This window comes from Lygodium microphyllum, chromosome 4 (assembly GCF_053477565.2).
Source record: "Lygodium microphyllum isolate KBCC chromosome 4, Lygodium_microphyllum_v1.1.10, whole genome shotgun sequence".
In the NCBI taxonomy this organism is placed as follows: Eukaryota; Viridiplantae; Streptophyta; class Polypodiopsida; order Schizaeales; family Lygodiaceae; genus Lygodium; species Lygodium microphyllum.
This window is the reverse complement of record NC_141138.1, coordinates 144,742,366-145,030,723: the sequence shown is the minus strand read 5'-3', so window position 1 is coordinate 145,030,723 and position 288,358 is coordinate 144,742,366. Positions and strand designations below refer to the sequence as shown.

The 288,358-nt window shown below is 42.2% G+C and overlaps 1 protein-coding gene and 1 pseudogene across 2 annotated transcripts; one reads left to right on the top strand and one right to left on the bottom strand.

Moving 5' to 3' along the window:
• Positions 1 to 8,959: 8,959 nt before the first annotated feature.
• Positions 8,960 to 9,594, bottom strand: LOC148037728 (large ribosomal subunit protein eL20-like; annotated as a pseudogene).
• A 75,378-nt stretch (positions 9,595 to 84,972) lies between these two features.
• LOC148037727 (dual specificity protein kinase YAK1 homolog) lies at positions 84,973 to 247,376 on the top strand. 2 transcript variants are annotated; one of them, XM_087676682.1, is made up of 16 exons: positions 84,973 to 86,196; positions 86,651 to 86,850; positions 86,936 to 87,089; positions 87,196 to 87,305; positions 129,336 to 129,405; positions 166,014 to 166,096; positions 166,199 to 166,277; positions 166,356 to 166,396; positions 167,551 to 167,673; positions 189,467 to 189,608; positions 189,694 to 189,811; positions 189,908 to 189,990; positions 245,739 to 245,813; positions 245,894 to 245,971; positions 246,107 to 246,840; positions 246,931 to 247,376. In XM_087676682.1, exons 1-16 carry the CDS (start codon positions 86,011 to 86,013, stop codon positions 247,031 to 247,033), a joined length of 2,379 nt encoding a protein of 792 aa, XP_087532808.1. In that variant the 5' UTR covers positions 84,973 to 86,010; the 3' UTR covers positions 247,034 to 247,376. The 2 variants fall into 2 exon arrangements, with proteins under 2 accessions (XP_087532808.1, XP_087532809.1); XM_087676683.1 differs by lacking the exon at positions 86,651 to 86,850 and having other exon boundaries at positions 86,061 to 86,196; positions 246,931 to 247,374.
• The last annotated feature ends 40,982 nt before the right edge of the window (positions 247,377 to 288,358 follow it).

Genomic DNA, 288,358 nt, shown 5'->3' with positions numbered 1-288,358 from the left:
CTTATAGCTCAAATTAGACATGCATATTTGGGTGCACATGCCACACATACACACACACAAACAAGGTTTTTGGGGTGGGGGGGACCCTTGAGTGTTTGCCACATGGCACCCCTCAAAAACTCCCAATAATATATACAAAAGATATGAATAATGCAAGTTGGAGAGAGAGAGAGAGAGAGAGAGAGAGAGAGAGAGAGAGAGAGAGAGAGAGAGAGTGTGTGTGTGTGTGTGTGTGTGTGTGTGTAGGTGACTACATGTAAGTGCTTTACAATTTAGCAAATGTGAGTAAAAGTCTATATGTAGAAGGACAATTTTGAAAACTATCATGCTTTGGACATAGGTTCTAAGGTTATTGAGAGCATATGCCATGTATGCTTTGTGGATGTGTTAGAGTCGGTGTGGGAGGATTTATGTATGTGAAGAAAATTAGAAATTCTCCATGATGTGTACATATCTCCCTTGCTTGAACTCCATATATATCTTCCACATTATTCGTATGAACTGGTGTTTATGTTGGCGTTTTATATGAAAAAGTACATTCAAGATGCGCAATAAGATTTATTTTATCCTTACATATATAAATGTTATGTTATGCTTAGGTAGTCCATAATGGGGATGATTCATATTTGTTTGTGTAGGCATGTTTGCATGTGTGGTTGTGGTAGGTAAGTATATGCATATGGTACATAAGCATAAGTGTGTAACTAATTATGCTATGAACTTATAATATCAAAAAGATAGGTGAGCGTTTTTTTTAATTTTGCATATTTGTTGATGTTGCATTAACGTCTTACACATTATATTCTTTGTCCTTTAGATGGAGCTTGCGAGTAACATTGTTAATTATACGCAAAAGTTATTTCTATTTCTATAAGATCCCAATAGACAAAAACAATAAGAAAATGCACATAAAGAGCTTGTACCATATTAAAATCCAAAGCAACATCTTTGTAAAATAAGCATTGGGACATATACAAACTCTCTCATACATTGTTAGGTACATATCAATATGTGGATACATGTAACTAACCAAATATAATAAATGATAAGTCAATGGTCATGTGTGAGGACTATAATGACCACACTGACATGCTAACTATAGACATGTGGACCCATTCAACCAAGCAATCCATCCTCAATGCCCACATGTGTTGAGCTTACTATCTCAACAACTACATTGCAATACTCTATGAGTAGATGGACTAGTTATTGTTCATTTTTTACATTGAAATCCTTAGCTACTTACACCAATTTTGGGTTTTCCTTGGTTTAGCAAGGTTGACTTCCTTGGGTCCTCAATGGATTTACTGGTTTGCACTTCCCTTTTTAAGACAAGTAGCGTTTAGTGACCATTACAAGTTTAAGTGCGCGTTTGTGGTCCATGATTGTACTTCTAAGTCAAGTCTATTAGTTTGTCTAATATATGGATCATTGTAGAAAGCAATCAAGCAACTCAAATCATGTTCACAAACATTGTAATAATGTTAGTAAAATAAATTCTCATTGTATGAATCAATTAAGTTAAGAAACCCTAAGACACCAAACTTGATGCGTTAGCTAATGTAGTGTGCTCAACATATACAAAGAAGGAAGAATTCAAAGTGATTATGTTGGGCAAGTATATAATACATTTTAAGTAAGAGGGCATGTGTGGTGTAGGTTTGCATTGAAAGAAATGTGTATTATTATGCAACTCTATTAGTCAAAGATGAGATGTGATGTGTGCACACGTGTGTGTGTGTGTGTGTGTGTGTGTGTGGAGAGAGAGAGAGAGAGAGAGAGAGAGAGAGAGAGAGAGAGAGAGAGAGAGAGAGAGAGAGAGAGAGAGAGAGAGAGAGAGAGAGAGAGAGAGAGAGAGAGAGAGAGAGAGAGAGAGAGAGAGAGAGAGATCCTTGTGTACATTACACAAGCACACATAAGTGTCATTGTGAGCTTTGAGAAATTTTCTAAAACACTGTACAAGCACATGCAAATTCCATTATGAGAAGCATACCCACATGCAATATTTAAATGCCAACATGTTGATAAAGTACATTGTACAATAGACAACATTTCAATAGCTGGCAAAGTTAAGCTTTAAGATAATGATCACATTGCAATGTGACTTACTTAAACAAAGATTTCATAAAATCAATTTGCTACACACCAAGATTACTTTGGAGCCTCCCTTTGTTGCAATCAAAATTGCACAATAATATAGGTATATGATACATCAATTTTCCATTGATGCATCTCGAGGTAAGAGGCCAACACCCAAAGGCTGAATGGGCATCCCTTATGTTAGTACACATTGTACAATCAGATGCATGAACAGTAAGGGCAATTGAGTACCCATGAAAAGTTGTGTGCTTTCTTCCATTCTCACCCTCTTGGACTCTCATAGCTTTGACTCCACATCCCACCATTACTTCCCTCTCAACTAATATCAAGTTGTGTTTGTGGGAGCTTATGGTTATAGTGACAAGGAATGCGAGGGGTCAAGCTTCATCTCACAAGGATGTGAGCTTCTTTTGTGACATTTGGGCTTGCTATCTAGATTGGAAATAGACTAATCTCCCTACCAAGCTCTCTATTTAAGTCAAATAGATGTTTAGATTTGGGAAGCCACTGAGGCTCAATTCAGGGGTTGTCATATCTCATATTGGACACATTTTGGTAAACAATATTGATTGGATTCAAGGCAAAACAATTTGATTTTTGGAATGCTTAGGAAGAGGTTTTGCTCCATATTTTCAATGTATGTAAGCATTGGGGCTACTTAAGCTCACTGGCAACTTGTTTTTCTAAAGCAAGGGGTCAAGTTGTGGATAATTAAGGGGCATGCTTGTTGGATCTAAGGTGAGGGACCTACTTGTGGCTAAGCTGAAGGCTTGCTTCTTTTTTTGTTAGAAGAGAGAGAGGAGAAGAAGCAATAATTAAGTTGATTGCTTATGTTAGGGCTTGATAGCCTCTACCCAATCAACCAAGACCAAAGCATGCAATCAACGGGATCGAATGCAACAAAAAAGTCATATTGTCTTGGGGGCTATTTAATGCATGAAAAAAGCCAAAAAATTCCCAAAAGTTTGATAGAAAATTCATATGTTTCAAGGAGTGCGTGGACTTCATTTTGACACCAAATTTGCACTATTTTGATGTTATACTACCATTGTTTGGATGTTATAGTGACATTCACATTATGGTCATATTTGTCTATTTGGAGTTGCAATTGAATGTGGCTAAATTGCTTGGTGGTTGGCACACATTATATTGACTATGCTTCTTCTTCAACTTCATAAAAAGTATTGTTCAACATTGAGAAATTGGATGGTGGTTATTTCAATGCTAAGGATATAGAATGTGGTGCTTTTAGAGTTTGGAAGAAGTTATATGACATATATCTCAATTTGGAAGCATTTTGACAACCAATATTGGTTGGATTCAAGGCAAATTTTTTTATTTTGGAATGCTCATAAAGAGGTTTTGGTCTACATGTCTAATGTATGTAAGCACAAGGGTTGCTTAAGCTTGGGGATAGCATGTTTTTCTGAAGCAAGGGGTTAGCTTGTGGATATCTAAGGGGCCTGCTTGTTGGATCTAAGTTGGGGGACTTGCTTGTGGCTAAGTAGAAGGCTTGCTTCTTTTTTTGTTAGAAGAGACATGGGAAGAAAGAAGCAATGATTAAGTTGATTGCTTAAGTTTAGGAAAACCAAAGTGCAGAGCCAATGGGATTGAATGCAACAACAAGTCATCTTGTCCTAAAAAAATTGCATTGCTATTGCAATTTGTTACCCATTTTCTTTGTAAAGGCTTCTTTAAGCCTTATGTAGGGATATCAACCTCTATTACAAAAGCATTGCTCAAACTCGAAGGCCTCATGAATTGGGATAGAACTGGTTGATCTGAATCGTGTTCACACATAGAGTTGTGAGATGGATATTTTCTTAAAGGCTACTTTAACACCACTAAAAACCCAAATTGGTTCAAATTGAACCATTTGTGTGGAAAAAATTTGCATTCATACTGCAAAATTGGAGCTAGTTATCCTATGGACTATATGCTTAAACTCTTTTCACATTGTTTGAAGACTTGAACTAGTTATTTTGCAAAATTGGTTAACTTGTATTATGTTTGATTGTAGGAATTAAACTAATTACATTGGAGACATAAAGGGCCATTCATTTGCAATTCTTCAGGGGTTTTTTTGTACATGAAAAAAGTCAAAAAAAAAAAAACTCATATGTGTCAAGGATAGCATGGATCTCATTTACCATCAATTTCGCACTATTTTGATTTTACACTAGCCATTGTATGGTTGTTGTAATGATACGTAGGTTATAGTTATATTTGTATATTTGGACTTGCAATTGACTATACCTTGTTTGCTTCATGGTTGGCACACATTGTAGTGACTATGGCTTCATCTTCAACTTTAGAAAAAGTATTGTTCAACATTGAGAAATGGGATGGGATATATTTTCTATATTGGAAAGACTTGGGGGAGGGGGAGGAAGGGGCATGTAAGCCTCCTATATCATCTATATTCAAGGCCAATTTAAAGATAGCCTTATCTATGAATTTTTCCTAGGGAGAACACTCCTCTTTTCTATTTAGTTTGTGAACAACCCCTTTATGTGGTACCCTTCTATGTGTAAAAAATGTGTAAAAGATATATTTACAAAATCTATTTTTTTGAATCCACATGATGCACTTACATATTTGTGAGTGACCCCCTGAGTCGAAACAATAGATTTACAATGTATTGGTACAAAAGAGGCAGATCAAGGCAATTGAGTTGGATGGTGCAAAGCTTGAGGACATGGACAAGGGTGCATGCATGGGATAGGACAAATGGATTTGCACATTCTACTATTAGGCTTGCTCTCTCTAAGTTGGTGCATTTTAATGCAAAGGATACAAAATGTGGTGCTTTTAGAGTTTGGAATAAGTTATATGACTTATATCTCGATTTGGAAACATATTGACAATCAATATTGGTTGGATTCACAGCAAAAAAAATTGATTTCGGAATGCTCGTGAAGAGGTCTTGGTCTGTGTAACCTATCTATGTAAGCATAGGGGTTGCTTAAGCTTGAGGGCATCTTGTTTTTTTCATAGGGGCCAGGTTATGGATAATTAAGGGGTTTGTTTGTTGGTAAGTTGGGGGCTTGCTTGTGGTGGCTAAGCATAAGGCTTCCTTAAAAAAAAAAAAAAAAGAAGAGAGAGGGGGAGAAAGAAGCAAACATTAACTTGATTACTTATGTTAATGCTTGATAGCATCTGCCCAATCGACCAAGACCAAAGTACATAGGCAACAAGAATGAATGCAAGAAAAAGTCATCTTGTCCTAAAAAATGTGCATTGCTTGTTGCAATTGGCTGCCCATTTTCTTTGTAAAGGCCTATTAACCTTTATTCCAAAAGCATTGTTCACACTTTGAGGCCTCATGAATTGGGACAAAACTAGTTCATCTCAATTGTGTTCACACATGGACTTGTGATACTTTCTTATAGGTTGCCTTAACACGAACAACCTTAATTGTTTCAAATCGAATCATTTGTGTGGAAAAACATTTTTCAAGAAGGTGATTTCTCAATTGTAAGAAACTCCTACAACAATGTGGCAAGGTGCCAACATCCACATCATTTTGCTAGCTTTAAGTCCCTTGCTCATGCAAGGAGATTTGCTAATTGAACTCTTTGCAAGACCTTGGACTCGCTCTTGATTGGCATGTGATCCTCCTCAAACTACCCATCGGCCCTACTACCACCTCAAAGGCTCAGTGATGTTGTTGCTCCAAACACAAATATGTTGCTTCTAGTGCTTCAACTAGATTTGATATTCTCACAAAGTGTATATAAGGTAGCTCTTTCTATACCATCAATTGCAGCTTGCTAACCTAGTGATTTCTTAGTGTACCATCAATTCTGGCTACATAGGTGCACAAGCTCCTAATAAGTAGCTTAACATGATGAGTGCCAATGCTAGTACTTATATACGAGTATTAGGTGGAGTACAGGTTGATCGTAGTGCATCTGCTGACTAGTAACATCAACGGTCATGTTAAAATTCATTACTATTGAAAAGTACAATATCCAAAATGCAAATGGGGATGCAAAACAATAGTTGCCATCCATATTGATCAATTGTTGTTGCTACCAACACCCAATCCAAAAATCTTTGCTACTTTCTTGTTCATGTTGAGAGCCCATTGTCTCAAAGTGCTTGTAGGATAGATAAACGAAGGGCCAACATGCATATGCCCTCTTGAAGTAACAACTAATTTCTCTCATCATGGCCTCTTTATTTGACTTGTGTAACAAGTTCTCATTTTGAACTTGGAAATCCTCTTCTTCATCAAGCTCTACAACTGAAGCTTTGCAACTCAAATGTTTATGTGTTTCAAAGGAAGAGACGGGTATTGGAGGCTTAACCTTTAGGATAAATGCAATTGTTAAAATAAATAGACATTGCACGATAAAAGCCCACAAATAATGTGTAACACCTACAATGTAAAAAAAATAAAACATGATTAACAAAGTAAAACTCAAAATGGCCACAAATGGCATAATGAATACCTGATCATCTGCAAGTATCCCACTAGCACATTCTACTCCCCTCTCCCTCATCTCTATTTAAAGAGCTATCCTCTATTGAAAGAATCCTTCTAAATGAGCTACAAATACACTTTAAACAATCTTGCAACCTTTATTTTATTTTAAAGAATGAATAATCCAATTATGGCTAAAACATACTTGATGTTTTAAAAGAGACAACCATCAAGCCTGCATATGAAGAAGATTCATTCGTATACAATGAATCATCAAGAATCAAAAAGATCGATTGCAAGCTGTTAATTTGCAACTCCTTCATAAAGAAACAGAAATACAAAGCATAAACTTTAAAACCTTCAATAGGCCCCTTGATGAAGCTTCTTTGGGGCTCTCAAGAATGTAATGTATTGGGAAACATATGTAGGTGAAAAGTACATTTGCATGAAATTTGATAGAGTAGATGTTGAACACATTTTTTCATAAATTTGAATCACAAATACTCCATAAGCGAGGCCCGAAAATGCCCCTATTGGATGCATCATCCACACAATTGAAATAGAGGATGCCACTAGTATCACCCAAAAAGAAAAAGAAGAACATTCCACCAAAAAGGTTTGGGTACAAGTCTTTGGCTTTGGACTTCATTCTATGAGCTTACATTGTAACTTAAATGTATGTCCACTAGCCATGGATTGCATTGCAAGAAAGCTATGAGTATATTGTGTATGGCTTATTTTGCAAAAGAGATGTATCTTTGTATGCATGTGTGCAGTGGGCATGGGCATGCATGTCCAATTCCGTAACCTATATTGCAAAAAAACTATGTGAGTCCACGTGCTTGTGTAAGTGGGAATTCTTGCACATTTTACCATGTTTTTTGTATGATCCATTGCAACAACCATCCTAGTAAGTTTAGGTTTCTCAATATGTCAACAATAGGCTCAAGCACAAAAGCTACAATACTAATTTAGTAAGAAGGAAGAAACACCATCAAATTCAACAAGATCATATCCAAAATTTTGAAAGATAAAAATTTGACACAAACTAGTAATGCCCAAAAGAAGGGCATCATACCTCTAGGGAGAGTTGCAAGAGTTAGGATCGAGAGAGAGGAGGCCGACAAGAGAAACAACCTATCATGCTTGTGCCAAAAGAGCTCAATAAGATAGACTCCTATTGATGCTAGTATATTGGCCTTCATGTCACCTTGGTTATCACCTACTAACTCAACATCATACACAACTTCAATAGATTACCTTTTGACTACTCATCTTTGTTTCATTCATGTCTATTGCAGTCGCTTGGCTAGGCAAAGGCACTTGCCAGTTGCTACTTTAGTTTTGATCCTAATAGAGTAGCTTCAATTACTCTCTTACATGTCGATGCTACTTTTTCTCCTTAGGTGCAATTGTGATGGTTGTAATCTTATTAAAAAAGATTGGCCTTCTTTGCATAGTAGCTAGTTCTCCAACAATAGCCCTAGTCAAAATTATACTTACATATTGTGCACCACTTGGGGTCATCATGGCATTGGTAATTAGTTGTGTGAGTGTGGATCCTAGAGCTTGAAGATAGTATTCCCCTTAACTATGGTCAATTGAAAACACACTACTAAACTACAGCACGATTTGGAAGACACATTGATAGTACATAAGAATCACATCATTGTAAGCACATTCTCAACTCTCTCTCTCTCTCTCTCTCTCTCTCTCTCTCTCTCTCTCTCTCTCTCTCTCTCTCTCTCTCTCTCTCTCTCTCTCTCTCTCTCTCTCTCTCTCTCTCTCTCTCTCTCTCTCTTTCATGGATACACGACAGAGTATGGCAGATACCACTACTACTGCCACACAGCCTACAGGAGTACATCATCATTGGACCTCATCTTCTGTAGGTGTCCCTTTGGATAGAGCAGTGGCACTTAGCCGGTCTAGGCGCCCACGTCCACCCGGACGAAGGCCTAGACATCCACACCACAGACAAATTAAAACCATCATTGAGCGCCACAGGAGACAGATGCCAAGACGCCTCAGCTATGCAGAGATACACCTCCCTAGAGAACAGACATATCATTGATGGAGAGTTTTCCTTTCTCTACTCTCACTTTCAGATCACTGACATGTTTCCCTTTTATGGGACACTATTTCATTTCCTTTTCAGTCTTATAGGCATAGATGAGAAACACACCATCATTGTATGTACTGCTTTGGTCTCATAGGCCACATTGGCCTTTTAGAGACGTTAATATACTCTCTCTCTCTCTCTCTCTCTCTCTCTCTCCTCCACTTAAATGGCTATAATACTGAAAACTTTGATTATTCTCTAAAACTAATAGTTTGGCAATAAGAGGACTACAATTAAAGCTAGTAAAATAGTTTTAAAATCTCAAAGCATTGCCTTTATTCAAAATTGTTGGCTTGCTATTGCAAGGCTTAGACAAATGTGTTGGGCCTATTGGCCTTGTACGCTATCTTCAACTTTCTTGTTGGAGGGTGGATGTTACAAAAGATCAATGGAAACTTGAATTTTGAGTCATGGAATTGCTTGGTGTTTTCTCTCTTGCAAAGCTTCATGGAATAGTTGCAGTTTTTTAATGATCTAAATGCAAGGAGGTACCACATGATGTTGCAATTTTGATGATCTAAATGCAAGGAGATACCACACAATGTTGTAGCTTTGATGATCTAAATGCGAGGAGATACCACATGATGTTGCAGTTTTGATTATCTAAATGCAAGGAGATACCACATGATGTTGAGAAGCAATCTCATCATATATTTGTTCCATAGCACCATTCAATGTGGTATCATGATACTACTTGTACATGTTGCAATAACTTGCCTTACTTTGGCAATGAACCCAAATTCCATAATTTATGATAGTGGTAGGATTTTTCTCGAATATATAATTGATTGTAAGAATCTAGCCATGAGACTTCTTGATCTTTTTTAGCTTCTTGAAAGGAAGTATCATTCGTGGTCTTGAGCTTCATTTGGTAGATATTGGGATGCTCATTCATTGTTGTCGGCAAGCCTCTCTTGACCACCTAGCATTGGTAGAACCTCATATCTCCAAACCCCACGACCCTCTCCTTCTCACTTGGCCTCTCTTGCCTTTGAAAGCTCTCTCTCTCTCTCACTCACTCACACACACACACACACACACACACACACTCTCTCTCTCTCTCTCTCTCTAAGCTAGGACTATTAGTTCTTTGCAAGAAAATAGAGATTGGTAGCTCAGATAGGTAATTTAGGACTATTAGTTCTTGCAATAAAATAGAGATAGGTAGCTCAGATAGGAGAATTACCTTCATCAACAACAATTGTTGGGATGATAGAGGAGGTGCAAAGAGAGAGAGAGAGAGAGAGAGAGAGAGAGAGAGAGAGAGAGAGAGAGAGAGAGAGAGAGAGAGAGAGAGAGAGAGAGAGAGAGAGAGAGAGAGAGAGAGAGAGAGAGAGAGAGAGAGAGAGAGAGAGAGAGAGAGAGAGAGAGAGAGAGAGAGAGAGAGAGATCCTTAGCATTGTCCCTACCTCTGCTTGGCTTTGAGGTCATAGGAATTCACCAAAAGAACCCAAAAGCCTATAAGAAATAAAGAGAAAAGGTAGGTCAAATTATAAACATGATTTAAAGATGGACATGAATAAGAGATCCACAACTTGTAACTAAAAAAATGAGCCTCTTATTTGAAGAGAGTGAGCCACTTAAGTAAAGTGAGGGTAAAATTTTGGGGGCAAGAACCACCTTGCCATTGCATGTACATGTGCATATCCTTGCATGCACACATAAGTGCACATGGATTAGTGCACACATGCACTAGAACCAATGTTGCTCCTTGCAATTTAATTAGTATACAAATCCCTTAGGACACACCATACAATCACACATCTTTGCACACACTTAGTGGACATCACCACATATTAGGGCACACATTTCCATTCACATATACTTCTGAACTTAGCCCACCACTCTGGTGCACATCACACTTGCATCACTTATCATCTCCTGCACTTAGCCTTCCATCTTAGTGCACTAAGCTTAGTGTAGTACCCTAGTGCACTACAAGTATCGAGACCCTAGTGCAATTATCTCATCCTTGCACATCAACCCTAGTGCACGACATTATATGCATCTTGGCTATGAACACTCCTTTTAGTGAATTCCACATGCATTGGTTTGCATGATACCTTAGTGCACATGTTGCACCCTACATCCTAGTGCACCTACCTATACTTACATACCAACCCATTCTTGCACTCAACATAAGATACACTTGCACTAGTCACATCCTTGCATACTAGCCTTAACCATTGGTTTACCCACATAGAACCTAGTGCGTCCCATTACATTCTAGGACATGGTTGCTCAACCCTAGTGCACTTGCATTAGCGCGCTACTTAGCCACACTACCATAGTACATTTGCATTACACACTACTGCACACGTAGTTAACTCCTAGTGCACCACCCTCGTAGCTATGCATAACTGCACAATAACCCTTATGTAATTGTCCCTTTGTCTACCCAAATACATGTAAGTTATCTCACATTAGCAATGGCACACATGCACATCGACCCATATTGCTATCCTAGGATAGACATCCTAGTGCATCCCTATGTGTTCGCCTTCACATACAACACCCACACATCTAGGCATAGAGCATATAGATTGAATCAAACCATTGCACACATACATCTTTGTATAAAATAAACTTTGAGAAGTGAACATAAACCAAAAGCCAAAACATAAGAACCAAGGGAATCAAAAGGGAACTCATCATAAAAAAACAATTGAACCCATGGAAACAATATCATCAACTTGACTCTAGATTGTCTACGATGTTGCAAGTTGATTGTTTTGTGAATTCACGAGTTGTTTGAGAAAAAGAGAAATCTTTTTTGCACACAATGCATGAGTATAATCTACACTGAGATTAAGAAAATATTACTTGCTAGATAAACAAACAACTGTAAGAACAAATGGATAAGAACCAGAATAAGGGAAATAACAAATGACAAAGAAAACAACAAACCTCATGGATGAAAAGGAAACTTAAAATTGGAATGTGCAATGTAGTTTCATGCATTTGCAGAGTAGATGCGATCTTGTGACTCCCACTACAAGTAGAGACCCTAGTCCTAGTAGATCTATAGATATTGAAAACATCCTATTCCCAACCTTATCAACCCAGCCATTCAACTAGTCCACCTAGAGGCCAGAGATACCACACACAATAGAATGTAATGAGTTGAAGATTTGGGAAGAGCCTCAAATGATTTCTAGGCCACATTGATACCTTCCAATATGTTGCTAATTTCAATGTCTCTAATATGCTCCCTCAAGCCATGAAACACAAGCTCATGGAGCTACTGGATCAAAGCACTAGCACTCTAAATTGGTTATTGAACATCAACAATGACACAAGATAGTAGCTTGGATACATGCAAGTAGAAATGGATAACACCATTTGCAAAATGTTGTTGAATGCTAGAGTTGCATAATCCTCACAAGATTCATTATCGGATTTAGTGCAAGGTTGCATGTTCGATCGCAGTAATATGCTATAAGTAGGCACACATATTTCTCAATGTCTATTAATGGGAATGGGCAACATCACTACGAGCAAGGAACAAGCTAAAATCCCATTAATGGAAAAAAAACTTGATAAGTATTGAGCACATGATGCCCCTTATAGCTTCATTAAACAAATTGAGTAAGTATGAGAAGCAAATAACCTTATGAGTGACACTAAGAAGGTGCAAACTTTCGAACCGTGCCTCAAAGAGATAGGGCAAACTTGGTCAAGATAGATGCCATTGAGAAATCCTAATCTATATTGCTCAAGGATCTCTTCATTAGGTTCCTTGGAGAGGCCATTTATGGTGACAACCTCATCGTTAGCCTAATGAACATTAAGTAGCAAGAAAAGGAAAGCATAAGAGATTGTGTCTCCAAGGTAAGAAGCCTCTTTAAATGCATACAAATTATTGAAAGGCCCACTCTCAAGGCTATGACCAAAGCTTTCATTAATGGAATCTGCAAAATGAAAATATTTATGAAACCATTATAGAAAACTCAAGCTTGGATCACTCTAGTATCAAGTATGTGCTCGATGAAGCAATTCGTGTTGATAACCTACACTGAGAGAGAAGTAAAGAAGACAAGAAAGCCATTGCTAGCCATTAAGAAGCTCAACTAAGTTGCGGTAAGGTTGAAGTAAATGACACATGAGACCTCATGGCTAACATAAAGAAGCAACAATAAGAGCTTTTAAAAATGGTAGAGAACCTAAGGCCTTATTGAAAAAATACACAGTGCATCCATTGTGAGACCGGCTCCTTTTCAAATCTTCAAGGCCAGTATGCACATGCACTAATTGTGGGTGCTTTGGGTATAAAGAAACCTATTGTGGAGTTCCATGATGACTTCCTAGCCCCAACCCCAACTTTGGCTATCCTTTGTACAACCATGGATTTAATTACCCAAGGTAGCTGCAACCTCTAGCCCTATCAACTGCCTTAGAGTAAAGACAAATATCCCAACAAGTTGAAATCAACACTTTTTAAATTCCTAGACCACTAGGCCCAATCGTCGCTCATCCCCAAAGTGATGCACCTATCCATTATGTTGAGGAGCCAACATAGGATGAGGAATATATTAGCCTTGGGAGCTTGGGAGGTCAACACCTTTTGGGAAGGAGTAGAGTGTCACACTATCCTCCTAGTGGAAGTTCTTAGAGGCTTTATTAGACAAGGAATCATCAATACAAGAATTGGCATTAGCATAATTAACTTGGATGTGCTTTATTCATGGGAAAACCCACCAATTGATCCTATGCATTTCAATTTGATTGTCATTGATATATCTAAGGTCACACCACAAGGAGTGCTAAAAGATTGGCCAATCAAGATTACCAGAGTACATTAATGGTCAACTTTAGGGTCATGAAAGGGGTTGACTATGACTTGTGCTTAGACATCCTTATATTGCAATACACAACTCATTAAGGGCTAGTCCAACAGTCTAGTCTTCATTGAAAATAAGAAAGATGTAGTACTTTAAAAAATGGAGACATGGAAAAATTGCTAGTGGATCTAGATGCAAATCTCTATCATGCTACTAGGAGATGCATGCTATTCTCCTAACCAACATCCTCTCACAAACTACATTCCATGCCCTGAAGACAACAAGACTAGATGCATGTACTTGCTACTCTAGAATTGCCATTCATGAAAGAACTTGAATATAAAGAAGCCCATGAACATTTGAGTCAACGAGGAGCATGAGACCCTATGGTCCAAATGATCAAACCTCAATTAGATTGTTTTTCAATGCCTCTCTTTATGATTTCCCCCCCTGACTCAATCCCACAAGTTTTCCTTAAGGGCTATCATATTTTGAAAACATGCTTGAATTATGCAAGTTTTTGAGCTAGGGAGGCCCTCCTTCTGTAACAAACCTAAACCAACTTTCCTAATATCTGAAGGATTGCTCACTAGCCCCACATGGCAATGGATGAACCTTTATTAGGTGTTATTTGACTATCACCATGATTTCTTTGTCGACATAATGCAGTAACAAGGGGTTGACACTGAGGAAAAAAGTGACAAATTTATAGATAATGAAGAAGACCCGATGACACTAACACTAACTCAATCAACAATGACATCAATGGCCAAGAAATGGAGTAGATCTTAATTGATCCTAAGCCTCTTATGTAAAAGGTTTTCATTGATGGAGATATAGACTAAAATCCAAACTTGAATGGTTGGGGCACCTAGAGGTATTAAACTTTGAGCATATGGGATATCAACCCATTGGATTGGTTTCCACTTTTGAAATACTCTTAGCAGATAAAGAAGAAGACCCAACCTTTGATGCTCCACCGACAAGTCTACTAGCTTAGAGATGGATGGGAGCAATGATTCAGATCTTGAAGTATTGTCATCATCCAACTCTCGCAAGGCCAAAGCAAAACTACCCATTCATCAAAGGTGAAAGCACCTTAAAAACATCACACTTGAGAAGAGCTTGAGAATGAGTCAAAAACCAAGAGCCTAAAGAAACCACATGATCTCCCAAAATGATTTACATGATTTTTTTAAAAAGGGAAGGGAAAACCAAGAAACCCATGGAGCATGCGGCAAAGGTCAAAGAGGTTAACCTTGCTAAACTAGGGGAAATCCCTAAACTAGTCTATATAGCTAAGGATCTTAACATAGAAGATAAGCATCAATTTATCGTGATAGCTTTTGGTTTGTGGCTAATGTATTTGCCACCTTCTAGAGACTTGCATATACTATCTTTAAAGATGCTAAGATGTTGGCTCAAAGTATTTGTGGATGATCTTTGTGTCCAATTTTGTTGGGAGGAACACCTTGAAAAGCTATTTGAGTGATGTGGGCAATACCATGTATCTTTGAATCCCTTGAAGTGCCAATTCTAGGTGAAACATGGCATCATTTTGGGCCATGTGGTATCTAGAAAGGGCATTGCAATGGATATGGCCAAGATTAAGGTACTAATGGATCTCTCTCACCGTCCATCAACCACAAAGACATCCAATATTTCCTTGGACATATTCATTATTATTGCTACTTTATGCTGAACTATGCATCCATAGCATGGCCATTGTACAAGTTGCTAGTGGTTTGGGAATGTATGAAGCTTTGAAGAAGGTTCTTATGATCGAACAATTTTACAAGCCCTAAATTAGGAAATCACTTTCCACATGCATATCAATGCATTCAAAATCGTAATTGGAGTTGTGTTGTGGTAATTGGGTGAGCATAACTCATCAAATCTAAAATGAACTACACAACAGAATGGGAAGGATTAGTGATGGTATAGAGAAGAAATAATTGGGATTGATGACAATCTCCTCAATGCCCATTTGTCTCACATTCAATAAGAGGCTCAACTCTTTGAGGCAAACCTTTAACCCATCGGGCAAAGAGACATCAGTGAGATTCTAGAAAATGGCATGCCTGAGTGACCTATTAAAAAGAAACGACTCATTCGTGTCTTGATCAAGACTTGACCCTTTGTTGGTCAACTATATCGACTAGGGCTAGATGGTATTTTTCATATATGTGCATGCAAGGAGAGATTGAGAGTGCACTATTAGAAACACACATATGGATTGCAAGAGTTCACTTTGATAGAAACACCATAGCAATGAAGATTCTACACTCCTAGTTGTGGGGGAAAAGTGTCTTCAAAGAAATGGTCCCTTTTGTCAAACACTTTCACGAGTGCCCGAGGCACAATCATAGTTTACAGGTAGCAAACAACACTCCAAACTGGGAGAAGAAGAAGGAGTGATCTGGGAGTATTCTGACTAGGTGTCTTGGTATTTTACCTCCCTTTCAGAGCCAACGGAAGCATTAGGTTGGCATTCTGAGTAGCAAAGAGGAAGCTATTGTTTTATGCACATTTTTCTTATCAACAAGAGATTTATCTTCTTAGGATGCAAAAATAAATTGATAGGTTGAGAAGTGGGAAACTCTCAATTGTGTGATCACCCACCAACCCTTCAAGAACTAGCAAATAGACTTTATAGAACCAATCAACCTTTCTTCCCAATATTCTGAAGCATGCTACATTATTGTGGTCACTAACTACATGACTAATTGGCTAAAGGATAGGGCGACTAGGAAGAATGATGCCAAAGCCACAACAAAGTTCTTATGGGAGAAGTGATATCACATTTTGGCTACGTCATCAAGATTGTTAGCAACCAAGGAACCCATTTCTAAAATGAAGTTATCGAACATCTCTTGTCTATGTTCCTGGTCCTAAATCAAAAGTCTAGTCCTTACCACCCTCAAGAAAATGGCTAGCTAGAGGTGACTAACAAAATCCTCATTAGTGTCCTAACCAAGACAATGTTAGCTTCATTTCTAGATTGGGATTATAAGCTTACCATAACACTATGGGCTTGTTTCAAAGCATACAAGATAGCCGTGGGGCAAAAAATTCAAGTTGACCCATGGAATTGACATGGTTATGCTAGTTGAGTTTCTTATTTGAAGTCTTTGTGTATCACAATTCAAGAGTGTAGGGAAGGTACTAAAGCTTGGGCTGAACAACTCACTAAACTTGAATGCCTTTGAAAAACATGTCTCTTTGCAACTCATACCCTTGTTGAAAAAGATATATAAAAGACATGGTTTGATAAGCATGTCAAGCAATGATCCTTCAAGAAAGTCGACCTTATGTAGCTATATTTGATCAAAAGAGACCATTGTTCCCATGCGAGCCCTTATGGTGACTGAGTAAATATGGTGTAAAAAAATGGAGCAACATTCATAACTAAGTCACCGTGCCATGATTAATCCTCTACCTAGAACCTTCAACATCAGAGTTGCCACTATCAGTAACATGGAGTAGAAGATGACCTATAATTCCACATGCTTACCTTTGAATCTAATTGGTGGCTGCCAAGGAGCTTAGAACTAATGTAGACATTCACATACGTACTCATTATAACACCCTTCCATACTGTTACTAGCAAGAACTAGGCCAACCAATGTTGTAGCCTTCTCATGCAAAGCTACAATCCTATGGAGGAAAACCTTACTCACTATTGGGAAAGTGTAAAATACAATTGACTATGTCAAATTGTTATTTTTCAAAACTTTGGATCTAATCTTGTTGAATTTCATGGTGTTTCTTCCTTCTTGTGCAATTGATATTGTAGCTTTTGTGTTTCACCCTATTGTTGACATCCTAAGAAATGTAAACTTACCGGGATGGTTATTGCAATTGATCATCCAAGAAACATGATAACACTTGCACAAATGCATGCTTACACATGCACATGTGCATATACATACACTCACATAGTTTTTTTGGAATATCAGCCATGGATGTGGACGTGCATGCCCATTCACACTGCATGCATATAGAGAGATAACCCTTTTGTAATATAGGCTATGCACAATTTACACATAGTTTTCTTTCAATGCAGTCTATGGCTAGTGGACAGACATTTAATTGCAATGTAAGGCCATAGAATAAAGGCAAAAGCCAAAGACTTACACCCAAACCTACTGGGTTGAATGTTCTTCTTTGTCTCTTTGGGTGCTACTAGTGGCATCCTCTATTTTAGTTGTGTAGATGATGCATCTAGTAGGGGCATTTTTGGCCTTCCTTATGGAGTATTTACGATTCAAATCATGCAAAAATGTGCTCAACATCTACTCTACCAAACTTCATGCAAACATACTTTCCACCTATGTATAGTTTCAAAAGTCATTCAGCAAAACATTACGATATTGGGAACCCCAAAGAAGCTTCATCAAAGGGCCTACTTAAGGTTTGCAAAGTTTGGGCTTTGTGTTTGTGTTTCTTTATGAAGGATTTGTAAAGTAACAACTTTTGATTGATTGTTTTGCTTCTTGATGATTCAATGTGTACATATGAATCTTCTTCAAATGTAGGCTTGATGGCTACTTCTTTTTTAGAAGATGAGGTATGCCTTAGTCACAATCAACTTATTCCTTCTTTAAAAGAAAATAGAGGTTGCAAGCTCATTTAAAGTGTTCGTTGTAGCTCATTTATGAGGATCCATTCAATAGAGGATACCTCTTAGATGGAGAAAAGGGAGAGGGGAGTAGAATATGCTAGTGGAATACTTGTAGATGATTAGGTATTCATTATGCAATTTGTGGCTTTGCTAAGTTTTACTTTATCAATCATGTTTTGTTAATTTTAAACTATAGGTGTTACATGTTAATTGTGAAATTTTATCATGCAGTGTCAATTTGTTTTAACAATTGCATTTATCTTAAAGGTCAAGTCTCCAATACCCATCTCTTCCTTTGAAACACACAAACATTTGAGTTGTGAAGCTTCAATTATCGAGCTTGATGATGAAGAGTATTTCCAAGTTCAAAATGATAACTTACTACACAAGTCAAAGAGATAGGCAATCTTGAGAGGAATCATTTGTTATTTCAAGAGGACATATGCTTGCTGGCACTTTAGTTGTCTATCTTAGAAGAATTTTGAGACAATAAGCTCTTGAAATGAAGGAGAAAGTAGCAAAATTTGTTGGCTTGAGTGTTGGAAATAGCAAGTGATCAATATGGATGATGATCATTGTACTACATCACCATTCGCATCACTTGGATATTGTACTATTCAATCGTAATAATGATAGATGCTAACATGATCAATGATGTTACTAGTTAGCACATGCACCAATATCAACCTTCAGTACCTTATACTCATACTCAAGTACTTAGCATTGGTACTCATCATGTTAAGCTACTTATTAGGAGCTTGTGCGCCTACACAACTACACTTGATGGTATAACAAGAAAGCATTGAATCAATAAGCTACAATTGATGGTATAGAAAATGCTACCTTATATGCACTTTGTCAGAATATTAGATGCACATAAGTATGTGAGTAACTATGTGAACATTGTATGTTGGTCCCACTAAAAAAACGAAAAAGTTGTGCTACATGAGCTCAATGTTTGAATTGATGAACAAAGCCCTATTATTTCAAGAGTTTTGACCTACAAAGTACTTGGGCTAGCTCGCATCTAGCCATTCACATGATCCATGAAATGATAATTCCCTTCTAGTGAGGTAGAAGGCAAAGAGCCACAAATGCATCTTCCTTGGGCTAGCTCGCACCTAGCCACTCACATGATCCATGAAATGATAATTCCCTTCTAGTGAGGCAGAAGGCAAAGAGCCAAAAATGCATCTTCCTTGGGTATAGTGAAGAGTAAAGGGCAATCGGCTCTACAACCATTTTGAATTGAAGGTCATCATAAGTCGCAATGTGGTATTTGTTGAGTAGCTATATAAAATGGAGGAGGAAGATTCTTCTTCACACACCAAGAAATGCCTACTCATAAGTCACAACCATTAGACACAAGTCAATTAGCCCATATGTACCAATTTTGATATGCAAGTAAAGAGTTAGGTTTCATTTATGTTAATTGGAAGAAAATGCTTGATATCACTCTTTGTGAAATGAAATAGAATCTTGTTATGATTCATTCTCTTAAAACATATAGCACCAAGATAGTCATTGCAATGAGTAAAGAAACACAAAAAGACTAATCAAATTCAATTTTTATTGGTTGAATATCCATTAAGAGGTAAAAAAATAGATTTGAAAGAGTACATGCTCATCTTGTTGGGAAGAGAAGAGGGTGAATGTATTGATATGCAAGTACACCTTTTGATACTATAAGAGCCTTCTCATGGAGGAGAAGGAAGAAAGGCAAGCCTAGGAGAGACCCCCATGCGCAAAAGACCATGTAAGGGAAACGAGAGAGAGAGAGAGAGAGAGAGAGAGAGAGAGAGAGAGAGAGAGAGAGAGAGAGAGAGAGAGAGAGAGAGAGAGAGAGAGGAGATTCATATAGAAAGGCCCTGTGGGGAATAGGGGCTTTTCCTTTTATGTATGTAAGTTTTAAAAAAAAAAGTAAGAACACATGTTCTAGTGTTTCTATCTTTGCCTTTCTTCTTTCATGTTTGTGTGGCATTAACTAGTCCCTCTACATCAGATCCTTGATGCCATGGTATAGTAGTCGATTGCTACTACCCATGCCATCATCTTTTCCACCGTCACTATTGGTTGCTATAATATGTTGTTTGATGGGTTGCCCTATGTGCATGTACCTTGACATCAATAGCTTCGTTCTCTTCTCCTCATCTTCATCTCCTCTTATGACTTAAAGTAGGCCATTGCTACTAAAAAGGTCATTTGGGGGAGGCCACGCCTTACTGGTCACTATCGAGTACTCATTGATCATCTTACTAAGGGCCACCCTATTGCTACACTTGTAGAGTGGACTATCATGCCCCTGGCATCATCATCACCATCACGATTGTTATCATCATGATTGTTTGTTTGCTAATTGTCATCCTACTATTTATCTTGAAGCATGTACTCTACTGCCAGCTTGTCTATGTGGTAGATCGTGGTCATGCTGGCTAGATTGGGTTGTTGCCTTGCTTGAAACTCTATCTTGCCACCCTACAAAGTTCACGTTGATTAACAGATTACACCCCTTGTTGCCATGCATCATCCTCATCGTTTGACTATCCTTCATAATCCTCAATAGTAGGGTTGTTTCCTTCAACATTAGGAGCAATAGAAACATAAGCATCATCTTTGGGGATGTCTCCATTGTATGCATCGTCTCCCTCACCACTTACACCCTCATCTATTGTAGCTTTGTCTCTATGACTACTCTATTGCTAGTATCTTCTATGTTACCCCCTTCTTTCCCTTCTTTCTCTCTGACCCCCTTTTGAACTTCACTCTTTATAACTATAATACCATTGAAAGAAAGGAGGAGTAGCTAAGAAGAGGAAAGAGCTACTACAAAGAAGGATGAACGATTGGGATTAGGAGCTAAGGAGGAGCTACAACCATCGTACGAACCAACAAGGTACAATTTATGGTTATTAGTTTCCAAGCATCAAAATTTAAGTGCATGTCAATATTAAATAATTGGGATGGAGTAGTGCATTTAAGAGAAAAAAGCGGGGGGAGGGCCACTTGACACTTTACATCCCCTATTTCCCACCCTATTCAGAAAGGAGGGAATAGAGGGAGGATTCGAGGTGGAGAAGGCGACCCTCACTACATTTTCTTGCATGTGCTGCATTTAATAAGGTTAAACTAATGGTTCTTTTATTCTTTAAATCTCTAAGAGTTTTTTATTTTTTGGCCTTTGTGCGCACTGCACTATGCACTGAACTCAACCTTGTGGCACATGCACTCACACTTGCATTGATACACACATTGTGTGAACTTGTGCACATGTTCGTAGTGCACTTGTGTGTATTTGAACCTTGCACATGCCCCAGCACACACCATCATGCATAGATACAATCATAGGTGCTCTCAAAATAGACTTGGTTAGTCCCTCTTTTCTTTTCTCACTTTGGCTAGGAGACCACCTTGGTCACAAGTGGGGGTCAACTGGTGGAAGGAGGAAGGAATGAGGCACCTCATAGGTCCCCATGTGCCATCCCGTCTGTGTAACCCATGACTCTGTATCATGGCTACCATAGCTAGAGGTGGACTTCTACTATCTACATGTCGTATATAATCAGAGTATGTGTAACCCATGACTCTAGTATCATGGCCACCATAAAAAATGCACATATCTATAGTACCCTTAAGATATCTCAGGATATTCATGGTGTCCCGATGTCACCTATTAGGTGTCACCATATGCTGAGCCACAACTCCTACTACAATTGCTATGTTAGGTCCAATGGCTATCATGGCATACATCAAGTTGCCCACCATTGCAGGTGCATGTAGGATCTTGGTCATCTCATCCCACTCATTATCTAATTGGGGAAAATCTACCTGACTAACCTTCATATGAGATAGTAATGGGCAGCCAATAGGCTTACCACCCTACATATGGAACTACTCAAGAACTTTATAGATGTAGTCTTTTGTAACAGGTAGAGGAGTCCCTCAAAGCGATTGTATGTAATGTGCATACCAAGTATGTGAGAGACATGCTCCATGTCCTTCATCTCAAAGCTCTCCTTAAGCTGGGTCTTCAAAGCATCTAGCTCATTATAAGCACTAGTAGTAGTCACCATATAGTCAACATAAAACACTAGAGTGCTTAGTAGTTGATTGAAATTCATATCCATGCACATCACCATCCCTTCTCCCCATGGGAAACCTTGGAATTAGTTGAACATGGAAATCTCAATTCTACTTCACAGGGGAAGCGTGGACGAGTTACCCCTAATAGCAATCTAACACCCACCTAAGAAAGACCACTTTGTAATCAATCAAAGGTAGAAGTGAGGTTAACACCGCACTTGGTTCAAAGAGAGTGAGAGACGGGGGAGAGTGTGACTCGATCCCCCTACCTATAAGGTAAAATCTTAGCTCCAGCCCCTTAAAACAATGTTAAACCTGGTAACTAATCCTACCGATATTGGGAGGGTCACGATTTAATAAGCTCTATCTAGTGTTGGAAAGTTACCCAACTTATCGGGTCCACCCAGCAATAGGCATCCAAACGTCAGGATCAAAGCCTCCCACTTTCCTCTATGGGTTTGCTTAGTTTTCTAACTAGCAAAGCATACTACCATACTGTTTGGACATATAAAATCAACTTCCTTTTATTACTATGTTAAACTGTGTTCGTTAAACTCAATCTTTAGCACATAACAAATAAATTGAAAATCAAATACTTTATTTCATAATAACATCCAGAATCATCACTCCGCAAAGTGATACAAAACCGTCTTTCCGTAGAAAGACACCGTCCAGCCTAGGATAGGGCCTTCCAATCCCTCGGGATTGGGTTGTATGTGATCGCACTCCATCCGTGGTCAATAGGGAATTTATTGGCTTAGAGCCCCTCCAAGCTTCCCCAAGTCTCCCTACATAACATGGGCACTTACCACTTGGCCCTTTGCCCTCTCACAGGTGCTCGAGTGATCAAAAATAAAAACATCTACCTCCCTCAGGAGCATAGGACCCCCACCCGCAGGTGAGTTTTTCTAGACTCTGTAAAGTGTTAGGAAGCATTGGGTTGGGGATCCCAATGTCCCGAACCACCACAATCCACAACTCGTATGACTGTGCAAGCCCGGAATCATAAGAGCCATAACTCATCATTCACAAATCCAAAAGGAGTCATAACCATAAAGCATTTTTAACATAGTTGTCAATGTATGTAATGCATAGACTCTATCCCCTTCATCAATTTCCGTGTTCCTTTGTAAAAAGCATTTGATAATACTAACATGCTTTTACAAATTTAAGTAAGTTCTAACTAATCATGATCATTTTCTTATATACTAACCTAATTATCTCCTTTCTACTATCCATTGTGATTACGATTTATGGCCACAACCTCCATTTGTTGTGGAATAACCTGTCCTTCAGGTTGAATGGATTCGAGGTTAACTTTAGCTTGCATCTCAACAACGACTACTTCTTCATGTTGGGGAGTTCTTTGAGCGTGACCTCGCTCAGCATCTCGACATCTCTTGGGAGCCATGGAAGAAGCTTGATGGGTTCGAGTAGCGCTTCCACGTAAGAGTTGTGGAGAGAGAGAGAGAGAGAGAGAGAGAGAGAGAGAGAGAGAGAGAGAGAGAGAGAGGCTCAGATGATTGCAACAAAGCTTAGTCATGTCAATAGCAGTAGAGAGACTTCTACATGGATCGTTGTGTGTCCTTGACGTGATGCTCTACCCCTGTTTATATAGTAATGGGGGGGGGGGGGGAAGGGGTAAAAAGAGGACGTTTACTTTTTAGCATTTTTTTATTATGTCATCGATGATAAAAAGAGTATGCTCTCTTTTAGTGTTTTTTGACGACATCATAGATGATGTCAGGAAGGGGCTCCATTTTCGTAGTGCGAGGATACCAATTTAATGAATATTCGTCATTAGGCGACGTCAATCCAAGGTGGCGACCAAGGCATAGACCTTGGCATCTTGGCCTTGGCATACTTGGCAATGGGCTACGAAGGCTTCATTGTGGCGTTGTTGGCTGCGCATGAGAAACTCCCACTAGCTTGTAGGAAAATCTTCCTAGGAGGTCACCCATCCCGACAGTGTCATCACCCAAGTGCACTTAACTACCAAGTGACTATCCACTAGGCTAGTTATTTTTGTTGTCTATACTACAAACATGGTTTTAATAAGCTAGTCTTGGGAGAGTTTTCCAAGTTTTTCTTCCATGAATTGGCATATAATACCTTATTAATGATAACAATTATCTTCATAAGCAGAGTCAGTTTCATATATTTTTTCAAAAAAATATGAAACATAAATCAATTTTCTTTGGAATTTATATACACATTGTTTATTAAAATAAACTAAGTAATGGAAACATTACACTTCAACCTGTACGTCCACTTGCATAACAATGCATGTTTCCCATTGGGCAAAGGAACCAAATATCACATATGTTTTCTCTATAATGAATCATACTCAAATTGCATGGCCCTTTCTCAAGAGTGACTATAATCTCTATGCATAGCCTCATTAAATGTAAGAGGCTCACAAAAATTTTTCACTATTACATAATGAATAGAGAGCTCAAAACAATCAGGAGGATATGAAGCTCTGGTGGAGTATCTCAAGTCTAGCTATGGGGCTTATACAACTTGTCAATAGCTATAGTATGCTTTCTTACTAGGGATGGTTGTATGGTAATAGGAGGTTCCTCTTGAAAGATAACCCTGCATATCTCAAATACCTACTTTGGTCTCATAAGCATCTTTTCCTCATGGAATACGGCATCATGATGGTTGACAATCTCCCAAGCTTGCAGATCCCAAAGGCAATAGCCCATCTCACTTGCATCACCATATCTAAGAAAGATATATTTGATTGACTTTGTATATAAGTTATTAGGTTTGTCTTTGAAAATATGGTAGAAAGTCTCATATCCAAATATACACAAGTGTGCATACAAGGGAGGTTTATTAGACCATACCTCCTCTACAACTCTACCACCAAGAGTAGTGCATGGGGATCTTTTAGTCAAATGAGCTACAATAGTAACTACCTCAACCAAAAGTACTGTTGGTAAGTCTACTTGGCCAACCAAGCATATTGCAGACTCTTTCTTGAATAGTCCCTTTTATGTACCCTTTAACACCATTTTAGAGTGGAATATATGGGGAGGTCAATTGACACTCAATATCACTCTCATCATAAAACTACTCAAATGCCTTAGAGACATATTCACCCCCCATTGTCAGATCATAGGCATTTTAGTCTATACCGAGACTAGTACTCAATCATAATTAAAAAAACACTAAAATATAGCTAATATCTTTGACTTCTACTTAATAGGATAGACCCAAACTTTACGTGAATAATCATCGTCAATGAATGTCACAAAGTACTTAGCATCACCTAATGATTGATAGGCATGGAATCATAGACATTTGGATAAATAAGAGCCAAAGACTCACCCATATGCATAGAGCTAGACTTTTTATGAGAGTTATGCATCTATCTACCATATAAATAATGATCACAAGAGTCAAAACATGAGTAATTAAGAGGTGGAAAATATTTCAAATGCGTAAGTACTTTCATTCGTTTAACAGACATATGCTAGATGGCAATGCCAAATAGATACATGAGGAAGATAATTCATGACTAAGACATGATCAACAGATCCACACACAAGTAAAGGATAAAGGTTGCCAACCTTGGCACCTCAAGCAAAATCAAGACTACAATGATTAAGTCTCCATGCAAAATCACCAAAAGAGACATGGTACTTATCACTATCCAACTATCCAGTGGAGATAAGGGTTTAGTCAAAGTCAAGACATGATGTACATTATGAAGCATAAATGGAGCATCAGCACTAAACTATAATCTCACATCATTTATGCCAAATATCCAATGCAGTGTCATCTCCCAGTCTAATCAAACCCTTGAGAAAGTATGGTAGGTATTAATTGATGAAGATGCATGGCAACATGACGTGAAGCCCTTGAATTAAGAAGCCAACGTTGAGAGTAAGAAGATGGAGTATTGGTCAACTGACTAGCATTAAGTGATGAGATAAAAATAAAGTATTCATATGAGCTTTACTCCAATGTATTTATCCATTCTATCTTAACAGTAGACTTAGGAACAATGTTGCAATCATCAGAAAATTTATCATGATCCTATGCTTTTCCTTTGCCCTTTTTGTGTCTTTTATCATGCATCTCATGTAATTGTAGCTTTAGATGACACTGCTACCCACCACAATAATGACAAGTAAGAGAGGAATTAGGATCACCGGACACTTACGTGATTGCCCACGAGATTTAGGCTTGCCCCCGTTGAGTTGTTAGTCTCTACCATGTAGAAGTCATGGATAGCTATGGAAACTTGGCAGTACCTTTATATTTTAGCCATAACTTTTGTATTGAGCTGAGAAGCAGTCATTTGATCCATTTTGAGAGGATACAGAGTATGCTATCGAAGCCATGGATAGCTATGGCAACTTGACAACATTTTTGTATTTTGGCCATAACTTTTGTATATGATATCAGATAAAACTGTTTTATAACTCAAAACAAAGAGCACAACAAGAACTATAAATCTGAACAATCACAAAGTTGATCTTGTATAGTTTTTGGTTTTTTGTTTTACGTAGAGCAAAAGCATTCTAGTTTGGATAGCAAGCATTCATAGTTAATGTCTATGTATTGAATGCCTACATTCTATTCATGTATACTACATGGTTATATTGATGCTTAGCATTGTTGTTTATGTCAAGATATACTTACATTGAGCTCTACATCTTGGATTTGAGCTCGGTTGGTTGCATTTGGATTGGCACTATTTGCTCCAATGATTTCCACTTATCGACTTAAAGGCTTAATGAAGTATATGCTACTACCGGATGTATACATGATATTATTTGGGCACTTGGATGCTATGAGCTCTATACATTAAGCTTCCTTTGCTACTTGCATACTTTGGATTTGCTTCTAATGGAAGTACTTGGTATTTTCTTTGTAGAGCTTGGTCCATTTGAGTCTGTGGGATACTCTCTTACACTTTATTGGTTAATGCATGTACTGTCACTATAGAGGTTTGTGACTATGGGATAATTTGCCTTTACTTCGAACACCTTGTACTACTAATTGTTAGTGAATTGTCAATGGTGGGTGCATGCCTTGTATGCACCATGCTATACACCTATGTAGATGACACCTTGGATGCTTTGATAGTCTTTACTATATCAATAGTTTATGCTACATTCCTAGTTGCATTGTTTATCCTGATTGCTATGCAGATTTTCCTAGTAGTGAAAGCTTTTGCATGTTTGCCTATAACTACATGTTGATTTACTATACTTTTATGGATAACCATGTTGAAAATTAGTTTTGAGCAAACTTTTTGAGAGCGGACACTTGTATTCAACACTCTAGTGCTTCTTGCTTCTAGACAATAGTGTATTGGCTTATTCTTCCTCCTGCTACACTCTCTTTGGCTTGGTTTTGGGACTAATTTGTTGTTATTAAAATAGCTTATATTCTACCTTTTTGGTAGACATAATGGTAGGTGTTTCAAATGCTTCCAATGACAATGCTTTCTTCAACAAAAAGAAGTTGGATGGTAATAACTTCTAGTATTTGAAGACTCAAATTTTATAGGTATTACTGTAAAAGAAGCAAGTCAAGCCATTGAATTTAGAGGGTATAAAGCCAAAATTTTATGATACAAAGGATTAGAAAGAGCTTGATGAGCTATGTAGGTCTACCATTGTTTTGTCTTTGTCAAAGCAAATACACTTCAATGTCATTGAGACATAGGGTGGTGCTTAAGCATTATGAAAAAAGATTTGTGATCTATATGATAAGCAAAGTCCTACAACTCATTTGTATTTGTTTCATAAACTCATCGACCTTTGTAGTATGAAGGAAGGAATCTCTATGTCTTCTCATTTAAATGATTTTCATTCCATTTTCAGCCAACTTACTTCACAGGGTCTTAAGTTTGAGAAGAATATCAAGTCTCTTTTCTTACTTCTCACATTGCTTGAGACTTGGGATACATTTTGATCTACTCAAGGTGGCTTTTAGCTCAAGGATATAGAGGGTGCTTTGTTTACACAAGAAGTCAACAAGAAGAGTATTGATGTAGCCTTTACTTGTCATACACTTATGACTACTCATACCAGTACACCTTGCATCCACATAAGCTGGATTGTATTCCACTACATTGTGCAACCATAGGCCATGCACATGCACTAATGCACATGTACTACATAAAGTGCACATCTCTTAGTACTCACAAGCATTAGCACACCTCACTCTATGCCACACTAGTCTAGTTATAATTTCATATCTCGCATATAGAGCACTGCACTTAGATACTGTCAAACCCCCTAGTGCACAACAATGTACACTAGCACATCCACTAGTGCACATGTGTACTAATACACCTTCTTTACATGCAACCTAGTTCACATATGCACTAGTGCACCTGCACTTAGTCACACTACATATCACCAGCTACACATAGTCACTCATGCATGTGCACACATACACATCAAACGAGAGGGGACACACAATATCAAGAAAAGAAAACCAACTTGGGAATAAAGAAGCTAAAATTAAAACACATAAAATGACAAACAAATACAATGTCAAAGCTTCTAATGTCCTAATTTGACTCAAATTGAGGCTCATAGGTAGGAGATGATCACACAAGATACATGTGAATGCTAACAAGGACTAACGATGGTGTAAGGTATCCAAAAGTTTTAATACTATTTGTTGGCTACCCTATTCACTTTTTTCATAAACCATTAGGAACTATTTTCTGTGGTAAACAAACAACATTTTATTGCCAACTACATGTCTCAAATCACTAATGATTGGAAAAGTAGTTGGAGTTGATGACAATCTCCCTGATGCCCATTTCTTTCGCATTCAATTAGATGCTAAACTCTTTAAGGCAGACCTTACAATCCGATTGGGTAGACAAGACCATCCACAACCTAGAAAATGGCTTGCCAGAGTGACCTATTGAAAGTGCACAACTCTTTTGCCTCAAACCCTATCAGATGATTGCTGGTCAACTATACTAACTAGGGTAGAATGGTCTTCTTCAGAGATATGTATGCAAGCAAGAGATCAAACATGTGCTACAAGAAGCAAAGTGAGGGATTGCAGGAGGACACTTTGGCATGAACACCAAATTGATGAAGATTTTACACTCCCAAATGTGGTGGTTGACTCTCTTCAAAGTTGTGGCCTATTTTGTTAACATTTTGTTGTGATGAGTGCCAACATACCAAACTCCCTATTAGGAAGGACAAAATGCAATTGTCACCTGTGATTGCTCGCCAACTCTTGGAGTAGTGGGAAATAGACTTTATGGGACCCATTAGCCATGCTACTCTATATTCTTAAGCATGCTACATCATTGTGGCCATAGACTACATGAGTATGTGGACAGAGGCTTGGGCCACTAGAAATAATGATGTGACAAGACCATTGCAAATCTTATGGGAGCAAGTCATCTCATGCTTTGACTATCCCATTGATATCGTTAACAACCAAGAAATCCATTTATTAAATGAGGTTATAAAATATCTATTTTCCATGTTCCTAGTCCTACATTGGAAGTCTAGCCCTTACTACCTCAAGCAAATGGGCAAGCAAAGGCAAGTAACAAAATCCTTGTTATAGCATCTTAACCAAGGTAGTCTTCACCTCAAGATCAGACTGGGATCATAAGCTCATGACAACACCATGGGCTTATTGCATAGCATACAAGATGGCCATGGGGCAAACTGCCTTTAGGCTGACCTATCAAATCGATCTGGTTATGCTAATTGAGTTTTGTTGTTCCTAGTCTTTGCATTGCAATTCAATAGCATCTAGGAAGACACTAAAGCTTGGGCCAAAAAACTCATTGAACTTCAATGCCTTACAAAAACATGCCTCCTTACAACTCATGCCCTTCTTGTTGAGAAAACAAAAAAAAAGTCTTGGTTTAATAAACATATCAAGTAGCAATCCTTTGAGAAAGGTGACCTATGTTGTTGTATTCAATCAAAGGCTGTTAACCCTCAAACGAATAAGGTGGAAAAGTCAGAAAATCTAAAGCAGAAGGCAAGGCAAAGGCAAAAGTGAAACACAAGACGGAGACGCGCCAAGAAGAATTTGGAAACACAAGAAGTGCAGAAAAGTCCTAAATCAAGGAAAAAGGTGCATGAGAAAAAGCGCAAGTCTACACATTTGTAAAAAAGCGCAAGGCGCATCATGATTTATTTAAGAGTGCCGGGCTCTCACCCCTGCAATTTGTAAAGGTAAATGGGCAGTAGGAAGGAAGCTAGGAAGATAGAAGGAAAATGGAAAAAAGGGCCTAGGCCACGACCGGCTATGTAAAAAAGGGGATAGCGCCCAAAAGGGATTTAGGGTTTTGTATATAAAGTTGAAAAGTGAATGAGAAGCTCATTCTTGTGTGTGGCCAAAAGTGGGTCTCCTCCTCCTCTTCTTCTTCTTCTTCTTTTTCTTCTTCTTGCTTGCTTGAGCTTGTGCTTGAGAGAGGGAGTGTGAGAGTGTAAGGGAGTGAGTGTGTGAGGGTGAGGGACCGGGGAGGAGAAGCTCTCCATCTTCTCCTCTCTTCTTCTCTTCTCTTCCCTTCTCCTGTCTTGCTTGCGGTAATGGAGCTTGGAGCGTGGAGCTTGAGGATGGAGCTTGCTTGAAGCTTGCACTTGGATCATGGAGCTACTGGAGTGCGCTGGAGAGGAGGTAACTCGATTGGCATGGAAGTAAGCTCACTACACCCGTAGATATGAATGGCGCGTCAGGTATGTGAGAGGTAGACATTAGTGCTCGGCTTGGAACGCTTGAAGCAATAAGCGGTCCGCGGGTCTTGGCGGTTGAGTGAAAGCTCCCACAAAGGCCATAAACGAAAACCCAAAATTTGAAGCCTTGACCCCTATCCCTTATTTCTATTAGAGAGAACTAGATCAATCGCTGTTGCAATCTATTGTTGCGAAGTTGCAACCCTACATTAGGCAATCTTATTCATTGCTAGGAAAATGTAAACTTGAAATGATAGTGGAGACTAAAACCATTTGACTCTTCTTCTACATTATACTAGACCATGAATGAGTTGGAATGGAAATCCTACTAGAACACCCATTCAAGTACTTAATAAACTACAACGTCAACTATATTGATAAATGCATCCATTTGAAGTTTCATAGAGCACAAGTGATCTCAACACTCAGTCCAAGGGATCAAAATATAGAACATACAAAGATTGATAAACCCACCCCGATATCCCAACAATCCATTTTCATAAACCATACAACCCTTACACAACTTCTAATTGCTCATGCTCAAAATAAGAAACATGTGAGCACTAATACTCTCCACCTCAATTCCAATGGAGGCCAAAGTCCAAGTTATCCTAAATAGGATCTAGCTCTACTTGAAAATTTGCATTTTCTTGATGAAAAAGCCACACATGTAGGCAACATCATTGCAGGCCTTGCACCACACCTCGAATGGTCCCCAAGGCTCTTCCATGCACTTGAGGATACTATCAAGGTTGTAGACACCTATGCCGCCCCAAGCAAATCTTGTCCTTGTTGCAAGTGTACCACTAGGAGCCTTTGTCATATCCTCCATTGGCCAACAAAAAGACTTAGAGATAAGAAATGCATCAGCACAAAAGTCCTATGCTTCTGCTTCCCCTAATGTGAAATCATAGGACAATCGATCTATGCCATTCCAAACATAGAAAACATCGACCAAATGCAATTTGAAATTTTCATAAATGCTATACCAAGTGATAACACCATGGGCAGCCTAGTTTACCAACCTAAACATCCCCCATTGAACCCTTCAATTCCCTCTTAGGAGTCTACTTATGACTAAAATATATGTGCTTAGAAGAACAACTAGCATTAGCTACCAATACTTGTGCCAACACATCCTTTGACAAATTGGTGCCATCGACCTCAATTGTTTCACCTAATGGGCATGACCTCAATGACTCTCCCTTCAAGATTAGTGAATGTGAGCCACTTCAGCTAGCCATTTAAAAAGGACCTAATGTTGTAGTTTAATGTATGAAATGGTGGAAGAATTGGCATAATAGACTAGGTGATCTATTACAAAGTACTTTTTACAACTAGACTCAACTTTTGGTATACCTTTGCAAAACTTCTTGCCATGATAGATATGGTTGTGCTCACATCCAAATGGCATCCCACACATGGGAAGATAAAGAGTATTTATATTGTAAAAGAATTTCTATTTAAGAGCAACTCTCACAAGAACTCTCAAAAACACATGCACAAATGTCAAATTCTTCTGACCTATGTAATATCTACCTAGCTTAAATACTAGTCCAAGGTCAAAACACTCAAATAGCTATATATCTCTTTGAATTGTCCCACATAGAATTGGCATTGATTGCACCATGACATGGCCACTCAAGGTAGTCACCTTTTCATCTTAGTTGAGTAACATCGTGTAGTAAGTTTGTTAAAAATTGACTCCACATACTACATATCTACATCCTTATGATCTATTCTTGAGTGTTGCAAACTCGATGCACCTAAAGAGTTGCTACATCACCCACTACTAAAGAGGAACTCATGTTTCTAGTTGCTACCATGGACCTTTGCTTCCTAGTAGCAACATTAGGTCCTACTTGTGTGTCCTAATGGTTCGTCGACCTACAGACTTGGGCACCCTCAATGAGCTCAAGTACAATCTAGATTTCTATGAATGGTAGATTACCCAATGATCCATTGTACATAAAATAACTTTACTATAAATATCAATAAAATTGTCATTATTACATAAGTAAAACCTCAAAAAGCTTGCACACTCTCAAGCTCGAAAGCTTTCTTTTTCTTTTGGGTGCCAAAAGACCTTCAAGTATTCTCCAATTCTTCCAACTCAGTGATCTCCAATTCTTTGAACTACTCTGTATGAGAAAGTTGACCATCATGTAAACATTGACCATCAACTAAAGTAACTATTCTTTGTGGTAAAGGTTAAACAAGAGGTAAGTAAATTAAAGGTTTGATTTTTTCTCGACTAATGAGTCTAATGGGTATTCCCTTTTTTGCATATGGGAACCACATATGCATTGGTTCTCTCATCCACATTGTAGATAGAGAACCACTAAATAAGGAAAAACTAGTGTTCATTACCCAACAGAGACAAGAACTAAATATGTAAGCAAGCATATAGGGAGTGGGCCACCTACAACTTTTAGTTCTAACCAACCTCGAGAGCCTAGTTGAGAAATACCAAACTACTAAGAAACTCCTAGACATCTATGGCCTTACTGAGTATAATTAGAGCCACATCAACCTACATCCACTTCCTAACCTTCACAAGACTAATAAAAAATACAAACTAGTCACCAAAACAAGCAAATTCATGTATAATCCAAAATCTAGCTAGAACTATAGTGAGCAGGATGCAAGATTTGAGTTCACCCAAAAGTTAATAGAAGAGACCTTGTCCATCATGATTGGGACAAGGAAGTACATTAAAGCACAAAAAAGCCCCCGAGTCTCTCAAAGGTGGGATGAGTCTTCAATGGTGAGAATTAGTGGATCCTCAGTGAAGGTGGTGGCCAATGAAGGAGTTCTCTTAAGAGAAGAAGAGTTGAGGGTGATTGAGTAGTTATTTCATAATCTCTTTACCTATAATAAAACCTTGACTAGCTCAACCAAAATCCCCAAATGTCTCCCAAAAGATATAATGAAAGGAAACCTGGTCAATCAAGACTTAGAATGCGCTCTAGCTAGAACATGTCATTGAATCCTTAGTCTTCTAAGAACTTCTTGGATGCTTTGATTGTTAGGGTGGAGTCAAAGAAAATTTATGGAGATAGGCACTCTTACCCACAGAACACACAAAAGGGGGTCATGCGAATGCTTTGTTGTTGGTATAAAACATTGTAGGCAAACTCCACTAGACATAGATACTCAATCCATCTCTTTAGTTCTCTAATGTAATAGGCCCTAAGAACGTCTTCCCAAACTTGGTTGACTCTTTCAGTCTACCCATAAATTTGATGATAATAGGTTGTGTTGAAATAAAGTTGTGTACCAATAGCTTGGAAGAGACAGATCTAGGATTTTGAGGTAAAAAGTGAGTCCCTAAATCATTGACTATTCTCTTGTGCAATCCATGTAGTCTAAAAATTTCCTTAACAAATAACCTATAGATGTTAGATGCCTTGAAATTAGTTTATACAAAGATGATGTGTGCTACCTTTGTCAACATATCAATAACCAATAGGATGGAATCGTCCTCCTTGCATAATTGAAAGACCAACTATAAAATCCATGTTGATATATTCCCGCTTCATTTGGGGAATATCAAGTGGGTGTTGCTCTCCTAGCAATTTAATCCATTTGGCTCTTCCTTAATGCATTTACTATCTTTGCATAGCCAAAGGTGTCTAGCTACTAAGCTATCATGTTCGTCCCATGTAATCTTCTTTTTGAGATCCTAGCCCTTAGGAATGCAAGACCTATACTAATAGTACAAGAGCTCTCCTTCTACATGGTAATTTTTGAACTTAGATTTATCATTGAGGGTTTTTCCTTCTAATTGGATCTTCCTCTTTAATTCAAGCTATCTAGTGTCTCTAGAATCCATAATTACAGCCTCCAAGTTAGGATTGCTAGGCATAGAGATTAGACTTGCAAGGAAACTTTAATTTGTTGGTTCCTTTAGGAGTAAAGAATTTGAAAAGGTTTTTTGATGACTAAGAGCATAAGCCACCACATTTTCCTTCCCTAGGTGGTATTTGATTTCAAAATCAAACTCTTAGAGTACTTAATCCCTCTCTTTTGCCTCATGTTGAGATTTGGCTAGGGGAAACTCCACTTGGGGATTTTATGATTTGTCATAAGCATGAAGGAGGTAGTGACACCAGAGCTTTAATGCATGAATGACTACCAAAAGCTTTGGATCATATGAGGCATAGTTCTTCTCATAAGGTGTGAGCTTGTGGAAATAATATGCTATTGGGCTAACTTCTTGGGTGAGAATGCACCCAAGCATCATGATAGTAGCATCAGTGATGACCTCAAAAACTTTAGACAAATCAAGTAGCTTCATGATGGGGGTAATAGTGAGGCACTATTTTAGTTTATCAAAACATTTTTGGCTTAGTATTGTCCATATTATCTTCACTTGCTTATTGAGCAACTTAATAAGAGGCACAACTATCAAAAGTAATCCTTGATAAAGATCATGTACCATCCTATGAGGCCTACAAATCCTTAGATTTCTTTGATGATCTTGGGTGAAGGCTAGTCCTAGACATCTTTGACCTTTGATGGATCAATTGATATGGCTTCTTTTGAGACTATAAGACCCTAGTAGTCAATCATTCCTATGAAGAATATGCAATTGGATTTTGTTGGCAAAGAGTTTATTTGAACCAAGAGTTTTCAAGAAAATCTGAAGATACCCTCGATAATCTTCCTCATTCTTAGAATAGGTTAAAATAGAGAAGATGAGGATAAATTCATCAAGGTATAGCTTAAAAATATTATGGATCAACTTGTTAAAGGTAGTAGAAGCATTGGTTAGCCCAAAAGACATTACTATTCCTAATAGCCATACATGATGTTGAAGGCTATTTTTGGGATGTCCTTTTCTTTTATCCAAGTTATATAATATTTAAATATTAAATCTATCTTCAAGAAGATCACACCACCATGTAGCCTATCCAACAATTCATTGATTTGAGGAATATGATATTTATTTTTTATGGTCACTTGGTTCAATCCCCTATAATCCATGCAAAGTTTGACGGTCCCATTCTTTTTCTTTTGGAAGAGAGTAGGAGTACCCCAATATGAATTGCTAGGCCATATGAAATCCTCATCCCAAAATTACTTCAACTATTCCTTTAGTTTGATTGCTTTAGGAATACACATGTTATATGGTCGACTTCTTGTTTAGGTGCTAGGTCATTCAATTCTTCAGGGAAGATATTCTTCACATAGCCAAGAAGGTTCATCCTCATTTAGTGTGCTCTATCTTACTAAGCTTGATTAGATAAAGTTAAGAAGCCCTTTCCTCATTCCTTTCAAGATTCTACTTACCTTGGCTCATTGGATTCTAGGTTTGTCTAGCTTCCCTTGCGATTGCACCATTTCCTCAAAGAGATTCCTAAATGTTACTCATCCTTTGCTATAGTGTATATTGGCTTGATGAGGAACTAGCCAATCCATCCCCAAAAGATAATCATAAACTCCTAAGGATTAAGAACTAGCTAGTCCATCCCTAGAAGACAATCATAAACTCCTAAGGGATGACTCTAAGTTTGATTTTGATAGTTTCTCCTTTCAATTGAAATTATACATTGTTAACTACCTATGCTGAGAGGCTTTCTTTCTCGTTTGCTAGTTCTGTTGGAAGCTTCCCGAATTGTTCTACACTTAACTTCATCTTTCTTGCACACTTAACAGATATCAATGAATGGGTTGCTCCATGATCAATACCTAAATTGTTCCATAAGAGAAGGGTTGCCCACTTCTCTTATGGGTTGCTCCATGAATGGGTTGCCCACTCCTTCCATAAGAGAAGGGTGACTCCACATCCCACATCACACCTAAATTGTTAATTACATGTGTCGAGAGGGTTTCCTTCCCATTTTTTAGTTCTACTAGAAGATTTCTAGCTGGTTCTACACTTAACTTCATCTTCCATGCACACTTAGGGAAGGTAAACAAATTGGTGGCTCCACAATCAATAAGAATCTGAAAAGAAGTAATTTGAAATGTTGCAAGGATTTGAATAACAGAAAACTGATGTCATGCACCTTGGTTATTCACAGCCGCATGGATGAATCCTCTCTCTAGTTCTTATGTGAGAGAAGGGTCCACGTCTTCCCCTATAATAGCATACATATATTGGGTTGTTAAATTTTAGTGAGGGTTATCAAGGAATTCTATAGAATTGCTTCCTAACTAGCTTATTTACTAAGACATTTTTGTTTGCCTTGACTTGAGTTTTAGCAATTCAATTTGCATAATTGTATGAATCTTTACTTAATTTCGCCCATATTTTATGTGGGTTATTTTTACAAACATTATTTCGGACTAATACTACTAATTTCTAATAGCCTAAAATGATAATATTTCCATTAACAAATTAAGTAATGTATCTATATCTTTTTCTATGTAATCTTAGGTAAGATTGGTTGGCGCTTTATGAGGTAATAATACTATTTTTCTAAAAATGTTTTCAAACATTAACTTTTATTTAATTTTATGTTATTAGATATTTGAAGAATACGTTGAGTTTTTTTTAATATTCTATTTTTTATATTTTCTCCAATCGATTATTATTTTTTCATTCAACTAGCATATGCAATTGTAAAACTTTGATAGTGCATATCCTCTCTTTAATATTTTTCCTAAACTATTATATAATAATCTAACAATTTCTTTCATTTTATACGATTTTTCCTCTATTCAATCATCCAGTTCATTGAAACTATTTTTGGTAAGAATTTAAGGTCTAATTTTTTATTAATCTAATAATTAGGTATTTCAATTTATGCATCATGTATTGTATTTCCCTTTCATCAATAAATTTTCTATCTAAAATTTACTAATCCTTGTTTTTCCTAACATATCAATTAATCAAATTTTAAAATATAATCTCCTTATCTTTGTGTTATGTATATTACTTTTTTATTTATCATTTAATCCTACTATAAATGAAGGAAAGTATATTAAACTATCTTAATTATTTAAAATATGGTTTACTCCTATACCTTAGATTTGGTAGAGTTGATGCCTCCATTGATGTGTTTATATCTCAAGTTCTTATTGCACTACACGATTGTTGAGAGTGATGGACACACCCCTATAATTTCAAGAGTTTTAACCTACAAAGTACTTAGACTAGTTCCCACCTAACCACTCACATGGTCCACAAACATGATGATTTGCTTGTAGTGAACTTGCTAGGCATTCCATCAAGCATGATAGAAGCACATGGTAAACTCCATAATCCAAATGAGTAAACTTTGATTCTCAACCCTCTACGACCTCCGATGCATGAGAAAGAACGTGGATATGGCAAGAGAGAGCTTGGAGAGAAGATGGAATAGCTTCACTCACTTACTACCTCACTCTAACACATTCTCTCTCTCTCTCTCTCTCTCTCTCTCTCTCTCTCTCAATGGAAGCAAGAAAGCAAGCACATAAATTTTGCACACAGATGAATAGCTTGTTCTATTCTTTCTCACATTTTAAATATACAAAATTAGGGTTAGGGTTTTCCCATCCCTCTTGGGAATTCTTTTGTGGCATTTCTCCTTGGACCCATTCTCCCTAAGCTTAATGTTATAGCACAATTCACTTAACAAGTCCAATGGACCTCCTTGGGTAGGGATAGAAGAGTAGATCTATTGGGCCTTCTGTTTGGGAATAGACAAAGGCTTCCCAACCCCTCTCGTTGTCTTCTAGAATGTGATAGCACCATTTTGGTAAACCTAGCCACACTTTCTAAACTTCGATTTCAAGTACCTTTGCTTGCTTCCTTGATCTCTATAGGATTTTTGACAGCCCTTGACATCCAATAGATATAACCACTTCATTGCAATATTTTCAGCTATTTGTATGAGTAGCCATACTATACACAATGGAAGTGACCTTAATATGCTCTCTTCATTGACCTTGAATTCAAACATTATAGAAAAGTTGGACTCCTACTTTCTTGGTATTTCTATACTATTTATTATGGGTTCTCTTCCTCTTCTTGTGGGACAAGCTTAGGGGGAATGGGATATTTTATTGCCCTTTGTGACTCAGCTCTCAATGTTCTTATCATGGTTGAATAGACCTCTTTCTCCTATGGGTCTTTCTCTTCTTTCGTTGAGTGGTCTTCTAATTCCCATGCGTCAAATTCTAGTAACTATGGCATATTAATAGAGGGTCTCATGACTGTGGGTGACTCCTGGATAATGGGAGAAGTTGACTAGGATGTATCGAGTTGTATGAGACCTAATGCTTTTAGTTCATAATCCTCATAGCCTTTCTTCCTCACTTGTCTAATCATGTCTTCCTTGGTTGGCCCCTTTACCATTAGATTAATCTCTTGAATGTTTTTCATGCTTTTTAGGGTGTTAGAGATCAATTCTAGTAGAATCATAAGTTTTTTCAAACCTTCAGTTTGGGGCATGTGGGTTGACATTTCAATTTCCTTGCATAGCTCTTATTGCTCAACCATTTAAATTTGCATGCCTCCATTTGGATTCTGTGTTGACTTTCACTACATAAGGCTATTCCGAGATCATTGGAGAGCTAGGTCTTATTCTTTGAATTGTTCTTGAAGCTTATTCAATACTATGTTTTACTCCTTAATCTAATTCTAAAGCTATTTAAGTGCCAAGTCGTGTTCTTTTAATTGATTTTGGAGCTTTTATACCTACTTCTCTTAAAGTTTCTTGAGCATTATATCATGCTCCCTTAGTTGATCTTGGAGCTCCTCAACTTGCTTTGTAGACTCCACTAGGAACTTCTTGTACTTATCTTACATTTTTTCTAACCTTCCTTGGGGTTCTAGATTAGCATTGAGTATATTTGCCTTGTTTTTTTTAGGCTCTTCACATAGGCACTCTAGTTCACCTATTCTTCTTGCTATGCCTTGTCCCTTTGAAGATTCATGTGTATTTTTTGAGGTGTATGTTACGTGATGACTCTCTTCTAGATTAGTGATGGTCACTTTACACCTAGGTTTGGATTTTGCTAACTCATTGATCTATGATTTCATGTTTCCTATTTGAGCCATTAGCTCACAAAGGGTTACTAAATTAGTAGTTGGTTTCTCCATTACCTTCTCCTTTCCCTTATTGGAGCTACTCTCCCCTTTTTGGATCATGAGGTCTGCTACTTTATGGGCAATGGTTTGGTCCTTGCTACACATGGATTTCTCCATAGATGTTTTGATGGCCTTTTCATATTCTTCTTAGGATTGCTTCGTTTTAGCCTTTAATTTTCTTCACACATTAGATAAATTCTTAATAGTATGGATTGTTAGCCACTCTCTTTCAATGTCTCTCTCATTAGAGTCCTTCAAGGATGAACTTAATTCCTCCTCTTCTTGCTGCTTGCTTTGGTTATTACTAGAACGAGGGCTTTATATCTCTTTTATTCTCCACTTTTTCCTTTTTGTAGTATCTCCAAACAAATCCATGGTAAAAGAAGTGACTCTGTGTAGTGTGGTGGTAGGATATCATGTAGGGGCATCCCTACACTAATAGTAATGATTCAAGTGAGTTTATTGTCATTTTACACAAAACACTATCTCCTATGTCAAATCTGTGCCCACATGGGATATTTAATATGAGTTGATGGTTATAAGGTAAGAATATCAATGGGTTTTACTTTTTACTAAGGCTAACATAAAATTTGAAGATATTATGTAATAAAAATGAAATAGAGAGAGACAAAACAAATAATATTTAAAAAGTATCAATAATTAAAATATTATACATAAAGTAAAACTTTACATTTTTTAATAATCTAGAAAATGTATCCAACTAAGTATGATATGAAAACAAGGAACAATTGATCAAACTAATACTCTAAAGTGATAAGAAATCATATTTTTGGATAAAATTATTAAATTATACTAAGAGGTTGACTTTCACTGAGATTAACATTAAAACTATGTGTATTTAGTCAAAGCCATCTCTAATGCCAATTACAGTTCTTTCTATAAGCTATAACTTAACATTTTAGAACACATCTAAATGTTAAATAAATTAAAATTTATTTTAAGAAAACTAGGTCAATAGAGGTTTGAGTTGAAAATTTTGGTTGAGTCTGGGTCAATTTGAAGGTCTACTTGAAATATAAATAACTTTTTAAGTATTTAGATTGAGTTCAAGATGATAACTAGAAAGTTTTAGATAATAAAAGCGTATATAAATCACCTTTTGTTGATGACTTGCTAATTCAGAAGGTAAAAGTGAGAAAATAGAGCCCAAAGTTTACCAAAACATAATGAAGTATTAGTCGAGGGTTATTTTAACATTAAAATATCTCACGAAATATTCAAAATTTCTAAGACTGGCCTCCTATACAGCTTGTAAATCTTTTCAATCTCTAAAACATGTGCTTTTACATCATCTTCAGTTTTTGAACAGATGAAAAGTTACAATACTTAGAAAATAGCTCCATAAGAAGATATGGGACTAAAGTATAGTCATGATGATAACTTTGAGATTTTGAGGTTTGGGAAACCCATATAATCATTAAAAATTAAATGACTCTTCTCAAAAATTAAAGATAAGAAAAACTAATCAACATAGTTAAGTAATGAACTTGAGGGTTTTGAAGCATGAGGAACATGATCATAGATTTTTCTCACAACGGTCTACCTAGTAGACCTTGATTGTGCTACATTACTCGTCTTCGCATAAGATGCCAAATGATCAAAAGTTAGAGCATAACTAAGGTTTCATATCACTATTGTGAGAAGTGGATGATAACAACTTCCAATATTGAAAGATGCAAATATGGCAAGAGCACATTAGGCCATTGAGAGTCAATGGCATAAAGCCAAAAAAGTGAGATAGAGATGATGGGGATGAGCTTGATGAGTTATACAAGTGGACTATCATATAATGTTTATCTAATCAGGTGCACATGAATGTCATCTCCACTTACCATAATGACATGATTTATGGAAGAAGATATGTGATATTTATGACAAGTAGAGTCTTACATCTCAGTTATATTGATTGAAGAAGCTTGTGGACTTTCCATGAAGGAGGGTGCCACTATGTCTACTCATTTGAATGAGTTTCTCTCTATCTTTAGCCAACTTATGTTTCATGGCATTTAGTTTGGGGCTAACATAAAGTCCTTGTTCTTACTTTTCATACTACTAGAGTCATGGGACTCATTATGTCCTCTTACAAATACTAGTCCTCTTGAAGGTGGTTTTAAATGTAGTGATGTAGAGAGTACTTTACTTACAAAAGAAGTAAATAGCATGAATATTGATGCTACCATACTATGACAAGTTCCATTAGATTGGAAGATGATACTCCATTGGATATCATTGGCATAGATGGTGTTAAATTACAAATTTATACTCGTGCTCTTTTTGTGCTTCATAATATACATCATGTTCCACATTTGACTAAAAGTCTTATTTTAGCTCAATAGTTTGATAATGACATGTAACAAGTACATTTTGGCACTTGTGGAAGATGACATTTATCAAGTACCTTTTTGGTGCTTATTCAAGATAGCTCGTTGTAGTCTTTTTTATGACTAGAGGTGCCAAGGTTGGAAATCCTTATTCCTTGCTAGTGTCTGGGTCTATTGACCATGTTTTGATTGTGACCACTCTTCCACATGTATCACTCTAGCATTGCTGTGGGAGCCTTCACTCAACCGCCAAGACCCATGGACTGCTTATTGCTTCAAGCGTTCCAAGCGAGCTCTAATGGCTATCTCTCACCTAGTCGATGCACCATCGATCCTACGAGTGTAGTGAGCTTACCTTGATGCTTGATTGAGTATCCTCCTCTCTCTTGCACTTCGGTAGCTCCACGATTCTTGATGCTAGCTCAAGCATCCTCAAGCCTCCTCTATCTCCAAGCTCCATCCTCCATAGCCGTGCGTGCGAGAGAAGAGAAGAGAAGAAGAGAAGAGGAGATGGTGAAGAGCTTCACCCACTTGATCCCTCACTCCCTCACTCCCTCACACTCCCTCTCTCAAGAGCACACACAAGCAAGAAGGAGAGAAGAAGAGAGGAAGAAGAAGACTCCTTTTGGCACATACCAAAAGAATGAGCTTCTCATTCACTTTTCAACTTTATATACAAAGCCCTAAATCCTTTTTGGGCAGTCATCCCCTTTTCCCTTTTTTACATGGCCGGCAGTAGCCTAGGCCCTTTTTCCCATTTCCCACCATTCTAATTTATCCTATTCCCAACTAATGCATACACTTTGCACAGGAGCGAGCCTGGCGCTCTTTTACAAGGATTTGGAAGCACTTCCACATTTAATGGTGCGCCTTTTACTCTTTTGCTGTCTCGGGGCAACACTGAGACTTTTCGGGGGTCGTGCCCGAACATTTAAATTTTCAGGGCGCCTTTTCCTTCTTTTATCCTATGCCTTTTTTGCTATTTCATTTTTTTACTTTTTTCCATTTTCCTGCTCCTCTGTGCTGCAGTAAATACGGTAAACATTACCCCCCTCCTAGCCAAGTGCCAGTCCCATGGCATTGCAATGGGAAGTAGTGGGGTACTTGGGTCGTTGCTAAGCGGAACTGGTGGGTAGATGATACAGATTCAAAGGTGAGGGTGTGAATGAGAGATGATGGAGTTGAATGACGATGACCCGGAGAGATTCCGACGTGCTTTAAGCTTCATGAAGATGCTCAGCATTTCTCCCACAATTGTGGCTTCCATTCTGCGACAGCTGATTGGGGTTCCAGGTGGCTGGTGGAAAATATGTAGCCGGTCGTCCCTTAAGCATCAGAAACGCTTGATCAATAAGCAATCCCTTAGGAGGCTGGTATTGGAGGGATTTATCCTAGAGAAGTCCCCCCGAATTATGCCTTGACAAAGATATGCTTTGTCTTCGCATTGAAAATCGGTGTCTTTGATTTGAAGATCTTTGTCTTTGAGTTGAAGGTCTTCAGAGCTGCATTGAAGATCTTCAACTTTGTATTGAAAATCTTCAAGCTTGTGGAATCAATAAGCGATCCGTAGATCTTAAGGCGTTAGGCATGCATCTTTGGAAGATGAGGTTCCAAGATCTATGCCAATGGCAGATCTATTTTTGAGTACTCCTTTTGCTTGATTTGGTTCAATCATGGTAGCCATTAGCAGGCAAATGGTTGGCGACATGAAGCATGTTGGTCCGTCCACTCCAATGTAGAAAAGCTCCTGAAACAGTAGTAATGGTGTCATGTCCGGCACATGGAAAAAGTTTTGGTCATTAAAGGATGCCATGGGTGATCTTCTTCAACTGAGTAGCTGGTTCTTGAAACTCGAACATAACCTGCAAGAAAACTTGTGCACTCCCTAAGGGGGTGTGTCTGCCTCTCCGTGCAGTGCGTGGTTCCCGTGGCAGTGGAATTGGGAGATGGGTCTAACCTTGGGCAAGCCCTTGGTAATGTCCCACACTTGAGGACCCAGTTCGTGTGTCATTGGAGGTGCGGTGCAAGTCTTAGGGTGACAGGCCTGAAAGTCCTGCCCTTGATGTTCCCTAAGTGTGAAGTGGTGAGGGGACTAGGGAGAACCCTAGATGCAGTGACTGTGGTGCACAACAAGGCGAAGGGAAGTTGCAAGCGGATCATGTGAAGTTCTCTCTCTCTTATCTTTGCTTAGTAGTAGATTCATCCCTTGGCTTTGCTATTCTTTGCTATTGTCGCTTCTTTCCAATTCACCTTTTCTTTTGTTGCCTTGTTTTTTTTTTTTTTTTTGAAGAGGCTATACATAGATGCATGTGGTACAAGGGCATGACGGGAGTTTAATCCTCATCATCTGAATGGCGGGTAGGGGATTGTGGAGGGCGGGGGGCTTTGTTAAGGAATTTGCGACTCAACAAGTAGCCCTTGAGATTGAGGCGGGTTTTGAGAGTGGTGGTGGAAAGGAAAGGGTGGTTGCATTGTGTGAATTTACTATCGATCATATCCTTAAGCAGTGCAATACAGAAGGATGGCAAAAGAGTAGCACGCATCATGAGGCGAGTCATGGTGCTGCTATCTATGGCATTGGGGTCGAAGTAAAGGGGTGGGAGGTGGCGTTCTTGAGGTGCAGGCTCTTGGTGGATTAGGACCCTAATTAGCCTAAGATAATTACAGGTTGTTATGAAGGCGGGGTCACGGCAGAATGTGGACTCACTAAGAAATCTATCTATAGAAGTGTACAAATTAGGGAGGGTAAATACAAGGGCATCCTTATAGGAGGTGCTATTGGGATTATAGATGATAGGGAAGTCGAACCTATCGTGGATGGACGGATTAAAATCCACGCCTACCCTTCGAGGATACAGCATGAAAGTGGGGTCATTTCTCTCAGAAAGGAGGGTGTTACAAAACGCCATCCAAGCGTCAAGGTTGACATAAAAAATGTGTCTTCTCCAAGTGGGTTGGCAATCATAGCCTTCCACCGATCTAGGCACCTGGAGGACTTTATCATGCAAGAATTCACGGTCCTCGGCTCCCCAAGCAGTTGGGTTGGCCTCTCGCTCCGCTAGCCACTTGTCCTTGAGCCTTGCACCCATAGCGATTACATTGTTTACAAGTTCAATGGGCATTACTCTGTTTAGTGCAGTGGGAAGCTCAAAGCTCAAGTCGAAGGGGTTGCGGGCATATTCTTGCTATTCTCAGATAATCAACTCTGCATGGAATTCAGTGGGGAGATCCTTAGGGCGCGGTGGGAGAGGGGCAGGTCTAACGTTCAGTTTCTTCCTTTCCTTCTCTACCATTTCTCTCCTGCGCTTAGCCAGGGCTGCTTTCCTCTCAGCGGATGTGTTAGTGGGTTGCACTTCATCTTGTCGTGGAGGAGGGGGTGGTGGGACGTATTCCTCCTCCTGAGGTCCCAGATTAAACTCTAGTTCACCCCCTTCTACTTGCATGTCTTCTTGCGCCTTCTCTTCTGTGAAGCCAAGTTCGTCGATTTCTTGCTCCGTCAGGCCTACCTGTGCAAGGTATTTTCTTTTCTCCTCCGGGCTCTGCAAGCGGGCCTCCTAGTTGTAGTGGTACATGTAGGCCTGCTATTAGGGCTCTGCGTGCAATGGCTAGCTTCTTCTGCAGACAGCTGATCATGGGCCTCGTTTTCTTCTTTTTTGGTGGAGTGGAGCAGCGTGTTGAGGAAGGTGTGCTGCTGGGCTATCATAGAGAGTTGGGCAGCCTCTGCCTGATTCTCAGCCAACACTCTATCTCCTTCTGCTTTGGCCAGTCGGCGTGCCAGGTCTCGTACCCTCCTTTCATTGTGGTCAGCCCATTCCTTTGCTCTCTTTTCCATATCTTCCAGGCTCTCCCCCTGATGGAGGGTCATAGCCATGAGTCGTTGCTCCTGGTCCTCGAGCTCGCGGTGTAGGCGGGACTGCTCTTGGTGTTCATTGGCGATCTATGCATTGAGCTGATCCAGCTTCACCTGCATCCTTCGCACTTGCTCTTCTCTTAGCTGGTCTAGCTCTGCAGTCTCCTGTTTGATCTTCTCAAGCTGGTTTTGTGCCTCCAGGTTGACTGCAGTGAGCTGGTCGTTCTTGCGCCGCAGGTGAGCAGTGGTCTCCCTCTCTCCGTTGAGGCGTTCCATTAAGATTTTTCTTCTTCCCTCCCATGGAGCATCACGTTCCTTTAGGGCTTTTGCTTCCTCAGCATCTCTATTGCTGGCTTCCTCCTTTAGCACAAAAATCTCCCTTTGGTATTCTGCTATTTGCTTAGTTTTCTCCAACTGGAGAGTGGCTCTTGATTCTCGCTCTGTTGCCAACTCTTCCATGGCAGCTCTCTTTTTTTCCTTGGCCTTTTCTAGCTACGAGAGCAACTCCTTAACGTACTCATCGTATTGTCCTGCTGGAGGTGGGGGATGGGACATGGTGGCGGTGGTGATAGCGGCTTCTGTTTTCTGTTTTTTAAGCTCTAGCCTTGGCTCCGTATCAGCCGTGGCTGCCCTCTTCACTCCTGATGCTGGGGTGGCCACGCCCGCTTCTCTTGCCAACTCCCTTTCCACCAGGAACTGCAGCCAAGTGACCATATTGCTCTCATCGACCTTTGGAGTGGAGCCTTGGGTGGCGGTGGTAGTGGGCGTTGTCATGATGAGAGTGGCTGGTGTGGTAGGTACGAAGAGAGGGAGAGTTGGCATCATTGGTTCTTTGCATTTTCCTTCTGCTGGGGGCGGGGGTGCGATTTCTGGCACACTGGTACTGGAACCAGGTGCTTCTATTCTATGTGGGCTCTTTGCACCCTCCTCGTCTCTTTTGTGATGTTTCTCAATGGATCGACGGGTGCCCAGCGCTATTTCTTCCTCTTCCTTTCTTCTCAACTCCTCTTCAGTCTTCTTTTTTCTCTCCTCCTTATCCCCAAGAGACTCCCTCCGAGCCCTCTCCAGATCTTCTTTTTCTTTTTTCTTGCGCTCTTCTTCCCTCTTTTCATGCAGGGCTTTCGTTCTTTGTTCTGCGTGCCTCTGTGGGCTGCCCTGGGACTCTCCCTCTTCATCTTCATCAGTCTTTGTTTCATCTGAAGACCTATGCTGTTCTTCTGTGTGAGGTGGGGATTGTGACGGTGACTTGTCACTTCCTTCTTCGCCTCCCTTCTTATCTTCTTCTTCCCGTCCTTGCCCTAGCGCTTCTTGGATTATGGCAGTACGGACACCTCCAAACCCTATGGTTGAGGCTTTGGAGGACAATGCCTTGTGTGTTGATCTGGACGATGGGGATTCTCCTCCAGTGGCTCTTCCTCCCGTTGCTAGAGCCTTAGCCGAAGCCTCTATGGTTCTCCTCGCAAACCCATTCAGGTTTACCTCGTTCAGTGATTGTGCTGCAATGCTGTCTCGCAGAGGCACGTTGATCCGGCTCATTATACTGTTGTACCTCTGGCTCGAGAACAAAGTGTGTACCATTTTTGGTTGCAGCTGGATATCTGGGTTTGGGATGTCTGCCAAGCTAATCCCATTGTTCGGATGGACCTTCACCTTGTTCATTCCCAACATGGCGTAGACGTCCCTCTTCGGCTTTCTTTCCACTTTATTTGGTAGCCCCAGTGCCCTTTCCACCAATTCCGGGGTCAGCTCAATCTGTACTTGCCGGGTGGCTTCATTCTTGCGCACCGTGATGGTGCCTCTGTTTTTGTTAAAGATGCACAAAAAGTCGGCACACTGGGTGTAGTCCATCCTCTGGCCCACTGCATCTAGGTAATTCTGCAGATGGCACTGGTCTATAATTTGACGCACTGCTGGCTCTTCGATGGCCACGTCTTTAAGGTTGAAGATGTGACGGAACTTCAACTGGTTAAAGGCTCTAGTCTCCACCGTGAGGCCGTACTTCGCTTGCTCCTCCTCCGAGAAGGGGAGCTTGCCAACCTTGTCCTAGCTTGCCATGATCGATGCCTGCAAGTTCAACCATTTCCACTATTAGTGCTTTTTGACAAGTAACTTGCTGAAAGAAGAAAAGCGTAGCAGATTTTATTGATCTGAAATATTTTGAGTATAGCCTTAACTTTTCTTTTCTGACTTTTACCATTACATTTTACCATTGCATTTCAAATTTTATTGACATTTCATACTTGGTTCACTTTTTAAATTCCGCCTTACCCCCTCCCCCTTTGGAACGAGAAGAATCTGTCCTCCCAGGATTGGAGGTTGAGAGGACAAGGGCGTTCAGCATAAAGAGCGTTGGTCTATTTGCGCAGGAACCAAGCATGGAAGTTGGGGTTGTACTCTAGCTGAGCTTCATGGTCTAATTCGAATGGATGGATACCCATGTGCATGATGTATGTCAGAACATCGATTAGGAGATCGCCAGAATCGACCTGACTTGCAATGTGGAGTTCTTCCTTTGTTAAGAGGCGGTCAAGGTAGGGATGCCCCTTGATGTGCTCTTCCATGGGTCGGCCATGAAGAGTGGTTAATTCTCAATACGAGGTTGGCGTGATGTAGGTGGGATCGTACTGTGCTGTTTTGATTGCGCGGCGCTGCTCAACGTTGGTCATTATGCGGCACCCCTCAACTTCCCATTGCAGCCTAAGAGTGTACCAATGCTTCAAAAATGTGGAGTCAGTATCAGCGAGCTTGGATAACTCGGTGATTTCCTGATCAGCGATAGCAGAAGTGGTTCGCTGATCATAGGATGTGATGAGACGTTGTGTAATGGCTTGCTCTTTGGAGATCCTACTGTTGAGCAACTCAACAGCAAAGCCAGAAGCTTTTGCAAATGCAAATTCAAAGGTCTCCCAAGAGCAAGGCATATTGCGCACTTCCGTTGCAAAGGGTTCTTCCAATAGACCTAAGTCCAAGTGGTCGTAGTTGAGGGCTAGTGACACGAAGGTGGCATCGAGTCGTTTAATGCATTCCACCACGTCATCGTCAGTGTCCTCCACAAGGTCAGCGGCTAGCGCTAGGAAGGATTTTCGTTCGTAGGAGGGCATAAGGTCGACAGGTGGTTGAGGTTTGACAGAACAAGCACTTTTGACAACGAAGATGGGCGGTTGGGAGGGTTCGTGAGCTTGTGGTTGGGCTGTTTGGATATTGAGTGGATTGGGGGCAGCCATGACGGATGGGCTGCTGCATTCAGGTTGGAGTTGGGGAGGTGGATTGACTTCGGCGAGTAATGACTCTTGTGACGGAGCCTGCGGTTTGGGCTGGTAGACTTGTGGGTCTCCCTTGGGTCTAGGTGTGGATGGGGCGGATGGTTGTGGTTTAGGAGAGTAGTGCGGCTTGCGGTTTTGAGGGTTGATGGAACGCGGTTTGAGCAAGCTTGAGGGCGGCGTATGAGTGGTGCCTTTGGGCATGTGGGCCTTAGGGATCCACAGCCAGGTATTTCCCTCGTAGTAGCCTTGTGCACGTAAGAGGGCTTTAGGGACCCATCTTTGCTTGATCATGCGGCGCTTTCTATTACTACGTCTTGGCTTCCTAGGGCTAGAGTTTTTAGTCCTATGAGGATAGGAGTGTCGACTTCTAGGCGGTGATTGCAGCTATTTGGGCTTCCACTGAAATCTAGGCTATTGAGCATGATGTTTCACTACTATGGGTTGTGATTCCTGAATTCTGGAAGGTGACGGCCACGCATGACCCCCCTCTGTAGATTTGGTCATGGAGAATTCTATCGATGGCTTTACAGACGGTGGTGAAGTCGCGCAGCCCTTGCTGAAAGCCGTGACAATGCAGACGTTGCCTATTGCGAGGTGGATGCGCTGCGACTCATAATCAACATTGCAGTGAGTCTGCTTTTTGAAAGTTCGCCCCAGCAGTGACTCCGTGCCTGCGTCTTTAACATTTGGCAATACGTAAAAAACCATTGCGACAGTCTCAGACTCGATAGAAATGGCTACTTTGCACTTGCCGATGAGTGCGTAGGAATGGGCCCCATATGGGCTCAATTTATCATTCGTGGGCTAAAGTGGTGGGCTGCCAAGTTTGGTCCACTGATCGTGAGTTAGGGCATTGCAGTCTGATCCCTCATCGATCAGAGCATTGAAAGCGCAGGTTTGTTTTGCAGTGACCGTTATGTGGAGGTATGCGGCCTCTACGGCTTCCTCATCCTTATCATCAATCTCCATGATTATGGCCACTCGTACTTTGACATGCGGTTCCAACATCGGGGGCTCGTGCAAAGGATGGGTGGGAGGGTAGTACTTCTTGACATGACTTCCATTGAAAAAGCCTATTCCCTCACCATCTAAGGTTTCAAGTTTGACATTGTTTGTGCGGCTGATCGCATGAACCTTGAAGGGTCTGAGGCCTCGAAATTTCATTTTCTGTTTATGTCCCTTAACTGAGTAAAGGAGCACTAAGTCACCCCGTTCGAACTCGCGCTGTTTGACATGCTTGTCAAGCCAACTCTTGCGTCGGGCTTTCTCACAGATAAGCGCGTGGGTGGCTAGAAGACGAGTTTCTGATAGGTGTTCAAGCTTGACTAGGCGTTGCGTCCATGCCTCCTTCCCATCGCTCTTGAAGTGCTATTCCCAGGCTAGGAACGAAGAATTCTAATGGTAGAATTGCCTCAGTGCCATAGGTCAGCCTAAAGGGGGTTTGGCCCACAGCCGTTTTATAAGCTGTGCGGTAGGCCCACAAGGTTGCCATCAGCTTGTTGTCCCAGTCACTGCATGAGGCTGAGACTATTTTAGTCAGGACATTGATAAGAATCTTATTAGTTGATTCTGCCTAGCCATTTGCCTGAGGGTAGTATGGTGAGGATTTGCAATGGATAATGAGAAAGGTGGACAGGAGATGTGCTATCACTTCGTTGATGAAGTGCATGCCTTGGTCACTAACCAATTCGATGGGGTAGCCGAAGTGCGAGATCACTTGCTCCCACAAGAACTTGGCAGTCGTTCTAGCATCGTTTTTACGTGTGGCTCTTGCCTCTACCCATTTCGTGAAGTAATCCGTGGCCACAATGATATACTTGGCTTGTGAGTACTGCACCGCAGGACTGATGGGTCCTATGAAGTCGATTCCCCATTTTTCGAAGGGTTGTTGAGCAATAATTGGGGTCAACTCCATTTGATCCTTGTGAATTGGGACTTTTGTCCGTTGGCACTCGTCACAATGCTTGACGAATCACTTGGCGTCGCGGAAAAGTGTGGGCCACCATAGTTGAGACTGCAGTACTTCCATGCTGTCATGTCTCCACGAAAGTGTCCTCTTGCAATGCCGCTGTGCACCTCTGAGAGCACATCGTGCATCTCATGCTCACACATGCATCTACGCAGCAATCTGTCTTGCCCCAACCTATAGAGTTGGCCTGCAATCAACTGGGCTGGATTTTTAGGATCAAGTGCCTAAGGCGGGCTTTTTCTATTGGTCGCTCAGGTAGTCCGTGCTCCAGCACTTGGACTATGTCGTCCGCTCAATATGGCGTTAGATCATCCTTAAATAAATCTCTCTCGCGCTAGACAGGTGGAATAGGTGGGTATCGGGTAACTCATCAACGATGCCTTGTCCAGCAGCTTCTCCCGTGGGGATGCGTGACATGTGATTAGCCATGTAATGCTGCTTTCTCTTTCGTACTACCACGGAGAAATCAAACTCTAGAAGTAGGAGGAGCCATCGAGCTATGCGTCCTGTAGCACAAGGTTTGTTTACTAAATAGAGCAGGGATTGATGGTCCACGAAAAAGATGAAGGGTGTGGCCAATAGATAATGCCGTAATTTCTTCAGAGCGAACACCATGGCTAATCCCTCTCTTTCTATTGTCAAGTAGTTCATCTCCGTCTCAGTGAGTTGTCTGCTAGCAAAGCTCACTGGGTAATCTAAGTTATGCTCACCAGGTTGGCACAACACTGTCCCCACGGCAAACTTAGAAGCATCGATGTGCACGCGGAAGGTAATGATCCAATCTAGGGCTCGTAGAATTGGTGCTGTTGTTAGGGCCTCTTTCAATTCTTCGTACGCTCGTTGGCATGCCTTGGTCCACTCGAAGACAATCAACAGCTTGTACAATGGTTTGGTGATCAGCGCATAGTTCAGTACAAACCGCCGATAGTATCCTGTATGGCCTAAGAAGCATTGAACTCCCTTGTGATTAATTGGGGGTGGAAGGTCAAGAATAACCCTGACCTTTGAGAAGTCAGTGGCAATCCCATTCTTCGACACCACGTGTCTTAAGATGCATCCGTGCTTTACCCAAAACTGGCACTTCAAGGGGTTCAAGGAGAGATGATATAAGCGACATTGTTCAAAGACTGCGCGGAGTTTTTCTAAGTGTTCAATCCAGGTCGAATGGACACACAGGTCGTCGACAAAGACTTCTAACTCCTTGCAAAGCATGTCCTTAAAGATGGTGCATATGAGACGTTGGAAAGTGGCAGGGGCATTGGTCAACATGAAGGGCATGACTATGTATGCAAAGACGCCCCACTCAGTGGCAAAGGCGGTCTTGTGCCTGTCCGCAGGATGCACTTGCACCTGGTTGTACCACAAGAAGCCATCCAGAAAACTGTAGGCTTCCTTGCCTGCCACCCTCTCAAGCATGTGCTCGGTGTACGGCAATGGATAGTTGTCCCTCTTCGTAACAGTGTTCACCTTCTTGTAATTGGCACACACTTGGATTTTTCCATTCTTTTTCATCACGATGACTATGGGTGATACCCAGTCTGTGCGCTCAATTTCGTAAATGAATACAACACTCATTAGCTTGTCAATTTCCTCTTTGACAAGATGAGCGTGTTTTGGATTCATAGGGTATGGTCGCTGCTTGACCGGCATTGCGTCTGGCGTCATGGGTATGTTGTGAGTCACGACACTCGGATCTACCCCCTAAAGTTCCTCTAAGGACCAAGCAAACACGTCGATATACTCTCGCAAGAGAGCAACAAGACTGGTTTCTTCTTCATTGGTCAAGTCATCAGCAATGAATACCAGCCGGGGTGTTTCCCCTTCCTGGGCTAAGTCTACCTCCTTGACTTTGGCTGGTCCCTCGATTGGTTCGCTCATTTGCCCTTGACGTTTGGCTCCTAAAAGAACTACTACCCTATCCCCTTTTTTGAATTTCGTGAAGCATTTAGGGAGGTCCTGCGGCTTTCGCTGTTCTTCTGTTCGCGTATCCCTGGGTTGCTTTGCCTTTTCCTGCCTTAATTGTCTGTGCCTCAGGTGGACAGGTAGGTCCCCCTTGGTACGTCTAGTTGTGGGCGGCCTAGGGATCTCTGGATCACTATCCGAACTAACTTCCGATTCAGAGTCAAACTCTCTGTCTTCGCTAGAAGATGTGGTCTCCCCTGGTGGCCGTAGTTCAGATGGTGATTCAGTCCTAAGCACTGATGTCGTTCCTGGTTGGGCTAGGCCTGCTTGTTCAAGGTCTATGGCTCCTACGTGTTCCAACCAAGCGCGATCACATTCCATGCGCATGACTCCTCGCTCTACCCTAAAGGTATGCCTTTTCTACGGCTTGGAGTCTGCTCGTATCTGCTCAATTTCTTGTCCCTTAGTGTCGTATTCTACGGTATCTACTTCACCCTCGCTCTCATCACTAAAGGATTGGTAGTCTTCGTATTCGTCGCTAGAATCTTTGTCATCTGACTGCTCGTCATCTCCTAGGGTTTGGTATGTCTTGTGTCGTTGATCAGGAACTAGGGCCCAATTATACATGAGGTTTAAATCATGCACCCTGGTCCATTGCCACTTGGATTCCTCTAAGAGATCCTGGAGTGGTTTGAAGTTTGCAGCTGGATTGCCAGCTAGCTTGTCCGTTAGGTATTCTAGTATCCCTTGGAGTTCCCTTTTGTTGGATGGTACTTGGAAGGTGACAGGCTTAGACCTTCCACGGAGGCTTCCTACCATCATGCAGACTGGTGTAGAGAGTGCTTCGTTAGACTTGCCGATCATTTTGATGGCTTGCTTTGGAGTAATATTTCCTTTTTGAGCTCTTGGACAACAAGGGGTTTCTTCAAGTTTGGTTCAATGGTAGTAGAATTTTGAAGAGGAGCACTCTTTGTTACCTTAGAAAGCTTCTCTAAGTAGTGATTGGACCAAATGCTTGATAGTTCTATGGCATTGGATGCATCTTGATTCCTTGGGAAAAGTTGAAGGCAAGCATTTTGGCTTTGTTATGGAATTATTAATATTTTGGTATGGATTTTGTAATAATAATGTTAATCATGTATGGATCATCTATTTGTTTTCTCTTGAATGCTATTGAGAGATCCCATTCTTCAAAGCAAGGAAGACTTGTAGGTATTTGTTGATTCAGGTGAGGGCTATTGAGGTCTATTGTAGTACCACGGGGAATTAGTCAATCTTGATTGCTACTACAAGGAATCATGGGTAAAACTTGAGTCATTACATACTCATTTTTGGTCTACAAATGCCCAAGTGACTCTAACATTTTTCTATAAGGTTGCCCAATATTCTCTAGATGAAATACAAGGATTTGCAAGTCCAAAAAATCTCATAAAATAGGGCAAAACAAGGTGTTGTTTTCTTGTGGACATATTTGGTAAATCTACTACAAAAATTAGAATTTGCATTCTAACCAAAGACTAATGCATTTAGTTTAAGCGAACACTATACTATTCAAGTAGATCCATCAAACACCTCATTTGGACAAGTGCTTCTCAAGTTAGAGGCAAATTAGTGACTACAGGGTACTATGGATAGCACTCACACAATGTCCAATCAGGATATGAGAGATGCTAAATGTAAATCACAAAAAAAAGAGTTATGGGAAGTGATTCAACCCATTCAAGACACAAATTCATATAGAGGGTATGAGGCATATGGACAGTCATCATGTAATTTGGACCAACATCAAGCTTATGAATATGGACAAAATGAAAATGTACATGATGCCTATTTTCCTCAACACCTTGGGTATGAATTGCATGCTAGGTATGAGGAAGGAAAAAAGGGGTTTATTGAGGATATAATGAGCCAAACACGAGCTTCAACTTTGCTTTGGGCAAAGGCAACCACATGTTGATCAACAAAATTATGGGAATCATTCTCATGATTCTATTGGGCATACTATGGACTAGCATTATGGACATAATCATGGTCATTAGGATGCTATGTGCAAGCATTGTGGACATTCTTATGACCATTCTTGCGATGCCAAGGGGTAGGATTCTTATACATATCCTTATGTTTTGTAGGGTATTTCTTGTAACTCCTATGGACAACCCTATGCAAGTGAATTGCAAGGTAGCTTTTATGTCTTATATGGGAAGCCCTATGTAAGGGATACTCATGTTTATCCTTTGAGATGTTTCAATCATAGGGATAATGGGCAACATGCTATCATCAACTCACCTACTACAAAGGTGAATACTTTGATTGTAAGAGTGGTGGAAAATGAAGATGAAGAAGAACAAGAAGAAAGACCAAGAAGATACAGATGGGCATGAGGTTGATCAAGAAGAAGACTGAATTCAACAGTTACATGATTCGCATGGGAGTCAAGAGGATTGTGCTACAATTGCATGTCTTGAAGATAATGAATCATTACATGACAATGCATATGATGATCTACATCAACCTATGCATAACCATGGTATGCAACAACCAAGAGAAGGAATTCATTTGGATGCATATGAGTTTCTTTATGGGGATGCATAAGGACATTATGCTTGGAATGCATATGTATATGACATGGTTGATAGGGATGATGATGACACTATGCATCTTTATGAACTAGGGGATTTTGTATTTGATTATGAGGATGATGCATTATACCTATTTGATTTGGGTGGTTGTGAGTATAGGATTGATGTCAATTTTCCTCTCTTGGACAACTACTATCTTGGAATACCTTTTGATCTAGGTGAGGATGATTATTCTTGGGTGTGTGATGACTATTATGTTGGGATACATTTTAATCCAAGTGGATCTATTGACCAATTCATGATGTCATGGAACAGGTTACAACTTGCTATAGTATTTTTTTGTGTTAAAAATCTACTAAAATTGGGTCTTTATGGTTCGTATGGGCACTATGTAATGTCTTCTATATTTACACACTTCATTTGCCTTATTTGGAGGAGTATATCTTGAGTTATGGCCATTTTCCTCTTACAACCTAGCCCTATTTTGGATAGTACTTTACATTTTTATAGTTTCGATTTATTAGAGACTTTTCTTTCTCATGGGATCTACTCCATCATTTCTATTTGCATTTAGTAGACTTCCTTGTATCTAAGTCCTTTATGGGAGTCCTTTGGTTCTATCATTTCTATCATACAAGTTTTGAGGATGAAGCCATTTCAGGTGGAGATGGTCTATAATGAAGGACAAGAGAGGAGGAAGAAGCCTTGTAAATAATCTGAAAATAATTGGAATTAGTGAGTGCTCGAGGAGAGAGTTTTTAATAAAGGACAATAGGGGGGGAAGAAGTCTAAAGCCTTATAAATAGTTGGAAAATTGGCCATGGTTAGTTTTGGAGTAGAACTATAAATATTGGAGAGAGTGCTATTGTAGATACTTTTTGGTCATTATCATCAATCAAACTTTGTGGAGTTAGTTTCATTTTTCTAGTTTCCTTATTCATTTTCCTAGTCTAGCCTAGTTAGTCTATGGCTTCTTGCCATTTCCAATAGTTAGTTTACTTCATGTTTAGTTAGATTTAGGCAAAGTTAGGTTTCTTTCATTTCACATGGTCTCTTGCTAACTTGCATGTTGGCAAGAATATTATTGGATGCAAATGGGTGTATAAAATAGATCATAACTTTGATGGTAGGCCATACTTATAGCCAAAGGCTATGCTCACCTATATGGCATTGATTATAAGGAGAACTCAATGGCTAAGATGGCTACTATTCACATAGTGGTTGCATTAGTTATAGTCAATAGGTGGAAGATGCAACAAATGGATGTGGAAAATACATCCTTGAATGAAGAGTTGGTTGAAGAAGTCTATATGCAATAGCTACAAGAATATGAGGATAAGATGTATATGAAAATTACATAAGGAAATCTATGGGCTAAGACAAGCACCAAGGCATGGCATGGTCACATTATAGGCTATTTATAATAGTTGTAATTTCATGCATACCCATCAAACTTTTCCTTGTTTACATTAGTCAAGTGGAGCGATAATATCTCAATCATTTGTTGATAATCTCATCGGTACAAGAAATAATAGCAGCTCATTGCTCAGGTCAAGAATTAATTACAGTAAGAATTTGTGATAAAGGACATTGAAGTTCTCACGTACTTTCTTGGTATTGATGTGTTGAAAGAAGGAGATTATACATGGATGTTACAAAGACAATATGCATTAGATATGCTAGCAAAGTATGGCATGATAGCATGTAAACCAATGAGCACACTACTTGATCCAAATGTAAAGTTAGCAGCACATGAGGGTGATGGGATAGAGGATCCAAAATATGTAGACATATGGTAGAAAGTCTCATTTATCTTACCATTACACGAATGGATCTTAGCTACACAGTTGGAGTTGTGACTCAGTTCATGCAATCACCTAAGAAACTACATCTAGATGCAATATAGGATCATGTGCTATGTAAAGTCTACATTGGGTTATGGATTGCACTATCGGATAGATATTGAGCCCTATGGGAGCTTTCGCTCGACCGCCAAGACCCATAGACTGCTTATTGTTTCAAGCATTCCAAGCGAGCTCTAATGGCTATCTCTCACCTAGCCGACGCGCCATCGATCCTACGAGTGTAGTGAGCTTACCTTGATGCCTAATAGAGTACCCTTCTCTCTCTTGCACTCCGGTAGCTCCACGATTCTTGATGCATCCTCAAGCCTCCTCCATCTCCAAGCTCCATCCTCCATAGCCGTGCGCGCAAGAGAAGAGAGGAGAAGAGAAGAGAAGAAGAGAAGAGGAGATGGTGAAGAGCTTCACCCTCTTGATCCCTCACTCTCACACACACTCACTCCCTCCACTCTCACACTCCCTCTCTCAAGAGCACACACAAGCAAGAAGGAGAGAAGAAGAGAGGAAGAAGAAGACTCTTTTTGCCACACACCCAAGAATGAGCTTCTCATTTTCTTTTCAACTTTATATACAAAGCCCTAAATCCTTTTTGGGCGATCATCCCTCTTTTACATGGCCGGATGTAGCCTAGGCCCTTTTTCCCATTTCCCACCATTCTAATTTATCCTATTCCCAACTAGTGCATACAGTTTGCACAGGAGCGAGCCTGGCGCTCTTTTACAAAGATTCGGGGGCACTCCCACATTTTAATGGTGCGCCCTTTTTCTCTTTTGTTGTCTCGGGCCAACACCGAGGCTTTCTGAGGGTCGTGCTTGAACATTCAAATTTTTTAGGGACTGGCTACCGGTGAAGGCGCCTTTCTCTGCTTTGATCCTGCGCCTTTTTGCTATTTCCATTTTTTTTTTCATTTTCTGCTCCTCTGTGCTGCGGAAAACACGGTAACATTACCCCCCTCCTAGCCAAGTGCCAGTCCCATGGCACTACGGTGGGACGTAGGGGCTAGTTAGGTCGGCTGCTAGGTGAAAAAGGTAGGTGGCGGGCACTGCGTCCAATGTGGTTGGGTGAAGGATAAGTGATGGGGTTTAAGGACGATGACCAGGAAAGATTCTGACGTGCTTTAGGATCCATGAAGAGACTCGGCATCTTTCACCCTGTTGTGGCGCCCGTTGTGTAGCTGGTCGTCTTTTGAGTATCGGAAATGCTTGAAGCAATAAGCAATCCCTTAGGAGGATGGTATTGGAGGGATTTATTCTGGCAAAATCCCCCGAACGTTGTTTGCCTTGGGAACCCGTGGCCTTGGTTGAAGATCCTTGTCTTTGAGTAGAAGGTCTGCAGTTTTGAGTTGAAGGTCTTCAAGCTTGTAGAGTCAATAAGCGATCCGTAGATCTTGGGACATTGGGCATGGATCATTGGACGATGAGGTTCCAAGATCTATGCCAATGGTAGCTCTACCTTGACTTGGTTCAATTAGGGTGGCCATTAGCAGGCAGATGGCCGGATGCCAGTACAGGAAAAGAAGTGGTGATCATTAAAGGAAGCCGTGGGCGATCCTCTTCTGCGGGTAGCCATGTCTTGAAGTGCGAACATAACCTGCAAGAAAAGTTGTGCACTCCCTAAGGGGTGTGTCTATCTCGCTGTGTAGTGTGTGTGGTGCCCGTGGCAGTGGAACTCGGAGATGGGTCTGACCTTGGGCAAGCCCTTGGTCATGTCCCACGCTTGAGGACTTAGTTCGTGCTTCGTTGGAGGTGCAGTGCAAGTCTTAGGGTGATAGGTCTGAAAGTCCTGCCCTTGATGTGCCCTAAGTGTGAAGTGGGGGGGCTAGGGAGAACCCTAGGTGCGGTGATTATGGTGCTTCTTTCTTCTTCTTCTTCTTCTTTTAAAAAAAAAAAACATAATAGCATAAGGAGGCGTATACATGGAGATGAGTGATACAAGGGCATGACACGAGTTTACTCCTCGTTATCTGAATGGCGGATAGGGGACGGCGGAGGGCAGGGGGCCTTGTTAAGGAATCTTTGACTCAACAAGTAGCTTTTGAGATTGAGGCGGGTTTTGAGGGTGGTAGTAGAAAGGAAGGGGTGGTTGCATTGGGTGAATTTGCTGTCACTCATATCTTCGAGTAGTGCAACACAGAAAGATGGCAAAAGAGAAGCACGCATCATGAGGCGAGTCATGGTGCTACTGTCTATGGCGTTGGGTCGAAATAGAGGGGTGGGAGGTGGCGTTCTTGGGGTGCGGGCTCTTGGTGGACTAGGATCCTAATTAGCCTAAGATAATTACAAGTGGTGATGAATGTGGGGTCAGGACAGGAGGTGAACTTGCTAAGAAATCTATCTATAGAGCTATACAAATCGGGGAGGGTGAAGAGAAGGGCGTCCCTATGGGAGGTGCTATTGGTATTATAGATAATGGGGAAGTCGAACCTACCGTGGATGGATGGATTGAAGTCTACCCCTACCCTTCGAGGATACAGCATAAAAGTAGGGTCGTTTCTCTCAGAAGGAAGGGTGTTGCAAAATGCCATCCACGCGTCAAGGTTGACGTAAAAAATGCATCTCCTCCAGGTGGGTTGGCAATTATAGCCTTCCACTGATCTAGGCACCTGGAGGACTTTATCATGCCAAAATTCGCAGTCCTCAGCTCCCCAAGTAGTTGGGTGAGCCTCACGCTCCGCTAACCACTTGGCTTTGAGCCTTGCACCCATAGCGATGATGTCCTCTACAAGTTGAATGGGCAGTACCCTGTTCAAGGTAGTGGGAAACTCAAAGCGCAAGTCGAAGGGGTCGCGGTTATACTCCTGCTGTTCCCAAATAATCAATTCGGCACGGAATTCAACAGGGGGATCTTGAGTGCGCGGTAGGAGAGGGGCAGGCTGTCTTGGAACGGGTCTGGTATTTAGCTTTCTCCTTGCCTTCTCCACCATCTCTTTCCTGCGGTTGGCATGGGCTGCTCTTCTCTCGACATATGTATTAGGGGGCTGCACTTCCGCTTGTTGTGGGCTGAGGGGGTGGTGGGACGTATTCCTCCTCTTGAGATCCCAAATCGAACTCCGGTTCACCCCCTTCTGCTTGCTTGTCTTCTTGTGCTTTTGCCTCTATGAAATCGAGGTCATCTATTTCCTGCGCCGTCAGGCCTACCTGTGCAAGATATCTTCTCTGCTCCTCTAGGCTCTGCGGCGGGCCTCCTAGCTGCAGCGGCACGTGCAGGCCTGCTGTGAGCACTCTGCGTGCAATGGTTAGTTTCTTTTGCAGCTGATCATTGGCTTCATCTCCTTCCGGTATGGTGGAGTGGAGCAGTGTATTGAGGAAGGTGTGCTGCTGGGCTATCATGGAGAGTTGGGCCGCCTCTACTTGATTCTCAGCCAGCACCCTGTCTCCTTCGGCTTTGGCTAGCCGGCGTGCTAAGTCCCGTATTCTCTGCTCATTGTGATCGGCCCATTCTTTTGCTCTTTTTTCCATATCTTCCAGGCTCTCCCCCTGATGGAGGGTCATTGCCATGAGTTGTTGTTGCTGGGCCTCGAGCTCACGGTGTAGGCGGGACTGCTCCTGGCGTTCATCTGCGATCTATGCATTGAGCTGGTCCATCTTCACATGCATCCTTCGCACCTGTTCTGCCCTTAACTGGTCCAGCTCTGCAGCCTCCTGTCTAATCTTGTCAAGCTGGCTTTGTGCTTCCAGATTGACTGCAGATAGCTGATCATTCTTGTGCCGAAGGTGGCCATTTATTTCCCTCTCCCTGTTGAGACGCTCCATCAAGATTTTTCTCCTTCCTTCCCAAGCAGCGTCACGTTCCTTCAGGGCTTTTAATTCCTCTGCCTCCTTAGTGCTGGCTTTCTCCTTGAGCGCAGCGATTTCCCTTTGATATTCTGTTATCTGCTTTGTTCTCTCCAGCTGGAGGGCGGCTTGTGATTCTCGTTCTGCTGCCAGCTCCTCCACGACTGTCCTCCTTTCTTCCCTGGCCCTTTCCAACTGCGAGAGCAGCTTCTTAACATATTCATCGTATTGGCCTACTGGAGGTGGGGGGTGGGGCATGGTCGTAATGGTGACAACATCTTCTATTTTCTGCCTTTTCAGCTTCGGCCTTGGCTCCAGTTCAGCCGTGGCTGCCCTTTTGGCTCCTGATGCTGGGGTGGCCACGGCCACTTCCCTTTGCCAGCTCCCGTTCCACCAAGAATTGTAGCCAAGTGACCACGTTGCTCTCTCTACTTTTGGGGTGGAACCTTGGGTGGCGGTGGCAAGGGGTATCGTCATGATAGGAGTGGCTGGCATGGAATGTATGAAGCGGGGGAGAGTTGGCATCATCGGATCCTTTCCTCGTCTTCCTTTTGTAGGGGGTAGGGATGCGATTTCCAGCAAGCTGGTACTGGGACCGGGTGCCTCTATTCGATACAGGCCCTCTGCGCCTTCCTCGTCTCTTTTGTGCTACTGCTCGATGGAGCGAGGGGTTGCCAGCTCTATTTCTTCCTCTTCCTTCCTTTTCAGCTCCTCCTCGGTCTTCTTTTTTCTTTCCTCCTCATCCTTGACTGACTCCCTTCGAGCCCTTTCCAGATCTTCCTTCTCTTTCTTCTTTCGCTCATATTCTCTCTTTCCATGCAGGGCTTTGGTTCGTTGTTCCGCATGCCTTTGTGGTGTAGCAATGGATTCTCCCTCTTCGTCTGCATCCGTCTCCGTTTCATCAGACGACCTTTGCTGCTTTTCTATGTGAGGCGGGGACTGTGACGATGACTCGCCACTTTCTTTGTTGCCTCCCTCTTTGTGTTCTCCTGCTTGTCCCTGCCTAGCACTTCTTGGATGATTGCCATAAGGACACCTCCAAACCCTATGGTGGAGGCCTTGGAGGATGATGCCTTGCGGGTCGATCGGGACAACAGGGACTCCCCTTCCACGGCTCTTCCTCCTGTTGCCAGGGCCTTTGCCAAGGCCTCAATTGTCTTCCTCACGAACCCATTAAGGTTCACCTCATCCAGCGATTGCGGCACAATGCTGTCGAGCAGAGGTACATTGATTCGGGTCATTATGCTGTTGTACCTCTGGCTTAAGAACAAGGAGTGCACCATCTTTGCCTGCAGCTGAATTTCTTGGTTGGGGATGTCTGCCAGGCTAATTCCGTCATTGGTGTGAACCTTCACTTTATCCATCCCCAACATGGCGTAGATGTCTCTTTTCGGCTTCCTTTCCACCTTATTTGGCAGCCCTAGTGCCCTTTCCACCAACTCGGGGGTCAGCTCGATCTGCACCTGTCTGGTGGCTCCATTGTCATGCACCGTGACGGTGCCCATGTTCCTGTTGAAGGTGCACAAGAAATCAGCGCACAGGGTGTAATCTACCCTTCGGCCCACTGCGTCCAGGTACTTCTACAAGTGGCATTGCTCTATGATTTGGCGTACCGCCGGCTCTTCGATGGCTACATCTTCAAGGTTAAAGACGTGGCGGAACTTTAACTGGTTGAAAGCTCTTATTTCCACCGTGAGGCCGTACTTTACTTGTTCCTCCTCCGAGAAGGGAAGCTTGCCCACTTTGTCCTGGCTTGCCATGGTCGCCACCTGCACGTTCAGCCATTTCCATTTTTAGTACTTTTGACACTAATTTGCTGGAAGAATAAAAGCATAGTAGATTTTATTAAACATAGCCTTAACTTTGCCTTTCAGACTTTTACCACCACCTTTTACCCTTGCATTTCAAATTTAACAGGCATTTCACACTTGGTTTACTTTTTAGATTCTATTTTGTTTATTTATTTACTTATTTTTTTACATTCCACCACATTCTACCTTACTACCCCTTCCCCCTTTGGAAAAGAAGAATCCGTCCCAGGATTGGAGGTTGCGAGGCTAAGGCTTTTATCAGAAAGGTTGTCGGTTTATTTGTGTAGGAGCCAAGCGTAGAAGTTGGGGTTATATTCCAGTTGAGCGGCGCGGTCCAGATCAAAGGGTCGAATCCCTACGTGTGTGATGTACATGAGGACATCTGTGAGGAAGTCACCGAAGTCGACTCGACTTGCGATGTGGAGCTCTTCCTCTGTTAAGAGGTGGTCAAGATAGGGATGTTCTGTGATATGCTCGTCCATGGGTCGACCTCGAAGAGTGGTTAACACTTGATATGAGGTAGGTGCGACGTAGGTGGGATCATACTCTGCCGTTTTGGTGGCTCGGCATTGTTTGGTGTTCGTCATTATGCGACATCCGTCAACCTCCCATTGCAACCTAAGAGTGTACCACTGCCTTAAGAAGGGTGATCCAGTATCAGTAAGGTGGGATAACCCTGCGATCTCTTGGTCGGTGATAGCAAACGTTGTCTGTGGGTCATATGATGTGATGAGGCATTGCTTAATGGCTTGCTCTTTGGAGACCTCTCTAGCGAGCAACTCAGCGGGCAGAGCGAGAAGCCTGTGCAAAGACGAATTCAAAAGTCTCCCAAGAGTAAGGCATATTGTGCACTTCTGTTGCAAAGGGTTCCGCTAATAGACCCAAGTCCAAGCGGTCATAGATGAGGGCCAAAGATACAAAGGTGGCATCGAGCTATTTGATGCAGTCCACCACATCATCTTTGGTGTCCTTTGCAAGGTCAGCGGCCAGCGTTAGAAATGACTTCTGTTCATAGGAGGGCGTAAGGCCGATGGGTGGTTGAGGTTTGCTAGAACTAGAGGTCCTGACAGTACAGAGTTGCGGTTGGGAGTCCCTTTGAGCAGGCAGCCGGGCTGTTTGCAAGAGGGGTGGGTTAGGGTCGGTCACAGCAGCTGGGCTACTGCAGTCAGCTTGGCTGCGGAGAGTCGGTTGACTTGGTTGGATGATGCCACTTGTGGTGGTGGCCGTTGCTTGGGTCGATAGGTTTGTGCGACTCTCTTGGGCCGAAGCATAGAGGAGTCGGATGAGTGGGGCTCTGGAGAGCACTGCGGCCTATGGTCTTGAGGTGTTGGGGGACATGGGCTAATTAGGCTTGAGGGTGGCATAGGACTAGTGCCTTTGGCCGTAGGGGCCTTAGGGATCCACAGTGAAGCATTCCCCTCATAGTAGCCTTGCGCACGCAAGAGGGTTTTAGGGACCCATATTTGCTTAATCACGTGGCACTTCCGGTGATTGCGTCTTGGTTTCCTAGATTTAGAGTTGTAGGTCTTATGCAGACAGGCGCGTCTAGTCCTAGGCGGTTCTCGAGGTTGTTTAGGCACCCATTGGAAGCGAGGCTATTGGGCCCCTTGCTTTAGTTGCTGTAGTCTGCGATTTATGGGAATCGGGGAGCGGCGAACGCGCATTACCCCCCTCCTTAGTCTTGCCTACGGATGTTTCTATCGGTGGCCCTGCAGACAGTGACGGTGTTACGCAGCCCTTGCTGAAGGCTGTGACAATGCACACATTGCTGATTGCTAGGTGGATGCGCTGCGACTCATAATCAACATTGCAGTGAGTTTGCTTTTTGAAGGTTCGCCCGAGTAGTGACTCCATGCCTGCGTCCGTAGCACTCGGCAACACGTAAAACAGCATTGGAACAATTTCAGACTCGATAGAAACGGCGACTCTGCACTTGCCGAGAAGTGCGTAAGATTGAGCCCTATATGGGCTTAATTTGGCAGTTGTGGGTTGAAATAGTGGTTTGCCAAGTTGGATCCAATGCTTGTGCGTTAAGACATTGAAATCTGCTCCCTCATCAATCAAGGCATTGAAGGAGCATGTTTGCTTGGCAGTGACCGTGACAGGGAGGTAGGCAGGTTCTACAGCTTCCTCCTCATTCTCGTAGATTTCAGATTGTGGCTACTCGTATTTTGACCGGCGGTTCTAACATTGGTGGCTCATGCAAAGGATGAGTGGGAGGGTAGTACTTCTTGACACGGCTGCCATTGAAGAAGCCTATTCCTTCACCGTCCAGGGTCTCAAGCTCGACATTACCGGTTCGGCTGATTGCCCGAACCTTGAAGGGTCCGAGACCTCTGAATTTCATCTTTTGCTTATGTCCTTTAACTGAGTAGAGGAGCACTAAGTCACCCTACTCAAACTCGAGCTGCTTGACATGTTTGTCAAACCAGTTCTTGCGTCAGGCTTTCTCGCAGATAAGTGCGTGGGTGGCTAGAAGACGAGTTTCTGATAGGCGTTCCAGCTCGACCAAGCATTGCGTCCATGCTTCCTTCCCTTCCCATCGTTCTTGGAGTGCTATTCTCAAGCTAAGGACGAAGAATTCTAATGGTAGAATTCCTTCAGTCCCATAGGTCAGCCTAAAGGGGGTTTGGCCGACGGCCATTTTATAGGCTGTGCGGTAGACCCACAAGGCTGCCATCAACTTGTTGTCCCAATCGCTTCGTGAGGCTGAGACTACTTTAGTCAGGACGTTGATGAGAATTTTGTTAGTTGATTTTGCCTGGCCATTAGCCTGAGGGTAGTATGGTGAGGATTTGCGATGGATGATAAGAAAGGCGGATAGGAGATGTGCTATCACTTCGTTGATGAAGTGTATGCCTTGGTCGCTAACCAGTTCGATGGGGCAACCGAAGCGCGAGATCACTTGCTCCCATAAGAACTTGGCAGTCGTCCTAGCGTCATTTTTTCGTGTGGCTCTCACCTCTGCCCATTTCGTGAGGTAATCTTGGGCCACCACGATGTACTTGGCTTGTGAGTATTGCGCCGCGGGGCTGATGGGTCCTATGAAGTCAATTCCCCATTTTTTGAAGGGTTGGCAAGCAATAACAGGGGTTAACTCCATTTGATCCTTACGAATCGGGACTTTTGTCCGTTGGCACTCGTCACAATGCTTGACGAATTGCTTAGCGTCGCAGAAAAGTACGGGCCACCATAGCTGGGATTGTAGCACCTTCCGTGCTGTCGTGTCTCCGCTAAAGTGTCCTCCTGCAATGCCGCTGTGCGCCTCTGAGAGCACATCATGCATCTCATGCTCACATACGCACCTACGCAGCAATCCATCTTGGCCTAGCCTATAGAGTTGACCTGCAATCAGCTGGTAGGGCTGGATCTTCAGGATCAAGTGCCTAAGTCGTGCCTTTTCTATTGGTCGCTCCGGTAGTCCGTGCTTGAGCACTTGGACTATGTCCTCTGCCTAGTATGGCGTCAGATCAACCTTAAATAGGTCTCTTTCGCTGGACAAGTGGAATAAGTGGGCGTTAGGTAACTCGTCCACTAATGCCCTGTCCAGCGGCTTCTCCTGTGGATATACGGGACATGTGATTAGCCATGTAATGCTGTTTTCCCTTTCATACCACCACAGAGAAATCGAACTCTAGGAGCAGGAGGAGCCATCGAGCTATACGTCCTGTAGCACAAGGTTTGTTCACTAAATAGAGCAGGGCTTGATGGTCCACGAAGAAGATGAAAGGGGTGGCCAACAGGTAATGCCGGAACTTCTTCACGGCGAACACCATGGCTAATCCCTCTCTTTCTGTTGTCGAATAATTCATCTCCATCTTAGTGATTTGCCTGCTAGCAAAACTCACTGGGTAATCTAGGTTATGCTCACTAGGTTGGCACAACACTGCCCCCATGGCAAACTTAGAAGCATCGATGTGTACGTGGAAGGTAATGGTCCAGTCTGGGGCTCATAGAATCGGTGCTGTTGTCAGAGCCTTTTTCAATTCTTCGTATGCCCGTTGGCATGCCTCGGTCCACTCGAAGACAATCAGCAGCTTGTACAATGGCCTGGCGATCAGTGCATAGTTCAATACAAACCGCTGATAGTATCATGTGTGACCTAAGAGGCATTGAACTCCCTTGTAATTAATTGGGGGTGGAAGGTCAACGATAACCCTGACCTTCGAGAAGTCAGTGGCAATGCCGTTCTTCGACACCACGTGTCCTAAGATGCATCTGTGCTTCACCCAAAATTGACATTTCAAGGGGTTTAGGGAGAGACAATATAAGCGGCACCGTTCAAAGACTGTGCCAAGTTTGTCTAGGTGTTCGATCCAGGTTAAATGGACACACAGATCGTCAACAAAGACCTCTAACTCCTTGTGAAGCATGTCTTTGAAGATGGTGCACATGAGGCATTGGAAGGTGGTAGGGGCATTGGTCAACCCGAAGGGCATGACTATGTATGCAAAGACGCCCCACTCAGTGGCAAAGGTAGTCTTCTGCCTGTCTGCAGGATGCACTTGCACCTGGTTGTACCCTGAGAAGCCATCCAGAAAACTGTAGGACTCCTTGCCTGCCACCCTCTCAAGCATGTGCTCGGTGTACGGCAAGGGATAGTTGTCTCTCTTTGTAGCAGCGTTCACCTTCTTGTAATTGACGCACACTCGAATTTTGCCGTTCTTCTTCATCACAATGACTATGGGTGATACCCAGTCTGTGTACTCAATTTCGTAAATGAATCCAGCTCTTATTAGCTTGTCAATTTCCTGTTTGACAACATGAGCATGTTTTGGATTCATGGGGTACGGTCGCTGCTTGACCGGCGTTGCGTCTGACGTCATGGGTATGTTGTGAGTCACAACACTCGGATCTACCCCACGTAGCTCTTCTAAGGACCAGGCAAATACGTCTATGTACTCCCGCAAGAGAGCAACAAGATTCAACTCTTCTTCACCAGTCAAGTCATCGGCAATGAACACTGGTCGGGGTATCTCCCCTTCCAGGGCTAGGTTTACCTCCTTGACCTTGGCTAGTCCTTCGATTGGTTCGCTCGTCTGCCCTTGACACTTGGCACCTAGCAGAACCACTATCCTATCCCCTTTTTTGAATTTAGTGAAGCGTTTAGGGAGGTCCTGCGGCTTTTGCTGCTCTTCTGATCGTGTATCCCTGGGGTGCTTTGCCCTATCCTGCTTTGACCGTCTGCATCTCAGGTGGATGGGTAAGTCCCCCTTGGTGCGTCTGGTCATGGATGGCCTAGGGATCTCTGGGTCGCTATCCGAAGTAACTTCCGATTCAGAGTCAAACCCTCCATCTTTGCTAGAAGAGGTGTCTCCCTTGGTGGCCGCAATTCGGATGGCGATTCGGTTCTAAGTATTGATGTCATTCCTGATTGGGCTAGGCCGGCTTGCTCAAGGTCTATGGCCCCTATACATTCCAACCACGCACGATCACATTTCATGCGCATGACTCCTTGCTCCAGTCTAAGGGCCTGCCTTTTCTGCAGCTTGGCGTCTGCTCGTATCTGCTCAATTTCTCGTCCTTCAGTGTCGTACTCTATGGTATCCACTTCACCCTCGCTCTCATCACTGAAGGATTAACAGTCTTCGTATTCATCACAGGAATCTTTGTCATTCGACTGCCCATCGTCTCCTAGGGCTTGGTATGCCCCGTGTCGTTGGTCTGGAACTAGGGCCTAGTTATACATGAGGTTCAGCTCGTGCACCCTGGTCCATTGCTACTTAGGATCCTCTAAGAGATCCTGGAGCGGTTTGAAGTTGGCGGCTGGGTTGCCAGCTAGCTGGTCCATTAGGTATTCCAGTACCCCCTGGAGTTCCCTTTTGTTGGATGGCACTTGGAAGGTAACAGGCTTAGGCCTTCCATGGAGGCTTGCTGCCATCATGTAGACTGGTGTATAGAGCGCTTCGTTTGTCTTGCCGATCGTTTTGATGGCTTGCTCATACGCCTCATGGTCTGAGAATGGCAGGTCAATTGTAGTGAGAACGTGCATCCAATCCCGCTCATCCTCTGGGCATGGGATATACTTAGTCAAGGACCCATAGGGCTTCTTGACCTGAGTATTTCCTTTGATCATAGTAGAGATGGCGTCTAGGTCGACTGGTGAGGTCTTCCAAGTGTCCACCATCTCTATTCTTACGGCGTTAGTTCTATTGCCAAGGAAGATTAAGCCGTTACCCCAATCTTCGATGACTCTAGCGTTGCGCATCCAGGGTCGGCCTAATAGGACATCGTAGTCCACTCTCTTCATGACTATAAAGTCGACAGAGAATTGGACACTTGCGATCTTCACTGGCCAATTCTTTAGGACCCCGAATGGCTTCACTCTCATACCGTTTGCTAGCGTGACATTAAACCGAGCAGCTTCGACAGGCGGGTTTCCCCAAGTCTGCAGCACTGCGTGGCTAAGCACACTAACCCCGGCTCCCATGTCTACAATTCCCTTCCTTGTTGTGTTACTCAGGGCTAGGACCGGCAGGACTGCATGCATCTCAGAGCCCTCCCAAAAGGCGTTGACATGCAAGGATTTAGGCACGGAGTGCAGCGTCAGACTTGGCAATTGTGTTTCTACATCCTGGTCTTGAGGGTCTACCGTGGCCTGCTCTTGTGATCCCTCGACCCACTGCTTAAGGTCTTGCCATAGGGCAGGGTGCTGCTTAAGCAGATCCCCCAGGCTAAGTGTTATAGGCGTGGTCACTAGCGTGGTCAAGAGGTCGTCAGATACTCGTCCTTCTTTTAGCCTAAACTGTCCGGGCCAATGGCTGCGACTGATGTGCGGCTCTGTTGCGTCTAGACTTGGTCTCAGCGGCACTGCTTGTGGCGCAGTGGCTTCGGCCGACTTAGGTTGAGGTGGTGACATTGATGTGCTCATGTTGGAGAGATCATCGATCTCGTCCTCTATGATGGGTTCAGCATCTTTGAGATGTTGTTGAGCCTCCCTCACCCATGGGTGGGTCACATAAGGACCATGCGGTCTAGGAATGCCGGTAGGATTTATGTCCATTCTAGGGACAGCTGGTTTCATATCATTAGGCACGGGTAGAGCCAATGGGGCTCCCCTTCCGAAGAATGGCTATGGCCTGTTAGCTAGATAAGGCTGGCCGTAGGGTTGCGAGTATGGAAGTCTTCGTGGCAGTCTACAATGTGCGACATCATGGCCGAACCTATCGCAGTTAGCACAAGGTCTTGACCTAGGATCTTGACACTCGATCGGCAAGTGGTTTCCGCCACAGTACATGCACTGGATGTGCGAGCGCATTGGTCGTCTCAACATGTCTTGTATCTTGGCTAATTCCATCTTGACCTCAAGCCTTGGTCTGTCTCGGTGGCCTTTCCCTTGTCTTAGGATGATGGGTTTGACCGCTCACTAGAGGCTGACGTTCTCTCTAAGCTTTGCAGGTTAGTCTCTTCTAGAGTTGAGCTCCTAGAGCTTCGCTCTTTCAGCTGGTCATCGACTCTGATGGCCTCCTCAAAAACTCTAGCCACTACGTCCCGCTGCAAGCTTGAATTGCCTGCCAATGCCTTGTATAACTCCTCGTCTCTAATTCCGCTGATGAATACAGTTGAAATTGCTCTGTCAGTCGATCGCTCGCCTAAAGGGATTCTCTTAAAGAGACTTCTCACATGGGTCATGTAGTCGCGGATGTCCTTCTTCTCTTTCTGCTTAACATTCATCAAGCGTACTAGCAGGTTATCGGAGTATCCGGGCTCGGCGAACCTCTTGACGAAGAGATCCTTGAGATTATTGAAGTTGGCTCGTTCCACGGCATCTAGGCTTGTGTACCACATCCTACCCTTGTCGCCTAAGCAAAGCCCGAATGCTTGCGAACGTTGAGTCTGGTCATTGAGGCCGTTGGCTTCGCAGACTTACTCAAACTGCTCAATAAAGCTGTACGGATCGTCATGCGGTTGGTACTTGTTGAATTGCTTGGCAACCGGTATTTTGGCCTGGCTCCTTGAGCCTTGGTTTGCCCCTAATCCTGCAAGCAGAGACGTTGCTAGTGCGGTGGCACTTTGCTCTATTGCGATGTTATTGAGCAGCCGTTTCATGAGGAGCTCGCTCAGCGTCAGGTCTCCCTCTAGTGCTCTCTCATGGTCTGTTCGATTCCGGCCAGCCAAGTTCAGCACTTGCTACACCTCATGCTGATCCCTATTATAATCAGCTATGCCTTGCAATGCCTTGCGGGCTAGCCTTCTCTCCTCCTCCAGGTCTGCAATGATTGCATTTGCTGTCCTGCCACGGTGCTCGTACCGGGCGTACACATCGTAACTGCTCACCATCTGCTGTATAGTGTTTGGGAATACACTCAAATCGAGCTCCTCGGTAGACCGATGGTCTGAGCTCTCTTCCGTCATGGTCGAATTCTTGCGCCTCACTGCGCTGTCGATCAAGTTGACTAGTCGTGACAGATTCGTGTCGTTGGCGCTCCTTGCTTGGTTCTACCCTGCGCTTCATGTGTTTGTCTATGTCTTGGGTCCTCTCCTATTAGTGGGTTCCTTGAGCGATTTATCTGAGTGAGTTCCTTTGATTATTGAATACAATTCTCAATTTATGGTCACTCGGTGAGTGCGTTGTTCCTCGTGCACTTGTGCCCAATCAGGCTTTCAGCTTTCCTAAGTGTACTTCAAGTGTGGAAATTCAATGTGAGTGATGCAAGCAATTTCTCGGCGTCTTACTCACTCTCGCTCGTTTCGGGCCTGATAGGCTTTGTTGCTCAAGTCCTGGCCGTTCTAGTGGGTTCTAGGGTCTGCGCTGCTTCTCACTGTTCACTAGGGTTTAGGTCGCTGGGCAGTGCTCCAGCACTGTCCCTTAGTCTTGACTCCTACGTCGAGAACTACTTACAAGGCGTTCACCATGTCGTCCTAGAGCGGATTGCGCTTCCAGTTGCTCGTGGGGGTCAAGTTTTGATGTTTTCCTCTCTTTTTTTTTTGTCCGACTTTAGGAATCGGACGTCCGATTCACCAGTGGTTCGATTCTAGTGGTTCGATTTACCAGTGGTCCGATTCTATGAATCGGACCAGGTGGGTCCGAGTTGAGTAGTGCTGAGTCTCAGAATCAGACAGGGATTAGGTGTCCGATTTTAGAAAATCGGACAAGTAGTCCGATCGGACGGGGTTGGTCTGAGTGTCCGATTCTGGGTGGTTCGATTATGGGTTGGTCCGATTTTGGGGATCGGACCGGATCGGGTGGTCCAATTGCTGACGTGTCCTAATTTGTCCGATCGGACAGGGTTGGTCCGAGTTTGAGCGTCCGAGTCGGGGCGTCCGAGTGTCCGAGCGTCCGAGTCGGACGAGTTGGTCCGATCGGACGATTGTACGAGCGTCTGATTCTAGGAATCGGACACTAAGTCGGGTGTCCGATTCTACCGGCCCGACGAACTTTCGAGCACGGATTCGTCCAAAATCTCCAAATATCTATGACTGTAGACCACAAAATTCACCAGTAATTATGTTGGAGTGGTGAGGGAGAGATCTATGTACCTGGGGATTGCCGAATGCAATGTCACTCCGTGCCCTGATCGATCAAACGGTCATCCAAGCTCTCTCTCTCTCTCTCTCTCTCTCTCTCTCTCTCTCTCAGCTGGTTGCAAATGAGGGTTCCCTTGCCCCTCCAGAACTTATACCCTGCTGGTCATTCCCTGGATGCTACAAATCACTCTCCTAGCAATTCCTACACATTCAAATGCGCATTTCCACCATTTTTCCCCTGTTTTCCCCGATTTTCTCCATGTTTTACAGCAACAAACCCTCTGCCTCTCGGGTGTGATTTCCTACTGTTAACCTACTCTAAACATAACATAAATCGAAAGCAAAACACTGAACTAATTTCCCCTTGTTTTCCAATCATCAAACAACTAGAATATCCCAAAATACTTACCTATTTTGAAGATCGAAAACACCCAACTTCCTACCTATCTCAAGCTCCGTTTCGGGGATGAATACCCTACTTCGATGCTCGATATGAGGCACGCAAGTGCTCAAGCTTGAATCCGTTGGTCCCGGGGAACCAAAATGTGGGAGCTTTTGCTCGACCGCCAAGACCCATGGACCGCTTATTGTTTCAAGTGTTCCAAGCGAGCTCAAATGGCTATCTCTCACCTAGCCGACACGCCATCGATCCTACGAGTGTAGTGAGATTACCTTGATGCCCAATAGAGTACCCTTCTCTCTCTTGCACTCCGGTAGCTCCACGATTCTTGATACTAGCTCAAGCATCCTCGAGCCTTCTCCATCTCCAAGCTCCATCCTCCATAGCCGCGCGCGCAAGAGAAGAGAAGAAGAGAAGAGGAGATGGTGAAGAGCTTCACCCTCTTGATCCCTCACTCTCACACACACTCACTCCCTCACACTCTCACACTCCCTCTCTCAAGACCACACACAAGCAAGAAGGAGAGAAGAAGAGAGGAAGAAGAAGACTCTTTTTGCCACACACCCAAGAATGAGCTTCTCATTTTCTTTTCAACTTTATATACAAAGCCCTAAATCCTTTTTGGGCGGTCATCCCTCTTTTACATGGCCGGCCGTAGCCTAGGCCCTTTTTCCCATTTCCCACCATTCTAATTTATCCTATTCCCAACTAGTGCGTACACTTTGCATAGGAGCGAGCCTGGCGCTCTTTTACAAAGATTCGGGGGCACTCCCACATTTTAATGGTGCGCCCTTTTTCTCTTTTGTTGTCTGGGGCCAACACCGAGGCTTTCTCAGGGTCGTGCTTGAACATTCAAAATTTTTAGGGACTGGTTACCGGTCAAGGCGCCATTCTCTGCTTTTATCCTGCGCCTTTTTGCTATTTCCTTTTTTTTTTTCATTTTCTGCTCCTCTGTGTTGCGGAAAACACGGTAACAAGCCCACCCTTTATGCCTGGATAGATGTAGATTGGGAAAGTAATGCAAATGATTAGAGATCAATATCAAGAACGTACCATTTCTCTATCTTTTATAGAGGCTAAGTACAAAGGGGCAACAATCATAACATGTGAGGCCATATGGTTATGCAGCTTGCTAGGGTAGATTGGCTATGATATAATGGATTATGTACATCTTTATTTGATAAACATTGGCAACATTATACTACCTAATAACTTAATGTTTCATGCTCACATAAAACACATAGAGGTCCATTATCACTCCATTTGTCAGAAGGTGCTTAGTGGAAATGTAGACCTACGCATGTGTCTACTAAAAAATAGGTTGTAGATATTTTCATTAAGCCATTGCCTCAAGGGAAGCTAAAGTAGTTTCAACAAGCTATGGGAGTAAATAGCTTGAGTGATGCAAGCTCAAGCACTCATCCGCCTTATGACTTGATCTTGAGGGGGAGTTTTGACATATATGGCACACATGGTGCAAGGCTATATCCACCAGCTTGTACATGATAAGGTGGAGTAATCCATATGATAAATAAGTAGGATACATAGCACTATGCTACTCCACACCATCAATTGTAGTGTGTGTGGTGCCCATATATAAGGTACACTTAGTCATTTTAATAGACAAAGTGAGGATATGCTAATAAATAATACAAGACACCAAAGCCCAAGAAGCTCCCTTCCACCATATCTTGTTTGCAATGTTTGAATTTATGATACCTACGTTAGATTCTTAATACTATGGGGATAGGTTTGGGGTTGAGCCTTTATAAATTTGAAGATTACTTTGATGCCTTTCTCAACGAGGCTTGGCATTCAATTTGCAGTCTCACAAATGAGAAAGTTTATGCATGGCCCAAGCACCAAGAATTAGCATGTAGTGAAGTATATCTTTTACTATTTAATGCTACTTGCAACACCTTGGGATCCCAAGAGGGAATCATTACCACTAGGTTTGCATGATTTTTCAAATTTTGACTAGGATAGATGCTAGGACACTCATGTATCACAAGTGGTTTTTTCTTCATGCTTGGAAACTCATAGATTTTTTGGTTGAGTGAAAAGCAACCTATTATGGCCACTTTTAGTTGTGAAGCTAAGTATAGGGTAGCTTTCATAGCTAAGATTGAGAGTGTTTGGCTCAAACACCTTTTGGCTAATTTGGGTGTTGGAGAGTAATCTATCACCACAATCTTCTTTAATAGTCAAAGTGTATTTGTAGTTGTATAGAACCTAGTGTTCCATGATGTACTAAGTATATTGAGGTACATTATCATTATGTCAGGGAGAGACTCTTTGTAGGAAAGATTAGCTTGGCCTATGTGCCAACATAGGATAACCTTGTAGATCTTTTCACAAAGGCTTTGCTACTAGTGAGAATGCACTTTCTGTATGATAAGACTCAAGATTTAGTAAGTTTGAATAATAGACACAACTTGTTGAAAATGAAACAAGGAAAAGTGGAAGGAAACTAATGGTGGTATTGAGTTCAAGTCAAATGATTTTGAAGACTTTTGTAAGAGCAAAGCAACCAAGTGACAATTGGCAATATTGGTAGAATGATGTCGTTGAACATTGAAATTGAACCATTGTGGAAATGAAAAGGTACATGATTAAGGGCATTAGATTGGGTCAAGGTGGTTAAAATTATAGTTTGCATTTTAGATTAGAGTTACATAAAGGTTCTCAAGGGAAAAACAACATGTGAGGCCAATATTGATTATAGGAACCCTCAGTTTGCCATTTCCAAACCTTTGGATGTGAGAATGCACATGTTTTGCATGAGAAGATGAACATGTGAATGCCATTTCAAAACCTTTGGATGTGAATACTATACATATGTTCTACATAAGAGGATGAACAAGTTAGAACCAATACTAACATTGTCTTCTATCAAGTTTGAGTACAAGGTAGCTAACTTTGTTGTATGTGAAGTAGTGTAATTAAGGAGGATCCTATGGCACATGGGAGTGCAAAATGAAGAGCCAACAAATGCACTAATGTGTGAAAACTAGGGCTTCATTGCCATTGCCAATGTTCCATATGCACATCAAACAAATAGAGATTTAGTATCATTGTATGAGTGATTTGATTGGGAACGGAATGATGGAGTTGGGTCTACTATCCAACAAAGGAGAATGGAGTCAATGCCTTCACTGAGGCACTTACAAAGGATTTGCTCCAATTTCATATTCAAAGACTCAATGTTAGGACAACAAAGCAATTTAGCTCCTAGTAGACATTGAGGGAGGTTGCTTTATATGCTAAATGCCATGCCTAGTAAGGTGCTAGCAACAATCCATGGCGCTCAAAGTTGTAATGTCCCCATTGTGAGAACAAGCCATGTGTGAGTCAGGACATTGTTTGGGTCTTCAATTCTATGTCCCTTGAGGTATAGCTAATCAATGGTAAAAATATAGTAACAGACGTGGGTCTAATCTATGGTTGGTAGCAACTTGAGGCACACTACATTGAGTTGAGGTGTGAGAGGTACCCTATTTTGAGTCCCAACGTTGTACAAGCAACCTCTCACTAGGGGGGTCCCGAAGGGGCCAGTAACCCCCCAATAGGGGGGGTCCCAAAGGATCCAATGACCACTTTATGGGCTATACATGGATCTAAAAAGATAAGAGGTTCAAGGAGGATCATAGAAAATGTAGGCCATAAGTTTGAGAAGTAAAGAAAACTACATATTTCATTGCACAGAGGTTGCCTCTTTAAATAGGCTCAAGAGTACATTGGATAAAGTACATTGGGTCCAATTTGACTTGCTACCTCAAATCCTTATCCTTCAAACTCAGCATCCTCATCTCTCCACACTTTAAAGACTAGTTCATATTACATTTGCACACAAGGAAGGCAACACTCTTTCATATGCTCAAACAAATGTTTTAACACCCCCCCTTTGGTGCCTCATTTGGCTATTTTAAGGTGGTCATGTGGTTACATGATTGATTTTTACAATTATTGATTGTTTCCTCTCACTAAGTGCATTCTATGGCTACTACTAGTAGGTGGTTAGGTTCTTTTCTTTAGGCTTCAGTCTTCAAAAAAGGTGTATGTCTACCTTTTTGTCTTGGTTGTTTTCCTCCATGAAATTAGATTGTTTCTTGAACTTGCATGCTTCTTCATGATGTTAAATCTTCTTACAATGATTGCATTTGGGTAGGTGCTTCAATCTACATTTGGTGTTGATGTGTCCTTTCCTTCCGTAGTGGTAGCACTCCTTAGGATCCTCCTTTGTAAGAACACAATGTCCTTGCTTGTTGATGAGTCAACTTGCCCTTTAAGTCCCTCCTCTTTCAAAAGGATTGAAGTTATGTAGCCTCAACACCTCCTTGACCAATGCATCCAATGCTCTTATAAGTCTACAAATCAAAACCTTGAGCACCACCTCCTTCCTTATTTCCTTGTCTCAAACTCCTTCAACCTTGTGTAGCTATGGATGCCTCTCTATCTCATAAGTCTCAAGGATGTGGCTTTGATACCAACTAAAAAGATAAGAGGTTCAAGGAGAATCATAAACAAAGTTGGCCATAAGTTTGAGAAGCAAAGAAAACCATGTACTTCATTGCATAGAGGTTGTCTCTTTAAATAGGCTCAAGAGTACATTGGATACATTGCATTAGGTCCAATGTGACTTGCCACCTCAAATCCTTATCCTTCCAACTCATCATCCTCATCTCTCCGCACTCTAAAGACCAGTTTATATTACATTCATATATAAGGAATGCACCACTCTTTCATATGCTCAAACAAATGTTTCAATACAATCCTCCCAAAACCATGATTCATCCACTCACATAGTTAAGATAAATTCAAAAATCTTTAAGCTCTTCACCTATAATAATCTATTTAGATTGAAATTTAAGCTTCATTATGAAAGCACATGGAAGGATACAACCGTCATTCTATCACTTTTTCTCTACTTTTCTATGTACTTTATATTCTATTGCTCACATTTTATTTGCTACACCATATAATTTCTATTTTCTAGCTCTCATCGGTTGATAGAAGTTTGCACATGATAGATCTTGTCACTTAGATTTACAAGGATTAGGTGGGATTATTGGAAAATTTAACATGCTTGATATTTTAAGGTGGTGCTACTTTCATTCTTGCATTTTTGTCTAGCTCCCTTGCTCTCTAGTCTTCAACTAGCTAAGTCACGTTTTACCTTAGTCCATAATTTTGGTAGCAAAATACAAAGAACAAATTCAAATAGTAGATAAGCATAAAAAAGAACCCTAAAATAGTAGAGAAGTTCACAAAAATACTCAAAAATATAAAAAACATCTCACAAAAACAATCTCAAGAGAAATGCTTGCACACTGAAGCTAACAATAGCATATAAGAAGAGCTAATGCAAGATAACAAATGAATAGATAAACTACATTTGAAACTGTATATAAATGGTATGACATTAGGTGAATAGTAGTCCCAGTGTGGGGAGCTATACTATGACCAATGTAAAATAATGTATGGATTTAAAAACCATGGAGTATGACAAAAATTATGAAGCCCCCTACCACATTCCAATCAATAGATAAGTTACAAAATGAAAAATTCCCAAATGACCTATTAAATCACTTACTATTGGATAAGGTTCTAATAGAAGAAGAGCCAAATATTGTGAGTCTTCTCAATAAATCAAAATTCTAAAGTGCAGAAGCACATCTAAACTTATTGTCTATAAACCTAAGATACTTGACATCAGGGCAAAGCTTCAATATAATATAGAATTGTTTTGGTGGTATTTTCCCCACCATAGATGGAGAAACACGTAGTGTATACAAAAAACATTATGCACGTACCCTTGTACATAAATGGTACAAAGTGTTAAGAAGACTCCAAGTGTAACAATTGTGAATCCATAGGGCTAGAGTCACCATGTTTTGCAAGGATATTGCAATTAAATCTACCATGTTATGATATACAAGAAAAAATTTAGAGAAAAAGAAAAGCCACTACAAATTGGAAAACAGTAAAGAAAATAGAGCCAAGGAAGCCAAAAGTAGCTATTAAATATGAAAATCTAGAGAGAAGAAGCTTGAGCTACCAACATGATGAAGTATTAATTTTGCACATTGGGTTTTAATATCAAGATCCTGTAAATTGTGAGAATCATTCTTAAAATCTAAGCATTGAGCTCTCTCCTATGCAATGATAAGATCCCACGAGAATCAATGCAAAAGGTGAGGTTGGTGGAAGGAAATAATCCTAATCCACAAGTCTTGTATAGCATTCAAACTTATCTAATAAAAGTACAAATCTTGTATGCCAAGTTCTCTCTCTCTCTCTCTCTCTCTCTCTCTCTCTCTCTCTCTCTCTCTCTCTCTCTCTCTCTCTCTCTCTCTCTCCATAGCTTGAGCATGAGTGAGCCTTTGCTTGAGAGTGAGGCTTTAGGTGAGTGTGAGAACATCTTTCTCTTTTTCCCTTGAGTGATTCCTCTTACATGTATTGAACTCTCACTCCCGTGGTTCGTGGAACATGGTGTGGATTTACTAAAAAGACTCTATGGCTTGAACAAAGGCATGCCTTGTTTGTTGAGGTGCAAGGTGGTGACATGTAGCTTTTGCAAGCAAGAGAATATTTGAAATAGTGCAACATATTAATTTGGTCTAGGTTCATGTATAACTAGGCACCATCTACCAACTTTTCTCTCCCTATCTCTTTTAATACATGTTTTCTATTTGCTTTTCTCTCCCTATCTCTCTTAATACTTTTTTTTTTGTTTGCTTTTTAGGGTTGAAACTAGGAAGTTTTATGAAACTTGAAGACAAGTACTTGTTTAAAAGTGGCATATTACATGATGGGCACTATTAATATGTGAACTACTCAATAGCATAAGTGTAAATCTGCCTTGTTAAGCTCAGTAGTTACTAAGTTAAATTTATCTTGAGATAAGAAACACACACCAAAAATATTCACAAGGGTGCCTCCTTGCTCAATATCTTAAGATAAGAAGCACACACCAAAATATTCACAAGGATGCGTCCCGTTCATAGTTCAACCAAGAGAGTGGACAAAGAGCTTTATTAAATATCTTACAAGTGTTTTAGATGAATAGGAAAGCTTGATTTTACTAAGACCCTTCTTGATGATCCTATCAAGATAAGAACAAACCAAGAACTTTCGAATACACTATAGAACACAAGAAATAGATAAACCTAATAAGAAACTTTATTACTCTTCTATACAACTACAATAAATCCCTTCAAGCTAAATACATTATATCTAAGATGATAGTTTAGGCGAAGTCTATTTGAGATGATGGCTCAACACCACTCTTTTGGCCCAAAAGAAAAATACCACAGCAAATACAAAGGAAACAATTGGAAAATACTATAGAACACTCTGCCAAAATGGCTCAAATATGCATAAAACAACCTAGAATGACTTCATCCCTCTTTCTTTGGTAAGACCTTGTCAGATCTCATCGATTGCAGCCACATAAACACTTTGAGACCTCACCCACAATGGTAGGTAAAGATATCTTCACATCTGTCTCAAAAAGGACCTCTTACAAGTAGGCCTTCCTAGGCTAAACATAGCCATAAAGGGGTAGAATCACTTGTATTTTACTTCAACCATATTAATCACAACAATAGATCACTTGTTTATTGGCTCAAGTGTGTGACAATGACTCATATGATATATGTGTTTATAACCATTTACAATAGTTTAGCCTTGTTTTTCACTATTGCTTTTCATGCTTTTTGCCTTCTAAACTCTTGCTATTTGCTTTTCCAATATTTGTTTTTTAAGTTCCTAGCTACAACTTGTTTTGACCATAACTTTCACATACAAACTCAAATTAGGGTCAAGGTACTTAAATCAAAGTGAACATGCATAATCAACAAGCCAATGTGGCCAGAACTACCAAGTGGGAATCAACACAACTTAAGCCCAAGTTCCATCATGCCTAAGAAATAAGTTATCATTCTTTTGCTCAACAATACACACATCTTTGGCATGATTGCCCTCACGATATAGAAATCATGAATCTTGAATCTACTTTAGGATAAATTGAATATGTATTTTCCCATAAGTACTACAAACAAAACTAAGATTGGAGGCAAACAAGATCTCCCATTAAAAGCATCGGGCTAAAGTAGAAGGTTATGCTCAATCTCTTTATAACATTATTATAGAGGGACTTCAAACCAAGCTTTAACATTGGAGGCCTTTGGGAGAAAACCATATTAAGTACTTGCCATTGAATTTCACTACCATTTTGTGTGAATACTCTTCATCAAAATTTGTAGAGTGAAAGACAATCACAAAAAAGAGATATTGTATCTCATGACTCAAATGTGTTACCCATGTCAATCTTTTGTCTTTGTACTAATAACTTTTAAAGGTGATATAGGTTCCATTTCATGTGTGTGTTGAAGATGCTCAAAGTTAAGTTTCTACACTTCTCAAAGGATGCGGCTTAGTTCCTTTACCTACCTATTTTCTTATTTCTTAATGTATGTAAACACTATAAATCAATTGTAAGATGAGCAACAATCAAATCTTCACATCTTCTCTTTTTTCTTGATCTATGTAAACAATGTCAATGTTAACAAATTATAGTTGAGCTTCTATCAATTCTTTGCCTCTTTTCTTGTTCCTAGATCCATGCAAACAATGTATATAAATTGTAAGTTGAGTATCTATCAAATCTTCCTTTGTAAACATCAAGAACAGTACCCATATCGACTAAGTTTCATAGGTCCTTATTTTCTCAACATATTATTATTGGTCAAAGTGCCCTTATGTTCCCCCTAGACAAAATGCTTAACTTGTTTTTTCCCAAAATGTCAAAATTTTAAGATCGTATTATGGAAAAAGGACCCTAGTAGAACATTCTTATGTTCCTCCTCGACAAAATGCTTGTTTCTTTTTCCCCATTATGAAATTGCTAAGATTGTACTATGAGCCAAGGACTCTAGTAGAACCTTCCTAAGAAGGTTCTATTAGTGTGCTAGTACTTTGGCTAGAGCTTCACAAGAGTGCTAGTAGGCACGGTCATACATGCGAATATGCGCATGACATACTTACCATGCCCTAAACCATTGGGCTCCTTAGTGCTTTTGATATAGGTAGTGCCAAATTGTTTGGTTTCCCTCAACCTAAATGACATGTAGGGTTTTTCACCCTTACAATTGTGGTTGACTAATAAGCTTATCATGGAATCTAGTGCAATTATAAGTGCAATATGAGTGCAACTATCTTCATAGACCCTTTCGTTAGTTAGCATATTAATGTTATGGTCTAAAAGTAAGCAAAGTTATTGTAAATTTTAGAAGAGTGTAGAATGATGACTAGACAACCACTGGGCAATTGATCTAATGAAGCACATAAAATAATTCAAATTAAGCCACATGGGCACAAATTTAATTCTTAATATATGTCTATTGAACCTTGACAGGAATTTTAGGCTATTATGGGCGAGGCAGTTTTTATAAGTAATGTTTAGATTTGCATAGGGTTTTCACCAACGAGTAATGTTGTTGAACAAGCCATAACAACTTGACTTGATTTTAAAATTAGCAAAGTTTGTGACTTCCTATCTCGATAACCAATATTTTTTGGTGATGATATGGTGAATGTATTTCTTATAAGAGATCTTGATTTTGCTAAAGAGGAATATTGTCGAATACAAATTATCTTGCCTAGTGCACTACTTTCTATATTTGACAACATCCTCAGTATCAAGGTAAAAATACATAGTTCAAAGAAGGCCCTATAAAGAGCAAGTGAGTACATCAAATGGTTGTGTGAACAATTGATTTGGTGGGCTATAGTGCTAGAACATATGATGGGCTAGGTGAAAAGAAGTGTTGAAGTCCCATGTTTGCACAAAAGCATCTCTCCTCCTCCTCCTCCTCCTCCTCATGCACTTTAGAACCACCATGTAGTCTACTGTCTCTCTTGAGACTATGGATGATCTTGAGAACAAACATTATACCAAATTGGGTAGGCCAAAAGAGGGTTGATGTAAATGGTTTAGCTTGCCACCTTCTTATGTTGAAAAGAGTAGAGATATAGCAAAAGAAAGTGGTAAAAGAGTTGCCAATGGGGTCAGGGCATAGTTTTTTGGGTGCTAGTTGCGTGATTTGGGTGCATGAGTTCAAATCTTGCACCTCAGTTCCCTTATAGCATATATATTCATGTCAAAAGTAGTAAAAGGAATTCAATATTACTATAGGAAAGTCAAATAAGAACAACATTACAAAAAAAAAAACATGAAATTTGCACCGTTTTCTTGTCATGGCTAAGAAAAAACTAAGGGCTTATCTCGCTGAGCACAAAATCTTTCTATGTATCTACCCTTTTTGGACTACAATATACACCAATCTATTTAAGCTTTACCTAAAGTGGTTAGTGATCACAATGCATATGTAGTGATTTTCTACTAGCCTTTTTTGTGATGGAATATCTTGCTCAAATGAGTGAGTCCCTTCTAATGCTAGGTCCCACTATTGTAAAATCTCGTGATTTGGCACAACCCCCTCTCTTTGGTAAATGCTTGCTTATTACTTGCAAGCTATCCTTACTATTTATTTGTTCCTTGTTGAAAGTGCATCGAATCATTATAATATGCATCTTTTGGGCTCAAAGCAATTAGATAGACATTGGTCAATTTTGTTAAAATATTGGACAAATCAGGTCTCTAATCTTAATGAGAACAAGAAATCTAGAAATTGTTTAGGTTGAAATATGTTATAAAGGCTTTAAACCAAAAAACATACACTAATAGAGGGTCCAAAGTACTTTTCATGACTTAGGGGTTACAAATAGTCCATTTCAATTGCAAAGTACTTTTCATGACTTAGGGGTTACAAATAGCCCATTTCAATTGCAATAAAGAACCCCACAACCTTGTACTTGAGATCTTTTAGGATTTGACTGAGGTGTTAAGAAGATGTGTTTATAATTTAGAAAGCCTTAACACACTGAATTGTTCCAAAAGTGGCATCCAAGCACTTTGCCTCCACTTGGGTATGATATGTCAAAGATTTATACCTTAGGGATTTTAAGAGCTTTTTACATTTGAATGTTAACTTACTCTTGCACAAGCGTATACCTAAGCTATTAAAATGTGTGTGTATAGTTTCATTAGAATTTGCAATCATTTTCCCTCAAAATCTCAACTAGTATTCCCTTAATATCCCAAGACTCTCTGGCTCAAATGGTAGTGAAATGGTGAGTTAACCTCAAGGTTAAGGACTCCATTCTCACGGTGGGCAGTGGTGAAGGCACCTTGTGTATTGTAAAAAGTGATTATATCTCCACTTGGGTGGTCACTAAGATGGACATTGGAATGGGATCGTGTGCCAAGTTGGTAGTCAAGATGGACATTGGAATGGGACCACATGTTGAGTTGGGGTGGCATGTCAAGTTGGCAATCAAGGATTTGGGCACTCCTTGATTACAATTATCGACATAAGCCTTGATTTTCAATCAAGACAAAGTCATTTCGAGTCTTATATTCCCTAAAAACGTCAGCTTGATGTAACATCCAAAGGTTTCCCACTTGCAATATTATGGCACCACTTGGATGGTTACCAAGTTGGACGTTGTAATGGGACCACGTGTCGAGTTGGTGGTCAAGGGTTTGGGCATCCCATGATTACATGTATTGATGTAAGCCCTGGAATTCAATCAATACAAGGTTATTGCACATCTAATATTCCCTCAAAATGTTAGCTTGACGTAACAGCCCAAGGTTTCCCACAAAGTATGACAAGTGTGTGGCTAACCTAATTAATAAACCTATACTAATACTAATACTAATACTAATATTGACATAGTTATTCCTAGTTAAAAAAACACGTCTCAGGATAGGAAGCATCGTCCAAAGCTCGACCTTGTCACGCTAAATTATGTTATAAAACCTCACTATTGAGAATATTATGCATGCATGGGTCGGCTGGAAGAAGCTTCTATTTAAAATCAGAATGGTCAAATGGCGCAACATTTTCATCGGCTTGCATTGATTCCCTTGAATTAAACCTCTCACCCATGGTTTGCAGCACCTGAGCTGTGGGGGCGGAGGGGGGGATGTCCTGGTTGCCATGATCGGACTTATTCCCATCATACAAGAAGCACTGCGTTTTCATCATTTTACTGGCTATCTGATTGCCATAGTAGCTGGATAGGTCTATATAATCCTGATTGATCGATTTATACATCACCCTGATTGATTGACTTAGGATGCACCAAAGTAAGGCTGTCTGATTGGTTAAAGCAGAACCACTTGCTAGCATTTTGAATATGATACACAGCGTTGATTATTTGGGTATGGCGTTGGACATGAGAGTTGCAAGAATTGCAGGCACTGTTGAATTTCGAGCGGGTTTTTGGCATTGAGAATAAGAGTCCATCGGACATCAAGAGGGTAGGCTTGCAGGCACTGTTGATGTAACAAGGGATTTGAAGCAGGGCTTCTCCATATGGATAATAATAGAAGGTATCATCCTCGTATTGGTCTTGATAGTGGTTATGAGCCTATTCAGTTGGCATTGGACATAACGGTTGGTGTAGCAAGGGGATTGGTGCAGCTTGACATTGATTACAAGTACAGTTGATGAGCCTGATCGACATTGATTACAGTATCCGGTTGCAGAATTTTCTTATTATATGATCATGTACAGTTGATGAGCCATTTTGCAGGAACAATTAACACACAAGTACTTTTTGATTAAGCAGGACAATTGGATTGACATGGACAGTTTGGACTCAAGGAGGCCCAATTTGCAAGAGTTCTTTAGGCAACTACCCGGCATTTGCTGCCCAACCAACATGTTTAACTCACTTTTGCTATGACTGAGTCTCTGCAATGGCTAGTTCAACATTACTCCAGACATGCCTGGATGTTATCGTGTGCCTGACCAAAGGCTGATATACTTGCTGCTGTCATTCAAACTGAGTCTGCAGAATGGGTGATCCAGAGACATGTAAGCCTGTGTCGATTCAAACTCAAGGGAAATGTAAAGAGGAATCCCAAAGTACAAGCTTTCCTCCCACTTGTCACCAGCACATCTGGAACCCATCAAACAGTAATTTTGAACCCTACTTATCTGTGACTGCATCGCATTCTCGGCAGGTCAATAACCACCAGCGTGTAAGTTGCATCACAAGATAGGCTTGCTACTATGTATGCTCGGTGGTGTAGATTGTGAATTTCAATTGTACTGGTTAATGATGTTAGAAGTTATATTTGTATTGTAAGAAGATAGGCTGTCTACAAAGAACTGTATTCTTGATGTAGTAAATAAAACCTTGTTCTTTTTGTACATGCTCTTGGCCTAGACTTATTTCTATAGGCCAGCAAGCAGCCACTTTTGTGTTTATGTAGTGTAATTTGCTCTGTAAGTATACCCCTTTTGTCTGAAGATGATGCTGTTAAAGTTACGGTCATTCTGGTCATCTGACAGTCTTACTTTGTTCTGCCACTTCCTGAAATATCCTTTCAAATAGTCATGAATGGTCTTTTAATTGATTCAACTTGGGTCTGCCAAGCTAAAGCTGGTGTCAATATCTCTGACCATTTGTCACATAAGATGCATGTTCTACAGATTGTAGTCAAGCTAACCAAGGATGTGGTAGACACATACCACAATTGTGATCAATCATTCATCTACTCAGAGGTTTCAAATCCTTTATGTTACTTGACAAAACCTTTTTTTCCTACATCAAATGGAGGTTTTGACAATGAGAATTCAGATCTTATCCTTTCTGTAAATGCGGTGCTTTCAAATGAAGAAACGGGTTACAGGTCTAGAGTTTTGTTTACAATCATTTTGTAGGGCATAATTCTCATGATTACAGAGTGATCACGGAACAGTTCTGATGCCTTGCAGATACATAATCAAAGCCCTTTTGGGGCAAGGAACGTTTGGACAAGTTGCCAAATGCTGGTCAGATGAGTGGAATACTTTTGTTGCAGTCAAAGTTATAAAAAATCAACGAGCTTACTACCTGCAGGCAACTGTAGAAATTGCAATGTTAAAAAGGGTATGCACACCACCCTCGAATTAAAGAATAACATGTTGCCGTCTGTAATTTTCATAACATTATGTTTTGTTTCACCTACAGTTTTTCTGTTCTCTCTGTTGCACAGTTGAACACAGAATTTGATCCAGAGGACAAACATCATATTGTTCGTATGCTTGATTGTTTCATTCACCAGCAACATCTATGCATAGTGTTTGAACTACTTGGATATGACCTGTACGTTCTTCAATTGCTGTTGGCTTTTCTGTTCAATTTTAGGTGATAAAAATATTGCTGCCTAATGATATTACACAGAAGCAAACTAAAAAGTACTTGGTTTCAGTAGCAGGAGATTTTGGGGGGGGTTGTTGGAGCAGAACTAAGGTATAAAAGCACTGAAGCAATGCTGGAGTGAGCGAGAGAAGTACAAGGCCCCTCAAGCCAGTCTTTTGGTTTTGGGGGGGTGGGGGTGAGGTGGGGCTAATGGGGGAAAGAACCCAAGATGGGGGTGTATCAACCAGTGGGTCTCTGTCACACGCTATAGATAACAAACTCTGCCTCCCCCAAGTAAAGAAAGAGAGCCACTTGAGCTTCTACCACGATGACAAGCCATCCTTTTGCCTGACTTTATACAGTATGAATGATAGAGCCCCAAAGCTCTGCCAGGATCACCAGCCATTGGCACCCCCAATTCAATTCTCTCCTACAGATCCACGTATCTGTTGGGCAGGGCCTCCAAGCCAATGACTGCTCCTCTATAATGAAGATGGTTTCCTCCTGCACCTTTGGCTCACAGAGAAGATGACACTGCACATTGACAAAAAGTCAGCAGAGGGCCATCCATTGCCCAACTTCATGGTAGGCTTGCTTACAGAGAAGATGGCACTGCACATTGAGAAAATGTCAGCAGAGGGCCATCCATTGTCCAACTTCATGGTAGGGTTGCTTAGGGTTTTTGATCAAAGTATGATGTACAAAAAATCCTAGATGCAGAGGCAACTCCTCCCAAACTAGTAAGGGTTCAAGTCTCTAAGACTGCCTGATCAGCCCGATCCTCCTTCAAGGCACTCTTGGACTCAACTTGCTGTGAGGTTCTCCCTCTAGGTGAGGTTTGCCATTCCATTGAACTGTGAAGAAAGACCATTGATCCTACAAGACCACCCCTATTGCTTAGAAATGACACCCTCATCCAAGGAAATTGTGCCTTCGAGTGAGTTCTTTTAGGATGCCAAGGGTTCTTAAGAGGTGGCTGCAGCCACCCCTATGGATAGAAACATCAATCTCTTATTTAAGGAAATGTTAGGGCAAACAGAGAAGCATGATTGTGTGACATGCATGATAATATGATCTGATGAATGTCCAATGAGGGTGTATAGAATAATGAGAATGTCCAAGAGAGCCTTTGGCCTCTGTTGTCTTGAGGGCAGGGGATGTAGGTGAGCCAAAGAGGTTGTTGAAGACACTGGAAACAGCCATCCATTGTAGACAGATCCCAAATACAGCAGCAGCAGCCTGTCAATGATGAGATGGCAGCGTGTGAAGGCTGGAAATGATGACAGTAGTCCTGGAGAGAAAATGCAGCAACTGGATGACCTCCAGAGGGCCATGGCCAGCAGCATGTTAATGATATGGAAGTAAGAGACTGTAGGCAGCAAAATGCAGGGTATATGCAGCCTTGATCAGCAGCAGCATGACCTGAACCAGCAACCCCTTGATCAGTTACAGCACGAACAAGAGCAGGTCCTCTTCAGGGATGAATGAGATGATGGTGATAGCAGCAGGAGGTCGCTGTGAGGGGGACTGAAAATTGCAACAGCAGGTGTTTAGGTCATTACGCTTGTGTGGGTTCATTTAGAACCTTAGTTTAAAAGGATGGCAGCAAGTATTGAAGCTATTATACAGTCACTGATGTATGCAAGTGTTTTAGTTACACTAGGACTCTTTGTGCTAAAGGAGGTGGAGTGAATCTAGAGGTGCATGCAGCATCCCCCTATTTAGGGATAGCCTGAAAAAATGTAGTTCGTGCCTATTTAATGGCACCTTAATGGTCATTTAAGTGTGTGCATTAATCAATCTCTTGTCATTTCTGTCATGATTACCCTACCACATAGATCCTAACTGAAATTTTTTGGTGATATCAGAGCCATCTCTCCACTCTTGCCTCCTCAAACCTCATCTACACTCACATTAAGGTTCTACATCTGTCTCTCATAGCCATAGCCATACCCACTTGCATTCATCAAGTTGATTCTCTCTCCAAATCTTGAGCTTGCTATTTGAGATTGAAGTACAGAACAAGAGCTTTATCTAGAGCACTAATAACTCAAGCATTGCTCAAGAAAAATTCAACATTCACACACTCCAAAGCTAGTGTAAGTTATGAGGGTACTTAAGAGCTTCATAACTTTCTCTACACAGCATGATTTTGAGCAAGCTACAGCTCAATTTGTAGGGCTTCTCAGGGAGCTTAAGAACCCTTGAAAATATCTCGACAGTGTGCGTCATCTGAGCTGCAGCAACTGAAGAATCTTGCAGGACAGTTACCAGTAGAAAAGTATGGGTCGTACAGCTAGTTTGACCCTGACAATGACAATTTTTTGACCACCTCTTTTGGGTGCCTGAATGCTGGCTGTGGTGTGACCTTTTGACCTATTTGAGCCTTGGAGAAGCATCAGAGAGAGAAACAGTAATTCATCCGCCATCCTCTGCTGGTTTTTACAAACCACGAAAGCTTCATAGCTAAGCCTTAAAAGCTAGGAGTGATTGTACTTGTGAAGAGTTTTCCTGTCCAAGGTGAACCAATCATCATCTTAATCTCATCCTCATCTAACTCTTCAGTTAGCCTTGAGACTATTGATAGACCTTTTTCAACATGAGTCAACAATTATCAAACACAAACAAGAAGCTGAAGTAACATCAAAGCTCAAGGTGCAAAAGAAGACCATTTGCAAGAAGCAGCAGTCCAAGAGTTCTTTGGATGTCTTACATTTGTATGGTCAATCCTATGGTCAGCTAGACTTCTAGTCATTTCTCTCTTGTAATCAAACAAATACTTCTAAAAAAGGACTAGTGTGTTAAGCAAGTTTTCTTTCAATCATAGTGTCAGTTTCTAGTTTTTTGTAAGGAATAAGACACTGCATTTTAAACTAGAAGCTCGAGGTAAGAACTCTCCAAATGGCTAGCTCAAATTTGAATATTCAGCACAACCTACTCTTTGGTTCAATGGACTCAAATTTGAATAATCGGCACACCCGACTCTTTGGTTCTGTTGGCTATTTTCGAGAAAGTTAAGAGGATGCCACTCTAGTGCTAGGACCCCAGATCACGTTGTTAGGCATTTTTACGAAAATCAAATCTACCTCAAACAATGTTAGAAATGTCTTCTTGGTGAGAAGGAGCATGCACACGCGAGTTCACAAGAAGAATGCTAGAAGTTCAGTTTTAAGAGATAAAGCAGGAGGAGAACAAGTATGAGATTAAGTCTAGAATAAGGAGGGTACTATTGAAACATTTGAAATTGTTGGAGGTCATCAATAGTTTGGTTTAAAGAAGATTTTGAATGCATATGTGATTGGAATCTTTACGAATTATTAAACTAAGGCTATGAGTTTAGCTTTTTGCAAAAAGCTATGAAAAGCTAAAGATAAAATGAAATGAAGGTTTATGAAATGCTAGAGGATAAATGAATTTGAGGGACCTATAAAGAAGGGTAGAGTTCGTTGAATAGGAAAAAGCTGATCAGATATATTTGGCTTAAGGATTGATTGTGGATGAAAACAACAGGGAATTAAGGGAGAGCCATTGTTGGCCGTATTAGTGAGGCTTGCGAGTATCAAAACCGTGGATTGCATCATTGACGAATTGGCGATAGGGAAGTGGATGCTTTCCTTCAAAAGGTAGCTGCTTCTTTGATTGAAGAAGGTCGCAGCTGGATTTTATTTTTGAATGGTGAAACTGGAGGAGACAATTTAAAGGCACCATTAGATGGTCAAAAGGTGGTGGTCAGATCGTCCATTATGATAATGAAGATGACGAGAAGAAGATGATGCGATGCCACAAGGTTGATGTCGACATACTTGAGCATCCAATACTTCCCACAAGGCGAGAGCTGGCTATGTGAAGCTTGATTCTGTTTTTCATTATCAAAGCACACATTGAAGTTGAGGCACCGTGGGGATCATCAAAATCAGGAAGGTGATTCGAATTATATCATGATCTTTATCTTGAGGAGTATCTAAGCAACAGATTTCTGATTTTAGGGATGAGGCATGACATTGATTTAGAGGACGAAGTAAAGTGATATTTTGTGGCTTTGAAAATAAAGCTCGTATTCAGCACTTATGGTTTTCTTGTGGCTGCTCAATGGCCTATTCAAGCAGGTTTGGCTTTTCTAGTTGAGAGAGAGCTTTATGCGTACTGCATGATATTTAGAAGCTGCCCCAGATTGACATCAACTTCACATACTGCAGCACTTGTGGCTGGGAGAGCTATACCATAGGAGTGCTAAGCACCTTGTTGAGGACTACTGATCAAAGATAATAGTTTAGGTGGGTGCTTGTTCGAGTGAAGAAGTTTCAGTTTTTTTGGCTCCAGCATGATCAGTTTTTGAGGCAGTATCTTATCGGTTTCTTATTAAACACTTTTATATAGTTGTTTGGGTGGATGGGCGGTGGTTTGGAAACGGATTTTGTTAAATGCCTTATCTTCATGATGGACCATGTTTACTTTCTAATTTGATAGAGCTCCGAAAACCAACCTAGTTGGAGATTAACACCAAGCCACAACCTGTACCGGCGCTCCTTTTTCTAGTGTGTCTTGGGTTGTGTGAGGGATTTATTTCCAATCACTACTCACGATACAATGTGTACTATAATGAGGATTTTGGAGAGTTAGTCTCATAGACTTGGATCTACACCTTTTTTAGTTGGACAGGTGTCGGTCGAGACAACCAAAGCTCACCCCCTCAGGAAAGATGGTGATGTCTCATTGATGGAACCAGCCCGTAGATCTAATCGATAGTGCAGTGAATATAAACTTATAGCACTTACACTATTCAATTCAGCAAAGAAAACAAATGACACAAAGCACTTGAGAGCTAGAGTGCTCTTGCACAACAGACGACACCAGATTGGCCCTCAAGGTGAGTGCCCCTTATAGTATTTCTTTAATATTGAAAATGAACCGTTACACAAACCATTTGTGACCCACCCATGTGATCAATGCGGCTTTCATAGACCAGCATTCCTTTTTGCTAATAATTCCTCTTATACCTAGCTCTTTAATGGTTTAGATTTGCTCCAATATGTCCTCAATTTCTCTTACCAACCTTGACCATGAGACAAACTTTGAATTTGTTTTAATTACTCAAACTAGTATGTCTTCAAGCATATAAAGCTACAATTACTCCAATGTTAATCAACATGATATTGAGAAATGCATCCATGGTCTCTCCCTACTGCCACACTGTAATAAATGAGGACTTTGCACGGATCTTAGTCCTAGACTAATTTGATTTGTCGAATGAGGCCTCAGCCCTAATTGTCCAACAAGCTTAGCACTTTGCCCTAACCAATGCACCTTCAATTTACTCTTAATAACTTAAGTGCCCTAAGTGAGTTGCTCACTAGGTGAAACTTTCAAAATAACTTAATTCTAAGGTGCAAACTTTCAATTTAATGAAAATTTCATGCTGCACCTTGTTCTTTTTGCCTTGCTCTTGCATCACATACCATATACACTTGTCCATTGCATGCCCAATGTCAAATTCTTCATTACTTGTGCAATGGTCACCATACCAAGAGCTAGGGATATCAAAATTAAAGTTCATTCAAATTAAAACTCTTCATGAAGTTTAATTGAATCATTAAGTTCATTTCTCATTCTAGTGATAGTGTACGCAATGACTTGATGAATGCAATAATGGTGATGAAAAATTTGGCAAGTTTGGGGCTGTTTTTGGTAAGTTTAATGTAATGCACTTAGATAGTGTTTATGTTTAGATGATTGTGAGTAGGGAAGGATGACATGCCAAGAGAGCCACGTGACTGGCAATGCAAGGGCGAGTAGCAGTGTTATGCATGCAACCCTCAAGTCTTGGCAATGGTAGCAAGTTTCACTCGGAGATCACGTGTCGGGAAGTTATTAGCAGCAATTGTGCTTTTTGGCATGCTGTTGCATCGTGGACTAGGTGGGCTCTTTTTTTGATGTGTTTTTAGTCGCACTTTTAATGTTGATGTTGTGGTGATACTTGTAATGAAAGGATGGCATTTTTTTAGAAAAAACAAGTGTCTATGAAAGAGATTGCGATCAACATCGCATCTTCTATTTCTTTGATCATGCTAGTTGCGAGGAGCAGCAAAGAGCAAGTATTTCCTTGAGCTAGAGTGTTTGGAAGCTCTAGGTGGGCCAGAGTGCTTGTTGCTTGGGCATGGTGAATATTGTTTGAGGCAAAACAAGGTGGCGTGAAGAGATGTCTTGGATAAAATAGTTACTCAATTAGTACAAATAATGATTTGAGGGTCTCTTTGGCCTTTTGGGTTCTTTTATCTTTTTATGGATTTGTGCAAATAAGGACCTAGTATTTCACAAATTAGAGTTGGTATTAGAGCACACTTTCAATGATAGGGTAAGGAGCAATTGGAATTGGAGGATTGCAAACTTTTTGTTTCTTCTTTGTAGTAGGTTATAGGGAGGAGGCTTTGTATGAAGAGCTTGTTATGCAAGCAGAAGCAACATGTGTGGCCATGGAGGTGTCACACTTGAGGTGCTATTGCTTTGCCAAGAGCTTACTATTCTTTGAAGACAAGTGACTTCTTCCTATTTGATAGTCTCCCAAATTTGAGGGGAGGTCGTTGACATGGGGGCACACATGGATCAAAGGCTGGATTGATTGGAGCAATCTGTGGTTCCAGATTCAATAGGTGAGGATTTCAATGTAGCAAGCAACACTAGGGCCTAGTCTACCCATCAACAAGAGGGCTAGCACTACTTGAGTGTCTCTACCATGAAGTATTTATGGGGGATTGAAATGGGTCGAGTAGGAGCGTTGTCTACTCCTCCTCATGTTTGGGCTACTTTCAATCTTTCCCCATGGGGCGCCTTGGGCCGCCTTGACTATCCTTGTATGCTTTCTGTGCCTATTTGTACATGTTCAATGGTTCTTTGAATTTCTCTTAGTGAGAAGAAACATGTGGCAATGGCAAAGAAATTGACTATTTCAAATTTCAATGGCAAGCGAGATAGAAAGATTGTCTGAACTTGGATGGAGGTGGATACTGCCCTTGCCTCTGTGTGGCAAATGGACGGTTTTAAGCTTCTTCACGTTTAGAAGAGTCAGCTAGATGGAGCAACTCTATGGTGGGAGTCTAACCTTAAGTCTCATGCAACATGCACTTGGGCTAGATGCATTTGATCATTCCTCAAGAGTTTACTTTGACAGACTAAATTTGCAACAACATGAGGAGTGGGAATCCTTTAGGTAAAAGCAAGAGGAGAGGCAAAGCTAGTAGATGGAAAGAAGACTTGCATTCAATTGGGAGACTAAGAAAACATTGTCTTTTTTAGCCAAATTCTAGCCCTAATCAATGTCAAAGTTGAGTGTCCTAATGCCTTCAATCTTGGCAAATGAGTTATTACTGCAACAGATACCACCACCTATAGGCCCTTGTGTGATAAAGATATCTCAGCTGGGTGTCATGGTGTATGACTCCACTGTCCACAATCCACTTAACCAGATGGCCACAAAGAAGGGTGGGGCAAGTCTCTACTTGCCAAGACTTGTCAAGAGTCACCTTGTAGATATGGACCAAGCTCACATTTTTCTTGCTCTCAAGGGAGGCAAGATAGGCTTGTGAACCAAAGTCCATCAAGGGTATGGTAGACCAATTAGATAGCCCTTATGGAGTCAAGAAGTACGTGAGTCCGATGGCTACCAAAAGCTACATTACTTGCGGGTTTCCCATGTGCCATGATGGCCAATTAGGTTTCGGGGCGTGAAATTATTGCCACCACTCCACTTCCATTGGGTGGGGTTATCATCAACAACAGATAGAGCAAATGTCTAAGAAGGGGATTTGGTTTTTGTACCTTTGGCTTTTGAGTGACAGTTGTTAGAATGACTTGTGTTCTATCATGCTTGCAAAACCTATTCTTCTCGTGTATATTTTGCCATTCGAGCTTAAGATTTGATTGTGAACTACTTTGGTTATCAATAATCTTCTTAGTTTTATTGTTCTTTTCACTCCTTGGCTTACCCTTTTGAGAGTGGATACTGGGGTCCCCTTTGTGTAAAGAAATACTCCAACAAAAAAGAAATGTATGACAAATCACAAAGTGATAAGAATAGAACTCAAAGGTGAAGAGTAACTCAGAGACAATGAAGGTGGAAGAAGAATGAAGAATGAATAATCCAATGATCAACGGAGTAAACACACTATGCGGAGTGAATACAAAACCTTGAACTGTGGTGTCTCTAAAGGACGCGGGCAGAGAGATGAGATGAAGAGTGTGTCATACTCTAAACGGATACCGAAACACAAGCATCCGTCTCCAAGCGTTGACTAGCTGTTGTAAATGGCAAAAGACAAATATGTAGGTTGCACTACTCCTAAAACATAGGGCTGAATGTGTTGGTGACTAATCTGGCAGTGTAACTGCAACAAACTGGTGAACACTCCCTCTCGGGCCCAAATTTGAAGCCCAGGAGGGATTGCAATGCATAGCTCAACCCATAAAATCTTGAGGTACCCCACCCCAAAGCAACTAGGGTATCGGATAAAGAGTGCATGTTGGCTGCATAGTGGCCTACCAAGACTATAGAGGCAATGGTTATCTTACCTTGCAGACCCAAAGGGTCACCCCAAAAAGGCCAGGGCATTGGACAAAAGGTGCTTATCATCTGCCTAGTGGCCTACTAGGACTTGCAAAGGCGATGAAACCGATTTGAACTTTTTTGTTTGTTTATTTTTGTCCTTTTAAGTAGTTCTGCCCTTGGGGAAAAATAAGGGATGGTCAGATCCAATGCAACAAAATAGAAAGCTATTCTAACTACCCATGGGTGTTGGCGACGAAGAAAATTTGGAGAGGATGTACTGGATGGTGGAATATAGGTCTTGTCATGGAGATTGCTGAAACCAACCTTTCTTCATGGCAAGGGTGGTAATGACCTGATTATCCACTATTAAAGCAAGAAATAAAAATCGAATGAACTGAAATACAATAATTACCAGTTAAACTTGGATAATGGACACCCTATTGGCCTCAAAATTGGCGCCCATTACGGTATTTTTTTATCTTGTATTGCAAATGGATGGAGTATGTTGAGACTCTTTAACTTTCTTATCTAATCCAAATGCCTCTTGTTGTCACAAATGACCAACAACTCTTCAAACCAACCAATTTGCCCCTTGGTTTGCGTGCAAATTGTCGGCTGGTTGGCCTCTTAGAACCCTTTGAAATTCCCCAATTTTAGCAATTGAATTCCAAGTACTAGGCCTTAAATGCTGAGTATGCTTCAAACACTAATTTATGCTTTGTAAATTAGGGTTTATAGCAAAGAGTCCTTGAATTCTCCACCAATGGTTGGAATTCTTGAAATTTGTTGAGAGAACTTGAGATATGGTTGAGAAAGAGAGAAAATGTGGAGGAAAGAGAAAAATCAGATATCTATCACCTTGAAATAGGCTATAATCTGCACCTTGTGGGCCTGAAAATTAGTGCCCATTATGGTATTTCTTTAACTTGTATTGCAAATGGATGGAGTATATTGAGATTCTTTAATTTTCTCCTCTAATCGAAATGTCTCTTGCTGTCACAAATTACCAATAACTCTTTGAGCCAACCAATTTGCCCCTTGGTTTGCATGAAAATTGGCCTTTAGCTTGCTTCTTAGATGACAAATTCAGCTCCAAATTCAATGTTGCTGGCTGGGCTCTTAAAATTCTTTGAAATTCCCCAATTTCATCTACGGAATTCCAAGTACTAGGCCTTGAATGTTGAGCATGCTTCTTGAGGTGGTTGCCAAACACTAATTTCTGCTGTTGTAAATTAGGGTTTATAGCAAAGAATCCTTGAATTCTCCACCTCCAATGACTGGAATTCTTGAAATTTGTTGAGAGAACTTGAGATATGGTTGAGTGAAGAGAGAAAATGTGGAGGAAAGAGATGTCCCTACTAGGGCTCAAAATGCTGTGGCATGCCCTAGGGATATCCAAAACTGCTGGCTTCTAATCTCCACAGCTACCGTCAGCTCTTGAGGACCGCTAAGCAGCTGTTGCCCGTTGCAAATCCCCTACCCCCTCCCCCCCCTTGCCGGCCTCCCCCGAAGGTTGTAGCAGGTCCCACAACAGGGGTCTATAGTTGGATAGTCTTTCTCCTCCTTATCTCAGCCTCTCTGAAGATGGAATGAGCTCTCTCCCACCACTAGCTTTCTCCCCATTTTGTGGGTAAGTTTTGCCAAGTGGCAACCTTCCTAATCCATTTTCCAGCAATTTTCAGCCTAATTAAATTAATTTTCAGAATATTAATTTAATTATTAATTCTTACCCAAAAATTAACTAGACCAATCAACAATTAAATTGGTTAGGTCAAAATTTCACCCAAGCATTCTTGTGTAGTTATTAGCCCTTGAACTGACATTAATTAATTAATTAATGCCTAGTTACTAATGTCATCATTAGGCCAAAATTGATCACCAAGTATCACCTAATACCTGTCAAGTACAACTTATTACAACTTTTGCCTTTGGCATCGATTGTTATCTCAAGGTCCTTGGCTTGACATTGTGAAATAATTAATTTGCACATCACATGTGCAAGTCATATTTATACATGAACAAATACTAAGCAAAGCACCAAAATTTGATGTCCTTGTGAGAGATTCCCCCCTCCCCCGGAAATCTAGGCAATTGCCCTCAATTGCACTACCATGTGCCCAAAAGCAAAATACTACATTAGGATTTCAATAAGGCATCATAGTAGAGACCATATCAATTGCTATAGCTCAACCATTCTACTACCAAACACTTGCTGAAAATTTCCAACCAGCATAATTAAAACATAAGACTCATAAACAATCCAAACTCGTTGCCAAAAACCCATAGGATGCATCCATTACTAACCTATCTCAACTGTTTTGGTCAAACAACAATAGTAAAGCATAAACTGAGCATAAACCATGGTTGAACTATCAATGGCATTCATAAAACCCATTGTTGTCTATGAAACCAGTTGAATATCCCCAATAATCCGTTGAAAGCCAACAACTATGAATTAAGCTTTACTAAGTATTTTTTGGAAACTTTACCTTTGATCTCTCTGTCTTTATGTGTCAATATCTGCTCGGGTACCAATATCTCATTCAACTCCTCAACCTCTAGTTGAAATTTAGTAGATACATCCTTTGGTACATCACCGTGAAAAGGCCTCAATAAGCTCACATGAACGGCATTGTGTATCCACTAGTGTGGAGGCAATGTCAACCTTTAAGCAACATCAGTGATCTCTTCCAATACTTGGAAGGGCCCATAATATCACATACTCAGCTTTGGATATTATATCTCTCTCTACCTTTCATCTTTTTTAGCCTTGCCTTTTTAAAACACAGCAATACACAATCACTCTTTGCAAACAACAAAGCATATCTATGGCGATTGGCTGCCCTATTTTTTTACTTTTTCTGTGATCTTTGAAGTGCATACTTAACCTTCCCATAGATTGCATCCATATTCTCCACATAACGATTAGCCTCAAAGTATGGTGGCTTATTTGAAGGGCTACTACCAAGGATCAAATCTATGGCATGATCCTTTGGCCTTTCTAGTGGTAGCTATCTCGGAAGTGACCAAGAAAAGCAACCAATATACATTGTTAGAAAAATGACATCCGATCCTTATGCAACTTTGACACATTCTCAGTAGTTTACATTATCATCTTTATCCTTGTCAAGCACCAAGTACATTGAAAGATTATTCTTCATTACTTTAGAAACAACTGAAGCTAATACAATGGGCACCTATTCCCCTTTCAATTTAACATCCAAGGTATGGACCTTGCCCTTATGCTGAATAGTAATCACTTTAGCATGGGAGTCAATCACTACATGCACATATGATGGCACCAAGGATACCAAGCAATACATCACAACCTTCAAGTGGTGCAATGAAAAACTCTTCATTGTCCACATGACTTTGTATATGCAAGCAAAGCTTCCCAATCAAAGGTGTGACTGGCTCTACATGGCCCTTGCATGCCATACCAATGTCTCACATGGTTCCCATCTCATTCTCTTTGATGCGTAGATGGGCTGCCATGTTTGTGGACATAAAATGGGCTTGTGCTCTATTATCAAAGAAGATCAATGCATGATGTTGGACTTTGATTTTTCCCCATTCTCTAAAGCTCCATAGCATCATCACTAACTACATCGGGCACCAAACCAATGGACATTTTGGGCTTCTTCCCCTTGAGATCTCCCTTATTTTCAGCTTTACGAGCTTGCTGCTTATTGGGACAGACAGTCCTTTGCCATGCGACCCTTTTCAAGGTCCGAAACTACAAAACGCAGCAGCAGAAGATGGCGACCAGGCTGGGTGGCATCAGCAGCAACAAAACCTAGGCATCAAATGCAAAGTTGTCAGTGAAGATCGGCAGCAAACACAAGCTCTGCTGTGTAGACAGCAATGGCCAGGATGAGCAACAATTAAACGATGGTTAGAGACAATCCGAATCAGTAGTGGAAAGCTGGGTAATAGGTGCGAGATGATAGAGGATGATGATGGACAGCATTGGCTGAGATATCCTCTGCAAATAGGGTGTGGACAGCAAAGCTCTAGCGCCTACAAACTGCAAAAATGAGATTTTGTGAGTGGGAAGGCAGCCTGTCTATTTATTGAAAGTTTGGGGCCTCCCAAATTAGGGTTTTCATGTGGGACGTTGAAACTCTCTAGGATCATGTTTCTTTTTGAATAAAGGGTTAAATTTATTAATTAATTTGAGTTTTGGGGTTTTTTGATGAAAACTAATGAATTTTTAGCTCAACAGCTCCTCTTAGGCCCAAAATTGAAACTAGAAAGGGATTGCAAACAAGCCCAAGCTCTTTTTCTTTTCTTTTCCTCAAAACATTCCATCCCAAAGTAGCCAAGGCATTGGGCAAAGAGTGCTCATCGGTTGCCCAGTGACCTACCAAGATAGGTGATGGTAATCTTACCAAGGGAACCGAAGCGTTGACCCTAGAGAGACTAGAGCATCAGACAAAGGATGCACGTCAGTTGCCTAGTGGCCTGCTAAGTTGAGCAGAGGTTGATGAAAACACAATGGACTTTTTTGTTGGAGTGCTTTTGTTTTGTTTTTCAAAAGATATATCATTAAGTGAGGATTGTCAAAAAAATTTTGGCCTATTGAGTAACAGTGTCCCAAAGGGAGAAGGGATGGTTATCACCAATACCTTCACAAATTAAACAAAGCTAACCCTACCATTACTAGTTATCGATGACAAAGAGTAGTGGAAGTGTGGGGGGTATGTGGTGTTGAGAAATCCTTCATCCTTCACCCGTAGTTTGCGTTTTTGCGTTTTTGCGTTTTACTTTTAGGGTTTGCAACCTCAAAAAGGGGTGCCATCGTAGACTGACTGTGCCTATTTATAGGCAACTCTCTCATTCATTCCTCACGGTTGATTCATTTAGTCCATCACCTCTTCTCTCTAGCCTCTCCACTACCCTCACATCCCTTCAAGAGGACATTGCGGTTCGTGGTTCGTGGCTGTCTTCATCATCTTCCTTGTGCTACGGCACCTTTGTTCCCTTGTATCACATTCACTCCATGATTCAAAACTTCATCCTTTCATTCATCAGAGTTTTTTCTCTCTTCTCTTCTCTTCTCTTATTCATGTTTGCCGAGTTCACTCCGTGTTCCTCCCCGCAAACCCTACTGTCTCGCTGGTACGTTATCTTTTGACATGGTATCAGAGCTGGATCTGCTCAAGCAGTGGCAAAGATCCTCCACTCTAGTGAAGGCAAGGCCGGTGGCGGGTTCGGCTAAAACTTCTTTTCTTCTTCTGCTTCATCAAAATCTTGTTTTTGCAGATTTCAGGTGTTTCAGCTTGCTGTCCACATCCCATTCGCGGAGGACATCTCAATCGAAGCTGTCTATTGCTGTCTCCATCAATTGGCGCTTAATTTCCAGTCCTCTTCACGCAGTTTGGAGTTGATTTCAGTCAAGCGACTGCTGTTCTTGTGCAGACCTGCTGCCGTACATCCTGCCATATCATCACAGTCATGTTGCTTGCGTTTTTAGTCTTTCTCTCTCTTGCAAGCTGTCTTGCCTGCGTTTTTAGTATTTCTCTCTCCTGTTGCCTGCGTTTTTAGTCTTTCTCTCCCCTGCTGCTTGCCTTTTTAGTCTTTCTCTCTCCTGCAGGCTGTCCTGTCTGCGTTTTTAGTCTTTCTCTCACTTGATGCCTGCGTTTTTAGTATTTCTCTCCTCACCTGCATTTTTCTACTGGTTGCAACCTCTTAATGCTGGTCGTATCCTCCTTCCACTAGCAGCTCACTTCCAGCCCTTCCACTGTCCTTCCACCCTTTGAGGTGGACATTGCGGTTCGTGCTTCACAGTGCTTTCACACCCCTTGAGGCGGACATTGCGGTTCGTGGTTCATGGTGGCTGACCTTTTCCTTTTTCAGCAAGGCACAATGGTATCCATGGTTTCTTTATCAACAGATGACCAGACTACTGGGTGCTCCTACTGTGGCATCACCAGACACACCACCGATGCTTGCCGACTTCGACCTTTGCTCCCCACCCCCTCGGAGTATATCCGTCTTTCACCAGACACTCCTTGTGCCACCTCTCCTTTTTGGGCCATAGAGAACGTTCTGCATCGGCTATTAGAGGACTATGCTCGAGGTAATAAGACGCATCTGATGCGTACTAAGTCCTTTTGAGCACATGGAGGATCGATTGGCGCTATGACCTCCTGGAGATCGTCGCAATGCTAGCGGCAGTCATCTCCCACTTATTTTCAGGTACAGTGGCTTTCACGACCTATGGATCTGCAGTCCGCTTCATCGAGAGACAGTGATTGTTTGATACCGTCTCCTACCAGTTTGCTCCTTCGAGAGACAGTGGCTGTGATGCTAGGAGGCATATTCCACGGTGGATTCCGTGAGGTTTTGCGGTGGATTTCGTAAAATTATATTTATTTGCCAGGGCTCGTACACAAGGTGTATTTCTTGTGGGAAAAGTCGATGGGGACGCCTCTCCTTTTCGGGCGTCTCGTTAATTTATTCTGCAAGTGGGTGATTTTATAGCGGGTGATTTCGCAAAGTACATATTTAAATTAATGGACGTTCATGAGTTTAGAGTGTGCACTCGTATTAAATTAAGGTTAGGTTAGAGTTCCAACCTATTATTTATTTTGTAGTTAAATATCGCTAGGTATTCACTTTTGTCGGTTTAATTTTATTATTTTCTAATAATTGTGAATGCTTCAAATGATGTGTAGAGCAGGTGGCTGTGGCGTTGGGAAACACTGGGCGATAGCCTGTATTCAAGTTATTTAGAAAAAATTATCATTTTTGATGGACATGCGTCTTAGGCGTGGCACCAATAGTTATTTTGATGCGCTTATTTATTAAAGTGCTTGACATATATTTATTATTTTGTACGTGTATGGACACACGATTTAAATATTCATTATTGGTTATTGTATTTGGGTACAGTCCGACTCTTGGGACGCCCAGCCGCTTTATTCTTTATTTGGACAAAAGCAAACACAAAAGCTAAAGCGTGCTAATTGTAAATTTGGGCTATTTTTGAGCTTGGAGATGAATAATATATTAAATACATGCTTTTTGGAGCGCTCACACAAGGCATGGGGGGAGATTGTACCCGATTGGTCTTCTTGCTTTATGTCGTGCAAGTCTACTCTCTTGGTTTTTGAGCAAAAAGTAGAGTTCTTTGTTCTTGGGGACCTTTCGGTGCTCGCTACGTACGCATACAGCATTCGATTTGCGCACCAGTGGTATCAGAGCGAAGCTGAGAGATCGAGGGCTTCCAATCGCTTACCATCTCGCGTGAAGGCGAAGCTCTTGGAACGAACGGGGTCTATAGTCGGTCTTGCGACAATTTGTCAATACCATCGCGTTTCTGGCGGTGAAGAACCCCCTGCTACGCAATCGGATCGTGAGGGACCACTCTCTGAAGACAGAGGATCACCCGGGAAGCTCCTTCATCAAGACATTTTTCTCAGAAGACACAGATAAGGCATTGTCAATTAATTTTATTATAAAGCTTAATAAGCTTTATAAAAGGCTTAAAGTCTCATTTTTAATCGTCTGCGACGGAAGGACGAATTGATTGTTGCGGATGTCAACAAACGGATGCTGTCGCCCTGGTCGTTTCGATTTAGGAAGAAGACGTTTTATTTAAAACTTAATGAGCTAAAGCTTAAAGCTTTCTAAGCTTTAAAGTTTAAATTCCTAAAGTTCCAAACTCTCCCATAGCAGGAGTTCATATACAACTCTTGAGCCGGCTTTTAACTTCTTTGCAAGCCCCTGTTTGCACTTGTGCTTTGACAGAGCCAAATTCCAGCAAACAGATTGCTATATGCAGTCTACATGGATGAAGTATACGCTTGGAAGAAGACCGATATCAATTTCCGTAGGTGTGAAGAAGAAAGATCATAAAAATCCACTTAAAAAAAAAAAAGCCTTGTAAACCTGAACTTGAGCTACACTCATCCCGCTAACAAGATTTCGAGTGTGTGAGATTGTTTGAAATTTTTTCAAGATGACCGATCAAAATATGGAATATTTTATGGCCGAGGGTGATTTACCAGAACCAACGATGGAGCAAAAACTGGACCTAATTATGATGCAGCTTTAAAAGGAACAAAGAGCACATCAAACTTTGCAAGCTCAATTGGCCAATGTTCAACGATCTACTATTGATCAAGATGGACCGCAACCCGAAGATATTATACGACGTACGATCGATGTGACACTTAAAGCACAATCTATTCGGAAAGAAACAAAGATAAGTAAAAGAAATTTCAAATTGGGTACTTTCAATGGGTTACGTGATGGAAAGACTGTACTTGCTTTTATTAGTCAATTTGATGATTATTTCCATGAAGAACAGTATGCCAAAAAAGACAAAATTAAGTGTGTCACTAATCATTTAGTGGACAGAGCATCTTTATGGTGGACTGTTGTCCGCAAAAGCATTGATTGTCCTACTACTTGGGAGACTTTTCAAAAGAAATTTTTGCAGAATTTTCTTCCATCCCAATTCTATGAAAAAACAATGAAATAGTGGGATCTTCTGCTACAAAAAGATTGCGAGCCTATTTCCCAATGTACCGAGCGTTTTTGGAATGCTTTATTGCAACTTCAAATGCTCGAAGATGTACTTGAGGCGACCCATAAGCGCAAGTTTATGTCTGGTTTGCTTGGTCACTTCTATGTGGAAGTGAACATGTTCAAGCCAACGACTCTCGAAGATGCAATTTCCTTGGCTCATGATGCTGAAGATAAAATTTGAGGACGTTCTCAAACAATGGTAACTTTGGTACAAAGCAATTCAATTCTAATTTTGGAAGATTCAATCAAAACCGCTTCCTTTCATCTTCATTCCGTAAATCCTGGATATGACCCCCTGCTTTATCATCAAATACAAATCCAAATCCCAAGTCATATCTTCAGGCAAATCCCAACATTCCTAAACTTCCCGCTATTACCAATAATGTTTCTAAAGCCAAATCCATAGTCTGTTATAAATGCCATCAACGTGGATATCTAGTAGCGAATTGTCAATCCAAAAAGCTAACTGTTCACATCAACTATTTGGGAGCGACTGAAGATAAAGACCATGAAAAAATGCGAGATTTCACGGAAGATGATGACGATAACGGCACTACTTCAGATACTTTATCAGGTATATCAAATTCCCATTCTTTATTAACGATGAAATGTCTTGTGCATGGTAAAGAAAAGACTGTTTTACATGATGATGGGAGTATACACGATTTTATTTCTGCAAAATTGATCAAAGAATTGAATTTACATACTGTTTTCACTCATTATCGCATCAAGGCTGCATTCTTAGGCACTAGATACAATGGAACACAAGAAGTGCATGACTTACAAATTAAAATTGGTGATTATGTTGAACGTAGAAATTTCTTAGTTGTGCCTCTGCAATCTAGTGACATTATTTTAGGAATGCCTTGGCGTCATGAGTATAATCCCGATATAGATTATTCCACGCATTCAATGAAGATTCATTCTCATGGGAAACAAATCACATTGCATGGTATGCACACTTTTGAAAAATTTTCATTGCTTAGTCATACACAAGCTAAACGTGCATTAAGAAAATGTAGCAAATTCTATTTAATTTGGGTGAATGAAATTGAAGTTAAGGAAAATAAGATGCATCCTAGGTACGTACAATTTCTTTCACAATTTAAAGATTGTTTTGCTGCTGACTTACGACCTGGTTTATTACCCATACGTCCTGAAAATCATAAAATAGACTTAATTCCAAGTTCTCAACCACCATGTAAAGCATCTTATCGATATAATCAAATTGAACAGAAAGAAATTCAGACTCAAGTTGAAGAATTGTTAACCTAAGGACTCATTAGACCCAGTAGTGCTCCATTTGGTGCACCTGTCCTATTAGTTAAAAAAAAAAAAACACTTATAAGATGTGCATTGATTATCGTGCCCTAAATAAAATCACTGTGAAAAATAGATTTTTCCAAACACAAATTAAATACTTAGGACATATTGTTTTATCTGAAGGTATTAAAGTTGATCCTAAAAGGATAGAAGCAATTTTGAATTGGCCGATATCTAAAAATGTGTATGAATTACGTTCTTTCTTAGGTCTTGCTAGCTTTTATAGAAAATTTGTGAGAAAATTTTCATTGCTTGCATTACCTTTGACAAAATTATTAAAGAAAGGTATCGTGTATCATTGGTCTGAAATCAACAAAAGCCTTTTGATTTACTGAAACATGCTTTAACTCATGCTCTTGTATTGCAACTTCCTGACTTTAATAGACCATTTTTTTTAGTAGTCATTGACGCTAGTGGATCTGGAATAGGAGATGTCCTTATGCAAGATTTCCATCCCATAGCCTACTTCAGCTACAAGTTTAAACCCTTTAAACTTAAGTATTCTATCTACGATAAAGAATTGCTAGCTGTAGTATAAGCTTTACGTCAAGGGAAACACTATTTAATGAAATCTGAATTCATGATTAAAGCTGACCAACAAAGTATTAAACATCTCCTTAGTTAGCCATAAATATCTGACCGACACATTAAATGGGTTGCTTTTATTCAAAGTTTTCATCCACTTATCCAATATCAATCCGAAAATGAAAATGTTGTTGCCAATGCCTTGAGTAGAAGACCAACTATTCATAATATCTCTGTGATATCTTTTAATTCTCTTATTCCTATAAAAGATACCTATAATCAAAACCCCAGTTTTCAAGTTGATTGGAATAAATTAATTGCTAATAACTGAATTCCAATTGATTCATTGTCTTATGCTGATAGATTTATGTTTTATGAGAAAAGGTTATGTGTAATTGTTTCATTTAGATCATTTGTATTGTACGAAATTCATTGTTCCCGATATCAAGGCTATAGAGGTATTATTTTCACTTTACGTACTTTGATTGAAGATTTTTATTAGTCACAAATGGAATTTGATGTTTCTAACTTTGTATCTGAGTGTTTAATTTGTCAAAGAGTTAAGCGACACCATGGTAAACAGTATGATTTGTTAATGCCTTTACCAATCCTTGAAAGACCATGGAAGCATATTTCAATGGATTTTTTTACTGGTTTGCCTAACACTCAAGCTAATCACGATATGATATGGACTATTGTAGATCGATTTAGCAAACAGACATTTCATTCCATGCAAAAAAATATTAATTGCATCTCAAGCTGCTCAATTGTTTCTGAAAACTGTTTTCACTAACCACGGTTTACCAAAAGTTAATATTTCTGATCGTGATTCTAAATTCTGCAATAATTTTTGGACTACTTTATTTGCTAACTTAGGAACAAAGATTGATTTTTCATTTGTATTTCATCCTGAAATAAATGGACAAACAGAAGCTACAAACAATACAATCTTGAATCTTTTACGTGCATATACAATTTCAAAACCACAAACCTGGGATACACACTTACATTTACTTCAGTTTGCATACAATAATACACCACATATAGCTACAAGAAAAACACATTTTGAAATCATTTATGGATATAGATTGTCTACATCTTTTACTTCATTGTCAAACAAAGTTAAAGCTGCTGATAATATTACCCACATGCATGCTACTATTTTCGATGAAGTCAAAGATATGATTGCGAAAGCCCAGTATTTATATACTAAACAAGCAAATAAGAAAAAAAAAGCTATGAATTTTATAGTTGATGATTATGTTTGGTTACGAATTGAAAAACGAAGACTATAAAGTGTTGAGAAACACCCTGTTGTAAAGCTAGCTCCTCGATTTTATGGACATTTCAAAATCATTCACAAAATCAATGACAATTTCTTTAAATTAGAACTACTTCAACACTGGAAAATCCACAACACTTTTCATATCAGTTTGTTACGACCTTTCAAAGGCCAATTACCTATCCACCTTGTTTATGAAAATACTCATTTGTTAGAAGAAGAAACTGAAATCCTTGAACCTGAGACTATTTTAGATACCGACTTCATAACCACTAGAACGGCCGTAGATATTTTAGATATTTAGTAAAATTTAAAAATTATCTTGTTGAAGAGGCCCAATGGATGCACACTTGTGATCTAAGTGCTTACCTTTCACTGCTCGCTCCACATTGAGCTAATAGCAATTGAGGACAATTGCTATCCCACCCCGGGGGTATGATGCCAGGAGACATATTCCACGGTGGATTCTGTGAGGTTTTGAGATGGATTTTGTAAAATTATATTTATTTGCCGGGCTCGTACACAAGGTGGATTCCTTGTACGAAAAGTCGATGGGGATGCCTGTCCTTTTCAGGCATCTTGTTAATTTATTGTGCAAGTGGGTGATTCCGCAAAATACATATTTAAATTAATGGACGTTTATGAGTTTAGAGTGCGCACTCGTATTAAAGAAATATTAGGACAGAGTTCCAATCTATTTATTTATTTTGTAGCTGAAGACTGCTAGGTATTCACTTTTGTCTGTTTAATTTTATTATTTTCTAATAATTGTGAATGCTTCAATTGATGTGTAGAGTAAGTGGCGGTGGCGCTGGGAAGCACTGGATGATAGCGTGTATTCAAGTTACTTAGAAAAAATTATCATTTTTGATGGGCGCGCGTCTTAGGCGTGACGCCAATATTTATTTTGACGCACTTATTTATTAAATGGCTTAACATATATTTGTTATTCTGTATGCGTATGGGTGCATGATTTAAATATTTATTATTGGTCATTGTATTTGGGCACAGTCCGACTCTTCGAGCGCCCAACCACTTTATTTTTTATTTGGACAAAAGCAAACACAAAAGCTAAAGCGTGCTAATTGTAAATTTGGGCTATTTTTTAGCTTGGACATGAATAATATATTAAATACATGCCTTGTGGGGCACTCACATAAGGCATGGGGGGAAGATTGTAACCAATTGGTTTTCTTGCTTCATGTCGTGCAAGTCTACTCTCTTGGTTTTTGAGCAAAAAGTAGAGTTCTTTGTTCTTGGGGACCTTTCGGCGCTTGTTACGTACGCATATGGCATCCAATTTGCGCACCAGGCTACTCGACTCCTTCCTCTTCTTCGGCTACCCAGTTTGCTCCACTGAGAGACAACGATTGTTGCCCACCTCTTGCTCATTCTGAGCCCCACCGTTTCTCACCCTCGACTACTCAGGTTCAAGAGGCTATCTCTGGGAGCTCTTTGGCACCCCAGATACCTTCTTTGGCCCGATTGGCGGCACTTTCTTCGTCATTAGACATTTCAGAGTCCATGATCCATGAGTTTTTGGATTCCCTATCTACTTCAGAGGGGGATTCAGAGGGAGATGTTATTTCTTTGCCCTCAGAGGGGGCATCTACTTCTTCTTCGACTTCAGCGGGGGCCTCTCTACCTCCCATCTTAGAGGGGGAACCTACTTCACATGAAGTTCTTCATCCATCCTCTACTTTCTTGGGGTGGTTGTCTTCGATCAGTCATCTCTTTTATTGATACCCATGATCTTCAGGTACCACCTAGATCGGGACCTCGGAGGTTCAGCCGTAACTTGGTGATGAGGCCTTCGTATTCCTTCCAGCATAGTTGCACAGAGCTAGTGGCTTCTCTCCCAAGGTTGAGATTCGGGTTCTCCAGTTCACTCTGTCTACTGTTCTTTACTGCATATTACCTTTTAGTTGGAAATGTTGGATCTTAGGGATTCTCTGCATCTTCTTCCTCCTCTTCTCTTCTTGCCTTGGTCACTTGGTTAGCATGGAGCCACCTCCCGAGATCGAGTACGGGCACATCCTTATGGTCCTCGGCACCACACAAAGTCCGACATTCCTCTTTGCATTACATGTTTCTTTATCTTTATACTAGGGCGCTTGGGCAAGTGAACAATTTCTCGAGGGACGCTGTCCAAGTGGCACTTGCTGCATGCACATTCTTCAGCATGTAGCATTGCATCTCCACCTCACTCTTCTATCGTTCCCCTTTTTTGGGCTTGAGAGGGGGTGTTGAGAAACCCTTCACCCTTCACCCGTAGTTTGAGTTTTTGCGTTTTTGCGTTTTTGTGTTTAGGGTTTGCGTTTAGGATTTGCAGCCCCAAAAGAGGCTCCATCCTAGACTGACTGTGCCTATTTATAGGCAACTCTCTTATTCATTCCTCACGGATGATTCATTCAGTCCATCACCTCTTCTCTCCAACCTCTCCACTACTCTCACATCCCTTCAGGAGGACATTGCAGTTCGTGGTTCGTGGCTGTCTTCATCATCTTCCTTGTGCTACGGCACCCTTGTTCCCTTGTATCACATTCACTCCATGATTCAGAACTTCATCCTTTCATTCATCAAAGTTTTTTCTCTCTTCTCTTCTCTTCTCCATGTTTGCCGAGTTTATTCCGTGTTCCTCCTCGCAAACCCTATTGTCTCATTGGTACGTCATCTTTTGACATGTGGTAGAGGCAAAAAAGATAGGTGGAAGCTAGCTAGGTAAGTTGAGCGAGCAAGGAAAACTACCATGTTTAATACCGCGAATATGGTGGATTCAGAGTTGACCACTTCAAAGATTGAAAATGGATAAATGCGCACAGATGTATGTTTACAAGAATAGAATGCCGATGCACTAGAGTTATGTAAGAGATAATGCAATTAGTCATTGCTCATGCAAAATACTATACAATGGTATCACTTGGACACTACCCTTGTAGAAAAATTGTTCATTTGCCCAAGTGCCCTTTTACAATTATGATCATCTTGATGATGTGGATGAAGATATAGAGTATAAAGTAAATACAAATGTCTATAAACAACACCCAGTCACCATCGAGAGAACAATCCACCCCCTCTCAAACTAGAAGGGAAAGCTGGAGAGAGTCACCCTTTTCTTGTCAGTCTAAAGTAGGAGGGGAGGGTGTACCCAATTGGGAAGTAGGTACTGGGGAATTGTGCCTTGGTTAATATATTTGTAAAATTGTCATTGGAAGGCACAAAATCTAGGTGAATAGTACCTAGCTCAACTCGCTCTTTGGTAAAGTGGAAGTGGACTCTAACATGCCTCGTCTACAAGGTGATGATGGGATTACCAGCTAGTGCAATTACACGTTGATTGTCACAGTAGATTACAGTCGAAGCAACACATGAGAAGTGAAGCACCACTAGTAAGCTCCTCAGATAGATGGCCTTGGTGGTACCATCGTATAGAGCCCTATACTTAGCCTCAGTTGTGAAAGCCATCATTGTCTCTTGCTTACGGTTGGACAAGAGATGAGAAGCTGTATCCGAGGAAAAGAGGTAGCTATTGTGGAAACGGTGTCGGAATCTCCTGCCTAGTGAGAATCTGTATAGCCTTGCAAGCACAAACCATGACCAAAAGTCAAGCCATAAGAATAAGTACATCTAAGATATCTTGAAACATGCAAACATGTAGTCCAATGTGACATCCTAGGTGCAGTGAAATGCTGACTAAGCAAACTAATTAAGTATGCTAAATCTAGTCTAGTGTGAATCAACTAAAGAAGCTTTTTGACAATAGACCTATAGGTGTGCTCATTGAAGGGTTGACCGAGAGTATCTTAGATAAGTGGATAGTAGGATCAAGATGCGTGGCCATAGGCCGTGTTTGATCAATGTAATATTGGTCCACCACAACTGAAGAGCGTACTTTTATTGTGCACAAAAATATGACCCTCGGAACGAGCAATCTCCATGCCCAAAAAATAAGACAATTGATTGAGATTGGTAATCTTAAATGTGGAACTAAGTTGGGCCTTAATGTCTGCTATGGTAGAGAATTTAAGCCAGTGAGAAGTAAATTGTCTATATATAGCAAGTTCTAGCTAATTCCCTTTGAAATGATATGAACATATAAGTTTTGGTTATAAGAGAATGGTATCCTAAGTTCTAAGGAACTCATTCATCCTGTAGAAACAAGATTGGGATGCTTGCTTCAGCCCATAAAGAGCTTTCTGCAAATGAAAGACCTTATGTTTCCAGCCAGTAGAAGAAAATCTATGTGGTTGTTCCATATACATTTCCTTCTCCAAATGACCATTCAGAAAGGCACTTTTGACATCAGTGTGATAGATTGGCCAACTGTGGTGAGTGCAACAAATAGATGGAATGATGTCAATTGTACAGTAGGGGCAAAGGTCTCTTCATAGTCAATTTCTTACTTCTGTCAAAACCCTTGCACTACAAGGCAAGCCTTGTACTTGTCTAAAGTCCCATAAACTTTTAGCTTGGTCATAAAAATTCACTTGGTCGCAATGAATTTCTTGTGACTGGGGCAATTCACCAAGGTTCAAGTCTCATTTCGGTCAATACTTTCTAGCTCCTTTTTCATCATGGTCTCTTGCCATTGTGCTAAAGAGCCTCTTGTCAACTTTTCGACTTGGAATGCGCTATATAGTCAGTTGTAAATGTGAAGAAGAGTGTGGAGGCACTGCTAGGTTTTGCATTGAGGAAACATAGAGTGTACGACCATCACCACGACAGAAGCACAACGAGACAAACACAAACACAGAAAGCAAAACTCAAACCATAAACGTAAAATGCAAAACTCAAACACAAATAGAAGAAGGGATATAAGGAATACAACTTTGAAGTGAATGAATACTGTAAATGAATGTAAGAGTATACAATAAGCCCAAGGGCAGAGTAGTGTGTTGGAGGGTAACATCCATCGGAGACGGATCCCAAGTACTGTGATCACCAATCGGAGTGAGAGAAACACCAAATGCTAATTATCAGTGTGAGGAGATTGAGGCAACTGTAGAGGAGGATGCTTGATGATATGGGCGAAGCACCAAAACATAGCAGTAGAACACCGTAGTAAAACGCGGCAGTAGAACGCAGCAGCAAAATGTGGCAATAAAACGCAACAGTAGAATGGCGCAGTAAAATGTCGCAGTAGAGGAGTAATCGGGGTGATGGCAGTAGTTGTGAAGGTTGGAGCGCCACGCGGTGGGAGATTGATGGCTAAGAATTGCACACAAGGATGAGAAACTTGTAGAAAGAGATTAGACTGAATGGGCTAGCCTGTCTATTTATAGATAAGGATGGACCCTCCCAAATTAAGGTTCACTGAACTCTCTCAAATCGCTTCCCTTTTTAGGGATTTCATTAAATTAAGCTTGTTTTGGGGCCGTTTAAGTAGCTAATCAGCATGTAATGCAGTTCTTAGCTCAACATTCCCTCTCAGGCTTAAAACAGAGTGAGAAAGAAAGACCAACCCATTTTGGCCAAGGTGTCCCACCCCAAAGTAGCTAGGGCATCGAACAAGGGTACACCGTGGCTACCCAGTGGCCTACCAAGACAACAGAGGCGATGGCTATCTTACCGAGGGAGTCCAAGTAGTCACCCAAGAGAGGATAGGGCATCAGACAAAGGGTGCTCGTCAGCTGCCCAGTGGCTTACCAAGCCCTACAAAGGCGGATGGAACTACAATGAACTTTGATTTTTGTTATGTTTTGTTTTGTTTTGTTGTTTTTTATAATTGAGAGAGAGTTTGTGGTCGATTGGGAATAAGATGAGAGAATGAGAAGGGATGGTTAGGTCCAACCCATCACAAAATAGATAAGCTACCAATCCACTCAAGGATCTTGAGGACAAGGGAATGGTGATGAAGTAATGGTGGTGTGGTGTACAAACTGCCGGTGGAAATAGCTTAGGATCCATCTAGTGGTGCTTTGCACAATGAGTATGCTACATGCTATGAAATGCTCATGTAGTAGGTGCTACTTGGATAGTATCCCTCGTAGGGAAAATGTTCACTTGCCCAAGCGTCCTAGTACAAAGATGATGAAATCATGCAATGCAAAGGGTGAAGGTACAATTGGGGGGGGGGAGGGGAGGCCGATGTCGAAGACAAGTGGCAAGAACTGTAGAATACCAAGAAGGGTAGGAACCCCCTCTCAACTTGGAATGGCAACACCGAAGGAGGAAGAGGAGCCAAATGTTGGTCTTTATGTGGTGCTGAGAACCATGATCAGAAGAAGCATCCCAACTGGAAGAGCGAGGTAGAGGTCATTGCCATGATAGCATCAAGAGAGATGTTGTATGAATTGTCTCAGGAGGAGAAGCCTCTATGCTGGTAGAAGAGTAAAACTTCTAGGAAGATGAAACTATGAATGGAACGGTGCGCATCCCATGTCTCTAGCTTAGTTAGGACTAGACAAACTTGTGTCGTTAGCCCTGCACTGAAAACAAAGTTTGCAAAAGAGAGTAAGATCTACAATCACAGAGGTCAGCAGTGAGATGTTCTAAAAAGAAAATTAAAACTGAAATGAAAAATGAATTGAATGAACAAGTACAATAATGCAAATGTGTATGTGTGTGTAAATGCAGCAGAAGACTTGAAAATGAAAGGCTAAGTATGGGGCCACGATTGCATATGGCAAGGTGGGGAAGAAGGCCTAGAAGGTGTAGTGGAGTTTCTAGGAATGGATGCGTAAAGTGCAATAGGAATCGGTGCTAGCAGACCAATCGGTCAACCCCTTAGGAGCAGAGTAGGATGGCTGCTAAGACTGTTTGTATGCCACATGTCCAATAGCCGTGGGGGCTGAAGGAGAAGATGGGGCAGCAGGAGGAGGCGTAGCCCCACTAGATTGTGTAGTCGTAGCAGTCTCTTGTGGTTTTCTAGGAGGAAGATCTTGGGCCTTGGTACGATACTCCTCGTCTACATGGCCTGCCGACCTGTGGCAATGAGTGCAAAACCTATATTTCTTAGAAATTTGGTGCCAAAGGGGTCATGTTTCTTTGTCTGTCGGAGGAAGTGGTGTGATCCTTGTTTGGGCTTGCCTTCGTATCTTGCGAGTTCTTGCCATTGTTGAATTTCCCTCTTGAAAAAGAGGTAACCAATCCTCGCCCCTCTAAATACATGTGAGTGGAGGACTTCTTGTGGACTTGATCATGTAGCCTTGCGCAATGCAAAAATTGACACTCAAACTCGTAGGTCGGCAATCTAGGCAGTGAGATAATATGCTAGATAAAATGGAAGTATGTGTCGGGCCAGTTGTTCAAGAAGAACGTGACTTGATTTTCGTTTGACTTTGGAGAGTCAGTAGTGGCAAACTTGGCTAGTAACTGTCGATATTCGGTCAACTTGACTTTCAGATCATCCCCTTTCTTAATGGAAAACTCTTGAAGCTCAAAATCAATGTTTATACACCGAGTACAATCTCAGGCCACATAGTGATCGATGAGATGACTCCAACGTTCCGATGCAAGAGGGAAGTGCTATAATTGAGAGTAAAACTCAGGAAGAAAACCCTGCATCAGCTTGACCTTGGTTGTGGCATTGCGAGCTCTCCATAGATGAATGTAATCAGGGTGGGCTAGGTGAGGGTCTTACAAACATCGGCTCAAGACCAACAACAAGGTCCCAAAGACCCTAAGACTCAAGCTCTTTCTGCATATAGTTCGACCAAGTAGTGAAATTTGACCCATTGAAACGATTCTTATCCATGAAGGCATTCGTGGCCGAGGCAACAAGAGTGGTAATACTCAGATAAGGTGGATAGGGTGGGTATTGTGGTGGAAAGGAGTACAGGTGGAAATGGGTTCCATAGTGCTCACCAAGCATTCGAGAAGTGTGTATGGTGGATCCAAATGTGTGTATGGGGTGACTAGGCATAGACATTGTTGCCGCATGGGGACCCCATGGTGGAGGGATAGGGAAACATGGAGCAGAGGATGGAAATCCTTGCATAGGAGTGACCCATGGAAAGTGTGACGACACACCATAAGCAAAGGATGGAAATCTCTGCATCTGAGAGGTCATGGTGTGTGCGTAGTTGGGGGTAGTAAGGGGGATGCCCATCACAGCCATCCTAGGTGGAAAAGATGTGCCTACATGAGGAAAGGTAGAGGGAACTGTGTTAGAGGGTGGCATTCCCTATAATGAAGTCCCATAGTGCAGAATGGCTTGTGGAAAGGGTAGGCGACAGTGCTAAGAGGTGGAATGTCCCCTAACAAGGCACTGTGATGTGAATATGGAATAGAGAATGAGAATGTGCTAGGAGCGGAGACAGAAGATCCAACTCCCAGTGTGGTAGAGACGGATGTGGAATGTAAGCCGAGGTTTTGAAAATGAGGGTGATATGGCTTCAAGAGAAGAGGGTGGGATGGGAGGGAGAGAAGAAGAGTAATTGACTTGCTCAAATGAAACAGAAGCTGTAGTATACCTAATGATGAATTTTTGCTTCTTGAGTCTCCTCTATTAAGATTTACATACATTTGACCATTTGGATCTTGCACACCATAAGGCAAAATAGGAGAGGGTTTTGATTCAAATGACTCAAAAGGGTTGTATGAACTTGACATAGGGCTTGGGCAAGATGATGAAGACGGATCACTAGTTGTCCCAAATGTCATATTGCCTCCATGATTAGAAAGGTGGCCAACCTTACCAACCAGTTCGAAAGGAGTAGCAAAATTGGAAGGGATGTCTTCTTGTCCATACTTGTTGCGTAGGTACTCCTCAAACTCCTCTGTGAGGTTAATGAAATGTGGAATATCTGGCATGGGTGTAAACATAGAGGGTGATGGTGAAAAATATGGAGTATTGTCTTCCTCGTCGAGTCCATAATACCTCCTTAGGGCCTCCAATGATGGAGTAAGACATCATGGGATCACGAGAAGGTGTCTGTGACATTATGATTCGGTTATGAGTCGTATTGTGTGCCTCCTTCAAAGACTAGCACTCCACAATATCCTTAGGATACTCTTTATAAGAACACTAGCTCTGATATCATGTGAAGAAGAGTGTGGAGACACTGCTATGGTTTGCATTGAGGAAACACAGAGTGTACAACTAGGACAAAAGCACAATGAGACAAACACAAACATAGAAAGCAAAACTCAAACCCTAAATGCAAAACACCAAACTCAAAAAAAACAGAAGAAGGGATAGAAAGAACACAACTTTAAAGTGAATGAGTAGTGTAAATGAATGTAAGAGTATACAGTGTGCCCAAGGGCAGAGCAGTGTGTTTGAGAGTGGCGTCCATCGGAGACGGATCTTGGAGTGATGGAGTGAGAGAAACACCAAACACTGATCACTAGAGTGTGAGGAGGCTGAGGCAACTATAGAGAATGATGCCTGATGATGTGGGTGAAGCAACAAAACATAGCAGTAGAACACTGCAGTAAAACGTGGCAGTAGAACGCAATAATAAAATGCGGTAGTAAAACACAACAATACAACATTGCAGTAAAATGCGGCAGTAAAACGTCGCAATAGAGGAGCAAATGAGATGATGGCAATAGTTGCGAAGGCTAGACCACCACGTGGTGGGAGAGTGATGGCTGAGATTTGCACAGAAGGGCGAGAAACGTGCACGGAAGAGATTAGAATGAATGGGGGCAGCCTGTCTATTTATAGATGAGGATGGACCCTCCCAAATTAGGGTTTAACTGAACTCTCTTGAACCGCTTCCCATTTTAGGATTTTCATTAAATTAAGCTTGTCTTGGGGCTGTTTAAGTAGCTAATCAGCATGGAATGCGTTTCTTAGCACAATAGTAAATAGTGCACAAATGAAGCTTGAGGAGCAAGCTGGGTAGATCTTCTAGGGCCCTCCAAAGTGGAATCCGGTGGAAGGATCCTCAAACCCTGCATGGTTTGGTAGTACCAGCGAGGTAATGGGTGGGGTCTTACAGAGGGGGCATGGGAGAGGAAGAATCAACTGGAAGGTGACATGTGGGTAGTAGACTTGAATGAGAAGGCACTATCTTTGATGTATCACAACGAATTGGCTTGGAGTTTGGTGTAGAAGACTACACAATGTCCCTCTCATAAAAAACTCTCTCTATACGATCACCTGTTTTGTTCGACAATTGAACAAACAACCGGCTTTCACTTGGGAGGAGTATCCTATAAAAATTAGGAGATCGACTCGGGGAGCGAGCTTTCCTATTCTATCGTTAGAAGTATGTATATGAGCACGACACCCGAAGACTCTAAAGTGAAAAACTAGAGGCCTAGAGCAAATGAATGCTTGATATAGGCGCATTTGAGAGATTGCTGCAGTGGGGCACGGGTTGAGGATGTACACTGAAGTGCTAATAGCCTCAATCCAAAGGCGCTTAGGGAGTTCTTTTGTGAAGAGCATAGAGTATGCCATGTTCATGACTATTCGGTTCCTATGCTCTACAACTCCATTTTGGGGAGGGGAGTTGGTAGAGGTGAGCTGGTGAGAGATTCCATGCTCCTTTTGAAACTCGGAAAACATGTGGGAGATAAACTCATAATCACTATCACTCCTTATGCCACCTACATGACAACCAATCGGGTTATGTACTAGGAGCACCCATGGAAGAAAGTAGGTCAATGCATTAAATTTATGCTTTAAGAAATATACCCAAATATACCTAGACAAATCATCCACTATAAAAGAGTAGTATAGTGCACTATTTAAGGTGATAGTGGATGTCGGCCCGCAAAGATCAACATGGATCAATCTAAGGGGCGCCTCAACTCAATGTGTAGATTGTTGAGGGAATGGAACATGATGTTGTTTTCCTAGTTAACAAGCTTTATAAACACCTCTAGACAATTTTAGGTGTGGAAGGCCCCCTCAACCATTCGTAGGTGAGACGGCTCATAAGGAGACTCATACCCAAGATGCCCCAAGCGATAATGCCAAAGACGATGATTGTTCATAGGCTCCTGCATGGTGGCTAAAGCTTGGAACTGGTGGAACCTTGAGTCCTCAGCCGATGGCTCAGAAAGAAATTGAGTCATGTGGTATAGGCCTCTAGGCTGTGCCTCACCATGAGCCATCAATAAACCAGTCTTAGAGTCAAAAAACCTCAACCGTGGTTGTTTTGAAGAAGACCGCTCGCCTCAATTGGCAAAGTTACTAAATAGATAACAAGTTTATTCAAAGTTGGGGGACATGATAGACATTGTCTAATATGGCGAGATCTGGACCTTGGTTAGTAGCAAAAATGACATGACCCTGAGCGTGAATATTGACTAAAGAGTTAATCGTGACTCAAAGACACCCGACTGCAAATGCTCACATGAGAAAAATGTCCCAGATGGGAGAGTAGATGTGCACAGATGTGAAGAGTGGGTCTCTGCAGTTACCTTGTGAGGAGATAACTCGTAGATGTGATCGAGACTCAAGTCCTTGGTTATCTGTAAAGAGACTAGGTGAGCCTCAACAAACTAGTTTGACAAGCCCTTTAGCATCGGAAAAAAAGCTGACTATGATGGTTGGCCGATGGTAGTGTGGGTTTGACCACACAATTGCCCTTGATTTTTGGTTGTCTCCACCCCACCTTCCCTGTTGGGGGTTACTCGACTGAGGGGCGGGGGCCTAAGCCTTTGATTTCGGCTCTGTGGCTCTTAACCTTTGATCAACACTTGTTGTCAAAATGGCCAGTCTTTTGTTGACAATACCTATTCTTTTTAGGTACATTCTGCCACCCGGGTTGGAGAGATGACTGGGTGTTTCCTTGTGACTCACTAGCTTCGTTTTGATTTTGTTTTTGATTTTGATTTTGACATGAAGTTTGGTTTTGTTTTTCCTTCCCTTTCTGTCCCTTCTAAGAAGTGGGAGTGATGGCCTCCTCTAAAGATGTAGAGCTATGAAACCGATTGAATAGCCAAGCATAATGCAGTATATGATACTCAAATTCATAGGTGGGCATGGTAGGTTGTGAGATCACATGCTACGCAAAATGGAAGTATTTTCTTGGGAGTTTGTTTAGAAACATCGTGACTTGGTCATTAGAGGACTTAGCCCCTTTACCACCCTTATCATAGTCCTTTGCTAGTCCCTTTGGAGTCAAGTTATCATAAACTGGTGGCTGCAAAAAGGGTGCATTTGCTGTATAGGCAATATAACTAGTACCATATGAAGCATTTCCATGACCAACATTCATTCCTTGAGTCTCGTATATATCAAGGGGTGCAAATGCATTACCATACATGCCTCTTTGTGCCCTAGGCATCATGTAAATGCTACCATACATGGGATTTTGCATTCCACTAGCCAGACCCAAATACATTAGGCCTTGCATTCCATGCATTGGTTGTTGCATACCACAAGGATTTGTACCATACATCCCCATATGTGGTCCTTGACCAGCCACAACATGGAATATTGTACCACCACAAAAGTACTTCGGGTGCCTTGTACTTGCATGCATACCTTGCTGTCCAAAATCAAGCTTTAAATTGGTCATCATATTCTTCATCTCCTTGTTCGTCGTCAACACCTTTTGTGTTAAAAGGACCCACTTCTTGTTCAATTCCCACATTTTCAGCTTGTTGCCCAAGATGTGGTCTTGTCCAAGATTAGACGTTGCATTCCCCCTTCATTATGTGCATTTTTAGAGTGAGAGGCATCATCACTATTGATCCCATCTCATTGTATGGAGATATGCTTGTTGTAATGCACTCAATTGATCATAAATTTAGCATGAATGCAACTTCTCTGGCTTGCACACAAGTACCTTAGGTCCACCTACCCAAGGGAGTTGATGGATCCCGGCAATGGAGCCATGAAACCAGCCTTTCTTTATGGCAAGGGTGGTAATGATGTGATTATCCACAAATTACAGCAAGCAATAAAATTGAAATGAAGTAAAATACAATAATCACCACTTGATCTTAGACAATGGACATCCTGTTGGCCTCAAAAGTGGCGCCTCTTTGGTATTTCTTTAACTTGTATTGCAAATGGATGGAGTACACTGAGATTCTCTAACCTCTTCCACTAATCCAAATGCCTCTTACTGTCACAAATGACCAGCAACTCTTCAAACCAATTTACCTCTTGGTTTGCTTAGGGATTGGCCTTCACCTTGCTCCTTAGATGACAAATTCAACCCCAAATTCAATGTTGGTTGGCTGGCCTCTTGGAATTCTCTGAAATTCCGTTATTTCAACTATTGAATTGTAAGTACTAGGTAGCTTGAAGTCCAAGTACTAGGCCTTGAATTTTGAGTACGCTTGCTGAAGTGGTTGTTAAATCCTAATTTTTGTTGTAAATGAGAGTTTATAGCAGAGAATCCTTGAATTCTTCACCTCCAATGACTAGAATTGCTGAAATTAGTTGAGAGAACTTGATATGGTTGAGTGAAGAGAGAGAGTGCTGATGAGAGAGAAAATTCAAAGATTTATCATGCCAAAATAGGTTGTAATCTGTTGCTAAAGTGGCTGTCAAACCCTAATTTTTACTATAAATTAGAGTTTATAGTAGAGAATCCTTGAATTCTCCACCTCCAATGGCTGGAATTGCTGAAACTAGCTAAGAGAACTTAGTATATGGCTGAAGGAAGAGAGAGAATGTTGAGAAGAGAGAAAATTCAGAGATCTATTGCACCAAAATAGGCTGTAATCTGCTGCCACCTTGTTGTGTATGGCTGATTCATTGCAGCCCAGTCCCTAAAGGGGTTCAAAATGCTATGGCTTGCCCTAGGGAGAGCCAAAATTGCTGGCACTTGATATCCACAACTGTTGCGAGCTCCTGAGGACCGCTGAGCAGCTGTCGTCTACTGCAAATACCCATTCTAGTGGCTGTAGCAGCTCCCACAACATGTGCCTATAGGTGTATAGTCGTTCTCCTCCTTGCCTTGGTATCTCCCAAGTTGGCATGAGCTCTCCCCCACCTCCAACGACCTTTTGCTGTAGGGGCAGGTTTTGCCAAGTTTTATTATTTCCCTTCATAGCTAGATGGAGGGCTCCAAAGATGCATTACCCACAACCAAGTATATTTTGCTACATGAAAGATGACTTCAATGGGCTTCTCAGGGTGCTTGGCCTACCATTGTGAAACTTACACATCAAATGTGCACCTCACATTTGCACATTTTACTAACACTTAATTAAATGCCACGCAAAGCATCAAAATTTCACGTTCTTGTGACAACACCAATGTTACAAATTGATTTCAATAAACCTTTTGAGGTTTATACAAATGTGGGTGATTATATTATGGGTATTGTTCTTTATTAGGATGGTTGACTTGAAAAGGGTGGTAATAACCTGATTTAACCGTAATTAGCTTGTTGGCCCCAAAACTATTACATATTTCGCTTGTTGTCATTAATGACTAGCAAGCCTTCAAATCAATTTGCCCCTTGATTTGCTAGGGGAGTGCTCCTTGGGAAATAAATTTAGCTCCAATTGACTAGTTGGCCTGTTGAATTTCCATGAAATTTTTCAATTTCAGTTGTTGGAATTTAAGTCTTAGGCCTTTAATTCTGAGCACGCATCTTGAGGTAGCTGTCAAAACTCTAATTTTTGTTGTAAATTAGGGTTTACAATAAAGATTGATCAAAATCTCTTTCTCTGATGGCTCAAATTACTGGTAAATGTTGAGGCAGGATGAAAATAGGTTGGAGGATGAGAGAGAATACTAAAGAGAGAAAATTCACACTTCCATTACGAGAAAATGGAAGAAATCAGCTGTTTCTTTGTCAAGACAACCATGAGAGTAACACCCCGAATATTGCAAAATCTTAGACCATAGGATTGGGATGTTGCCCTATGGTGAAACCAGTATTCCTCCTTGGATAGATTGATACCTCCTTGGATAGGGTGATATATAACTTGATTAAGGACTAATTACAGCAAGTATAAAATTCACATAAATTGAAAATGCACACTTTACTACTTTAATCTTGAACATTGGACACCCGATTGGCCCCAAATTGGCGCCCCTTGTGGTATTTTTTTATTTTATATTGCAAATGAAAGGAGTACAGTACAACTAGGATTCTTTGATATTCTCCACTAATCCAAGTACCTCTTACTGTCAAAATTGACCACCAAGCCTCTAAACCAATTCGCCCCTTGGTTTGTTTGGGGATTTTTGGCCTTCACTTTGCTCCTTGAAAGACAAATTCAGTTCCAAATCTAATATTGGTTGGTTGGCTTCTTGAATCTCCTTGAAATTCCTCAATTTCAGTTACTAGAATTCAAGTCCTAGGCCCTTAATTTTGAAGACACATCTCGAGGCGGCTATTAAAATCCTAAATTTTACTGTAATCTCTTCCTATGATGGCTCAAACTGCTATAAAATGTTGAGATAACTTGAGAGATGGCTAGGGATGAGAGAGAATGTTGTAGAGAGAGAAATTTGAGAGTTTTATTGCGAGAAATGTTGAAAAACTATTGCTGCGCTGTGCAAACAACTATGGAAGTTATCACCTATAGATTAGGGTTACTAGAAAGAATGGTGCCCCCTCTTGTATACTGTCATCTATACCAGAAGAACCTTGGGCTGTTGTCATCTGCTCCTAGAGAGCTCCAATTTGCTGTTACTTGTTGTAGGACTGGTCCATGGTGGCTGCAAATCACATCAAGAGTATTTTTGTGCTCTTTAACAGCCTTCTCCTCTCTCACAATGGCTAGAATAGACTCCAACAGCTCTTAAAAACGTTTTTCTCACTTGCATGGGCAAGTTTTGCCAAGTGGCAGCCTTCTAATCCCATTTTTTGGTATTATCCAGTTTATTAAATTAATGTTTAGAATATCAATTGTAAAAATTAATTTAATAATTAATCTAGTTCTAAAAAATTTAATTTTACCAGCCAATGATTAAATTGGCTAGGCTAATTTGTATTCCGAGTATCCTTGAGCAGTTATTGACTCTTAGATTGATATTAATTAATCAATTAGTGTCTAGTCTCTAATGTCACCACCGATATTAGTGGCTAATAAATTGATCTAGGCCAAAATTTGACATCGGGTACTACCTAGTACCTATCAAACATAACTTATTACAACATTTGCCTTTGACACCCACTGCATCCTCGAGGTCTTTGGCTTGTTACCATGAAATAACTGCCATGTGCATCACATGTGCTAAACAACCTTGCACATTTGGTTAATATCTCAATCAAATGTTATCTGCAAGATTAGAGCATCCCAAAATTCCACGTCCCTATGATAGGTAGTATCTCGTCTCTTAGCAATTTTATAGGTTTAGTTTGAAAGAGAAAGACGAGATAGCTAGGCAACTTTAAGACTATTTAGCTAAGGGTATTATTGAGCTTAGTAAATCTTGGTGGGGCGTACTTGTACTTCTTGCTAAATAGAAGGATGGCATGATGTGCTTTTGGTGATCATCAAGAATAAGTATCTGTTGCCTAGGATGGATGACCTTATAGATCAGCTTGGTGGTGCGTGATATTTCACCAAAATTGATCTTAGGGCCAGTTACCATTAGATATGGATCGCTTTGAAGAATGTTTCAAAAACTACATTTTGAACCTATATTGACATTATCAATTTTTGATTTTACCTTTTGGATTGATCAATGCTTCTGCAACTTTCCAGCAGATGATGAATGACTTATTTCATCCATATCTCGGAAAGTGGATAGTTGTTTTCCTCAACGATGTTCTTATCTATAGTAAGTTTGTTAGAGGAGTATGCAAAACATTTGCACATCATCTTATGTCTTTTAAGATGAGAGCAATTGTTTGCGAAACTATCCAAGTGTAAATTTTTTCACATGGAGCTTTTATATCTTGGTCATGTCATCCCGATTGATGGTAGGTTTGAGTAGTGCTTGATTGGCCTATTTCGGGGACCATAAAACAAGTAAAATCTTTTCTAGGTTTTACTGGGTTTTTTCGGAAGTTCATAAAGGGCTATGTTCATTGCTGAGCCCTTGACATGTTTGCTTAAGAGTATCCGAAGAAAAAAGAAACATGTTAGTCCACAGGGTGTTTGGATTACTAATGAGCTCGATTAATGTTTTGAAACATTGAAATGATTGGTTACCAGTGTACCGATGTTGCAGATTATCGATCCGAATAAAACTTTTGAGGTTTGTATGGATGTGAGTGATTATGGTTTAGGTGTTGTCCTCGATCAAAATGGTTGACCTATTGCATTTGAGAGCAGTAAGCTCACCGACACCCAAATACCTTATACCACCCAAGAGAAGGAATTATTGGCAGCTATCCATGCCCTTAAAAAATAGCATCATTATTTATATAGTGCCCGGTTTATTATTTGCGTAGATTACCATTCATTAAAATACTTTTGTGATTAGCCTAATCTTTGTGGCCGCAAAGTGAGATGGGTGGAGTCTATGCAAGAGTTTGACTTCAAAATTTGCTATACAAAGGGTGCAACTAATGTGGTTGCCCATGCTTTTAGTTGAATTCTTGAAGTTAATGCCTTATCCTTCTCTGAAATCTTGACTAATTTCTATCTTTGTCTCAAAGGGCATTGCCAAAACGATCTTCACTTTGGTAAGATGTGGCAATTGGTTCAAGAGGAATCAAGTAGTCCAAGATGCTTTGGCACTCTGGATGTTCAACTGACTACTGAGAGAAAGATGGTTGAAAAGTATTCGATTCGTAATGGATTACTCTTAAAAAAGGCAAAGTGTGTGTACTCGATGGTTAGGATACCCGTAAGAAAATTTTATATGAATGTCACGATGTGCCAAATGCTGAACATCCTGGCATACACTAGACTTTGACCTTGATTACTTGCTACTTTTATTGGCTACTTATTAAGAATATGGTTGAGTCTTATATGCGTGAATGCGTGCAGTGTTAGCTTAATAAAGCTAAAGGGTATAGATAGGCGTGGATGTTACATCGTTTACACATTCTTGATAGAAAGTGGAGTAAATATTTCTATGGATTTTGTAGTAGGATTGCCATGTACGAATCGAGGTCATGATGTAATCCGGGTTGTGGTCGACTGATTGATAAAAATGGATCGAACCATTCCCACAAAGATGACTATGAAAACCCATGAGTTGGCTACTCTCTTTGTTAAACATCTTTATAGACTTTATGGTTTGCCCGATGAAATAATCAGTGATTAGGATCCTAAGTTCACAAATCATTTTTGCAAGTGGTTTTCCAAAATTTGGAAACTCAGTTATTCATATCGTTCTTGGAACATCCTAAAACTGATGGACAGACCAAAATAACAAATCAGACCATGGAGGATGTATTGCGTGTATATGTCTCTTGTAGGCAATCTCATTTGGAGCATTATCTTCCCTAGATTGAGTTTGCTTATAATAGGACTATTGTTTATAGCCCATTTATGCTTATGTATAGTTATGAACCGAAACCACTGATTGCCATAGAGCTCAAGGGGGTAAAAATGCAGTTTTTAGTTGATTTTATGCACGATATGCAATAGATGTTGATGATCGCTAGAAAAAACATAAAAACGGCCAAGGATTGTACCATGTTTTATGCTAATCAACACTATACTTCTCAAGAGGTCTAGGAGGGTATGTGATTTTACCTTAAAGTCCCAAAGGAATCCGATTCAATGACTATTGGCAAGTGTTGTAAATTGTCTTCGAGGCATTGTGATCCTTTCTAGATTACCAAGAAGGAAAGTAACATATTCTATGAGTTGTATTTACCTTTGCAAATCAAAGTTCGCCCTTTGTTTCATGTGAGTCATTTAAAAGAACGATTGGGACAAGATGAACTAGTTGTTCTGATGGAGAAAGTCCCACAGCTTGAGAATACCGCTCAACATGTTCCACTTGAACCCAAATTGATTCTTAATGGACTCAAGACCCTATTGTGCACATTCATTGTGTGATTACTACTCTTAGACTCTTGGATTGTTGGTTGACGGATCTATATACTAGGATTTTGTGGATTGGTGATATGGGATGCCTACCCTTGGGATTTGGTCATGACCCAGAGTGCTATTAGCTCCCTGGCTCAGGGGTGAGTCCGTTTGGGTCTATGGTTGGGAGGTGATTTTGATGTCAAGTCTCTTTTATTGTGAATACGGCTTGTATTGTGAAGACTTTGGTCACATGTGAAGAGTTTGGTGGAGTCTTATGTTTGCGAGTGCGTGCAGTGCCAACTTAATAAAGATGAATGGCATAAACAAGCAGGGATATTACATCCTTTACCAATTCTTGATAAGAAGTGGAGTAGCATTTCTATGGATTTTGCAGTAGGATTACCCCATACGAATCAAGGTCATGGTGCAATCTGAATTGTAGTCGGTTGATTGACAAAAATGGCTTGATTCATTCGTGCAAAGATGACCATCAAAAGCCACGAGTTGGCTGGTCTCTTTGTGGAGTATCTTTATAGACTTTATAGTCTACTCAATGAAATAGTCAGTGATTGAGATTCTATGTTTATACTCCATTTTGGGAAAATGGTCTTCCAAAAAATGGAAACTCAATTGTCTATGTCGTCCTTGGATCATCTTGAGACTAATGGACAAACCGGGATGAGAAATTAGACCATGGAGGATATGTTGCATGCATATATTTCCCCTTGACAATCTGAGTAAGAGCATTATCTTTTATAGATTCAGTTCGCTTATAACAATACTAAGCATTTGGCTACTAGATGTAGCCCATTTATGCTTATGTATAGTTATGAGCCGAAACCATCAATTGTTATCAAGCTCAAGGGAGTTAAAATGCAGTTTGTGCTTGACTTTCTGCACAATATATAGGAGATGTTGATGATTGTGAGGGAGAGCATTAAAATGGCCCAAGATCATGCTATGTTTTATGCTAACCAACGTCATACTTCTTGAGAGCTCCAAGAGGGAATGTGGGTTTACCTGAAAGTCCCAAAAGATTCTGATTCAATATTTATTGGAAAGTGCTATAAGTTATCTTTGAGGTATTGTGGTTCTGTCCAAACTACCAAGAAGGTAAGTAGCATATCCTATGAGCTTGATTTACCTCTAGAGATTTGAGCTCACGTTGTGAGAACTTGCTCGTGTGGTCTACTTGAATCCAAATCGGTTCAAGTCTTGAACCCGAATCAGTTCTCGACCATTGGACTAAATGATTGTGTGAGACTATGTATCTCGAGTAACAGTTGTTTTCCTCACTTTATTCTTGAGGATATTGCTAAAGAAAACAATCATTCATAAGGGGGAAAGTGTTACATCCTTGGACATTTGGATGGATGCTAGTAGCATTGGTCAAAGTGGTCATCAAGTGACTTAGTGTGAATGCACTAAAGGCACTTCGGAGTGGGTGCTAGTAGCATTGGTCACAATGGTCATCAAGTGCCTTAGTGTGAATGCACTAAGGGCACTTCGGGATTAGGGCAACCGAGTCCTATTTATAGGACTCAAGGCCCTATTGTGCACATCATTGTGTGATCACCACTCTTGGACTTGTGGCCCATAGGCCTTCATGTTTGTACACCAAGATGGTATGGCCTACTGCTATGGGATGCCAACTCTTGGGATCTAGTCATGATCTAGTATGTTGCTAGCTCCTAGGCCTAGGGGTGAGCTTGTTTGGCTCGATGGCTGGGAGGTGAGTCTGGTGTCCATTCCCTATATGTGCTAGCTCCCAAGTCTCAGAGGTGAGCTTGTTTGGCTCTATGGCTGGGAGGTGAGTTTGATGTCCATTCCCTATATATGCATGGATATAGCTTGTGTTGAGTCTCGTATGCAGGTTGGATCCTAAGTGGATGTTTCAGCCACTCCTTCCTATAAGGGAATCAACACTAGGCTGCAAGAGGAATGGTTTGAAAATGCGTTTCAACTTTGTGATCTCCAACTACTTAATTGTAGTTCATACTAAGGGAAGCTGGTGCTCACTAAGATTCACGGGTAATGTTGAAGTTTTGGAGAAAGCTTCGAGCTGGTTTGGTGCTAGACTGTATATTAAGTGCAAATTCAACTTGTGGAGCTAAACTTTCAGAAGCTGCATCCACATATGTTGCCCAAGGATATGGAAGGCAAGGGATGGGGGAAGTGAGGGAAGATGGAGGAGGGTTTAAGGGAATAATAAACACAGCGTTGGCAGAAAGAAGAGGGGCATGGGCAAGGGGCCTGTTGATGTTATTAACATAGCAGAAACTTGACCAATTGACAGGGTGGCACAAATAGGCGGTGCAAGGGGAGGTGAATGAGGGGAGGTGTGGAGCATGGGAGTAGGCACTGGGGGCCATTCAGAAATTGTGCTTGGGGGGGAAGAAGGGGAGGATAAGGAGGCACAGGCTATACAGGCAGCAAAGTGGGAGAGAAGAGCTGGAAGAGGAGAGGGGCAGTGCAGCCACATAGTCAATTACAGGAAGTGCTGGTGGCACAGGTCGAGGTTGGTCACCCTGTTCTGGGTTTCTACAACATAAGAGTGAAAATGTCCTTCATACAAGAAACAAAATTATGTGCAAAATGGAGTGAAAATCTTAGTTGTACAAGTTGGAATATGGAGTCTTGTCTCATTATTGCTAGATGATTGAAAACTTATGGTTTTCTCATGAAATTTTGTTCACGTGTAAATATTACCTATCTGTTTGTTGTTTTAGAAGACATGATATAGAAGAATAACCCTTAGCCATAGAAATGCCTGGATATTCAAGCTTTTAACAATCATGCATGTGAGTAGTAAACTCTGTAACTGGCTAGCCTGAAGCTTGGCTGCCTAACCTGTTGTATCAAGCTGTAGACTGCAATAAGTCTTAATGTGCTGATATGTGGGGTGCATTTTCCATAGTCTTTTGTCTTATAATTGATCATGTTCCACATATATCAAGAAGGGACATGCATTTTAGAGCACCTTGCTGAACTTTCTTCACTGTTACTCAGCCTTCTGCTAAAAATTTTTCAGGTTTGAACTGCTAAAAATCAACAAGTATAAGGGGATTTCACTGAACCTTGTTCGTGATTTTTGTGTACAGGTACGTTTTGGACCTTTGTGGCATTGAGATAAATTAGACCTTACAAGGCTTGATGATTTGGTGCATGTGAAGTTTTGCAAAGAAATAATGACATTGCTAGTAGTTTTTCCATTTTGATGAATGCCATGAACTTAGCATTGTGTGAAACAATTTAACACTGCAAAATGCCGAGAGCTAGAAAAGTAAGAATACGAATAGTTACAAGTGAAATGAAGCAAATTAAGATCTGGATTGAAGAGACATAGGCATAACCTTTGTGTGTGTGTAAATAAGCCATTTGGCAAAAAATAAACAAAGCAGATTTTATTTTTGCTATTTGGGATCCCTTTGTAGGCTTTTTTTTGTAAGGAAATGCTAGGGCACATAGAGAAACACAGAGTGCATAACCTGTTGAGCTAAAATATGCATTACTTGCTGATTAGCCTCTTAAACAGCCCAAAAACACACTAAAAATGCTCTTTTAGAGTAAAACCCTAAAACGGGGAGTGGTTCGAGAGAGTTTAGTGAAAGCCCTAATTTTTGGGGTGCCCTTCCACATCTATAAATAGATAGGCTGCTCCCATTCAGCTATTATCCTTGTTTGCAGGTTACACCAGCCCACACACTCTCTGCTGCTGTTGGTGCCTAGTTTCCAGCTTGCAGCCCGCCTTCATCTGCTGTCGAGCCATCGACTGCAGCCACATTATCTTCAGCCTGTCCATTTTTGTAGGCGACAGCTCTCAGCTGCTGGCGACTGCTCCAAATTGTCCTAGACTGCTGTTCAGCTTGCTGTCCATCATCTCCAGGGTCAGCCAACCTACGTTTTCAGCATTGCAGGCCTTGACACTCTCAGACACTGTTTCAAATCTGTTGTTTACAGCAGACAGTGCACAGTTTCCAGCCTCTGATCGGTGGTACACTGCTACGTTTACTAGTTTCCAGCATCTAGACTGCTGTGTTTTGGTGACCAGCCTACTGCCATTCACTATTTAGCACTCCTACACTCCGACTGGTGGTCACAGACTTGGGATTCGTCTTCGGTGGACGTCACACTCCGAGATTGCTCTGCCCTTGAGCACACTGTACACTCTTACATTCATTTACAGCATTCATTCACTTCAAAGTTGTGTTCTCTCTCTCCCTTCTTCTGTTTGTGTTTGAGTTTTGAGTTTTGTGTTTAGGGTTTGAGTTTTTGAGTTTTGTGTTTAGGGTTTCAGTTTCGCCCTTTGTGTCTGTGTCTGTGTCTTTGTGTTTTTGTCGTGGTCGTACACTCTATGTGTCCTCAATGCAAAGTCTATCCTTAACATGGTATCAGAGCCGGTGCTCTTGTAAAGAGTATCCTGCAGATATTATGGAGAGATAGTCTTTGTGCGAGGCACACAATACAACTCGCAACCGAATCACAATGTTTCAGACACCTTCTTCTTCAGTTCCTATGATGTCTTATCAGGCTTCTCCATTATTGGAGGCCCTAAGACGGCATTATGGACTCGGTGAGGAGGACGACACTCCACCTTCACCAAATTTCGCTAATATGATAGAGAAGGACTTTGAGGAGTACTATCGCAACAAGTATGGTGATGTTTACACCCCTCCTACCAGTTTTACTACCACATCCGGACCGGTTGGTGAGGCTAGCCACATCTTCGATCATGGAGGACATACGATATTTGGAACGTCTGGCGATCCATATTCATCATCTCAGCCAGGTCCAATGTCAGGTTTGTACTATTCTTTTGTGTTGCATGAATCAAAACCTTTGCCGGTTTCTTCTTTTGAGGTATAGGATCTAGATGGCTTTGTGTATGTGAACTTCAATAGAGGGGACTCACGAAGCAGACGAAATTCAGGTACATCTACAACTTCTGTTTCATTTGAGCATATCACACACACTTTTCACTTCCCTCCCATCCCACCCTCTTCTATATGACACCTCTCATCATCTTTCCAAAACCTTGGATTACACTGCACATCTGCATCACATACCTTAGGGGTTGGATCTTCCATCTCCTCTCTTAGCACATTTTCCTTCTCCACCCCATTCTCTACCTCTTTGCACCATGATACTTCGTTAGGGGGAATGCCACCCTTAAACACAGTGCCTCTCACCTTTCAGCACATGAGCACACCCAAAACTCTTGGGACGACTGTGGTGGGCATCCCCCTCACTATCCCCAGCTTCATATCTCCCATGACTAATCATACGCAGGGGTTACCATTCTCAGCTTATGGTGCATCTTTACACTCTCCTTGGGTTACACCTACGCAGGGATTCCCATCTTTTGCTCACCGTGTTCCCGTCCCACCTCCTTGGGTTCCAAATGTGGCTACCACCCATGCCTAGTCAACCCATCCCTACCTATGGATCCACCTTGCACACTACACGCATGCTTGGTGGGCACTCTGGGGCCCATTCCCAAGTGTACTCCACTCTCCCATTCTACCCACACTACACTTTTTCACACTATCCATCTCCGAGCACTACCACTCCTGTTGCAACGGCCAAGAATGCCTTCACAGATAAGACTCGTTTTAACGGGTCAAATTTCACCACTTGGTCTAATTTCATGTAATAAGTGCTTAAGTCTCAGAGCCTTTGGGACCTTGTCATTGGTCTAGAGCCTATGCCGGGCCCTCGACTAGCTCACCCTGATTACATTCATCAATGGAGAGCTTGCAATGCTACAGCCAATGTTGAGTTGATGCAGGGATTGCTTCCTGAGTTTCACTCTTAGTTGCAGCACTTCACGCTCGCCTTAGAGCGTTGGAGTCACCTTCTCAACCGCTATGCGGCTCGTGATCGTACTCGATGAATCAATCTCGACTTTGAGCTTCAAGAGTTCTCTATTAAGAAAGAGGATGATCTGAAAGTCAAGCTGGCTGAATATAGACGGCTACTTGTCGAGTTCGCTACTACTGGCTCTCCAAAGTCAAATGACGATCAAGTTACATTCTTCTTGAATAAGTTGCCCGACAAGTACTTCAATTTCATTCAACACATCATCTCCCAACCTAAATTTTCAACCTTCTACGAGTTTGAGTGCCAGTTCTTGAGTTACGCGAGGCTGTATGATCAAGTCCACAAAAAATCCTCATCACAGCCTTATTTAGAGCAACAAAGGGGGTTGGTTGTCTCTTCTTCGGGAGGGACAACCACTAGTAGTAAGAACTCGCTAGATGCAAAGGCAAGCCAATCAAAGGGTGACTCCTCTTCCTCAGATGAAACCAAAGAATCTAGATCTATCTGGCAGCAACTCCCTAAGAAAAACCAGTTTTGCACACATTGCTAGAGAGCAGGCCATGTGGACGAGGAGTGTCGCTCCAAGGCCCAAGGTCTTCCACTTAAAAAGCCTCAGCAGACTGATGCGATTGCACAGTCTAGTGAGGCTACGCCCTCCGCTCCTGCTTCATCTGCTTCTTCAGTACCCGTTGTTGTTGGATATGTGGCTCGAGTATAGCCTCAGTGGCCCATCTCTTTCACAACCCTGAGGGATTGGCTGATTGGTCTGTAGGTTCCGATCCCGTTGCACTTCATGCCCTTGGTCGAGCCTTGCTACTGGACATACGCGATGGTTGCCACCTTCTTCGACTCGCATGCCTCTAGGTCCTTTTGGATACCCTAGGTCAATCTAGCATTCTTTTTTCGTACTCTTAGAGTCGGGCCCATAGGATTCATTATCCTTAGTTTTTCCATTTTTTTGTCTTCCGCTGCATGTCCTCACACACATACACATTCATTGCATTTATTTTGAGTTAAATTTTCTTTCTGTTCTGTTTTACTTTGGAGCATCTCACCACTAACCTCTGTGTCTGCAGATTCTCATCTCTTTTGTAGGGTTTTGTCTTTTAGTGTAGGGCTAACTTGCAGATTGCTTTGGTCCTCCCTGGGCTAGAGACATGGGGATGCACACCATTCCTTTTATGGTTTCATCATCCTAGGAGTGCTTGCTCTTCTTCTAGCATGGCGGTTTTCCCTCCCGAGGCGGATCATGCGATATCTCTCTTGATGCCATCACGACGGTGACTTCTACCTTGCTCTTCTAGCGGGGTGCTTCATCCACTTCATCTTCTTTCATTCCTTATGGTTCTCGGCACCGTATGAAGACCAACATCAGGCTCCTATTTCTTCTTCGGCATCTACATCCAGGTTGAGAGGGGGTTTCTATCTTTCTTGGTATTCTACAAGCTTCAGCACTTTGTCTTCGACATCGGCTTCTTCTCCCTGTTGTACCTTACCCTTTGCATTGCATGATCACATCATCCTTGTACTAGGGTGCTTGGGCAAGTGAATAATTTCCCCATGAGGGACATTGTCCAAGTCGCACCTGCTGCATGAACATTCTTCAGTATGTAGCATACTTTGCATCTCATTGTGCAGAGCACCACTTGCACGGATCCTAAGCTGTTTCCACCGGCGGCTGTTGTTACCACACCACCATCCTTCTTTATCACATGGATATCTCATCACCTATTTTTCCTCGTCATCGACACCCTGAGTGGATAGGTTAGCTTGTATTGTTTTGTGATGTGTTGGGTGTACCCTCCCTACTCCCGTCTTCTGGGTCACTTTTACTCAATTGGCCGCATCCCATTAAATTTCCTTCACTTATTCAAAAAAAAAAAATCCATGTAGTTCCATCCGTCTTTGTAGGACTTGGTAGGCCACTGGGCAGCCGACGTGCACCCTTTGTTCGATGCCCTGTTCTCTCTAGGGTGACCACTTGGATTCCCTTGGTAAGATAACCATCACCTCTGTAGTCTTGGTAGGCCATTGGGCAGCTGATATGCACCCTTTGTCCAATGCCTTGGGTGCTTTGGGGTGGGACGCCTCGGGGTACATAAATATCACAATGACTGGCCTAACCTTTTAGCTCAGTTTTGGGCCTGAGAGGGGGTGTTGAGCTAAAATATGCATTACTTACTGATTAGCCTTTTAAACAGCCCCAAAACACACTAAAAATGCTCTTTTAGAGTAAAACCCTAAAAGGGGGAGCGGTTCAAGAGGGTTCAGTGGAAACCCTAAAACATGGAGCAGTTCGAGAGAGTTTAGTGGAAACCCTAATGTTTGGGGCGTCCTTCCACATCTATAAATAGACAGGCTGCCCCCTTTCAGCCATTATCCTTGTTTGCAAGTTACACCAGCCCACACACTCTCTGCTGCTGTTGGCGCCCAGTTTCCAGCCTGCAGCCTGTCTCCATCTGCTGTCCAGCCATCATCGATTGCAGCCACATTATCTTCAGCTTGTCCATTGCTGTAGGCGACAGCTCTTAGCTGTTGGCAACTGCTCCAGCCTGTCCCAGACTGCTGTTCAACCTACTGTCCATCATCTCCAGGGTTAGCCAGCCTGCGTTTTCAGCATTGCAGACCCTGACACTCTCAAACACTCTTTCAGCCTCCTGTTTTCAGCAGATTGTGCACAACTTCCTGCCTCCGATCGGTGGTACACTGCTGCGTTTACCAGTTTCTAGCCTCCGGATTGCTGCGTTTTGGTGACCAGCCTGCTGCCATTCACTATTCAACACTCCTACACTCCGACTAGTGGACTTGGGATCTGTCTTCGGTGGATGTCACACTTCGACATTGCTCTCCCCTTGAGCATATCGTACACTCTTACATTCATTCACTTCAGAGTTGTGTTCTCTCTCTCCCTTCTTTTGTTTGTGTTTGAGTTTTGAGTTTTGCGTTTACGGTTTGAGTTTTTGAGTTTTGCGTTTAGGGTTTGAGTTTTGCCCTCTATGTCCGTGTCTGTCTCTTTGTGTTTTTGTCGTGGTCATACACTCTGTGTGTCCTCAGTGCAAACCAACCCACAACAAACACAAACTAATGAATGCTCAATGAAGGGAGGACTTTATAGAAATGAGAATGATACAAACAGGCCTCCGTGTCTTGAGGACCGGGGCATAGGTGAGCTGACTAAAAGTGTTTGGAGACACCGAAAACATCATTGAGAGTGTGTCATACCAAGACAGATCTTGCACACACCAGTAGCAATCCACCAAGGCAGGAAACACAGGCAGCAAACCTCCTGGAGTGAAAATGCAGGTATGGCAGTTCTCTGGAACAGAAACAACAGCAACATGTCAGGTCGAAGATGATGAAAGAAGCTCAAGGCTGCAAAACACAGCAGATGACAGCCTCCAGAAGCAGCAAAATGGTCCTGATCAGGCTGGATGATGGCATAAACAGTCCAAATAGCAGCAGCTCCACTGCGCCATGGGGAAGGATGATAATGATGGCAAGCTGGATGTTGCTGATCAGGGCTGAGAGCAAACACAGCAAGATGGTATGTTGGCAATGGCTGCAATAATGGCAGAAGGTGATGGTGATGACACAAAAAAGCTGGTGATGGGAGATGAAAAAGTGAGGATGCCCATGAATGCCTTTTCTGGGACTCTTTGATCCTCTTGTACTACCACTCAATAAAATCTGTTTTTCTTTAAAGAAAATCTTTTTGGGACTGTTTTAGGAGTAAAATAGACTATAAATTCAAAATAATCTAAGATTAGTTCTGGCTTAAATTTTCCTTGCTCAATGGATGAGATCCTCGAATCTTTATTTGCAACAATCAAATAGAGATTGTACAAGTTATGGCTGTGAGAGCTCAAGCATGAACCAACACTTCAAATCCAATAGGTCACCTAACTGTCCTATTCGGGATAGCTTTTCACTTCGCCTCTATCTGCCTCAAATAGTCTTCACCACAACCAAGCCACAAACATTCCTGCTCACCTCAATCTCATGGGCACTCCAGCCTGTGGGAAAAAGTTGCTCTTTGCTGCTCCTTGCAACTAGCACAATTGCAAGAATAATAAGGTGGTCATATCTGATCATGATCTCTTTGAGAGCCACAATCACTTTCCTTTATCATGTGGCAATCATCTTGATCACAACCATGATGATGAACACAGCCACAAATTGCCTTTAATAGGATTTGTAAATCATGCAGTCTGACACTTCAGTCATGAAGCAGGCCGTTTCTTCCAATGAATCAAACTGCCCCTTTGATTTAAGTTTCACGGCATTAGCAATAAATGGCCTGACTGAGAAATATAATTGAAAAAACGGCCCAACCAATCCAGTGTGCAACTACCCAACAAAAAGCACAATTGTTGCCAAGAACTTCCTTGCAGCAGGTGGACTTGAGGTGAGAACTTACTGCCTTTTCCAGGATCTACTGGCTGCACATGCGACTCTGTGGCTCACCCTAGCACAACCAGCCACATGGCTCTCCCATCACGTCATTCTGCCTTGCTGATCATCATCAAAACATGCTCACTATCTAGGTGCATTACATTCTCCCCCTGCTAGAACTGCTGCTGTCCCCAATTGCATAGCCTCTTGGTATTAAAAAGCAAAGATTAGGAGTCATTGCCAAACTGATAGTGCCTCATGCATGGGGTGACCCTTCGTATTAACTAGATTTTGAATCTTTTTCCTTTGCATACTCCTCTTGTATCTATGAGGCAACACTTGTTTCGGAACCAACAACTCTTGAAGCTTGTCTGTGTCCACTAACTTTGGCTCCTCCTGATTTGGGGTTGCTGTAGGAATAACTCCATGATACTTCACAAGATTATTGACATGAAACACCCTATCCATCTTCCAATGAGAAGGTAAGTCAAAGCCTTTCCCAAACCCACTAGTAAACTTGGAATTGTGACCAAATGTGAGCCTCTTTGACAAGATGAAACCCCACTAGTAAACTTAGAATTGTGACTAAATATGAGCCTCTTTGGCAAGATGAAACCCCTTTGACATTCCATAAAGCGAGTCTTATGATGAACAAAGAGAGGAAGACCTTCTGGATCACCGCTTTCCCTTTTGCATGCACAAATTTAGCAGCATCAAATCTCTCCATTTTGCTAAGGATCACATCCACAAAATCCACCCCTCGCAATCTAGCAATCGATGCACGGGGAGGGAACTGACGTTGTTGAGCATGGAACACATCACGAGAGGGAAATAGCCTCCCATGACCATCAGACCTCAAAGCAAAATGGGATGCACCTTTACCAACCACTCCACTTTGCAAGTACATGAGATAATTGAGGCTTAGAGTAAAATCCCTTAACCTTGCGTTGAAAAGTCTATGTGATATGATCAAAGACTGAATTAGTAGAAATTGAACAAGATTCTTGTCGAGCGTAATGTTTAACCATAGAAACCCAAGGAACATCCTTAGACGCATATCATTGACAGGCAGGATGTGACTTCCCAACAGGCCCATATTGAAGTGAATCTGTATTAGCATTTCCATGCAAAGTAAGAGGCATGGGGGGAGAAACACATTGCTATGGCACGTCTTGGGATTCACCCTCTCACATATCCACCTCAAGATCCAAACCACACTACAAAACCTCAAGAGTATGATTACATTAAAAAACAAAATAACCTAGTTAGCCACATCTAAAATGGTGTCCTACAAAAGTCTTCCATTTTAGCTAAAAAACCAACCTATGCAAACCTAGTGCCTCAAAACGAATTTTGTTGGGCCGATGTTTTTTGGTATCCCAAAGCATGCAGGTTGTATTTCTATTCCGGGAGGCCAAATCAAGCTCCACCAAGACCTGACCAAGAGATCTCAATACAAGAGGAAGAAGCTACCAAAGGTGAGAAGGGAAATTAACCAATTTCACCCAAATCAAGCATGCATGCCTAAAGACATCTAGGACAGCATGAACCAACTAACCATCTAGAAACAAATGGATAAATTGCATTAACCATGCTTGAGCATCTGAAATACGAAAGATAATAAAAAAAACCCTTTAGGGCCATCATAAATCTCCTCCACAAGAGGGGCTTGCACTTGCCCTAAATCATTGGTTTGAAACACATCATCATTTAATAGTATTGACTTCAAGCATGCTTGGATACGGGGAAGCAAAGGAGTTCTTCCCAGTTGTAACCAGCCTTCCTTTCGTGGATGGGTGGTAAATCCTTGATTACAACTTAATTACAGCAGCAAACAATTAATGCAAATCTGAAAATACAAAATTACTTACTGATCTTGGTCAATGCACACCCGATTGGCCCCAAATTGGCGCCCCTTTCTGTATTTCTTCAACTTTATTGAAGAAAAAGTTGATTTACAATGGGATTCTCCCGATCCCCTTCGCAATCCAAACTCCTCTTGCTGTCCAAAGTGACCAGCAAGTCTTCAATCTAATTTGCCCCTTGATTGGGGCACTTAGTTGGCCTTCACCCACTTCAAAGACGATGGAAATGCCCCAAATTTAATGGCTGGCTAGTCCTCCACTTGAATTTTGCTGAAATTCACCTTTAGCCCTGAAAAATCCAAGTCTTGGAGCTTTCAATTTTTGGCACGCTTCCTGAGGCTGCTACTAAATCCTTATTTCTGCTGTAAATTAGGGTTTACATAAGAGAAATTTGCAATTTCTTAGCCTCCAAGGATCCAAATGTTGAGATCTTCGGAGCAAGGTTTTGAAATGGCTAGGAGATGAGAGAGAAAGTTGTAGAGAGAGAAAATTTAGAGTTTTGTCGTGAAGAATGACTGAAAATAAGTCAAATGCAGCTGCTGCCTTGCCACAACAGCTTGTAGATGCAAAGAATTGAAGAAAATCAGTCATTTACTACTGCTACCTTGTCTCAACAGCTTGTAGATGCTGTCACCTACTGTTGATTGGTCTTCTCCTGCTCCTGGTTGCCTCAGAAGGTCCTCCAATGGCTGCAAATCAGACCATAGCATCTCCTCCCTCTCTCTTGCAGACTGAATACACTAAAAATGCCTGTCTCCAACCTCTAAAGACGTTTTTCAGTCTTGCATGGGCATTTTTGACAAGTGGCAGCCTTCCCAAATGGTTTTTTCAACATTATCCATAACTAAATATTAATTTTCAGTCTTTAAATACTGAAAATTAATCTAATAATTATTTTGGTGCCTTGAAAAATAATCTGACTAGCCAATAATTAAATTGGCTAGGCAACTTCCATTCGGGAGTGTCTTTGCGCCATCTTTGATCATCAAATTGGCGTTAGGTACCATTAAATGCCACTTCTCTAGTATCACCAATTGACACTTATGGCCAAATGGATGACCTAGGCCAACAACTAGCACCAAATACCACCAAGTACCTGTGCGGCATAACTAATAGCAACTTTTGCCTTTGACATCCCGTGATTTCCTCGGGTACCGGGCTCGTAAATTTACTTTAACCCCAGTTGCACCTCACATGTGCAACATTTACTTAACTATGTGATGAAAAATTAATCCAAATGTCAAGTGAGGGTTCAAAAATACACGTCCTCATGACAACAACAATCTGTTGTAACACTATTTTTGTCCCATGACAGCCACCAGAGGATCACGAGCTGGTAAGAGCTTGCTTTTCCTTCATTCAAACATGCATAATCATTCATTAGATTATTCGCACTGGCAAGAATATATTAAAAAGACTCATTTTTCTGCAAGTGAGGTGTACGTGCAACCTATTGAGGCATCTCTAGAGCACCATAAACCGGAGAACCAAAAGTCAACTTACGATGTTTGCGCATCTCATCTCCTTCCACTAGCTCTAAAATCCTCAGCTGAAGTACCAAAAGCAAAATCCACTGATTCTCTTTCTTCCCCTTCTCAAATTTGCTGATCAAGGAAATCCACATCTGTACAACAAGATGGCTGCAGCTTGCCTAGAGTCCCAGTCTGTATTTAAGGCTAAATCTCTCTCTTCCTCTCTATGTGTCTGCTGCAACACAGAGATGCAGGTATGCATCCCTGCAGGTCTGCCACACGTGCCAACCCTGTCACAGCGCAGGGTACAAGAGCAGGTGTGCTGTACTTCAGCTCTGGGGATTAGCCTTTGTTGCTGCTTGCTTTATCTCCCTGCACCTGTCCTTGTGTATGTGCACTGATGCAGTCGTGACCCTGTCTGTCAATGCTAATACAATTGAGAACCTATCTGTGGGTACTGATACAGTTGTGACCAGCAGTCTCCCTTTCCGTCTTTCTCTCAATCCTGTGTCTCTGCAGGACTGTGCCACTGCAGTACTACATCATTGCAGGCCTGGCACAGAATGAACCAGCAGCAGCAGTTCAAGCCAAATCTTCTGACCAACCCCAAGAAAAGTGCTGCTTCTGTTTGCGCCTGCGCATGCAGAGGCTATGGCACCTATGATGAAGATAAAGGCAAATACCTCAATGAGCAATCAACACCTATGAAAGGTGCTCAACAAATAGGATCTGCACAATTATTGATGAACACAAAAGATTCTGTCTCCAGCTGATTCTCTCTTCCCCCTCAACCACCCCAAAAGCAAATCTGAAACCATCCAGTATTGTTTAGCTGTAATTAAACCTGATTACTGCTGTAATTAGGGTTTCTCAGCCAACTTGAGAAGCCTGCCCATAAATTGGAAGCCCAGTGATCAAAGCAGCTACTGGAATTGAAGAAATTACAGCAGATCTGAAGGGGATTGCAGATCCACATTGAGATTGGCCCACATGCAAGTGTTCTCGGTTCTATTTGTGCCCAATTTGTGCCAAAATCAAGGCGAAAACGGAACCCTAATGCCATTGGCCATTTGTGACAGCCCAAGGACCGCAAATTTGTAGAGAGATCAGCTTGCATCTCAGTGTACTATAGATTGCAACACAAGTTAAGGAAATGCCACAAGGGGTGTTGGTATTGGGGCCAATTGGCTGTTGGTTGTCCAAGATAAGAGTGGTAAAGTACTTATTTTAGATTAGTGAATTATTGCTTGCTGCAGTTATTGTTAAATCAGGTCACTTACTACCCTGTCTAAGAAGGAAGGTTGGTCTCATCCATAGTACTAAGGTGGCTAATATTCTGAACCAACTTCATTGCACTTTTGAGATGATTGACACACATCAACTTCATTATTTCATTGGCATGGGGATCACTTATGATGAACAGGGCATCTTTCTCTCCTAGCTCAAGTATTTTTAGGAGATTCTAGCCACCTTCAGAATGGTTGAGTACCCATGTGACTACCCCAATGGATTTGAACTTCAAGGTCATCAAGGCACTACCTCTTAGTAGGTACCATGAGGACGTGAAATTTTGATTCTTTGCCTAGCATTTGATTAAAAGTTAATCAAATGTGCGAATGTGACTTGCACATGTGAGGTGCAAGTTAATTATTCCGTAATGCAAGACCTAGGACCCCAAGATATTATTTGGTACCAAAGGCAAAATTGTAATAAGTTATGCTTGTACTCAATGTTAGATTTGGGCCAAGGCCAATTTATTTGCTACTGATGTTAGTAGTGACACTAGAGACTAGGCATTAATTAATTAGTTAATGCTGGTCTAAGGATCAATAACTACTCAAGGGATACTTGGGAGACAAATTGGTCTAGCCAATTTAATTATTGGCTGGTGAAATTATTTTCTTGGGCACTAAACTATTTATTAAATTAGTTTTTAAAATTAATATTCTAAAAATTAATTTAATAAGCTAGATAATATTGGAAAATGGAATTGGAAGGTTGCAAGCTAGATAATGTTGGGAAATGGGATTAGAGGTTCAGAGACAAAGAGAGAGGGTCATTCTAGCCTTGTGCAAGCTGTGAGAGAGAGAGAGAGAGAGAGAGAGAGAGAGAGAGAGAGAGAGAGAGAGAGAGAAGCGACGGGAGCGAACAACGATGGTGCCCCTGCGTCGTGCCGCCCTGCCCGCGCTTGGGCTTGCGCGCCCTGTCGTCGTCTTGATCTGCGCTGTTGCAGACTGACGACCCGCTCGTCTTCCTCGCTCGCTCGCGTCCGCCCAGTCGCTGCCCGACGTTCCGTCGCTGCTCGCCTGACATTCCGTTGCTGCTCGCTTGTCACTCGCGCCTTCTCAGCTCCGTCGACGCCTGGAGATCCGTCCGTCCTTGACCTTCTTCGTGCTTTCTCCCTGCGCCGCCAGCGGAACCCATTGCGCCCTGTTCCTGACGCCCTGCGCCTGCCGCCGTCAACGCCTCCTTCGCCTGGCGCCCTGTCCACAGCCGCCCTTGACGCCCTGCTTCAAACGCCCTGTCCACGGCCGCCCTTGCTGCCCTGTCCCTTGACCTGACGGATCCCTTCCCAGCACCCCAGCCTGTCCCGTCCTGCCGTTGCGACCGCCAGGCCTTTGTTTCGCCCTTCTGCCCCTGCACGGTGACAGGTACAGCTCAGCTTTCATTAGCTGTCTTTGCAGAGTACTCCCCTGGACAGCGCCTCTGTACAGACCAGCGGGCGAGAGAGAGAGCGGGAGAGAGACCGGGTCAGTCCTCCTTCAAGATCAAATCGTCACACGATGGCTGGTTTGGATCTGGATTTCATAGACCAAACAGTGGCAGCACTTGGCCCGGATTCTGATGCCGAGGAACCTGAGGACATGGTTCCGTGCAACGAAGAGCTGCCCCCTGGTCCCGACATTCAGCCTGCGGGTAAACGTCCCAAACATACTTCGGAAGAGATTGGTGTTCCTCAGGATCGTTCCTATACTCAGGTTGCTTCCGATCCGGTGGACTCTCAGGATGTTGACTGGGAGCATTTGCTGGAATTTGCCAACACGTTGCTTGGCGATTATGTTCAACATAATCAGGAAGCCTTTTTTGACTCAGCACCTGACGATGTTCTGGACGCCACCGTGGACCCAAAAACTGTCCTACGCTCCTTTTCGGTATTTTATGATCGCGCTGTGATACTCTTCTTCACTGGTCGAATCCCGCTGCTTTCCCGTATTCACAAGTGGCTGCACAGTCTGCTACAAGGGGAATGTGTTGAAGAGATTTTTGTTGGCTCCGGAGGGTTTTTTGAGGTTCTGTTGAAATCAGAGACGCACCGTGCTGCTCTCCTGTCTAAACTGCCTTTATTTTTTGAACGCCGGTTGGTTCATGTGGTTCCATGGCGCCCAATGGCAGATTTTCAGCGTCTGCTGCAACGTGAATGCCCTGTGTGGGTAGAAGTGGAAAATTGCCCGGCTGTTTATTGGCCACTGTTGAAGGATGCTATGGCCGCGGTGGGCACTGTTCTGGTCCCTCCCAGTCTCCGGGCAGTGAATCGCAACCGCTTGTGTATGCTATGGGACACTGCAAGAAAAAGGCCTGCTTGGTTGCGCCTCAACTGCTCGGGCATGCATCCGTTGCACTTTCGATTGAAATGGGGCAATTTTGCAGGGCATTGCTTTTCCTGTGGACAGTTGGGGCATTTTATGGCTGAATGCCCGGAACAGCAACATACCTCCAATGTTGGCCATGCTGCGCCGCCCATGGAAGATATGGTGTGTGATGCCCCATCGCTGGATGCTATCCACCAGCCCCAAGTTCTGGCCAAAGGTAAACAACAGGTTTCGGGTCTGGATTCCCGCGCCACTGATTGGGTGGAAGTACGTGCAAAAAAAGGCAACAGGGTTGTTGCTGGCATGGAAAATACTGTGCCTACTACCTCACAAGATTCCATGCGTACATATATGCACAGGAAGGAAATGTTGTCTTCCGAGCGCTCTGCTCCTGCTATGGTTTCCTCTGCCCCTCGTCATCAGCCCGCTAGAAAAATGTATTCGGATCGTCCAAAGGGTCCCCCGGCTAAGCTGGCATTTGATACCAGAGGTAACGTCATTACCCCGTGGGACCGTCGTTATCCCCGTTCCAACCCCAAGCCAGCAGATATGCCGTCTACTTCCAAATCTGGTCCTCAGAACTCTTTTGCTGTGTTGGCGGATTTCTTGGACGAGGGAGTCCTGGACATTCTTGCGGACAAAGTCAAATCGAGGCAAGGTGTGCCTCATACCTGATTTGGTTTTAACTACACATGAAAATAGCCACGGGAATGTGCGAGGAATTTGTTCTCGCCACAAGCAACATGCCATGTGGATTGTATTGCATGAAAATCAGTGGGATGTTCTGTGCGCTGTTGAGCACAAGAGTCACGGTGAAGCCGGAAAAGTGGTGGATTGCAATGGCTTTCGACTGTTCTATGCAGGGACACAGGCCATGCATTATTCGGGAGTGCTCATGATTGTACATGACAAATATCAGCCTATGCTTATTAAAAATGATGTTCATGGCCACTTTTTAGTGATTGAAATTTTATTCGAAGGGGAAATCTTATGGTTACTTGGCCTCTATGCTCCGAATGATTCGTTATCTCGTCGGGAGCTTTGGCAGACTTTGCAGATCTCCTTGTCACTTGGCAGACGGGGCTTCTTCATGGGGGATTTCAATATGTGTGTGGATTCTTCCCAGTCCACATCGGAGCATTCGGTAATGGACGCGCCGGAAAGTCGTATGTGGCATGAGTTGGCTCTTGCTGTTCTTAAGCAAGATCTCTGGTCCTGGCTACACCCGTCTTCTACAGGGTTTACTTTCCATTCTGCCCAGTATGCAACAACATGGTCGCGACTGGATCATATATATATCATGTAGAATGATGATTTTCTTCCCGAGATGCTCGACATCAAAGTGTTGCAGCAATATGCCTTGTCAGACCATTTCCCTCTGCAGCTTGAGCTGCTTGCACAACTCATTGCACCTTTTAAGCGATTTCTGGACCGACTCCCTTTGCGCTTCAACTCATCTTACCTGAAGCATGCACTCTTTCAGGGCTATATGCAGCAATTGATTGACAGATTCGTCTTGGACTTCTCTTCGCAGGGCACTGCGTCTTTTGAAAGATTGCTCTCTAATGTGCAGCGGGTCGCTCGGCAGTATGGGATTTATCATGCCTCTCTTTGTCGGCAGCGTCGCAAGGCAGCAGAGGATCTGCTGGCTTTGGTTCGTTCTCTGCTGGTGGATACTCTGGATGATGCATTCCTGCTCGCACTGGACATGCGGGTGGCTGATCTTATTAAAGCATTCCAGTTGAAATCATATCAGCAGGCCAAACTGCAACATCTGACGGAAACTTTGCAAGATAGTGCATGTCAGACCCATAAGTTCTTTCGAGCTCTCCATGCCTCTCCTGCTCGAGAAAATATGACCAGACTCGAGGATGCAAAAGGCCACCTTATCCTGGATCCGCAGACTATTGTGCAAATGTGCAGGAATTATTTCCGTGACCTTCTCGGTTCCACTTCTCCACCTTCGGCCCAAATTACTCAGGCCCGTTCGGCTTTTTATGACCTGTTCCGCAATCAGCTTCCGCAGGACATGCAAGCTCCTATGGAGTTCGATATTTGTGAGGCAGAGGTTATGGATGTCTTGTTACACTTGCCTAAGGATAAAAGCCCGGGTTGGGATGGTCTCACTAATGAGTTCTTTGAAGCTTTTGCTACCCAACTGGTGAAACCTTTGCAGGCTTTGTTTCAGCAGGTGTGGGAAACGGGGATCATGCCTTCCTCATGGAAAGAAGGCCTTATTAAACTGCTTCCAAAAGCTCCTTCGCCATCTAAGTTGACACAGTGGCGCCCAATTTCTTTGATGGGTTCAATGTACAAAATCTTTTCCAAAGTAATGGCGAATCGGCTCCATAAGCATCTCCCGGCCATTGTGCACCCTCTACAGTATGGTTTCATTAAGGGCCGAAATATCCTACACAATGTATTGAATGCTCAACTGGCAATTGATTATGCCAAGCATTCCAATCAGGAGGTCGTACTGATCCAACTGGACCTGGAAAAGGCTTTTGACTATCTGGACTGGTCTTTCGTTGCTGAACTTATGTCTGCTATGGGCTTTGGTCCGCGGATGTCTCGTCTAATATACACCATTAGCGCTGCAGCGTCTTCGCGGGTCATGCTGAACGGAGGTGTTACTGAGCCATTTATCCTTGCCCGCTCTGTTAGACAAGGGTGCCCTTTGAGCCCTCTCTTTTTTGCCCTTGCAACACATCCAGTTCTTTCGATGTTATCTCATATGGCAGTCTCTTCTCAGTTGGTAGGACTGTCGCTTCCTACAAGACAGCACTTCATTAGCCAATCCCTGGCAGATGATACTTTAATGATTTTGCGTGCGGACAGGGATAACCTTCGAAGAGCACTGGATGTTTGGAGCCTCTTTGGTCAGGCGTCCGGCCTTCGTATCAATGCCCTCAAATCAGCCATTCTCAGCTGCACGGAGTCGGATTTGCAGTCCTTGGACTGGCAGGGTCTGGTTGTTCCTCATGGCGCCATTGTCAGGCACCTTGGATACCCTTTGGGTGTTGATGTTCCCCCAAAGCAGCTTCTGCAGTGGATTTCTCAGAAAATGGTGGCTAAGTTTATGTATTGGAAATCTCAAGCCTGGCCTTTCCATGTTCGCCTCAAAGTGGCCCAAACTATTATGTTGCCAATGCTCACATATTTCTTGCCATTGTTGCCCTGGACTACTACGACTCTCAATGCTCTTACTCAGTCTATTCGTTTTATGCTATGGAAGAAAGACTCATTGCATGCAGGTATTTCCTGGATCTCTTGGTCGCATGCGTGCACCCCCAAACGCATGGGTGGCGGAGCTATTTTAGATGCCCAAACTCACATGCAGGCACTCCGTTGGTCGCTTTTCCGCGCCATGTGCTCGGATCATCATCCATGGGTCGATATAGCCCGTTATTTCCTTGAGGGCCATGGGCTTCTACATGGCAATACCCAAATCCGGAGTTCTTGGTGGCATGTTCTTAATGCTGATTCGCGGTTCTCCAGTTCTTCTTCGTCGCTGCTTCCTCATTTGGTGTGTTCCTGGAAACAGGTCCTCCAGAAGGCTCAGTGGCATCCAGCGGAGGATCGCTTAGCTACTAACTCTTTTCAATTGGAGTTGCTGGCAGTCTCGCGTTTACTTGCATGGGAAGGTAAACAGGACCTCAGACCCCAATTCAACCGGATGGCCCGTTTGGGTTTGTCTTCAGTTGCGGATGCCACCCTTGCCAGTCGCAATGTGCTTATATCTTTTCGTACAGCTAGGAGGCTTTTCAGGATCCCTCGTGGATACCGGCCTTTATGGGAACAGCTTTTGAGGGTGCTCCAGAGCAGACAACCCTTTCCTGCCCTTGCTTCGGATCATCCCTGGCAGGATTGGGACCTACAAGGCCGGCTGACTTTAAGCAAAGCTTCTGCTAACCAAGTGTATCATATTCTGGTTAAAGATCGTCACCAAAGCGAATGCTTTATGGGGATTACGTAAATCCCGGTCATGGTGGAGGGAAACTGTGATGGTGGGCTGGTTGAACAAGACACCCTTCAAATGTAAAGTCTTTCTTTGGAGAATGATGATTGGTGGTCTTCCGCTTGCTTCGGCTCTTTCCAAGCGACGAATCTCCAATGGCCACTGTTTCTTTTGCACCACTGCTGTGGAATCCGCCCGCCACCGATTTATTTCTTGCCCCATCGCAAAGAAAGTCTGGTTATTTTTGTCGGCTGTTTGGCAAGGAGTGGTTGGTTTCACCCTGCGCCCCTTTGATTGGGTTTTCGGGCAGCCCAAATTTCCCGCTCCTGCATAGCCACATATGAAGCTCGTGTTTCATTTTCTTTGATATTGGGGCTGCTGGCATAACTGGACCATTCGGAATGCTTTTCTTTTTGACTCCGCCTATAATATTCAGCGGCATATTGCGAGGCTTAAGGGCCTCTTGTATTGGCAGTTGGATCTTCTCCGGCATTCTGATTTGCTCTCTAGGGAGGACTTACGTCCCTGGCATATGGCAATTTCCTCTGCATCTTTGCCATGACGTTGTAACTTGTAGTACTTAGAACCTCTTCACATGATGACTTAGATTGTCGTCATGTATCTTGTAATCAAGTAATCTTGTACTTTTTTCGTAATTAATACAATTACCTTTTACGAAAAAGAGAGAGAGAGAGAGAGAGAGAGAGAGAGAGAGGAGGCTTTTCAGGATCTCTCGTGGATACAGGCATTTATGGGAACAGCTTTTGATGGTGCTCCAGAGCAGACAACCCTTTCCTGCCCTTGCGTCGAATCGCCCCTGGCAGGATTGGGACTTTGAAGGCCGGCTGAATTTAGGCAAAGCTTCTGCTAACCAGGTGTATCATCTTCTGATTAAAGATCATCAATGGCTGGTTACTAAAGCTAATGCTCTATGGGGATTGCGTAAATCCCAGTCATGGTGGAGGGCAACTGTGATGGAGGGGTGGTTGAACAAGACACCCTTCAAATATAAGGTCTTTCTTTGGAGGGTGATGATTGGTGGTCTTCCGCTTGCTTCAGCTCTTTCCAAGCGACGAATCTCCAACGGCAACTGTTTCTTTTGCACCACCTGTGTGGAATCCGCCCGTCACTGATTTATTTCTTGCCCCATTGCTAAGAAAATCTGGTCGTTCTTGTCAGCCGTGTGGCGAATGGTGGTTGGTTTCTCGCTACGGCCCTTTGATTGGGTCTTTGTGCAGCCCAAATACCCAACATCGGCACAGCCACATATGAAGCTCGTGTTTCATTTTCTTCGATATTGGGGCTGTTGGCATAACTGGACCATTCGGAATGCGTTTCTTTTTGATTCCGCCTATAATGTTCAGCGGCATATTGCTAGGCTTAAAGGTCTCTTGTATTGGTAGATAGATCTTCTCCGGCATTTTGACATACTCTCTCGGGAGGACTTACATCCCTGGCATATGGCAATTTCCTCTGCATCTTCGCCATGACTTTGTAACTCTTAGTATTGGAACCTTTTCACATGATGGCTTAGTGTCATCATGCATCTTGTAATCAAGTAAACTTGTACTTTTTTCGTAATTAATACAATTAACTTTTATGAAAAAAAGAGAGAGAGAGAGAGAGAAGGCTACCATTCCCTGGCATAGGGCAATTTCCTTTGTGTCGTTGCCATGACTTTTTGTAACTCTTTTGTAGTCTAGTGCTTTAGAGAGAGAGAGAGATTTACACACGATTGCTTAGAGCCATCGTGTATCTTGTAATCATGTAAACTTGTACCTTTTTTTGTAATTAATACAATTACCTTTTACGAAAAAAAAAGAGAAGGCTACCATTGCTATTACAATATAGTTGACCTGATGGTCTGATGTAAAATATTTACTACTTAATTCAATTATCTTCACTAAAAAAAAGAGAAGGCTACCATTGCTATTGCAATATAGTTGACGGGCCATTTTCAGCCAGCAAGAGACTCTCCAGGAGCTGGTGACATACCTGTAACAGAAGTAGGTGACAACAGTTTGAGGGCTATTTCAGCCATGCGACATTATATTTGGGATATTTCATTAGTAGAGATGGCTTTTATGGCTGTCTAGATAGGGCAGCAGTTGATTTCTTCCATTTTCTCATGATGAATGTCTGAATTTTCTCTTTAGCATTCTCTCTCATCCTCCAGTTTTTTCTCAAGTTATCTTAACAAAATCTAGCCATTTGAGTCTTTAGAGGTGGAGATTTTGGTGAATCTCAACTATAAATCCTTTTACAATAGAAATCAGGGTTTGACAGTTGCCTTGGGATGTATATCTAGAATTGAGGGCCCAGAACTTGAATTCGAAGAACTGAAAATTTTATCTCAAAGCTTAGGCAAAAACTCATGCCCAACTGATGATGAATTGATGCAAAAGTATAGTTTCAATGCTCAAGTGAAACTCATACTTATCTGCATACATCTCACAATGACTAGTACATTGAGTATTAACCTCATGGTAGACATACTGTCAGCAGAGTACCTTGGATGCATGCTTAATACACTTGAGATCCACTACATACGAGAGTTGTCCACAACTGGTGGAGTGGGAGTGTTACCTTCCTCTTCAACATCAAGTAGTGCTCTAGACCCCTGCTTTCTTGAACTTGAGTGAGCCCACGTGAAGGTGGCTCTAATTGAAAGGCATCTCGGTAAAGTTGCAATAATTGAGGATGGTTTGCTAAGTCATTCTTTTCCATCCACTTTGTATCTATTGGTGAAACAATGCTGAAGCTTCACCAAGAAGTATATGGAAACTTTACCTCTGACGTTACTTACCTCGAAACCTCCACTAGGTTGTAGGCCTTTCTTCCCCTTAAGCATTGTGATGCTTTATACTTTCACATTGCTACAATTCCAACCTAACTAATATGCAACATTGCATCCAATTAAGTAGCCCCTCATGTGTATTTGACATGCTAGGAGCACTAGATGCAGTAGGAAACATTCTTGTTTGCATGCTTTGGACCATTGCAATGTGACTGTGCATGGGAATTTGCATACTACGAGCTATACCAAGATATGTTTTCCCATACATTGCATGCATTACTAGCTGTATTTTTTCTCATGCAAGCATTACTAGTTGCATTTTTTCTCATGATCAGCACTATATGGAGCATTTGCATGGCTAACATTAATACCATGAGTCCCAAACATAGTGGGCTACATATATGCGTTGCCAAACTTGCCACTTTGTGCCCCAACATCATGCCAACATTGCTATACATGGAGTTACTCATATTACTAGCCATACTTGGATACATTGGGCCTTGCACACGACACATTGGTTGCTGCCTACCATAAGGAGTTGTACCATATATCTTCGTATGTGGTTCCTAGCCCACCATAGCATGGAAACTAGTGCCACCACCAAAGAACTATGTTGGTCCCATAATTGCATACATGCCCTATGCTTTGCTATGGTTGTTTGGCAAAATCAGTTGAGATATGCTAATGGGAAATGTATTCTATGAATTTTTGGTGGCTATTTTGGATTCTTTATGAGTCTTATGTTATATTTATGCTAGTTGAAAATTTTCAGCAAGTGTTTGGTATTAGCATGGTTAAGTAGCAGTGGCCAATGTTATTTACACTACACTTTGCTTAGCATTTGATTAAAAGTTAACCAAATATGCAAATGTGACTTACACATGTGAGATGCAAGCTAATTATTTCATAATGTGGAAGTTAGGAGTCAGGACTCCAAGATACCAATTGGTTCCAAAGGCAAAAGTTGTAATAAGTTATATAATCTATTAGCCACTAGGTGATATTAAAGACTAGGTATTAATTAATTAATATCGATCTAAGGGTTAATAATTACTCAGGGATAATTGAGAGACAAAGTGGCCTAGCCAATTTAATTATTGGTCGGTGAAATTATTTTTTGGGTACTAAAATAATTATGAAAATCATTTTCTGAACTATTATTTTGAAAATTAATTTAATGAGCTTGATTTTTTTTTTAGGCAAATAAAATGTGACTGATTATATTACTTTAAAAAAAACCTGATTACAACGGAGTGCTCATGCTCAACAAACTAGCTGGAGCTGATGAAAGTCACAACCACATCATGTATATAAGTCTCTCAAGGTGGTCTGGGAGGGGGATGGGGACAAGAAGCCATGGAGGGGGGGGGTGTATCGCCATCTGGGGCTGCCTGCCTGCATCACGAAAAATAGGTCCTGGCCGCCCCAAGTGCGCATGAAATGACATCAAAGCTCCTAGCGAACCGTGGACTCGCCCTGCACCTGATTCCATCAGCTACGAAGGGAGTGGATGATGGAGGTCCGGAGCTCTGCTAAGGTCGCTTATACCGAAAGCCTCTCTCTGCCAAAGGCCTCTTGACACCATACCTTCCAGATATGCCAACCAGTAAGACTCCTTATGATCTCCTATACCTCAAAGCGGTTTGCTATGGGCTCTAGTACCTGGCAGATGGGTAGAGCCTTCAAACCGACCATCGCGCACAACCCTTCCTCGATAATGAATATCATGTCCTGCATCCCGGCCTCATACAGAAGGTGACGACCTTGGCTGACCGCTTGCCAGCAGAAAGCTCCCCATGAGATACATCCAAGGCTGGGTGCAATATGGCGAAGGATGCGGCATGCTCCTTTCCACACGAGCTACGCTGCCTCACACAACCAAAGGCAGTGCTTTGGGGTTTCCACAGGCTGTTGTGTGCAACGCTTACAACCTCCCTCCTGTATCTAGGCAAGCCAGCTTCCCACCGCCAAGCCTCCGTGTGCCACCAACCATAAAAAATACGATGTCCTCCTCGGCCTCCAGTTATCCCACAGGCGGCACCAGAAGGTCTGTCGGAAAAGCTCCGTGATGCTGTGCTCTGCCCAATGCCTGCTTCGTGACGGCGCTCAATCCATATCCTCCTGCATCAGTACATGTCTGCCAATCCTGGCGGTGTATTCCAGGAACCTCTGTGGCTTCTTGGTGACCACCGTGGCCGGCCATAGCCACTCTTCCGGATCCCACTCCAATAGCTCATCAAGTGGCCTGCCCTCCCAGATCTAGAGGCGCCACTCCCTAAGCTCTTGCCAGAGGACAAAAGGGTCCAGCCGCCATGTCTTCCCCTAAAGGCCAATCACTCGGATCCTCTTCCGTGAAAGGACAGCTATCCCCTCATCCTGCTGCCCTCTGTCAAGAGCCAGACGCCCCCCCTCCTGTACGGTGAAGAAAGTCCCAGGTGTAGCGCCGCCCACTTTACTTGCCACCTGTAGGGGGATGCCTGCTGGTAAAAACCTAGCGGCCCATACCTTCCCGGGCTCTATCGGCTCTCGTATCTGGGAAGCAAGCCACTCCTGAGGTATTGCAACGTCTATCTCCCTTCTCAACTCCACTCCTCTTTGGCAGCCTGGTACTCGCTGCAGCACCTTCTCGTCCACCATCCTATACACCTCTCGCCATGTCCTGATGGTACGAGCTGGGCCAGCCTCCCAACCAGCCCACTGGATGTGGGGGCGCTCGCCAATCTGTGCCCCTTCTCGATCCCTGACGTGGGATTTCTAGATCACTGGCTGACGGTCTATCTCCTCTTGGCAGCCCGGGGGGCTCTGGATTAGGGCCTTACAGAGACCCTGCCACACGCGGAGCAAGTTGCATAGGAAAGGTCATCCGGGGGGTGTGATTTATTCTGACGTGAAGATCCATCTCAGGGATGGCCTCCACTCACCGCCAAGCCTCAGTTTACAATCCTGAAGACCCTCCTGCAATAGGACCTTCTAGGTCTGTCCTCCTGGTGTGAAGCCGCGGACAACTAGCCTGCCTAAGAGGGCCATACTCGGATACTGTGGATCTATGATCCCAAGCTCTCCCTCTGACCAATGTCGTATGATGGTTGCCCACGCCACCTTGGCCCTCGAATCCTTGGACCTGTTTGACCTGGACCAAAGGAATTTCCGCACTAGGTGGCGAAGCTGCACTACGCAAGATGAGGAGAAGCACCAACACGAGGTGATGAACCAGGCCGTCGCTAGGAGGGCTTGGTTAACCACCAGGGCTCGGCCGGCTAGTGAGAGGTGAGCTGTGGTCCAGTAGGTTAGCTTCCTCTGAATAGAATTGAGGACTGGAAGAAAGTGCTAGGCAGGAGTGATGTCGAGTTCCACCTGGAACCCTAGGTACTGGATGGTCTGCCCTCTGCTCACCCATCTAAATCCCAGGTGGACACCCCACTCCGTGCTAGAGTTCGGGTCTGTGAGGAAACCAACCGACTTTCGCCAGTTGATTTTCGCTCCCGCTGCAAAACAGAACACCTCAAGAGCTAGCCTCACTCTCTCTAGCATCAACTCATCGTCCTCTATGTAGTGTTGTATCATCAGCATACTCTAAGTCTAATAACTTAGTCTCCTATCTCACTAGAAGTCGGAGACTGCATAATCTGCTCACATGTGACCTGAGGAAGTGAGACATCGCCTTTGCAAAGAGTAAGAACAGGTACAAGGCGAGGGGGCAGCCCTGCCGGACCGATCTCTCTAGCCGAAACTCCTCCCCTCGCCTACCATATATGAGAACCCTGCTGGTGGCCGATTTGTAAAGTGTGGAGACCCTGCGAATCCAAGCCTAAGGGAAACCCAACCTCACCATGGTGCCCTCTAGGAAGTCCAAGTTCACCTTGTCATAAGCTTTCTCAAAATCCGAGAGTAGTACAGCCAATCTCTGCCCACTGTGCTGAGCCCACTTTGTCGCCTCAAAGAAGGTGAATACATTGTCCAGGATGCTTCTATCCTGGACAAAGCCTGTCTATGTGTCATGGATGATGTCTGGAAGCACGGGTTGTAGTCGCCTATCAATCATCTTTGCCAGTGCCTTATAGACCACTGACAATAATGTGATTGGTCTTCACTGGGAAAGCTCCAACCGGTCTTTCCCTTTGGGGAGAAGACTGATAAGGCCTGCCGAAAGACTCCTTGGCATTTGTCTTGAAGTGTAGATCTCTTGGAAGGCCGTCAGTAGGGGGTCCTTCACCACTTCCCAATAGGTAGTGAAGAAAACCTAAGAGAGGCCATCTTCTCTCCGGCATTTCTGCCCGTCTTGTGTATGGAAAGCCTCCTCTAGTTCCTTCTATGTGAAGGGAGACTAGGAGGGAGCGCCCCATCTCCTTTGAGAGACAAGGGATGGGATGTGATCCCAGACTTGCTATCTACATCGCTGCCCTCTAGCTGAGACTGTCTCTTGCTGAAAGAGGCAATTGTAGTAGTCGGTGGGAATCTCCATCACCTTGTCTGGGCTAGAATGAGTCCTCCCATACTGATCTCGAAGGCTGCGTATTTGCTCTCCTGAGGAGCGAAGCTAGTGCACCTGGAAAAACTCCTTCCATAGTGTATTTCCCTTCTGGGCCCAGAAAGCTGCTGAGGTGCGGAAAGAAAACTCCGAGCGCTACTCGTGCGCGCATCTCCTGTGTGTGGAGGGTGGGATCCCCTGGTGCCTCCTGTAATAATCTTTGGGTGGCTGCAAGGTCCAGCCGGAGTGCTCTCTCCTCCTCGTAGCTCTGCTGCTTGGCTTGTATGGCTGCCTCTTTGCAGATACTACTTCACTCGGCTAGGATCTCTGCAACCTCCTCTGCAATCCGGTCCCTCCTGCCCCACTCCCTGGTCTAAATCTGCTCTATCTGTCTCGTCACGTTCTCCCTCCTGTAGATCGAGTCAGGGATTTGATAGGATCGTGTGTCTAGGGCAGATGCTGGGGGATCAAGTGTCAGGAGGACCGGGCAATGATCAGACAACGTGGTGCCCCCAATCTAGCCTCCACGAGAGCCTCCCTACTCTCCCACATAAAACTTGTCCAACCGCTCTAGCAAGACTCCACCTAGTTGCTTGTATCCCTAAGAGAAGTCCAGCGAGCTCTCCCTCTTGTGGAAGGTAGGGTCTCTCTAGGTATTGCATGCTCCTACTGCTAGTAGAAAGACCTCCCATGCCTCTTGCTCCTCCCCAGCCATGCCTTGGTAGTTTTTGCCTCTGCCCTGCTGGTCTTCCAAAGCCTCTAGGTTGTTGAAGTCTCCACCAACAATCCAGGAGTTCACCTTTGCCAGGGCACCTATGGCGTGCTTCCAATAAGTGTGCAAGTTGCTCGGGAGTACCTTCCCTACCCACTGGGCTTGGGTGGAAGTGAGCTTGTGCTCTTGTAGAAGTAAGATGTCGATCCGTCCGAGAAGGGCAGGTTGCAGCTCCTATCGAACAATCAACTTCCTGGAACCATGTGCCCCACTGTAGTGGAGGCTATTCACATTCTAGGATGCAAGGTACATTTGTTCGGCATGGAGGCTATTGATGAGGAGGAGAAACTATGGGGCATGTAAGTACGCTTTGCCTCGGGTCTGGACGGCGAACTTCAGTCCCCCATGGTGGCCCTTGGTCGACCATAGGGGTGATAGATGCTCCAGGTGGTACTATCAATGCATTTATTAGCCATATTGAGAGTCGTGACTTTGTACACTGGTAGAAACGGGCCGCTTGTGCCAGGGGCCACTCGATCACATCCCTCGGAGCTCTCCACTGTGGAGGGGCTCGAAAGATAATATCAAATGTGGGACCTCGGCACCAGCCCACCAGTTAATGTCAATCATGCAATCAGGCCACTGTTGTGCAAACAGTGCTAGTCCTTCTCCCATCCACTGGGAGATGTGGTTCGCCACCTGACTCTTCATCTCCTCTATCTGTGTCGTCATCCAATCCCCTGAGTGAGAGGAGTGAAGAAAAAAAGCGTAGTTTGGTCCATCCAACGGTGCTAGTAGATGGACCTTGCTCCTCCTTGACTTATGAACCACGAAGATCCCCACCTCTAGAGGTAGTGGGAACTCTATACTCTCCACAACTCTCAGGTAGTCCCATGGGCCATTGTGGAAAAACTCGTGTGGCAACAACTGTGCCTGTCTCGGAAAAGTCTGACAGGCGGTAGGGACAGATAAGCTGGTGGCTATGTGGGAGGAGGAAAATTGTTGGTTTGAGGAGGATGTCGGCTTGTGTGGCTCATTACCTCCTGTGGGATAAGGGGGGGTGGGTCTGGGGGGAATCACTTGAACCGGGTGCGGATTAGGAGGGATGCTCGGCAGGGGAGGTGGTGGGGGGGGAGAGGATTGAGGGATGGTGGGATGGTCAGAGGTATGTGGCGGGTGTTGGGGGGGGGGGGGGGGTGGTGGCTATGGAGGGGGAGGAGCTATGGGCCAGAGTCAGTGGGGGGGGTATGGGAGGTAGGGGAATGTGGGATCTCAGGTGAGGTAGTTTGTGGCGCGGATGGTGGATGTGGGGGATTGTGGTCTTGTTGGGTGGAGCGGGCTATGGGATCTCAAGTGAGGTAGTCTGTGGCGCGGATGGTGGATGTGGGGGATTGTGGTCCTGCCGGGTGGAGCGGGTAGGGGGGGCTGCGGGGTGCTGTTGAGGGGGCGTCGCTCGCCCTCTTGCTCCTTGCTGTCGAGGCTGCGTCTGAGGAGCTCGCTGCGGCCCCTCCTGTTCGTCTCTCTTTGTCATCTTTGGACCCGTGTGAAGCCGTCAGCATCCACCTACGGGCTTGTCGGCGGAGCCGACTTGGCTCCGAAACGCGTATAATCTGCCGCCTAATGCCCAAAGTCGTGGCAGCGCAAGCACTGTCCTGGTCGCCTTGTCACAATGACCTGTTGCCTAAAGGAGTGACCTCCTGTCTCAATCTCCATGAACTTTGGTATATTCTTTGTGTCTTTCAGGGCCACTTGTACCTTTGGGACTTCTACAGCTGTCACTGCATCCACGAACGAGACAAGAAGAATTGTGCCGAAGAGCCGTTCAAAGTCCTTCAGTAATTGGCGGTATTGTACCGCTAGTTTGGGAAAAAGTAAGGTGACTGGGTGTCTGAAAAATGTGTTGTGGAGCGCATAAGTCTCCACTATGAAGCCGCTATACCAGGGAACCATGTAAATGACCCCCTTTGTGGAGGCGTAGGGCAAGCTCTCCACTAACTCCCAAGCTGCGTCCGTAGAGGTGAGTGGAACCATGAAGATCCCTCGGCCCGCGCTGTGCCAATGCGGAGCCTGGAGTGGAGCCAATCTCGTAGCTAGGCCCTTGCTGGGGAGTGTCCAACTACCTGACCAAATATTGTTGTTTCTTTAAGCTCCAACTCTGTGGCCTGGACAGCTAAGAGTTGTTCCTTAGAAAGGACGACGCGCAAGGTTTTTGATTGGGGGTACTCGCAAAGTGCGTCGGCGTCTGACTAGAGGTTTTCATTGCGCGTCCTTGCTGAGAACCTACCTATCATGCTGTTGTGCTACTGGAGGGGGGAGTTGCTGTAAGGGGAGGGAGCAACTAGAGGGGGGGGAGGAAGTTGATGTTTTCGATCCCAGTGGTGTGTCTATCTGACAAGGGGCCAAGCCTCAAGGCAGGGGCAGCGCACGGGGGGGAAAGACAGATGGGGGCAGGGGCGGCGGCTAGGGGAGAAGAAAACGGGGCTGGGGTAGGCGGGATAGGCGCAAGGGGAGGGGGCAGCAAGGTGGGCAGGTCAGGGGGGGGACAGGCGAGCGCAGGCAGGGGGATAGGGCGGGCGTGTTAAGAAGACTGCTAGGGTTTGCACTGAGGATACACAAAGTGTATGACCACGACAGAAACACAAAGACACAGACACAGACACAGACGACAAAACTCAAACCCTAAACGCAAAACTCAAAACTCAAACACAAACAGAAAAAGGGAGAGAGAGAACACAACTCTGAAGTGAATGAATGCTGTAAATGAATGTAAGAGTGTAAAGTGTGCTCAAGGGCAGAGCAACGTCGGAGAGTGACGTCCACCGAAGACGGATCCCAAGTCTGTGGCCACCAGTCGGAGTGTAGGAGTGCTGAATAGTGAATGGCAGCAGGCTGGTCACCAAAACACAGCAGTCTGGAGGTTGGAAACTAGTAAATGCAGCAGTGTACCACCGATCGGGGGTTGGAAACTGTGCACAGTTTGCTGGAAACAGCAGGCTGAAACAGTGTCTGAGAGTGTCAGGGCCTGCAATGCCGAAAATGCAAGCTGGCTGACCCTGGAGATGATGGACAGCAGGCTGAACAGCAGTCTGGGACAGTTTGGAGCAATCGCCAATAGCTGAGAGCTGTCGCCTACAGCAATGGATAGGCTGAAGATGATGTGGCTGCAGTCGATGATGGCTGGACAGCAGCAGATGGAGGCGGGTTGCAGGTTGGATCATCAGCAGAGGATGTGTGGGCTGGTGTAACTTGCAAACAAGGATGATGGCTGAATGGGGGTAGGCTGTCTATTTATAGATGTGGAAGGGTGCACCAAAAATTAGGGTTTCCACTAAACTTTCTTGAACCGCTCCCCGTTTTAGGGTTTCCATTGAACTCTCTCGAACTGCTCCCCGTTTTAGGGTTTTACTCTAAAAGAGCATTTTTAGTGTGTTTTGGGGCTGTTTAAGAGGCTAGTCAGCAAGTAATGCATATTTTAGCTCAACATCCCCTCTCAGGCTGAAAACTGAGTCGAAAGGTTAGGCCAGCCATGGTGATGTTTATGTACCCTAAGGCGTCCCACCCCAAAGCAGCCAAGGCATTGGACAAAGGGTGCACGTCGGCTACCCAGTGGCCTACCAAGACTACAGAGGTGATGGTTATCTTACCAATGGAATCCAAGTAGTCACCCCAGAGAGGATACGGCATCGGACAAAGGGTGCACGTCAGTTGCCCAGTGGCCTACCAAGTCCTACAAAGGCGGATGGAACTACATTGAACTTTGTGTGTTGTGTTTTTTTTGGTTTTGAATAAGTGTGGTAAATTTTATGGGATGTGGCCGATTGAGTAATAGTGACCCAGAAGACGGGAGTATACACCCAACACATCACAAAACAATACAAGCTAACCCATCCACTCAGGGTGTCGATGTGACGAGGAAAAATAGGTGATGAGGTATCCATGTGATGAAGAAGGATGGTGGTGTGGTAACACCAACTGCCAGTGGAAACAACTTAGGATCCACGCAAGTGGTGCTCTGCACAATGAGATGCAAAGTGTAACCAGCCTTCCTTCTTGGAACGGGTGGTGATAACCTGATTTAAGAGTTTATTACAGCAATGAATAAATGCACATAAAATGAAATACACACTTTACCATAACATTCTTGGATGGTAGACACCCTGTTGGCCCCAAAATTGGCGCCCCTTGCGGTATTTCTTTAGCTTTCTTCAATTGGAAGGAGTACAACTTGAGATTCTTCAATCTCCTCCTGCTAACCAATTGCTCTTGCTGTCATAAATATCCAGCAAGCCTTTTGGGTCATTTGCCCCTTGTTTCACCCAGGATTTCTTCTCCAATTTGACCCTTGGCTGGCCAAATGCTGCCCCAAATCAATTTGGGATGGGCTGGCTCCTGAAATCCCTTGATAATCTTCAATTATCAGCTGTGTTGATTTCAGTCCCTTGAGCCTTCAATCTCTGGCACGGATCCCAAGGTGGTTGCTAAACCCTAATTTCCGCTATGAATTAGGGTTTACTGCAGAAATTACAGATCAGCCCACCAAAAATGGCTATCTCCTCCGAATGGCTGAGAATTGCTGAGAATGACTGAGCATAGGCTGAAGGAGATGAGAGAATACTGTAGAGGGAGAAAATTTTGAGATTTGTCGCGAAGAACTGATCAAAATCAGTTGCTGCCCTGCTGTACCAGCCCCAACAGATGCACCAACAACAATAGGAGCATCAGAGACTGTGATCTTCAGGAGAAAGTGCATCAGCAACAATTGTCAGCTTCCCAAGGTCAAGAATATGCAATCTCCATTACCAAAATGGTCTCCAATTCTTGGGAATTGGCCCCAAAAGCTGGCAGCAACAGTCCAACACCTCTTTCCAACAGCTCCCAAAATGAAAAAACAAGATTTCCCTCTTACTTCAACCCTATTTAGCCTTTCCCCCACTTGCATGGGAAAGTTTTGCCAAGTGGCAGCTTTCTTAATCCATTTTCAGCAATTTCCAGCCATTTAATTAATTTTCAGAATTAATTAATTCTGAAAATTAATTCAGCCCTTAATCCATGCCCAGAAAATTGACCTTGCCCATCCAAAAATTAATTGGCTAGGCCATTTGCAACCCAAAGTGGTCCCATGCATTAAAATTGACCCTTGGACAAGCATTAATCCATTAATTAATGCCTAGTCCCTAGTGTCACCACTGACACTTAATGGCCAATTAATGGTCCTAGGGGCAAACTAACACCAAAATTCACCTAGAATCTAACAAGTGTAATTTGTTACAACTTTTGCCTTTGACACCCATCTTTTTCACAGGGTCCTTCGGTCTTCAACTGTGAGAAAGTAGCTTGCATCTCACATGTGCAACACATGTGCATCTTTTAATTACACATTTGATTAATCCTTTGATCAAATGCCAATTAAATATAAGCAAAGCATCAAATTTTCACGTCCTCGTGACACAAAGAATGCAACATGTTGAAGAATGCTCATGCAGCAGGTGCCACTTGGACAGTGTCCCTCATAGGAAAAATTTTCACTTGCCCAAGCGCCCTAGTACAAAGATGATAAAGTCATGCAACGCAAAGGGTAAGGTACAACAGGGGGAAGAAGTCGATGTCGAAGACAAAGTGCTGAAGCCTGTAGAATACCAAGAAGGATAGGAACCCCCTCTCAACCTGGATGTAGATGCCGAAGAAGGAAGAGGAGCCTGATGTCGGTCTTCGTGTAGTGCCGAGAACCATAAGGAATAAAGAGGAGGAGGAAGCATCCCAGCTGGAAGAGCTAGGTAGAAGTCACCGCCATGATAGCATCAAGAGAGATGCTGCACAATCCGCCTCGGGAGGGGAAGCCTCCATGCTGGTAGAAGAGCAAAACTCCAAGGATGATGAAACCATGAAGGAACGGCGCGCATCCCAAGTCTCCAGCCCAGGTAGAACTAGGCAAACCTGGATGTTAGCCCTACACTGAAAACAAAACTTGCAAAGGAGATCAAAGTCTACAATCACAGAGATAAGTAGTGAGATGCTCCAAAAACAAAACAAAACAAAAATGAAAAGCTAACTAAAGGAACAAGTGTAAAGATGCAAATGTGTATGTGTGTGAGTAAATGCAGCGGAAGACTTAAAATGAAGAGACAAAAATCCTATGGGCCGGACTCTAAGAGTGCGAAAAATGAATGCTAGACTGACCTAGGGTATTTGAAAGGACCTAGAGACATGCTAGTCTAAGAAGGTGGCCACCATCGCATACGTCCAGTAGTAGGGCTCTGCCAAGGGAACGCCTGACGAGGTGGGGAGGAAGGTGAGATAGATGCATGAAGTGCAACGGGATCGAAACCTGCAAACCAATCAACCAGTTCCTCAGGGGTAGTGAAATAGATGGGCTGCTGAGGCTGTACTTGAGCCACATGTCTAGCTGCAACAATGGGTGCTAAAGGAGCAGATGAAGCAGGGGCAGAAGGCGTAGCCCCACTGGACTGTGGAGTCGCAGCGGTCTGCTGAGGCTTTTTAGGTGGAAGACCTTGGGCCTTGGAGTGATACTCCTCGTCCACATGGCTTGCTTTCTGGCAGTGTGTGAAAAACTGGTTTTTCTTAGGGAGTTGCTGTCAGAGAGGTTTTGATTCTTTGGTTCCATTTGAGGAAGAGGAGTCACCCTTTGATTGGCTTATCTTCGCATCTAGCGAGTTCTTGCCACTGGTGGTTTTCCCTCCCGAAGAAAAGGCAACCAACCCCCTCTGCTCTAAATAAGGCTGTGATGAGGATTTCTTGTGAACTTGATCATGCAGCCTTGCGTAACGTAAGAACTGGCACTCAAGCTCGTAGAAGGTTGGCAATCAAGGTTGGGAGATGATGTGCTGAATAAAATCGAAGTATTTTGCGGGCAAATTATTCAAGAAGAATGTAACTTGATTATCATTTGACTTTGGAGAGCCAGTAGTGGCGAACTCGCAAGTAACCGCCTATAATCAGCCAGTTTGACTTTCAGATCATCCCCTTCCTTCAGAGAGAACTCTTGAAGCTCAAAGTCAAGTTTGATGCGCTGAGTACGATCACGAGCCGCATAGCGGTCGAGAAGGTGACTCCAATGCTCTGACGTGAGCGGGAAGTGTTGCAACTGAGAGTGAAACTCAGGAAGCAATCCCTGCATCAGCTCAACATTGGCTGTAGCATTGTGGATTCTCTATTGACGGATGTAGTCAGGGTGAGCTAGTCGAGGGTCCAGCATAGGCTCTAGACCAATGACGAGGTCCCAAAGATCCTGAGACTCAAGCACTTGTTGCATGAAATTCGACCAAATAGTGAAATTTGACCCATTAAAATGTGTCTTATCCATGAAGGCATTCTTGGCCATTGCAACAGGAGTGGTAGTGCTCGAAGATGGATAGTGTGAAAAAGTGTAGTGGGGGTAGGATGGGGGAGTGAAGTACACTTGCGAATGGGTTCTAGAGTGCCCACCAGGCATGCGGATAGTGTGCAAGGTGGATCCATAGGTAGGGATGGGCTAACTAGACATGGGCATGGTAGCCACATGAGGAACCCAAGGAGGTGGGATGGGAACACTAGGAGCAGAAGATGGGAATCTCTGCGTAGGTGTGACCCAAGGAGAGTGTGAAGACGCACCATAAGCTGAGGATGGAAACCCCTGCGTATGAGTGGTCATGGGAGATGTGAAGTTGGGGATAGTGAGGGGGATGCCCATCACAGTCAACCCATGAGTTATGGGTGTGCTCATTTGCTGAAAGGTGAGAGGCACTGTGTTAAAGGGTGGCATTCCCCCTAACGAAGTACCATGGTGCAAAGAGGTAGAGAATGGGGTGGAGAAGGAAAAGGTGCTAGGAGCGGAGATGGAAGATCCAATCCATAGGGTGTGTGAAGGAGATGTGGAGTGTAATCCAAGATTTTGGAAAGATGATGAGAGATGATCAAGGTGTGATATAGAAGAGGGTGGGATGGGAGGGAAGTGAGAAGTGTGTGTGATATGCTCAAATGAAACAGAAGTTGTATATGTACCTGAATTCCGTCTGCTTTGCGAGTCCCCTCTATTGAAGTTCACATACGCAAAGCCATCCGGATCCTGTACCTCAAAATAAGAAACATGCGAGGGTTTTGATTCATGCAACACAAAAGAATTGTACAAACCTGACATTGGACCTGGCTGAGATGGTGAAGATGGATCGCCAGACGTTCCGAATGTTGCCCATGCAAGTGGGAAAAACGTTTTTGAGGTTAGGAGAGAGAGGGTCATTCTAGCCTTGTGCAAGCTATGAGAGAGAGAGAGAGAGAGAGAGAGAGAGAGAGAGAGAGAGATTTCCATTACGAAAAAAAAAAGAGAGAGAGAAGATTGCCATTGTTGTTGCAATAATTGATAGACTATTTCCAGCCAACAGGAGGCCCTCCAAGAGTTGGTGACATGCCGAGAAGAGATTACAACAATAGGTGATGGCAGTTTGAGGACTGTTTCAGCCAGGCAACATAGTGTTCATTGTGTTCATCAGTGGAGACAGCTTTCATGCATCTCTAGGCGGGGTAGTAGTTGATCTCTTCTAGTTTCTTGCAATGAAAGTCTGAATTTTCTCTCTCTTCAGCATTCTGTCTCATCCTCCAGATTTCTCTCAAGTTATGTAAGCAAAATCTAGCCATTTGAGTCATCAAAGATGGAGATTTTAGTCAATCTTTGCTGTAAACCCTAATTTATAGCAGAAATTAGGGTTTGATAACTGCCTCGGGATGCATGGTCAAAATTGAGGGCCTAGGACTTGAATTCTAGCAATTGAAATTGAAGAATTTCAAGGAGATTCAAGATGCAAGCAAGCAAGCCAATCTTAAGTTTGGGACTTAATTTGTCTCGCAAGGAGTAGGGTGAAGTCCAATCCCCGAGCATACCGGGGCAAATTGGTTTGAAGGCTTGCTAGCCATTTAGTAACAACAAGAGGCACTTGGATTAGCAAAGGAGATTAGAGAATCTTAGTTGTACTACATCCATTTGCAATTGAAGATAAAGAAATACCAAAAGAGGCACAAGTTTTGGACCAATAAGCTGTCCATTGTCCAAGATTTAAGTGGTAAAGAGTGCATTTTAGTTTATGTGATTTATGTACTTGCTGTAATTATTGTTAAATCAGGTTACTACCACCCTCTCTGAGGAGAAAGGCTGATTTTAGTAGCCCTAGGGATCTTCTATATCAATTTGGAGTTGGACTTCCCTAAGTGATATCATTTCTTTGGTCAGAGGGGGACCATACTCATTAACCCTCATTGGACCATACTCATTACCCCTCATTCTCTTGTACCTATTCATGTGTGGTCCCGCAGCACATTCGGGTCTTGTTCCCTACTGAGAGGGAGTGTTGAGTATGTTGGCACATCTCCATATCATGGTCAGGTCTGATGTACTGCATCCTCTTCATCATGTTCGGCCCTTTTGACATGTGTTTTCCAAATGCCTACAACCATGTCTTTGGCGATTAACCAATCCATTTTTTGCCACGTCATCATTATTATTTTATTATTTTTTGTCGGATTGGCATGACCATATGGGTCAGAAGTTTTCATTCTTTTTTGCCTTTTTTCATTCTCTCATGATGTATGCACATTCATCTAATATGTTTGCTGTCAATTGGGTTCCTTGCCTCAAGTCTTTGTTCAGCTTCCTTTGTCGTATTTTCTCTCTTCTTTGTTGTCTCACATCCCTTGTGTCACAAGCCATATAAGCATAGAAAGAAACACACTAGGATGGACATCAAACTCGCCTCCCAGAAATAGAGCCAAATGGGCTCATCCCTGAGCATGGGAGCCAGCAGCAAATGGGCTATGCATCTACCACAAGAGTTGGCATCCCATACCACCAACCACACCAATAGGCATGTGGAGGTAGAGCCGCCTAAGGTCTGGAGTCTTAAGTGTAGTGATCATATGATAAAGTGCACAAATGAGCCATGGGTTCTATTCATAGAATTTAACTGCCAGACCTAAAGTGCTATGAGTGCATTCACACTACAAGACCCTTTAGCTGTCCTAACTTTTAGGTTGTGCTCACACCTAATGATCCCTAGTACCAAATGGTTAGTGATTAGTGGTCAACATGCAGGCACCAATTCATGATTTCCAAGGATGTAACATACATAGTTCAAAATCCCAATGTGTGAAAAAAAAAGGGTCAGCAAATCCTTAAGCTATCTACACAAGAGAGATGCCTACTCATGCAAATAACTTGTTTGAGGGGGATTCTAATGTCCATTTGATGAGGTCTACAAGTTTATGCAGCTACTTAAGAGAGCAACTGGATGATATGGAAATCCAGGAACAAGTTACAAAGTAGTTTTTGAGGATGGCAATCCTTATCTAAAGTCTGCTGAGGTCAAGCGTAAATTCTGATGGCATATAAAGCAAGCCAAAGCTTTAGGAGTTTGGGAGGATGCAGCGTTGTTTACAATAAGTGAATCATCAGTTCTTGATGACACACACGTAGTATCATGTCTTTTTATATTCAATTAGTGCGGTTTTAGGGTGTGATCTTTCTAAAAGACTTTTGGTTTACATTGTACAATAACGTAACTCACACCTAATACTAACAAACATGCACAATACCTTTATTTATTTTCTTCCACTCAGGTGAATTGACCAAGCCTCTTGTTTGTTCATTTTTAGATTTTATCAGCACTGGAAGTCCTTTCTGATGCAAGTATAATACACTGTGACCTCAAGCCAGAGAACATAATGCTGACAACATGGTATATCCTTGGTTGAGTTACATATTTCAAAAACACTGTAAGAAAGTGTCTTGGCCTTTCCTCTCGCTTTGAGCAGGTTTTAACTTCACCAACAATTTGCAGTCTCACATCACCCAAACTGAAGGTGATTGACTTTGGATCATCATGTATGGAGAATCGACCCACATACTCTTATATTCAGGTACAGGACATATTTTTTGTGGCTGCTTCACAATTTCTGCTGAAATACTAATGCATGTGCAGTTGCTGCATTTTTCAGAGTCGTTCTTATCGCTCTCCAGAAGTCATCCTTGGCCATAAGTATCCTTCCTGGATCAGAGTGTGTTCATGATCCTACAGTTCCTCATGCTCAAATGTGCTTTGAAAATGTGTTTTTTTCTTTGATCATGGACAGTTGTTGCTTTATAATAGATTAGCAATGCTTCTATGTTGATGTTGAATTAGGAAAGTCTCCACTCATTTTGAAGGTAGGCAATTAAGCTGCATTAATGACACACAATATTCAACATAAGACAGGTGGTCACATTTTTCAAGTTTCACATGGTTGACAACAATATGCCATGTGTAGTTTGGGATGGAATGACAAAAATGTTCTTGTCTAGATCATAGTTGTGGTCTCTTCTCTGATAGACCAATTTTGTCTGGCCATAAATTTTGATACCTCGTGTGAATTACGGACTTTACTCATTTGACCCAGTTATGTGGACCATTATATGCACCAAAGATGTTTTCTTCTTTAGTAAGAGACTTATACTCACTTTTAAAATTGGAATACTGTTAATCTGGTGTGTTCTTGAGGGGAAAATGGCCCATAGTTAACTAGCAGTTTGTAGGTTTTTTTCCTCTCTTTTTTGTTTTTTTAAGGGCTTGATTCTTTCCCTTATGAACCATCAAACTTCAGCACAATAGAAAAAGAAGAATTAGCACAAGACAGTCCTTCAGCACATGAAGTGTGCTCTGTATGATTTAGAATCAATTGAAGTAGCCATAAAAGGGTACTGATATTTCAAAATGTTTGTTACTGCATATATATAATCGATTATGACTTCCTTGACCAAGTATTCAAGAGAGAAAAACATCATTGGTAGTGCAAGATACGCTTTTGGCCTTAGTAGATCATATTGAAGAATCATAAGGAATGGATTAAAGGTCAGGATGTTCCATCCGTTAACAACATAAGTGAGCTCTTACCTGGAAACCTAACTTATCAAGCCAAGCTACAGTAGATATGCATGCTATATATATGTACAATCAAGTTTTTTCTTGATACTTGCAGATTTATCCAGAAGCAGTGGCTCATTCAAGTTTGTCACTAAGCATACCGCCACCATGATATAATTGATTTGACTCCTGTAGTGAGAGGGATATTATCCCTCAAAGCTGTAATTTGGAGGATATTTTCTCTATTGCTGCATGTTTTTCTGATTAAGGTATGGAATCTTAACAAAAAAAAGATATACCACTGCGATCGACATTTGGTCATTTGGTTGCATCGCAGCAGAATTATTCTTGGGTGTTCCATTGTTTCCCGCAAAATCTGAATATGACCTCCTACAACGAATGATCATGATTCTGGGGTTTGTATACTTTTTTGAATTGTTCCTTGGAGTTATGTTTTGATTTATCAAAGCAAATTATTGATTTTATTGGTTTGTTGAGACTTGTGAATCTGAGAAAAACTAGGGAAAATTGTAGCTGCTTGTTTATTGCGAAATTTATGTAGTGACTCATGGAGAAAGAAAAAAAAAATATTGTTGTTATCTCCTTCACACATTAAACGTGTTCCAGTGAAAGAGAATGAATCCAGTTATCTAATGTTGATTGGTTGAATTTCACAGGGACGAAAACCTGTTGTTGGATATTATCTCCAAAAATGTAGGAGATAGTACAACTTTCCTCAAGAATGAACTATACCAGGATTCATATCTAACAATGTCTCACACTCTTAAAATTAGTCAGATAAATGTTTTTCAAGGAGAACAGTCCACCAGTGCTTCAACAATCATGCATGCCAAAGTATGGATAGTTGTGCTCCATATGAATCTGAATTCTCTCTGCATTGAGGTGGCAGTCTTCTATATTGGCTCATAGTCCCATGCTATTGTTGGCCTTGTTCTTATCAGAAAGACTTCTAAGAAATATTGTTGCTGTGTTTAACAGCTACTAGGGGTTGTCAGGATTTGCAGAAGCTTCAACATCAAAAGCTCTCTGGCATTCTCTCTTTTGCAGAGTGCTACTTGTGTCTTAACTGAAAGTTGAGGACTTCTATGATTACCTTAGTATGCTATGTAGAACTGGTAGACATATCACTTGTTTGGGAGGTGGTCTAGGATGGAAACTTTATATGTTAGACTTAGAACAAGCCCTTTGGAGTAAAGTAAAAATTCTTCCTGCCCTTTTTTCACTGATGCTGCCACCTTCACACCTCCTTTTCTGTCACCTCATCTCAGTTGCTTTCCTGCTCCTCACCTCAGCCTGCAACTATTGCCTCCCTCTCTCTTCACCTCCCTTGTCACAGTCAATCTTGCTCTCCCCCTCTCCCCTCAGCCTGCTGCCTGCACCGCTCTTCTTTCTCCCTGTCTCCTGTGTCTTCCATTTGCTGCCACCCGTCTTATCTCTTGAGTCTATACAAACACAAACAAGATCTATAGAAACAAATACAGCATCTGCTCAAACTGACAATATTCAAGTAGATAATATTAATTGAATATATCCTTATTCAAAGCCAGTTCTCTTAACCTTTATTCAAAGCCAATTCTTGTATCCTTATTTAAAGCTAGTTCTTGTAACCTTTATTCAAAGCCACTTTTGACCAAAATATTCACCTTATCTTACAAAATTGATGAGCTATGATGTCAAATGGCCTTAATCCATTGCCACTTTCTCAACTCTTCTTCCCTCCAAACTGGTGCAGTACAATGCAGTGACTTGGTCTGCATCCTGTGGGTCTTAGTCAGTCAAAAGCCCTCAAGCACATATGACTAGGGGGCCCATAATCTTGTCAGATACCAAGCTTGTAGATGCATAAAATGACTTTCGTAAGAATGAAAACAACTCTCATATGGCAGATATGCAGCTCTCATCAAGGATGTAAGTGGACTTGCAATTGGAGGAGTGTTAGTGGAAGAAGAAAGATATATGGCTTATATTTTGTGAGTATTAAAACCCTATGAATCCAAGTATGCTCATGCAAGGAAATCCCTCAAAACATCACAGATGAGATTCTCGCCAAGATGAGAGGGGGATCCACAAGAGGAGGAGAAAGTGGTGTATCCGTACCAACTCCTATTCCTCCTAATGAGGAAGCATCGAATGTGGGCATATCTTCAACCAATGCAAGAGAGGCCTCTACCATTGGTGGCGGGGGACTTCACATGTGCATCCGATTCTGACAAAAGAGAGAGAGTGGAGGCTCATGCGGCACCGGAGAGACAACCTCTCTCTCTCAAGCTCCCAGTCATGTGCGTGGATCGATTGCTTTTCTTAGAGAAAGGTAACGACTTGTGAATATTGAAATTGCATGCATGGTGATTGAGTGTAATCTTGCATTCAATGTCCTAAAGCAAAAACAATGAAGAAGATGGTAAAAGCCATTGCCAATGTGGGTCCATGTGAAGGATGGGGCTGGTGTCACGGACCGGTGTCACTTACAACGACATAAGGACAAAAAAGATTGATGAAGAGAAGGAGAGGATTGATAGAGTCCTTGATTCTATTTGGGCTACTTGGATAAAATATGGTTGCTCCATTTTCACCGACGGATAGAGTGATTGTAAGAAATTAGGCATCATCAACATACTTGTTTTATGTCCACTTGGCACTTACTTTTTGCCCCCAGTACGTGGAGGAAAAGGACGACGCATTCATCTAACGAGACATTCGCCAAGCTATCATTGAGGTATACATTGCCTTTTAAATTTGTTTCACTTTTTTTCATTATAATTTATGCAGACCTATCTATCTCCCTATTCTCTCTATTATCTATCTCGATTCTCTTTTTTTCCAACCCCCATCTCTCTTTATTCTTGAATCTTAAAATTTAAGACTTGAAAGGCTCAACTTTCTCTTTTTCTCTCTAACCTACAATACTTTCTCTCTCTAATCTCCAAGTATTGTCATAATTTGTGGTTCTAGGTGGGTCTCTCAAATGTGGTGAAAGTTGTTATTGACAATGCATCAAATTGTCTGTACGTACGGGGAAGAACGTGAGAATGACAATATTTTGAACTTAACCAACTCGATTAATTATCACCATGAAAATTAGGGGAGAGAGAGAGAGAGAGAGAGAGAACACCACGTTGAGAGGGGAATCGGTGCCTCCCCTTTTACAAGAATTTATTGAAACAAAACCACGGGCACCGAGTGCGTGGACCATATACAAAAGGTTGATTTGCTATAATTTTGAAAATTAGAGTTTTGAAACCCTAGTTTCTACAAACTCAGGCAATAAGTTGATTTTCTTCTTTAGTACTTGGATTAGATCAAACTAAGTAGAAAGTGCTTTTTGGATGAGAGATAGATAGGAGAATACAAAGCATGTGGTTGAAATTTCAATATGAGAGCTTATGCGAAATGAAGAGAGAGAGCTCCAATATATAGATGTGGGTGTGGGTGCTCAAAAGTAAAAAGTAGAGGCTACAAATGATAGGTCTTTGCTAAAAATGACAAGTGTAGGGACACTTGGGACACTTGTCTTTTAAAAATGATACATGTATTTTTTTAGATGTCACATGTCACTTTTCTAGAGAAAAAAGCTTCTAAACCTTCTACTCTAAAGATCTCTCAAATGGTTAAGAATTTGAGATAGTTGTTGAAGATAAAATTATTCCTTGTGAAATTCCAAAGCTTTTGATGCAAACAGAATTTCCATTTGAGTAACTTCTAAAAATAGTAATCTTCTAAATTTTAGGAATCGCCAGATTTAGCTTTTGGAGAGCTTCATTATATAAGTTCACATTCATAGTTTGTTTCTTCGATGATAAGCATTTGGTTTCACTTTCTAAAACCACTCATTGTATGGACATTTAGTCAATGTGACTATTTTAGTATAAAAATCTTGGTTATTTGAGCTTTTTGGTCAATGTGACCGCTCAACTAAACTTTTATCTTGGGCATCTTGTCAATGACGAAGGTTTGTTATATTTCAGTGACTTGAAATGGTTCATAATTTCTTGCTGTGAGCTTAGTGACTTGGAATGAAGGCTTGTTAGAGCTTCTTAGATGAATAGTGTCAAATTTTATTCACACCTAATCTCGTTCTTTTAAAGTCATTTGCCTTCGACGCTTTTCTACTGCTTTCTTTTGTTTTTCTTGAGATCTTTGGATAGCTTGTCTAACTTGGGCAAAAGATGTGTCCATATCACGCATGAACTCATCGGCTCCTTCTTGGTTTTGAGAATAGGTAATAAGAGTGGTTTTCCATATATGATCTCAAATAGTGTTTTGCTTGTAGAAGTATGAACTGTATTGTTTTAGGCATATTCTATCAAAGGTAAAAAAAATTTCATTGTTGGTTGGCTTAATGGCAATATTACTTCAGCATATCTAATATTGTGAGATTGGTTGTCTCACTTTGACCATCTGTTTGAGGATAATAAGAAGAAGAAAAGGTAAGCTTTGTATCCAAATTTCAAAAAGAGCTCACTAAAAGGGACTAGTGACTCATGAATCTCTATAATCCAAGATGGATTGTGGTAACCCATGATACTTAAAGATTTGTTGAATAAATATTGTAGCCATATGTTGAGACTTAATAGTCTTCTTAATTGGAATGAAATGAGCTTGTTTGCTAAACTTGTCAATAAAAGTCCATATGCTATCATTGCAGTTTGTTGAGTTTGGCAAGCCAAAAATAAAATCCATAGCAATGCTTTCCCAAGGTTGGCTCAGAATTAGTAATAGTTGCAAAAGCCTTGCAGGCTTTTGGTGATCAAACTTAATCTTTTAGCGCATAAGTCATTCTTTGATGAATTGTTTAATGTCTTGTCGAAGACTTGGCCAAAAGAAATATATTCCAAGTGCATTAGTTGTGGCCAAAATACCACGATGAGCCATGTAAGAAGCCGCATGATATTGTTCCATTACTTTAGGCATAAAATCTTTAGTAACACATAACTTATTCTCCATCAAAGAAATCCATTTTTGATAACATAAGAGTTTATTCTTTTACCAAGCTGTAAACTCTCTCAGATGATTTTAAAATCTTCATAAAAAACATACATGTTCCTCATACTAGTGAAATGTGTATGATGAATCATGGATATTGTATGAATATGGGGTCTTCTTGATAAGGCATTAGCTATCTTGTTTTGCTTCCTAAGAATATGTAGTATTTGAAAGTTAAATTGAGCTAAATAATTGGCTTATCGAATATGTTTTTCAAACATCTTTGGTTGGTTGAGAAAATGTCTCAATTTATTATGGTCCATCTTGATGAGAAATTCTTTACTTAAAGATAGTGTCTCCAATCTTTTAAAGCTTGAATGATAGCCATTAACTCCTTTTCATAGGTAGTGGTATTCTTTTCTGTATTTTATAACCTTCTGCTTGCATAAGCAATTGCACGCCCTTCCTAGTTTAAGATTGCACCAATACAGTCTCCTAAAGCATTACATTCCACAAAGAAAAGTTTCGATAAATTAGGTGTAATCAAAACAGGTGCTTTGTTGATATAGAACTTTAGAGCTTCAAAAGCTTCCTTCTCTAGTTTGGTCCATCGGAATACCATTGCTCTCTTGGTTAAATCGTGCAATGGTCTAGCAACCACTGCAAATCATTTAATGAATCTCTTGTAATAAGAGCATAATCCCAAGAAACTTCAGACTTCATGAATACTAGTCAATTTCAGTCATACAATAACCTTATCTATCTAAATCCCATTTTTGGATACAATATGGCCCAAGTAGTGAATCTCTTCTAGGAAAAATTCACTCTTTTTGCCATTCACATAAAGTCTGTGTTTGCGGAGTTATTGAAACACTATTTTCAAGTGCTACTTATGCTCTTTTTCATCTTTTGAATGAAGCAAAATATCATCAAAGAAAGTACCTATAAACTTCTAAAGATTCTTTCCATCATTCTATTAAAGGTTGCAAGAGCATTGGTAAGACCGAATGGTAGCACATGAAACTCATACAAACCAAATACTTTGGATCCATCCAATCTATCCAAGATATCATCAATTTTTGGAATGGGAAACCTATTCCAAATTGTAATTTTATTGAGGGTCCTGTAGTCCATATACATGCGCCAAGATTCATGTTTATTTTGTACAAAGAGGAATGCTGAGCATAAAGGTGAGGAACTCGGTCTTATTCTCCAAGAGCTCGTTTACTTGCTTCATAATATCCTCTTGTTGTGTTGGACTCACACGATAGGGTGGCCTATTTGGAGGTGAGTTTCTAGGAATGAGATCAATGTGATGATCTTCTGTCTCTCTAGTGGTAACTCGTGAGGTAAAGTGTTTACAAAACAATCTTCATACTCCTTTAAGAAACTCATTCGGTCCTCGTTCATATTTAAGGTGGACTCTTTAAATCTAGACTCTTTGTTAGAATCTTTGATAAAAATGAAGTACGAGGAAATAGACTTTTTCATTGCTTTACAAGTTTGTACATGGGATAAGATGGAAATAGAGTTTCCTCCCACTTCCACATCAGAAGATACATTTTTACCCTTAAAAGAGAATCTAAACTTAATTTGATTCCAATAAATGGTTGGATCTATTTTTCTATGTCAAGGTATTCCTAATACAACATCACAATGACCAAGATCTCCCATGACAAAACTCTCATGATCTACATAATCTCCTATCTCAATTCGTAGTTTTTCAAGAATGGAAGTAATTTTAGATTCCATTCCTTCAAAAGTAGCACCTGACATTTCTAGTGTTTCAAACCTCACCTTTGGTAGATGTAGAGCTTCAACAATCCGAGGATGGATATAATGATATGTGGCCCTTGTATCAAAATGAATGAGAACAGGTTGATTAGCAATCTTACCCGAAGCCATAAAAAGCTTCCTTTTCTTTGATACAGTTTCATTGTGTTGCAAGGATTTCTTAGGTATAACATTTACTTGAGGTGTCTTTTGAGGTTGGTTTTCTTTCTTTGCCTTATTAAGACATTGACCAGCCATGGATCCTTTTCCTTCACAAGAGAAATATCATCCTTCTCTTGTATATTTTGCTAACTGCCAATATGTTAGCTTCTTTTTGAATAGCGAATGTGGTCTACCTCCATCCTTATGCTTTGGTTCTTATTTATCTAACTTCTTTTGGTCAAACATCTTAGTTTTATTCTTTTGTGGTTGTTCTTTTGAGGCTTTACCAAGCATTCATGGCATATACAGTCCTTCAACTTCTAAGGCCACGTCTTGGGCTGCTTCCAAAGTATTAGGCTTTGCCATCTTGATAGCTCATCGTACCATCGCATGTAATCCATGGATAAACTTTCTCATCTCCATATTGGAAGGAACTTCATTAAGAGATGTAAATTTAAGAGAAACAATTGCAAACCAGTTGATATATGTTTCAACATTGTCTCCATGGCTTTGCTTTAGCTTATCCCATTCTTGTTGCACATTAGCTTCAAAGAATGAAGGCATGAACTTCTTGTTGAACATCTCCTTAAACTCTTTCCAAGACTTGGTTTCCTTTCTCTCTTGAACAACTTTGAGACATCAATTTAAAGTAGCATTCTTCAGATGCATTTTAACAATCCTAATTTTTTATTTTTTTTATATAATCTTCACCACCAAAACCAGCATCAAATTGTCTAGGAAAAGACAGCTTTCTAAGAATCTCTCTTACCATAAAAAACGTCAAACTTGACGCTCTTATCTCTGGGCTTGAAGTCTCTTTTAGCATCATTTTTCTTTGCTAAAAGCATCTTTGGAGATTCAGCTACCATGGAAATAGCTAGTTCTTTGACTTTCTCCTTGCTCTTCTCCATGGAGAGATTCTTGGGACAAGAGGAGGCAGCTTATGTATGATGAGACTTTGAAGTCACCGCTTGGGTGGATCGTCGAATGATAGGTGATATGTTATTTTACATAGACTTAGTTGCATCAATAACATTGATACCTTTCATGTTGAGATAGGCCTTCGCAGGCGTAATACCATTTGTCTCAAGAGTCTTCTCGGTAAGGAAATCCTTAAAGACCTTCGCTTCAGCATGTGCTTTATCCCTTCTCTCCATCAAAGCTTGAATTTCTAGATCGGCTTCTAGCTCTTGTATCTTTGTATCTTCTTATAATTAGAGAAGCGTATAGATACAGAGTGTTGGGAGCCTTGTGGTTGTTCATAAAAAATCCTCTTCTTCTTCGCTTGATATGGTGAGAAAGTTGGGTCCAAAGATCGTCACCCAGAAAAGTTCTTGCAAAGAAATCCTTGGTCTAATATCAATGTAAGCGCGGAGAAGAACATGAAAATGACAATACTTTGAACTCAACCAACTCGATCAACTATCACCATGAAAGTTAGATGAGAGAGAGAGAGAGAGAGAGAGAGAGAGAGAGAGAGAGAGAGAGAGAAGAGTCAACACCACGTTGAGAGGGAAATTGGTGCCTTCCCTTTTACAAGAATTTATTGAAACAAAACCATGGGCACCAAGTGTCCGAACCATATACAAAAGGTTGACTTGCTGCAATTTTGAAAATTAGGGTTTTGAAATCCTAATTTCTGCAAACTCAAGCAACAAGCTAATTTTCTTCTTTAGTGCTTGGATTAGATCAAACTAAGTAGAAAGTGCTTCTTGGATGAGAGAGAGATAGGAGAATACAAAGCATGTGGAATAAATTTCAGCATGAGAGTTTATATTAAATGAAGAGAGAGATCTCCAATATGTAGTGTAAAAAATAATAGGTATGCTCTGATACCATGTCAAAATAAGCAACAGTGTAGAGAGACAATAGGGGTCATGGGGAGTAACACAGAGTGTGTACGACTAAGAGAGAAAAGAAACTCAGAAACATGAGAAGAACACAGTGATGATACACTAAAGCATGCTATGAGAAGAAAAGCTGATACAATGGAGCCGAAACTTAGAAGATACCTGCATTGTTCTATCTAAATCAGGCGGTAGTACGTGTGGGAAATTTGCACAGTGAAGGGGGTGAAACACATTTTTTGGGCAGTGGGCTATCAAAGTAATCATTGGAAGGTAAAAGACAGTTGCCGAGAGAGTGAACCACTGTCTTCTGATGCCGTGGGAGATTGGAAGATAATCACCAACTATCAAGGGAGTGGATCACAGTCCTTTGATACCGGGGAGTGACCCGGGCAACAAAACGTAAATCCCAAACTATCAGAGCTATCAAATGCAAGGAGAGCAGTCCCCCCAGATGCTAATGCCAAGTGGTAATGATGATGCCAGATGATGGAGGATAAGCCGGGTTGCAAAAACGCAAGTCCTAACAACCTCTGTGATAGACGAGTAACGACTAGTGATAGAGGAGAAGCCAGGCTGCAGAAATGTAGGTCCCAACAGCCCTTGTGATAGGCAAGTGATGCTAGATGATGGAGAAGAAGCTAGGTTGCAAAAACGTAGGCTCCTGTAGCCCTGTGATAGATGAGTGATGAAATCATTGATGCTTGGTGATGTAGATTGTCACCTGAGGCTAGAATGCTGATGTCAAGTTGGAGATGATGACGCTAGGCAAGGAAAAGGTCTCCATACTAAAAAACACAGGTGAAGGTGGAGCGTGATAGAGAAGCCTCGGACACCAAGCAAATGATGGTGACGCTAGATGGAAGATGCTCCAAACGCAAGGCATGATACTAGAACAGGGCATGTGAAGCAAAAGGGAAAGACTGAAGGTAGCCACAAGCCATGAACCGCAATATTCTCCCGAAGGGAGGTGAGGGTAGTGGAAGGAGCTGGTGAAGGGAAGGGTGTTTGATGACAGAGGAAAAGGGATGAAGAATGATTGAAGAGTGATGAGAGTGGTAAAAGTGAAGAATGAATGAAGTGACTATGTATTTATAGGTATAAGTTGTCTAGGGTGGTGTACCATTGTGTGGGTACTCATTGAAAAATTGACCAAAATGTGGACATCAACCCTTTTCGGGGCTATCAGTATAAAACCCTAAAATAAAGTGTGTGAGCTGAAGAAGTGGTTTCTCAACATATAGATGTGGGCTTGGGTGCTGAAAAGTAAAAAGTAAAGGCTACAAATGATAAGTGTTTGTTGAAAATGATAAGTATATGGACACTTGTCTGTTCTAAATGACCTATGTCATCACATGTCACTTTTCTAGAGAAAAAAATTTTCAAACCTTCTACTCTAAAAATCTCTCAAATGGTTAAGAATTTGAGATAGTTGTTGGAAACAAAATTATTCTTTGCGAAATTCTGGAGCCTTTGATGTAAACATAATTTTCATTCAAGCAACTTTCAAAAATAGTAATCTCCTAATTTTTTGGAGTCGCCAAATTTAGCTTCTAGAGAGCTTCATTATATAGGTTCACCACTCCATAGTTTGTTTCTTCAATAATGAGCATTTGGTTTTACTTTGTGAAACCACTCATTATATGGGCTTGTAGTCAATGTGACTATTTGAGTGTGTAAGTCTTAGCCATCTGAGCTTTCTGGTCAATTTGATCGCTCGACTAAGCTTTTTATTTCTCTTGGGCATCTTCTCAATGATGACCCAAGTATAATTATAGGACATTTTGGCCATTGGCCACCCTTACATAGAAAAATGAACATTTAATCATATTTTGAAACACTTTAATAATACAAAATGTCTTTCAAAGTACATGAGCATCAAATTAATTTGAAATCATTGAGCCAATATGTCTTGGTAACAATTGATATACAAAAGGTTTGTTACAATCGGTGCATGGGTCATTTGCTTGAGGCCGAGTTTCCCATGATTGTGTAGATTCCATGTGCAAGTCGTCGTTTGGACTTGCTCATGGAGGACATTGAAAAGGTAAAGTGGGTGAAGAGAGTGGTCCACAAAACTATGTCAGTTTTCACCTTCTTCACGGTAAAGGTGCTTGCGATGTATCGTGAGCATAGCACACTTGAGTTGAATAAGTCTTCTTTGACTCAGTTTGCTTACATGTGGTTGTTGCTCGAGCGCCTTTATGAGATACAGTTCACCGCCTTGTGTCAAATAGTAGTATCCACTCTATGGAATGAGTGGGATAAGTATGAGACAAAGGAGGCCAAAGCCATGTAGTGCTTGTGCCTTAATGAGCAGTTTTGGTAGAAAGTCCGTGCTGTTGTTATTGTCATGACTTCCTTTTATAGGATGTTATGTATGAGTGTTTACGAGGGGTTCACTATGGGCCTTCTCATTCACTTCTTTAGAGTGGCATTGGTAGAGGCATGTGCTTGCACGGTGATCACAGAGACAACGTATATATATTCTAGAGATCCCAGAGAGGAGATGGGAATGGATGCATAAGTACATCCATGGTTCTGCCGTATTGGTACATCCGGTCTACAAGTCACTAGTGCTGATGGATAATAGAGAGCTCCATTCGGACTAGATTGCTTATTTGACTCGTGTGGTTCTTGTGGATGGCCACAATGCAGTGTTGGAGGAGCTAGGATACTATATGGATCAGAGAGAGCATGTGGCTTTTGCTTCTCCCACTTGTTGGAGGAGAGAGTCACTTGTGAAGCCTTTATTTTGGTGGCAAAACTTTGGATATGTATTGGGACCCTTCAGCCCTTAGCAATAAGAGTCCTTGCTCAGGATTACTCTTCTAGTGCATGTGAGAGAAACTGGAGTGCCTATTCTATCATTCATATGGAGATTCGCAATCGGCTTAGCACATGATAGTTAGAGCAGCTAGTCTATTGCCACACTAACTTATGCATGATGAGGGCTATGATAAGCATGGGTAGTCCAAAGTAGGTAAACACTCAATCATAAAATTTAAACTTTGTTGTTTTAAAGTTTAAAGTTTATACTTTACAATTTAGACTTTAGCATTTACAATCTTATGTGCATTGTGTAGATAAATGTTGATACATTCAAGTTGACGGGCGGCACTCTTTCGAGTGTACATTAGGAGGTGGACGAGAAGGAGATGATTTTTGCGGAGCTCTATAGAGAGCTTATAGCAATAGATACTTGTGATACTCACAGTCAATATACTCGTGGGTGAGGAGTCCAAGTAATTGGTAGTAGGGGCACAGTTATTCGGCGCTCTCAGACATCAAGGAGGGGTGGTTTGATTGGCTTACAGACATATGTAAGGCAAGGCTCTAGTAGCTCACATTTCGTGTCTCATGATGGCATTTTCCCCTTGCCTATATAGCCAGCACCTAGGGAGTCATCATTTGATGATGATGGTAACCTTATCAGTGATGATAGGTATGAGAGTGTCTCATCATGTGATACCGAGGAGTCATCTTCAGATTCTCTTGATGAGGACTCAGATGGTTTTGATGATGATGATGATGATAGTGATGTCTCATCATAGATTCATAGGTCTCTTCCTTTTTTGTATCTACTATCATTGTGTCCACATGTCACTATGGTGCATCATCCATGGACCATGTATGTACTAGACTCTAGTTTTATCGCATGTTGTGCATAGCCCATGTGACAGTGATGGCCACCCTCATATATTCATCTTATTTTGTAATGAAATGACTATTTCCACTTTAAACATGTGCATTGTGTTCTATCATTTAATGATTTATGGTTTTTTTTAAAATCGTATTTTTTTGTACTAATATCGTACTGTTCCTTATAAAATCATAAGATACCATTTAGTATCATATTTTATCATACCTTTCATACGTGAGAACTATAGGTCCAATTTGATATCAATTGACCAATAGAACTCAATCGGCATAACTTCTCACAACTTTTGTCTTTGACACCCACTGCATTCTTAAGGTTCTTGTCTTGTATCTATGAAATATCTGCCATGTGCATTACATGTGCTTAAACAACCTTGCACATTTGATTAGTAACTTAATCAAATGCTATCAGCAAGATTAGAGCATCTCAAAATTTCACCTCCTTGTGACAGACCTTCTCCTTGAAACCCTTGCAACATCTTCGATTGCATTGCATTGTGCCAAAGGAAAAACATACTGCATTGGAATTTTCATAAGGCATCATAATTACAACATTGCACAATGTTATCCAATCATGCTACATGTCCCAAACTTGTAGAAAATTTCCAGATAGCATATACATAATATAAAACTGAAAATCAGTCCAGAAATGTTGCTAGAAACTCATTGGATGCATTCATAACTCATGTTTCTCAACTGTTTTGACTATCAACCATAGAAAAGCATTAATTTAGCATAAATCATGGCTGAAAATATCAATGGCATTTACTAACATGCTGTTGTTCATGGAACCGGCTGTAAACCATTGAAAACTGAGCATAATCTGATCATAAATCGATCACTTGCTGATCTGAGAACTGATCACAAATTGCTACAAATGTGACCCCAAACTGATCGCAAACTCATTGCAAAAACTGACCAGCAATCAATGCAAAAATTGATCCCAAAAGTGACCATAAACGGTTCTCAAACTGACAAAAAACAAAGCTAAAACTGATCAGAATTTTTGTCTCAAAATTGAGGCCAAACTGATCATAAGCTGATGCAAAAGTATCGTTCCAATGTCCGGGTAAAACTCATACTCATTTACATACATCTCACAGTGACTAGTACACTAAGTAGTGACCTTATGGCAAGCATACTGTGAACATTGTACCTTGGATGCATGCTAAATACATCCGAGATCCACTACATACAAGAGCTGTCCACAACTGGTGGAGTGGAAGTACTATCTCCCCTTTAAGCATCAAACAATACTCCGAATCCCTGCTCTACTAAACCTGTCTAAGCTTGAACTAAAGTCAGCTCTAATTGAAAGGCATCTTGGTAAAGTTGCAACAATTGAGGATAGTCTGCCAAGTCATCCTCTTCCATCCATTTGGCATCTATTGGCAAATAATTCTGAAATTTCACCAAGTATCTCTTGGAAACTTTACCTTTGATCTTTCTTTCCTTATATGCCAAAATTAGCTCGGATATCAAATTCTCATCTAGCTCCTCAACCTCAGGCTAAATTTCAATGGACATATCCTCTGGCACATCACCATAAAAAAGGCCTCAACAAGCTAACATGAAAGTCATTGTGTATCCTTCATTACCATGTGAATGTTCATATCGAGAGGCATCATAATTGCTTGATTACATCTCACTATATGAAGACATATTGCCAAAGCTTTGGCTTGCAATTAGGTGTCTTGGGCCCACCAAATCAAGGGATTGAGTGATATCCTGGCAATGGAACCATAAAACCAGTCTTCATTCTCAAAAAGGGTGGTGATTTCCTAATGAAGTACTAAATTACAGCAATCAACAAGTGAACGTAACTTAAAATGCACAAATTTTCTTGATAATCTCAAACATTGGACACCTTGTTGGCCCCAAAACTAGTGCCCGTTTCGGCATTTCTTTAACTTGATTGCTAACGGAATGAGTACATGCTGAGATTCACAATCTCCTATACTATTCCAAAAGCCACTTTTGTTGTAGATCAGCAATCAATTTGGGCCGATTGCCCCTTGATTTTTCACCTAGGATTTCCATAAATGGAACCTCCAACTAGCCAAATGCTGCCCCAAATTACAATGAATGGGCTGGCATGTAAATTCCCTAACAATTACACAAATTTCAAGTGTTGAATTTAGTGTACAATGCCTTCACCAATTGGCACGGGTCTCGAGGTGGCTGTCAAATCATAATTTCTGCAGAAATTTAGGGTTTACAGTAGAGATCTCTCTACTGTCCTCCAAATTTAACTGAGATCTGCTCAAAATGACTAAGTAATGCTGAGATCTCTTGAGAATGGTTTGGATAAGGTGAGAGAATGCCAAGATGAGAGAGAAATCTGATTTTCTTTGCGAGAAAACCCTAAATTCTACTTGTTGCTTGCTCCAGCCTGCATTTAATGTAGTCACCTACTACCAGGCACCTCCAAAATGTTGTCACCTGATCAGCAATGCTAAATGTAGAGCCATTCTTCTCAATATGTAGATTTTGTGAGGACCATTTCTATTAGGTTCTACTTTTCCTAAGAATAATTTTTGTTATGTATCATAATAGAGAATCCACTGACCCTTCATGAATATTTCTTAGCTCATAGATCACGAAGTGCCTTCATATGCTCTGTCTTCTGCAACACATTGCTATTCTTTTATCAGAAAATGAACTAGCAACTCTCTCTCTCCCTCTCCCAATTTGTAAACTAACTGAAGAGCTGAGACCCAGTCCCCCAAAAAAGTTTTCTCGATTTGCATGGGCATTTTTGCCAAGTGGCAGCCTTCTAAACCCATTTTTCAGCAATATCCAGTCATTTAATTAAAATTTCAGAACTAAATAATCCCAAAAATTAATTTCAACCCTTTTGACCTTGCCCAAAATTAAATGTGCCCATCCATAATTAAATTGGCTAAGCCATTTGCAACCCGGAGTTGTTCTCAACCTCAATTGACCCTTAGACTAGCATTTATTAATTAATTAATGCTAGTCCTAGTGTCACCACCGACACTTATTGGCCAAACCATTGCCCTAGGGTCCAATCTAATACCAATTAACCAACACAACCCAATTGGCATAACTTATCACAACTTTCGCCTTTGGCACCCATTGCATCCTCGGGATCCTTGGCATGTTACTATGGAATATCTTCCATGCATCACATGTGCTTAAACAACCTTGCACATTTAATTAATAAATTAATCAAATGTTATCAACAAGATTATAGCATCTCAAAATTTCACGTCCTCATGATAGATCACGAATCAATCATAAAACTTTCTGCCAAGTCTACCAAAGTCTTTACACTATATAAAGATAAAGCTCAATGATTGAGACTCGCATGTATTACATGTAAACTCTACGACACATCCAAGACAGAGTCCAAACAAACCAAATGTCAATAAGTTTAGATGATTTCTTGGTAGGAGTAGCCCAAGTACTTCTCCTGGGAGCCCTATGTATTGATAGAGCCTGAGAAGGGAAACAAAAGCCTTGTATGGGACTCCAAACACACTTCAGCCCTGTGGAGCACTATGTATTGATAGAACCTGAGAAGGGAAACAAAAGCCTTGTATGGGACTCCAAACACACTTCAACCCTGTGTATTCCTAGTTATTATAGCAGTTATAAGCTAACTATTTGATGGCTAAACTCCAAGACAAATGGTTTTTGGATTATCTAGACAATGTTTACGACTACTTGGAAGCAATCTTTAAGCATTAGATCTCTTGGAGCTCCTTGTTATATCCAAAAATGTGCACCAAACACTAGCTTCTACTATGTTGCTCAAACGGCAAATTTGATGGTTCCGTTGGCTTCGAAAGGGAGGTAAAACCACAGGAAACATACTTAGAATTCTCTCAGATCGCTCCTCTTTTTCCCGCCTGGAGTGTTGTTTGCTGCCTAAAAATTGCGATCGCGTGTGAGGGGAATTCGGAAGCCCTTCTTTTTTCATAATATCTCCCAAAACTAGTTGAAAAGCCACTTGCTTTTTGCATGTCACGCTATTCTGGAAGTTTACAATACCTTTTGAGGATATTTACAAGAAATAATTACCAAAGTATCAAAAATAGACTAAAATGGTCCAAAAATCTCTTATTTTTGAACCATCCATACTATGGACACTAACACGAATGACTAATATGACATTGACTCTCTAGATTAATAAGAAAGCCAGATGATGATGCACTCTAAGGTTTTTCACACTATGTTCGCGTAGCGGCATGACAGCGGTAGCAGAGGAGACGAGTGGCTAGAAAAAGGAGAAGACAGAGATAGAGATAGGGGCGAGAGCAGTAGGCCAAGAGATGATGGATAGTTATTAGGTATCATAGGCCTGCTACGCATAGGGATTCAATTGCACCATCTAAGACAGCCTAGACAACTATACTTGAGGTTCTCTCTCCCAGGCCATAGGTGATAGAGATTCAGTCACCTACGGTATCACCAACAACTAGAATGGTAGTGACTTCCCCAATGTGGGATGGAGCAACTAGCTCACACCCCCCCAGCCGTGTGAGGTAGTAATGGATGCATCCGGACCACTTGAGATGGATCCCATAGCTGAGGCCTCCACCGAGCAGTCTGCTTCTTAGGTCCCTAATACTCAACATGAGGGAGAGCTTCCCAGGGAGAGAGGTAGATCTAGATATTACAGTGATGAGACAGGACAGAGTATACACTAGACAACAAAAGAGACAAGCATTTTCCATGGAGCCATGCTGGCCTGAGAGACTTAGACGATCTCCATGAGGATTCTCTCATGGAACATTCGAGGCTGTGGTGGAAGAATTTTCCACCAAGGACAAAGCCATGTGAGATAGGATCTCCATAAAGCATTGGTTGGAGGATTAGTGGATTTTCTTATGCTACAGGAGCATCACCTCTCATAAGAGAGGATTTCCTAGTGGAGTGGGCAAATGTTGCCAGGGGGAAGTTTCATGTATTGGGCACCCGCTATAGGAGCTTCAGAGATACAGGCAAGAGTATGTCTTCGTGTGGTGAGCATTGGCTTCATGTAGTACAAGATTGGGGCATTCTTATAGTACAGAGAGCACTTTGGGTATTTGTAAGAGTAGAGGAGGCGTTAATAGGCTTGCTGGTCATATACGCCCCTAATAGCTAGAGGGAGAAAAGACTCTTTTGGACTATGCTTACTAACTCTCTACCTCATGTTGACCACCGCATTGTAGGCGGGGATTGCAATATGGTCGAGGCCTTGGAGGATAGAAGGGGCAGATGCATAGACACTATCAGAGGAGGAGATCATGCAGCTTGGGAGGATTTTATCTTCCATATCAGAGGACAAGTACCTTGGTTCATGGTAGAGTTTGGTAGATTTACAGGTTCTTTACAGTTCTCGAGAAGAGATAGGACAGCCAGTACTAGGATCTTCTCCCGGTTGGACAGATTTTATATAGATGACTTGGCTTGTGACAAAGGGGGTCTAGTTGATATTGTTTCAGGAACCACTTTATCAGATCACACAACGGTACAGTTGGTTCTTATGGAGGGAGCCATAGGAAGCGCTACCAACGTTAGAATTCCTTTACACTTGTATTATGATAAGGAATTGAAGGAGGATATTACTAGGATTTGAAGGGCCAAGTCATTTTCAACAGGTGGGGCATCCAGAGACTTGGATGAGAGTTTGTAGGAGGTGAGCTCCTTTCTTAAGGAGAAGGCTAGGAGCAAGAGAGAAGTTCTCTTAGAGAAAGAGAGGGCTCCTAGAGCCTCATTGGCAGCACTTCAAAGGGAGGAGGAAAGACAACCAAGATGTAGGTGGGTGGTAGAGAAGATGTATGCAGCCAAAGCAGAAATAAATGCTATGAAGGAGACCAAATCAGTGTAAGTATCATGTGAGGGCCTCTTTCTAGACACAAATAGGAGACAGGGTGATCAAAGAATCCTTTCTCACCACAGGTCCTAGACCTTCTAGACAGGTTTGGAGACTCAGAAGAGTAGATGGATCCCTTGCCCAAGGGCCATAGGAGGTTGGTCAAGTGGCCACAGATTATTACACCACTTTGTTGGGCACGACGACGAGGCCTCCAGGATTGCAGAGGGATAGAGAGATTGTGTGGCAGAGTACTAGGAGAGTGGTCACATAGAACATGAAGATGCATTTGATGGTCCCATTCTCAGAGAAGATTGCCAAGGCCTTGCGAGCACTACCATCAGGGAAGTGCCCAGGGGATGATGGATTGGACAAGGCTTTCTTCCTGAGCTATTGGGATGAATTCAACACAGGAATTTTAGCACCATTTCAGGAGATCATGGCATTTGGAGATATGCCGGAAAGGATGTTAGAGGGATTGATTCACCTCGTCCCAAAGGGCAGGAGAGACACACTAGAGAGCACCCAATGGAGACCAATCACTTTGTTTGGAACAAAATATAAAATCCTAGCCAAAATGATCAGCCTCAGACAATCTCTCTTGACACTAGACCTCATTCACCCTACCTAGACTAGTTTTGTTTGAGAGCATAGCATCCTTGACAATATTTTCACCTTCTGGGAATCCATACCTCTTGCATGATCCAAGGGACAAAATCTCATTGTTTTGCTGGTGGATTTCAAGAAGGCTATGATAGAGTTGATTGAGAGTTTCTAGAGGACACCATGTTGAGGATGGGTTTCCCAGAGCAATGGATCAAAGGTGTATCGGCTCTATATTTATCAACTCACAGCTAGGTCCTTATTGGTGGGACCAGAGGTGGTAGATTCAGTATTTAGAGGTTAGTGAGACAGGGATGCCCCCTTGCACCTCTTCTTTTCTTATTTGTTGCAGAGGCTATGAGCTCCTTCCTTAGGGATAGGAATATAGGTGTTTGAGGCATCAAACTTCCCATTCCAGAGGTTGAGGAGTTGTTGGATGTAGAGTTTGCAGGTGACACATCTGTTTACTTGGATGGGGATGAGGAGAATTTTAGGGCCTTTGTAGTTGTGATGGAGGTCTTCTGCAGAGCTTCGGGAGCTCTTATTAATTGGCACAAATCCTATGAATTTTGGGTTTGTGATACTCAGTAGATAGACTGGAAACCATATGAGAAGTTAGCACCCTTATTACTTGGCATAAGACAAAGGCTACTATATTGGAGCACAGCAAGACTATCACTAGCACGCAGGGTGATAGTTGCAAATCAGGTTCTCTTAGCCACCATGTGGTACATAACTTCTTGTTGAGCCTTCTCTAGGTCATGCATTGGCCAAGTGAAGCGATGCATCAAGCATTTCATTTGGTCAGGTGGAGATGGTAGTCCTCTGCGGGCTAAGGTAGCTTGGGATGTTATCATCCAGCCTAGATCCAGGGGTGGTTTAGGGGTTATTGATCCAAATAGTTAGAGTAGAGCACTGATGATATAGCTCATTGTGAGGGGCCTTCTTTCGGGTGAGGAGCCATGGAAGAAGCTACTATTATGGAGATTAGAGATCATTGCCCTTGCTTATGGAGGAATGTGGCAGCCTAGCACACAGTGGCTATTTCAGCATATCCAAACTATAGGGCTTGGGAGCAGTTTTGAGGTCAAATTTGCTGCATCTATTATACGGGCATGGAGATTAGTATTTACAGGACTTCATCAGATTGACCCAACAAGTGTTGAAGAGAAGTTGAGGCAGCCACTTCTTTTTAATCTCTACTCAAGATAGAGAGTGGCCACACCATTGGAGAGAGGACCCTCCTATCTTGGGGAAGGTTCTTTGCATAGGTAGCTTCTACAATGGGGGAGTCGTTTGCCTTTCTAGAGCTGCCAGCCCATATATAGAGATAGAGACCTCAAGGTATCAAGGGGGCCAAAGTCATAATGGAGAGCATCAGGGGGGTGGTACCCCTTGAATGGATGAATGACAGTGTAGCAGATCAAACATGGATAGGGCTCTTTGCTAGAAGGGAGATCCTTCTTGCAGTGGTAGCCACCAATGGAGATAGTGTTTTTACTTTTTCAGTAGAGATGGATGGTAGACTTAGGCGAGAGAATTTGGATAAATTAGAGTTCACAAGATGCTTTCGACAAAGGATTAGAGTTGTGGCTCATTGTGATAAGACTCGGTACTTAGACCCAAAACCTATATGGAAGATAGATTGAGACATTGGGCATATAGGAGGAGGCTGCTACAGAGACTTCAATGGGATCTTGGGGAGTGGGTATGGACAGATCCATTTGTAGAGATGCCTCAGGATGTGCCCTTCTTTGGCTATACCACTAGGTTGGGGAGGAGAATATAGATGAGCAGGATCATAGTGGTGCGATGAGCATTGGACTATCCAGGGTATATCACAGCCTTCCCTTGCAGACTTCTAGAGGAGATTGGAGGACAGCTTTAGACCAAGAAAGATTTCACTCTTTCTTTGGTTACTAGCACACAGGATTTTAGTAGTTGGTACATGGCTTGGCTATGGTAGAGACCCTATCCCTTGCACTAGATGTGGGGAGCATGAGGAGACTCAGAGGCATTGCATATGGGATTGCCCACGGGCTCAGGAGGTTTGGAGGAGAGCCGTTAGGATGGTGTTCCATGGCACTACAAAATCTATGATTGCTACGTGGGGGATAGTTGCATGGGTCCTGACAGAGGCCTAGCTTGCGAGTATGAGTATATATAGGGGTATCAGACTTATCTCATATTGGGGCAGCTTGTGAGCACGACTTTCATGCCAAATTTCTCACAGACAATATGGACTCAAGGGCATTGTCACAAATGGGAGCTCATAGCTAGCATTATTGCTTGGTACATATGGACAGCCAGATGTAGCCAGGCTATTGATTTTTTGGACATATCTACTGCAGGGACTTTCTCCAGGATCTGGACAGAGATTGTGCATACTCTACCTCAGAGATGGGAGAGAATACAGGGCAGTTCAGGGACTATAAGGAAGAGGAGAGACGCTTTTCTCAGGACATGGGATTCTAGCACTTTTTTCCTCTTCCACACACACATGGTTTGGCACTATAGACCTCCCAACTGGCTATTCACTCAACCTTTGTAATAGCCTTCCCCTTGTTACATAATTGTTGATATGGAAATCCCTCAGAGGGCTGCTTTGTACTTGATTTTTTGCCTTGGGACACTTTGTTCTGAAGTGTGTTAATAGAATTTTTACTTTTCTCTGAAAAAGAAAAGGAAAAAGATGCCAACATAGAAATGTACATGTGGAGCTAAGGCTATATGAACACGGCTGAAAGGCTAAGGCAATTCATGAGTGCAAAGGATTCATGGGCTCTCTTATGACACACCTTGTGTGATCACACACTTGGACTCCAGCCTCTTCATCTCAACCACACACTGGGTGGTGTGGGCTGGTGGTATGGAAATCAATGTGTGGGGATTCTTTGTAGATGCCTCAGCATTGTTAATGGGAAATCTCTTGCTGTCTTCACCATATAGACGGAGTAGTGGTTTAGATTATAGACATTGCATGAGTGCTTGTATGTCATGTTCAATATCTTTCCCATGTGATTAAAATTGTCTTCACTAGTATCAACAGACCAGTCCTGATTGAAGTGATGATATATATTGCTTTCGACCAATTATCAATAGTTTGCAATCTAATAGACAGTTACCAGAATATTGCATTTATTCATGTCTTGTAATCAATGGCAATAAAAGATTTGCAAGAACGCTCTTAGGAAGAACTTACTACTTCCATGTTTTCCGTTTTCCTTTTACGGGATCTTGGAGCTTTTGATTATGTGCATTGATGCAACTTTGGAAGTTTTGTTGTTTTATATTAATGGAGAATATGAAACATCCTCATTAAAGAATAGCGAAGGGAAGTTGGGGTATTTATAAAATAATTAGTATAGCACCTGATTTCTACTGGTTCTACAGAGATACACCACCTGAGGATATACTATGTAATGCAAAGAAGTCAGAGAAGTACTTTAAGCTCATGAAAGTACCTACACAATGTAACAAATTTTCAGGAAATCGCTTTGTCTTTCAGTTTCTTACGCAAGAGGAATATGACTCAGTGAGTGATTCCTTATGCTAAATACCCAGATGTAACTCTTGCACTATTCTTAAGGGCTAGTTAAATATAAGAGATTTTGTTCCAGGTGAACCAAAAAAAGGCAATTCTAGGAAAGCATTATTTCTTTGCAGATTGGAATCTGGAACAAATAATCATGAACTATCCCATGAAGAAGCTGAAGAGCATAGAAGAAATAGACAAAGGTTCATATTTTTAAAGCATTCTTGTGATCAGTTTTGCTATTTTAAAATTTAAACAGTGAAGGTTTTGTGACAACACTTGTGTCATTATGGTTGCAGAAAACAATGAGCGATTGGTTTTTATTGATTTTCTTAAAGGCTTGCTCAATCTTGATCCAGTCAAGCGGTGGACTGCTTCTGAGGTAAGCATGCAGAGGTTATGATTGTCCTTTGCAGTCTACCTTTTCATTGCCTTCTACCTGTTAAGGAAGCACAAAGGTCTGGTTTTGAGGGCTGGAAGGTTATCTAATGTAAAGAGCAGATATGTTTAATCTTTGCTTTGATCTAAGATGGACCCTCAACTTTAAACTTTGGAGAGAAGATTATCGAGTAAATCAATGTACACTTATTTACTGTAAACAATAGGCCTAATGTAGTTATATGGGTCAAAACTCACAACCAAGACAGCAAAGGCTGCTGCTCATGCAGACTGCAGTTTGGCCGAGGAATTTATCTAACAATCAGGGATCCTACTTAGAGATACAGTTCCTCTAAGAGGGGCCCTCACTGGCTTGCAGGGTGTTTGGAGATTGACTTCTTAGGCTACTCAGAGACACACTGCAGTCACTTCTGGTTGGATGCTCAACTAGCATATTACACTAGGAAAAAGGGGTATTTAACATGAAGTTCAAAAGCTTCCAGTTGGCAGGGTAGGTCCTCAGGCAAAGATCCCTCCATTTTCATGCTGCAGTTGTGTTGCTTGATAGCTGGATCCAAAGGAACAACTTCACCAATCTCGGAGGCTTCCTCTCAATTCTGATAAATACTTCACTCCCTTCCTCTCAAACATCAGTAATACATTATGATGGAATGGGATATTGTAACTATCACAGTCGTGCTATACATGTTTTTGTACTGGTTTTAAGCTCCCAGTGAGGGTGATTGTCCCCTCAAGTGCCTCCTGATTATTACTATTCACAGATGGAGATGCTCCGGTTAGTGGAGGACTCTGGTCTCCTGAGATAGTGCTGCAGTTGTAGAGTGCATGGTCACTTAGCAGCTTTGTGCCCTAACATACATAAAGAGCCAAGTGATGACCTTCACAGGGGATCAGAGGGCTAGTACGAGGATGTGGGTAGTGGTTGGTGATGCCTTTGCAGGAGCAAGAGGGACCCATAGAGGAAGGCCGAGGTGAAGAGGAGACAACAACAGAGATCACACCGGTGGATCTAGAGAGTAGTTAGGAATTTCTGCCCTCCTCCACAGGCTCAGACTTCTTCCCCACCGCTTTGTCCAAGATGTGGAGTTATATATTCAAGAGGTCAGCACTGCTGAGATTGGAGAGCACTGTAGGTAGATTCAGACATAAGACAATCAGAGAGGAGGCCATCACAGGATAGGTAGCCTTTTTTATTTTTGCAAATAAAGTGTGGCTAATTATATTACTTCAGAAAAACCTTGAATACAAAGAAGTGCTCCTGCTCAACAAACTAGCCAGAGATGATGAAAGTTACAATTACATCATGTATACAAGCCTCTCAAGGCGGTCTGGGGGGGATGGGGGCAAGAAGCCATGGAGGGGGGGTGTATGACCATCTGGGACTGCCTGCCTGCATCACGAAAAACAGGTCCTAGTCACCCCAAGTGTGGATGAAGTGCCATCGGAGCTTCTGACAAGCCCTGGACTCGCCCTGCACCTGATCCCATCGGCCGCAGAGGGAGTGGATGATGGAGGTCCAGAGCTCTGCTAAGGTCGCCTGTATTGAAAGTCTCTCTCTGCTGAAAGCCTCCTGACACTGTGCCTTCCAGATATGCCAACCAGTAAGGCTCGGGCCTGCTCTGGGCTCTAGCACCTGGCGGATGGATAGAGCCTCTAAACCGACCACTGCGCACGCCCTTGCCTCGATGATGAATATAGTGTCCTGCATTCCGGCCTCATACAGAAGGTGACGGCCTTGGCTGACCGCTTGCTAGCAAAAAGCTCCCCATGAGATACATCCAAGGTTGGGGGCTATGCAGTGAAGGATGCGGCATGCTCCTCTCCACATGAGCTGCACCGCCTCACACAACCAGAAGCAATGCTTTGGGGTTTCCAGAGGTTGCTGCGTGCAGCACTTACAACCTCCCTCCTGCATCTGGGCAAGCCGGCTTCCCACCTCCAAGCCTACATGTGCCACCAGTCATAAAAAATACGATATCCTCCTCGGCCTCCAGCTATCCCATAGACGGTGCCAGAAGGTCCGTCGGAAAGGCTCTGTGATGCTGTGCTCCGCCCAGTGCCTGCTACGTGACGGCGGCCAATCCATATCCTCCTACATCAGTACATGTCTGCCAATCCTGGCGGCATACTCCAAGAACCTTGGTGGCTTCTTGGCAACCGCGGTGGCCGGGCATAGCCACTCTCCCAGATTCCACTCCAGCTCATCGTGTGGCCTGCCCTTCCATATCCAAAGACGCCACTCCCTGAGCTCCTGCCAAAAGATAAAAGGGTCTAGCCACCATGTCTTCCTCTGAAGGCCAATCACCCAGATCCTCTTCCATGAAAGGACAGCCATCCCCTCATCCTGATATCCTCTGTCAAGAGCCAAACGCCCCCCCTCCTGTGTACGGTGAAGAAGGTACCAGGTGGAGCGTCACCCACTCTACCTACCACCTTTAGGGGGATGCTTGCTGAAAACTTGGCGGCCCATACCTCCCTGGGCTCTATTGGCTCTCATATCGGGGGAGCCAGCCACTCTTGAGACATTGCTGCGTCTATCTCCCTTCTCAACTCCACTCCTCTCTGGCAGCCTGATACTCGCTGCAGCACCTCCTCATCCACCATCCTGTACACCTCCTGCCATGTCCTGATGGTACGAGCTGGGCCAACCTCCCAACCAGCCCACTGGATTAGGGCCTTACGGAAGCCCTGCCACACGCGGAGCCATCTGGGTAGGAAAGGTGATCTTGGGGGGTGATTTGGACTGACATGAAGATCCACCTCAAGGATGGCCTCCACTCCCCGCCAAGTCTCGGTCCCAAGCCCTCCCTCTGACCGATGTTGTATGATAGTCGCCTACGCCACCTTGGCCCTGGAATCCTTGGAGCTGTCTAACCTGGACCAAAGGAAGTTCCGCACTAGGCACAGCGAAGCTGTACTACCCAGGATGAGGAAAAGCACCAACACGAGGTGATATACCAGACCGTTGCTAGGAGGACTTGGTTAACCACTGGGGCTTGGTCGGCTATTGAGAGGCGAGGAGTGCTCGAATGGATCAGCTTCCTCCGAATAGAATCGAGCACTGGAAGGAACTGCTGGGCGGGAGTGATGTCGAGTCCCACCTGGAACCCTTGGTACCGAACGGTTTGTCCTCTACTCACCCATCTAAATCCCAGATGGACACCCCACTTCGTGCTAGAGTCCAGATCTGTAAGGAAACCAACCGACTTTCGCTGGTTGATTTTTGCTCCCGTTGCAAGACACAAACCTCAAGATTCAGCCTCACTCTCTCCAGCATCAGCTCATCATCCTCTATGTCGAGTGTTGTATCATCTGCATACACTGAGTCTAACAACTCAGTCTCCTCTCTCATTGGAAGTTGGAGGCCTCGTAATCCACTCACACGTGACCTAAGGAAATGGGATATCACCTCTGCAAAGAGTAGGAACAGGTACGAGGCCAGGGGGCAACCTTGTTGTACCGATCTCTCCAGTCGAAACTCCTCCCCACATCTACCACCTATGAGAACCCTGCTGGTGACTGATCAGTAAAGTGCGGAGACCCCGCGAATCCAAGCCTGAGGGAAACCCAACCTCACCATGGTGCCCTCTAGGAAGTCCTAGTCCACCCTGTCATAAGCTTTCTCAAAATCTGAGAGTAGTACGGCCAGTCTCTGCCCATTGTGCTGAGCCCACTCTGTCGCCTCAAAGAAGGTGAATACATTGTCCAAGATGCTCCTATCTTGGACAAAGCATGTCTGTGTGTCATGGATAATGTCTGGAAGCACGGAGCGTAGTCGCCTACCAATCATCTTTGCCAGTGTTTTATAGCCCATTGACAATAATGTGATCGGTTTCCATTGGGAAAGCCAACTAGTCTTCCCCTTTGGAGAGAAGATTGATAAGGCCTACCAAAAGACTCCCTGGCATCTGTCCTAAAGTGTAGATCTCTTGGAAGGCCATCAGTAGGGGTTCCTTCACCACTTCCCAATAGGTAGTGAAGAAGGCCTAAGAGAGGCCATCCTCTCTTGGGCATTTATGCCCGTCCTGTGTATGAAAAGCCTCCTCTAGTTCCTTCTCTGTGAAGGGGGCTAGGAGGGAGCGCCCCATCTCCTTTGAGAGACAAGGGACGGGATGTGATCCCAGACGTGCTATCTTTACTTTGCTGCCCTCTAGCTGAGGTTGTCTCCTGCTAGAACAGGTGACTGTAGTAGTCAGTGGCAATCTTCATCATCTCATCTGGGCTAGAACGAGTCTTCCCATGCTGATCTCGAATGCTGCGTATCTGCTTTCCTGAGGAGCAAGGCTAGTGCACCTGGCAAAACTCCTTGCACATCGTATCTCCCTTCCGCGCCCACAAAGCTACTAAGGTGCGGAAAGACAACTCCGAGTGCCTGTTCTCTAGGCCAGCAATGGCTGCTCATGCGCGCACCTCCTCTGCGTGGAGGGTGGGATCCCCTGGTGCCTCCTGTAATAATCTCTGTGTGGCTGCAAGGTCTCGCCGGAGTGCTCTCTCCTCCTCCCAGCTCTGTTACCTGGCTTGTATGGCTGCCTCTTGGAAGATACTACTTGACTCAGCTAGGACCTCTGCAACCTCCTCTGCGATCCAGTCTCTCCTGCCCCACTCCCTGGTCTAAATCTACTCTATCTGTATTGTCACGTCCTCCCTCCTATAGATTGAGTCAGGGATTCGACAGGATCATGTGTCTAGGGCAGATACTGGGGGATCAAGTATCAAGAGGACCGGGCAATGATTGAACAACGTGGTGCTCCCAATCTAGCCTCCACAAGAGCCTGCCCACTCTCCCACATAAACCTGTCCAACCACTCCAGCAGGACTCCACCTAGCCACCTATATCCCCAAGAGAAGTCCAGCGACCTCTCCTTCCTGTGGAAGGCAGGGTTATTAAGAAATGCCCTAAACAAAAACATAAATAGAAACCGTACGACAAAGCACAAACTGATAAAAGAACACAGTTAGGGTTAGGGTAACTCAGAGACAATGAACACAGTGGATAAATGAAGTGATATAACTACTGAATAATACGATGCTCATGCAACAAACACACTATGCAGCGAAAGAATACTGAACCTCGAACTCCTGTATCTCAAGGATCAGAGCAGGGGTAATGAGCTGGAGAGTCTGTTGTACTCCGAACAAATCTCGAATCGCAGCAAGGTAGCCTCCGGATGTTGAACACCAACAAACGCAGCAGTGAGAAGCTGGATCTGATGCAGACCACAGTGAGGAGAGAAAGACTAAATACATAGGCAGAACAGCTTGCAGGAGAGAGAAATACTAAAAACGTAGGCAGCAAGTGAGAGAGAGACTAAAAACGCAGGCAGGACAGCTTGCAAGAGAGAGAAAGACTAAAAACATAGGCAACAGGTGAAAGAAAGACTAAAACCGTAGGCAGGACAGCCTGGAAGAGAGAGAAAGACTGACAACGCAAGCAACAGGACTGTGATGATGTGGCAGGCTGTATGGCAGCAAGTCTGCACAGGAACAGCAGTCGCCTGACTGAAATCAGCTCCAAACTGCGTGAAGAGGGCTGGAAATCAGGCGCCAATTAATGGAGACAGCAATGAACAGCTTTGGCTGATATGTTCTCCACGAACGGGGTGTGGGCAGCAAGCTGAAACACCTAAAATCTTCAAAAACGAGATTAAGGGAAGAATGGAAGGTTGGCTGCCAATTTATAGAAAATTAGCGTTCTAGATCCTCTCCCACTTAACTCCCTCGATCCGCTCCCCATTTTAGGGTTTTGGCTAAAATAAGCATGTTTTGGGGCTGTTTAAGTGGCTAAGTGCATTTCTTAGCACAACACCTCCTCTCAGGCCCAAAATAGGGCTAGAAAAGTAGGCCAGCCTAAATTTTGTTTTACCCCAAGGCGTCCCATCCCAAAGTAGCTAGGGCATTGAACAAAGGGTGCATGTCGGCTGCCCAGTGGCCTACCAAGACTACAGAGGCAATGGTTATCTTACCAAGGGAGCCCAAGTGATCACCCCAGAGAGGCTAGGGCATCGGACCAAGGGTGCTCGTCGGCTGCCCAAGGGCCTACCAAGTCCTACAAAGGCGGATGGAGACAACAATGGACTGATTTTTTTTTATTTTTATTTTTTTGAAAAGTGTTTTGAAAATACATAAGTAATATAGGGGAAGCGGCCGATTAAGTAACAAATAGGAAAGGATAAAGAGAGTTTTAAACCCAAGTCATTCACAAAACTAGCAAGCCAATCCCTCACACTAACTAGGATAAGTGCCTAAGGATGATAAATGTGTGTGTGTGTGTGTGCAAATCATGTGGTGAAGATATTTAGAGGTAAAAAATATGATGGTGGGCTTAGCAAGACAAGCAAGCAAGCAAGGATAGGGAAACTACCTTTTAGGAGAATTGCCCCGTGTGTTATGCCACGGATATGGTGAATCCTAGAGTCGACCACTCCAAAAGACTGAAGAGGGATAAATGCTCACAGATGCATGTTCACATGAATAGAATGCAAATGCATGGGATAATGCAAAGGGAGATGCAAGATGACATGCTCATGCAATATGCTATGCAACGGTGCTACTTGGACAGTGCCCTCGCAGGGGAATTGTTCACTTGTCCAAGTGCCCTTTTACAATCATGCCATCCTGATAGTGCGGATGAAGTTACAAATGTCCATAATACAATACAAAAGAATAAATGAATGTAATGTCTAAAAAATGTAAGCATCATCACTATCACTATCAAGAGTAGAAGCCGCCCCCTCTCAAACTGGAAGGGAAAGCAAGAAGGAAGCACCCTCGCCCCGTCAAGCTGAAGAAGTAGGGGAGGGTGTACCCAAGCCGATCCTGGGTAGGAGGTACTGAAGAGTCGGCTAGTTGACCGCTTTGGTCAAAATGTCTGCAAAATTATCTGATGAAGGCACAAAATCTAGGGGAATAGTGCCTAACTCAACCTGCTCTTTGAAAAAGTGAAAAAGTGGACTCCCACATACCGTGTCCGTGGTGTGATGATCAGATTGCCCGCAAGGGCAATGGCACTCTGGTTGTCGCAATAGGCAACTGTGGTAGAGTCATATAGTAAATGAAGTGCCACAAGTAGACTCCCCAGATAGATGGCCTCAGTGGTGCCATCAAAGAGAGCCTGGTACTCAGCCTCGGCCATGGAAGCCACCACCCTCTCCTACTTACGGTTGGACCAAGAAATGGGAGCCATGCCCAAGGTAAAGAGGTAGCTGCCATGGGAAAGCTAGGTGTCAAGATCTCCTGCCCAATTAGAATCATTGTACCCCTGCAAACATAAACCAGAACCATATGTCAGGCCATAAGAAAAAGTACACCGCAAATAACACAACACACGAAGACATGCAGTCCAATGTGACATCCTAGGTGCTGTGAAATACTGACTGAGTATGCTAACTGAGTAAGCTAAATCTGTCCTAGTGTGAATTAACCAAAGAAGTTTTCCTACAATAGAGCGATAGGTATGGTCATCGAAGGGCTGTCCTAGGGTATTCTTCGACAAGTGGACAGTAGGATCAAGAGGCATGACCACTGGCCGTGTCTAATCCGTAGTGTACTGGTCCACGAGCTGAAGTGCGTACTTCTACTGTGAGACAAAAATACAACCCCAGAATGAACTACCTCCATCCCTAAAAAATAGGACAACAAACCAAGGTCTGTCATTTCAAATGTAGCTTGAAGCTTAGCCTTAATTTCTACTATGGTAGCAAAATTTGAACATGTGATGAGTAAGTCATCAACGTATAGCAGGATATAGCTAACCCCCTCTGCAGTAGATCAAACATATAAGTTCGGGTCATAAGGGGTAGAATGATATCCATGAGTCTGTAAGAACTCATCCATCCTATGGAACCAAGACCGCGGCGCTTGCTTCAGCCCATAAAGAGCTTAATGCGAGCGGAATACCTTATTCCTCGGGTTGCTAGAAGAAAAGCCTGGTGGCTGCTCCACATAGACCTCCTCCCTGAGAAAACCATTTAGGAAGGCACTCTTAACATCCATTTAATGTATCTGCCAACTGTGGTGAGTGGCTAGCGCAAGTAGCAACCGAAAGGAAGTCAACCGTGCAATAGGGACAAAGGTCTCTTCATAATCAATGCTATGCTTTTGTCGAAACCCTTGCACTACAAGGCGAGCCTTGTACTTGTCTAAAGTCCCATCAGCTTTTAGCTTAGTCCTAAAAATCCACTTTGTCTCGATGACTTTCTTGTGGCTCGAACGATCTTCCAATGTCCAAGTCGCATTTCAGTCAATACTCTCGAGCTTCTTCTCCATGGCCTCTTGCCATTGAGGGTGCTGAAGAGCCTCCTGCCATATATCCGGCTCAGAATGCACTATGTAATCAGCTATAAACAACAATGCAAATGATGACTGAGGAGCAAGCCAGGTAGATCTTCTAGGTCCCTCCGTAGTGGAATCTGTTGATAGGATCCCTGAATCCCGCAAGGTCTGCTGGTACCAAAGCGAGGTAACGGGTCTCACAAAGGGAGCCTAGAAACTAAAGAATCTACGGGAAGGTCAAGAGCAAGAAGTAGACCAGGCTCAGTAGGCACAATCTCCGATGATGTGGAAGAAGGAATTGGATCGAAATCCGGTGCAGAAAATTGCACAATATCCCTCTCATCAAAGACGACATCCCACCTAACGATCACCTTGTTTGTTCGAGGATCGAACAAACAATAGGCTTTCGCCTCAGAGGAATATCCCACAAAAATAAGAAGATCAGCTCGGGGAGTGAGATTTCCTATCTTGTTGTCAGGCGTGTCTGTGTACGCACGATACACGAAGACTCTGAAATGGGAAATAACATGCCGAGAGCCAAAGAATGCATCATACGAGGTCTTCTGAGGAGAGCCGCAGTCGGGCACCGGTTAAGGATGTATACCGAAGTGTTAACAACCTCGACCCAAAGGTGCTTAGGAAGCTCTGCTGAGAACAGCATAGAGCGTGCCATTTCCATGACTGTCCGGTTTCTACGCTCGACAACTCCATTCATAGAAGGGGAGTTGGTAGAGGTGAGCTAGCGAGAAATGCCAGGCTGCTGTAGAAGCTCGGAGAACTCGTGGGAGTTAAACTCACCACCACTATCACTCCTCATGCAACCGACACAACGACCAGTCTGGCTATGAACCAGCAGCACCTAAGCAAAAAAGTATGTGAAAGCATCGGATTTATCCTTGAGGAAATACACCCACAAGTATCTAGAATGATCATCCACTATCAAAAAGAAGTACAGTGCGCCATTCAAGCCAGCAATGGATGTCGGCCCACAAAGATCAACATGAATCAATCTAAGAGGTGCCTTAGCTCTATGAGAGGACTGCTGAGGAAATGGGGTATGGTTCAGCTTTCCGAGCTGACAAGCTTTATAGACATCTCAAGCGAGCTTCAAGCGTGGAAGGCCCTCAACCAGCTCATGGCATGACAACTCATAAAGAGTCATAACCAATATGCCCTAAGCGAAAATACCAAAGATGCTCATTATTCGTAGGCTCCTGAGAGATGGCTAAGGCCTGGAAGCTATGAAACACGGAGCCCTCGGCTGTCGGCTCAGTCAAAAAGTGTGTCATGTGGTATAGGCCATTAGGCTGTGCCTCACCGCGCGCAATCACTAAACCAGTCAAAGAGTCAAGCATCTCGACTGTGGTTGCTGTAAAGAAAACCGCTCACCCCAACCGGCAAAGCTACTAAACAGATAACAAGTTCACCCCAAGCTGAGGGACATGATATACATTGTCCAACATAGCCAGATCCGTACCCTTATCAGTGGCAAAACTGACGCAACCTTGTGCCTGAATCTTGACCGAGGAGTTGTTTCCTACGCGGACCCGCCCAGTTGCAGGGGCTCGGGTACGGAAGATGTTCTCTATAGGAGTCATGTGATGTGTAGCTCCACTGTCCACAATCCAAATAGGAGCTGAAGTGCTTGGCTGTGTCGAGTGGGCCTCTGCAGTAACCTCGTCGGGAGACAACTCACAGATATGAATGAGACTCGCATCTGATGTCTCTATGGAGACGATGTGGGCCTCTGCAGACCAGTCAAACAAGCCCTCTGGAGTTAAGAACGTTGTCGACTGAGATGGCTGTGCAGTGGCAGTGTGAGTCTGACCTTTAAACTACCCCTTGCCATCACCATGCCTCCCCAACAGGGGGTTGCCTGACTGAGGGGTGAGGGTCTGAGACTTAGGTTTTGGTGTTGTACCTCTTGCCTTTGATTGACACTCGTCGTCAAAATGGCCAGCCTTTTGACAATATTGACAATACCTATTCTTTTAAGGTACATTATGCCACCTAGGTTTCAGAAATTGGGATGTTCCTTGTGATTCCCCGGATTGATTTTACTTTTGATTTTGATTTTGGGTGAAGGTTTGGTTTTGTTTTCCCTTCTCTCATTGCCCTTTCTGAGAATGAGTAACAAGAGCCCCCTCTGAAGAGGAATTCATATGAAACCGATCGAACAATCGTGCGTAACGCAACAACTGACACTCAAATTCATAGAATGTAGGCATGGTAGGTTTTGAAATTATGCCTTCCACAAATTATGCCGAGAGAGTTTGTTTAGGAACAATGTGACCTGATCGTCAGAGAACTTAGGAGTCCCCGTAGTGGAGAATTCAGCAAGGAGACGCCAAAACTCAGTCAACTTGACTTTCAAGTCATCCCGGTCAGTGATTTTGAAAAGCTGAAGCTCATGGTCAAGATTAATACGACGGGTCCTATCCCGGGCCGCATAGCAGTCAGTCAAGTGAGCCCATCGCTCTAACACTAAGTCAAAATGCTAAAGCTGAGAATGAAACTCAGGCATTAAGCCCTGCATCAACTCGACAATAGCGAAGGCATTCCTAGCCTTCCATGAGCGGACAACCTTGTATGGAACAAGTGCGGGATCGGGTTGGGTTTTCAACCCCTATACAAGATCCCATAGGTTCTGGGAGTCAAGGACATGTCTCATCAAGTTCGACCAAGTAGTAAAGTTTGACCCGTTAAAACGAGTCTTGTCATTAAGTGCATACTTAGCAAAAGACGAGCTAGAACTATGAGGTGTCGAGTAGGTAGGGTAAGATGGATGTGGAGGATAAGATTGTGAAGGGTAAGATGGTGGAGGTGGATGTGTCTAATATGAAGAAGGAGGGCGAAAAGATGGATAGGCAGAAGTAGGTTGTGAGTATCCAATGAGTGCCGATTAAGGCGGAGACACTAGAACATGAATGTTTCCATAAGGTGTTGGTGTATGTGAAGGCACTAGGACACGAAAGCCTTGTCCAAAGTGAGGCTGGGGCACAACAGTATGACCAGAAGGTCCACTACGGAAAGCCATGGAGGCAAATTGTGGAGTCAACTGATCCACACTCGGGAGAGACTGGGGGGGATACCCAGGTTGCAATGATCCTGAAAGTGTGTGTAAAGTAGGTGGAACACCACCCAGCACAAGTAAGGATGAGGTCCTAAAGGATGTGTCTATGTTTCCATAACCCCCTGATGTGATGTGCAGTGCGACATAAGGTATCTGAAATGGAAAAGTGAATGGTGTGAATGGAAGTGGAGAAGCAAGAATGGGTGGGTTTTGAAAATGAGGTGTATGAGGTGCAGATGCATTTTGTTCATTTTTATCATTTAATGATTGGAAATGAAAATGTGAAGATGATGGTGCACCATACAATAAAGAAAAAGAAACACCAAATTCATTCTGATTTTGTGAAGTAGACGTAAAAGAAGGGTAGAAGAAAAGGTACCTGGCTTTTTCTTATAATCCCCACGACGTGTGTTAACATACAAGAATTGGTCCTCAAGAGGACCTTTTCCGTAGTCAACAAACTGTATACTTTTTTCCACATGATCTCTATCAAAATATTGCAAAAAGAATAAGTAAAAGAAGAAGGCACAAAAGATGAATCTAACATACCTTGCACCGGAGTGGATGGAAGTGGATGAAATAAATGAACTTACTCCGGGTCTTGTTTTCCAACAGGGGGCCCATCCTTGATGGAGGTTTCGATGGCCCTGCAACATCATCAGACTTACACGTAAAATCTGAAGAAAGAAATTCATGCATACCTTCATTTAGGAGATTTTCTTGAAGGGCAATCCTTTGATCAAGCTCCTCAATCTTCTTTTGTCTATAAGCTATGATCTGTTTATATTCTTCAGAGATCAGCTTGCCTAGTTGTTCTTCCATGTAATCAGAAGTGTCATCCACCATGTCGAAACTTTGTGGAGCAAGCTGATCAGCCCACTCTTGCTCGGTTCTCGGCATAGTTGGTCTTGGAGACTAAATCGGTGTTGTTGTGTTCGAAGTCATTTGAACCTACTGTTGTTCTTGCTTCTTGTGTAGAGCTTTCAGATCAATGGCCTAGGTTTCTCGGAGAATACCAGGCTCTGATACCATATTAAGAAATGCCCTAACATAGAAACATAAACAGAAACCGTACGACAAAGCACAGACTGATAAAAGAACACAGTTAGGGTTAGGGTAACTCAGAGACAATGAACACAGTGAATAAACGAAGTGATATAACTACTGAATAATACGATGCTCATGTAATAAACACACTATGCAGTGAATGAATACCGTATCTCGAACTCATGTATCTCAAGGATCAGGACAGGGGTAATGATCTGGAGAGTGTGTCGTACTCCGAACGGATCCGGAATCATAGCAAGGCAACCTTCGGATGTCGAATACCAGTAAACGCAGCAGTGAGAAGCTGAATCTGATGCAAACAGCAGTGAGTAGAGAAAGATAAAGCATAGGCAGCAGGTGAGAGAAAGACTAAAAACGTAGGCAAGACAGCCTGCAGGAGAGAAAGAGAGACTAAAAACGTAGGCAGGACAGCTTGCAGGAGAGAGAGAGAGACTAAAAACGTAGGCAGCATGTGAGAGAAAGACTAAAAACGCAGGCAAGGCAGCCTGCAAGAGAGAGAAAGGCTGAAAACGTAGGCAACAAGACTGTGATGACGTGGCAGGCTATACGGCAGCAGGTCTGCACAGGAACAGCAGTCGCTTGACTGAAATCAGCTCCAAACTCTGTAAAGAGAGCTGGAAATCAAGCGCCAACTGATAGAGACAGCAATGGACAACTTTGGCTAAGATGTCCTCCGCGAACGGGGTAATGGGCAGCAAGTTGAAACACCTAAAATCTGCAAAAACGAGATTAAGGGAAGAGTGGAGGCCTAGCTGCCAATTTATAGAAAATTAGGGTTCTAGATCAAAGAGGGCTCAATAGTCTAAGAGGGTTGCTAGCTAGATGGAATCCAAGGGGGGATGGGGAAGGGATGCATAGCTAGAAAAGGGGGTGACCTAAGGTATCCAAGGGTTCCCACCCCCAAAAGTGCCACGCAGGATATAGGTACAGGTGGAACGTAGGGAGATGTAGCAAACACAATGGCAAAAGAGGGTCACTATAAGGTACGATTAGTATCATACGACGTACAAAGGCAACTATGGCCGCAAACCTGCTGAAAATTTCCAACCAGCATAACATTATATAAATCTGAAACACAGGCCAAAACTATTGCTAGAAGCCCATTGGATACATCTCCATAACTCATGTTTCTCAACTGTTCTGACTTCAAAACCACAGTAATGCATACTTTAGGCATAAATCATGGCTTAAATTATCAATGGCATTTACTAACATGTTGATATCCATGAAACCAACTGTAAACCATTGACAACTATGTATAATCAAATCATAAACTAATCATTTGCTGATCTGAGAACGGATCACAAACTTTTTTAAATGTGACCCCAAATTGATCACAAACCAATTGTAACTAATGCAAAAACTGATTTCAAAAGTGACCATAAATGGTTCTCAAACTAATAAAAAGTAGAGTTGAAACTGATCAGCATTTTTTCTCAAACTGAGGCAAAAATTCATGCCAAACTGATCATAAATCAATACAAAAGTATCGTTTCAGTGCCTGGGTGAAACTCATACTCATCTACATACATTTCACAATGACTAGTACAGTAAGTAGTGACCCCATGGCAGACATACTATCATCACAATACCTTGGATGTATTCTGAATACATCCAAGATCCACTACATACGAGAGCTGTCCACAACTGGAGGAGTGGAAATGCTACCTCCCCCTTGAACATCATGCAATGCTTTGGACCCTTGCTTTGCTAAACTTGACCAAGGCATCTGAGTAAAGTTACAACAACCGATGATGGTCTACCAAGTCATCCTCTTCCATCCACTTTGCATCTATTGGTGAAATAATGTTGAAGCTTCACCAAGAAGCATTTGGAAACTTTACCTCTAACTTTGCTTGCCTCAAGCCTCCACTAGGTTGTAGGCATTTCTTTTTCTTAAGCATTGCGATGCTTTATACTTTCACATTGTTGCAATTTCAACTTAACTAATATGCAACATTGCATCCAGTTGACTAGCCTCTCATGTGTACCTAACATGCTAGGAGTACCAAATACATTAGGAAACATTCTTGTTTGCATACTTTGGACATTGCAATGTGATTGTGTATGGGAATTTTGCATCCAGCCATACCAAGATACATTTTTCCATACATTGCATACATTACTAGCAGCATTTTTCCTCATGACCAACACTATATGGAGCATTTGCTTGACCAACATTAATACCATGAGTCCCAAACATAGTGGGCTGCATATATGCATTGCCAAACTTGTCACTTTGTGCCCTAGCATCATGCAAATATTGCTATACATGGGGTTATGTATATTACTAGCTATACTTGGATAAATTGGGCCTTGCACGCGATGCATTGGTTGTTGCATACCATAAGGAGTTGTGTTACGCATCTCCATATGCGGTCTTTGACCCACCATAGCATGAAAACTAGTGCCACCACCAAAGTACCCTAGCTGCCCCATCATTGCATACATGCCTTGTTGTCCAAAAAGCATTGGATTGGGACTTTCAAGTTGGCCTTGCTATGTATCAATTGCCCCGCTAGCATCATTTGCTTGTGCTTACTACCCACGTTTGGAACATCATACTGTTGTATTGGCTCTTCCTTTGGTGCATCTTGTTGTCCCAAACCTCTTGAAGATGATTTCCTCTTTTTGCTTTTACTACCCTCCTTTGGCCAATTACACAAACATTTTAACTGTTGTCATCAGTTGATCTCTCAAATGGTCATCAAATTTCTCTTTCTCTGGCTAGTCATAAGCTTCTAAAGGCCTAGAAGGAGCCACATTTTGATTTAAACCAACATTATTAGCTTGTTGTTCATGTTTTGCGCCTCGTCCAAGATTAGGCACTACATTTTCCTCGACGCTTTGTGCATTTTCATATTGAGAGGTATCATCCCTACTTGATCCCATCTCACTATCTAAAGACATTATTGTTGTAATGCTCAGCTGAATACAATTTGAGCACTAGACCAAAGCTCCTAACTTTCAATTAGGTGCCTCAAGTCCACCAATTCAAGGGAATTGATGGTATCCCAACAATAGAACCATGAAACCAGTCTTTCTCCTTGGATAGGGTGGTAAATAACCTGATTTACCACTAATTACAATAAGCATAAAATTCACATACTAAAAATCCACACTTTACTACTTTAATCTTAGACATTGGACACCTTATTGGCCCCAAAATTGGTGCTTCTTGTAGTATTTCTTTATCTTATATTGCAAATGGAAGGAGTACAACTAAGATCCTCTGATCTCCTCCGCTAATTCAAGTGCCTCTTGTTGTGTCAAAACTGACCAGTAAGCCTCCAAACCAATTTATCCCTTGGTTTGCTTGGGAATTGGCCTTCATTCATCTCCTTGAAAGACAAATTTAGCCCCAAATTGATATTGGTTTGCTAGCCTTTTGAAACTCCCTAAAATTCCTCCATTTCAATTGCTAGAATTCAAGTCCTAGGTCCTCAATTCTGAGCACGTATCTCGAGGCAAAAATCTATCAAAATCGTAATTGATTGGAATAAATCCTTACAATTGGATCTGTAATCTTGGCAGGAATTAAAGTATAGCGGTAAAGGATAGGCAAGAAAATCTCGCTAAAGAAAATATGATCAACCATATTTTTCTATAGCCGGAATGTAAGATGATTTGCCTTGCTAGTGGCCATTCTGCCGCTATAAGAAAAACAATGTTAGTTATAATAGAAATAATGCCTATTTTAAACCCTGGCAAGAAGTGTCAAAACCTTAATTTTTGCTGTAAATTAGGGTTTGCAACAGTAGAGATTGACTGAAATCTCTTCCTCTGATGGCTTAAATTGTTGGAAAATGCTAAGATAACTTAAGAGACGGCTAGGGGATAAGAAAGAATGCTATAGAGGGAGAAAATTTAAAGTTTCATTATGAAAAACACTGAAAAATTGCTGCTACCCTACTCAAACAGCCATGGAACCTATCACTTATAGCTTAGGACCACCAGAAAGACTGCTGCCCACTTCTACATGTTGTCACCTGCACTAAAAAGACCTTGGGCTGTTGTTATCTGCTCTTGGAAGGCTCCAAATTGTTGTCACTTGCTGTAAGACTAATCCTTGGTGGCTGCAAATCATATCATCAACCTCTCCTTACTCTCTAATAGCCTCATTCTCTCTCACAATTGCTAGAATAGAGTTCTACCAGCCCTTAAAAACGTTTTTCCCACTTGCATGGGCAAGTTTTGCCAAGTGACAGCCTTCTAGTCCCATTTTCCAGCATTATCTAGCTTATTAAATTAATTTTCAGAATATTATAGTACTTAGAAAAGTAATTTCACAAGCCAATAATTAAACTGGCTAGGCCAATTTGTCTTTCAAGTATCCCTGAGCAATTATTGAAACTTAGACCGACATTAATCAATTAATTAATGCCTAGGCTGTGCCTCTTTGATCGGGCCTTTGCAAAGACAAAATATCCCACTGCAACATAGCCACATATAAAGATTTTGTTCCACTTTCTCACATTCTGGGGCTGTTGGCAGAACTCGGTCACTCGTAATGCATTTGTTTTTTACCACCTTTGGTGTCCATGGATAAATTGCTATTCTCAAGGGCCTTTGCAGTGGTAGTTAGATCTCATTCAGCATGTGGGTCTTCTCTCTAGGCAATATTTGGTTCTTTGCTGTGACTTTTGTATTTCTTATGTGATTTGATATAATATAGCTACTCGTTATGTGAAAAAAAAGAAGAGAGAGAGGGTCCCTATTGGGGGTCTACCCATTGGTGATGTCCTGCATGCTTGCAAGATTTGCCATTGCAGATATAACCAACAAAACTTCCACACGCCTAGAAATCATCAGCTGGTGTGGTCTAGGTTGGAGCAAAAAATTGGGCATTATATTTCTCTTCTTGATTTTGAGGGTTTTGATCCTTGGCAAGATTGGAGTTTCACCTGCCTCAATGATTTTCCAAAGTTTTTAGCAAATGCAATGTACCATAATTTGATAGATGATAAAAGGTGGGTTATTGAAAAGGCTAATAAGATCTGATCATGCAGGGATGGTTGCACAAAATGGTGCGATAGATTGCTACACTTACGTAAGTCAAAGATCTATATTAGGGCAAGGTTTTTATCTAGAGGTTGTTATTTGGAGGCCTTCCTATTGGTGATATGGTTTCCTACCTGGTTGCTAGACAGGTTTGGGATATTATGTCTAGGGTTTGCACTTTAGTAAAACCCCAACGACTTACTAATCGTGCATAGGTCTCGGGAAGATTACCCTGGATTGACACATTACAGCTGCAACATTCTCAATTTTTTCATTTCTTCTATTGGATTAGACATTGGCACATCTGGTGTACTAAAACTGCTTTTATCTTTGGCTCTTACCTTTGGCATTCATGGTCATATTAGTTGTGTTAGAGACTTATTGTTGTTGCAAGTGTCTTCTATGATATCAACAGTTGTGGTCATCCACGGTGTGGCTGCTCCAAGGTCAGAAATTATTTGCATGACTTCAATCACTACTCATGTGAGATGGTGCTGGATATTGTCACTATTTAAAGGCTTTAAAAAATTTTCTGTTCCCTGGTTCATACTATCTTTTTTCTTTTGGGTTTTGTTTTTCTTGATGGTGAATATGGCTTTCACATGCTAGCCACACGGCCTCTTGTACATCTGATTATTCTCTAATTTTAGTGACATCTATGAGAAACAAAAAAGAGCTCGGTCAGGGCACAGATGGGTGGCACAAAGATATATACAACTAAGGTAGAAATAGGGAAGGAAGCTAGAGCTAGAGTAGAGTGCATATTTCATGTAAGAGATTTGTTTTAGACTCAAGTGAGAGATAGAGGCAACCCTTCAAACTTAAAACAGAGAGAGATGGCTAGGGGACAGATAGGTGGCAAAAAGATTAGACACAGCCCAGTTAGAGATAAGAGGCCATGAAGGAAGCTAGAGCTAGAGCAGAGTATATCTTTCATGCAAGAGCTTCCTTTTGGGCTTGAGTGAGAGATAGAGTTGTTGGGGATTTCTTTTGTACATTGAGGTAGGATTTGTGGTGCTTGAGAAGAGTGGATGGCTCAAGTGTCCAATGGTTATCATATTACAATGTTGGGCTCAATGATTTCTTTCACCAGATATGAGGAGTCTTGAGAAAGTATGGGATTATAGCCCTCCTGATTGGATATTCATTCAGGCCTCAAGATTTTTCTTCTTGTTTTATATTTGTCATTTTTTGGAAGGCCCCTTGGCTTGGGATTTGTCCTAAGGGGATATATTAACAGAATCATTCAAGTTCCTGATAGAGCTAATCTAGTACTATGCCTTGGGAAATTTGGTATTGAGGGAATATAGTAATAGATTTATTCTTTTCATTGAAAAACAAATGTAAGTTATATTGACATACAAGAGGTGTTATGTTCAGTGCAAATAACACACACAACAAGACTACCAAGAAAAGAGGAAATTTACAAGGAGAACAGACTTCATTAAGTCTATTCAAAATATTAAGGCAAAATTTATAGGAAGAACAAACTTCATAGCAAAGTCTACTCAAAATATTAGAAGTTAGAACCAGTGGTAAAGTACATGCATAGTACAACCATGTAACACCAGCATGACAACAATTATATAACGATTATTGTAGTGAAAATCTGAAACAAGCATAAGGCTGAAATGATTTAGTACTCACAAAAGCATGATCGCTCAACACACACACACATACACACACACACAAAGGGAAACCAGTCTTCCTCCTTAGATAGGGTGGTAAATAGCCTGAGTAAGCACTAATTATAGCAAGCATAAAATTCACGTAAACTGAAAATGCACACTTTACCACTTTGATCTTGGATATTGAACACCTTGTTGGCCCCAAAACTGCCCCTTGCGGTATTTCTTTATTTTATATTGCAAATGGAAGGAGTACAATTGAGATTCTCTAAACTCCTTCGCTAATCCAAGTGTCTCTTACTGTCAAACCTAACTAGCAAGTCTCCAAACCAATTTGCCCATTGGTTTGCTTAGGGATTGGCCTTTACCCTACTCCTTGAAAGACAAATTCAACCGAGAGTCTAATATTGGTTGGAACTTGGCTCGCCTCTTGAATCTCCTTGAAATTCCTCAATTTCAACTGTTGAATTCAAGTCCTAAGTCCTCAATTTTGAGCAGGCATCCCAATGCAGCTATCAAAATCTTAATTTGTGCTGTAAATTAGGATTTATATCAGAGATTGACTGAAATCTCTTCTTTAGATGGCTCAAATTGCTAAAAAATACTAAGATAACTTGAGATACGGCTAGGGTATGAGAGAGAATGCTATAGAGAAAGAAATTTCAAAGTCTCATTCTTACGAGAAACACTGAAAAGCTACTGTTGCTCTGCTCAAGCAGCCATGGAAGGTGTCACTTATAGCTTAGGACCACCAAAGAGGCTACTACCCCCTCTTGTATACTGTTATTTGCACCAAAAGGACCTTGGGTTGTTGTCACCTGCTCTTGGAGGGCTCCAAACTACTGTCACATGCTGTAGGATTGATCCCTTGTAGTTGCAAATCACATTAGCAGCCTCTCATTCCTCTCTCACAATGGCTAGAATACACTTTCACCAACTCCCAAAAATGTTTTTTCCACTTGCATAGGCAAGTTTGCCAACTGGAAGTATTCTAATTCCATTTTTCAGGATTATCTAGATTATTAAATTAATTTTTAGATTATTAATTTTACCAAAAAAAAAAATCTAGCGCTCAAAAAATAATTTCACCAATCAATAATCAAATTGGCTAGACCAAATTGTCTTCCAGGTATCCCTAACCAATTATTAGTCCTTAGACCGATATTAATTAATTAATTAATGCCTAGTCTCTAATGTCACCGCTGACATTAGCGGCGAATAAATTGGTCTAGGCCTTGACCCAAGTACCACCTAGTGCTTGTTAGACATAACTTATTACAACTTTTGCCTTTGACATCAATTGATATTTGAGAGTCTTGGGTCCCACATTGTGAAATAATTAACTTGCACCTCAAATATACAAGGGACATTAGCACATTTGATTAACTTTTAATCAAATGCTAAGCAAAGTAATAAAATTTTACGTCCTCGTGACAAACCACCTCTTTGAAATCTCTGTAATCATCATCATTGCACTGCATTGTACCAAAGAAAAAGTATACTACACTGGAATTTCCATAAGGCATTACAATCACAATAGTGGCCATTACGGTCCAACCATGCCATATGCCCCAAACCTACTGAAAATTTTCAGCCAACATATATATAAAAATTAGTCTAGAATTATTGCTAGAAACTGATTGGAAACATCCATGGCTCACATTTCTCAATTGTTCTAATTATCAACCATAGAAAAGCATTAATTCAGTATAAACCATGGATAAAATGCAATGGCATTTACTAACATGGCATCCATGGAACCAGCTATAGACCATTGAAAATTGGGTATAAACTGGTCATGAACTGATCCCCAAAGTGACCATAAATGGTTCTCAAATTAATAAAAAATTGAACACAATTTTTGCCTCAAAATTGAGACAAAAACTCATGCCAAATTGATCATAAACTGATGTAAAAGTATAGTTTCAATGCTTAGGTTAAAGTCATACTCATCTGCATATATCTCACAGTGACTAGTACACTGAGTAATAACCTCATGGTAGACATATTGTCAACATAGTACCTTGGATACATATTGAATACATCCGAGATCCACTACATACAAGAGCGGTCTAAAACTAGCAGAGTGGAAGTGCTACCTTCTACTTAAGCAAACATCAAGCAATATGTTGTGGATCCCTACTCTATTGAACTTGACTGAACTTTGGGCATGATATGTGACTTGCAAAAAGGTGCTGCTCCTAAAGCATGTGGAATTCTATAGTCCTCTCACATGACCTAAGTGAAGTTCTGGTCTCCCACTCAATATCTTAAACAGGCACGGCTATAAAGTCACCTCTGGGCCTATTTGTCCCTTGGCAAAATACTTAATCTCCCTCTCTCTAGGTTGACTCTACCAAGTGTAGGAATCTCGGCTCTCGAGTCCTATAAGGCTACCTATCCGCCATCGCGACGCAAGGCTATCCCCCCGTCTCGACTGTCAACTATGCTGGATCCCTCTTCCCCCCGCCTGCGCTAGTTCCCCCCCCCCCCCCTTTGCCCGCGCCAATCCTCTTCCCCCCCCCCCACTCTGTGCTCTCTCGTCAGGCCTCTCCTCTCCCGCTAGGCCTACCTTGTGGCCGCCTGCCCTGCGCTCCCTGCCCCCCCCCCCCCGCCCGCCCACCTTGGGCCACCTGCACTCCGCCTTTCCCCCTGGCCACCCGCTGCTCCCCGTCTTTCCCTGACCAATCTTTCACCCGTTTCCTTCCCCCCTCTCCCCCGTGAGCGTTCTCCCGCCTCTTCCGCCTTGAGATAACACCACCATTTTGAAAAACGGAAACAAAATTTCCCCTCCCCCCCCCTCCCCCCTCTCTTCGCCATCGACTCCCCCCCACCTCCAGTTTCTCCCTTACCCCTGCAACAACTCCCCTCCCCCTGGTAGCACAACAGTGTGATAGGTAGATTCCCAGTAGGGATACACAATGGAAACCTCTGGTGAGACGCCGGCGCATTCTGCGCGTGCCCCCTAGTCAAACACATTGCGTATCATCCTCTCTGAGGAATAGCTCTTAGCCATTTGTGCCACAGAGCTGGAGTTGAAAGAAATAGTGATCTTTGGTCAAGTCGTTGGACACTCTTCATCAAGGCCCCAGCTGCGGGATTGGCTCCACTCCACGCTTTGCATTGGCACAGCGCAAATTGTGGAGGCAGTCCTCTTGGGCCGAGGAATCTTCATGGTTCGACTCACCTCTACGGATGTAGCTCGTGAGTTAGTGGAGAACTCGCCCTATGCTTCTACGAAGGGGGTCATCTACATGGTTCCCTAGTATAGCGGCTTCACTATGGAGTCATTTGCTCCCCACAACAGTTCTCTCAAACACCCAGTCACTTTACTTTTTTCCAAACTAGCAATAGAGTACCGCCAATTAGTGGAGGACTTTGGACGACTTTTCCACATAGTTCTCCCTGCCTCCTTCGCAGATGCTGCCCCCCTTGCCCGCCCTACCCGGCAAGACCGCAGTCCCCCATATCCACCACCTGCACCACAGACTACCCCACCTGAGATCCCACAGCCCCCACCCCCCACCTCCCACCTCCCACAGCCCATAGCCCCCCCATTCCAAGGCCACCAAACCACCCCCCCCCCCACACTCGCTACGTACTTCCGACCATACCACCATCCCTCAATCCTCTTTCCCCCCACTAATCCCTTGCCGAGCACCCCCCCTAATCCGCACCCGTTTTAGGTGATCCCCCCCAGACCCACCTCCCGTCCTCCCATAGGAGGCAATGAGCCACACACGCCCACATCCTCCTTGCACTAGTAGTGTTCCCCCTCCCACACAGCCACCAGCTCATTTAACCCTGCTGCCCATTACACTTTCCTGAGACAAGCACAGTTATTGCCACATGAGTTCTTCCGTAGTAGCCCATGGTCCTACTTGAGAGTTGCAAAGCGCGAAGAGTTTCCACTACCTCTAGAGGTGGGGATCTTTGTGGTTCATAAGTCAAGGAGAAGCAAGGTCCATCTACTAGTACCACATGATGGACCAAACTACACTTTTTTCTTTTAGTCCTCTCACTCAGGGGATTGGACAATGACACAGATTGAGGAGGAGTTGAAGAGTTGAGTGGCAGACCACATCTCCCAGTGGATGGGAGAAGGACTAGTAGTGGCCTGGTTGCATGATAATCATTAAGTGATGAGCTGCTGGAGCCGAGGTTCCATACTTGAGCATTATCTTTCGAGTCCCCCCCACTGTGGAGAGCTCCGAGGGATATAATCGAGTGGCCCCTAGCACAAGCGGCCCGTTTCTACCAGTGTACAGAGTCACGACTCTCAGCATGGCTGATAGTTGTATTGATAGTATCACTTGGAGCATCTATCACCCCTTTGGTTCGGCTAGGGGCCACCATGGGGGACTGGAGTTCGCCGTCCAGACCTGCGGCAAAGCGTACTTGCATGCCCCATAGTTTTTCCTCCTTATTAGCAGCCTTCACACCAAACAAATGCTTGTTCGGTCAGTCGTAGATTTCCCCATGAACTTACACCTTGCATCCTAGAATGTGACTAGTCTCCACTACAGTGGAGCACGTGGTTCCAAGAAGTTGATTGTTCGGCAAGAGCTGCAGCTTGCCCTTGCAGAACGGATCGACATCTTACTTCTACATGAGCACAAGCTCACTCCCATCCAGACCCAATGGATAGGGAAGGTACTCCCAGGCAGCTCACACCTATACTGGAAGCACGCCATAGGTGCCCACGGCAAGAGTGGAGGCGTATGCACCTCTATCGGCCCAAGTCTCACTGCTTGTGTACGAGACCATGGGACAATAGTGGCAAGGAGGGTTCTATGGATCAGATTGGATATTGGGAACTCGTGCCTTGGAGTCCTCAATGTCTATGCCCCTATGGAGGTTAGGACACGTAGTAGGTTCTGGGTGGAGATCACGGATGGACTCCCAGAGGTGGACTCTTGGATCGTTGGAGGAGACTTCAACAACCTGGAAGCTTTGGAGGACCAACACGGCAGAGGCAGAAACTACCAAGGCATGGCTAGGGAGGAGCAGGAGGCATGGTAGATCTTTCTACTGGCAGTAGGAGCACGCAATGCCTAGAGAGACCCTTGTTGTGCTAAAAAATGCACTTAGCCACTTAAACAGTCCCAAAACATGCTTATTTTAGGCTTATTTTAACCAAAACCCTAAAATGGGGAGCGGATCAAGAGAGTTAAGTGGGAGATCCTCTCATCTACAAAAGGTGCTTTTCTCCTCCATGCTTTCACACTAATTCAACAAGCATTTGCCATTCTCATCTCCCTCTCTTGGATCTTGAATTGATTTGTTTTACGTTGGTTCTGGACTCCTTTCAACGTCTGAAAAGAATAGCACAAGAAATCCTCCTTCGTCTCACCACCAAGCCACGCCTAGAAGATTGCTGGCTCCCTGATCATTACCCGATTGCCAGCCGTCAACTTCAGGTGAGTCATACTATCTTTAAACTCACTTACTTTCTAGGCTCCCCTTAACCCCCTTCGGGCGCCCAAGGCCCCCGGACGGTCATCCCTCGTACTTGTCTTTCCATAAGTTACATTTATTAATGTAACATTTCCTCCCCCTTAAGAATCGGTTTCATCCTCGAAAACGATACTTGAAAGGTCGAAATGTAAATTGGGAAACCTTTTCCTTAAAGTACTTACTCACTTCCATGTTGAGCTTCTTCTGAATAATCTTTCCATTTGACCAAATATTCTTGATAAATAGTATTCTTTGTTCGTCTGTTACAAACATTTAAAATTCTTTCTAGTTCATGTGGATTAGATTGGTCATCTAATAGCTCCTCAATGTTATCATTTAAGATTAGATTATCTATATCTCCCAGTTTCTTTCTTAGCTTACTTATATGAAAAACTGGATGTGTTTTACTACCAACAGGTAGTTGGAGCTTGTAAGCCTTTTTTCCCACCCTCTTAAGTATTGTGAAAGGACCACAATACCTAGGTGAAAGCTTTGGGCATCATCCCGTTTTCATGGTTTTAGTTTGTTCAGGCACCTTAAGATAGACCAATTCTCCTTCCTCAAAGAAGATGTCTTTTCGATGAGGATTTGTATAAGCTCTTGCTCTATTTTGAGCTTTCTTAATATTTTCTTGAGAAAATTTTAACATATTATTCATATCCTCCAAAAAGTCCTTGCTTGCCTGAACCTTTTCCTTATGCAGTCCTACTGCATGAGGAGCTCTGGGCTGAAACCCATACATTAACATAGATGGACTATATCCAGTGAAAGAGTGTTTGGCACTATTATATGCAAACTCTGCTATCGGTAAATACTCTTCCCAATTAGTTTGCCTTTTACTTACATATGCTCTCAACATATCTTCAAGGATTTGGTTAACCCTTTCAGTTTGCCAATCAGTTTGCAAGTGCTCCGTCGTACTCATGCTAAGTTTAGTATCCAACTTCCTAAATACAGCACACTAAAATTGACTATCAAACTTTCTATCTCGATCAGAAACTATATTTGCCGGAAGGCCATACAATCGGCATATGTTCTCTATGAACAATCTAGCCAATTCTGGTATTTTAACATCAGTTGAAGTTGGAATAAACCTAGCCATTTTGGTTAACCTATCCACAATCACCCACACAGAGTCGTGCCTTCTCTGTGTTCTGGGTAACGCGACAACAAAACCATGGAGATACTCTCCCATTTTCCCGAAGGAATCTCTAATGGGTGGAGAAGTCCTCCCATTTTCAATCTTTCATCTTTATTAACCTAGCGTTTATTGCATTTGACCACATAGTCAAGGACATCCTTATTCACTCCAGGCCTATAGAACTGCCTTTTAATAAGACTATAAGTCTTATTAACTCCTGGATGTCCCGCACTAGGGGTATCATGACACTCAAAGAGTATCTGGCGCCTTATTTCTTGATCTTTCGGGACACATATCCTATCCTTGTAGAGCAAATAACCATTATCAATGGTAAAATTCTTCCACTTGAATCCCATTTGAGCAACCCCTGATGCTCCATTTCCTTGTTGAACATCCTCAAATGTTCCTTCCTTAGTGGGGGCCCTTCCATTTGGATCCCCATTTTCTATTGTTTCCCATATGTTGGAATATGCCAGATCAACCTGGCATTTCTCTTTTAAGGATTCAAGCAAATCGGAAGTGAACTGAGTAAAACTCAATTAATTTATGATGGGCATTCTGCTGAGTGCATCAGCCACTATATTATACTTTCCTTTTCTATATCTTATCTCGTAGTCGAACTCTTGGAGGAGTTTGGCCCATCTGGCTTTACGCACTTGTAGATCCGGTTGATCTTTATGCTTTCATAATCCGACAAGATCAAAATTTTGGCACCGTACAGATAGTGCCTCCATTTCTTCATTGCATGTACTATTGCATACAACTCCCTCTCATAAACAGAATAATTCCGTTTTGTACGGTCTAATTTCTTGCTTTCAAAAGCAATTGGTCGACCTTCTTGTAATAAGACCGCGCCTACTGCCCTATCACTAGCATCAACTTCAACCTACGAATGGTTTATTGGGATCCATAATTAATAGTACTGGAACTATAGCAATAGCTACCTTAAGTTTTTGAAAACTTTCATTTTGGTCTATTCCCCAATTAAAGCTCTTCCCTTTCCCTTTAAGTTGGTCCGTCATTGGAACAGCTATCTTGGCATAATCTCGAATGAATCTACGATAAAATCCAAATAAACCTAGGAAGATCTACAGCTCTTCCAGGTTCCTTGGAGATGGCCATTCAATAATTGCCCTTACTTTTTCTGGACCCATCTTGATTCCCTCTTTCGAGATAATATGCCCCAAATATTTGACCTCTTGTGCGAAGAATTCACATTTAGTTTTCTTTGCATAAAGGGAATGGGTTCTTAACAATTGGAATACTAACTGTAAGTGTTCCAAATGTTCTTCTCTTGATTTACTAAAGATCAAGATATCATCCAAGAAGACTACTACAAAGTGTCCTAGATAGGGCCGTAACACACTATTCATTAGCTTCATAAAAGTAGTTGGTGCATTAGTGAGACCAAAAGGCATCACCAAAAAATCATAATGTCCATATCTAGTACGAAATGATGTCTTAGGAACATCCTGTGCCTTAATTCTTACTTGGTGAGCCTGATCTTAAGTCAATCTTTGTGAAGAATTTTGCCCCTTGTAATTGATCAAAAAGATCTTCCATTCTGGGCATAGGAAACTTATTCTTCACCGTTATCTTATTAAGTGCTCTATAATCAACACAAAGTCGCATAGAACCATCTTTTTTCTTTACCAATAAAATTGGCAAAGCCCAAGGTGAATTGCTAGGTTGTATAAATCCTTTATCATGGTAATCCTTAATTTGTCTTTCGAGTTCTTGGTGCTGTGTTTCACTTAGCTTATAAGGTGGTTTAGAAATAGGGTGTGTATCCCTATCTATGTCAATTGGGTGATTTACATCACACCTATTTGGTGGAAGGCCACTAGGTAAGTCAGATGGAAATACATCTTTAAATTCATCTAACAAACCACTTAATTCATTATTTATATTCAACTCACAAGCATAAGAAAATTGTTGCTTTATATTACAAAAAGTAAAAGTGTCCTGTATATATACCTCACAAGATTCCTTCTTTATCAGCTTCTGAACTTCAATGGAACACATCAAAGGGTTATCAGATACTTCATGTTCACCTTGAATCACAAAAGTCTTACCATCCCTTTCAAATTCGAGTGTATTATGATGATAACTACGCTTTAAGGATGGTTCCAATCCCCATAGCCACTCCCTCCCTAAAGTAATATCGGCTCTTTCCATATTCATAATTTGAAAATCAAGTTTATCTTTATATCCTTGGATCTCAATTTCCAAATTGGATACCATTGTATCCCATATTTTATTATCCTAACCTTGCATCATACGAACAACATATTGATGCCCACTCTTTTATTGGGAAAGTTTCAATTTTTTGACAAGTGCATAATTTATGAAGTTGTGGGTGGCAGAGTCATCAATCATGACTGTAACCCTCTTTCTAGCTATCCATCCATACATTCTAACTAAATCATGTGGCCCGAAAGTAGGCTGTCACATAGAAGTTGACATACAACACCTGCGTTGTACATCCTTGTGCAAGACCTCTAAAGATTTATACTTTTCATACCCCTTTAATTCCAGGGTCTGCACTACATGGATTTGTTTTCTCTTTTCCCTTGCCCTTGTCCTTATCCTTTCCTTTATCTTCCTCCTTTTTCCTTTGTGGACAATTCCAGGCAGCATGGTTAGGGGATAGGCAATTGAAACACAGCCTTTCTTTTTTAGCCTTATCAAAGTCATCTTGACTTAACTTCGGCCTTACATATTGTTTCTTTTCAAAGGGTTGTTTCTTACCCTTAAGAAATGGCATTTTCCTTTTAAATTTGCCTACAAATTTTGAGGCTTCAAATTCGTTAGTCTTGGGCTCCGTATCAGTGAGACTAGTGAGTGCACCTGGACGCGTATTATCTTCATTGATTAATGCAAATTTAATTGCCTCTTCAAGCGTCTTGGGTGAACTCCTTTTCACTTCCTTTTTACATGCCTTATCTAGTCCCCTTATAAATTCCCTTGTCTTTTGAAATTCATCTATTCCTTCCAATTTGAGGATTATCTCATAATACTCCTCGAGATATGTCAGCAAAGGTCTTCTCTTTTGTCTGACAAAATCCCAATCTTCCCAATTTCTTTCCATTTCATTTTCAGAAATGAATTCTTTCAGAAAGACCAATTCAAATTGAGCCCAAGTTTCAAGTATTTTATTTGCCTCCTTTAAAGTTCTCCACCATTTATATGCCTTTGGCCCCAAGGTTAATGTGCCATTAATGTGACATTAAAAGTGATATTTAATGTCACGTTAAGGTTATAAATATGGAATGACATTAAAAGTGACATTTAATGTGACATTAAGGTAAATCTAGGGGAACATGCACGAGAATGACCGTCCGAGCTCTTGGGCGCTCGAACGGGGTTAAGGGGAGTCTAGAGAGTAAGAGAGTCCAGGAATAGTAGGACTCCAGGAAGTTGACGGCTGGCAAAGGAATCCGAGTGAAAGGGCCAGCACTGATCTAGGCGTGGTTGGGAGGAGAAGAATCACTCGTGCTCAAGATTTTGTTCATCGTTTTCTCTCTGTGTTGCCCGAATCATCTTTCATTGGTATCAGAGCCTATGGTTCAACGACCAGATCCGTCGTTCGTCAGATTGTCAGATGTTCGTCAGATAGTCAGTCGCCCGTCAGGTCGTCAACTTTTCGCAAGGTCGCGTGAGTATCAGGCGCCGTGAAAACGCGACGGGCCGTGAAGAAAAAGAAAAGTGAGACGTGTCAGGCGCCGTGAAAACGCGATGGGCCACGAAGAAAAGAAAAGTAAGACGTGCCACGTCACATTAATGTGACACGTTACGGGCAGGGAAAAAGATTAGACGTGAGGTCGCGAGGATCAGGCGTGGGGTCACGAGGAAACGTGACTTTGTCATGACTGCTGTTGACGGGTTACTACAACTGCTCCTGAGATGGACATGACTGCGACTGCTGTGAGAGGGACAGAAGGATGTCATATACGACTGAAGTCAGGAAATTGAATTTCCAGTATGACTGTTTTACTGTTCTAGTCTGGGAAGATAAAATTTGTTCATTACTCTTCGGGCTTCTTTCCAAACCAGCAACTACAGTCTGTCATTAAAAATCAGGGAAGTACTTTACTTTGTATGCAAATTTCTTATTTTTGCTTTCCAATTCCAGTGTATTAATGGCAGAAAAAGGGAAAGAAAGGGTAATGGAAAGCTCTAGTTCTGGGGATCAACCTATGGTAGATCCCCATGAACCAGACATACAAGAAGAACAATGGGAAGAATTTTTTGCTACGCGAGAGCAATTCGATGATCTTACTGCTCGTGTACAAGCTCAGGGGGTTCAAATGGAATTTTTAACCCAAACACTTACTGAAATAAAATCTCAATTAACTTTATTGTTGGAAAGAGATAAAAATAAGATAGAAACCTCGGATGTCCCATCTTCATCGAAAGATTTAGATGTGACTATGCAAGATCCTAAGGAATCCCAAACTTACCATAAATTGAGGGATAATCCAGTTCTAAAGGATATGAAACCACCTCAATTTTATAGGGAGGAAAAAGATAGGAATAAAGACACAATCTTTAATTTTCTCCAAAAATGGGAAGATTTACATAAATTAAAAAATACCCCACCACATCTCCAAGCACTTGAGGCTAGTTTAACTTTGGGGCCCAAAGCATATAAGTGGTGGCGAACATTAAAGGAGGCGAATAAAATACTTGAAACTTGGGCTCAATGTGAATCCGTCTTTTTGAAAGAATTTCTTCCTGAGAATGAAATGGAAAGAAATTGGGAAGATTGGGATTATGTCAGACAAAAGGGAAGACCCCTGCTGACATATCTGGAGGAATATCGCGAGATAATCCTCAAACTGGAAGGAATAGATGAATTCCAAAAAACAAGAGGATTCATTAGCGGACTAGATAAAGCCTCTAAAAAGGAAGTAAAACGGAGTTTACCTAAGACGTTGGAAGAGGCAATTAAATTTGCATTAATTTATGAAGATAGTATGCGTCCAGGTACACTCACTAGTCTCACTGATACGGAGCCCAAGTCTAAGGAATTCGAAACCTCAAAATTTGTGGGCAAATTTAAAAGGAAAATGCCATTTTTTAAGAGTAAAAAACAACTTTTTGAAAAGAAACCATATATGAGGCCAAAGTTAAGTCCTGATGACTTTGATAAGGCCAAAAAAGAAAAGTTGTGTTTCAATTGCCTATCCCCTAACCATGCTACTTGGAATTCCCCTCAAAAGAAAAAGGGGGAAGACAAAGGAAAGGATAAGGACAAGGGCAAGGGAAAAGAAAAACAAATCCATATAGTGCAAACCTTAGAATTAAAGGGCCATGAAAAGTACAAATCTTTAGAGGTCTTGCACATGGATGTACAACATAAGTGTTGTATGTCAACTTCTATGTGGCAGCCTACTTTTGGGCCACATGATTTACTTAGAGTACATGGATTGATAGCTGGAAAAAGGGTTAGAGTCATGATTGATGACTCTGCCACACATAATTTTATAAATTATGCACTTGTCAAAAAATTGAAACTTCCCCAACAAAACAGTGGGCATCAATATGTTGTTCATATGATGCAAGGCCAAGACAATAAAATATGGGATACAATGGTATCCAATTTGGAAATTGAGATTCAAGGATATAAAGATAAACTTGATTTCCAAATAATGAACATGGAAAGAGCTGATATTGCTCTAGGGAGGGAGTGGCTATGGGGATTGGAACCATCCTTAAAACGTAGTTATCACCATAATACACTGGAATTTGAAAGGGATGGTAAGACTTTTGTCATTCAAGGTGAACATGAAGTATCTGATAATCCTTTGCTGTGTTCTACTGAAGTTCAGAAGCTGATAAAGAAGGAAGTCTGTGAGGTATATATGTTATGGTCTCTTCCTGTACAGAATACTTTTACTTTCTGTAATATTAAGCAACAATTTTCTTATGTTTGTGAGTTGAATGTTAATAATGAATTGAATAGTTTGTTAGATGATTTTAAAGATGTGTTTCCTTCTGATTTACCAAGTGGCCTTCCACCAGATAGGGGTGATATAAATCACCCAATTGATATAAATAAGGATACACACCCAATTTCAAAACCACCGTATAGGTTAAGTGAAACACAGAATCAAGAAGTTGAAAGACAAATTAAGGATTACCTGGATAAAGGGCTTATTCAACCCAGTAATTCACCTTGGGCTTCACCAATTTTATTGGTAAAGAAAAAAGATGGTTCTATGCGACTTTGTGTTGACTATAGAGCACTTAATAAAATAACGGTAAAGAATAAATTTCCTATGCCCAGAATGGAAGATCTTTTTGATCAATTGCAAGGGGCAAAATTCTTCACAAAGATAGATTTAAGATCAGGCTATCACCAAATAAGAATTAAGGCACAAGATGTTTCCAAGACGGCATTTCGTACTAGATACGGGCATTATGATTTTTTGGTGATGCCTTTTGGCCTCACTAATGCACCAGCTACCTTTATGAAGCTGATGAATAGTGTTTTACGGCCCTATCTAGGACATTTTGTAGTAGCCTTCTTGGATGATATCTTGATCTTTAGTAAATCAAGAGAAGAACATTTGGAACACTTACGATTAGTATTCCAATTGTTAAGAACACATTCCCTTTATGCGAAGAAAACTAAATGTGAATTCTTTGCACAAGAGGTCAAATATCTGGGGCATATTATCTCGAAAGAGGGAATCAACATGGATCCAGAAAAAGTAAGGGCAATTATTGAATGGCCACCTCCAACCTGGAAGAGCTGCAGATCTTCCTAGGTTTATCTGGATTTTATCGTAGATTCATTGGAGATTATGCCAAAATAGTTGTTCCAATGACAGACCAACTTAAAGGGAAAGGGAAAAGTTTTAATTGGGGAACAGACCAAAATGAAAGTTTTCAAAAACTTAAGGTAGCTATTGCTACAGCTCCAGTATTATTAATAGTGGATCTCAATAAACCATTTGTGGTTGAAGCTGATGCCAGTGATAAGGCAATAGGCGCGGTCTTATTACAAGAAGGTCGACCAGTTGCTTTTGAAAGCAAGAAATTAGATCGTGCAAAACAGAATTATTCTGTTTATGAGAGGGAGCTGTATGCAATAGTACATGCAATGAAGAAATGGAGACACTATTTGTATGGTGCCAAACTTTTGATTTTATCGGATCATGAAAGCATTAAGTGGCTTAATGATCAACTGGATTTACACGGGCGTAAAGCCAGATGGGCCGAACTCCTCCAAGAGTTCGACTATGAGATAAGATATAGAAAAGGAAAATATAATATTGTAGCTGATGCACTCAGTAGAATGCCCATCATTAATGAATTGAGTTTTACTCAGTTTACTTCCAACTTGCTTGAATCTTTAAAAGGGAAATGCCAGGTTGATCCGGCATATTCCAACATATGGGAAGCAATAAAAAATGGGGATCCAAATGAAAGTGCTTCTACTGAGGAAGGAATATCTGAGGATGTTCAACAAGGAAATGGAGCATCAGGGGTTGCTCAAACTGGATTCAAGTGGAAGAATTTTACCATTAATAATGGTTATTTACTCTACAAGGGTAGGGTATGTGTCCCGAAAGATACAGAAATAAGGCGCCAGATACTCTTTGAGTGTCATGATACCCCTAGTGCGGGACATCCGGGAGTTAATAAGACTTATAGTCTTATTAAAAGGCAGTTCTATTGGCCTGGAATGAATAAGGACGTCCTTGACTATGTGGTCAAATGTAATAAATGCCAGATTAATAAAGCGGAAAGATTAAAAATGGGAGGACTTCTCCATCCATTAGAAATTCCTTCGGGAAAATGGGAGAGTATCTTCATGGACTTTATTGTTGCTTTACCTAGAACACAGAGGGGGCACGACTCGGTGTGGGTGATTGTGGATAGGTTAACCAAAATGGCTAGGTTCATTCCAACTTCAACTGATGTTAAAACACCAGAATTGGCTAGATTGTTCGTAGAGAACATATACCGATTGTATGGCCTTCCGGCAAATATAGTTTCTGATCGGGATAGAAAATTTGATAGCCATTTTTGGCGTGCGGTATTTAGGAAATTGGATACTAAACTTAGCATGAGTACGGCGGATCACCCGCAAACAGATGGGCAAACTGAAAGGGTTAACCAAATTCTTGAAGATATGCTTAGGGCATATGTAAGTAAAAGGCAAACTAATTGGAAAGAGTATTTACCAATAGCAGAGTTTGCATATAACAGTGCCAAGCACTCTTCCACTAGATATAGTCCATTTATGTTAATGTATGGGTTTCAGCCCAGAGCTCCTTTTGTAGTAGGACTACATAAGGAAAAGGTTCAGGCAGCTAAAGACTTTTTGGAGGATATGAATAGTATGTTAAAATTTGCTCAAGAAAATATTAAAAAAGCTCAAAATCGAGCTAGAGCATATGCAGATCCTCATCGAAGAGACATCTCCTTTGAAGAAGGAGAATTGGTCTATCTTAAGGTGCCTGAACAAACTAAAACTATGAAAAAGGGACAATGTCCAAAGCTTTCACCAAGGTATTGTGGTCCTTTCATAATACTTAAACGGGTGGGAGAATTGGCTTACAAGCTCCAACTACCTGCTGGTAGTAAAATATATCCAGTTTTTCATGTAAGTAAATTAAGGAAGAAGCTGGGTGATTTGGATAATCTAATCTTAAATGATGATATTGAGGAGTTATTCTATGACCAATCTAATCCACATGAACCAGAAAAAATATTAAATGTTCGTAATAGACGAACGAGGAATACTATTTATCAAGAATGTTTGGTTAAGTGGAAAGATTGTTCCGAAGAAAGCTCGACATGGGAGCGAGTAAGTACTTTAAAGAAAAGGTTTCCCGATTTATAGTTAGACCTTCCAAGTATCGTTTTCGAGGACGAAACCGATTCTTAAGGGGAAGGAAATGTGACATTAATGTGACATTAAAAGTGATATTTAATGTCACGTTAAGGTCATAAATATGGAATGACATTAAAAGTGACATTTAATGTGACATTAAGATAAATCTAGGGGAACATGCACGAGAATGACCGTCCGGGCTCTTGGGCGCCCGAACAGGGTTAAGGGGAGCCTAGAGAGTAAGAGAGTCCAGGAATAGTAGGACTCCAGGAAGTTGACGGCTAGCAAAGGAATCCGAGTGAAAGGGCCAGCAGTGATCTAGGCGTGGTTGGGAGGAGAAGAATCACTCGTGCTCAGGATTTTGTTCATCGTTTTCTCTCTGTGTTGCCCGAATCATCTTTCAGTTAAACTAGCCTCCAGCGCTTGAAGATGTGGTGGAGTATTCTTTAATTTGTGCAAATCTTCCCATTTTTGGAGAAAATCAAAGATATTATCTTTATTTCTGTATTTTTCCTCCCCATGAAACTGAGGGGGTTTCATATCTTTTAACACTGGGTTATCTCTCAACTTTTGGTGGGGATCCCTAGGGTCTCGCATAGTCACATCAAGATCTTTCGACGAAGATGGAATATCTGAGGTCTGTTCCTTACCTTTATCCCTTTCTAGTAATAAGGCTAATTGGGATTTTATTTTGGTGAGTGCTTGAGTTAGCAACTCCATTTGAACCCCCTGTGCTTGCACATGAGCAGTTAGATCATCAAATTGTTCTCTTGTAGCAAAAAATTCTTCCCATTGTTCTTCTTGTATTTCCGTTTCATGGGGATCCACCATAGGATGGTCCCCGGAATTAGAGCCTTCGATTACCCCCTCTCTCTCTTTCCCCTCCATCTATACACTGGAATTAGAAAGCAAATATAAGAAATTTGTATACAAAGATGAGGTTCTTCCCTAATTACAGTGATAGGGCATATGTCGATGGCCTTTACAGCTTAGTGATAGCAAAAAACGTGAGAAACAGTGCGACTTTCCTCCAATCTATATAGGTCACGTGGGAATAAGGCTTGTCAGGCAAGAACACGGGATAAGGATGGGATTACACACCCCCCCGCAAGGTCACGTGTGAACAAACTATAACCACAATTGTAACTTGCACCGTCCCACCGTAATCGCGGGACGAAGACTGCAAATGAAGTGCGGTTGAAGCAGTTGAAACGGGACCCGATCATGTTTTGACGGAACGGAAACTGCAGTCGAAGCATGGTCAATGCAGCTGAAGGCGAGACCCGATAGGGACAAAATCTTTTCAGTAAGACGTGGCCTGACGGCTCTGATACCAGTTTTACGTTGGTTTTGGACTCCTCTCAACGTCTGAAAAGAATAGCACAAGAGATCCTCCTTCGTCTCACCACCCAGCCACACCTAGAAGGTTGTTGGTTCCTTGATTGTGACCCGACTACCAGCCGTCAACTTCAGGTGAGTCATACTATCTTTAAACTCACTCACTTTCTAGGCTCCCCAGCGCTATACAAGTAGTGCAATGTGGCTTCTCCAATATCTTTCCAAGACAGGGGGCAAGTTGGTCCATGCAAGGTGATTCCTCAAAACATTGCGGATGAGATTCTTGCCAAGATGAGAGGGGGATCCACAAGAGGCAGAGAAAGTGGCTTATTGGCACCAACTATTGTGCCTACTAATGAGGAAGCATCCATCAAATGTGGGCGTATCTTCAACCGATATGGAAGAGGCCTCTACCATTAGTGGTATGGGCTCCACATCCACATCCAGCTCCGGTAAAAGACAGAGATTGGAGGCTCATGTGGCACCGGAGAGAAATCCTCTCTCTCAAAGCTCCCAATCATGTGCGTGGATCGGTTGCCTTTCTCAGAGAAAGGCAACGACTTGCGGACATTGAAATTGCATGCACAGTGATTGAGTGCAATCTTGTATTCAATGTCCTAAAGCAAGAGCAATGGAGGAAGATGGTAATAGCCATTGCCAATGTGGGTCCATGTGAAGGATGGACCGGTATCACATACAACAACATGAGAATGAAAAAGACTGAAAAATAGGAGAGGATTGATAGAGCCCTTGATCCTATTTGGGCCACATGAATAAAATATGGTTGCTCCATTCTCACCGACGGATGGAGTGATCATAGGAAACGAGACATCATTAATATACTCGTCGCATGTCCACTTGGCACTTACTGTTTGCAAGCTGTAGATACCGGAAAGAGGGGGAGGAAAACAATAGATGTATTCATCTACTGCCACATTCGGCATGATCAACATATTCGTCACATGTCCACTCGGCACTTACATTTTGTAGGCTCTAGATACCAGCAAGAGAGGAAGGAAAACGATAGGGGTATTCATCTACTACCACATTTGGCAAGCTATCATTGAGGTATACATTGTGTTTTAAATTTGTTTCACTTTCTTTCATTATGATTTATGCATAACTATCTATCTTCGTATTCTCTCTAATATCTATCTCAATTCTCTCTTTTCCCCCATGCCGCAACCTCCATCTCTCTTTATTCTTGAATCTTGAAAGTTGAAACTTGAAAGGCTGAACTCTCTCTTTCTCTCTCTAGCCTCCAAGTATTGTAAATTGTTACTTGTAATTTGTAAATTGTGGTTGTACGTGGGACCCTCAAATGTGATATAAGTTGTTACCAACAATGCATCGAATTGTGAGCGCATGGGCCGTTTACTTAGAGCCGAGTTTCCCACAATTGTGTGGACTCTATGTGCAAGTCATTGTTTGGACTTGCTCATGGAGGACATCGGGAAGCTCAAGTGGGTGAAGAGGGTGATCTGCAAAGCTACATCAATTGTCACTTTCTTCACGGTAAAGGTAAAGGTACTTGCAATGTATCATGAGCATAGCACACTCGAGTTGAAGAAGTGTATTTCAACTCAATTTTCTTACATGTGGTTATTGCAAGAGCGCATTGATGAGATGTAGTCTGTGGTTTCCACTCTATGGAATGAGTGGGATGAGCATGAAACAAAGGAGGCCACCATGGGCCTTCTCGTTTACTTCTTTAGAGCGGCATTGATGGAGGCACGTGCTTGTACATGTGAGAGTGTGCAACGGAAGAAGAACACGAACACAGCAGAGAGGAGAGAGAAAGCAGAGAATGAAGGAAGAAAGTCTGCACTGACTGAGATGAATGCTGAATACACTGAAATGGACAGAACAGTCCCTGCACGCAGCCCGGAGCGTCAGTGAGGGAACCAGGACAGACTGGAAGCAGTGGCAGCACCAATGCCGGAGACGGAGGCGACGGGAGCAGTGCTGTACCTGCAGAGCACAATGCTGGAATGACTGGGGGGACAGCTATAAATAGCCCCCCAGGCCAGAAAACTGGCCGACCAGCCAAAACTGGCCGACCTGGCCAGATTTGGCCGACCAGCCAGATCTGGCCGACTTTGGCCAGATCTGGCCGACTGCCCAGAAAATGGGCAGTCTGGACAAAAAACAGCCCAGTTTGGGCTGTATGACACCCAAGGCTGCTGGCTAACCAGGGCAGCCACAAAATGAACTGACAGAGCTCCTCTGTCTCCTGTCAGACTCTGATAGGAGCTCACAACCAGGAGATGACAGACTGAGAATGATAAAGAGCAGGCTAACACCCCCTCTCAACTCTTGGGAGAGTCTAAAGACCCAAGAACCGCATGTGATGAAGCAAAGAAGCCTGAGGCAACGGCTTCGTAAAGAGATCAGCTGCATTGGCCGCCGTAGGACAATAGACCACCACCAGCTCCGAATCCACGATCCGCTCTCGAACATAGTGATACTGAACCTCAATATGCTTCGTGCGAGCATGAAACACCGGGTTCTTGGCCAGAGCAAGAGCACTCTGGTTATCCACGCGCAGCTCCGTAGGTCCGGTCTGGGAAAAGCCAATCTCTGCGAGTAAGCGACGGAGCCAAACTGCCTCCATAGCGGTCGAACATAGGGCCCGATACTCAGCCTCTGTAGAAGAAAGTGCCACAGTAGGCTGCTTCTTGTTGCTCCAAGAGACAGCACCAGATCCAAGGGTGAAAGCATAACCTGTAGTGGATCGTCTCGAATCCACATCACCTGCCCAATCAGAATCACTCCATCCAGAAAGGGTAATCCCATCTCCATACATGATCCCGAAGGATCGAGTCCCCTGTAAATAGCGAAGAACCCGCAAGGCCGCCTGCCAGTGATCCTGGGTAGGAGTCTGCATAAAAGAAGACAATAAAGCCACCACAAAAGAGATATCCGGCCGAGTGTGAAGCAGCCAGATAAGAGAACCGACAAGGCACCTGAACGGGTGGGATCGGTAAGAGGAACTCCAGCTGTCAAAAGCTTGGACTCAGGGTCCATGGGGCATGAGATAGGCCGACACTCAGCCATATCAAACTCCGAAAGAAGCTCGGAGATGTACCTGTGCTGCGAGATAAAAATGCCCTGTGCCATCTGATAGATCTCCAGGCCTAGAAAGAAGTGAAGGATTCCTAGATCCGTCATGTCAAACTCCTGCTGAAGAATGGACCGTATGTGCTCCACCTGCTGAGTGTCGCTCCCTGTAATGATAAGATCATCCACATACAAGATAAGGAACACCGAAAGAGAATCCACAACCTGTAAGTAGAGGTTGGGATCATAAGCGGAGCGCGCAAAGCCACTCTGTAGAAAGAAGCGGTCAATCCGCTGGTACCAAGCACGAGGAGCCTGCTTTAGGCCATAAAGAGCCTTCCGCAGCTTGTAGACATGATCCTCCTTCCCCTGCACAAGAAAACCAGGAGGCTGTGAAACATAAATCTCCTCCTCAAGAACGCCATTCAGAAAAGCAGACTTGACGTCCATCTGATAGACAGGCCAACGGTGGTGAGCAGCAAGAGCCAAAAGAACTCGGATGGTAGACATCCTGGCTGTAGGAGCAAAAGTCTCAAAGTAATCCAACCCTGCACGCTGAGCAAAACCCTTGGCAACAAGCCTAGCCTTATGCTTTTGTCCAAGAAGCCATCTGCAAGATACTTGGTCTTAAAGACCCATTTCACACCAATCACCTTCCGTTTCGCGGGACGCGGAACAAGCTCCCACGTATGGTTTCGCTCGATGGAATCGAGCTCGGCCTGCATAGCCTGTCTCCAAATATCCTGTGCAAGAGCCTCCTCCATTGTGACTGCATCCTGTGTAAAAATGACTCGGGTACCTAACTGAGTAAGACCATGCACAGATAATAGGTTAAAGCCCAAATCAGGGACATAGAGAACTTTGGCAGAGGAAGACCGCCTGTCAGAAAACATAGGTAAAGTCCCCACGCCTCGAACAGGAACTGTAGAATTGTCACCAATGGTGACTGTACCCCCTCTGGAATGAAGATCTTGAAGCCAATCCTGACGGAAGGTCATATGTGAAGATGCTCCACTGTCGACGAGCCAAGGCTTCTCCTGTGTGGTAGAAGCTAGGGCAGTGTCTTCCTCAACAAAGAGATGCACAAACGCAGATTCCGTTGTGGCTGGGGCCACCTTCGAGTCCTTCTCCTTAGGCTTCAAATGGGGATACTTCTGCCAACACTTCTCCTCGGGATGAGTGCCCTTCCCACAATGGGGACACTTGGGCTTCTTCTCCTTTGCATCCTTCTTGTCCTCCTCCTTCTTGTCCTTGGCCTTCTCCTTCTTTTGTTTCTTCTTCTTGCCTCCACCTGTGCCGGCCGTAAATGCCTTGGTGGAGCCACTGGCTCCCACCTCTTTGAGTCGCTCGTCATGCTACAAGACAAGCGGGGAAAGCTCCTCCCATAGGAGTGTCTCACGGGTCCTCGAAGTGATGAGGCTGGTGTAGAAGACATCATAACGGGGTGATGGCAGCTGAGTCAGCAGAATCATCGCCATATCCTCAGACGATATCAAACGACCAAGAGAGGCTAGCTCGCCTCGCATATCCTCCATCTTCGTGATGTGCTCCTTCATGGAAGAAGAACCATCAAGACTGAGCATCCGCAATTTCTTCTCTAGGGAAATCTTGTGAGCAAATGTCTTGTGCTGATACAAAGACGCAAGCTTTGTCCACACTTCCGCCGCGGTCTTTAACCTGTGAACATGTACAAGAACAGAATCATGTAGACTCATAAAAAGAAAGGAACGGGCTCGAGAGTTGAGCCTATCCCATAAGGTTGCACGGTCCATAGAGGTGCCATCGGACGAATCCACGGGGGGTCGGTCGATGGGCGAAGAAACAAGCTCCCATAGGTCAAAGGTATCAAGGATGCAAGCCACCTTGCATGACCATAGGGAGTAGTTGGAACCATCCAACTTATCTTCCTTCGGAAAGGAAGGGAGAATCGGCACCTGTATAGAGGGAATCAGGGAAGGCATCTGCACATCTGAAGCAGTCTTCACTGAAGAAACCTTCGCAGTAGATGGAACCCTCTGAGATGCATGGACTGAAGAAGGACGAGTGCGAGGAGGTTCTTCCCGATGTCGAACTTCACGATAATCCCGCCTCCGCTCAGAGAAATGATGAGAAAGAAGCTCATCCTCTGAGTCTTCAAAGCCTAAAAACTGGTAAGACATCTTCCAATCTGCAAAAATACCAAAGAAAGTTGTGCCGCTGTCGATATAGGACCAGCAATGAGGTCACCAACCACCAAGATGCAGGCAGAGAGTGCCTACAAACACCTGGATCTGCAAAACGCAAAGAGAACTGATGGCGAACACCAGAGAAGAGACCACCAGCACCAAGAAACAGCCCGGACAGAGGTCACCAGCAGAAAAAGTGCCGCCTGGGGTGGAAGCGACCTACAGAGCAGCAAAACGCAGCCTGTAGGGAGGTCGCCCAGCAGCAGGAGAGGCCGCCTGGTGGAAAACGCAGGGTTGCTGCGTCGCTGGATGACGTGGCAGCCTCTGCAATCAGCGTGGGCAGCAAACGCAGGCTGTACAGCCTCCTGAAGCAGTCGCCTGGCTGTTGTGGATCTGTTGGCAGCAGCAGTAAGGTATTTCTCTTCCTGAAGGTATGTCCTCCGTGCTCTCAATCAGACGATGATACCATGTGAGAGTGCGCAACGGAAGAAGAACACGAACACAGCGGAGAGGAGAGAGAAAGCAGAGAATGAAGGAAGAAAGTCTGCACTGACTGAGATGAATGCTGAATACACTGAAATGGACAGAACAGTCCCTGCACGCAGCCCGGAGCGTCAATGAGGGAACCAGGACAGACTGGAAGCAGTGGCAGCACCAATGCCGGAGACGGAGGCGACGGGAGCAGTGCTGTACCTGCAGAGCACAATGCTGGAATGACTGGGGGGACAGCTATAAATAGCCCCCCAGGCCAGAAAACTGGCCGACCTGGCCAGATTTGGCCGACCAGCCAGATCTGGCCGACTTTGGCCAGATCTGGCCGACTGCCCAGAAAATGGGCAGTCTGGACAAAAAACAGCCCAGTTTGGGCTGTATGACACCCAAGGCTGCTGGCTAACCAGGGCAGCCACAAAATGAACTGACAGAGCTCCTCTGTCTCCTGTCAGACTCTGACAGGAGCTCACAACCAGGAGATGACAGACTGAGAATGATAAAGAGCAGGCTAACAGTACAGTGATCACAGAGACAAAGCATGCACATGTTTTAGAGATAGTAGAGAGGAGATGGGTATGGATGCATAAGCTCATCCATGGTTTTGTCACATTGGTACATCCGGCCTATAAGTCACCGGTGGTCGTGGATGATAGAGAGCTCTATTTGAACCAACTTACTTATTTGACTCGTGTCGTCCTTGTGCATGACCACAATGCAGTGCTGGAGAAGCTAGGATGCTATGCAGATTAGAGAGGGCAAGTGGCTTTTGCTTCTCCCACTTTTTGGAGGAGAGAGTCACTTGTGAAGTCGTTGTTTCAGTGGCAAAACTTTGGATACGCATTGGAGACCCTTCAGCCCTTAGCCATGAGGGTCCTTGCCTAGGATTACTCTTCGGGTGCATGTGAGAGAAATGAGAGTGCCTATTCTCTCATTCACACAAAGATTCGCAATTGGCTTAGCACATGACAGTTAGAGCGGCTAGTCTATTGTTGCACTAACTTATGCATGATGAGGGCTATGATGAGCATGGATAGTTCGAAGGAGGTAAAGTTTAAACACTTACCCAACTTTGAAGTTTATACTTTACAATTTAGACTTTAACATTTACAATCTTATGTACATTATGTAGATGAATGTTGATACGTTCAAGTTGACGGGCGACACTTTTCCAAGTGTACATTAGGAGGTGGACGAGGAGGAGGGGAGGATTTTTATAGAGCTCTATAGAGAGCTTATAACAGTAGATACTTGTGACACTTGTAGTCAGTGTGTTCGTGGGCAAGGAGTAGGTGGTAGTAGAGGCATGGTCATTCGGCACCCTCCAACATCGAGGAGGGGTGGTTTGAGTGGCTTGTAGACATGTAAAATGAGACTCTAGTAGCTCACATCTTGTGCCTTATGATGATATCCCCCCCTTGCCTACACAGCCTTCACCTAGGGAGCCATCATTTGATAATGATGATAACCTCATTAGTAAAGATGAATATGAGAGTGTCTCATCATCCGATACCAAAGTGTCATCTTTAGACCCTCTTGATGAGCACTCAAATGGTTCTAATAATGATGATAATGATAGTGGTGCCCCATCATAGATTCATAGGTCTCTCTCTTTTTTGTATCTACTATCATTGTATCCACATGTATGATGCCACTATGATGCATAATCCATGGACCATCATCCATATATGTACTAGACTATAGTTGTATCACATGTTGTGCTCAGCCCATGCAATCATGATGGCTACCCTCATGTATTCATCTTATTTTGTAATGAAATGGCTATTTCCACTTTAAATGTGAATGCATAAAAGCATCAAACTTATGGTACCATTCCCTAGGTGCCTACTTAGGTATTCCTTGCCTTTTTCTTCAAGGCCCTTAGGCTGATGTCTCATCATATTTTTTTGCAAGTAAAATATGGCTAAATATATTACTCAGAAGGTTGATTACAACGGAGTGCTTATGCTCAACAGACTAGCTAAAGCTGATGCAAATCACAAATCCATCATATATACAAGCTTCTCAAGGCGGTCTGGGGGGGATGGGGGCAAGAAGCCATGGAGGGGGGTTGTATCGCTATCTAGGGCTGCCTGCTTGCATCATGAAGAATAGGTCCTGGCTGCCCCAAGTATGTAGAAAGTGAAGATGGAGCTCCTGAAGAGCTCGAGACTCGCCTTGCACCTGGTCCCACTGACCACGGAGGGAGTAGATGATGGAAGTCCAAAACTCTACTAAAGTCGTATGTCCTGAAAGGCACTCTTTGCCAAAAACCTCTTGACATCGTGCCTTCCAAATGTGCCATCTTGTAAGACTTTGTATGATCTCCCATACCTCTAAGCGGTCTGATGTGAGCTCCTCCAGTACTTGGCGGCTGGGTAAAGCCTCCAAGCCGACCACTGCACAAGACCTAGTCTCATTGATGAAAAACATGTCCTGCATCCCGGCCTCATACAAAAGGTGATGGCCCTGGCTGATTGCCTGCCAGCAAAAAGCCCCCCATGAGATATATCCAAGGCTGGGTGCCACACAGCAGAGAATACAGCAGGCTCCTCTCCACACGAGCTGTGCCGCCTCGCAAGACCAAAGGCAGTGCTTTGGGGTTTCCAAGTGTTGTTGTGGGCAACTCTTACACCTTCCATCCTGCTGCATCTGGGCCAGCCAACTCCCAACTGCTAGACCCCCATGTGCCAAAAGCCAAAGGAAATATAACACCCTCTTCGGCCTCCAGCTGTCCCGCAGGTGGCACCAGAAAGTTCGACGGAAGGTATCCGTGATGCTGTGCTCCGTCCCAGTATCTGCTACACGAAGGCCCCCAATCCATGTCCTCTTGCATCAATACATATCTACCAATCTTAGCTGTGTACTCCAAGAACCTCAGTGGCTTCTTGGTGACCGCAGTGGCCCGCCATAGTCACTTTCCAAGGTCCCACTCCAGCGCATCAAGTGGCTTGCTCTCCCATATCCAGAGGCACCACTCCCAGAACTCCTCCCATGGCACATAAGGATCCAGCGGCTAGGTCTTCCCTTAGAGACCAAACCACACGAATCCTCCTCCAAGGAAGGACAGCAATCTCTTGATCTTGCTACCCTCTGTCAAGGACCAAACGCCCCCCATCCTAAACGGTGAAGAAAATCCCGTAGGGGGCAGTGCCCACTCTACCTGCCACCTGTAAGGGGATACCTGCCAATGATAATCTAGCAACCCACACCTCACCAGGCTCCACTAGCTCTCAGATCGGGGGGTCAAGCCACTCCTGAGGGATCGCTGAGTCAATCTCCCTCCTTCTCACCTCAGCTCCTCTCGCTGACAACCTGATGCCTGCTGCAACACCTTCTGCTCCACCATCCTGTACACCTCCTGCCACTTCCTGATAATACAAGCAAGGCCAACCTCACTGGATGTGGAGATGCTTGCTAATCTGTATCCCGTCCCAATCTCTAACTTGGGGGTTCTAGATCACCGGCTAGTGGTCTATCTCCTCCTAGCATCCTAGGGACCTTGAAATTAGGGCCTTGTGGAGACCTTGCCACACACGAAGTAGGCTGCAGAGAAAGGAAGATCTACGTTGTGTGACCTGGGCAGTCGTGAAGATCCATCCCAAGGATGGCCTCCAACCACCACCAAACCTTGGTCTGCACTCCAGGAGACCCTCTTGCAAAAGAAGCTTCCAGGTCTTCCCTCCTGGTATGAGATCATGGGCCACTAGCTTGCCCAAAAGTGCTAGGCTCTAAAACTCTGGGTCGATGATCCCAAGCCCTTTCTCAGATCGATAATGCCGAATGATGGTTGCCCATGCTACCTTGGCCCGAGAATCCCTGGAACCGTCTGAGCCGGCCCAAAGAAAATTCTGCACTAGGCAGCAAAGTTGAACCACACAAGATGAGGAGAAGCACCAACACAAGGCTATGTACTAAGGCGTCACTAGGAGGACCTAGTTGATCACCAGGGCTCAGCCCGCTAAGGAAAGATGGGCAGTGTGCTCCAATAGGTCAGCTTTTGTCTGATAGAGTCGAGAACTGAAAGAAACTGCTAGGCAGAAGTGATGTCGAGCCCCACCTGGAACCCTAGGTATCGGCGGACGGTTTGTCCCCTACACACCCATCTGAACCCCAAGTGGATGCCCCATTCCATGCTGGAGTCTGGGTTTGTAAGAAAACCAACCAACTTTTACCATTTGATTTTCGCTCCAGCTGCAATGCAAAATACCTCTAGAGCTAGAATCATCTGCATATTCTGAGTCTAGCAGCTCTGTCTTCTCCCTCACCAAAAGTCAAAGGCTACGTAGCCCGCTCACACATGAGCGGAGGAAGTAGTACATTGCCTCTACAAAGAGTAAGAACAGATACAGGGCAAGAGGATAGCCTTGCCGGACAAATCTCTCCAACCGAAACTCCTCCCCCTCCTGCCACCTATGAGAACCCTGCTAGTGGCCGATCTATAAAGTGCAGAAACCCCACAGATCCATGCCTAGGGGAAGCCCAATCTCATGATAGTGCCCTCTAAGAAGTCCCAGTCAACCTTATCATAGGTCTTCTCAAAGTCCAGGAGTACAGCCAATCCGTGACCACTGTACTGAGCCAACTCGATCGCCTCGAAGAAGGTGAAGACATTGTTTAGGATGCTCTTATCCTGGACAAAACCTGTCTACATATGTCATGAATGATGTCTAGAAGCACGGGACGAAGTCGACTACCAATCATCTTGGCTAGTGCCTTATAGGCCATTGACAGCAAGGTGATCGATCTCCACTGGGATAGCTCCAACCGGTCTCCCCCTTTGGGGAGGAGACTGACAAGACGTGCCACTAGACTCCCTGGCATCCATCCTGAGCTGAAAATCTCCTGAAAGGCCAGTAGTAGGAGGTCCTTCACCACCTCCCAGTAGGTAGTGAAGAAGGCCTTAGAAAGACCATCCTCACTCAGGCATTTTTACCCATCCTGTGCATGGAAAGCCTCCACTAATTCCTTCTCTGTGAAGGGGTCTAGGAGGGAGCGTCCTATCTTCTCTATGACGAGGGACAGAATGCAGTCCCAAACCTATTGTCTACAACATTGTCCTTTGGCTGAGACTGTCTCTTGCTGAAAAAGATGTCTATAGTAATCAGTGGCAATCTCCATCACCTCATCACGGGAGGTCTGTCCTAGGTGGTGGCAGCTCACTGGATGTTGGCGGCAGTCAGCAAGAGGAAGGTCGAGGGGCAGCTTGGAGATGAGGAGAGGTCGCGTGGCAAGGGGGCGGTGGCGAGGAGGGGGTGGATATGCAGATTTCCTGATGGGGAGAGAGGGACTCGACATGACAGGGGGCCGCAGGGCGAGAGAGGCAAGGGCATATCGGGAAGGGAGATTGCCTGGCGAAAGGGGGAGGCGCAACACGCCACAAGGGGGTAAGGCGGGAGAAACGAGGGGTAGCGTAAAGGCACGACGGCAGTAGCAGCAACATGATAGAGGAACTGCAATACAAACAGAGATTTTGCTAGATTCATGATGTCTCATCATACAAGTCCCCATGTAGAAGAGTTGTCTTTATATTCATCTCATAAAGATCCAATGAAACTAGACTTCCTTCTCAAATAGGGTGATAAACAACCTAATTTAACACTAATTATAGCAAGCATGAAATTCACATAAACTGAAAACACACACTTTGTCACTTTAATCTTGGACATTGGACACCCTACTGGCTCGAAAACTAGTGCCCCTTTCGGTATTTCTTTATCTTATATTGTAAATGGAAGGAATACAACTAATATTCTTTAATCTCCTCCGCTAATCCAAGTATCTCTTACTGTCAAAACTGACCAACAAGCCTCCAAACCAATTTGCCTTTGGTTTGCATAGGGATTGTCCTTCACTTTGCTCCTTGAAAGACAAATTCAATCCCAAATTTGATATTGGTTGGCTAGCCTCTTGAATCTCCCTGAAATTCCTTAATTTCAGCTGCTGGAATTCAAGTCCTAGGCTCTCAATTCTGAGCATGCATCTAGAGGTAGCTGTCAGATCCCTAATTTCTGCTATTAATTAGGGTTTACATTAAAGATTAACTGAAATCTCTTCCTTTGATAGCTCGATTTGCTGGAAAATGCTGAGAAGAGATAATGTTGTAGAGAGAGATTTCAGAGTTTCATCGTGAGAAATGCTGGAAAACTGTTGCTTTCTTGCTCAAACAGCCATGAAAGTTGTCACATACAGCTTAGGACCACCAAAAAGACTAATGCTCCCTCCTATATGGTGCCATCTGCACCAGAAGGACCTTGGGCTCCTGTCACATGCTATAGGACTAATTCCTAGTGATTGCAAATCACATCAGCAGCCTCTCCTTGCTCTCTAACAACCTCCTTCTCTCTCACAATGACTGGAGTAGACTCCACCATCCCCTAAAAACATTTTTTCCACTTGCATGGGCAAGTTTTGCCAAGTAGCAGCCTTCTAATCCCATTTTCCAGCATTATCCAGCTTATTAAATTAATTTTCAGAATATGAATTTTGAAAATTAATTTAATAATTATTCTAATGCTCAAAATTAATTTCACTAGCCAATAAGTAAGTTGGCTAGGCCGATTTGTCTTCCAAGTATCTCTGAGAATTATTGACCCTTAGACCAGCAATAATTAATTAATTAATGCCTAGTCACATTTATACGAAGCACCCGAATGGCATCCAAGAGCAATAGACATTTAGTGTTCCCTGAGAAAAGCTTGTTGTCCACTGTATTATAGCAATGAAATCTCTGCTAAAACTGAGCTATTTGAGCTCAATCCAATTCACGAGGAACTCCCAAGCATTAGATGACCATCCGGGTATCAAGGCTAAGTACTATGAGCATCATAGAAGCACATTAGAATGAGTTACAGGCTGTCCGGACCTGTAGACAACAGGCCCGTCTGAATATCCAGCCAATGTCTGAGCATGTACTGCTCAAGAGAGTGCTCTAATGCAACCAAGAATGCCTGGGGAAGTTGCCAAGAGTGTGGCCAAGTGCAGGAGAGCTTCAAGAGCTGATTGTGATGATCAAATTGATCAAAGATGGGGGGCTTGCAAATAGGCACAAATCACGCTGATTTGCTGATGTGGTCTGTTGCTAATGCTAAACCAAATTAGGCACAAGGGAAGCTCCAATATATCTCAAGTCCTAGAACAAGCCTCAAGTGATGGGAAGAAGCAAGGAAGAGATAGAGCTGAATGTGTACCTTGGAATGAAGCATCCATGGTTGTCCTGAAATGAAATGTTGTAGGTATTCACAGGCTGAAGCAAACTAAAGGGGAAGGGCTTCTCAATGCCAGTGCAATAGCTCTAATACGAGTTGAAGGGAGTGAGCCAGGAGTAGAAGCACACAAGTGGAAGCAAGAGCTATGGTGGAAGGAGCAGGAGCAAGAGCAAGAGAAAGAGAGAGAGAAAGACACAAGTTATGGGAACTCCAACAGTCACAATGTGTGACCGACCTTCCCTTATTCAAATGTTATTGAAAGAATAAAGAATGAAATGAGAATGATAGGCACCCGCCACCTGCAGTGTACAGGTGTGCAGGTTCTATCAGTCAAGTAATACACTGAAAGAATAAAGAATAAAGTGACACTGATAGGCACCCGCTACCTGTAGTATATAGGTGTGTGGGTACTATCAGTCAAGTAATACACAGACAGCTAGGCACATGCACCTTTTGTTGAGATATCGAGCTCCACTCGTGATACGCCAGGGTGACCGTTGTATATTTATGTCACCGACTTGTCAGTTGCAGACGCGGTTGGTACACCGCCCATGAATAATAGCTACATGATAGCTATCCTTATCTACTCTAGTTCGTGGCTCAGTTAGTATGCCACCTTAGTTAGTTGAGTTTGGTTTGAGACCCATATATAGGGTTCTTCTATTTCTTTGTACTTGAGTTCTTTTGGCTTACACAACTAAGAAGAGGAAAACTGTTTTCAGCCTCCACCCTTGTGTGTCTTCCCCCATTGTGCAAGCAAGAAAGCTTCAAGCGAGACTCCTTCCTTCTCTCCCACAATCTTGACATGGTATCAGAGCCTTGTTCGTGGTAAGGAGCTCAAGAAAGCAAGCCAAGCTCGCGGTGGTCTGGTAAGAGGAGCAGTGTTGCTTTCATTTCCTGTTTTGGGAGCAGATCTCTGCAGGTAGCACAGCCGGAAATTGCAGGAGTGCATTGTCTCAGGTTGAGACGCCCTTCGCGGTGAAGCAAGAGGGCAGTATATGCTGCGGGAAAGGGCTTTAGCCCTAGGCGACCTTGTTTTTTTTATTTGAGGCCATTTCGGGGCCTGTTTTGCAGACGGAAGTTTTCTGCACGCACTCAAGAAAAGGCCCAGTTTTATGCTGTGCGACCACTGTTCTACAGGTCGGTGAAAAGTTACTGTAGAAATTGCATCGTATGCTTGTGCGCAGAGACATTGGGAGTTTCAGAATCATCCTTGGTTCCTGTTTATGCAAAATCGTCACTAGGAAGTGACTGTGTGGTCAAATACCACTTTCGCCAGTTTTGCAGATTTGCCCTTGTGAGGGTGAAGCTGTGTTTTTTGCAGTGACAGAATTTCTTGCAGTATTCTGTAATGGCGTCTGATTCTCTTTCACAGATTGTCACTGAAAAGCTTGACAAGAACAACTTCCAGGCATGGAAGTTTAGAATGACGAATTTCCTTATGGGAAAAGGATATTGGGAATTTGTTGCAGGAAATGAAGAAGAACCAGTTCTTCCTGATGTTCCCAATCAACAACAAATGCAGGCATTTAAAACATGGCATGAGAGAGCCAGGAAAGTTATGTATTGGCTGTCTATCAGTATTTCAGACTCTATGATTGTGCATATTCAGGATGCAAGTACGCCAAAGGAGGCATGGGATACTTTGTCAAAAATGTATAGCACAAATACGCAAGCCAGGAAAATGCAGCTCAAGCAAGAGTTGCATAATGTGCAAAGAGAAAGTATGAGCATCAACGACTACCACATGAAGGTGAAGAAGATTGCAGATGCACTTGCTTCCATTGGGTCGCCAGTGGAAGATGATGATTTAGTTTCCGTGACCTTGAATGGTCTAGGAAAGGATTATGCACAGTTTCGGACATCCATTTCAGTTCGTGAAAGATTTCCTGATTTTGAGGAGTTGATTGCTCTTCTAATTTCTGAGGAACAGAGAAATGGTGGTGCATCTTCTTCAAGAGGAACTTCAAAAGAAGCTGTCTTCTACTCAAATGCTGGAAGAGGTAGAGGCAGAGGTAGAGGAGGCCGATTTGGAGGCCGTGGCAGAAATCAGAATATGCAGCAAACTCAAGAAAACCAGTCCTATGGAGGAGGACGTGGTAACTCTAGAGGCAGGGGGAGCCAAAGAGGTCGTGGTGGATGGCAAAGAGGCCAAAATGCAAACAGTAATGTTGAATGCTACTATTGTGGTAAAATGGGTCATATGGCTAAAGACTGCTATAAAAAGCAGAATGACATCATGAATGGAAAACTGCAACAAGGGAATTATGCATCTTCTAGTAGACAGGGTGATGACAGAAATGAGCATTTGTTCATGGTGCAGCACATGAACAATTCTATGACAAGTGCAGAAGAAAGCAATGATGTATGGTATGTTGACTCAGGTGCATCAAACCACATGACAGGTCATGCAGAATGGATGGAGGATGCAAGGAAAATGGAAAAACCAGGATTTGTGGAGACTGGTGATGATACTGCACATCCTATTGTGCAGATTGGAAAAATTCCCTTGTCTATGCAGGGTGGGAAAAAGAAATACCTGTCCGATGTATTTCATGTCCCGAATATTACCAAGAATCTGGTTTCAGTTGGTCAAATGGTTGAACAGGGCTTGCAGGTCAGATTTAATCCTCATGGATGCTTTGTTGAGGATATGAAAAATAAAGGTCGCTTGATAGCAAAAGGAAAGAAGAAGGGCAGAATGTTTACATTGGATGCAGACATGTCTGAATTGAGTGCAGCAATGTTTGCACATGGGACCGGTGTAGTTGCAGATATTGATATCTGGCATAAACGCATTGGTCATGTTAATGTACAGCGACTTAAATCAATGCAGGCCCAAAATATTGTTGCAGGATTGCCCAAATTCAAGGTTGCAGAAATGCATAAGGTATGTGAAGCCTGTCAGTTTGGAAAACAGGCAAGGAAACCATTTCCTAGACATGTTCAAGAGAGTGAGAAGCCATTGGAATTAATTCACTCTGATGTGTGGACAACTAAAGCTGCATCTCTTGGAGGCTGTCATTATTTTGTCAGTTTTATTGATGACTATAGCAGAAAAGTTTGGGTGTATTTTATGAAAAAGAAAAGTGAAGTTTTTGGGCATTTCAAAACTCTTAAAGCTATGGTTGAAAAAGAAACAGGCTTGCAGATAAAATGCCTAAGGTCAGATGGAGGGGGAGAGTACCTCTCAAATGAGTTTGCAAAGTTCTTGCAGGAGCATGGCATAAAGCAGCAATATTCATGCAGTTATACCCCACAACAAAATGGAATTGCAGAAAGGAAAAACAGGCATATTGGAGAGGTATCTCGTGCCATGCTCAATGAAAAAGACTTGCCAGATTTTTATTGGGCTGAAGCAGTTGCTACAGCAGTCTACATAATGAACAGGACTCCCACTGCAGCAATACATGGAATGACTCCAGAGGAGAGGTATACTGGTAGGAAACCAGATATTTCTCATTTGAAAATTTTTTGTTGCATTGCCTATGTACATGTGCCAGATGAGCTGAGATCCAAGTTGGATCCAAAAGCTGAGAAGTGCATCTTTATTGGTTACTCTCTGCAGCAAAAAGGGTATAGATGCTATAACCCTTCTACTCGTAAGTTTACAGTGAGCAGAGATGTTGTTTTTGATGAGATGAGTAGCTGGTATAGACCAGTAAATGTGATTGATGATGAAGATGCACAAAATGGTAATGCTACACAGAATTCACAGCAGCAGTCACAAAATATTAGTGGACCTGGAGCGTCCTCTAGCAGTGGTTCACATTCTTCGCCATGGACAGGCAGATTGAGATCAGGAGAATCTTCTCAAAGCAATGCAGATAGTGGTATGCAGGTATCACGAAAAGGAAAAGAGAAGGTTGATCAGCCCATGTTTGATGTGAATGCAGGTCACTCTTATGTGGATGGTGAATCCAGTGGCTCAGAACAGAGCATTGATGATGAGTTGGGTATTCCTTCTATTGTTACACCTGGAGTAAGGAAGACCAGGGATGTTTTGAGAGCACCTGGGAGTGAACCTACTTTGCGCAGGTCTACAAGAGCTAGGTATCCTGTGGATAGGCTGAAATATGATGGATTTACAGCCATTCACTATGCATATATGGTCAAAGTGATACAGGAACCAGAACCCACATCTTTTGAGCAAGCCATGGGAAAAGAAAAATGGGAGAAAGCCATGGATGAAGAAATGGATGCCTTGGAAGCAAATGCTACATGGGAGTTAGTACCTTTGCCTAAAGGTAAGAATGCAATTGGCTGTAAGTGGGTTTATAAGGTGAAGCACAATGCTGATGGTTCTGTGAACAAATACAAGCCAAGATTAGTAGTCAAGGGGTATGCACAAACATATGGCATTGACTATGAAGAAACATTTAGTCCGGTTGCAAGGATGGCAACCGTAAGAGCAGTCATTGCTATGGCTGCATCAAAGGGATGGTCTTTACATCAGATGGATGTAAAGAATGCCTTCTTGCATGGTGATTTGCAAGAAGAGGTCTATATGGAGCAGCCACCAGGTTATGTGCATGCTGTTCATCCTGAGTTTGTTTGCAGGTTGAAGAAAGCCTTGTATGGCTTGAAGCAAGCACCTAGAGCATGGTCTGACAAGATAGGACAGTATCTTGTCACTATTGGCTTTCAGATTTCCAAGGCAGATTTCTCACTTTATGTGAGAAAAACAGAGAAAGGTATTATGCTGCTTGTCATTTATGTTGATGATTTGATTATGACAGGTGACAGTGATGAAGATATCCTTCATGTGAAAATGCTATTGAAGCAGAAGTTTGAGATGAAGGATTTGGGAGAGCTGCGTTATTTCTTGGGCATTGAGGTGATTAGATCACCAAGTGGGATACAGCTCTTGCAGAGGCAGTATGGATTGGACATGCTGTCCAAATATGGGATGACAGGCTGTAAGCCTATTTCAATTCCTTTGGAGCAAAATGTGAAGCTGAGCACAGATGCAGGTGAGCTTCTAGAAGACCCTACTATGTACAGACGCATAGTAGGAAGTTTGATTTATATGACTATTACCAGGCCAGATTTGAGCTATGCTGTTGGATTGGTAAGTCAGTTTATGCAGGCTCCAAGGAAACCACATTTGGATGCGGCTAGACGCATACTTAGGTATGTGAAGTCCACATTGCAGTATGGACTATTTTATGAGACTGGGGTTCAGATACAGTTGCATGGATACACTGATGCTGATTGGGCTGGTAGTATTTCTGATAGACGATCTACCAGTGGATATGTATTCTCTTTTGGGAGTGCTGCAGTCACTTGGAGCAGCAAGAAACAGCCTACAGTTGCCTTGTCGAGCACAGAGGCTGAGTACAGGGGTGCAGCAATGGCTGCATGTGAGGTAGCTTGGTTGCATAAGCTACTTTATGATATGCATCAGTCTACAGATGGGCCAGTTGTCATTTATTGTGACAATATGAGTAGTATACACTTGGCAAATAACCCAGTCTATCATGCTAGAACAAAGCACATTGAGGTGCATTATCACTATGTGCGAGAGAGGGTTTTACTAGGTCTTATTGATCTAGTTTATGTCAGCACAGAGGATCAGGTAGCTGACATATTCACGAAGGCATTGGGCGCAGAGAAGCTGCGCAAGTTCAGAGACCTGCTTGGTGTGCAGGAATTGGGATTGAGCTCGAGGGGGAGTGTTGAGATATCGAGCTCCACTCGTGATACGCCAGGGTGACCGTTGTATATTTATGTCACCGACTTGTCAGTTGCAGACGCGGTTGGTACACCGCCCATGAATAATAGCTACATGATTTACCCCCAACATAAACCTTTCAAGTGTTCTTTCTCAGGCCATTGTAGGACAGCTGACAGCTGACAGCCTAGGCAGGTTTCTTTCTTCATGTGGCTAGTTGGCTAATGTTTGTCTCATGGTGAGCAGTTGCCTTGCACAGGTGCAGTAGGAGAGAGCCCTCGGAGGTGCACAATACCGCCTTCTCTAAAGGCAGGCTTTTCTTTGTGTGGCTTGTTACTGATGGTGGGGACCTCTATTTGGGTAGTTGCCTTGTTCAGATGCTATAAGAGGGGGCCTGTAGAGGTTCCCCCCTACCCCATCTTCTCTAAAAAGCTGAGGTAAAGTTACCATCTTCATCATAGAGGGCGAACCATTTCCAACTGACAAGACCAGAACCTCAGAGACTTATGATCAGAGTTTTGGGAGTTTAGCAAGCTGGCAGATTTCGAAGGCCCAGTGCCAGGTCGGCACAGATGACTGGTAACTTGGCTGAGATTTGGAGCTGCATCATTCATACCCTCAAAGGTTGCTGATATCAGAAAGCTTTATGGAGACTCAGCCACTCCCTCATTAGCCAGAAGTGTATGGGTATTGTTGTTTTGAGAGGGATCACACTATTTTATATGCGTCTTGCCATTTAGTATTGGTAACTGCATTCTGTGCATTCAAGGGTCACTCTGAATGGATTACAAAAGGCTAATCTAAATGTCAAAGACTTTGTGCTAAGAAAGGGCTACAGTTTGAATATACCACTGTTAATCGGGGGATCATTTCAAAAGCAGGGCTAATGAAACTAAGACTGCAGCTAATCCCATGTTTCCTCTTTTTACAAGTACTCAGAAATGTAGGTTGCCAGAATCCTGTAGTCATTGATTAAAATCCTGATGATTTCTTTGTAGTCACTTATGCTCAAAAGGTCTTTGTTCTGTTTACATCCATGATCAGCAGTTCACAATGTCCAATTATGCAACAAAATAGAACGAAAAGGTATTTGCAACAGTAGAAAATGAAATCTTGGTAATAGAAATTGAAGATGTCAGAAAACTAATATTTAGAGATAGATCTTATTCTTTGATACATATGTTGTGAATAAACTACATGCAATGGCATGGAATGAAGAAGTATACTTGAACTGTCAAGCTTTTTTTCTGCCTTCTCAAACTTTCATATTGGATAACAAACCATCGTATGGGCTAACGACTGTGTAGATTAGAGCGCATCCTTTCATCACAAATGAGCCATTTACAGGGTCATATCAACCATCACGACGGGCACAGAAAATGGTAAACTAACTCAAAGCCAGCTCTCAATAATCTTTCCATATTATGAACTAATGTCACTGTTATACACATGGGCTTCTTAGCCGGTTTATCAGGGTATAATGGTGGATCATAATCCAGATTTAGGCCATTGGTCTGCAGTAGGTCTCTCACCACCACAGGTAAAACGTTTCTGTCAACTGTTTTCATTGGATAGTTGTCTCAATGTGAGTCACCAATTTTCTGACTGGGTTTGAGACTTATGCAATGCTACTGATCATGAAAGCTAAATCATATTCTGACTTTTCCTTGTGAAGATGGGTGCGAATTCAAACGCTTTCATTCATACAGATAGCCCACAGGTTTTCCTCGGCAGCAGCTATAGCAGTGCTGAGAGTTTGGGTGATGTTAGTAACAGACTTGAAAGTAGCCCTTGGGTATATGCAAATAGTGTCGGATTATATTCAAAGCATCAATCACCCTCTTCATTTGGAAATGAATGGTCTGGTTACAGTCCACTGCAGAGGATGGGACATTTTCTGCAACTTAACATATGCTTAGCAGGGAGTCCCATTGCTGGTTCTTTCACACCAGTCTCACTGGGTGCAAGTCCTTTAAACCTAGCACATGCTTACTCTCATCTTTCTCCTGGATCTTCATCATTGATTACGTCTCCTAGCAGGCAAGGGCCTATTTCACCAGCTCGAATCAGTAATGGCAGCGCAACTGCGCTAGGCAAAGCTGCTGTTATAAGCCAGTTCAACAAGAGAATGGGCTTGGGATCTCCAGTGTCTGTTATAGATCGGAACAGTTCCACTTCTAGTTCCTACGTGGAAAGCAGTTTGCAAGGTTTGAATTTAGGTTCCCCAGGTAGTCCAACTCAGCATGCATCACAATTTGGACGACAAACAAGTGTGGGAAGACAAAGAATTGGCGACTTTATGAACTATCCTCTTGGTTCACTTGGTGCATTATTGTCAAAGTTGGAGTCAAATTCAAGTACAGGTGAAGATAACCTCCTACAACCTGGCTATGGTGAAGGGGAGTTAAGGTATGAGTAAAAATGTGCTTTTTAAAGCAAATTCTTTGTGAGAAATCACTGCCTTACGATTTGGGTTTACTTGATCACTCAATATAACAGTGAGGAGCTACTTTTCGAAGATGATGCAACAGAATTGATGTCTGCTGGGGGTCCATCTGCCTCAAGGAGGAGCATTGGTCCAGAAAATCATACACCACAATGAGGTGCTGCACACTTATTTAAACAATCAGAAAACATGAAGCCTTTGATATTGGACAGACGTTTTAGCTGAATTCGAGCCTAACAATTCACAAAATTCACTCTTTAGTTCTAGTTTGCTCAATTGGCAAGGACATTACATTGAGCTAAATTCACATGTGTTAAGCTACATCTGAATTTCTCTATTAAAAAGAGGAATATGTCATGAGGCCACTTATTAATAAATTTTATTCTCTTCTCTGAAAAAAATAAGAAAAACTATCACGAGGTCATATGATGAAATTAGACAGTAACTTTAACAGGATTTCATTATATGACAGAGTCTGTAGTGAAATATCCTGAAACTAGAGAAACGGATTGATTGCTTGCATTTGTCTTATTTTGAATACATTTAAGTTTCTAGTTTCAAGTATATTCTCGCTATTGTGAAATTATTGTTCCTGAAGGCCTTTTCTTTTCTAAATTTATGAACTATTCCCAATATAAAAATACAAAATAAGCCCAACTTAAATGAGAGATCAGAGATAAATAAGAAGTCTCGTATAAAGCCCTAGTGAATAGCCAATCAGGTGGTCCGTGATGCCATATGTGGCTCTAAATGGAATAAGTTATTGGAGTCCCAAGTGTGAAGAAAAGTATCTCTCCTGATGTGCATAGAGGAAAGTAGATGTCTTGCAAATCTACAGCATGACTACATCTGATGGTCCAAATGTGCCACACAATAATGCTAGCAATCCAAGTCCCATCTGTGACAATGCACCTTAGTCCCCTCTGCAGTGTGAAAAGCATGGCTTAAGAATCGTGCTGAAGTACTAACCAGAAATGAGAAAGAACTAGCTCTCCTTAAGCTTGTCATATCCATGAGGAAGGCTCGTGTTTGTGGCCCAAGCTGCTGCACCATAAGTTGCTATCATTTTGACTTCACAATGGTAACTATCCTAAAGGCTCTCCTCCACACTCTTGGGCCTTGTGACAGTCTTATAAACCGTACCTCTGTGTCTCTTCTAGCTCTGCACACCTCCTATAGCCTTAGTGCTATCTATCAAGTATACTACAAACCAAAGGAAGAGTGAGATCTTGCTAGGTTTGGAACTGTCATCCAATGTCCTCCGAAATCCAGCCATCTATCATGCAAGTAATAGGATTTGAGTCCAAGTACCATCTCCACCATAATGAGCCGCTATTCCAATCCTCCGACGAGAATATCCAATGAACAAAATTGAGGTTCTTACTTGAGTTTCAAATATTTCTCTGCAATGGAGGCAAAGAGTTTCTCTATGTTGCAATACCAAGTAGTATTCCTCTCTTAAAAAAGAGAATTGTAAAAGGTGGTTGTAAATATCCTCCCCTTTGGCAGAAACTCTTTCACTATCCTGATCGCGAACTTGGCCATGTTGAGGTCTTGTAGTTTTTGTCTGCAAGTGTCCACTACTAAATCCCAAAACATAAGTCATTCTCCCACTGTACAAGTAACTTGACATCTGCCAAGAAAGGCATGTGAGTTGTCCCAAGTGTAGCTGGACTTCGGTCTCAAGTGATGGTTGCAGAGAGGAGGTTGCCTAATCTTCTCTCTCTTCAATTATGGTCGGTGCTAACCGATGAAGGCTAGATGATACACATCTCCAAGCTTGTATGATGGTAGTTGAGAGTCCTGACCTTGAATCCTCTCCCAAGACCTGTAGGCTTGATCTCTTGAGAGACCTAGTGTACGCTAGATTGCCATGGCCCTTAAACAAAAGTGGGTCACCAACAAGGCTTTGCTTTGACTGTTAGGCTCAATGTTTTCCTAACCATCTTTGAACTTCAGTTGAATGACAGCATGCTATGCTACCTTTGCACTTGCTAGAGTTGTGGGCACCCATCAATCTCTCCATGCGGTGTAATCCTTCTTCTTGTGGGCATTCTTCCCATTGGGCGAGACTAGGATCACATTGCAAATACTCGTCTCGGTGGAGAGAGAGAGAGAGAGAGAGAGAGAGAGAGAGAGAGAGAGAGAGAGAGAGAGAGAGAGAGAGAGAGAGAGAGAGAGAGCTATCTCATCTCTAATGAGACTAGAATCACATTGCAAATACTCTACACCCTAAAGACAATTCTCATTCTGAGAGAGAGAGAGAGAGAGAGAGAGAGAGAGAGAGGGAATGCTAACAAGATGGTAACAAAATATTACACCTTTTTAGTAGGACTAGAAAGGAAACATGATACACGTGGATAATTATAACTTATAAAGTACCAATATAACCATGGTTGTTAGCATGCCTCCTTTTCTATTTCGATAATGAGGGATCTTCAAGTTATCCAATGAAGGGTGGGAGACATAATTTTGTAGCCACTAAACCAAAGGGTTTATATAGATACTATGTTACCAAGAACATTTGAACAAAAATGCGTTTGTGGATTGTTGCAATTGAAGTGATATCATCTTTGACAATGGTAAAGCATGTTATGATGTGGTGGAGCCATTGAGTAGGAGAGTTTTGTGTGGTTAATATAACTTATCTGAGAGAACATGAGGGTGTGAAAAGAGGATCTTATGATAGGCAAAAGTATTGAATTTATGCCAAACATGTATTTGTTTCATCTTTTTGTTCTCTTGTCCCTTGTAATATATTTCTTTCACCAAGTTTTTGGTGAAGACTCCCTACACCTTGTAGTGCATGAACTATAATTCGTCCTCATCTCAATGCCTCTTAGAGCAACAACTTGGTGAGAAAGGAAAATAGGCTAGTAAAGGTGGGACATGTTATTAAGAGCATCAAAATCAATGCTTCTAGATGTTAGCTAGCATAAGGTTACCTCTCCAAATGGTCCATATGTATTACTTGAGTTTGAATATCAAATCATGCTAGAATTGCAAGACATGTAATGAATCTTCTTAGTGGATGGTTTCTATGCAATCTAAGTATGATACCATTGTCAAAAATGGTACTTTGGTTCTTATGTAATTTTCCTCCTAGAAAGAAGGCCATTGGTACCAAGTAGGTTTACAAGTTAAAGCACGAGCCAAATGGTAGTGTTGATCACTACAAAGCTAGACTTTTTGGAAAAGAGATATCTCAACAAAAGGGCATTGATTTTGATGAGAGCTTCACTCCCACTTGTTGTATGACAACTATTCATGGCTTTTGTTACTCTTTACTTGCTTTTTTATGTATGATTTTCTTCTTCCTTACTTGAATCATTTTTTAATAATATGAGAAGGCATCACGTCATATGTTTTAGGTTACGAAATTATAATTTAAAACCCTAGTGCTAGGTCATGGTAATTAGATGATAATAGCACACCTTTAAACTTGCATCTTTGGTTACATTTATAAAAACTTATATGTGCTTTCTAAAAATTTTGATATGTAGCATGCCTTTAAGCTTGTATCTTTAGTTACATTTATTAGTCACTTATCTTCTCTTAATTTAAAATAGAGTTTGGTGCATTGGATTACTTTAGTTGACAGAAAATTGTCTTAACTAATAAGTCATTGTAGATGTGGCACCCAAAGAAGGATTTATTGCTTCTTTGGCCTTTAAACAACTTGATTGTAGTTGTTGATTCACCTCGTTGGGGATCGAAAGTGTCTTTTTGTGTTTTTGTATGGATGCTCATTTTAATAACAATACGTAGAGTGGAGGTTTTTATGCCTTTACCTTGATGCAAGGATTCTTATGGCTCCCCCTAAGAGAGATAAAATGTTTGAGCTCAACTAAAAAATTTAAAGCATACAATATTCTTATGTTCTCACAGGTGCATCAATTCTCACATGTAGCTTGGTGTTATGTGTGTGACGACCTATTTTACAACGTTAAAATGATACTAGCTATGTTCAGACCATGCATGCTCTCATGGATAATGTCTTACCAATAGAAAAGGTCCTTGATATGACATGGATATGGCTACAATTGTTAAGCTTTTCCTTGAGTTAGTTCTTTAATTGGATGATTTATATATATCATAGACTAGTAGGGGTTCACCATTTTGATTCAAAGTATATAAAATTGCATTTCTTCTCACAAACTTGTAATGTATATAGGGACATTTATTGCATTTTAACAAGTGATGTCATAGTAATATCTCTAGGGACTTTTCTTGCATTTGAACAAGTGATGTCATAAAAAAGTTCTCTTTCTCTTCTTTTGTATAATACATATTCAAAGTCACAAATGAAGACTTGACACTATAGCATCCCTTGCCATGTAGTAATTTATGAACGTCTAGCAATGTCCAAGAGTGTTCTAGTTGTATGATCAAGATCTCTTCATTGTTCAAGTTTTCTAGTATCATTAGCACTTCATCACCTCTATGCTCGATTTCTCCCGACGCTATACCTTTGGGGTTGGTAATGCTTAAAAGAACATGTAATATGGAGCTTAAGTATTTTGATTATGCAGTCAAAAGAGGCTAAGGAGCTATCAAATACATCATTCACCACTTCAGCACCTGTGCACATCTCCTTGCTCAAGCATCCTATCTCAAACAATTGATGGTGTATGAATGGCTCCTCATCCACTTGGATTCACATGGATTATCCTTGTCTTCCTCATTGCTTACTTGTGTTGAAACAATTTCATAAACACATAATGGCACAAGTTATTTAATACGAACCCTTTTAGAGCCAAAGAAGCTTTATGTTATTCTTTCTGTCCAAGGAAATCCTAGTTCTAACAAAGAACCCCCTATCTTGATGCATTAGACAACACATTCTTGGCTTCAAAAACAAGGAAGGGAATGTCAACCAATTTTTCAAACCTTTAGCTACCTAATGGGTTCGATAATTTGTTCTAGAAGTATACCTATTTCTTGATCTATTTATTCATCCTACAAATTTCCTCTCCAATTTTGGCATACCAAAATGGAGCAGCCCTTAATCATATCTATTAAATACCACTCACAAATTTTAGAGGGAAATATATCTAGAGAAAGTTCAATCATGACATGTTTCACTAGTTTATTTTTTTAGGTATAACTCTAGTTTAATGTAAGAAGATTACAAAGCATAAATTTGATGAGTGATTTTATTGAAGAGGGAAAGATTTTTTTTACTTACAATATGATAGGAATGAGTCACAGCCTCACAATGTCATCTCATTCTTTCATACACAAGTTGCCCCTCTACAAAGAGTTTGTTGCCAAATGTCTTAAAAGGTAGGATCCTTGCAAACCCTTTTAGAAGGGAGAAACATTCATGAAAACTTATTTAACTATGATAGGTTCCCATTCTTGTGTTTTTTTGTCTTGTGTTGAAGATAACATATGAGTCCACATAGCTTTGTGACTATCGTTGCGATTGTTGAGGAGCTTCTTTACCTAGTATCTCTTATGTTTCCCAAATATAGTCTATCATACTATTCTTGGCAACACTTTTGTAGAAGATTAGATAGATCTTCAAAGTTTAGTGTGGATAGAAATGAAAAGAGAAGAAGATTTGGTCTTTCATTTTTCAAGGAAATTTTTTCCTTTTTTCTAATTTTTTGAAAAGAACTAAATATTGTGTTCAATTTTGAGATTTATCGCCTCCCTTTCTATCAAAATGAGAGCCCAATTTTTTCAAATGAAGAGAAAGGAACTATGAGGGAAGCAATTGTGGGATGCAAGGTAGAAGCGGAGTGCAAGAGGGTTGAGACAGAATACAAGAGAGTTATGTGGGTACAAAATGAATGGTACCCTTATTCTTCATCACCTTTACTTATATAGTAGTATACCATGTTTATGTATGCAATGGATGCCTGCCTGGCTATTGGCTATTGGCATTTACCCCAACAACCTCCCACTTAAAGGGCAATGTACCTTTGTGAGAGTATAAGAAAGTGAAGATATTATCCAATGCCCATCGACACTCTACAGTGTGCAAAGCACTCAAAAGGTAAACTTTTCATTAGAAGATATATACGATTATCATTCGTATGGATCTTAACAAGTTCAATCTTCTTGTCCTTAAGCACCTCCCTAAGAAAGTGATACTTTACCTCAATGTATTTTGTTTTTGCACGAAAGACAAGGTTTCATGCCAACAATTGAAAGGCACTCTAACTATCACAATGCAATCTAGGTACCTCTCCTACAATAATCCCATCTCCCACTAGACGAGTAAGCCATATAGCTTCCTTGCATGCCTCAATGGCTACAACATAGTCTACCTTAGTGGAGTAGATAAAGTCATACATAGCTACAATCAAGAGGCCCAAGAGATTGCACCATAGACCTCTTAGAGTCTACATTCCCTACAAAATCAACATCTACATATGCAAGAACAAATGCATCCTTCCTTGCAAAGCATATGCACATAGATCTATGCTATTCAAGTATCTCATGATACTCTTTATTGCCTCCCTGTGCTTCTTGCCAAGGTGCCATATACCTACTAATAACTCCCACTACCTAGGCAATGGCTAGACATGTAGCAACCATGGCATGCATCAACCTATCAATTGCAAATGTGTAAGGGACCTTGGCCATTTCAGCCGTCTACTCATCAAACTTGGGGCTATCCTCTTAGTTAAGTTTCAAATATGGAGGCAATGAAACACAAGTAGCATTTTCTCTCTCCATACTAAAATGCTCCAATACCTTACCAATGTATTCCTTCAAAGACAAATAGAGTATATTTTGTCTCAATCTCACATAATGCACATACTAAGAATGTAACTAGTGTTCCCCAAGGCATAAACTTGATGAGTGATTTTATTGAACAGGGAAAGATTTTTTTTACTTACAATATGATAGGAATGAGTCACAACCTCACAATGTCATCTCATTCTTTCATACACATGTTGCCCCTCTACAAAGAGTTTGTTGCCAAATGTCTTAAAAGGTAGGATCCTTGCAAACCCTTTTGAGAAGGGAGAAACATTCATGAAAACTTATTTAACTATGATAGGTTCCCATTCTTGTGTTTTTTTGTCTTGTGTTGAAGATAACATATGAGTCCACATAGCTTTGTGACTATCGTTGCGACTGTTGAGGAGCTTCTTTACCTAGTATCTCTTATGTTTCCCAAATATAGTCTATCATACTATTCTTGGCAACACTTTTGTAGGAGATTAGATAGATCTTCAAAGTTTAGTGTGGATAGAAATGAAAAGAGAAGAAGCTTTGGTCTTTCATTTTTCAAGGAAATTTTTTTCTTTTTTCTAATTTTTTGAAAAGAACTAAATATTGTGTTCAATTTTGAGATTTATCGCCTCCCTTTCTATCAAAATGAGAGCCCAAATTTTTCAAATGAAGAGAAAAGAACTAAGAGGAAAGCAATTGTGGGATGCAAGGTAGAAGCGGAGTGCAAGAGGGTTGAGAGAGAATACGAGAGAGTTATGTGGGTACAAAATGAATGGTACCCTTATTCTTCATCACCTTTACTTACATAGTAGTATACCATGTTTATGTATACAATGGATGCCTGCTTGGCTATTGGCTATTGGCATTTACCCCAACAACCTCCCACTTAAAGGGCAATGTACCTTTGTGAGACTATAAGAAAGTGAAGATACTATCCAATGCCCATCGACACTCTACAGTGTGCAAAGCACTCAAAAGGTAAACTTTTCATTAGAAGATATATACGATTATCATTCGTATGGATCTTAACAAGTTCAATCTTCTTGTCCTTAAGCACCTCCCTAAGAAAGTGATACTTTACCTCAATTTATTTTGTTTTTGCACGAAAGGCAAGGTTTCATGCCAACAATTGAAAGGCACTCTAACGATCACAATGCGATCTAGGTACCTCTCCTACAATAATCCCATCTCCCACTAGATGAGTAAGCCATATAGCTTCCTTGCATGCCTCAATGGCTACAATATAGTCTACCTTAGTGGAGTAGATAAAGTCATACATAGCTACAATCAAGAGGCCCAAGAGATTGCACCATAGACCTCTTGGAGTCTACATTCCCTACAAAATCAACATCTACATATGCAAGAACAAATGTATCCTTCCTTGCAAAGCATATGCACATAGATCTATGCTATTCAAGTATCTCATGATACTCTTTATTGCCTCCCTGTGCTTCTTGCCAAGGTGCCATATACCTACTAATAACTCCCACTGCCTAGGCAATGGCTAGACATGTAGCAACCATGGCATGCATCAACCTATCAATTGCAAATGTGTAAGGGACCTTGGCCATTTCAGCCGTCTACTCATCAAACTTGGGGCTATCCTCTTAGTTAAGTTTCAAATATGGAGGCAACGAAACACAGGTAGCATTTTCTCTCTCCATACTAAAATGCTCCAATACCTTACCAATGTATTCCTTCAAAGACAAATAGAGTATCTTTTGTCTCAATCTCACATAATGCACATACTAAGAATGTAACTAGTGTTCCCCAAGTCCTACATATCAAAGGTTTCATGCAACCTTCTTTTTGTCTTGATCTTACATTATGCACATAGCAAGAATGTAACCAACATTCCCCAAGTCCTATATATCAAAGGTTTCATGCAACCTTTTCTTTAAACCATCCACATCCATAACAAAATTCCCATCAATCAACATGTCATCCACAAAGAATCAAGATCGCAAGGCTACCATCCCTAGCCTTCCTAATATATAAGCATTAAGTTGTTTCACTTCTAGTTTACCCTTGAGACTACATAAAGACATCAAACTTATGATACCATTCTCTAGGAGCTCGTTTCAAACCATATAAGCTCATATGTAGCTTACAAACCAAGTGCTCCTTGCCTTTCACAACAAACTTTTCAAGGGATACAGGGAAAACTTCAAAGGTGAGGTGGACTACAACAAGGGTAGAGAATTCTGTACATTGTTAATCTTGATAAACATAGTGGAGTGATCATAATGGCAAATGTGAATGCTTAGCATCAGATAGAAATACCACTATGATCGGATGTGGTACACAAAGCCTTGAAATTGCCAAAGAAAAAGAAAAGATGTTGAAAAGCAAGATGGATTTCTACACCAAGTTGGGTATGAATAAGCAAAAAGTGTTCACTAAAAATGGAGTGTGCATAGAAGACATTCTAAAATGTATTGTGAGGATTTGTGCAAAGCTTATTCACGTAATTTTTTCAAGCAATATGTGCATCCCCAGAAGGAGTAGAATCTAAGTGGGGATGTTGGAAAGCTTAGTAGCAAGAAATGTGTACAGGAAAAAATTCAATGCATATGTCAAGGAAACCATCCATGCAACAAATAATACCCTAGAAACATAAGGACCTAAAGAAACCGAACAGACGCAAGTAGTAAGTAAGGGTGTAGAAAGGAAAAAAGGAACAATAAAAGCTACAATGCTGGGATTCTATAGCATCCTGACAATGGTATGATGAAATAACTATCTTAAAAATGTAAATGAGCAATAGAAGAAATGTAAAAGATTTAAGTAAAAAAGAGAACACTAGCTACTAAAGGGAGATCTATCTAATACAATCTCAAGGGTATATAGAGGCCCTCGCTCTAGGCCGAGTGCAATAATCTCCTTTATCCACCTATGGAGGTGTTTTTAATGACTGTATCAAGGTCTAAGATGTTTGGTTCGGCAATGGCAAAAAGCTAGGACAACTCAATCAATCAATATCCCTCATGTATGTGTAGATTGTGGCAATGTCAAAGTATCCTCTATGGTCCTCCCTTGGGTGGATTGAGACTATGATTTCTTAAAGCCTCTCATCTCTCCCTTATAAAGAAATTTTTAAGCTACCCATTGGATAGGTCCTTGGTGTCCTAGAGCTATTGTACTCCTAAGGAACGTGTCATGAAGCCATTGTATCTCAAGAAGGAAGAGGCCAAAGTATTGCTTATTAGTAAAATCCATGATTATAGATAGTGGTCCACACCCATCTCTAAAGAGACAATGGAAATGGCCTTGAAACTCATAGGATGCTAGGGAATCACAAATGTAGTGCTCCTTTTTCTCTAGCTCTAGCTGGCATATCTAGCATATGCACTCCTTTGGTGGTATGGATTTATATCTGACAATGTCAATCTCTAACTAATGTGAAGAGGTGCACATTTGGCCAATAACACATCTAATCCCATGTGAAAGGTTGGTACCCATGTATCTTAGGCATGCAATAAATACATCATCTATAGCATGGATAAGATGCTCTCTATATCTATTGAGAGTGGAAAAAGACTGAATTTTTGACTGATTTTTGTTGTTTTTGAGGTCTCAATGATTGATTTTTGATGGATTTAGAATGATGTATGGTTGTTAGTGGGAGTATTTGAGAGTGTTTTGGATGATATTGATTATGTTTAGAAGTTCATGATGATTCTCAGTGGAGATATGAGGCTTTGTGATGTTCTGATAGGTTCTGATTGGTTATGTATAGCTTTTGCTTTGTTCTGATTGTCTTCTGTATGAAGCATGGATTGATGATTGATAAAGATTGAGATCTTTTGAAAGCTTATTGAATAGTTTTTGATAGTTTGGAATGGTTTGAGTATGAGTTATGAGGTTCTAATAACCTTCTGTAGACCCTCTGTAGAGCCTCTACCTCTGCTCTCTCTCTGTACTGTAACTGTACTGTAGCTGTTCTAGTGCTGTACTGTGACTGTTCTGTAGACCTTTTGTAAGTATTCTGTAGAATGTATGTGTGACTTTGGGAAACTTTTCTAACCTTTGGAAAGGATGAATCTAAGTTCAAAAGAGCTAAAACAAGTGGAAGAAACAGCTGCTGAAGACTAAAGAGAAGACTAAGTGATAGTGACAGTAGTGAGCTGTGAAAAGACACTGTAGTGGCTCTGGTGACTCTTCATATCAGACATACCTCTTGGGAGGTGTATCCACGATCTAAGACGGATTATTGAGGGTTATTATGAGAGCATTGTAGTGAGGATATAATGTACTATTGATAGAGAGAGAGTGTGTGTCAGAAATAGTCAATTCTATTAAAACAGTGTAACTGTATATGAGAGATTGAGAGGGAGAACTATGAAGACATTGAAGATGAATCATATGTGATTGATTTCCATTCAAATATGGTGTATTCTTTTGTGTTCTTTTTTCTATTGAAGAATTTTGTGAAGATATTGAAGATTATGGTTGATTCTATCAAATCCGTGGGAGATATCTACTATGACGCTACGTGAAGAATTGTTGTTTTCTTTGTTTTGATGATCAAAAGAATGAAATAAAAGCTTGTTGATATTACAAGATAGATTTTCTTACAAGAGAATTCCCTTTTCCTTGGTGTTCCTCTTGGGGCTCCATGTTTTTGGTGCGCAGCCGAGGAAACTTGCCATCAACAAGCATCAGAAGAGGTTGAAAATGAAGGAAATGGCATTGCCAAGAAGAGAAGAATTCAATGGATGTTTGTAAAGTTCCTTCAACCACCAAAGAGTTGGAATTTCTCATAATCAAATCCACTTTCCACAAGAAGTTTATCCCACAATGGTGGAAACATATCACCATCATGATGCATGCTCTATGTGGTGGACTGTTTCCTCTTCCTGTTGAAGCAGCAGAAACTTGCATCTTGGTGGCAAACTGTTTGGGAATAAACTGAAGAGCAGAAACAAAGAGAATGACCATCCATGGAAGATTTGGCATTCATTGAGAAGTTTCCAAACATCATCAAGTGGGAGATTGTGAAGAAGCTTCAGGAGTCTTGGTCTATAGAGGTTTACGATGACAAGAAGGAAAAGAGTTGGAATTTGTTCGTGGATGCTCAACAACAAGATATGTGGGATTCTTAGTGCATTGATAATCTTCTGTTTGTCCAATTAGCAACCCACTGGAAGTTCGTAGACAAAGTGTTTTTCACAACATACACTGTTGAAACCCTCAGAAGCTGGCATTATTATAATGATGCAACAATGATCCTAAGAAGAATGAGTTTTGATACTTTCAAAACAGAATATCTTCCCCTCTGTAGTGGTTTGAAAGCTGAATTCAGAGATATTGAGAAGAAGGAAGTAGAAGAGATGTTGGCCAGAGAATCCCCTAGAGACTAAAGGCCTCTCTGATACTATCCTGTTGAGTCCAGACCAACTGGTTGAAGCCAACCCCCTGATGAATGACGCAATAAAGAGGCAAGCGTTAGAACGAGTCCAGACGTATGTGAGAAGAGAGAATGCAAAAATCAAAGCTAAGAACGAGCTTGAGCAAAATCCTCCTTTGATGCCCTAAAAGCACTCTTTACAGAAGTCCTCATGGCGACTCAAGGTCCCCTTCCTAGTCAAATTCGTCCTGGAAATATTGATGACAGGCCAGCAAATGTAGTCCCATTGCCAGTTTTTAAGGGAGAGTACAATGAAGACCCTGATCTTCATGTAGCAGAGTTCATGGTAGCATGTGTGGCTGACAATGCCAGAACCCCTGAGCATTGGTTAGCAATCTTCCTCGCCACTTTCAAGGGCACGGCGTTTCAGTAGTATGAAAGACAAGCAGCAGGAACCTTTGGCACATGGGACGACCTGAAGTTGGCCTTCCTCACTAAATTCAGGCGTGAAGGTTTTGAAGAGCGGATGCGAGAGGAGTTCATGAACCTAAGTCAGTCCTCTGAAGAAAGAGTAGAAGCTTATGTCTCGCGAATGGAATCCATCCTGAAGAGATGGACTAACCATCATTTGGACAAAGGTATCCAGAAAGGAGTGTTTCTCAGGGGCCTACAACCAGAAGTTCGTAAGTTCGTGGAATTGAGAAGACCAATCAATCTACAACCTGCAGTGGAAGGTGCAAGATTGTATGACGAAGTTGAAGCAAGGCTGTCAATGACTCCAGGAAGAGGAGTCTTACCCCCTCATATGCCTGGAATGGTATACCCACCAAATGCAGTCCCAGGGACAGTTCCCTATCCCTATCCCCAGATGCAAACAGTGCTACAGTATAATGTACCTAATCCAGTGTGGTCACCGCAGACAACAGTGCCTCAAATGATGATTCAACCACAACAACAGTGGCCTCAAACAGTTCCTCCAATGGCGACTCAACAACAGTGGAATCCTACCAACTGGAATCAACAACCCCAAGTCTCAACAGGAGCTCTGAATCAGAGCCAGAGCAGAGAACCTTCTGGATCAACCCAACCAGTGTATGCAGTAATTACAGACACTTCCCAAAACCCTACCACAAGCACTTTAGGAGGTGAAAATCTAAAGAACTACTTATCCAACTCAGTTGCAAGTATCAAGAAAGAGCTTCTAGATGTGATTACAGAGCAGTTACAGATGCTGAAGGTGAATACCACCAATATATCCACTCCTGTGGGAGCTGGAAGAGATGTGATGCGCTCTAATACATGGTGTGGAAAGTATCATCAAGCGGGACATTTAGCCACTGAATATGCCCAAAAACCAACCATTCCTGGAGCCTTCTGTTCCTATTGTTTGCGGAAGAACCATACAGAGGATATTTGCTCTCTAAAAGAGATGCATGAACGAAGACAGAAGGATAAAAATGCAAGATTCAACTTGCTAGAATCCAAAATGACAACACAGGATATTGGACCAAAGCCTAGGGAGTTTGGCCCTAATTTTGGTCCAAGGAGGTTTCCCTCTCAAAGTTACAGAGGAAGACAGTCTGGCGGTGGTCAGAGATCAGAGGTGGAATGTTATAGGTGTGGAGAAAAGGGGCATATCTCCCCAAATTGTCCAAACCCTAGATGATCTGTGGATTACAAGCCCTTATGCACCCGATGCAAAGGAGAAGGCCACACTGCAAAGGACTGTCCCAGTCCAGCCCCTGTAAAGGCCAATGCCACTGATAGCCAATAGAAGGTACAAGAACCTGCTTCCAATTTGATCGAGTTGGAAGTTGCCGCTGTTACATGCACCAAGAAGTAGAAACCAATGGTTCAGAATGAAAATGATTCTCCTGCCAAGACTGTGAAGTTCAACCTATCTACAGAGGGACAGAGCAGTACAGAACAGAACAGTATAGTACAGAGCACTACAGTGCCACAGAGAGTTACAGAGATAGTCCCAGAGCCAGGACCAGAGGCCCAAGAGATAGATGATACATAAGTACTTCCAAAAACAAAAGAAGTGCAGATGTTGCAATTGTTAGAAGAAAAAGGAAAGATGAAAATGGGTGTAGCCCCATTCCCCAGCCGACTGGAGAAGCCTGTGGATCCTATTAAAGATTATGACTTGGTCAAAAACCTAGACACTTTTAAGCCAAACTTAACGTTCCGGCAGTTGCTAATGCTGTCTCCCAGCTGTCGAAAGAGATTCAAAAGCATCTTGACACGAAGGCATGGACTAAGGATTGCTCCTTCAACAGCGACGACCAAGACCAATAAGGCCCTAGAGCCTATAAAGGAAGTAGATGTGGCTAATGCCTTCCTATATCTTGAAACCCCAGAGATTAGTGTATGGATAGAAGGATGTTTCATTTCAAATGCATTGATTGATGGAGGCTCATCAGTAAACATAATGACGGATGTCACAATGAAGGACTTAGGGTTGCAAGGAATTCAACCTACACAGTGGCTTATCAGATTGGCAGACCAAAGCAAAGTCAAACCGTTGGGCATCCTCCCATACGTAAAAACAACCCTTGTAGGAAGAGATTATTGGTTGACATATTTAGTGGTCAAACCAAATTCTTATGGGACTTCATACCCTCTGCTGTTGGGAAAACCTTGGCTTTTTGAAGCAAGAGCCAGGACAGACTGGTTCAAAGGAACCCTAACCCTAGGCAGAGGACCCAATAAAGCGGTGTTAAAGCTGTATGGATCGCAAAAAGGCAATGGATCCACATCCATTGAAGTCATAACTGACTCCTCTAACGAGGCAACAGATGGTACATCAGGAGATGAAGAAGCTGTTAAGCAAATCTTTCCTAAGAAAACAGAGGTACAGTCCCTAACAGTGGGCATTGTAAGCCAACTACCAAGGGAAGTAAAATCCTTGTCCATGGGTGAATATCTCCTGCCTCAACTAGAATTAACCTCTGAAATCACCTCTAATAGTACATGACAGTCACAGAGACAGAGCAGAGTCAGTACAAAGACAGTACAATTATAGAGCAGAGTCAGTATAGAGACAGAGCAGATACAGAGTGGCTACAGAACAGAGACACAGCGGATACAGAGACATTAACAAATACAGAGCTAGAGCCAGAGGCAAAAGCAGATTCTGAACTGGTGACAGAAGCAGAAGCAGATGCAAAGGCAGAAGATATGTTCTTCTCCTACAGAGCCTCTATAGAAGCAGAGACAAAGCCTCCAGAGGAAGAGGATGAAAATGATGAGGAAGAAAATGAAGCAGGTTATACAAGTGCAGATGAAGAATTTCCTCTAATAGAGGATGATCTGGTTGATGTCCCTACATAGACCTCAGAGGCCGAATATCTCAAGGTACTGGATGGAATGACCATAGTTCCATTTGGGTTGGTCAATGGACTACAAAGTATGTAGAATATGTATAAGCAATGGATTAAAAGCATAAAAATTAAGTTCACCAATGGCTCCTGTCGCCCTGACTGTTCTGTCCAAAGACAATATGATGATGATGCCCCCTGCCAACAAAAGCCCAATCCCTCAAAGCCACGGCCTCTAGCAGGACCATGCTATGTGACATTCCTGGACGCATCCTCTGAAGATGAAGTCTCGAGTCCTGAAGAGGTCACCACTCAAACAAAAGCAAACAAAGCTCTAATACCCTTCCACCAACTTAAATAGACAAATGATTCATCTGTTCAGAAGGACACTGATTCTAGTGGGACATCAGACGAGGATACGACTTCTTGAAAGAGTCAGACCTCTACCCCAGACCTCTACCCAGAAGCAATCCGTGGGACATTTATCCGCGAAGTGGAAGGTGAAAGACAAATAACGTTCCTGGATGCTGAGGGTATTGAATGTCACCTGAAAGTGGGTCTCAATTCCAGAAGAAGAACTAGTGGTCTTGCGAGACCTACGAAAGGAGAACTTAGATGTGTTTGCTTGGTCGTATAAAGACCTAAAGGGGATTGATCCCACAGTATGCCAACATCACATTGACCTAGAGCCCGATGCCAAACCTGTAAAGCAAAAACAAAGACGAATGAATCCTAATTACTCTGCTATGGTGAAGGCTGAATTATTGAAACTGCTTGAAGCTGAGTTCATCTATCCCGTTGCTAACAATGAATGGGTATCGCCCATTGTGGTAGTATCCAAGAAGAACGAGAAACTTCGAATATGTGTTGACTTTCGAAAGCTCAATTCGAAGACGAAGAAGGATCATTTCCCTATCCCTTTTACAGACCAACTGTTGGACACAGTAGCAGGCCATGAGCTGAATTCCCTCTTGGATGGATTCAGCGGATATAACCAGGTCCAAATAGCAGAAGAGGACCAATCCAAAACAACCTTCACCACAGAATGGGGGACCTATGCCTACATAGTGATGCCATTCAGGCTCTGTAATGCTCCTACCACCTTCTAATGAGTAATGATGGCTGCCTTCCAGAACCATCTGCATGATTTCATTAAGGTGTATCTTCATGATTTTTGTGTCTATAGTTTGATCTGAGAGCACTGGGGACACCTAGAGCAATGTTTTGACAGATGCCAAGAGTATGGGATTTCTCTCAACCCCAACAAATGTGTATTTGGCGTCTCCTTGGGAGTGCTTTTGGGCCATATTGTCTCTGCACAAGGAATTGCAACAGACCTGACAAAGATTGAAAAGATTGCCGCCTTAACAGCACCAACAAACCTCAAGCATTTGAGAGGATTTCTTGGCCATGTGGGCTATTACACAAGATTTATTGCACATTTTGCAACTAAGGCAGCCCCTCTGCACAAGCTCCTAAGGAAAGAAGCTGATTTCCTTTGGACTAATGACTATGAAGAGGCCTTTAATACCCTAAAACAGTCCCTGATCCAAGCACCTACTTTACAGCCTCCTGATTGGACGAAGGAGTTCCATGTGCACACAGATGCATCAGTTGAAGGGTAGGTGTTGTCCTATGTCAAAAGGGCCCCTCTAAATTAGATCAGCCGATATATTATGCAAGCCGAAAGGTCACTGATAGGGAACGGAACTATATAGTGACAGAGCTTGAGTGCTTGGCAATGGTGTTTGCACTAGAGAAGTTTCGACACTATCTATTGTCCACACATTTCAAGTTCTATGTGGATCATGAAGCCCTGTCCTTCTTAATGAACAAAGCAGATGTTAAAGGACGACTGATGAGATGGTTGCTCCTATTCCAAGAGTTCGACTTTGAAGTAGTCACTAAGCCTGGCCGTTCCCATATCTTAGCCGATCATCTATCACGGATCCCTCAAACAGAAGAAGAGGAACAGGATGATCCAGACCTTCCTGATGCTTCATTGTTTCTAGTTGAAACAATTACTCCCTGGTATACAGACATAGCCAACCTCTTGGCAACTTAACAGTATCCTCCTGGCATCTCAAGTCGTGAGAAGAAGAAACTTCTCTTAGAATCAGCCCCCTACACTTTGTTAGGCGGTGCACTGTATAAGAAAGGCAAAGATGAAATGTTGCGAAGATGTGTTGCAAGGGATGAAATCGGCATAGTATTGAAAGCATGCCATGACGAACCATGTGGTGGACACTTCACAGGAGAAGCGACAGGCAGGAAGGCTCTATTAGCAGGATACTGGTGGCTGACCCTCCACAAGGATGCATATGATTACTGTAAAAGATGTGATGCTTGTCAGCGAATGGGGAAATCCACCAAAACAAGTGCCATGCCACTTCAACCCACTCTTCCCCTAAAGCCGTTTGAGACATGGGGGATTGACTTCGTGGGTCCCATTGATCCACCTACCAGACGGAAGCAGAACAGATACATCTTAGTATGTACGGATTATGTCACAAAGTGGTGTGAAGCTAAAGCCCTAAAGCGGGACGATGGTAATAGTGTAGCCTTGTTCATGTACGAGAATATTATCACCCGTTTTAGCAGTCCCCTTAAGCTGATAAGTGACAGAGGTACTCATTTCCTTAACAAAATCATAGAGGAGCTGACGGAACTGTATAAAATCCGCCATCGTAAGTCCACTCCCTATTACCCCAGAGCCAACGGCCAAGTTGAAGTCACCAATCGCATCCTTTGCTCGATTCTGACAAGAACGATTGCCGCACATTGTCGCAACTAGAACAATCGACTTACAGAGGCCCTCTGGGCATACAAAACCTCCCATAAGGCAACTACAGGACAGACCCCTTTCTAGCTAGTGTATGGTACAGAAGCCGTCTTCCCTGTTGAGCTAGAATTGCCCTCCTTACGAGTGGTAGTTAAAGAACGCTTGGGAGATAATGAGTCACTGCAATGTCGTCTCCTGCACTTGGAATGCTTGGATGAGATCTGGCGGATGGCCCTACAGTGCATGGAAAAAGAAATTTTAAGCCACCTCCCTTGGTGTGTTGTCTTTGCAATATCAATCCGACTGCCCTTCTTAACATACGATTCTTCTTACAAATCATTGACATACAAGATTTGTAGGCTACCCCCCTGGGTACGTCTCGCCCTCAAGATCCTGATGACACCCACAGTCGACATGATCTTCATCACCAACCCCTTGAGTGATGTGAGCTTTCATCCTAACAGGATGGGGATGTGAATATGGGTTGCCCTCTATATCTATCAAAGAGTGAGACAGAGGGTGGGGTGAATGACCAGTCTTTTCCTTTAAATCAAATGAGAGGTGAGATGTGTGAATGGAGTGTTGCACGCACGGGATGGGCCTCTCAATGCACAAAGCACAATCTCTTCCTATGCACTGCACCATAAGGCTCCTTGGCCTTCCTTCTTGCACGTATGCCGGCACAAGGCGGGATGCACAGTTGCACCATCAAATGCGCACAAGGCATACAACCTTTGCACAAGTGACCGTGAGGATTACATCAACGGGTTTCAGGACATGGCTGCCCTTTGTATCTTTCAACAGAGCGTGAGACAGAGGGTGGACTGAGTGTGACTGGAGTTTCTTCAATCAATTACCGAGAGGTGAGGATTGAGGGACGTTACAACCCTTAGAGTCAGGTACGTTCCCGTTTCCCTATGCACCCACAGGAAGGGTCTCTGCCATTAGCACAGGACACATCACTCTGCTTTATATACTGCACTACAAGGCTCCCTGGCCTTTCTCTTTGCACCTATGCCAGACGAGTTGGACGCACCAATGCACCATCAATTGTGCATCCTGGCATACTCCCTTTGCACTATTCCTTTGTCGATTCTTAAACCGGGTGTGAGCTCTGGGTTTCATTTTAATTTCCTCGAGTAATATCAGTCATGGGGTAAGTGACTGTTCTTTCATTCCATTTGAGTGCTCGTGAGTTGAGTGTAATATCCCTCGCCATCGACGAATTTCATGTGATTCCTTCAACCAACTACCTCCCTAGGTGCTGCCACGTGGTCCCTACCATGACGGCCGAAGAATGTGTGCTGTGAAGACACCTTGTTACCTCTAGCAGCAGCCAATGACGCCTCCAGATGCAATCTCGATAGTCGACATTCCTTTTCGGCAATATGGGCCAAGTTTTTCTAACCCTACACCTTCTGTTTCTCAATACTGGTCATGTTTTAAGTGTGGGGACATTTATGGTTGGTCTGATGTGGGGTACCAAGTCTTTGAAGTTTGGTTTATTCTTCATGTTAAGGTTTTAAGTGTGGGGACGTGTCCCTACGCGTCTATGTTGCATACCCCCATGCATACACCATGTTCTAATCATGCATCTATGCCGTGATTTCATGCTACCCTGATGGGGTCCCTTCCGCATCCTTACGTTTTATTTCACCCTATCCTAGGGGTTGTTCCGTGACCGTTTGCCCTTATTCTTGATTTTGCACTTCTTTCATATGAACGGACCTTACGCTCATCAAAAACTCAATCCCACCCTACAGCCCTGTTCGTCTCTTCAAACTTCCTATTTTTCCCTTTTATCGAACCCTGTTCCGACAGCCGATTCTCAAGTTATTACTTTTTAAAGTAATTCCCGTAAATGGGACATTTTTCCATGAGAACGCATCTTGATTGCTTCGGAACCCTGATCTGATGAGTCAGGCCTGTCCTACCCTTTCTCCCTAACATTTTTCCTTTTTACTCCGTGTCATTTTGATGTACGGTTCATCCATTATTAATTTTTGCGGGTTTTCAGACCTTTTTCGTGCTTATTTTTCACATTTTTCCATGTGAACCTGCTCTATTTTCACCGAAATTCCAATTTGATTTGACAGTTGTGTCCTCCCCGCCTTTCTCCCACTTTTTCCTTTTTTCTCCCTCCTTTTTCGACTGCCGAATTTTTAGTTATTAATTTTTCCAAGCGTTTTTTAATGGATTTTTCGTGTTATTTCCATATGAACCCTTCCTAATTCCCCCCAAATGGAGCTTTGATATCCCACTCTGGTGAATTCCTTTTTCTTGGATATTTTTCCTTTTCACCGCCTGCTATTTCGACGCACGGTTTTTCCCGTATTAATTTCCGAGTCCATTTTCAGGTCCATTTCTGGGGTTTTTTCCATGTAAACGTAACCTATCTCGATAGGAACTGTGTTTTGACATGATAGGCTTGTTGGACACATGGTTCTACACACTTTTCCTTCTTTTCGTATTTCATTCCGATGCGCGGATTTTTCGATATTAATGTTCGTATGTGTTTTCGAGTTTATTTTTTGTGTTTTCCCCATGTGAACACCCTGATTTTGTCCCAGAACCTGTGTTGCATGTTTTCAACATTTTCCCCTCATCCCCCGACCCATTTTTCCTTTTTATGGATTTTTGATCCGACAAACAGTTTGGTTTTTATTAATTTTTCTTTATTTTTCGTGTTAACCGTGTTTCTCGCCTCGTACGTGAACGCGTCTGTTTTTGGTTTTACTCGCCCCGGGATGCCCCCGTGGCGCCCGTGGCTCACACGTCCTTGTCCCTGTCTGTTTACATCTGTCATTGCAATTTTTTTTACCAAAAAAAACACTATCCACACCATTTCAAACAACAACACATACAATACAAATTCCAAATAAAAGAAATAATAAGAAAATAACCAAAAAAACAATAAACATTCAAACAAAAAAAACTAACTTTAATTTAAACATGAAAAAAAAATTAAAACCCAAACAAACAAACAAAAAGGGACACCAAAGATCGAAAAAAAAAACAATTTAATTAGACTACCCAAATATTGAAAAACCCACAAACATATAAAAATGAAATTAAATTTTTTTAAAAAAATTAAAAAATATTCACTTACCTGTTACCCGCCCGTTCGTGCCTCCTGCTCCTCCTTCTCCTTCTCCTTCTTCTTCTTCTTCTTTTTCTTCTCTCTCTCCTCCCTCCAACCCTCCTTCTTCCTCAACCTCCTCCTTCCTTCTGCTCTCCTCGGCCTCCTCCAGCGGCCCTGGTGGCTCCTCCTCCACCCTTGTCAACCCTTCCCTCCCGCTCCTCCTCCACCTCTTCCCGCTCCTCTCGCCGCGGCAGTAGTAGCAGTGAGCCCCCTCCTGCCCCCGTGCCCGTGGCCTGATCTCATTGGCCACACCTTCGTGCCCTCAGCCTCCTCGATTGATTGGCACTACTTCCCAAGCTTGCACATGTTTGCTTCTCTTCCGCTCCTCCTCCCCCTCCCTCGCTCAGCAACATCCGCAGCCCCCCCCCCCCCCCGCTTGGTGGCGTTCGGTGCCCTCCCGCCTCCTGAACCGGCCCGCGCAGCCACCCGCGCCGCCCCTCAGCGTGCTCTCCTCCTCCTCCCGCCGCTCCTTCCCTCCGCACTGCCACCCGCACCGCCCCTTAGTGTCCTCTCCTCCTCCTCCTCCTCCTAACTGTTACTAAGGTTAGTTAAACTAACCTTCATTAACTTCACTAACCTTAATTAAGTTAATTAACCTTCATTCAGTTAAATTAACTTTAATTAAGTTAAACTAACCCTACTTACGTTAGTTAACCCTTACTTAGTTAAACTAACCCTACTTAGGTTAGTTAACCCTTACTTAGTTAAACAAACCCTACTTAGGTTAGTTAACCCTAAGTTAGTCAAACTAACCTTAGTTCAATTAGCTAACCCTAGTCTCCTTAACCTAACCTTCATCTAATTAACCCACCTTAGGTTAGTCCCCACCTTACTAACTAACCCTAGGCTAGTTAGTCTAACCTAGGTTAGTTAGAATCTGACTTAGCTTACCTAACTAACCTAGACTAACCTGACCTGCCTTGACTTAGCCTACCTAACTAACTTATACTAACCTAGACTAACCTAGTCCCCTTGCCTAACCTGACTTGACTTAGTCTGACTTCTCTGATTTACCCAAACTAACAGGACTTAGCTGACTTGATTTGACCCTACTTACCAAACTAAGCTATTTTCCCTAATTTAATTGATTTAGTTCATTTATAAATTCATTTCACCTCAAAAAAATATCTAAAAATTCCCTCAAATTTTTGCACATTTTTTGCAATTTGTCAGGTGGAAATTTCCACCACTAAAATTACCAAAAATTCAATATTTGATAATTTATTCAAAATTACCTACAAAAATGCAATAAATTCATTTAAAATTAGTAAAAAACATAAAAAATCACACCAATTCTAGAAAATTCCACCCACCCCCTGACCTTTTTCCATTCATTTTTTCCTTTAAAATATTTTCTTACAAGCCACCAATATTTTTTTTTAACAAAAACATAAAAATCCAAATCTTATTTTCCTAACATAAATTGTGGATATTTTCTAACTACCTGAACTTTTTATTTTTCCCTTCATCACATATTCATAATTGATTATTATTATTCCTTTTGAGAAAAAAAAAAGCAAAAACAACCACATCCAATTTATTAAAACACAAAAACAGAACCAAACCACACTATAAAACCAAAACAAATACACCTTAACTATAACCCCCACACAATCCAAACTTACCTCAAAACTTTTAAAAAACAAATTAATTCAAAATTATTTTAAAAATTTACAAATTATCAAACCCACTAAGGTGTTGTCTTTGTTGTTCAGTCAGTGGTCTTTGATTTTGTTTGACTGGATTCATTGCTTTTACGGGACTCTTCCGTGTGCCTCTTCAGGTCCTTGCATACACACCCCTTCCAGGCATTCTTTGTGACTGTCTGTGTTGTGGTGTGTGTGTTTACCATCTGAATGGCGCCTCACGCTCCTCCCCTTATCCAATATGTCACACTAGTCAGTAGGGATTACTCTTCCCTACTCACTTTTGAGCCTCTCACGAAGGCGGGACTTGCAACTTTCGTGGCTGCCTCATTTCCCTTGATTCCAAAAGATCCATCCACATGTGATGAGTTCCTGGCCTCATACAGCAAGAAGTCGGGACTGGTCCATGGTACGTCCATGACATTGACACCTCAAGGATTAGGGAATGCTTTGTCTCTTCCCTACAAAGGAGAACCCTTTGTTACAGCTCACCAGCTCTTCTCTAACTATGAGATTTTGAAGCTGTTACAAAAACAGACCAAGGAACTTCTGGATGTCAAGAAGGTGATCAACACTTCAGGAGTCTTCTTTTCCATGATCACTGATCCTATATGGAAGTTGGTCTGCCAATTCCTCCAAGATAGGTTTATGCCTGCCAAAACGCCGTCCCATTACTTGTCCAAAGAGCTCTTTACAGCTTCAAGGATGGTGTTAAAAGGAGTAGCTATTGATTGGAGTACTTACCTACTCACTAAAATGAATCAACATTTCGTTAAAGTAACCAGGGGCAATGTCACCAATGTCACCTATGGATCCTACTTGTCTGCTTTCTTGACCTACTCAGGTTTAAAGAAGAGTGTGCCTCCACCTCCTCCATCTGCTCCAGTACATCCTCCTCCACCTTCAGATGAGTCAGAACCAATTGATGTAGAGGATCTAGATTCTCCTCCTCCCCTGGTCATACAGCGCAAACGCTTGAAGCGGGTGGCAGATAAGGCTCCTTCAGTTCTTCCTTCAGTGCCAATTCCTACTACATTTGGCAGTGATCTCCTTGCTTATCTCACCTATAACAACCTGTTCAGAGCACATAGAGAAGGTTCGTTGGACATATCAGTCCCTTCACTGAACAGTCTAGTATCGGGAGATGCCATTACATTCCTATGTAAAGACATCCAGAGTTCAATTGAACTGTCAGTGATAGCATGTGTTCAACAGCTATATGCTTCCTTTTATGAAAAATTGATGCAGTCTAAAGACCAGTTGCATAAGGCAACATCTGAGTTAGCCTCTGCTAAGGATACCCTGGCATATCTGTTTAAGCAGATGGAGCAACAAACCCAACTGATTGAAACCCAAAGAGATGTGATATCTTCTTTGAAGATTCAGTTTAACAGAGGCTCAATCACAGGTCACTAGAATCTCTGAGGAGAAGGAGAGGATGTCCAACGAAGTGCAAGAGTTTCAAACTCTCTTAGATGTAAAACTCTCAGCGTTATGGACTGCTAATGACACAGTGGATTCACAAGCTTCCCAAATCAAGCAGTTGCAAGACCAGTTGGCACAATCACGGTCTATTCCTCCAAGCCCTAATGTTCCCTTGATCCCTTCTCTCTCACAGCAGGACTTGGCAGTTCTCCAGAGACAAGCTACCTTGTGTCCTCTCTTCCAAGATAAAGTGGAACGATTGCAGTCCAGGATGGATCTGCTATGGTCTACATTTGAAGATTTCCAGGAATATGTTCCTCCGGACCATTCTTTCTTTGTCCACTATCAACTACAGAAGTTGGCCTTTTACATGAAGCTTTCAACGATGGATCTTCCTCTTTCAGAGGATGGTTGGAGTGGGGCTTGGTCTCCTGAATTGCTAACAGAAGTGGTTCGTATGGTGTTTGAAGGTTCTGTCACGACAGATACCATGTTGCTGTCATATATGTATCTATGGGGAGACTTGTTGATTCCAGATGAAGTGGATATGGCCTGGTATGTGGGAGATGTGGTTTTACAAGCTGTTTTGTATGTCAACTATTTGGAGTTGCGAATAAATGACATGTTCCAGAGTTACTCCTCAAAAGTGGCTACTTGCCCTGATAATTCCTAGCACTCCATGATTGATTCTATGGTCCTGAATCAACGACAGAACATAGCTTCTACCTATGTATAGAGCACTAACCAACTGAGGGTGGATCTCTTAGCTCGCCTTTCCAAAAATAATCCATTTGATTCCATTTTTTTTTATGCCTATCAGAGACGATCTATCTTAGGTTCCTCTGTTCCTAGCCTACTGTATTACCAACAAATGGCTCACCGTTATGATACCTATCTTTCCCTCTATCAAACCAATTCCACAGCCATCTTACCCCTTCTTTTCCAACCTCAATCTTTTCCTCAAATTCCCATATTTACATATTGCTCTTTTATCGAAGATAGAGTATTTTCCCCTTCTCCACCATGTCCTTCTCCATCCATCCATATACCTTCTACCTTTCCTATTTATCAATTAACACCCTTCCTAACTGATTCCCTAAAATTTTCAGTCACTCATTCTTTAACTTATTCATCCTTTTATGATTTTGCCTACCCATCTCTTCATCCACTTTTACTTATTCCACTTCCCTCTCCTGCCACTTCTATCTCTCAACCTCCTCACTTGGTTAGTGAATATGAAGGGTTTAATCAGTAGATTCCCAGACGAAGAGGATGGAGCTCAAATGATTCTCTTACAGGACCTCAGATAAACTTGCCAATAATTCCATGAGATTGGACAACTGCCAGTCAAGCATACCAGAACTACCTTCATTTTGCTCACCAATATTCACAATCTCTGGATCCTTCAGTGAGATTGACTGCTCATTTTGCTTGGTATCTAGCATACATGCATAGACATTCCCATAATGATCAAAAGGCCATTCCAAAACTTTATATGAATTTCAATGTGAACATTGACTCCCACCAGTTGGATATCCTATATTTTCATGCCCTATGTCTCCCTAGCAGATACCTTGTCTTGCTAGAAAGGATGTGCTGCTTGCAGTTCTTTCAAAATCCTCCAAAGACATTTGTAGATGAATCCTTCTCTATGGATCACTTTCGAAACCACCAAGCCTTTAAAAGGGATCATCTTCATTGATGCCTTTGCAATGTAGCTTGGAAGATTCTTAATGATATATCTCTTTTTGGAGGTGTCACTCAAATGGTTGTGTTCGTGTTTGTGTATGTGTTGTCTTAATTGTATGTGATGAGTTCGTGTTGATTGCGAATACTTATTCGAGAGCTCTTTTCAAAAGATTACTGCTGTCGATGACAAGTCTATGGTGGAAAGCTGAAGAGAACCTCTTATATTCTTTAAAAATTTGTTATGGTTTTTAAATGATTAATCAGATGAGTTAATGAATAATGGAGTTTTTCTTTAGTAGTTTTTTCTCTCAGATATAGGTGATAAGTTGGGATCGTGTTTTGGCAAGATTATTGAAGACCTGACAGAAGATACAATTGAGCTCTTTAGTGAACTTATATTATTCTTTTCCTTTTGTCGCAAGGACGCTTCCTTTCTAAATGTGGGGATATGTTGAGAGTGGAAAAAGACTGCATTTTTAACTGATTTTTGTTGTTTTTGAGGTCTGAATGATTGATTTTTTATGGATTTAGAGTGATGTATGGTTGTTAGTGGGAGTATTTGAGAGTGTTTTGGATTATATTGATTATGTTTAGAAGTTCATGATGATTCTCAGTGGAGATATGAGGTTCTGTGATGTTCTGATAGGTTCTCATTGGTTCTGTAGACCTTCTGTATAGCTTATGTTTTGTTCTGATTGTCTTCTGTATGAAGCATGGATTGATTGATGAAGATTGAGATCTTTTGAAAGCTTATTGAATAGTTTTTTATAGTTTGGAATGGTTTGAGTATGATTTATGAGGTTCTAATAACCTTCTGTAGACCCTATGTAGAGCCTCTATCTCTGCTCTGTCCCTGTACTGTAACTGTACTATAGCTGTTCTAGTGCTATATTGTGACTGTTCTATAGACCTTCTGTAAGTGTTCTGTAGAATGTATGTGTGACTTTGGGAAACTTTTCTAACCTTTGGAAAGGATGAATCTAAGTTCAAAAGAGCTAAAACAAGTGGAAGAAACAGTTGCTGAAGACTGAAGAGAAGACTAAGTGACAGTGACAGTAGTGAGCTGTGAAAAGACACTGTAGTGGCTCTGGTGACTCTTCATATCAGACATACCTCTTGAGAGGTGTATCCATGACCTAAGAAGGATTATTGAGGGTTATTATGAGAGCATTTTAGTGAGGATATGGTGTACTATTGATAGAGAGAGAGAGAGAGAGAGTCAAAAATAGTCAATTCTATTAAAACAGTGTAACTGTATATGAGAGATTGAGAGGGAGAACTATAAAGACGTTGAAGATGAATAATATGTGATTGATTTCCATTCAAAGATAGTGTATTATTTTTTGTTCTTTGTTCTATTGAAGAATTTTGTGAATATATTGAAGATTATGGTTGATTTTATCAAATCCGTGGGAGATATCTACTATGATGCTGCGTGAAGAATTGCTGTTTTCTTTGTTTTGATGATCAAAAGAATGAAATAAAATCTTGTTGATGTTACAAGATAGATTTTCTTGCAAGAGAATTCCCTTTTCCTTGGTGTTCCTCTTGGGGCTCCAATATCCATATATCTTAGGCAAGCAATACATCTGTCATCTATAACATGCAAAAGATGCTCTTTATAGTATGGAGAATATGCTCTTTATAGTAAATCCATCATTTTTAGTATCTAATGTGGGTAATAAATCCATCATCTATAGTATGGAGAAGATGCTCTCTATAGAGCCATCTTCATCCCTAGCTCCTACATTGGTGCCAACCATGTCAACCTAGTGTCTAGCTATGAGAGAGAGAGAGAGAGAGAGAGAGAGGTTGTGAAAAGAGAGATAGATATTTTATCACAGTAATTTTTAAAAAAAGAGTGGTAATCAATAAAGGTCACATAGTACTCTTTCCCACCTAATTAGGCATTCTATGTATGCTCCCATACATTAGTATGAATGACATCCAATACATTACTACTTAAATTCTTTTAATGTGGAAAAGAATGTCTTGCATGCTTACCAAACTGACATGCTTCACAACCTTTTGCATTATCACAACTTTACAAATAAGAAAACTAGTAAAATAAAACCTTTAGACTGTTTTTTTTTTAGCCTTTGTACATTTTCATGATCAATATGTTTGTGCCAAATTTAATATTTGCAATTATATATTTGCCTTTAGCATGTATAACAAGTATGATTGATACTACACCTTTGCCTTTAGCATACATAACAATATTTTTAGAAATTCAAGAAGTGTAATAATAATAACTTCTTAGCATATATAACAACCTAGAATATAATAAGAATTTTTATAATTCCTTCTTGAAAGTTTGGATTTGAATCTGAATGGAATAATCTGCCCTCTACCAAGCTCTAGCCTAGTGGCCCTATATTGCATTCTAAAGGAAAATGGATTACAATGAAACCAAGTATGCACACATAGATTTATAGATTTAGAATAAACACTCAATAAACCTCATTGTGGTGAGATAATATTAGAGTAACATTGTGGTGGATAGGAGACCTAAGCCCGCAATTGTGTTTATTGCATTGGGGGAGTCATAGTCCTTGAGAGTCATACATGATGGAGATACCTTACTCCTATAGTGGCATTGGTGATGCATATTATGATTACGTTCCTGATATAGAGTGTCACCACAACATAATCATGATGGATATGAGGGGCACGAGGGGTAGAGGGGGGATAATGGGGATGTGAAAGAGGGCATTGGTGTTGCAATTGTAAGAGATGATAAAATGAACAAAAAAAGAAAGAGATAAGAATAGAGAGTTTTAGAAAGTAATAATAAGATTGGGGAGCAAGGGATGTGCGCAAGACCGTTAATTGTCACATGATCCAAGGTTCCAATAGTTTGAAAAGGGGTGACATACAAATGTTCAAATATGGATATATGTATTAGCATCAGATTTTCTTCTACCTATTCTTATTGGGGTAAGTTCAATGGCCAAAGCCAAGCGGGCATCCCTTATATATGTACACAATGCAAAGTCATATACAAGTGAAGATAACATAGAATAAGGGTACCATTCATCTTGTACCCATACAATTCTCTTGTGTTCTTTCTCTCTCAACCCTCTTGCACTCCATAACTTCTACCTTGCATCCCACTATTACTTCCTTTTTAGCTAGTATAAGAACAACATTTGGTACTTGTGGAAACTCATGCTTGGAGGGAGAAGCATGAGGAATGAAGCTTTACGATGATGGTTGAGGATTTGAGCTTCTTCTTCAACATTGATGTTTGCTGCCCACACATTAATAGAGATACTATTCTGATTACCAATATCTAAATCTAAGTTAAGAAGATGCTTGAGTCACTGAGACTCAATTTGGGGTGGCAATAGCCCATTTTGGCATTGATTTGGGTTAGCCATTAATAACTGGCTAGGATTGAAGAAAAACAATTTGGCTTTGAATGCTCAAGAAGAGATCTCGATACATTACTCTGATGTATGCAAGCACAAGGCTTGCTTAAACAAGGGGACTGCTTGTCTCTTGGAAGCAAAGGGCCTACTCTGATGTATGCAAGCACAAGGCTTGCTTAAACAAGGGGACTGCTTGTCTCTTGGAAGCAGAGGGCCTACTTTTCAAAACCGTAGAGCTTAATCAAGGGGTTTGAGCGTAGGGTTTGCTTGTGAACACCCAAGTATGGGGTCTTCTTTTGTTTGTCAAAAAACAAGGAAGAGAAAATGTGATCATTTTGTGGGATTCCTTTTTTATACATAAAATTTTATATAGACTTGAGGGCACGATGTTGTATAGCATTGGTCATTATCTACAACCTACCCTCTCCCACTATGCATGTAAGATGAGCCATTTTGGCAAGAAAATGAACTCAAATTTTGCAAGCCGATTGAGATCCGCAAGTTCCTCCAATGTTGTTTCTATATAGCTACATTTAAAGGAGATTACGCGGCAACTTGGTGAATATGAACTCAAGTTCCTCCCATGAGTAGGGTAGAGACCTCACACCCTCAGTCATACATTCATCCAATAGACCCAAATCTAACATTCCACAATTGTGGTGAACAAGATGATGTTGTGGAGTCATCTAAACATGTGATGGCATATACACTAGTGTCAGTGGTGGTCATATGTATATCTAATCCAAGAATGGATTGTCTCTTGGAAGAGGGTTTTAGCCCCGATCTAGCTTTATAGGATTGATCCGATTGATACAATTAGTTGGTTGGATCAAGAGTTTGGTTTGTGCATTTGTAAGATTAGATTAGACCTCTATACAAGGCGGTTGTTGGTGATTTTTAGTGGTTGCTATGGAATTGATTTGATTTACATGATTGTTTATGTTGGATGGAGCATTTGAGTGAGCTTCAATTTGTGCACTTTTAGGATTAGATGAGACTTCTATATGGCATAGTTGTTGGTGGTTTTTAGTGGCTATTGTGGAAGAAACACTATCCTTTATGATTGTGCCTTGTTGCCATTTTCCATTTGACATGGCAAAGTGTTCAAGGAGTTCAAGGTTGCAAGGCAACTTGAAGGTCCAAGGGGTGCCTCATGTCTCTTTCCACAGCTCATGACCTTGTCAGCTTTTTTTGCAAAAGCTCTGAGCTTGGGTCCATGGTTGACATGCTTAACAAACATTCTTGGGTCCATGGTTAACAAGCTCTGAGCTTGGGTCCATGGTTGACATGCTTAACAAACATTCCTACAAAATGCCAACTACATTGAGGTAATGAGGTTAGGCATTGTACCGTGCATTTTATTTTTTTATATCAAGCTCTAGTTGGTGGTCAGAGCTTAGTGCTACATGGCTCTTTTCTTTAACCATTTTTGGGGCTTTCGTAATGGTTTAATACAAGTCAAATTGTAAGTGATGGTATTAGTGTAGGCTTGGAGGGGTCTAATTGTTATGACAATTTTGGCAACCATATCCATGAATTATCTGCATAATAGCCATGTGCATGTAGCAATGCTTTTGGGACCCATCTAATTTGGCTGAGCTTACAATGTTGGCATTTTTTACTCAAATCCATGGTAAACAGATTTTTGTCTTCATCTAACATGAGGTTTTAACCTTTGTGTTTTTGGGTCCAACTTTGGGAATCCACTTTTGATGGGTCAAATTTTGGTTTAGTCATATTTTACGACACGAAACTAGTGTGTAACCACTATTAGGATAGGATGAAGCACTCCAAAGAACTTTGAAGTGGTTCACCGCTTGAAAAGTGGTGCTCTACCACTGCAAAAGTGTTGCTTCACCACTCCATATTTTATGGTTGTTCACCACTTCTAAGTACTATAGAAACTAAAAGATGTTGGGCTTTCACTTTGTACCTCGGCACCATTCATGATAAGCGTAAGCACCACCACCTAGCATTAGTTGTATACAACTTTGGAATGGCTCTCCACAACACTTGTGATGCGCAATGGAGCACCACTATAGTGTCGCACAAACTGGTGGTGGAAACATTGATAGTTCATGTAATGGGTGAGCTAGCAAATAGTACTATTTGATACAATTACCATTGAAAAAGCCAATGTCTTCTCCAAGAGTCTCAAGCTCCACATAACTAGTTCTCCTAAGTTGTTGCTCATTAAAAGTGCCAAGATCTCTTAATTTCATCTTCTATTTGTGGCCTTTAATGGAGTAGAGCAATAGTAGGTCTCCCTTTTCGAAGTCCCTCTATTTGACATGCTTGTCAAGCCCTACTTTCCATCTAGCCTTTTTGTAGACTAGGGCATATGTTGCCATCAATCTTATTTTTTATCATCATTCAAGTTCCACCTAGTGATTGGTCTAAGATTCTCTATCATTCCATCTCTCTTGTATAGCCATTTTCAAGCTGGGAACGAAAAATTCAACCTGTATTTTGGTATTGATTGTTGGAGGTAAAGGCGCCTCCGCCGTTCCGCCCCGTGTATTACTACACTGACAGTACCCGCCACTGCACATTGCAAGTGGCGGGCGCTCGTCACGTCACTTTATTCTTTATTCTTTTAGTGACAGTTTGAATAAAGGAAGGCCCGGTCACACATTGTGACTGTTGGAGTTCCCATTTCTTGTCTCTCTCTTTCTTGCTCTTGCTCTCCCGCCATAGCTCGCGTGCAAGCTTCGATCCTTCTCACCTTTCAACTGGTATCAGAGCTTGGCATTCTCTTGCTCGAGCTCGACTCGGTGCTTCCCGACCTTTGCATCGACTCGCTTCACGCATTGGGTCTCCATCCCGGCAGCCATAGCCGACCTCTCGAGCTCCCGACTCTCCCCGGCTTCCCGAGCTCCATCCCGGCCTTCTTGAGCTTCATCAGGGCCTTGCCCTTGAGGTATTGCTTCAGCATTTGCAGGATTTGAGTGTATTCTCAGTTTGAAACAGGGCAGGAACAAAGGGCAGCCACTCTTCTTGAGCTCCATAGCTCATATCTTCCCTCCCCTTTGCATTGGGCCTTCATGGCTTGGTATGTGCCTACCTTGGGCCATCATTGAACCCCCCCAACCATCATAACTCCACGTGATTGGCTTTGACCTCCACGTTTTACAGCTGAATGCTTTGTTGCTTATGGAGCACTCATCATTGGCCTATTTGGAGGGCATTTGAGCCTTTTTTGGATGTCATTTTGATGCTTTGGCTTGACATTGAGGTTGGGAGCTGATCATTCTCAGTTTTTAAACTGTCATTCACTGCATAACAGTGCTGGAAACAGGGCAGCACCCCTGACACTGACATTTGTTGCTTATGCCTCATTCCATTGGAGCTATTTGATGCCCGTATGCGGTCTATCCGAATGTATTGGGGATGTATGCATTTGGTTTGACCATGATTTTGGCTTGAATTCGAGGCTGAAATCTACTGTTTAGAATAGTAAATACATGCTGGAATAACAGTGGGCTGAAGGTACTTTACATGCTTTGGCACTTACCTACCGATACTGGATGTATGCTTTGAGCTTTGGCATGATGTCTCTGACATTTGGGGACGACTTGGAGCATATGTATGAGATTATGGGATGCTTTTGAGCTTCGCATTAGCTTCGTCTTCACTGGCATTTGGACCGACTTGGCATGCTCATGGACCGCCTATGCCTCATGTCTCTGCTTGACAGTTAGGCTTTTGCATTACATGCTTTGGTTCGTGACATATGCTATTTGGTTCGTGTATGCCATACCGACATTTGGAGCTTGGATTTGGATGTATTTGAGCATTCCGACTTACTTGATCACTGATCTTGGTTGCTATTTGGATGTCATTGAGCTGACCGAGAGCTTATTTGGGCTTATATATTGCTTCATGGTTAATACGACCGGTGCTTCATGTATGTTATGCTTTCTTGGATGCACTTAATGCATTGACAGGGTCACTTATCACTGGTGCTTTCTCTTGGGTTGTTTGAGCTTCTGAGCTCACTTTGTATGCCTTTTGTGCCAGTGGGAGCATTTTACATGCTTGCTTGACCTTTGACAGTTGCATGCTATTAGAGCACTTACATGTATTTGGAGCAGTTTATGTCTTGAGCAGCTACATACGCATTGAGACTTTGGAATCGTACTCTGATCTTTATGGATATGCATTGATGTACTCTTGGTTCACAGGATGCTTATGAGCTGAGTCTCATATTTGGATCTTTCTCTTTGAGCAGACACCTATTTGTGTCAGGTTTTGGCACTTACAAGAACACTTTGCCTAGAGTGTCTGGGGGTGTGCCTTTCACTGGCAGATGTTATTTTGGCATGCTTTGGTGTTGAGCTCATGTTCTTTTCATTGTCATTGGCCTTGCTTATGTCCGTTTCATGCCGGCTTTGGACCTAGCATTGTTTGCTTGACATTGGATCCTATTTTGGGACAGTTTGCTCTCTAGACTGCATACCTGCAATTTATTACAGCAAGCAGTTATTGGTGGACTGAGGTGTCCTTTTCATGCTGAAATATCCTGATTTGGTGTACCGCACCTAGTACTAAGTGGGCAGCAGCTTTTGGCACACTTTCTCGCCCTTTGGACCCCGTTTTGGTCATTTTTGGGCAGTTTCTGCAGTAAAACAGCAAGCAGTTTTGGACTGTTTGGGCATTTCCAGCCTGCGTAATGGCATCATCTTCGCATGATAGTGCCATCTTTAACATTACAAATTTGGATGGTACCAACTACTCTTATTGGAAGAGTCAAATTTGGCAGGTCTTGGTGCAGAAATCTCAGATTAAGCCACTTCGGTTGAGTGGGGAGCAGCCTGAAACTATGGACAATGACGACTGGCTTGAACTTGATGAGCTATGCAAGTCCACGATTGTATTGTCTCTCACTGAATAGGTACATTATAATGTATTTGAGGAAGCACAGAGTGCATGGGATCTATGGAATAAGATCAAGAATCTTTATGATAAGAAAAGTCGGGCGAGTCAGATGTACCGGTTGAAGCAGCTTATGGATCTGCGCCCGCATGAAGGATAATGCGACTATGTCTGCTCACTTGAGCCAGTTCCATGCTATACTGAAGAACCTGACTTCGCAGGATATCACCTTTGGAGAGGAAGTAACTCCTCTTTTCTTGCTTGGGACTCTGAATGAGTCATGGGATGTATTCCGCACTGCTCTTTGTGCCTCTAGTGCTACTCTAAAATTGGCAGATATTGAGAGTGCTCTTCTTCAAGAAGAGGTGAATCGCAAAAACTTGGATGCCTCTCGTGGTAGTCATGCTTTGACAGTTAGAGGCAGGAATGACAGGAATGATCGTGGTAATAACCGTGGCCGTGACTCACAGAAGGGTCGGTCTAAATCTCGTGGCAAGTCGCGTAGTAAGTCACGTGGGCGCAATGCAAATGTCACTTGTCATCATTGTGGGAAAAAGGGCCATATTAGACCACAATGTCATGAGTTGCACAATGAGAAGCGCAAGGATAAGGGGAAAGATAAAGTGCAGGAGAAGTCCTCTGATCGCAGCATAGTACCTGCGAAGTCCAGCGTCAAGATTGAGGAAATTAATGTCACGCAGACTGAGGAGTCCGATGGTGGTGATGAGTTTATACTTGCAGCTAGTTCTTCTGATGCTTCACACTTGACTGAGACATCTAGTATGTATGCACAGTGCTGGTTATTGGATTCAGGAGCATCCTTCCATGTGACGCCTTACCGTGAGTGGTTCCACTCTTACCGCACTATATCTGGTTCAGTCAGACTTGGAGACGACAGGTCTCTTGACATTGTGGGCATGGGTGATATTCAGTTGCAGTTTTCCACTGGTAGTTCATTTTTGCTTAGGGATGTACGTCATGTACCTGCGCTTACGCGCAGTCTTATGTCTGCAGGACAGCTGGATGATGCAGGATTTCATGTATGTTTTGGGGATTCTGCCTGGAAGATTACTCGTGGCAGACTTGTGCTTGCTAGAGGCGCCAAGGCTGGCAGCCTCTATCCTCTTGTTGTATCTAGGTCCTTAGTTGACCATGTTTTGGCAGTGGGTTCTATCCCACATGTATCACTTTGGCATGCTCGTTTAGGGCACATGTCTTTGAAGGGAATGAAAATGTTATCTGGTTTGCAGTATCTTCCGCCTTTGGATTATGCATGTTTTGACTCGTGTGATCATTGTCTTTATGGTAAGCAGAATAGGTCTACGCATAAGAAATCGGGTAGGCCACGCGTGAGTGAGCCCTTGGCATTGGTGCATTCCGATGTTTGTGGGCCTATGCCTTGCATGTCTATGGGTGGCGCGAAGTACTTTGTTACCTTCATTGATGATTTTTCTAGGAAAGTGTGGGCTTATCCCATAAAGCAAAAGTCTGATGTCTTGGCAGTCTTTCAGCATTGGCTTGCTCTTGTTGAGAACCAGACTGGGTATAGGCTGAAATGCCTTAGGACTGACAATGGGGGAGAATATGTCTCGCATGCTTTTGAGCAGTTTTGTGATGACAGGGGTATTAAGCGCCAGTTGACCGCCCCTTACACCCCACCCCAGAATGGTTTGGATGAGCACATGAACAGGACTATTCAGGAGCGTGTGCGCTCTATGCTTAGCCATGCAGGCCTACCCCAGAGTTTTTGGGCTGAGGCAGTTAGTACGGCAGTGCATGTCATAAACCGATCGCCTTCCAGTGGATTGGATTTCCAGGTTGCAGAGGAAGTTTGGGCTGGTAAGCCACCCTCTTATGCGCATCTCCGTGTCTTTGGATGTGAGGCATTCTGCCATGTGCCCAAGGACAAGAGGAGTAAATTGGATCCAAAGAGCATTAAATGCATATTCCTTAGCTATGGTGAGTCAGGAGAGATGGGCTATCGCCTATGGGATCCGCAGGCGCGCGGAAAATAGTACGCAGCCATGATGTCGTCTTCCATGAAGACAAGATGCACAGGCAGCCTGAGAAGCTGGTTGAGATCCACAGAGTGATCTTTCAAGAGGAGCCTAGAGCTCCAGCACAGCCAGTAGTACAGCCTTCAGCAGTTCCTCCACAGGGCCAGGGTGTTGGACAGGCAGTTAGACAGGCAGCAGAGCCTGCGGTGAGACGGTCTGCTAGAGACAGACGTCCATCTGACAGATTTGAGCCCTCTATGCATTATGTTTTGGTTACAGATACAGGAGAGCCTTTCACTTATGATGAGGCTATGCGCAGGGGTGACAGTCACTCCTGGGAGAGGGCTATGCAGTCTGAGATAGACTCCCTGCATAAGAATGAGACTTGGGATTTGGTTGCCTTGCCTAAGGGCAAGAAGGCTTCTCCATGCAAGTGGGTGTACAAGCTGAAAAGTACCCCTGGACACCCCAAGCCGGCATACAAGGCTAGATTGGTAGCAAAGGGTTTTAAGCAGGAACATGGTGTGGACTTTGATGAGGTCTTCTCTCCTGTGGTTAAGATGACCACCCTGCGCTTAGTCTTGGCTTTGGTTGCACAGCTTGACTTAGATCTATATCAGATGGATATCAAGACGGCTTTTCTACATGGGGACTTGCATGATGAGATCTATATGGATCAGCCTAAGGGCTTTACAGAACCTGGCAGGGAGCACCTAGTGTGCAAGTTGAAGAAGAGCTTGTATGGCTTGAAGCAGGCACCTAGGGAATGGTATCACAAGTTTGATGCCTTTATGCAGTCACAGGGCTACAGCAATACTATGGATCCGTGTCTTTACAGGAAGAAAGCCCGTGATGGCAGTTTGCTTATCTTGGTACTCTATGTTGATGATATGCTGATAGCAGGGAAAGCTCATGATGAGCTAGATGCTCTTAAATCTCAGCTGAAGAAGAGCTTTGAGATGAAGGATTTGGGATAGGCCTCACATATACTTGGGATGCGCATTAAGCGCGATAGGCATCAGGGGCTTTTGTATCTCTCACAGCGGGAGTACATTCATAAAGTCCTTGAGCGCTTCCGCATGCAGGAGGTAAAGCCTATTGGCTGTCCATTACCTTCTTATGTGAAGATATCACAGGCCGATTGTCCGCAGACAGATGAGCAGAGGGCCGAGATGGCCAAGATCCCTTATGCTTCAGCCGTGGGCAGTTTGATGTATGCCATGATAGCCACTCGTCCAGATATTGCGCATGCAGTTGGTGTTGTGGCACGCTATATGGCTACACCTGGCAGTAGACATTGGGATGCCGTGAAGGGTATCATGAGGTACCTGAAGGGCACAGTAGATATGTGTATTTGCTATGGCAGCTAGGATACAGGGGTCGTGGGGTACACTGACTCCGATTATGCAAGACATGCAGATAGTAGGAAGTCCACTTCTGGCTATGTATTCACCTATGCTGGAGGGGCTATCTCTTGGATGTCCAGGGTTCAGAAGTGTACGGCTTTGTCTACCACTAAGGCCGAGTATGTTGCAGCCACTGAGGCTTGCAAGGAGGCCATATGTCTAGGCCGTCTAGTTGCTGACCTTGGGATTGATGCTATACCTACACTGCATTCGGATTCTATGAGTGCCATTCAGTTGGCTAAGAATCCGGTCTTCCATGCGAAGACAAAACACATTGAGGTGAGGTATCACTTCATACGTGGTGTTGTGGAGGACAAGTCTGTTGACCTTGTCAAGATCTCCACTGACGAGAATCCTGAAGATCTGCTCACGAAAAGCCTCACTACTGAGCACTTTGCCTTCCTCAGGAGATTGATGGGCATTGGATGAGATGTTGCCTTTCCTCATCCCTTGTACCTATGTACATTTGTACTGTCTTTTCTTTTTTCTTTTCTCTCTCACTAGGGCAGATTCGCCTTTAAGTGGGAGGTTGTTGGGGGTAAAGGCGCCTCCGCCGTGCCGCCCCGTGTATTACTACACTGACAGTACCCGCCACTGCACACTGCAGGTGGCAGGTGCCCGTCACGTCACTTTATTCTTTATTCTTTTAGTGACAGTTTGAATAAAGGAAGGCCCGGTCACACATTGTGACTGTTGGAGTTCCCATTTCTTGTCTCTCTCTTTCTTGCTCTTGCTCTCCCGCCATAGCTCGCGTGCAAGCTTCGATCCTTCTCACCTTTCATTGATCACATACATCAACTCCAATCACCATCTTGTAGGCCAACATGCCCATAAGATAGCCATAAGCTTGTTGTCCCAGTCACTATGAGAGGCTAGAACTATATTGGTCAATATGTTAATCAAGTTTTTGTTTCTGGCTTTTACTTTACCATTTGCTTAAGGATACTAATAAGTAGATGAATTTTAATGAATGACCATAAATGTGGACAACATATAAGTAATTACTTCATTAATAAATTTCATACCTTGGCCATTCACAATCTCAAGGGGACAACTAAATCTAGAGATTAGCTACTCCTATAAGAACTTTGGTATCATTCAAGCATCATTCTTTTCGGTGGCCCTATCCACAATCCACTTTGTCAAGCAATTAGTTGTGCAACAATGAGATATTTAGCTATGAGTACTAGGTTGCAAGGCTTATAAGTTCAATAATATCAACCCCCAACTTCTCAAAAGGTTGGCAAGCTATAACCGGCATAAGTACTATTTTATTTTTGTGCACAAGCACCTTTGTGTACTGGCATTCATCACAATGTTTCACAAATCTCGCTACATCATGAAAGAGAGTGAGCCACCATAATTGAGATTGTAGGATTTTTCATGCGATTGAGTCTCTATCAAAGTGTCCTCTTATGACTATCGCATGTACTTCTATTAATACTTCATGCATCTCATGCACGCAGACACACCTTCTCAACATGCCATCTTGGCCTAGCTAGTACAATTGCCTATGATCAGTATGGTTGTGCTTTGAGAATTAGACAATGAAGCCATGCCTTCTTGATTTGGCAGTCAAGTATTCCCTTTTCTGGTACCTCTACAATATCATCAGCCCAATATAGAGTAAGATCTCTCTTATATAGATCTTGACCTCAAGAGATCTTAAATAGATGTGTATCAAAATGATCATCCATGATACCATTCTTTGTTGGCTCGTTGTTAGGTATTTGAGATAGACAATCAACCACATAGTTTGTTTTTCTTTCTTCACAACTATTGAAAATTTGAATTTAAGAAGTAATAACCATTGGGTTATGCATCCTATTGCATAGGGTTTGTTTACTAAGTAAAGGAGATTTTGATGACAAGGAAAAATATGAATGGCATAGTTAGCAAAAAGGAAAAAATTTTACGACAAACACCATCGTTAAACCATCTCTCTCAGTAATGGAGCAGTTCATTTCAACATCTATGAGCTAGCAACTAGTGAAGCTCATTGGATAATCTAAGTTGTGCTCTCTAGGCTACCACTATACTGCCCCCATTGTGAATTTTGAAGCATCAATGTGCACATGGAAGGTTATATTCCAGTCTACGGCTTGTAAAATTGGAGCTATTGTTAGAGCCTCTTTTAGTGCTTCATAAGCAAGCCTGCATTCCTCTACTCCACTCAAAGACAATTAGTAACTTATATAACAGTTTAGCAATCAACATATAGTTTAACACAAATTGTTGATGGTATCTAATGTAACTGAGAAAGCATTGAACTCCCTTTGTAGTTTATTAGTGGCTGTAGATCAATGATCACCTTGACTTTTGAAAAGTCTAAAGCAATGTTATTTTTGGAAACTATGTGCCTTGAAATACAATTGTGCTTTATGTGGAACTAGCACTTCAAGGGATTTAGTAAGAGACCATATTTTTTGTGACATTCAAACTACTTGAGATTTTTTCTACATACTCTTCCTAGTACGGTATGTACACAAAGGCCATCTATGAATATTTCCAACCACTTTCAGAGCATATCATACTCTTCTTAGTATGGACTTTGTGTACAAACCATAATCTTCCTAGTATGATATGTACACGAAGGCCATCCATGAATACTTCCAACCACTTTCAGAGCATATCCTTGAATATTGTGCACATAACTCACTAAAAGGTGGCATGAGTGTTAGTCAAGTGCAAGGGCATGGCCTATGAGTGATGAATATTGTCTTGTGCATGTTGTTCGAATGAGCTTGCACTTGATCATTGCCTGAGAATCCATCAAAGGGAAGTTATAAACCTCCTTTCTTGTAACTCTTACTAGCATGTGCTCTATGTATGGCAATGGATAGTTATCTCTCTTTGTTGCTGCATTGACTTTTTTGTAGTCATTACTATGATCTTTCATTTTTTCTTCCATACAATGGCAATCAATGAGACCTAGTTTTTATTCTCAATCTCATAGATGAATCTCGCATTTAGGAGCTCGTCATCTCTTCTTTGATAGTATGTGCATGTTTTGGATTCATCACGTATGATCATTGTTTCATAGCTACCACATCTAGCACCATGGGGATGTTAGGGGTGATGATGCTAGGGTTGATACCTTCAAGTTCTTCCATAGACTAGGTGAATACATCCTTGAATGTTGGCTAAGGCTTTTTTGATCACTCATCAAATTGACTTTATTTACCTTAACTAGTCCTTCTATCAATTCACTAGCCTATCCTTAATACTTCACTTCTAGCAACACCATGATTCAATCTCCTTTCTTGAATTTCATAAAACACTTGGGAAGATACTGAGCTTTTTTCTATCTCTTAGCTTTCAAATCCTTGAGTGCTTTCCTCATTTCCTCATTTATTTTTTTGCACAATAGGTGGACTAGAAGGTCCCACTTGGTATAATGAGTCAAAGGTGGCAATGGGATTTTGATATCACAATTGGAGTTAAATTCTAAATGAGAATTGTAGTCACATCCTTCACTAGGTGAGAGTGTTTCACCTTATGGATTTGACTCCAACTTCATACAATGTAGCTAGTTCCACTTGGTTGAATGTTGCTAATTTGTAGTTTCGTATTTTGAGGTACTCAAGCCAAGTTCAATGACAACCATCTTGACTACCAACTAGCTCCCATAGATTTCTACAATACCACCATTACTTGATGCTCTCTCCATGCAAGCCATTTAGAACCACCTCCATTATCACATCACTAATGTGCACTTGCACATCAATTGCCCACAAGTCAATATAGGTAACCATGATGATTTATACCTTTGATTCATA

Bases quoted from the DNA above. Each gene is read 5' to 3' on its own strand.
- LOC148037727 (XM_087676682.1), top strand. From the start codon at position 86,011: ATGGGTGATCCAGAGACATGTAAGCCTGTGTCGATTCAAACTCAAGGG. The intron at 87,090-87,195 runs GTATGCACACCA...TCTGTTGCACAG, and splicing joins AAATTGCAATGTTAAAAAGG to TTGAACACAGAATTTGATCC. The intron at 245,814-245,893 runs GTAAACTAACTC...TGGGCTTCTTAG, and splicing joins CACGACGGGCACAGAAAATG to CCGGTTTATCAGGGTATAAT.